The sequence below is a fragment of the Nesoenas mayeri genome (assembly GCF_963082525.1).
Source record: "Nesoenas mayeri genome assembly, chromosome: 2".
Taxonomy (NCBI): domain Eukaryota; kingdom Metazoa; phylum Chordata; class Aves; order Columbiformes; family Columbidae; genus Nesoenas; species Nesoenas mayeri.
In genome coordinates, this window is record NC_137543.1 from 134,370,757 (window position 1) to 134,659,114 (window position 288,358).

At 36.9% G+C, this 288,358-nt stretch overlaps 1 long non-coding RNA gene across 1 annotated transcript; it reads right to left on the bottom strand.

Moving 5' to 3' along the window:
• Positions 1-78,813: 78,813 nt before the first annotated feature.
• LOC308037653 lies at positions 78,814-223,222 on the bottom strand. The gene is made up of 3 exons (XR_013921845.1): positions 223,135-223,222; positions 79,676-79,768; positions 78,814-78,934 (listed from the first exon to the last, which is right to left on the bottom strand). It is a non-coding gene; the product is annotated as an uncharacterized lncRNA (long non-coding RNA).
• Between the last annotated feature and the right edge of the window lie 65,136 nt (positions 223,223-288,358).

Here is a 288,358-nt window from a genome sequence, read left to right on the forward strand (position 1 = left end):
CACTGTTTCTACCAAATTTCAACAAACAAGGAAATAGAATACAAGAAGCTAGGAAGTCATGCGCTATTAAGAAAATTAAATAGTTCTTTCAGAAATGCTGATTTTTTTTTCAGATAGCATGTGCTGTGGGTTTAATTTATTCTTAGTTATACTGTTAAATTGACTGAAAATGTAACATTATACCTAATAACCCTATTGTAAATGCAAAACACATCCTTAACTGGGGACTCACAAGTGATGCTTCCATAATGTAAGACAGACATAGCCAACAGAATTAATGTATATTTCAAGTTTTCATAAAATTTCTAAATGAGTGCAAATTAAGAATCACTAAAATATGATTCTGATAAACAACAATGTAATCTTTTTCACGGTTTCACAGATCATACCTTATGCTAAATATAGTTCCTCTGCATAACCTTGACCACATGCTTTCAAGTTTAATACAGTCAGTTTTCCCCACTCAATGACTATTCTGAATCTGGTAGTCCAGCTTCACAAATCAGTGATCTTCATCATGTAACCATGGCACATAGATACTACAGCTAGTATGATGTAAATTTTTACCTCTAGTCTGTCTATATATTACTTACAGAAGAGCCGTACATCATATGTGCAAATTAATCTATGGGAGATAAAATCATTCCCTCAGTTCACTCACTTTACCATATGGAAATAAAGATCTTCATTACTGAAAGCTTCCTAGACCTAGGGCTTACAGAGCATTGCCATATGATATATGTTTCTTCATGCATTGTTTAGCTGTTTTGGACTCATTTTTAGCAAAGTTTAATGACATCATCATCATCGTAGTATTTATATATCAATACAGATTTCAAAAGTCTTGGAAATAATTGCTGTAATTAGTGAAAAGTATTTTGCAACATTTTATCTCTTTTTTTATTGTTTCCACATTACAACAGCGCACCAAATCCATATCCACATTCTGTAGCTAAAGCTACTTGGTGTTTGTCCAGGTCTGTGGTGGAGGTGGTTTGGTCCTCTTCCCCAACTGGCTGCTAAAACCTGCCCCTTGTGAGCTCCACTCCTCACAACACACTCATTCCCCACAGCCACTGTGCCATTCCTGAGAGTTGCTGTGCCAATGCCCAGATCTGCACATATCTTCTTCTCTTCCTTTACCCACCTGGACCCAGGCATCAGCACCCTGGCCCCCTCCCTCGCTCAACCAGCAGAAGTCATCAGTGTTTATTTGGCAGAGCAAGGCTTGGCGAGCTCTGTGGCTCTGGAGCCACAGTGCAGGGCTGGGGGCTGGTGTTATCCGGCTGTGAAATTCCACTGGAACCAAAGGGATTTCTTCTGCTGAGTGGAACACATGGAGAAGGACTGTCAGGATCAGGATCTTATGTGCTACGCATGAGTGGAGGAAGGAAAATGGAAATATTTTCAAAGAGCCTGTTTGCTTTGTAATATAAAACCGTATCATGAAAGCACATTCACATTGTTGTAATTTTCTAATGTTTTATACTTTAGCCTTATTTTTCATAGCAGTTTCTCTGATTTATCCATTTCAAGTTTTTATGTTATTCCTCTTTTTTGTTGTTGTTGTTGTTGCCTGTTTATTATTGGCATATATTTTTAGTATTTTCCCTTTGGATTATTTTTTTTAAAATTGACAAGATTTCATCTCTGTTTGTTAAAGAGAACCAGCTGTTTTCTTCAAAGATAATTTTCTGAAGCTGTTGTGTGCCATAATTACACAGCAATTACACAGCAATATCCATAAAAGCAGATGAGGATTCTATGTGTCCTTCTGACTCATTAGAAGTTGCAAAAATGATGGATGCAGTCTTTGCTAACTTGACTATTGCCCTCTGTTGGCAAACCGAAGTCCTGTCATATCAAGAAAGAACTAAAGCAAGGAATAAGAGAAAACATTTAAAAGCAGATTAATTTCAGTTTTGGTAATGGGAACAGTGAAATAGTATTGAAGTTGGAATGTATTTCCTAGGTGCATTTTATGGAGAACACTTTGAGTGCTTTAGTTAATGTTTGCAATAAATCAACATTATAGGCTTTTTGCATTCCATTTTCTGATAGATTCTTTCTTTTTCATATAGTCAAATTACTTGAGCAATTACAGTCTTTTGAGTTTAGTCTCACATTCATGTAATTTCCTTATAAAAACCTTCAAACAATTTCTTGTTTTTAAAGATATGATCAGAGTGTATTCAGTTCTGTTTTGTTCAGTTGTTCTGATGTGAATTAGTTGAAACAAGTCAAAATATGCTCATTGGCTTTGGAATACCTTAGATCTTCATGTACTAACTGTGGAGATTAATAAAATCAGAGAGTTTCTTTCTTTGTTCAGAGAGCTTCTTTCTTCACTAAGACCAAAGCAGGCCAAACCCAATTCCTTCTGAATCAACACACCAAAAAGAATCTATTACATAAGCAGTTCTCAAATATTTGAGATGACAGAAGAGAATAATTTGGACGGTGAGAGGGGTGAGGTCTGAGCTGTGGAGGGTGGAGGGGGATTTTTTTGTTAAATATTGTCTCAGATGAGCTGCTTAGTTTTGATGGTTCATTTTCTGGTTAGAGTTTAGTTGTTGACTTCTAAATATCCTGCATGATGAGCCTGAGCCAAAGTTGAGAGGGAGTGAGGCTACTTGCCCTGACTTTCAATGGGCTCTTGTTCACTCCTGTCAGAGCAGCCACTGAACTCATAACCTGATATGCAAATTGATTATGAATGGGACAGAACTTCAGAAAACAAATTAGTTTCGTTAAGACCCTGCAAAGCTTAATGTGAGTTGTAAGTCAGGAGAGACCTATCAGCACACAAGTTTCTCCTGCATTCTTTCAGTTTAACCAGAGCTGGATCCTGATATGGTTTCAAAACATTTACTTGGACATGGGCAATAGGGAGTATTCTGGTTTTGTAACCACCTGGTCAACCAAAGCATACAAAGCAATTATTAGTCCTCTAGTGACTTTCAGCAAACAGACCATGTTTAAACAACAAAGTTACACAAATCTAAGTTTAGAGAGTCTATTCTGGAAAATATGGCACTGGAAAATTAGCATGTGTTTTATTTTCAGTTGTATTTCTAGCTGTCATAGCATCTGCAATGTATCTCTCAGCTTGCAGAATTTTTAGATGCTCAGAATTAAAAGTGTTTACTTTAACTCCAGGCAAAAGGACCAGGCTAACACAAGCACAGGAATAATTTTTCTAATGCTCACATTTTTTCAGTATTGATAGCTAAGGCAATTTGAGTGAAGCTTCATAGCTCAGTTACTTCTTGTTTATCACCACAACAATGCCCTAAAATTATTTTATTTTATCTCTTCCTGCTCTTTTCAGTAACAATGCATTAATAGTTCCATGAATTTTTGTTGTGAAATCAGACACCAAGACACTGTGAACATAATAAGAAACCTGCATCAGGAAAAATGGAAATGTGAAAAGACATCGTATTTGTAAAATGAAGAACCGGTTGCATTTGTCCACTGCAAATGCACTGTCAATTTTCTTCTTCTGTGTGGGGCAGTAGTTCTTTCAATATATAAGACGATTGCATAATTGCAGGACTTTCTGCTTTTCTTCCATCTAGTGATTGCTGACTGAACTGTGTTGATTACCTTTCAGTACAAGGCTTGACAATAGTTCTGCAATCATTCTGCACAGCTCATACTAAACAGTATTTTTCTTTGTTATGAGAAACACCTGATCAATTGTGTTGCTGGAGTCACAGCTTTTAATCTGTGGTCTGGTAGAAGACATCACTTTTGATGACAAGTGCAAATTTTCCACAGTTCCTCTGCTCCTACAATAAATTGCCATTCAATATTTGGAGAGTATTCTTATTAACTTAATTATTTACAGCAATAAAATAAAAAAACCACTCCTGTTTTGTTAATTAAAAAATATATTTAACAGTTCTATCAAATCTCTAGTAGTGAAACAGTAAGAGTCACTTTTATGCACAAGTTCTAATATTTTTGCTACTATATGTACTTAAAACATCAGTCAATAGGAAATTACAATTCAGCTACCAAAGTGAGAATTTATTTTGAAATATTTTTAAAAGCAGAAAGTACAAGCACAGAACACATACAATCATCTTTGTGCATATGTAACTAAGAAAAAATATGCAGCAGTTAAGGCTCATACTTTTCACTTTTCTCCACTTTCACAGAATCTCTACTTTGTTTCTTTTGATGCATACAATTCTGATGGTGAAGTTGTGACTGTGTGAACTGCACAAAATTAAAGCACGACTATTACCTCTCTGGATTCATTAAAACGGAGACATGAAAAGAGGTAGACCCTAAGTTCCATTTAATCATCAATCTTTAAAAAGACTATGATATAATTAAATTCAGTCATTTAAAAAAAATCTGAACTGTATTTACTGGTTTCTAAATTTCCTAAATGCTCATTTTATTTATATTGTCAAATCAAAGGTTGCATAACTCTCATTGAAAGAAATACAAGAAAAGGAGACTGAGAGATATAAACTCTGGTTATTGCATGCAGGAACTGCAAAGGCCTTTGCTGCAGAGATATGAGGAAACACTGTCCTGCTATAAATATAATAGCTATCAGGGAGTGAAAATTCAGACTCACTGCCATGGTACGTGATGTTTTAGCTTTTTTTTCCCCCTCAGTGTTTGTACCGAAATTAATGTATAAGCAATACAATGTTTCTACAAAGAACTCTTATATAAAATGCATACTGCCATTTAAATATTAGAAACTAATTTTGGAAAAACTGTTTCTGTTCTCCTGGACCTAAAATCCTCAGTGGAAATAGTTTAAATATGAAAGTGGTAAAATGAAGCTGCCAGATTCTTAGCCAGCGTATGTCACTGTAAGTCAACTGACTTGGAAAAAGTAAATGTCAGTTTTCACCAGATGAAAATGTGGTGAAGATCTTCCCAGATCATTATACATCAAAAATGTCATTTATATCTACAGACTAGCTGATTATAGATGAAAAAATAAAGATGTCTTTTAACTCCTTTTAGAAGATTGCTTTAGTAGGACTAGCAATGACACATCCAGATGTACAACAATCTGGATGTCATTCAGCAGTTCAAGCTATTCTCTTTTAAATACTTTACTTTTCCCTTTGAAAGTGTATAATTCATACCAAATCTTTTATTAATCTTTACCATCAGATTTTTTTCAGTTTATTTTTAAACTCTCTGTTGCACTGATGTTATGTATTCAATGATGCTACATGTATGTACAGTACATTGCTCACAAACACTATTAGTTTCATTATTTCTGATTTGGGATTAAGATTTGTCTTTCAGATTCACAGTTTGTGTCAACTGCAATCATTTTCTGCCTGCCTTTACACATAAGATCAATGCTCTTAGAGTTCAGGTTTCTGAAAATGTCATGCTGAAGTTGATGGTATTTCTGGTATTTTATTGCCTTCTGACATATCAGTACACTTAAGTACAATTTTTTCTCCAGTGCCTGAGGCTGAGTTGACTCAAGCGATCCTTCAGTTGCATTTTGTCATCTGTGTGTTGACCATGACCTTCATGGTTTATTTATGATTAGGAGGTTATGTCTTTCCTTACTCTAGCCACGGTATTTTAGCATAGTTCTTTATAAAATTTCTTAGTTCTGCAAATACCTTGCAAATCTTCAGGCTCCCTCTCTGTAGTATTCTGCAATTTGAACAAAAAAAAAAAAAAAAAAAAAAAAAAAAGAAAGGAAGAAAGGAAGCTGGACTGAACAGGGAGAATGATAGAATTGTTCTGGTTGGAAAAGACTTTCAAGATAATTGAGTCCAACTGTTAACCAACAGAAACGTTTCTAGATATATTTTCAATGTAAGCTTAGATTGTCACTCATATGGTCTGTTGTGCCGCAGAACCAGATAAATAATGAATGATCTTTGCCATGTCTGGATCATATCACTGTACTCTTGAGTTCTCAGATGATGTCTTACTGTGCGGTCTTTAATGACCTGGTAAGGAATCTGTTTGATTATGTATTGTCTGCCTGGGAGTGAATGTGTTTGATAGACACTGAAAAGTATTAAGCATGAAGAGTTTATGGCAGGATGAGACCTTTATGAGCTTTGAATTTCAACAGCTGATAAAATATGAACTAGATGTCATTAGTGTTTCAGACTATGTATAGTATTAATTGCATTTTGAGTTTCATCTGGGATTTTTGCTACTGCTTAAACTTATAGTATAAATTGAGGAATGATACTTCCTTGAGCAAAAACCCTCAATGAAATTAATGACATGATTCATGTCAGTAAAGATAATAAGATGAGCTTACTTTCTACCTTATTAGTCAGAACAGTATTGTTCTATCAACATCAGTCAACATCAGAGAAAAAGGATATTAGTCCTGCATCAATAAAACTTGGGCAGATCTTCCAGCTGAAAGTTACTTCCTTGCACAAGTAAATAATTACGAGTAGCTTCTCACACTTGCATTTTCACAGGTGTGGTTTAAGAAGAATATGTAAAAAAAAAAAAAAAAAATCTATGTTGCTGTCCTAGAAACACAGATTTCCTTCCAGATAGTGTTTGTAAAACTGGTGGATCATATATTTTTAAAAGTCACTTCAAAATTGTTTCCCTTAGGGGCGTTCAGCAAACACTAGTGCTAGGATCTTCATCAAGGCATTTTTCCCATGAAGGTACAGTTGTCACAATATCCTTTATGGCACGCTTCTTATATATGCTCTGGATTTCCTTCAGCAATTTCAAAAGCAAACTAGCCTTCTAGGTAGACTAAATGAGGCGATCATACCACTGCTATGTTTTATTCTGTGGATTGCTTCCAAGCTCAGTGCAATGACAGCTAAATCTTGCATCTCTATGCATAAAGCATTTTGTGATAATACATCCTCTGTAGCATTCCTAGAAGTATAAATGCTCACAGACTTAAACACTTTGCTGAAGACCTTACCACGCATTTTGGTATTATGCTAGATCCAGTCCAACTGGAAATAATTTAAAACCAACATTTTTAAGTAGGTTTCGGTAGAGAAGGCAAGAGTACACACTGAGGCCCTGGTATGGCAGTCTACACTCACTTATCAAAGCACATAAACCCAAGATTTTACTTTTGGTAAATACTAAATGAGATTTAAGAACTTGTTTGAAGAAAAATAAAGGCATGGTTGCATTTTTTAATTGGGCCCAGGGAAACAAACAATGCAAATGTGCAAATAGAAATGCTACGTAGAAGAAACACACCATCGCCTCCATCACCAACTTTGGAAAGGCTATTTGTATTCTTTTCTTGTTGTAAAATTGTGTTCTCTTCCTCCTTTGCCTTCCTCTACACCAGGGGTGTCAAACTCATTTTCACGGGGGACCACATCAGCCTCGTGGTTGCCTGCAAAGGGCCAAATGTAATTTTTAGGACTGTAGAAGTAGTTACAGTCCTAAACTTATATTTGGCCCTTTGAAGGCAACCACAAAGCTGATGTGGCTCCCCATGAAAATGAGTCTGACACTCCTGCTTGACATTAAGCAGTGAACAGAAAGATCACTGCCAATCCTGTTAAAATACTTGTGTGGGAGTGAATATGTTATTCTGAGCATGAAGGCCACACCTCTTTTTGGAGAAGCAGCTTCCACACAATATAGATGCACTTACAAAGAGTCCCAGACATAGATGTTTACCCCAGATCATAGGTTTTACATTTCATCTGAATAAACTCATCACTGCTCAAGTGTCTGAAATTAATATTAGGAAAGATCTGCTTATCTGTATGTTGGATGTGATTAGTAATGCTGACTTCATCTCTTCTACCATACACTCTGAAGATGTAAAAAATCTCCAAAACCAACACACTGAAAATGCAGAATCAGTTGATCCAGAAATACTTATCACACACAAATGGAAATGACAGAAGTCCAGTACTGAGTGTCATTGTCCAGAGTACAAAATCACAGCTAATTTGTAAAGCTGTTAACACACATAACATTTACTCTCCTATTTAAAATCTGAAGTATTCAAAAGGTTTCAGGGGAAAACAAGTCAATAATTCTTGATGATTCATTAGTTTGAGAGGTGTACATGATCTTGTTAAGACAATTAAGGCTTTGGTCACAAATCCTTCGGTTCTCTCAGTTTGCCAGAAATCACAGCCTTGGCTCATTTTATACTTAAGACTGAAGTGCTTTGAATAAGAGGGAAGATAGGTTAAGCAATTATTCTATGATATTTGCATTGAATTGATCCTGCAGTTTCAAAACAGAGATCAGTGCCCAAATGCTGTATTATGATATAACATAGCCACAGCAAGTGCCATTCATTCTGTGCAGAAAGCAAACAGAAGGCTTCTGTATTAATATCTTGAAAATTTGATAGGACAGAATGTCAAATAATTTTTGTGCAGGTTCCTCAGGGAAGAGCCTTATATGTACAGATGCTTTGATATGTTATCCATCTAAATAGTACCCTTTGATAGAAGGGAAAGTGCTATGTACAGAGGGTGCAACTTCCTTTATAAGCCCCCTCTGAATCAACTGTTGAAATATGTCTTGCAGTCATTAGACTTTCCCTATGAAAGTGTTCTGTATTTTAGCTTCTTTACAGCCTCTGCTCTTCATCAGGTGTATGAAAACCTCCTAACAGACACTTAACTACTCAGTATAGACGCCACAACCATCGTGGGCAGTTCTTTAAAATTGTCTCAAAGTCCAACAGCTGCCAAAAAGAAAAGCCAGCAATAAAATGCTGAGCATCATCAAGAACATAATTGAGAATCAACAGTAAACATACTGTCACAATGTAACTGCAAGCAGTACTGGTCTCTATCTGCAGGACATGGAGATAGACAAAGTATAGAGAAAAAGAAACAAAATTATTAAGGGCATTGTGCAGCTATCCTCACAGAGAGACAGCCTAACTGGCTAGAACCAAGGTTACCTGCTGAAACTTGTGGCAGCTTAGATAAAAATGAGAAAGTACTTCTTCATACAAAAGGCAATGATTGTGTAACTTGGTGTCAAAGACAGAGCTGGAAAAAATAACACATTCAAGAAGATATTAAACAAACTAATGGACAATTGGGTTCAAAAGCAGAAACTAAGAGGAACAGGTATTGTCCCTCATTCGTTGATGTGAACATTAGGGGACCATACCACAGTTAGTGACCAGGCTTGTAGGTTTCTTCTACTGCCAATGTTGAACAGTGAGCAAAATGGATTTATGGATCAGTTCTGGTCAAAGAACATGTTTCTTTGAGTTGCTTTAGAGATAAAACAGGGCACATGTTACTGCCATGAAGAGTCCCCTTAATTATGGAAAAGTTTTATGTAAAGTTTTATATAAATATTTGTGCTTCCTGTTTAAAAAAAATATATATATATTAGCATCAGGAAGTTCAGTAAAGATGAAATTACGCCGTGTGTAAGCAGACTTTAAAGATGCTTTGGGTAATTTTCTACCATTAAATGAAATGAATAACGAATAATGAAATATATGTAAAAATATATTACAAAAATTTTAATGTCTCTTCTTTTTGACTATTATTTTCCACTTTTTCATCCTTCATGTTTGAAATATATTAAAAAGTTATTGACAATCTATAACATTTTACAGAAGCACTGTGAAATATTTCAGGAAGTTTATCTGAAATTCATAATTGAAAATTTGTGCTGTAGAAGCCTGCTTCCAAAGGTTATATTCAGAGTACTAAAAAAAACCAGAACAGTCTTATCTAGTCAAGATAATCTGAATGTTTAAAGTTAATTTAAAATGTGTTTAAACAATCCACATTTTTGCTATTCATAGAAAATGCTTGGCTAAGCCCAAATAATAATATTCAGAAGACAGACATGGTTCAAAACCAGTAAACATTGCCATCATGTCTCCTTATTTGTCATCAATTATGAAACTAGTTCTAAAGTCCTTGTGTTAAAAGAGCTTTAAATAGAGGAAACTGACACTGTCCAAAATATTTGTCATTAAAGTTAGGAGCTAAAAATTTTAATTCACAACTAAAAATATTCCACACAAGATGGGGTCTTTACTACTTTAAGAAGTATATTATCTAAAACTTGCAATACTATTCAGCCCCAACATTTTAAAACAATAAGATATGGTAAGCCCCTTGTCGGAAAAAGGTGGGATACTGCAAAATTTAAAACAAAAAAATGTAAGAAAAAACCATGTCCCTACTTCTCTGTAATGTCACTGTGAATCTATCTTGGTTTGTGCGCACTTAATTTTTTCTGCAGGATGAGACAATCCTTTGATACCCCTAAATAACCCTAGCTAGTGAGTCAAGCTAGAACCCTGACACAGAAATGTCCACATTAAGAGGCCTGACTTAGTAGTCAGTCTAATGTTTAATATGTTAGCATCTCATGAGATGTCACAGTGATTGGCAATAGATTCAGACTAACTGCATGGCTAGTAATAGAGAAATTCTATCAAGTTTAGATACGTTTTAGAGAACCTAGGTAATTGAAAACTAAATCTCACAGAGACTGGCACACAAAGAATTTTAATCACAGCACTAGTCAAGTTGTATATTGTCTTTGTTATTCACGTGATCAAGTTTTCTTCTAAACACACATCTTGCAGAAATGGCTTTATGGACAGCAGCTAAGGTATGCCAAACTGATGAGCAACTGTGAAATGTGCCTGCAACTGAAAGTATTAGTCTTCATATTTGACGATACTTTTGGGTTTATCTTTTCCTGTACTGCAAAAGGATGAAATCAAGACACGTGCAGAAAGGCTGAGGTTCCAGCTCTGTCACCCTGTCACTCCCTCAGCAAGAGAAGATCACTGAGCAGTAACCTACTCAGAATTAAGACCCCCTCAGTCTCCTCCTAGAGATCTGCATGACAGAGTTTTCACTAGTTCTGGTACTTGGGCCACCTTGAGACTTTCAAAGATTACATGAAACAGAACCAACAGAGAAAAGGTTTTCCTTTTCATAAACATAATAAAACTCTTGAACAGGTGCAACTGAAAAAGTCTCACTCAGAATAGCAATCAGTTATCATACTTTGCTTCAAGAATCACAAACACGGGTTCAGAAGTTCATTTAACTTGGTCAGTGCAAGCCCTTGTGGTATTTATATACAAGTTGTTCTCACTGGCTACTAATTAATCTGGGTCAGAAAGACAAAAATGTCTAACATCAGCCAAGTTTCACAGAATCACCATTTTTTTAAATCTAAAAAAAAATATATCATCTAACTTTTAAAACCAGCTCTAAACATACTGCTGTAAGAAGGGATAAAAAAATTGCAATGAGCAGCTATCTGGTATCTCTTAAAGCAAGAATGGAGTTATTCAGCAAAATCAGGAAAAAGTGTAATGTCAGGAGAAATAATACATCAAGGTAAGCAGGTAACAAACGCACACAAAAGGCTTTTGAAAAGTTACTTTTAATATAGGGCTTTTGTGTGCACTTTAGAGGAAACAATGCCACTTGTTAAAATGTACTCCTTGAGTTAGTCATACCTTAGAAGTTAATAGAGAATTAATCATTTGTACACCAGGGGAGAGTGGTTTGATCAATACTGAAAGTATAATCTTCACTGAGGCAACACATCTAATAAGTACATCTTGAATAAAATTCCTACATGCACTGACTCATTTTTCTTAAAACATAAAACCAATAAGCATTAGAATCCGTTCAGAGTGAGGGTGATCTCAGCAACACTTCTGACTGGTCTAACCAAAGTGTACCCATCTATACATCCACAGATATGCAATAAGCACATCTAATACATTATTAACACAGAGTAAAGATAATAATGGATCAAGAATTAATCTTTCATGAGCAATATGAAGGTCTGGTGTTGTGCCTAATAGGAAAAAAAATAAAAGTCACAACTCAAAACCCACATATATCTAAATTAACAAAGAAAGTTGGAGATTTCCTTCTCAAGCAAGTAACTAGGAAAAACATTATACTATTTGAATCTGTTTTACTACGAAAGTACATACAGTAAATAGTACTGAATACCTGTGATTTTTACAGAATTAAATTAATTGAAGAAGTGTAAGAAGGGAGTTATTAGATCTAAAATTAGATCTAGGTCCAAAGATCATTTTTGATTTATTCTCCCACTTGTCTTTTTTCTTTCATTTTTTAATTGATGGAAAGGGCCTTAAGTTGAAGTAGAAGACTGGCAATATAAGCTGTGCTTTATTTAGTATATCCAAATGCACTTTACGTATAGGTAAGTTTTTCCCGAATTACCTATCCAATAGTCAGAAAAGTTACTCCATTGATCTAGTTACCCTGGGACCTACAACTTGCTCTAATAAACTGTATCACCCTCTGATGTACCTTCTGTATTCTGTAATAAGCAGAGAAAAAGAAAGAAATGTAAATGTTTAAAATTACTGTTACAAGAGTGCCCCAAAAATCAATTTAGGCAGGTGACAGGCTCCAAACAGAATTTATTCTAACAGAACTGTTTAGCAGAGAATAAACTGGAAATGGGGTTTATCCAAAATTATTCAGAACTCCAACAACATTATAAAACACAGGTTTGGTTACTGGTTAGGAGTTCAGTTACTACACAGCCGATTCAGACTCAAAACCTTAGAATGATGATTCAGAATGGACATCTTCCCACTCATAAAAACTGAGGGCTCTCAAGGGTGACCAGAAGATATAGTCACTTACCAAAAAGGCAAGTTGTCTCAATCCTTGAGGAAATCTCAAGGCTTCCTAGACCTAAGGAAGAGAGTCTTTCAACTACAATCCTACCATTCTGATGAAAACCAGCTCAATAAGGATCTCCATAGGGCTCCATATATATCATAAATAGAATGTGAGCTGTGGTCATTTATGGTAATGGTCTAGAAACTTCTTTTAACTGAGGTGTTTCATTGGTCAAGAGGCCTGTCTGTTGACCAAGGGGAGAGTGCATGGCCATAATGGTATTGGTCCAGCAGTTTCTGGTGCTTTCATGGGGGAGCAGGCACACCTGCCACAGTTACTTAGAGGTTTACAAATCAGAAAGACAATAAAACTGCAAGACGTTTAAGTAACTCCCCTACTTTCATGCCTTTTGAATCTATTTCATTGAATACAGATTGCTTTGGTGGGGCCGATTAATTTAGTATAGGCAGGTGACTTGCTCTATATTTTTTCATGGAATAAATAGAGGAACAGAGATAACTGAGAAGAAACAATGAAGTCAGTTTGGAAGTTCAGAGCTGATATAATTCTGCCTGCCTCATCAAGACTGAAACACTCTATGCTGCTGCAACAGAATCATAGAATGATAGAATGTCCTGAGTTGGAAGGGACCCACAAGGATCATTGTGTCCAACTCCTGTCTCTGCATATGACGACCCCACTGTTCACACCATGTGTCTGAGGGCATTGTCCAGTCTCTTCTTGAACACTGTCAGGTTTGAAGCTGTGACACCTCCCTGGGGAGCCTGTTCCAGTGCTCCACCACCCTCTGGGTGAAGAACCATTTACCAATGTCCAACTTAAACCTCCTCTGGCACATGTTCCTGCCATTCCCTCGGCTTCTGTCATTGCTCACCAGAGAGAAGAGATCAGTACTTAATGTTTCTCCATTTCACAGGAATCACTGGGTTTCTATTTGGTTTCACATTCCAGTGGTGCAACGTAGAAATTCTGCTGTATGCACATATCATTAAAAATACATTTATCACTACTTCCAGTGTCTTTTTGATCTCTTGCAGTTCTATTCCATAACATTCCAATGTAAACTCACCATTTCTGCCAGACCTCTAGCATACTGATTACCAGTCAACTATTTCCAGAAACTTACCAAGAAATTCTGCTCTAGCTTTCTATACAACTTCATCTCTCCACTCATCCCTGTATTTATTTTGTCCTTGACACAAATGGTATATTTCTGAAAACATACAACAACATATGTGAAGACAGTAGTGCAAAGACAGGGAAGCAATAATTTGAAAATAATACAGACACAAAATGGACATGAGATTTGCTCATGCCTTGAAAAGTTTAAGAAAAAAGCACAGAAAGCAGTCTTGGAGACTGAAATGAAGGTCTTTGATCCATCACTGGGAATAATTACTTCGGGACAACTGTGTGGCTCTTACCCTGTGTGTTCACACCTTTCATTGTGCAAGGACAGGCAAACTGCTTATTTAATAGTGAAACATCAGAGATTGCAGCCTGTGTGTTATATAAAACAATGAAATTGTGGATTTAACTGAATGAGCTGAATTGTTAATTAAGGTGATCTGTCTTATATTAACAGCCAAGATAAGACAGGACAATCTGAAGGTAGGGTATGGTAAACAATCACAAGAAGGAAACACTGTGGCTATCTGAAAAGGAAAGCTATTTGCAGTCGTGAAACAGTGCCTACAGGTAGTGGAGACAAAGTCTTTGCTCTCGAACACAGACAGCTCAGATTTGCAATGAAAAATGAAAGTAAGGATGTTTGGAGTGAGTGAGGAAAAGTCTATTGCTGAGGTTTAGTGAAGATATCGTTTCGGCAGAGCATAATGAATGAAAACAGATTTGAAGGTCCCAGTTTATCATTCCAGTGAAACATATGCATCAGAACCAAATTACTTCAGCGTCTTAGTATATTTTATTGAACTTTTCCTTACATAATATTCTTATAATCTCTATGGTAGCCCTGTTAGGGAAATGGGTAAGCAGAGATTTTAAAAAGAAATTCATAGTATTTCTGAAAAAAAAAAATAAATATGAGGACTACTGCGAGAATTTAACACCATTCCTTGAGTGGGTTTTTTTTATTTGTTCCCATGACACAAATGTCACTATGCCATTTGTGCTTCACTTCTTCAAGCACTTATATTCATTATTTAAATGTTTATATTTATCACCATATGCTAGTTCTTAAATGTTCAATTGTCCCAAACAAGATTCCATAATGCACTCTTTTGAAGGGCTGTGGCTGGGTTGCACAGGTGAGAGATGCCCAGCCAGCAAGTCAAGTCAGCTGCAGCTCATGAGCAATTCAGATGAGTTTTAGTCCCGTGGCTCTATTGCAGAACAGACAGGGAGGTTGTGGTGCAGTAGCAGATGCCTGCTAAATTGAATCAGCCAGGAGGAGAGCACTTCCACTGACTCTTTCAGGTACACAAGCCTGGAAAGAACAAAGCTTTCTACAAGGAAGAAGAGCATGACCTGCCATGACTAGGGTAGGATTGTTTTATTTGCAATGACATCAGGAGGCATATGTCTGTACTGCAGAGATGGGTAAGGGGGCACTGGGATGCTTCAAGTGTGACAAGTTACAGAAGTCTCCATAAGCTACAGGATGCAAATGCATGGCACAATGCTGAGATATGATTGTACATTACATGGCATTATTTGTGGATGTCTGGAGAAAGCTACAGTTTCATATGGTCTCAAAATCTTGAATGAAGCTAGATGAATAGAACCACGTTAAACTATTATGTAATTAAAAATACAAAATTAAATGGATGGAAACAAACAACAGTGGTCAAAATTATTTTGTTTTTAAATATTTAAGTTGCAGCTAGTAACAAAGAGAAAAAACTAAATTTCAGAAAATTATCATCTTGGCAGTCCCCCATCTAATAGTGTTTTCAAACCCACAATCAGCTTCACTATCTTGTGCTGTGAAGAGCTTGGCTTGCCAAGTTGAGGTTAATAAGTATAGTAAGTGATGCAATGCCCTTACTGCTCCTGTTTTCTCAGCAAACAGATGATAAATAGTAATTATCATTAGCTGATAACTCTGAGTGTGTCTCTTTTTAGATCCTGTATCTTCCATAAACTGATTTTCTTCTTACAATAGAATTTTCAATAAATCGGTCTGTTAATGTAACGTGGAACATTGTGTTGCTATTGCAATATCTTAGCTTGCAACCAACTTTCCTGTTTTTTTCCTATTTTAGGTGAAGACTGAGTCATGTAAGCAGTATCATATTTATGCTTAATAATTAGCTATATTCACAGGGGCTTAACCAGTGTTGGAAGACAAAAGAAACTTAAAATTCAAAATCACTTTTTAGAAAAGAAATTCCTATGTCTTCTGAAAATAGGATCTGAAGTAATTTGTGAATTGTCATACAACGAAGGGAAAAATAATAATTAAAAAAAGAGCCTTAAGTCATTGTTTCAATGTTTACTCTGAGCCATTCTTTCCCACACTCATGGCAAAAATAATTTTAATGTAAATGCAGTCAGGTACAACTTTGCATTTAAAAATAGAAAATTATGATGTCTGAAGCTCGACTTTCATTTTGGCCTTGTCAAAGGCAAATGTCACTCATAAGTTGGAAGACTGCAGCAGGAGGAGAGGATGAAGAATTTTGATAACTGCCAAAAGCATCTGCACTGTAGGAGAGCTCGGGGTCCTGACACCAATTGTACGCTGTACATTTAAATGTCAACAGTTTTGAGAATACTCACACCATGTTTCTCTCTGCTCCTTGAAGAATGAACTAAATATCCTCTACTACTTGGAATTATAAGAGTGTTGAAAAATGCATTCATTTACACACCAAAAACATTCTTTTTCTTTCTTTTTTCATCCACAAGTTCAAAACCTTTTCTTTCTTTCAACTACATTTTAAAAACCTTTGAAGCTTGGCAATGAGTTCGATGCACTTATGGAAAATACTAAAATGTTAAATCTGTTGTTTCAAAAAGGGCTATTTCTGTGGCAATTAGAGTTTCTTTAAGTGCAAGTCCCAAACTTGTGGAAAATGAGTCAAAATTATTCAATGGCAGAAACTGGTTGGGACCTCACTCAATGCCAACATCATAACCTTCTTAATTTATTTCAAACACTATGTCTAATAAGACATCTGAAGACATCCATTTGAAACTTACTCTCCTAATTTTGCAAAATCTATATGCCTGAATACATAGAAGATATGCACTAAACCTGATTAAAAGCCCATTCCAAAAACGTATGTTTGCACCATCACAATATTTGGGTGGAATCACTTGCCTGAATTAAAACAAAGAAAACATACCCTAGCCCCTCTCTCCCCTCCCCACCATCCCATCCCAGATCTCCATGTAGTAACTAACTAGCATTTAGTCTCAGTTTAGAATTTGGTCTGGTAGATATCCCCTGAACATACCCAAAAAGTCCAGCTCCACCCAACACAGAAGAGTTACTTAGAATACTCTCCAGCTGTAGACGTTGAAGTAATACATCCTTATTTGCTCAGAGAGATTTAACCCTGAATGTCCTAACTATCCCACTGTCTGATGGCCTAGATGCCAGCTTGCTCACCTTGTAAGTGGACATCTACAAAGGAGTTCACCACATTTCCTCCTAAAGCTGTGCTAGTGTGAAGAATCAAGAGAAAAATGGTGATCCATGACACTGATTTATAGGGAAAGCATAATATTTATGACTTTTGTTCAATGGTAGGATAACGTGAAATACAGAATTACAACTTTGAGAATAGATCCAATGCTGCTGCTTTAAGTCAAATTCCCTGACTACTGGGTTATATAATGACATACATTTAGTTCATTCCTCTCTCCTAGCACATCATTGATTGTCTTCTGCAGAGAACATAATTGAGCAGGTGATCTAATTGCTAGGACTTTCTATAAAAAGAGAATTGCACCACTAAGCTATGAGTGTTTGATTGTACTTTAAAACAAAGATATGAGCCTTACTTAATTTTCAAGAGCAAAGCACAGATAGCCACTTTCAAGAGAAGGTTTCTGAGACTCCTAGTCCTCTGACCACTGAAAAAAGGCAAATTTGCCATGCAACACTGTCACCAGCAATTCCATGTAATCTAACTTGATTAAAGGATGGGCCATGTTTTGGCATGCTGGTTAATCTTAATCCCCTCCACCCCCAAAAAAGTTGTATAGGGCTGTTGACTGCAAATTCCTCATCCTTAAGGCCAGGTGCCTGTAAATTTGGCATTGGAGTACATGGTGCAACTTACCTCATTCACACAGTAGAGCAACATGGCATTAACAGATGCTTAGTAGTATCCAGCTATAAACTGACACAATTAGATGCATAATACTTCTGAGAAGGTTTCAGTGGCTCACCTTAGTTAAATTCACGGATCTTTGATCATCTGTATCTAGACTTACAAGTGATGCTTTCCAGAACAGTGTAAATCCTGTGACTAAGAAGCAGGAAATTCTGTCTTTGTCCATTATTACGGCATTATTTTACAGTATGAAATCAGAGCCTGACTTTATTAGATTCTGTCCTTTGCCTCCCAGCCCTCCTTCAGAGTGGGAGTGAGAGAGAGCAAGACAGTAATTAAAACCCCCTAGAAATCAGAAGCATAATATTTCCCTCAGATAGCTTTATGAATTTAGAATTTACTAAGCAGAAAAAATACAGCTTGAAATACAGCCAACATTTATAATCTTAACTCATGCTCAAACTTAATTTTGCTTAAAGATTCTAAATGCAGGTGTTTGTGTTTTTTTCCCCTCTCCTTTTTAAGAACTTTTCTGCTGTGTGCTTGTTGCATCAGACCAACTTTACTGAGCTACTGAGTTCCATTACACACACACATGTACAGTATCACCTCATAAAACACTTCCAAGCTTCATCATCCAAGTAAAGATATGACAAGGCTGTTTATCAGTAGGTAATAAGACAGATAATTTAACTGTACAAGCTCTAATTGGTCTAATTCACTAACTGACCTCTCACCACTTGATTCACTAGTACAATTGAGCTCTGATAAAGCCTTTAATTGTAAATTGCACACAGCTGTGAGCTGCTTCTCACGCTGGCACAAAAACACTATCATCGACTGTTTCATCTCTGCGACCTGCTAATTTGGAGCATATGTAACTGTTTTTAATGCTGAAGGCTTGACATACCACAAACAGCAGATGTTGCAGCTGCCCCTGAGACGCTTTATTTAATTCAATTACGTCTTTTGGAGATATGTAAAAAAGCTAGGCAAGATGAGAGAGGGCAGGAGAATGTTAAAAATTGAGCCCCTGGTTGAGGCCCAGGTGGCTCGATAGGCAAATGATTGGGTGAATGTCTAAATGATCTTTTTAATTGAGTAGACTGACGGCTAATCAGGGTCATGAAGTGTTATCACACTGATGAGCTGAGTGGAGCCCTGGGCTGCTCTGCAATTAATGCTGCTTTTGTGAAGGGAGAAAAAAGGAAGATAATGTATACCATCTGGCAATTGTTTATGATAAAAGCAGCAGTTTGCTACAAATTCAAGTTAAATGCTATTCATAACATTATTTCTTCTGCTGCTCTGGAGGGCAAGGACATAGAGCCCAGGCCTTTGTCTGGCTTTCTCATTCTCTTTCAACAAGCAAAACATTCATTTGCTTCCACGTGTGTTGTTATTAATTATTCGCCTGCTTGCTAATGTATGGCTCAAATGATGCTCTCTTTGAAATGCCATGAACAAGTCCAGCAATCTACAATTTGGATGCTTCATGCCAAAGCATCCGATGAGGGAAAAGCAAAGCTAGAGTCTCAACTTGTAGCTAAAAGACAGAGAAAACAAGTCATTTTTTTGGTGATAGTAGTTCCATGTCTTCTTGCATTCTCTCCTGCCATTTCATAACCTTTATTATTCTTTGGCAGATGCAGTTGAATTTTCAGAAAAGAGCATGTTTTTGAGAAGGAGTGGGGAAAACTGAAGGTTGCAAACACTTTACGCAGAGTTTTCTCTTGGGATAAGAAGGCTGGATTTTATGAAAGAGAAAACTAATCAGTCAGTAAGCCAAGGATATTCTTGGGACTTGACTCTCCAGCAAGGTATAGAGTAGATAAACACTAAAGACAGCACTGAACTAAAAATTAGCCTTCCTGTAAGTAGAATACTATTCTGCTATTAGGTAGAAAAACATGTCTTTGTGTTCTTTATGTTTTAAATCAGTTTGGGGCCAGAAATCATACTGCTGGGGGCTGCCTAAAAAGGACACCCAGCAGTCAAGTTAGGGAAAATTTACCCAACATATAGTGCTACTTGTTACAAGTACCCACAGACAAGAACTCAAAGGCTTGGCTTGGAGAATTTAGATTTTAAGAGCTTATTTAATGCTTACAGATAAGTTCTGAAAATCTAGTGATTCAGATTCTCTGTTTTATCTAACAGAGATATAAACCAATAATTCTTTAAAAACAGCAGTCAGTTCAAAGTCAATCAAAATTAGCAAATATTCTCTTTGCTTTTGAAGTTAAAGGACTAGAAACAATCTCTGGCCCTATGAGAAAAAATGGAAATAACTGGACCTTCTAAAGCAGAGGTGTCAAACGCATTTTCACCAGGGCCCACATCAGCCTCGCAGTTGCCTTCAAAGGACTGAATGTAATTTTAGGACTGCGTAAATGTAACAACTCCTTGGTCTACAGTTCCTTTAATTCTTGGTGGAGTTAGCAGTACATATTGTGTATTCGTACTTTTATTGTGGTTTATGCCTTTTTATCTTGGGGTTGGGTTTAAGCATTTCTGCAACAAATGTCTTCAAAGGAAGATGTTGCACTGTACTCTAATGAAAGTATCAGCCTCAAGCTTAGATCTTAAGACTTTTTTTTAAGTTTAGGTTCTGTGGGGCACAGATGAATACACCACTTCTTGGCTGTTGTCATTTTGTTGTTATTTTCTGTCCATAGTAACACCTATGTAGTGCAGATGTAGTATCAATAACTTTTACAGACACCGTGTGTTTACATCAACATATAGAATGAAAGAATATGGTGCTTTAAGGATTTCACTCTGCAGTTCTCATGCTGAAACTATGCTTTCAATTAAAATTCTAGCTATGGTTAACAGACTTAAATTATAAATACATGCTGTAGACTCCTTAGCAATTTCCCACCTTCTCCCTACTCTACCAGATACTGTGATGTTCAGGTGTGGCCAGGAAAGTGGTTTCTCATCTAAAGGAAATTTGACAATATTTTAAAAGTTTTCTTGCAGAACATCAACAACAGTAAAGAAAGGAAGAGAGAGAGAAAAAAAGAAAGAAAGAATGGAAGAAGGAAAGAAGGAAAGAGAAAGAGAGAAAGAAGGAAAGAGAGAAAAAAGAGAGAAAGAAGAAAGAGAGAGAATGAAAGAAAGAAGGAAAGAGAGAGAATGAAAGAAGGAAAGAGAGAAAGAAGGAAAGAGAGAAAGAAAGAGAGAAAGAATGAAAGAGAGGGAAAGAGAGAAAGAAGGAAAGAGAGGGAAAGAAAGAAGGAAAGAAGGAAGGAAAGAAAGAAGGAAAGAGACGGAGGGAAAGAGAGAAAGAAAGGCAGGCAGGCAGGAAGGCATGAAGTAGGAAAAGAAAATCAAAGCAGTAAGGCACAATTCCACAGGAGGATTTTTTCTACATCACTGAAGAGATCCTCAGCTCTAGCTGACCTGACTGGCATGGTGCACCGTACAGCAACACTACCCCAAACTAGTGTAGGCAGTGCTTGTACACCAGCATGCTGCAGTCCACAGCACATGTGGGTCCAGCAGCAGGCTGGCACAACCACGCTGTCCCCAGATTTTGATTAGTCCATGCTGTGTGGTAGGGTGGCAGTGCCATGCCCCACTCTGCATGTAGTCATATAGTCAGGGCCTCACTGCATCACCCTTTGAACTCTGAACTACTAGTACAAGTTGAAATGTTTCTTCAATACTTAGTGAAATAAAGGCACATGAAATGTTGACCTGTCTCCCGACTCAGTTTGTGGGTTTATATGTCTTAAATGAGCCAGCTGATTAGTGGGTTGGTTTCTCCCTGATCAGAAACCCTTGTCTTATTAAAACAGATACATGCCATCTTGGGAAAAAAAAAAAAAAAAATCACTTTCAACAAGCCAGTGTATTCTGAAAAAAACATTCTTGAGAAAATTCTGAACTGTGTCTCTTCAACAACAGCTGTTCACAAGGCTACTACATTACCATTGTAGTAGTAGACAAAATAGCTTTTTTGTACTGGACAACTGAAGTAGAATATTGCCCTACTTTATTTTTCAATAGTGGCAGAAACACAAAATACTAGGAAAAAAAATGCTGTGATAATAATGTGTTGTGAGTTGTGTTGGGAAGTCCCTGCTGAGGGTGTTTTGACAGTACAAGTAGTTATCAGATATTGTAGCAGGCAGCTACTCTTGTTAAGACTATGGAGTCAGAGAGAAACATTCCTACTAACACCATGGTTTAGAAGATGGCTCAAAGACAGTCTTTGCAGCACTTTGAAATCATTGTATTAAGCTCAGAATTATGGATGAATGCTGCTTTATTTTAGTTTAATAAAGGTATCACACTCTTTCACTCAGACTAGTATTAGACACAATAAAAAAGAAATATTCTTTCCCAGATTTAATATGCTATTTGAGTTCTCTTCTGTAATCACAGTTTCCTATTCCCTTTCAGATTTTTCAGATACAGACTAATGTAAAACCTTCACACATAAAAAAGAGTTTGTGGTAACACTTCTACTTATTTCTGGAAGAGTTCAGGAATCCTATATTTCATATACATATAATGGCACAAAATATTATTTCTACTGTTTTAATATTGTTATGTTGTGACAGAAATGTTTTCAGGATGACCAGAACTGTATGAATAACTGAATTTTCATATTGATGACCAGACCTAAAAACAATGTCATTTTTAATGAACCAGGTAATTTGTTTCCATTCAAACAAAGAAAAAGAGGTAGAATGACTCTGTATTGACATTCTGAGAAGTTCCCTAGAAGTGTAAACACAAATTCCAGGTCCTGCATCTAGGAATGTTTGAATACTTTATAGAACTATTTCAGTAAAGAGATTAAGAGCAAGCTATCTTGAAATATTATCTTCCAAACATTTGGTTTAGGGTTCCGTTTGTGTCTAAATAAAGAGAAGTATTATTATTTATCAGCTCAGGTGAATGGTAAGTATTTTAACTATTAGACTAAAAATGTTTACATTAAAAAAATAAAATCTTCTTTTCACTTAACTTCCTATTACTAGGTCTTAATGTATGACATTGTTATCTTAAATGTGAGCCTAATATGTTGTTTTGCCATATAGACTGCAAGTATGTCCGTTGGAGAGGAATGCAAAAATCTCATCTAGGCAATTAAATCACTATATATTTTATCAGTAAATGTAGGGATACAGATTTACAGGATTTTAGGATTTAATTGAAAAAGCATTAGCCATTCAAGTAGCTCTTAATGTTGTTTCTTTGAAGGCAAGTATCTAAAATATTTATAAAAATCACAGCTCTGCACAACGACTTAGACTCTTTGAAGGAAAAAAAGATTTGAAAAGTAATGCTACTTTGCCCTCCATTCAAAATTCAGTATAGAATCCATTCTGCTTCATCCATAGGCTTCCCATGTGATCCTTGGGTGGTAATACAAATAAATAGCAAAACAGACTAAGGCTTCTATTTGGTAAGGGTTTTGATGTTTCCATTAATAGGTTCTGACATGCTTTGCATATGGCATTGGGAGAGAGTAGGATATCGTTTACAACCTGAAGAACTGTCCTGTGGGTTCATCAAATGCACTCTTGTGGCCCAAGGGCAGGTGAGAAAGCAATCCTCTGAGAAAGACCCCTCCTCTTTCCGCTTCAGTGTTTCCAACAGCCACACATGATTTCCAAAGTAGTGGGGTAGCCAGTACTCCAATCCTAAGACTTCCAACACCTTTGGCTATAGGTAGTGCCAAAGCACCATATCAACAAACCAATTCAGCATCATGATGTTCTTACATGAGGGACTGAATTCCAGAGGCACAGTGAAATCCTGCTAAATAAGGTATCTTCCCTAGATAAAAACAGAGGTAGGGAAACGTAAGGTAGACTTACAGAGCCTACCACTCTGAACATAATAAAGAAGACTTAAGATTTTTGCCATGTTTTCTTTTAAATTTACTTAGAAATTTGGACATCCAAAGTGAACAGTAATGGTAAATGGTGAGAAAATATTTATCCATACTGTTTTTAAGCATCTAACTTAGTTTGTGTGAATAATTTCCTGGAAATGCCTGTGTCCTTTTGTTTAGTGTAGACACCTAACTTTAGCCTACTCTTGGTTTCTAACTAGGATATTATTCAGAACAATTACATTAGATTACATGAATATGCCCCATGGGGTCAAAATCCAAAAGGTAACTTTGAAAAACCTTGGTTGTTAAGTTTATGTATTCAGTGGATGAATTTAAATTGGTGGGAAAAGGCCAATTATGTTTTGCAACACAGTGTACAAATATAAAATAATTCCATGAATAAAAATATCCAAATGTAAATACAGATTGATATAACTCAGAACATCCTAATCACTCTTGGAAACATGAGTCTCATACGGTACATATAAACTGTGTCATCATGACAAAAAGCATCCCTGGATCTCAGAGTTTTCTACTGAGTTTGTTTAAGTTTCTGCTAAAATAAAAAGGAACTATTTTCAAAGGCACAACAGATAGTTAGATGTCTAACTCTGAGGAAAGTCAACACCTGGAATGGTATATTATATTAAAATCTTGGGAAGATTTCCAAAGCCTCTAAAAAGAGATAGGTTTTGTAACCTATGTAAGACAATTTAAGATTGTTCTTCTGCCTAAAAGGCTATACCTGACTTCCCACTACCTGATGACCATATATTTTATTGCATCTTCATTGTGCTGGAACTAGGCAAAACACAAAGTTTTTTGTGGGACTATGTTTCAGTTTGTCTGAGGCACAGAAAGGCAGGAAGGTGTGGAGGAAGTCAGGAGTGCTATGACCTTAAGTTACTTTTAGAGTTGAAAAAGCGAAGCAGAATTTCCTGTATCTCTTGGCCCTACTCAGGTCTTCAGAGGGGCTGTTAAGCATATGTTAGATATACTAATTAGATACTGAGCATATGTAGTATCTTTTAGATATACTTGAAGCTTTCTAGCTATTTCAAAACAATGTGGATACAGCTGTGTAAATACTTCGAATTTAATCCTTAGAAATCAAGGTTCTCAACACAGAGGTATGCCATCTAAAAAGCTGCTAGGTGCCTACTGAAAAATTCCAAGCTGCTCCTGTGTCTATCTTCAATTTTCACGTACACTGAAAGTTTCTCCAAAGTACCTATTTACATTTTTGTGTATCATACTTTTTTAAACTGACCTTTATAATATTTTGAAAAAAATCCCCACAATTGTTAAAAAATTTCCTTTTGATTTTTACCCTATTCTGCAAGACATGATAATATTCAGATTATCATTACCTTACAAGATGCTCTTTTCTCATAATGCAAATGGAGAGGGAATATTTCTCCTCACTATTTTCAAAACAAGCATATTAATTTTAAGTTCAAACGGACCTAAATTTTAGTTTCCTTCCATATTATTTTTAAAGGGTTTCATTTGTTTGTTTCTTTGGGGTTTTTTTTTTGAGGAAAAAAACCCAAAGAAGCGTCAAAACATCATGTTTTGTTTAACCTCAAGCAACATTTTTGTTCCCTCTCACTTTTCATTCAGAACTGCAAGCTGACCAGATCAAAAGAATTATCTGTTTTCCCACACTTCTAAGGTCATTTGCATAGAATACAGTACTTCAAGCTGTTTACAATAAGTGACAGTTCAGTTCTAAAAAGCAACTAAATTTTATGGAGTTATCTTAATAAAATAAAGGGTTACAAGTCTTCTTTCCCTGAAGAAAGTGTGTGCATTTGAAGTGACTGCTGTTTTAGCACCTCTGTTCTGCCTGCTTTTAAATCCAAAATTCCCTTTCATATACCTTGAATGAATCTCAGATACACGTTACTTTCTTATAATTTACCAGACAGTTTGGTAAATTTTTATTAATGCAGACTAGGAATAAAATTTTAATGTACTAAAGCATTACAGTGTATAAATAGAGTGTATATGCTGCTAACAAGATTGCAAAGTAGCTCCTATAGGCAACTTTCTTTTTAAGACAAAAGTGAGAAGTAAACAACACAGGGCTAGATTCTCATTTATCCTAGCATACAAGACCTCCAGCAATGTTCTTTCTCTTTCCAGGTGGGTTGATGTTGGATTACAGCAAAAGCAAGCAGCATCAGCTCATGTTTAGACAGTCTCATGCTCTTTGGCAAAGGGCAACAAAGATGATGGAGTGGAGCATCTCCCTTATGAGGAAGGGCTGAGGGAGCTGGGTCTCTTTAGCTTGGAGAAGAGGAGACTGAGGGGTGACCTTATTAATGTTTACAAATATATAAAGGGTGAGTGTCACAAGGATGGAGCCAGGGTCTTCTTGGTGACAACCAGTGGTAGGACAAGGGGTAATGGGTTCAAACTGGAACACAAGAGGTTCCACTTAAATTTGAGAAGAAAGTTCTTCTCAGTGAGGGTAACAGAGCACTGGAACAGGCTGCCCAGGGGTTTGTGGAGTCTCCTACTCTGGAGACATTCCTGTGTAACCTCATCTAGGTGTTCCAGCTCCGGTGGTGTGATTGGACTAGGTGATGATCTGATGTTGCTTCTAATCCCTAACATTCTGTGACTCTGTGGTTCTGCGAATACAATAAGGGCCTCTGGAGAGGCAGTTTTCATTAGTCACTTTCAAAAGAGACCACTGGTAGAGATGACACAAGATGAGGTCCTGCAGGTCCACTGTACATGCACTTGATATTTGCAGGGGCAATGAGCCCAAAGCCTACTCTTGTTCTGCAGTTTATCTTGGCTGGAAGAAACCAGGAAATACCCACATTCACATATGGATTTGTTTCTAGACCAGAGAAGTTTAACCAGCTTTTCAAAAAATACTTTGAAGGAAAACAAGCGAACTTATAATGATAAACAATTTATGTGAGCCTCTTTGTATAGTTATTCTTCTCAGTTCCATGGAGGGTTAAAGACAAAGGGCTTGGACAGTCTGCATCTTGCCATGGTCTGCCACCCTGCAAAAGGTCCCAGAGGGAGCACAGCTCTGCACCTGGCCTTCACCACCCATGAAGAGGCCAGGGGCTGGGCTGTCCGCCCTCCCCTAGCCTTAGTCATCCTGCAGCCAAGGGATGCAGGGTTTGAGACGGTGAGAGAGAGCTCATGTTAATGAGCCCTTCCCATCATGCGGATCTTTATGCCTAATTTATCAGGCACTTTAGAGAGCGATCAACTCATCAACAGCCACACAGTGAATTTTTTAGCTCAAGGCTGGCTTATGCTCTCTTGTCTGTGCAAAACTGTGGTTAAAGAGACTGAGTGGATGAAGGATACGTTAATAAATAAAATGTCAGCAAGACCTTCTCTCACTGGCCTACTGACTGCTGGACTCTTTTTTCAATACTGAAGTTAACAAAGAGAAAAATAAACAACAAAACAACAAAAAAGGAAATTTGAAATAATTCCATGTCCCAATAAGCATTCTCTAGAAAAATCTCCTGATGTGTATATTTCAATGCATTTAAGGCACTGAGAGGTTTCGTGAACCCTTACTTAATTTAATGAAAAGCTTTGAGCACACAACCATTGTGATTGCATATGCACATGTCCATTCTCTCCTCTCTATCCTATTCCTCTTGCTACCCAGTAACTACTGTTTTGCTGTCTGCTGTGCTCTGAATCTCTGTGATTCTTTAGAAAGAGACTGTCAACATCAACAACAGGCTGAAGGTGCTGTCAAATGCACAGATATACATAACAAATTTTCCCTGGGTTCTCACTTACTGGCTTTAGATCTAACATATCACTATTGTCCTTGTATTGAGTCTTCACATGAAGTTTGGAGGTTTCAACATTTAATTTGGTGATTTACTCTCAAGTTTAGCAAACTTTAGTTACCATTCATTAGAAAAAAAAGACATTAAGGCACAAACAAGCAATCTATATTGTCAGTCTGTATTAGGAAACTAATCTAGTTGGAAATAAAAACAATGTATGCTTAGAAACAGAAATAAAATTTGTCCTAGTTGTGTGTCCTGTGGAGCTTTCAATGACTTTTTGAAGTACAGTAAGAAACAATGGACTTAGACTTGGCTTTTGCAGTTCAGTAAAATGCTTATCAAAAAAGAGAACCCAACTAGATAAAATCTTATAAAATAATATCTCTGTCCTGCAAAAAAGGAAACAAAAAACCCCAAACCATCACAAGGCAATTTCAGCGTTACCTGTATGAATTGCATTAAGTCCTTGATTCTCAAGTTTTTCTTGAAGTGTTCATATTCCTTAGTAGACTAATATATCCTTTGTTGCAGTTGTGGTTTTCAAGTTCAGCATAGACGCAACTCTTTTGAGGAGGAACTTGAGGATGCATGCATCTCTCGGGGTGGAGATCCACTGCTGGTATTCATACTTTGTTTAGCACTGATGGACAAGGGAAGGCTTGAGATCACAGGTAACTCCAAGCTTGCTGCCCTTCCTCTTCTTCTTAATACAAAAGGGTATTGGAGACTATGTGGAAGTGCTTATCCTCAGAGGGACAGAAGAGCTTTTAACCGATCTGGCCTGTTTGGATATATAAGGTAGTGACATATAAACATATATATATATATGCGCAATTTACGACTTCCTATGTGAAAATATTTTAGTACCCTTCTGACGCTGTAATAATTTCAAGAGCTTTTAGTTTGCTAAAGCAACCAAAGACCAGCCTGACAGAGAATCAGGTCCCACTGATGAAGTCATCGTCTGACTTGGGTTTCTGAAGACAGATGACACAATCAGAGATTCTCTCTGCCCTCCCAGAACTTCCACTCAGGTGATTTTGGGGTCTGGGTACCCAAACTGAAGAGCATTTTTTTCCCCTTGTTGACCAGTGCCAGCTTTTCCACTGTATCTGTAATTTGTTGTGGAGGCATGAGCATTTAATTGGTACCTTTGCTGAAAGTTTCACTGAAGTCAAAACAACAAGAACCTCTGGTCAATTCCAGATGTTTGAAGTAAAAAACAAACAAAAACCCATGACCATAGTCCTTTGAAAACTGAAGAGTCATAGTCCAGTTTTCATTTTGAAAGGGTTTGGATTTGAGGCCCTAAAAGTCCAAGTATTTTTCAAAGTGTTTAAGCAAGATTAAATAATTAGTTTCTGTAAGATTTTAATTGGGACTTTATTGTCCAGCATGACCTAGTAGATACTGATCTATATGAGTGTTGTTTGTTGGCTTTGTTTCACTGAAAAGTTTACATTATTCTGTGTTGTCTGAGGTTTAAAAACCTTGATCACATTTATAACTGCAGGAATCTTCAGTAAGGCATTTCTGAAGAAGGTAGGTATAAGATACAAGGATACAGGGGCCTAAAAGAAAATCTGTTCGTAGTTTTATGTCTCACAGGTCTCTCTCAATATATTCTTTAAAACTTGAAATAACTTTATATAATTTTGCCCATAGAAGATACAAGCAGAAGCACAACTGTTTGTAAAAGTTGAAGAAAAGCATTTAAGTGTACTTGGCATCATTTCTGTTCTTTACAAATCTGTTACATGAAAAAAATCACAGCTGCAGGGAGCTAAGCTATTGTACTTGAACTGGAAGGTCTGACCCAGATATGGACTGTACCCATTATGTAGAGATCATCAACTGACAAACATTTGAAAGTGTTCAGACTACCAACAAGAATAATATAACGAAAAATCCATTGGCACAAAAATATATCATAAAACACCTGAGGTCTAACAAAGAAGCTAGTGCTGGTTCATTGTGAACAGTTAGTTTCAAGAGTCTTGCAGTTTTACTTGGTTTTGTAACATGCTTAGTGTAACTCAAAAAAGCACCTGGCTCTCAGATAAATGCTTCTTTTAGAGAAAATCTAGGAAGTTATGCAATGATTCTGGGTATGTGATCTGGGAATTTGGAGTACCCTCAACATTCCTTGAAGTTTGAGGGAAGGAAACAGGGGTTCTTTATTTTTTTGAGTTGTAAATGATGAAGGTTGAGCGGGTTTTCAGACAATGGCAGCTGTGGTTGCTACAGACGAGCTATCAGAAATATAACAGCAGTGGTGCAAATGCAAAGCAGATCTGCAGGAGAGTTAGGCTGAGTGTCAGGGGGAATTTGGAGATGTGGACTAAGGAAGAAGGACCAACATTTTCCTCAAACAGATTTGGGAAATAAGGCTCAATCTACAAGTTAAATTACTTCATAGGTTTTACATGTGTAAACCAGAGACTCACATGGTTAACAGAATACACATGCTCTGACCCCCCATGCCAATTTAAACCAGGTGAAGATCTGCCTCATACATGAACCTATTGTTAATGCAACATGTCTTGTTCCTACTTTGAACTTCTTTGTGTGACAATCCGTCAGGGTCATACTAAAATGAAAACATTGCTCTTCATTTCCTTCAATCCAAGGTGGAGCTATAAGAGTCTTTCCATTGATTTCAGTAGGATTTTGTCCAACATTTTCCAAAACACTCCAAGTGTAAAACAAATTAAGTTACAAAATGCCTCCTTTTGGTGATATTAGCACCATTAAAAAAATAATAGAAGAAAATGAAATTTCTGGAAAAAGTATCTCCTTTGATTTTTCCCCTGTGTAACTTCCTTGGCTGTGTGCTTAAGCTGAACAAGAGCTCTAGCTCTCTGTGTGAGCATGATATCAGGCACCACAAATGCTCAGCTTAGAACTGTCAAGCCACACATAAAATATTGATACCTCACATTGGCAGGGTTAATACAGTGTTATTTTAATTGCAAACACACTGTGGGTGATTAGTCAAACTTGGTGCGTCTTGAATTCTAAGATAAAGATGCCTTCTGGCTGGACCTCCTATGCAATTAGCACTATGACCCTCATGTTCTCTTCTCTGTTATTAATATGATTGGTCTAATATAAGTATTAGATATCATTCATTAACCTGTTGTGAACCGTCTTAGAAACCATCTTTGAATAATAGACTACGTTCCTTTTTCTAAATCCATTTACTAGCAGGGAGAGTGAAAAGGATGAAGACAAGCTTTCTCCATTAGACTGACTAGTATAGTGTTAAGCAATACATAGTGTATGAAATTATGAAAGAACAAATTAAATAACAGGGCATATCTGGCTCATTAGTAATGGATGACCAGGTGCTCATTATGTTGAATTTCCACCCTGTTCATAAGATGAATGCACATGCCAGAACAGAAATATGCTAACTGACCCTGCCTGAAAATAAACTAATGCACATCTGGAAGTCCACTGGTTTGCCAATTCACTACTGTTTTCTTTCTTTCTCTCTTTCTCTTTCTTTCTCTTTCTCTCTCTTTTTTTGTTCTTTCGCTCTCTTTCTCTCTCTTTCTTTCTCCCTTTCTCTCTCTCTTTCCCTCTTTCTTTCATTTTTTTTTCTCTCTTTATCTCTCTTTTTCTCTTTCTTTCTATTTCTCTTTTTCTATCTTTTCTTTTAAACCAAGAAGTTTGAATTTGGATATTTTACTTGTCATTAAAAGTGCATTCGCCTACATACTAGCTATTAAAAAATCACAGACTATTATTAGCATTAGGTGAAGGAAAAAAAAAACCACGTATTTTGGAAGGGAAGTGCACTCTTCTGTGAGGCCAGATCTTCAGCTGGTAAGAATCAAATACTCCACTGCCTTGAATGGAGTTATGTTGTTTACATCAGCTGAGGAAAACATGCAGTAAAAGAACATTATCCAAAATAAGCGAGACAGGATTGTTAACAGTAACTGGTCATAGTTTTGCTGACTTTCCTTGTTCAATATTTTTCCTTAATAACACTCTGAATTGTTGTTATGTTCCTATGTGAAAGCTTGATCGTTTCACATTGTTTACCCACCTCATGTATGTGGACCTGTCAGAGTTCCTGGTTTCCAGTGTGTGGGGCACCTGTTCTCCAGTCTGACGACAAGGACACATGTGGCAGGATGATTGTCTAAAAATGGTGTTGAGATTCACCTTATGTGGTGGCCAAGGTGAGCTCCATCACAGAGGAAGGGCTGTGGATTTAAACCACTGACAAAGGGAGAGAGAGTGTAGGGTGGTGTTTCATGACCTCTGCACCTCATTAGTAAGCACACACTCCTGATTTTGTGAAATTCCACATGGTCCCTCCTACCTCATGGGTGAGGGGTCAGCTGTGCTCTGTGTGCCGGTGTGACTACTAATGGGGCATGGGTGCTGGGTGCTGCCCTGAGAATTTGTGAGGTGAAGGCATGACAGTGAGAGAAGCATCATCTCCAACAGGTCCAACTTACATTGGCTGAGACTTACCAGGTCACTGTATAGAAAAATAGTCTTCCTGCAAAGGAGAAATCAGTGTCCATGTCTAATAACATATTTGTTCAAAGTGGGACTCCAAGTGTGAGCACAGATTTGAATTCTTTATGTTTTTACAGAGGATGAACTCAGTGAATATGTATTTGTTCTAGATAGTTCTGTTGAAGAGGAAGCACAAGGAGGCAGAAGATTTGCTGATCCTTCTCTCTGATATCCAGAATGCTATTGCATTAAGGCATCATATTTTAAACCATGCTTCCTAATTACTTGAATAAGAGCAGCTCAGAGTGATTGCCTTTAACATTGATCAAGAAATGCTCATAAAAGAACTGTACACTGTGTCATCATCAAATGTGTATTGTGTTTTCAATGGAGATTTCCAGAGTCTCTGAGAAAGACAGTCATACCTATTGCTTAAATTAAACGTTGAATTGTATGACTTCTGCAGAGGTCAGCTACTAATAACTTAATTCTTAATTATCTGCTAACAACCTGGAGATCAGTTCAATTGTTAGGAATTCTAGCAATAAGAAAATTACCACTGTGTTGAATTATTAAAGGTTTCTATCAAAGAATGAGTTTAAGTTGCTTTGGTCTTGTGCAAAAATTCCTCTGATCTTTGGCAATCATAATTTATTTACAGCTTCCATACGTTCTCCCTCTTTCACAAAGAAACAGGGTTTCTTAAGTATGGCCAGGAGGCACTGGATTTTCCTATGTAGAACTGTCTCTCAGTTAGGAAGGCGGAGAGGAACTGCTGGCTTGAAGGTTGAGCAGCCAGCTTTTCTGTGTGAAAGGCAGGTTATCTAAACATTTTCTTCCCCTGAGAGAGATATTCATAATATTTATTCTAAAATACAAATATTAGGGCTCTTTGCTCCATGTGAATTATCCTTAGGTATAGTAAATACAGTTCAGGTTAAAATAAAATCAGGGCTTAGCAACAGCTAATGTTTACGTTTATAAAAACTACACGTAGAGATTATTGCAGGAAAATGTTCCAGAATTTATCAAAAAGTTCCCGTTTTAGCTGGATAAAGAATGTTTTAACAGTTGGACTTGAACCCACATTGGCTGTAACTGTGTATTGTGGCTTCCATAGAGTATCTCTGTTTAATGTGGACACCTTCCGAAAAGTTGGGATTGGTTCATTTTGCAGAAGGCAGATTAATAACAAATGTCCTGGTTTATAAATGACACAGGACAGGATTTTTTAAAAATTATTATTATTTTTTTTTTTTTTTAAATTCAGCTTCTCTCAGCTGGCATTTGACAATACTTTTGAACTGAAGAGAGATATGATCACCCATTTATCAGTGTTACTTGTCTGTGTCAGACATATAATTACTTGAAGCATTTGGTCAGCTATAGTGAAAATGGAACAGAGAAGCAAAGAAGAACTGATTTTGTATATCATTTCAGATTGTACTTAAAATTGCAACACAATTTTAAATGATGTGTGACACTACAAACTAAGGTATACAGAAGTATAAGACTAATTTCTTGGTTTTGAAAATAATTGACACTATGTTGTTGCTTTAAACTGATGTCCTTCTGTTGAAGTTCACAACAGATATGCACAAAGGCCTGATTTTCTTTAGAAACAGGATATAGTAAATGCTCCAAGCAAAATGTTTGCCGATTTTTCACACAACAGTTCTCAGTTTTTATTTAAAACTGCTTATACACAAGCAAAAAAATGAATATGATCTTTAGCTGATATGCCTTCCAGTCTCTAGAGATCAAACCAGCTGGGAACAGACAAGAGATCTTCAAATTTTGCTTACTAGTTTTTTAAGGTCTACTGAAGATGCACTCAGATTCTTAGCAGGGTTTGATGGTTCCAGCAGCATGAAAGGGAGACGCATTAGGAGGCTCACCAGCTACTTACTTAGTGCATGCCATTATAAAACCAGAGTTATATAAAATGGCACTAGACTCTTCCTCAGGCCTTTTGCTAAAATGCTTGTTTTCAGTCATATTGAGGGGAGAGAGAAGTTGTCTTCTCTCTATGGCACATTTTCCCACACAGTTGCAAAGTCTAATTATACGGGAGGGTTGATCTTAATTACAACTTCTACTGCCATGGCTATGCCCATGGTCTGCTTATTTCTGCTCCATAGCATTCCTTGCAAACAGATATAAAATATAAACACATTCAGTTGCGCGCTCTCTCTCGAGCAATTTTACCTATGATAAGTTAGCCCCAAAAGGGTTCATCTGGTTCTAGGAGCAAAAGTCCAGTTTTCTGAATTTTTGTTCATTGGATCAACAAATCCTGGCACAGACACATAGGAAAGGCACATCATTAGCAGGCAAAAGGCTGATAACCTGCTGATAACTCCACACACCCGTGTAGCATGTGTCTCTATAACCTACCCTCACAGTGAAGTTCTTTCCAAATGCTCAGTGCTAACCCAGTGTTATCCAAGCTGAAATAGCAGCAATTAAATTTCCATTGCAAAGAAAGTATGAACAAAGCTGAACACTCTTGTAAAAAAAAAAATAAAATACACCGTTCAGATGGGGAAAGCAGCTCTGAATAGCTGACAACTCTGTCAAATCAACATCATTTCTCATCAGACCACTTCAAGGTGCTTCTCTTTGCAGTAACATAATGCATTTCAATTTCTGTCACTAGCAGTTTTCCATGCTTAGAAAAATAATGCTACATGATTATTTTCTATCTCTAAAGACAGTGATTTCCCTCTCTAACGTTCTGTACTAAAAACTAGTAAAATTAAACATATATAATAATAAAATTAAAACAAAGTGCTAAACAGAAAGTAAACAGCAAGGGTGTGGGAAGATTGCATCTAAAAACATCCTTTTGAAGTTAGAGATATTGGAAAGTTAGGATTGAAAACAGAAGGTTAGAATGGAAGCACTTTTGAAATGTAATCTGTAATGATAATTGCACTGTCCTACAGTACTCAATTACAAACCCACTTCTTATATGATTCCATACCCTTAAAGCTGCATTACATATTCAAATCCTCTTGTTCATGTATGCAAGAGGTTAAAAAGTGTTTGGTTTGGTTTTGGTGTTTTGGTTTGGTTTGGTTTGGTTTGGTTTTGTGTTGTTGTTGTTGTTGTTTTTTAATCCCTACAGGAGAATGACCTTCATGAAGGCAGCTCCCTCAGACACGGAAAGGAAATAGGAATACCTCTATCTCTTTATTAAAATATGCAGATAAGTTCAGGTTTTTTCCCTCTATTCTCAAGAAATAAACTTTTTAATATATGCTGTTATAGGATTACATACAAGGAAATATATTTTATTTTACAATATGTAAATAAGCTGCATTTATCAAAAGCAACTCTGTTCATTTTTTCTTTCATTTGGGAAAATGGGAACATATACTTTATAGCTAACTGTGCAATATTATTGTATCTAATATGATTTCAGCTGAGGGAAACCAATGAATACAAGTTTGGGGGCAAGTTTTTGAAAAACAGCTCCCCTCATTTTTAGTATAAGGTTTTGTTTATAATCAAGGAAACTACTCTGGTTAACTGAATGAAATAAAATCTCCTTTGTCATTTCAAATAGGATAACCCTGCTTGCAGTTTTAATCCAAACTGCGCAGAAATTTGAGGTGTTTGATCAGAGTTCACATATATGATGAAATATTAGATGTCTGGAAAACAATCCAACACACACACAAAAGAAATAACTGGCATCAAAAGCATGGGAACAGTAATCATGATGTGATCCTCCACTCACACAAACATATTTTAAAGCCGTTAACAGTTTCTCCGAGATCACCTATGCAGTCAATCTGCTGTGGGACACTTTATACTCAGGCTTGGTGGGTTTAAATGGATGGTCATTTCTATCCAAAAATAAAAATTGTTATATTTTCTGAAACTCAGAGATAATGTTTTTCATGGTATACATGTATGTACCAGTATTTGACTATAATGTAGCAGATTTTTATTGGTATACCAAAGAGAGATCATATGGAGTTATTAAATTATCCGTATTAGCAAAGGAACTGGCGTGCAGATTAGGGTGAAGAAATACATTTAGGCTTAAATCCCAGTTTTCATGTGAGCCAGGCAGCTTCATTTCTGCCAATTTGAGAAAAAATAGTCCAAAACTGGTCCCTAATATGTGCTTAAATTTGACCTCAACTATAATAAATTTGTACCAGCCTAAGAGGGGGAAGTTAGGACCAGAGCCATGCTTTTTTTAACTTTATCTTTGAGATCAAAATCTTTGTATCATGATACATGTGCCATCACCATATTACTAAATAAAGGTTAACCCATGTTGCTGAACTACAGGTTAGTTACCAAAAACAGTCATGCACTCTTCAACTTTTTCTGTGAAGTGTGGGAACTGAGGGTGGCATCATCCATGTTCTCTAAACTAGCACAAGTAGAATACAGTCAGCATTAAAGTCTTACCTCTTACAAAAATTAGTAATCAAATTTTTCCATTTTTTGACGAATGGATCGACGACACAGCAAGTAGGAAGAATTTGTCATATGCAAGACCGAGTTCTGGAAGCTCACCACACTCCAAGAAGTTCTGGAAGTTCACCACCCTCCAATTTTTCCCCAGATGCCTTTTCTCCAGTGAACTTTGTACTCTTCTGTTGACAAGTGCACAGGTGTTTGACACCATCAAACGGAACCTCAGTAGTCAAGAGCTACCTACATGAAACATTCTCAGTACTGCTTACGAGTGCCAAATGACTTCTGCATTGAGAAGACCCACTGATGTCAGAATTCATCACAGACCCATTACAGGAATGGATATTTTCAAAGTCTGCTGCTTCTGGTCATACAAACTTTTCCAACTATTATAATTTCTGTGGAAAAGTTTTATTTATGCTTTAAACTAAATGAACAGAAAGTCAAAAAAACCAGTCTATGACAGTCTTTGTAAAATTAATAAGAAATACAGGGAACCAAATAAAAATTATAAAAACAACCTAAGCAAAAGAATCATAAATTTAATCCAGGCTTTTGATCATTCTTCAGCCATTGCACTTGGGACTGGGCTTTACAAACACACCTCCGGTAGTTACACTGCAAGGCAATATAACATTACATTTATGATGACAAAGTAAATTATTCAATAAAGAAATTCAGATTTCACTAAGGTCTTTTTTCCTCTTAAATTTATGCAGCAGTGTATATTTGCGCATTGCTATTTATCTGTCTAGTGATCCTTTTTAGTATATGTGTGCCTCCTAATGAGTCAATAGCCAAAATCACACTAGTACGATGGTATATCTTCCCTTCTACTTTCTCTCAGTTGATTTAACCTTCTTTTCTTTCTTTCTGTATCATCTACTTGATGATTCTTTTCCTCAACTCTCTTTCTAAATAAATTCAGTTGTACATGTCTCTTGCCCCCTTATTCTTAATTGCAGTTACTTTCTAGGGAACAGTAAAGGATTGATCAGAAATAAACTTTTTCTTCCATTTTGAAAACAGTCATAAGTATGATGGTTTGAACTTCCTATACTGATAGGCTTTGTAGAATAATTGCTCTCGGCATTTTTCTACTGAAATATCTGAAAATTTAACAGTCCAACTGGAAGCCAGAAAGTGAAGATCACGGTGCCCAGATCAGCAGAATGGGTTATCTGAACAATCTGGAAAGCGTCTTCTAGCCAGTGACAGTGGACCATTAGCTATTTCCTCTTTCATACCAATCTGAACGTGCAGCAGCAACGTTGAATCCAAGTAGGTGCTTAGGGTATAAGTCAACATGCTAACTAAAAGGAGGTTTGTTTTTTTTTTTCTTTTAAATAATCGAAATGTGTCAGTCTTTCCAAGCATACCCCATTTTATCTTTTCTGAGAACAGCTTCAAACACTGTCTTAATCCAGATGTTAATTTTGGGCAGATACTGAACCATTTAGTGACAGGCAATTGCACCAGATGAAAACTGGGATTTTCAGGGGACACTAGGATGGACTGCCATATGGAAGCTGCAGCCTCCTAAAGTTACCGTGAGAGAACTCACCATGACAATTTAAAAATCGACTCAAGCTTTATGGTGTTCCAGACACGAGTGAGCATGTAAAAAGAATGAGTTCATCCTCAAATCCTTGTTTTCGGGGAGTGACTGGACTAATTTATTTAGCATCTGCTCTTCAAATATACCTTCATATTCTTGAAGAAGCACAAAGATACCCCATACTGAAATCATCCACATACACCGTATGCAGACCTGTAAGTCCTTAAAAATGGAGAAGGATCACTCTAAAACTAGTGGCCTGTATCTTTTATGGCAAGGTTTAAAACAGTAATACAAAGATCTGTAAATTTGATTTTTAAAAAATCAATAATTTATTTTATGATTTTATTTCAGAGGAAAAAAAAAATTCTCTTACCTATGCCTAAATCCCAAGGTGCTGGTCATTTTTTTAAATTTATGTCCCAGGAAGAAAGGAGGGATAAAATCTGTGGTTTTTACCTTTTTTTCATTAGTAAATGGAGATACCTAAAACAAAAATGTATATTAAATCTCTTTTCATCTGAAACTTCTTTGTTACAATATAGCATAAATTTTATTTAGAAATAAGAGAATCACAAATCTCATTTCTTGTGATTTAGCTCTCACAGAAGTTCAACTTTTTTCCCAGTTTCTGCATTCAGTAAAGAGACATTACATTGTAGGAGACAATCTTAAAGGTCTTCTGGGTTCAGAACTGGCTTATTTCTAATGAAGTCTTGTAGCACAAGTTAATAAACCTTTTTTTTTTCAGCTCTTACAGCTTCAGGAAGCATACAGGTATATTCTTATTGAGATAGGTGATGACTAAAAAATTCTAGTTCTAGATTTCTTGATTCTGTAAATAAGCTGAAGTGAATGTTATTTTAAAATGACATCTTATTTTTCAATGGAGTTGTCTTTGGAGACAGAACGGTAGTAATCCAGGTTGACACTCATCCTCCAAAAGAGGAGTTAGCTGAAGTAATCACTACAAAATAAATGTTATTTCTTTTACTATGACTGACATACAGAATTATAACTTGCCCTTATTTTCTGCATAGGACATGGAAGACTGTTTTGTGTTTTTGAGTGTCAAAGGATATATGGAATCTATGTATTCATTTTATTTATTTTTTTTTTTTTCTGAAACACCTCTTGCTTCTCAAGATCAGATGATCCTTTTCCGATTTTAAGATCTTAAGGAAATATTCAGAACAAAGTAGCTCCCTTCAGTTCCTTGCTTCTCTTTTTCCACTTCAATATTTAAAAAAAAAAAAAAAAAGAAATCAAAACACAGTCATGCTGTTACTGTTTATTAAGTAATTCCTTAGCCTGAAAAAAGGTAAGAAATCCACTAGTTTAAAATATTCAGAGGCTCTGCATATACTTCCGTGTTATCTTGTTCTCTGTCCCCTATACACTTCTGGAATAGAAGAAGAAAGGGGAAGAGGTGCTAGTGCAGCCAGTTTCTGTTCTGTCCCTGTTCCATGCTGCTGGGGAAAAGATCAAATTGGATTGTCAGAAGATATGAGTTTAGATACTCCTCCTGCAGCATCTGTGTGTTTGCTTGAAAGAGTGTGCTGGACATGGCTTGCTGTAATTTTCACCTTGAGTCCCACAAAATTTCTTTCTGGCTAAGGACTGTGTGAGAAACACTGGCGATCATGTTAGTGTTTTATGAGACAGCAAGCATGTCCCAATGCTTCTGCAAGACCATGTCTGTTTTGTTGCAGACTGTGAAACTAAGTCATGTTTTGTAAGAACTTATTTTTAATAAGGATGTAAGGATTATTTTTTCCCTTAAACTAAGCAATGAAACAAAGAGCAAACTAGAGAAAAAAACAAACAAAAACCACAAAAAAAAACCCCAAACCCAACCAACCAACCAAATCAAAAACCAAAAAACAAACAAAAATCCCCACCAACAAACACCACATTCCAGTTCAATCAGATGTTTCCAGAATGGACGTCTCAATGAGTACCCTACACTAGCCTCCATTATCCTAATCCAAATAGGGTGAGATGAAAAATCACAGAGGGGCAGAGACCCTCATGGGATACGGAGGTACAAAATTTTGTCCGCATGGTATTCCATAACATCATTCAGGCATTCCACCCAGGAGAAATGCTTTTGGAACCCTGCCCAAATAGAAGCTCACTTACTACAAAAAGGAAATAAATGCAGATGTTCGTTTTTAAAGTTAGTATCATTTGTTTTCCCTGGCACTGAAATTAAAGGCACATTTGAAGCAAACATAAAGGCTACTTTTGTTAGAGATATGTGACCTGTACGCTTGAAATTTAACTTTAGAGTGTTAACTGCCCCTTGAGGAAAGTGCTGTCAGTATCAGAGATAGTATTAGAATCTATTAAAAAGTAGAAATCTTAGTACTTTAGGGACATATAAAGCATTTAAATATCTGATTGGGTAACTGGAATCTTATCATTGATTTTATATTTGAAAGTGAACTTTAATTGCTTCAGTTTTATATAAGCAGCCACAAATTCAAAAACTCCCATTTTTGAATCAAGGCAAACCTAAGGTTTTCTGAAGTTTAAATCACAAAATCAAATAAACCAGACATCCTGGAAAAACTGGGAGTTGGTATCAGCAGATTCTGACTCCTGGTGTTTCCCTGTCTTCGAATTCTGACTTGGATCCCAAGCTTTCCTACTCAAGTTACACATCCAAAGCACTGGAAAAAGAAGTCTACATGTTACACCTGTCTCAGGGAAAGTTTTTAATTTTACATAGTTGAAACAAACAAACAAACAAACAAATCCACCATACTCTGAAACAACTACTTATTTTCACATGTAAACTTCTCAGATATTCAATATCCTCTCAAAACTACAATTTCTTGAAAGTACGCAGACACTGACATTTTTAGACAATGTGAAGAAACAGGCCCTGAAGGTAGTAGTGTTCTAATCATTGCATCACAACACATCATCAAGTACAGCTAAAACTTTTACCTTTGATCCAACTTCAGGTTTTGTCATACTCAGAAACTCTGAGTTATCCTATCCTTCAGGTGGCTGCATTCAGCCTTTGCTCCAAAATGAAAATACGCCCTGCTTTGGGAATTTTCCCTTGTATTTTTTTCAGTCATCAGAATCACACACAGAATCACAGAATCACAGAATCACAGAATGTCAGGGATTGGAAGGGACCTCGAATGATCATCTAGCCCAATCGCCCTGCTGGAGCAGGAACACCTGGATGAGTTTACACAGGAAGGCAAATGCACTTAATATTTTTTGTTTTCTTTGTTTGAGATAAACATGCTACACACATGGAAAGATGTAATTAACATAGGTGAAAGGAGAATAAACCTAAGATTTATGTCATTCACCTGCAGTAGAAGACCCTGAAAAACTCATCTTCTTTGAAATATGAATTTATTTCTACAAAACAAATAAAAGAAAATTATTCTAGATGGTCCAGACATGCAGTGTTTAAGGGCATTTTGGCCATGTGACAAAAGCAGAGATTTCTGAGATTTGACATCAGCTGCCAAACTACTGCATAGTTGTGACATAGGTTTTTATTCTTCTCCCACTATTCATTAAAAATGTTATCTTGGCACTGAACAGCCTTCTCCAAATCACTTAGTGCTACTACTACATTCAATTAAAAGTTTTGATTTTGACAAATAATTAGTAGTTTCACCAGAAGTGTCCCAGTCAGATTAAATTCTGAGTTAATGTTGATAGGTTGGCACAGTCTGAAATGTTTAAACTGCCTAGCTTAGTATAAACAGTTTGCTATGTGTATTTTCAAGCATGTGTCAAAAGCAATGGCAGTTATTTGAATACATTATCAGAATCCAGAGTGGATAAATTATTGTAAGTTGTTCTAGCAAGTAGTACATACTGAAAAGGCAGTACTGCTACTAGGCTTTAAAAAAATTGACCATCCTTTAGAAATTCCAAGCATAATATATAAATGATGAAATTTAAACTTTTGGTTGAAGGGATGATGCCAAAACAATCTTCCAAGCCAAAAATCAAAGAAGGTGACATGGCATTCATGTCTCCCCAGTCAGTTTTCGAGGGTGACTAATAAGTGTATTAGAAACCAACTGGAACCATTAGAAGACCCAACGAGCTGAGTAGCTCAGGCAGAAGACTTTGTAAGAAAGTCCGTTGCTTATTGATTCTTAGTTATGTATTAATAAATTGTCTAACAAAAGATTTCATTCCATCTACCATATTCTTCTAAATTATAAACAAGTCAAAGGGTTTGCAGCCCAAGAAATACATCTTTAGTTCTGAAAATTCCCTTGTTTTCATTTTTATTTTGTATGAATTTACATCCTCAAATGCATTTTTGGTTTGAAAGGAAAAGTCTGTTGCTTTGCAATGTTAGGTGGTGAAAATAGGGAAAAAAACAAATGAGAAAGTGTAGGGTGATGGGAGATATTATATTTATTTATTTTGCAGTTCTGAGTGTGAGTGCTTAGTTCAGTGTTGCTACTTCTACAACTCTGAAAGAGGAAAAATAATTTTAAATAATGCATATGCCACTAAACTAGTCATAGGTGCTTTAGGATCACTTTCTTGATACTTATTGTTCTAGCTTTAGTTATATTGTGATGAGATCTCACAAGCACCTCGATAGTATAAGCTTTGGGTATGTGCTACTGAGTAATTGCCCACAATAAAGAGATAAGGCATAAGCCCACCGAATTACTCTCCATGTGAATTCTTCATACAGCTTATCCAAAAGGCTTCCTCATTTACATGTCCCCTACTCTGTGGGAAGCAGATACCTGACGCAGTTTATGGTTTTTAAACTTTTTCTTATGACGTTACTGATAACTTAGACACTGCTTATCGATTGGCAGCATTGCTTGTGTTGTAGAGTGTAATTTCTTCCCTGCTAGATCCTGGGAAACTTCCATTTACCTCAGCAGAGCAGTACAGAACATTCAGGCAGCTACATGGCACCTGGCAGAGCTCAGCTAGCAGGTCCAGAGGAAAATCACTAGTTGGAGGCATATTCCCTTAACTACCAATATGTAGCAAGAGACCAGCATTTCAAACATATGTTCATGACATAATTTGCTTTAGGTAGGTAAAAAGACAAATATATTTTAGGTATGTAGTTTACTCAGAGAGGACTATTCATTTACAGTAATTAGCTTTGCTAATAAGATTTTAATCATTTAATTTTTTAATACAAATGTTTGGCGAATAGATATGAAAGGTATTTATTTTATGTTCAGTTGGCTTTCTTTCCTAGGATTAGTATAACATGACAGATGGCTGATGTCATCTTTACTTGGAAGAACTCAGCTGGCAATAATAGCATGGTACATTTCTGGGGATTTGCGGTACTGTATGTCATGAAGCGGTTTTCAACCAAAAAGAGTCCAAAAGGGAATTCCCAGAAGTAAATATCTGCCTATGATATCCTACTGTGTCTTGTTGATGCATCACAAACAGAAGGAAGCATAGAGTCTTTATAAAACTCCATAAATATTTACAATATTGTTGAAAATACATTGGAAATGTTACAGATTGCAAATGGTATGGGCCCCCTTGGCACTGTATCATTAATTTTACTGTTAAGCGAGAATAACAAAAACTGGTGCTTTATATATATCAAAATCTGTTATGTATGTATTTGAAGTTCAGTGATTTTTGTCACATTTGATGTTTGTGTGTAATAGAGTGAAAGCATTAATATTATTAGAATGTAGATACCCCGGTTGATTGTTTTTCATTTTACTAATGATTGCTGTGATGAGTAGACTAATGTCAGGGTCGGAGGGTTAAAGTTAATGATAGTTTTTCAGTGCACCATTGATTAACGGTGGAAACTGTAGCAAGAGATTTTCAGATTCCTCCCATATAAAAAGTGTGAAGGTAAAAATGGACTGATGCCAACTTAAACACTTTTACTTGACTGCCTACCAAAAGTTTTCTAAGCCTTCTGTCAGAATTACAGCTGGGTCTGAAAAAAACTGTGAGAAACTATATAAAAATACACAAATTGTGTCAGATGCTTGTAATGATATAAATTAAATCTTGCTTTATAAATCCACATTTTCTCAATCTGCACTAGACTAAACTGTCATAGATTTCATATTCCTCCATTTAAATGCATGTTGAAGAGTAGCTTTTTCTATACACAGAATAAAAGGACAGATTATAGTACAATATGTGTTTTAACATTAGAAAAATTATTCCTACAATAGTTGATTTTATAATTATAGTTTAAATATGTCAACTCTAGTTGATATTTGTCCCCTTTTAAGCCAAGAAGAGGTCTTATTAACTGGATTCCAAAGACAGAGGGCATTAATTAACATCTATAATGATCTAATTCTTCTTTAAAAAAAAGAGATAAGAATAAGAAAGCAGACAAATACCCATAACAAACTGAATAAATATTTTTTACAATTATTTGCTACTTTAATGCTTGCTCCTACTGTCTGTCACAATGAGAAGGAAAAACGAGGCTGGGAGATATTGAAAAGATGCATCTTAAAAACCAAAAAGACCAACCCTTCCAACTCCTTCTCCCGCCCCCTCCAAAAAAACAACCCTAACCTCCCTAACCTTACTTTCAAAAGTGTCATCATGTCAAACAAATTATATGCTATTTTAAAATTTCTACTAAGAGCTTTTCAAAACATGTGGAATTTTTCAGCAAAGAATATCATATAGCGGGTAGAGTATGAGAGAATTTAATGACTTAAATGTCTTTGTCTGTCATATTAACCTATCATTATATATCTAAGAAATGGACAAATAAAAATATGACTATGGCATTTATATGAATATTTTTATTCCTATTCCGGTATTTATTAGGAAAGAAAATTAAATGGCTGCATGTACCATGGTTAAGAGAAGGTAAATCTTGATCCATCACCTGAACACTATCACCAATGAATGATAATTGCCCCATGATACCTATTAATACCAACATAGACTTTGCGTATTATTTGAACAAATTTGAAAGAGGCTGGCCTTAAATGGACAGCAAAATCTGTCATGTTCTTCTGTAGTTACGTTTATGGTGCACAGAAGAGACCATCATACCCTGCACCATGGAAAATAGTAGGCTGGTAGGATTTTAAATGTTTTTCCTTTGTGGTACAGTGTATTTCTTTCCTAAGTATGATTAAATAATCATAAGAACTCATCTAAGGGCTAATCTGCGTTATTTCCCAGATTTTCACCTTGGGGACATATTGTCCCTTGTCACTGAAACCTCAGGGACAGAAGGGTACGCCACAGGGTGGCACAGCAGGAAGCTGAGATACTGATGAAACAGTGTTCAGTTAATGAAGGCATGGCCCATGGCCTCTGCTGGTATGCCATATGTTTGAAGAAATGCTAATGACTACAATTCAAATACCTTTTTCATCTTAACTATATGTAAATGTGTTTATAAATGCTCTCTTATAAATATACTATCACATTTTTAAAAGCTAAGTGCTAATGTTGCTTTCAACATCTATAATACACAATAATTAAAACTTTAGCAATTCTGGTTAATTATACCTTATGGGAAACTGTACAGTAATTTATAGAAATTAAGCAGAAAAACAAAGATCAACAGAAATAAAGCAGCAGTGGAAGAACTGAATAATAAATCATTTAGATCATTAATTTACAAAACCAAAATCATCGTGAAAAGACAACTTAGGGCCCAATTCTCAAACAGCTGAGCTCTACAAAGGGAGGATCAGTTAAAAAACTCAAGGCATTCCATTAAAAAACTCTTCCTGCAAGTTAAGCTAATTGTGACTTTTTTGAACTGTCAGATCATTTAACAAAATACAAACAACAGAACTACAGATTTAAGAGCAAAAATTGCAGAGATTCTAATTCAGCAGTGGCTCTTTTCTCTTTGCTTTACCTTTGTGAAAACCCTATAACACTGCAGGTGATCATTAGCCACAAATGGCATTTTGCAGTGAATCATCTCCTCCACAAGTGGCCAAAACAACATCTCCATTGCAATAGCAGAAGTGCTATTCAGGAAGAGCAGTTGGTGATCAGGTTAGACTACATGGGACACTACTATTTTTGCTGCAAGACAGGGCACCCTGTTGCAGTCAGAACTGTTCCAAAAAAACTCTCTCAAGGTCTAGGTTAAATTGTGGTGGGACTGCTCATCTGAGAATCTACTACTTATTTTTTTTTTTCTTAACAGAACTTACAGACCTGACTCACTCATGTAATTTCTGCCTAGCATCCACTACAGAATTTAAATAAACTTAAAAGGAAGAATGCCCAGCTGTTTTAAAACCTCTGAGAAAGTCTGCTTACATAGCATCTCACACAGGCACTCATGAAACTTAACCACCAGATAACTCAATTTTCTAACCAAAAATCCAGTTCAAGCAACAAGAAAACTAAACTATGAACTGTAACAGCTATCTGAGGGATCGTTAGGACACTCTGTGTACTAAGGTAGAATGTCTGTATCAAGCTGATTTTAGTTATTGCTTTTTATTCTCTTGCACTTGAAAGAAGTTTACTTGTCCAGTTTTAGCCAGAACTGTCCTACACAAGTGCTATACCCCAGTGGAAGACTTTTTCTTCTTCTCTCTCACTGAAAAGGGGAAAAAATTGGACCTTAAGGAATGAAAAGGAGAACTGAAAAGCTATGCTATTTTGTGACTATCTTACCTATAAATTAGGCAAATACTTGAAAAAATAATTTCTGAATAACCATATTTTGTGGAGCACTCCATGGGAACCCAGATCAGGCTTGCATGTGTCTGGTTTATATAGTGAATCATTGGAACCTATTTTAGGGTCAAATCACTGAATGCCTGAATTTCTATTAAACAGAATTTGAAAGCATGCTGCACAGAGGAAGATACCTCGAAGGTAAAAAAAAAAGAAAAAGAAAAAGAAAAAAAAAGAAAATCACAATATCTCAATATCTTGGTGGAAGGTTCTTGGGTTCTTTAGGCTGAGTAAACAACCTCTTTATCAACTATGCCATCTCTCCAAGGTGAATTTATCTTCACCTGCCTCAGCCAAAGGCAGATTTTTGCCCTATGTGCCCTCTTCAGCCAGGCAACACTGTCAGTCAGAGTCAAGAATTTGGCCTCACATATTTGACACATAGGATCTGAATGTCTCATATTTTAAGCATTAACACTGACTGGTCTGTTGAGATGTCATTCTCTTCTGGAAGTCTAGTGAGGCATGGGCCTTTTGTTGGCCTTTCATACAGAAGAAAATTTCACACTCTGGCTGTAATTATTTTTTATTGACAAAAATGTAAAATATGGAGGACAGGGTAATGGACTAGAGAGCACGTCCTTCAGCTTAGCAAGTCAGCTCCTGCTCGGAGAGTAGAGAATTATTTTGGTACTTAGCACTTGCTTACTGACCTTTGAGAAGAATATGACTTCCATTACCACAGTCAACAAATGTCAGCTCTCTAAAAAGAAAAAGGCTTTCCTTTATTCCTCTTTTATGTACAAGGACATAAGGCAGAAGATGCAAATGTTTACATTTCTAAAAAAGCAGAGGTAGCCAACCCATTGATTTTGACAAGAATCAGAAAACTTTAGGTGGCTGACACTCAAGTTTAGACCCAGTAGATATTTAAACACTAAAAATGGGATTTATGTAGAGTTTACCTGCTTCAGTGTAAAACTATTAAGCTGGAAGCTTCCATTCAGTCCTGAAGAGCATCAAGGTATTCTGTCTCCCCCTATATTACTGCTGGTGGCATATTTACTTACTTAAATTAAAAGTTCCTAAGTGCTGTGAGGAAAGATTTAATAAGTCTAATAAGTGCTAGCTGGTTCAATCTTATTCAGATTAAGGGTAAAGAGAAAAGGGGTTTTTTGTAACATAACCTGATAAATATGTAATTTTAGTAGAATACAGGAATGTGTTTTATTTCACGTTCTGAGGTGTCTGACTTCCCTGTATCCTGAGGAAGGAGCTTGGCAGCTTAACCAGAGATTCTGCCACCAGGAGGCATATTTGGCTTCACACCATACTAGATGTCACCAGTGGGTGAAAAGGCAAAACAGTGGCCCCAATCCTCAGTCCTCTGCTTCTCAAGATATTTCAAAAACCTGCTTTATTGTTATTTGTAGAGAGGGTGAAACTTTGAAAAGCTGTATTCCTTTGGAAAAAGCAACAACAGAATGATCCTTGGAATGCCAGTAGGATCCTGGATATTAATAAGCAACTTGCTTCTGTCTGCTTGTTTCGAAAAAGTAGACCATTCACTGGAGTATTGTTTATTACTCTCTCTCTCTCTAGGTAAGAAATTGATTATATGTCATTTCTGCCTTCATCACTCAGAAGTGATGCCTTCAGGTATTCTTCCATGGTATATCGTGAGCTTTCAGTGCTCTTTGGACCTGTGTACATGCCTGCATTTTCCATCACTAACATCCTTCAGAAACATAATCAAGCCTTCTTCCTTTCAGGGGATGATGGCTAATAAAGCTAATGTTTGAAGACCAGCTTAGATAGGCAATATGACCACTGAAAAAAATAACTGGATAAAAATCCATTGGTGGGAGCTTGTCAATTTGATAAATATAGTTAAGGCATGTGTAGACTTACATCTTTGTACAATCAGTGCAGCTAGACCAACCGTTCGTGTTTCAGAAAAAAATATTAAGAGAATGATTAAATCTGGAATTTCTTAGAAAATGTTGGCCTTTCAAAAAAAAAAAAGACTAAATAGAATAAAAATAAAATCTGAAGTTTCTTACAAAACACTGTTTTTGGGGAAAAATCATTTAAAAGTCAATAGAAATAACATGGAAATGTTTCAAAAATGCTTCAGTTCTTGGGTATGAGTTATATCAAAGTTACCACTGAATCTGAAAACAACAAAATTATTCTTAAAGAAACAGCAATATTATACTTCAATAAATGCAGAGAATGTTGTAAGTCTATTGAAACGCTTTGTTTTAAATTAGAAAACACTTTTCAAGCAAATTTAATCAAAATTTATACTTACCTGTAAAAGTTCAATTTTATCAAAATGCTGTTTCCTGTCAGCTGCAACTATAACTTGTATTTAGAAGCTTGCAAAACATTTTAATTTGGAGGTTATTATACAGACACATCCAGAGCTAGAATAGTATGTTGTGAACACTGAAGGCTTAGAATAACCTTTTCAAAGCAGGATCAAAAGCTTTAAGATGTTGCATATGGATATGTCTGAGAAATTATTTCATGAAATGAAAAACACTTGGAAAATATTTGGAAAACCTTGTTTTTCCTAAATCTATACACTGAACTGAAGTCCACTTGCTAAGGAAAAATACCATATCATATCCTTCTGATTATTCAGTTATGATGTATTTTGTCTGTTTACTCACACAAAGCATATGAGACGTGAACTCTGGGGCAGAGGTGAGCAGACTTCAGTAAGGGAGGATGGTGTGTACTGAACACCCTTTATTTACACCAGAAGAGCTGCCAAAAGATGAAAGAACATAAAATTAGAAGATAGCTAGCAAAGGCAATCCTGATAACAAGGAATATATAAATAAATAAGGACTTCTTGATTTTTTTTTTTCATTTTTTATTTTTAATGTAGAAGACACTTTAGATATTTTTTAAAAGAATTTCCTGCCACCATTCCTCGGAGTTGTAGAATACTCAGTACCTATCATTGCTAAGCCATAATTCATTTCAGTAGAGGTATCCAGAAAGCTAATTATCTCCTGAGAACTTGCTATAATTTTAAGGTTATGCACAAGATGTTAACTAATCACACAGCTCCCAGATATTTGTAACAAGCAGTGTGACTCTGAGGTTGCATTTAAATGAGAGACAGGCATGACTACTGATGTGTTGTTTGATAGTGCTGCACAGCAAGCAAAATGCTATGTTACACAGTGCCAAATTCACAATACTTCATCGTTTATGCTTCAGAGATAACAGAAAGCATAAAACACTTAATCAGTGTTCAGTGTTCCACAGGCTATATTAAATAATAATAATAATAAGTACTTCAGGAAAAAATAGACTACAAAATTAATTACAAATTGCAAATATGATGCAAATGAATGCAAACAAGAAAAACAAAATATGTATTTTTCTACCAAACTTGGACCTAAATTGGAAAACCCAGGCTTATTGGGAAATGAGAGCTCACAGGTCAGGCCTTACATTATCTGTAGTGGCTCAAAACTATAACAATTTGAGGATGTACAAATATGAAATGTAAAACTCAAGTCCATAAGTTGTTTACATGGTTTCTGTTGGTAAACACACTCAGAACATATTCTCAATTTAGAATTGTTAATTTATAAATAAGTATTAAAATCAAAACATCTGTGGACAATTTATCGGACTTTCCACCTATTTTCAGAAATGAATGCACAAAGAAAATATGGCTTATTGAATTTGAAAACAATAATGTTGACTTATTTGAAAATGACCAATAACACTACTGACTGTACCCTCCTTGTGAAGACAAGTAAAGACAACCAGCTAGTCATTTTACAAAAAAAATCCTCACTTTCAAAACTTGTAATTTAATGTGATCACTCAGTCAGTAGACAAAAGTTAATATACATATTTTCTAATGTATAGATAAAATATCTACCTATATAAAAGCAACAAAAAAAAAAAAAAAGAAAAATAATTAGAAAATAGTAGTATACCATTCCTGCAAGAGTTAACATTCATCTCTTGTCATTTATAATTTGAACAAAATTATGATAGGTAAGTATGATAGATAACTGTTACCTCTAAGCTTCTGACACGTGAATTATTTAATTAATTGTTCCCATTTTATGCTTCAACACTAAGCATACTTCAGCAGGTCCATACATATTTCAATAGGTGCATCTTTTAAATTTAGGGCTATGCCATCACCAGACTAAATTAGAGACTAGATAATTAATATTTAACTTCTGTTAAAGCATCTTGACACTTGTAGGCTTAACCACAACCCTTCATTTAAGACAGCCACATGAAAAATCTATTTGTAAACTTCCACTTCATTTTAAAGCAAGTGAAACACCAATATAGGGCAAATAAATTGCAAAAAAATCAAAGAAACTAGGATTTTAGCAACCCAGAGAAAGCTTATATCCATGTATGTTGCAGAATTTATTCCCTTTTGATCAGAGTCTTGAGGGAAAAAAGAGGGAATGTCAGATGAACTAGAAGAAAATCTACAGAGATTTATTTTCTGGGTATATCTAACAACTGCTATGGATTTCCAGTTTAAGCTCAGTGGAAAATAAAATGGCACAGGAAGCTGTGGTATTTGCCATAGAAATTGAATTTTGCCTTGAAGCAGGAAGCAACTGCTACTGAGAAATGTAGAAATAATTTACCATAAGAGGGAAATGCATGAAGAAAACAGATTCTAGTCTGGTTCATGATATCACTGAGCTATTAAAAAAAAAGTCAGGAAAATAAATGGGCAAAAATGGAAGCTATCAGAGATAAATGCTGACGCTATGGGGAAAAACCATTAGAAGATCACTTTGTTAATTAGAAGGCCAGAGTGGAGGGTCTCAGGTGTTCAATGAAACTTACCTTCCAGCTCAGAGGAAGTCTGCTTTAAAGCAGAGAAAAGAGTCGCAGTCCTGAAGGATAAAAAAAGGCTGTTTACACTCAAAGATAAAACTATAGATCAGAAATGCTGAAGAGTCTAAAAAGTCTGGGATCAAAAGAAATATCTCATAATTAGCTATTCCTATTTAGAGATCATGCCTACTTAACCCAGATTTATAATCTGTTTTTGAAAAGTGAACTGGGGAAGCTCAGATAGCCAAAATACAAAAGACAAACAGATCAGCAGCCTGTATTTCATTGTGACCAAGAACTGTATCCTATCCCAAGAAAAGAACTTTAACTTCCAGTGTCTTAGGCAAAAAAAAATCCACAGAAATAAAGTCTTATTCAATGGAAATATTTTTGCCAGCTCTAGTACTCAGTTTGAAAAAGTCATTTTGAGGAATAATTAACTTTAAACCCGCCTCTCCCCAAAACAGAGATTTTCAGTATGTTATTTAAAGTCCACAGGCCAAATTGTCTATCAATTAACTCTGACTTCAGAGAATCAGCAAAAACGCAGCTGCAAAGAGTAGAACTTTGCTATAATGAAAATTTCTTTCCAACTCTGTAGTTTTCAAAGAGCCTAGCTTTTTAAAGTTCCATTTTTGATAAAATATAACAATGAACTCTACTTTTCTACTTCCAACCAGTCTACACTACTTTAGTGCTTAAATACTTGCTAAAACTCACTCATGTTGTTGAGATTTAAACATGGTTAAACAATTTCATGACTAATGGCCTATATATACACACCAGATTTTTCTGTGTTTTTTTAGTTGTGATGACTTCATAATCCATTTTCAAGCTTTTGCACATGAGGAACCATTAAGTTCAAGAAAAAAGAAACAGCACTACTTACTTGAAATTTCCCTTTCTGAGTAACCCCGTAATTTTTGCATCCATACAACTTTGCCCTGATTTTTTTTTAGAAATTTAATCCAGGTCACCACATCATGTCAGAGCCTTCCTGTATCACACATAATTTGCCTGAAAAATGTTGGGTTCTGATGTCTTCAGTGTTGGATTTTTACTTTTGTTTGTGCATTCCTTTTGATAATTTAATCTCAGTTCTCTGTATATATATAAAAATAACAGCTGATGCATATATAAACTTGAATGCCATACTAAAATGAGTATAGAAGATGGAGTAAGACAGATTTAAAATGCATGTACAAGACATGAGATTGGAAAGCTTCAATGGGACGGTTCAGTATGTAAAGGAAGCTCAGAATTTTGGATAGTTGCCTGAATTTTATTCTGATAACATTTGAATCTCATTTTCAGATAGAACTCAAGCTCAGTAAGACCCCTAATGATGTTATCATTTTTTAATTCCCTCAAAAAGTTTGGAGCTGAGACAAAATTAAACTGTGGGTAGCAGTTCGAGTGTGTAATTTTCATTTTGGATGTCTACAGTAATTTAATTAAATGATCATACTTGTGGTAACTTCTCTCTCAGAGGCTTAGCTGAAATCTTACAGAGTGAAGTTCATGTCCATTAAGAAACTTCCTTAACATAGCATCAGGAGAGAAAGCCTAAAATGGCAAACAACCAGAACAACTGATTGACAAAAAGGTATCCACATTTGTTAGACTGCTGAAAAGTGTGGTAGGAACTGATAGGGAACACCAAGAAAAACGTATGGAATGGTTGAGTGACATTCCACATTTGGGTGGCCAAAGAGCAAAGCTGTAAGAAAAACAAAGTGATTGCCTGGAGTGCAAAGATCCTGTCAACATGAAAACAAGTCAAACAAACAATTTTACTCTTCTAATTCATATTGAAGACTGTGTCACCGTGATGTAACTGAACTCTTTAAAATCAAATCAATCAATCTCTGTAGCACTTTGTAGAAGAGCAAGAAGCAGAAAATAGAAACTTGACAGACCAGTCTACCTTTGCCCTGATGTTAACTTGTCAACATTTATAACACCAGAAGGGTAAATGAGACAATATATAAATTATTCTTAAAAGTAGTGACAGCTGCTGTCCTTTTTATCTCAATACATGTAAAACTCATGGGCTTGTTTTCCGTATTATTACTATCGTTATTTTTAAAAAGTCCCCCTAACATCATCTTCACAAAGTAGATAAACACTGCTGTAAATCCAAAAGAGAAACAACTAATGATATGAAGTGAATAAAAGGTTTACAGTTTGGTGTGTAGTATAGGTAAAGGGGTCATTTTCTGAGCCTCAGAAAAACATTATGAATTAGATTATTATGTCTTTAGTGGTGAAAAGAGCTAAAGCAATAGAAGGAGAGAGCGTCTAGGCTTGTTAAAGAGTGATATCACTTGGAAGCAGGACCAGCATTTTACAATGTCTAAAACATTTTTTGAAGAGGCTGGTAAGAAGTGTGAAAAGAGGCAAATTTGGAAGGATAATTAGAGAGGATCAAGATGAAATGCTAGCTGTCAAACTGCAGAAAGTATTTTAAACTAGCATTAGCAGATGCTTCAAATATTACTCAGAACAGACAAAAGGAAAATGTGTGTGTGTGTGAGAGAGAACCATAAACCACGAGACTAAGAAAAGGATTCAGTGATAGGGTATATAAAACACACTTCTTATTGATATGGTTCTTTTACTTCTTTCATTGCAGACATCAGAAATGAAAGCTGTATGTGTGGTCTGAAGGTAAAAGGTTAGGTAATTATCCAAACATACACGATTTGCTTGTCTAGAAAATACACTGAGTGTCTCATCTAGGATTTTTTCAGCGGGTTCTTCAGCACAAGGACAATGCATTTCCTTAGAGGTGGTTAGTTTCTTACTGACTGTTTCAACCTCTACTCCCTGCACCTTCCAATTAAATCCCAGGCTGTGCCAAGAAAATGGAGGTAAAATAAAACAGCAGTCCTTCAGTAGCCAGAAATAATATTTTCCTTTATCTACACACAGTGAATGGGGAAAAGTAAATGATAAATGCTCTTGCTCCCACTTCTGTGTCGTATTGTTCTCATAGTGTGGGACAAACAGGGTAATGTGACCTGTTGCGTAGAAGGAATGGGGCAAACCAGGTGTATCTGAAGCTGTACACAGCAGGTAGCTTTGCTCACTGGAACTGCTGATAATTCAGTCTTCCACTCCAGCTCTCCATTGTGTGTAATATGTAATGTTGTTGTCTTCTTCATTCTTTCAGAGGTAAGAGGTTATCTGAAAGTATATTTGGGGGCAATTAACAAATAAGAACATCAGCATTCCAAGTGGCTACAAGATTCTGCAGAGTAATGATAGAAAACTCCTTTATTACTTACTTTCAAACAATAAAAAAAATAATCTGGTAATAAGTATTTACCAGAATAAAAAAGAAAACACATGCAAATTCTTGGTATAGGATTAAACAAGTGAAAAGATGCAAACATGCATAATTCTTTTTTCAGGTCGGAACACTTATTTATGATGTCTGCTATAATTAAGACTGTGAAAACTTAAAGATCTTTTATACACTTTACACATTTTCAGCTAATCAGAACTGGTTTTTTAGTGGCTCTTTTATGTGAACGCTGAATAGCAGACTCTTCTTGTAGCTTTTTTCCTACAGCAACTACTGAAGTCTTCATTTACACTGCACAAATTATCCTTAGCAGCAGGTAGGAAGCAATCAGCAAGGTGTAGCTGGCAATAGGTCTATTTTCTTTACAAGATGGAGAGGTCCAGGGGACATGACATTTGTCCAACATAGTCAGAGAAGACTCTATTAGGAAAATCGACTCCAGAGAATTGTAGTCTTGCTGAAGAGACACTGAAAGAGGGAAAGTGGGAAAGAGTGGTTATCTTTGTTTGTTCGTTTGTTTTTGGTTTTGGTTTTGGGGGTGTGTTTAGTCTTCTTTTTCCCTTTCTTTTTCTTTTTTTCTTTTCCTTTTTCTTTTTCTTTTTTTTTTCCTTTTTCTTTTTCTTTTTCTTTCTCTTTCTCTTTTTCTTCTTCTCCTTCTTCTTTTTCTTATTAGTGTAATGAAAAGACACACGTAAGAAATAATTTAAATCCTTTAAAACCTTTCAATACCATAAAATGCATATAAATCTACTCTTGAGTACTCTGAGTATTTTAGAATATGCCTCTGTGAAACAATTTCACAGTGACTCGTTAGTGAAACTATCAGTAACAAACTTGAAGGATAAAAGCATGAGGATTTGGGGGATAAAACGGAATCAGAACTAGTGGAATTATGTCACACTGGGCACATTTTTCAAGAAATAGTAGAACAAAACAGGGGCAGAAAGGAAACAAGCAAATTCATAACTATCTAACTTTGGATATCAAATTGAGATACACAAATTCAGAAGCCAAAGGTCCCAGTGTCGTCTTCCTTGATGGCGATTTCAGTCCCCGAAATTTCTTAATTGTCTTTTGAATGTGACTATCTCTCCTTTTGAAGTACAATGGCAGGAATTTTCCCCTTTATATCATATTATTTCTTGTTTCAGTTTTCCTTTGAGTAATCACTCTGGTGCCTCCCTTCAGTAAAGCTTTAAAGCTTTTTACAGAATATTTTACAAGGGTTTTTTTTTTTTCTAGAACTGCAAATACAAAGAACTCCTTTAAGCAAATGAGTGCCCAGCAGGCTGTATTTTGTTTCCTTTTTAAATAATATATTTGTTTGCTACTGGCCTTAGAACCGAACTTCCTACTTTACCATGAAGGAGGAATAAAAGTATCTTGTTAAGTTTCAAAGTAATAACTCCTTATTCCATTCTTAGTCAAGCAAAATTCCTAATATAGTAAACATTGTAAACTCAGACTTGAATATAGGCTATGGTCTCTAGCTAAAGGTATTAAACAGAGACTTAGTGAGAAATTCCTATATATCTATATCTTAAATGTAATATTCTTTAGAGCATTAATATTTACATATATTTACCTGAATAAAATCCATAGAATATAGGTGAATAGATGCCTTTTTCAGAGGTGGGCAAATGAAACATCAGATTACTTGCTCAACAAGTCTGTAGCCCAGCAGGTATTGAACCCTTCTCTTCTGAGTCCTAGGTTAGCCTAGGTTATACCTTTAACTGAAACTGAAAACCTTATCAAGAGGACTCTGTCAGGCTTCTCAAGGAGATTGTCTCATGTGGCCTTTCTGTGGGCTATGGAATCCACGGTCCTTCCCAGGTACCTGATGGTTAACACAGACATATGAAGCAAATTAACACTGAGTGGACAAGCTAAATTGTAGCTAAAGCGTTTTTCTAAGCATCTTTTCTTAAAATGTAAAGCCTAGAATATGTAATGGTTATATCTCAGACAATGGCATAAAATATTAACATCACTTCAGAAAAACTCAAATGTAGTACTTCTCCCAGTAGAAATCATAGTATGGCTACATGTTCGATAGAGTAAGAGACATGGAGAAGAGCTGAAAAGCCAGGATGAGGGAAGGAGGGAAGGAAAAAAAATAGAATAATAGAACTGGCACCACGTTTATCTTAATGGAAAATCTCCAATGTGTGGTGACTACCCTGAATTGTTGACTTGGTCCTGAAATGCTGGTGCACTTCTCATTTTAGAAAAAGAGTATTATCAGACCAATCTTTTTTGTGTTTGCTATTAGACAACATGCTTTGCAGAGGGCACTTGATTACCCTTTCAATCTCTCAAATGCCATCTAATGTCGACTAAATGTTGCAGAAATTCATTCTGTACAATATTGGACAGTTAAAACTGTAAAATATGAAACAGGCCTCAAACACACTTTCTCAATGTGAATTCTGAACACCAAAGAGAAGTCAAGTTCTAGTTTCACATCTTTTAATTGATCCCTTTGTCCATATATTTTCCTTTAATTATGCTTTATCACAATCTTACTGCCTAAGGCTTCACATGGTTTTCTTAGGAGCAAGCAGGTATCCCTCCCCCTACTTTACAAAGAAGCTCAAACAAGAATGTTGCATAATTATTATCCCTTCATCCTCAGTCTGCTTTTATCTCCAGACTACACTAACTCTTTACGGCTGTATGGAGATACTTCAGCAGTATGAGATTATTGCAGGATAAAGCTTCTTCCATAGCTATACTCCAAAAGATTCTTTCACATTTTTGCATGAACACAGTTGGTATTTCACAGGCTAAATTTATCAACTCTAGAGATCCCAGTCAAAAGCCTTGAAAATAAAGAAATTAAACACAATTATTTTGAAATTAAATGGGTTTTTAAAATTGCTGCAACCATAGATAAAGATTATGTGTAGGGAACTTTAGCAGCTTCATTCACTGAAGAGTATTCACTCTGTTCAAGAATCTCGAGCCCAACCGCAAATGCTCTTTAATATAGGGTATGCGTTTTTTTTTTCTGTGCTCTCTTTGTCTCATGAAACAAGGAAAAATAGTAAGAAAAAGAGAACAAGTCAAAAATGTTTTTGGGCTGAACGCTGAACTGTCCAGTTAATTATTTTCTCGTAGCACTGTAGTAATGTAATTCTCTGTAATGAACAAATGGCAGAAAACATAACTACAGCTACACCTGCTAACCTTAATTTCTGTTTAATTCCCAGGAGAAAAGGATTTTATTCTGCACTCCATGTCAACAGACTCAGGTTAAAAGCTTCTTTATATTCTTGAGTAGGTGCATCAAATTTAGCTCTTTGCTTTCATATTTGTTGTGATGTACATCTCTGCTGCACTACAATATACCCTTTGTTGTGCCAGTTTAAATATCATCCATACATGAAAGGCAGTATTTTCTGAAAGCAAGTAGTGTTGGAATAAAATGAAAGCAGTAAATAAATCCACCCAGCTCCTCTCCAGCTTTCTAAAACTTTCTCAAGTTCTAGGATGGGAAAGAAATGCAATTAAACAATTCACTAAGTACTTTATTTGCCACCTGCCATTCATTGAATACCTGCTGATAAAAGTGAGGTTTTTTACTTGCAGATTTGTCCTGATAGACTGGAATTATAAAAGTTCGTGAGTGCTCCAGGAACCACATGAGGATAAATATAGATTCAATCAAATCAAATCAAATTTGGCAATAAAGAGGTAAAAAGTGAATTACTTTCAGCTTGTCCCAAGGATATTTTTATTTAGAAGAACCAAGATAGCTTATGAAGGCAATTTTGTCAAAAATGTAGAAAACCTTGTACTGATCAATTCTTCTGTTACTTTGTTTACTGTACAAATTAGAAGCTATTACAATTCTCAAAGTTATTTTATCCAAAACCTCTCATACATTCAGAGATGTTTATGGAATGTTATCTTCATTGAATCTTTTAACTGTCACCTTTAAGGCTATTTATTAAGAAAGTGGTTTACATACTTGTGATGTAAATGTGTGTGACATTCCTATCCTTACATGAACATACTCACTGGCCAATTTCAGTGAATATGACAGAGAAGCAGAGATCTCAGGAGAGATGCAGGTGTGTCTACACTGTTGTTTTATGTTAGATCATCCCTGCACTTCTGAAGCAAATGTCCCAGACGTTCCTCTTTACCTTGCTGTGAGTTGCATAATGGATTTGGGTCCTTCTGAACAAAAGTGACTCAGAGATGGAGATCCAGGAGAGCGCATGTGGTAACCGTTGTCCCAACATCCCACTCCATTATTTGTAGTGTAGTCATCATATTCTCAAGACAAGTCCTTTGCCATACGTATTTATTCTTGCTGAGTTGCATTAATAGTGAAAGTTACTACCTTTGTGAAATGGAAAGAGAACCTTGTACTGCACAGCACTGAAAATTCTAAAATGCAAATCCCTCACTAGACATCAAAAAAGAGAGTGAAGAGGGGGAAAAAAAAATATTTTCCACTACTACTATTGCTTAGGGATTTCCTTGTGAAGAATTAGTGGTACAATAGTAGGGTGATATGTATGTGGAAACCTAAGCTACATGGGAATGCAAGATTTGAACACTGATTTCAATTGTAATTGCTAGTACAAGCAACTAATAATTACCTTAAAATCTTTTTTATATTTAAATGTATCTTTTTCGTTCTTGCCATTTGCCTCACAATGTAACTTTAGAGAAAAATTGTACATCTTAACAATGTATTTTTGCTTTAATGAGAGAGCTTTTAGAACTAATTCTCACACTGCTTACTGAAATTCACCTCATCCTGCTGGTTAAAGATGTTGGAAGATCTGTTATGTGCAGCATATCTATATGTCATAAATTCACATGAGTGGAGAGGGTAAAACAGAATGCTCTGCAAATGCTGAAGTATGTGTACACTTGACAGTGACTATTCATCTGACCTTCTATGTTAGATCATGGAATTGGTTCTAATTTAGAAGTCAAATACATAATGTAAGTTACTTTGAGAGCTTAATATAATTAGAGCCTCAAAGCTTAGTTATACAAAGACAAGGCAATTCAACTGCAGTAGTCAATTTTCATTGCTATTAGAACTGTCTTCTTGCAGATTTGTGAGAGAAGAGCTAAAAATACAGACATTATCTATACCAGTTATGATGCCTGAAACAGAAGACTTCTGTGTACACACAGAGAAGCATAGGAACTATTCTTGGTATACACAGAACTCCATTTCCTTTTGAGGATATTGAACAGGCTTATGTGTAGACAGACATACTGATGTGGATTTTATTTTTAAGTTCACTTGAATACTTTCAAATTCTAAGAACTCCAAGACCTGAGGCCAAAAATAGTGGCAGCAGGTACTTGGCACCATTGACAAACAGCGATAATTTGAAAAAAGTCAGAATTAACTAAGCAAAGCTTAGAAACTTATTTATTTTATGCTAGTATTCTTATGAACCAATTCAACTCCATTTATAATGTCAGTATTTACAATGCAAATAAAAGTAGAGCTTTATACTATAACATTGGGCAGTGTTTCATTTTACTAAATCAGGGAGATGCAAAATTTTCATTTCAGCAACACATTCCTAGTAAAAACAAGGCCATTATAAAGTCATTCCTTCAACACCCTGATGGCAGGCAAATCTAAAATAACCCTGTAAGGACTTTAACTAGCATGTAGTAAAGATATAGTTAGATAGAGTTAAAATGCAGTAATTTCAAGTGGAACTGAAAAATAGTAATTGCTCTAGTTAAATACTTCAGGTCCATGATTGACTCAGTTTCTATATCCTCTATACTGACTGCTAAATAAAAACTGAGCTAGACACAGAATTATTGTTAACCCACTAGTAAGATGTTAATTGCTTTTAAATAGACCACACCAAGGATATCAATGCAAAAAGAAATGCAAAATAAATATTTTAATGCTACAAGTTTCTTTTAAACTTTAAAAAAACCCAAAAACCAACACCCTATGTAAAAAGTTGGTTGTTTTTTTTTTTCCTCTAATGAAATGAGCTCTTTACATATAAATTATATTGTAATAACAGAGGTCCCTGGTGGAAAAGAGTTCCTTCTCCTGCTGGCAAAAATTAAAATAATCACAGATGGCTAATGATCAAAAATACTGACAGACAGCTCTGAAGTACAAGGCATAGATAGTATTCTCAGAGCTACAATTTATTTATACTCAGAACTGGCTTTAGGCACCCACAAATTCTGTGTTCATGATGTCCTGATATAAAAGAGATCTTTCAGCCACCACTGCAGTTTCTGTTGCCAGGGTTTTTCCTTAAGACTAAATGGATCTCCATAATAATTTCACCAATGTACTTGTGTTTCATTGTACCACTTATTTGAAACTATATACAACTAGCTGAATTTACTTAAAAATTTGACTCAATTACTCTTATTTGCACTATGCTTAAAATGTATATTTTGAGTTCTTAGAAATACTGTATGACGCTTCTGAGTTAATATACTGCTGAAGTCAGTCAGTGCAAAGAAAGGGTCCTGAAACGCATTCGTTTCTTGTATTCGAATGATGGTATACACAGAGTTGTTTCTTTGATAGTGTTCAGACAGCTGTGAGGATTTTGGCCTTGTTCCCACTTACGTTGGTTGAAAGGTTGAGTTTATTCAGTTAGAATGTAGATGAGCTTACAGGTAGTTGTGTTTTTCCTCAAATATTTCTTATTTGTCATCTTGTGACTCCCTTGAAAAATATGCTAAACATTTTGTACAGCAGGAATCTAGCTCCAGTTTCAAAGCACTGGCTGTTTTGTAGGCTTGTGATAATTAGGACTTTTCAAAATGCATCCAACTTGCAGCATCAAATGTTTTCTAAGAGAATGTCTGCCTTTTTGAAGTGTAATTTCTAGCTCCTGTAATGCAGATGAAAAGCTGGAGAGGTATTCTGGATCCATTCAAAAGGATTGGTGATAGGAGTTTCATATACCTCCAAAATATTACCATGGGATATTAGCAACGTTTCTTATGAAAAATTGTATGAGAGGAGATATGTAGTAATGTTTCTATTCTATAATACTTCATCCATTTAACTTTCAGGGCAAAGTTGCTTTGAACTTCATTATTGATGTTTTGAAAATCAGCAACCAGAAAACATAAAAAAGAGGGAGAGAAAGAGATGCTACCTAAGGCTACAGAAAATTACACATCTCAGTGGACACCAGAGAATCCAGAAGGAAGAAACCTTCACATTCCAAAACTGCAAGAAAACCTACAGTCAGAATTTGCACTTGCTTAGACTCTGCAGTTCATATCCACAAGCACCACAAACCAGGCTTCATTAATCACAGAGCTCTCAGAAATACTTGCTTAATAAACCTTCCGATTTTAAACTAAGCATGTGTTTTGGACACCAGCTAATGATTTTTGTGCTGACAGCAGTAGCCTTGCTGATATGATGCGTAGCCTCAGATCATAATATTGCTTCACATTCTTTTCATTCAAACATCTGACTGGACCTCTGCTATATGAGCTGGAAGTTCTGGGTATAAGGAGCATCATTTATCAACGCAGCTGCCGTTATGCCAGGACAATGTAAATTTTACAATGGCAGGCATGGAGTTTGAGTAATAATTAATGTAGGAACTTTTCCCCATGAAGACAGTATTACTGTAGATATATTGAGATTCATCTTAAACAGGAACAATTTCAGGAAATAAGTTATATTATTTCATCCAAACACAAGAGCAATTTATAAATAACAGACAGTCTGTGACTTACGAGCATTCCAGCAATCACAAAGTTTTCCTCTGCTAGCTAGCCTGATAATGACTTCTTAGGGCAAATGCTGGTATACTATTTTATATTATACAATACAGAAGTCAGTCATCAAAAATTAAAAAAAGAGAAAAATAATTGTTTTTTGATGAAAAGGGTGTTAGGAGCTACAGGGGCTTTACAAAACAGTGCTCTTAAAGAGCATACATTCGTTCTACCCCTTTTGAAATTCAGTTACAGCTAAGTGAACTATCACAAGTAAACTATTTCACTGAACTGAACAACAATAAACCAAAATGAGTAGAAGTACTAAAAGCATGCCTGAGGCAACAGAAACTTTGGTGTTAATTTCCATTTCTTTCAAGTGTGTTTGATGAATGATGTGACAAAAGAATCCTAATTAAAGTCGAAATCCTGAATACTAAATAAATTAGAAGTGCCACTACATTCATCTTCTACAATGATAATACTGTCACTTCTGCTCCTTCTCTGTGCCCCTTGCTTACATCTGTGGCAGTAACTCAGGAAAGGGCACCACCAGCATAGGTTGGGGAATGGATACTGTTCCCCCAAACAGAGAGATAATAGAACAGACTGGTTTGTTTCTTTCCACTGCCTTCAATTTACACAAAGAAAGGCTATCAGGAGGATCCAAAGTATTTCTAGATATCTATTTTTCCTCTCAAATGACTTAAAACTACAACATTGTACCCTCTGGTCTTTGGTAGCATCAGACCAATTGCTGTGTTTATGGTCATTATTTTTAATTTCTTTTATTACTGGAGAATCATTAAGTACCATGTATAGTTGGGGTAATATATAATCTTAATGGGCTGAAAAGCAACAACAAAGGGACAAAATTCTATGGCTTGTGTCACACAAGCCAGGCAAGACAATCATAAATGATATAAATCTATGAATCTTTCAAGTAACTGCCCTATTCAATAAGCAGACTGGAACATGAATTATGATTTCTGAGAGACATCCTTTCCTTGCTCACTTTTTGTTCCAGGGAGTGACTCCTAAAGTCTTTAGAAGAAGGTTATATACCAACTGTGTCCAAGCAGTAGGCTTGTGTTTTTCCATTCTCCTTCCACTACTTACAGAAACAGGTCTGGCAGAGGAGGAGGCCCTTCTATTCCCACCACAATTACACTCAAAATCTGCCAATGCAAACAAAAGTGATGCATCAGTGTCTCCAAGTCCCATTAGTACTGTCTAAGGCCTGTGACAATAGAAGTCCTAAAAACAGGCTGTAGTCAATCAAGAACTCAAAGGAAGCCAAGTCGTCCAATGTCCCAACTTTGTCAGTGACTAATATGGCTTCCTGTCAGAAAAAAGTGTAAAAACATGACAAGTATGTAATGGTACTTCTCCAAATTATTCTCCCAGACTGTAAAAATTTATAGGAAGTTCTGATTTAAAGTTCATGCCCTTATATTTATGATGTATTGCAAATACACAAAACACATGACTTTTCTGACAGAGCAGAACACTTCAATCCTACAACAGCATAAGACACACAAGACAGAATGTCTTCTTTAAATTTCTCACAGTGATACCATGCCTCTTGGCTCTTTTTAAGTGTAGTTTCTTTCTGTTTTCTAAATAACAAAAAAACCAGAACCTCTCTCTCCCACATCCTCTTCATTTGAGGTTGTAAACAAGTTTTCAGATTTGTCCTATGAAATTATTCTTCTTTTTTTCTTCTTTTTTTTTTTTTTCCCCCCCAGAGGAAATGAAAGACAGAATTACCTTAATGAAAAATATAGATTGCTTGCTTATATCTGTCTGATATATTTTAAGACATGATTTTACTCATAATCTAGCTAGTGAAATTGTAATGGGCTACAGTTTTTAAAGTACTGCAAGTAAAAATGCAGCTTGTGTATACCTGGTATATAATTTCCAGAATTCTTGTCAGCATGTGAATTTTGTAGCCCTAATTTTCTCCTATGAATTTTTGATTGATATTTTAGAAAGGATATTTCTTAATCCTAACTGTAATAATGATCATTTCAGTGATCACAGTGGGTTGTCAGGCTAATTATTTTATATATAGGTAGGTATATATAGTTTTAATAAATTGCCCAGGTAGGAAAGACATGCTGAGACACATATTGTGTCATATCATTTATTGAAATGCCTATCTAACACATGCAAAATTGAATATTTGTGGCACCACCTCTTGAATTTTAATTTTGCATTCAGCTAGTAACAGTGAGGTATTTTATTTCTATTTCACTCAGAAAACAGGGATTTTTCACCCCATCTTTAAAAATGCAAAAGAAGAGAACTAATTATCTTACTACTTCTCTCTCACAAAAACACCCTGTGATTCAGACATGCAACCTGCATTTTCCTGTATGCTTCAAAAATTCTTACAGTTTGTCAGTCAAGTATCAGGCTTCCATTTTTTTCCTGTTTTTTGAATGACTTCATATTTATGTCTTGCAGACCTGGTTGTGAAAGGTGACAAGCAAGAGAAATGAGAGAAAGGCTAAGGAAAAAAACATAGTGACAAAGGATAAGGCTGAGGTACTTAATGCCTCTTTTACTGAGGGAGCTGTCAGAGGTGCTCACCAAAATACTTTACATCATTTATTAGCAGTCCTGGCTAACTGGGGAGGTACCAGTTGACTGGAGGTTAGCAAATGTGATGCTCATCTACAAGAAAGGTTAGGAAAAGGCAATCACAGTCTGACATAAGTGCTGGGGAAAGTTATGGAGCAGATAATCTTGAGTGCCATCACGTGGCATGTACAGGACAAACAGGTGATCAGGCCCCAGAAGCATAGGTTTATGAAAGGCAGGTCCTGCTTGACTAACCTGATCTCCTTCTATGACAAGGTGACCCTCTTAGTGGATGAGGGAAAAGCTCTGGATGTTGTTTACCTGGACTTCTGTAAAGCTTTTGATATTGATCCATACAGCATTCTCCTGGAGAAACTGGCTGCTCATGGCTTGGAGAGGTGTAGTCTTAACAGGGTAATAAACTGGCTGGATGGCCAGGCCCAAAGAGTTGTGGTGAATGGAGTCAAATCCAGCTGGTGGCCAGCCATGAGTTGTGTTCTCCAGGAATCAGTATTGCGGCCAATTCTGTTTATCAATGATCTGGACGAGGGGCTTGAGTGCACCCTTAGTAAGTTTGCAGATGACACCAAGTTGGTTGGGAGTGTTGATCTGCTGGACGGTAGGAAGGCTCTACAGAGGGATCTGGATGAGGTTCAACAAGGCCAAGTGCTGAGTCCTGAACTTGGATCACAACAACCCCAGGCACCGCTACAGGCTTGGGGAAGAGTGGCTGGAAAGCTGCTTGGCAGAAGAGAACCTGGGTGTGTTGATTGACAGCAGGCTGAACATGAGCCAGCAGTGTGCCCAGGTGGCCAAAAAGGCCAACAGCATCCTGGCTTGTATCAGGAATAGTGTGACCAATAGGAGTAGGGAAGCGATTCTGCCCCTGTACTCAATGCTAGAGAGGACGCACCTGAAATACTATGTTCAGTTTTGGGCCACTTGCTACAGGAAAGACATTGAGGTGCTGGAGCGTGTCCAAGGAATGCAATGAAGCTGGTGAAGGGTATAGAGAACAAGTCTTATGAGGGAACTGGGGCTGTTTAACCTGGAGAAAAGGAGGCTGAGGGGAGACCTTATCACTGTATACAACTACCTGAAAGGAGCTTGTAGTGAGGTGGGTGTTGGTCTCTTCTTCCAAGAAAGAAGCAACAGGACAAGAAGAAATGGCTTCAAGTTGCACCAGGGGAGGTTTAGATTGGATATTAGAAAAAATTTCTTCAACCATTGTAATAGGCTGCCCAGGAAAGTGGTTGAGTCAACATCCCTGCAGGTATTTAAAATACATGTAGATGTGGTGCATAGGGACATGATTTAGTGGTGGATTTGACAGTGCTAGGTTTATGATGGGACTGGATGATCCTAAAGGTCTTTTCTAACCTAAGCAATTCTGTGATTCTACATTTGAGAAGTCAGCAATTCAGGTACATGCTTTGTAACAAAAAGGTGAACAAAATCATAGAAGCAAGAAGACTTCTCAAAACAAATGCAAGAGAGGAAGTTGGAGATTTAACTTACCTTTTTTCGTGTTGTGTTGCATGGTAAATGACACAGTTTAATGAAGCCACTGAAAGCTTTTCTCTCTTAGGCCTAGACTAGACTGCCTTTGGTCTTCACCATCACTCCCAGCTTCGTTATTGCTGACCTTAATCCTTTCTGCCACTGTTTGCTGTGATCCCTGGGGGTTAAGTGCCCAAAGGTTATCGACTTACATACATGTACATGAGTTGTCATCCCTGGATTCTTAATAATTGATTGTCAAAGCACCTTTGCATAATTCACTTTGCTTTTTTTTTGGCAGAACAAGTGCCCTTTCCCAGCTCAATGTTCAGCAACTCTTCTTTGGAGTCTGCAAGTGTCAACCAGCGTGATAAGGCGTAAAAATACAAGCTTGTCAGTAATGACCCAGTTGGTAGCACTCAGGATCCTTGGCTAAAATGTCAGAGAAAGCTTTTCCAAGTTCTTGTGCTGTTTTGTTTTTTTTTGTTGTTGTTTTTTGGTGAAAAATACAGCATGAAGTACTGTCATTAGGCAAAATCTAGATTTAACTGTAAATTTCAAAGGAAATTATCCTATTTGAGAGCTAGAGAAGAAAAAAGTATTCCAGTCAGTGTTTTCAAAATTGCAAATGAGCTGAAATTAATTCTGTAACTACTCCTGTGCCAAATAAATAGACTTTAAATAATTATATCTCTGATTTGAGATTCATGTACCCTATAAACATCTATAGGGCTTTTAAAAACTTTTGTTAATTTTGAAGTTTTGGAAGTGTTTTTCCAAGTACTAATTGTTTTTTGTTTTGTTTTTGTTTGTTTATTTTTGTTTGTTTGTTTTTTAGTTTATAAACTTCCCTGTCTTCAGTGGTTTTCCTGGAAAATACTTGACTTGAGCTACTGAATTAATGTTTAGATGTTTAGATCACTGCCGATAAAGACCAGATTACATAAAACTGGTGGTCTTCCATGTTGATTAGTTTAGAAAGCAAGCCTAAATGAGCATCATCATTTGTTAAATTTGTTGCATGCACCAGAAAGGTAATAATAGGTTGCTTAAGACAGACTTTTTTTCAAGTGGCTTAGTCTCAGAGACATAAAGGAGCATCTTTTTGTTACCAGGCAATGTTTTCTGGAGCTATAGTGTGCTATAGTCACCATAAGATAATTCTGTAATGTACTAGACAGAATAAAGTATTCCTATTGTGTAATGTTTTCCTATCCCTCTAAAGGCTTATAACATCTTTTATCACAACAAGGGGAAATCTGGGTCTTTTATCAACTAGTTCAACAAAGCAATGCATTTAAATAATGTGTCTGGAACTCCAGTCTATGGAGATAATCAGTATCGTATTAACCTTAATCATAACAACACATTATCACTGTTTGGTTTCAGGTTGACTAATTTGCAGAACAATGGGGAAGAGCACACTCAGCACATAAGACTGTTCCCAGTTCTTCACACTGAATAAATACAGTGACCCTCACTTGAAATGTCAGAGACTTAAGAAAAAGCTCTATCATATGATGAAGGAAGAGAGTCAGGGAAAAGGGGATCATGTAATCAGAGAGTTACTTAAAAAGTAAACACTTGTTAAACCTCTGCACAAAGTGAGACCATCATCAAACAGATACCTAGAGCAGAGAATAAAGGTCAGTTACCTTTTATCATGTTTCTGTAGCTTCAGTTAAACTAACAAGCAGCAGCATGTGCTTAAGGTCATAGTTAAACAATTTTGCCTTGATAAATGAGCTGTGTATTCAGTGCTTCCCCTTCAAGAGCGTGGCCATGTTGGAACTCTGATCTACAAGAAAAAGACAGACATCAGAAAAGGAAGCAACTTACCTAGGGACAGAAATCAGTGATTGCAGATGATGGAAAGAAATAATAATCAGCCAAATAATATAATAATAATAAGTCAAAACAACCAAAATGCAGTGCATAAACCTCAAAAATAAAATAGTTTAATTTTGGGGAGTGAATGTGCAGAATCTAATTTTTCTCCAGATTTGTCAAAATCACAAAATTGCTTTGTCTTGAATTATTTCAACATTAAATGTACATTTCCTCATAGTTGCACACATCTCATGAAAATTCTAGTTCTTGATCCTGATGAACTTACTATTTCATATGAATGCCACATATGAACCTACTACTCAGGAATAAATACAACCGTAAGCTTTATGAGAGATTTAGGTGGCACAGATTTCATCCTGAAAGAAATGATAAATAAAATGTACCTTCTAAGAAAATGTACCATACTATATAACAGTTTCATTTAATTCATTCAAAAAAAGGAAATTTCAGAGGAATTAAAATAATTAATTCGATAGATAACATAGTGCTGTAATATTTTCAGTGGGAAAAACAAAATAGGAGAAAAACTGCAGTATAATCCAAATAAAATTCCAACAGAATTCAATATTTTTTAAGTTCTGTATTATGAAAATGAACTTCCTAAAACCAATGACAAAATCAAATTGCTGTCCCTGTTCTGATATTACAAGAAATGAAAATATTATAGAAAGTATTTCACCAAGAATTTACTTGGCATGGAGCATAATGATTTTGCAGTGGAAGTTTTAAAGGAGGAAAAAGTAAAATATAAGGAGAGAGGTAAGGATACAGTAAAACTAGGAATAGTAACTGAGACTGATGAAGCAGGTAAAATCTGAGGATTCTGGATAACTAACTGTAAAGTTAAAATGAAGCCCCAGCCAATTATTCTTGACCAAAACAGCAAGGTTTGGGAGAGAAAGAGAATCACTTCAGTGAGAGCTCATTATTTCAATGATACAGATTCATGATTCTGTAAATGAAATTATTGCCATTTTATCTCATAAATGATGCAGTTAATAAGGGCTCTATAAAACAAAACTTCCACACACCTTCCTGCTAGCATCAAAGTTCTGTGCTTGAGAAAGTAACTGTGTTTTTTTCCTGCATGTCATTGCCCTATCAGTCCCAGACCACAATTGTGGTTCACACGCTAGGATTGAGACAGAAATATCTCATATGTACTATACATGAAAAGGCAATGATGTTACAACAAATTTTAGCTTATCTCTGATGAATAATTTTTACAGATTCAGAGCTCTGGAAGAAAATCTGTTTACATTCACCACAGAATCATAGAATAACAGATTAGAAGGGGGACTTCAACCTTTCTTCACAAAAGCACGGTCTAGACAAGATGGCCCAGCAGCCTGTCCAGCTGAATCTTAGAAGTGTCCAATGTTGGGGAATCCACCACTTCCTTGGGGAGATTATTCCAATGGCTGATTGATCTTATTGTGAAAAATTTTCCTCTTGTGTCCAATTGGGATCTACCCAGGAGTAACTTGTACCCATTACCCTTTGTCTTTCCCATGTGACTCCTTGTAAAAAGGGAGTATCCATCTTCTTTGTAGCCACCCTTTAAATACTGGAACATGATGATGAGGTCACCCCTGAGCCTTTTTTTTCTCAAGGCTGAACAAGCCAAGCTCTCTCAGCCTTTCCTCAGCTTCCCACTCCATTGATCATCTTCATGGCCTTCCTCTGGACCCTCTCCAGCCTGTCCACATTTTTTTTTTTTTATAGCAGGGATCAAACCTGAACACAGTATTCCAGATGCAGCCTGACAAGCACTGAGTAGAGTGGGATAACGACTTCCTTGTCTCTGCTGGTGATGCCCTTGCTAATGCAGCCCAACATCCTGTTGATTGCCTTTGCTACAGCAGAACATTGTCCACTCACATTGAACGTGTTGACCATCAGGACCCCCAGGTCCCTTTTCACAGAGCTGCTTCCCCCGCTGGGTTGAACCCAGCCTGTGTTGCACTCTTGGATTATGTCTTTCCAGGTGCAATACCTTACACTTGTCCTTGTTGATCTTCATAAGGTTCTTGCTAGCCCACTTTTCCAGACTATCCAGGTCTTCCTGTAATGTGGCTCTCCCTTCCAAATTGTCCACTTCCCCACTCAATTTGGTGTCATCAAAAAACTTCATCAGGGTACACCTGATCCCATCATCCAGATCATTTATGATGATATTTGACAGAGTTGGGCCCAATATCAATCTCTGGGGGACCCCAGTCACAAGAGGTTACCAGTTTGAAAAGGAGCCATTTACCACCACTTTCTGAGTGCGTCCTGACAGCCAGTTTCCCAACCATCGCAGAGACCACTTGTCTAGACCGTTGCACATCAGTTTCTCTAGGAGGGGGCTGTGGGAAACCATATTTAAAGTCTTCGAGAAATCCAGGTAGACAATGTTGACCACTCACCCCTCATCAACTGAACAGCTTACTTTGTTGTAGAAGGTAATCAGGTTTGTCAAGCATGATTTACCCCTGCCGAATCCATGCTGTCTTTTCCCAATCAAGTGTTTCATTTGACTTGTGGTGGCCCCCAGGAAGATTTGTTCCATAACTTTCCCAGGGACTAAAGTAAGACTGATGGGCCTATAAATTTCTGGATCCTCCTTTAAGCCCTTCTTGTACATGAGGTCACATTACCCTTCTTCCAGCTTTTTATGTCTTTTTATCTTCAAAATGTTTAGTGATACTGCTTATAAATAAGTGCAGATTCACATTGTCTAAAACTGTATCTTCTTTTTACAGCAGTGATGAAATTTGCAACTCATTTTATAAGGCTGTATAACATGAAATTTTCTGAAAAAAAGCATGCTGTGAGAGGATTCCACTGTTAATGTACATGTGTTGGTCTGATCTGAAATAACACAGAAAATGTAGCTGATTATGCATTAGTTTAGGCAAATATTTCCCATAAACTTAAAGGACTATTTGAGACTATCTAAATGGCAAGCAGTAAGTATAAAAGTGGAATTAGCTTTCTGGGTGTTAGTTGGTCTCTATCAGTGACTAACTATGAAAACAAAAGCTGACCTCATATCTTATCCTCTTGCCTAACTCTTAGTCCTTTACCATGAATTTTGCTTATGTGGCTTAAGAATATTGGTTCTTGAAAAAATTGCAATGTCTTCACTTAATAAAGAAATTATGTTTTTATTCAGTGTTTATGTTGATATCTTAAGCATCATGCACGCTGCTATGCAGTGACAAGACCAAATGCACTTTGGCTTTGTTTCAAAATAAAAATTAGAAGGTGTTGATTTTATTATCACTCTGGCAATATATTTGAAAGCATGTTAATGAGTATTAATGTCATATGGTTAGCCAAAAAAATTCCTAAGGTCAGAATGATATTTTATCTGCTTTAAAACATTAGTGATAAGTAGCTGAATATGTATTTTTATAAGTATTTTATATCTTGTTAGCCAAAGCTACCTACAGTGCATACAGACCTTATGCTATATTTTTATAAAATAGTAAAGCTGATGATGAAAGTAACTGAATTTTAATGGAATTTATCAAGAGTACCCAGACAAAACCAGAAGCAATTATATTATTAAGCTGAAGAATTTTCCATTTGTCAAAAATGAACATTCTTGAGCTTTTGTTTGGATTATTTTAAGAAATCCCAACCAGTCTGAACAATTAATTACATGGAAATCACTATGAAACTTTTTATGTTTCTTTAACAGAATGTTTTACATTTTTTTCCAAACAACTTTTTCAATCCCATAAGAGACTGAATTCATCAAAGAATTAGATGAGAAATGGAAGCTTCTGTTTCAGAAAACAGAATGGTAGCTAGACAATAGGAAACAGATGCCAATTATTTGCCAGTGTCTGTGGTAAAACAAAACATTTTATGACATTTACTTTGCCTTAGAAAAGCTGTCATTAATGTTAGAGAAGTACCAGTCAACAGATTCTGAAAGGAGACTCTATATGTTCTAGGACTGCGAATAAATTCTTACACTTTTTTAAAGATGTCAAGATCAAAAAATATATAGTATTTCATGTAGAGTAGCAACAAAGTTAGCTATATTAGCACAATCTAGAATAATACTGTCTTACACTGTAAAACCAGAATTACTTGGTAAATTAAGTGAAAACAGAATTTATATTGCCTGGACTTAGCAGCCACAAAATAGGATTTCTTTTGTCACACATTGAACAGGAAAGAATTGAAGCTGTGCAAGAGAAAATAAAACCAGTCTTTTCTCACTATATTAGCCACCTTTATTTGTGTTGAATACATACTTGTAAGGTGGGCTAGTCTTCAGCATGTGCCATCCAAGGAATACAGGAGCTGTTGCCACTTTACTTACCTTTAACAGACCGACTGAACACAATATTTATTAAGTCAGGCCAGCAGCAAATAATTCTCTTAAGCTAGGCCAACAGTCAAAACTTTTAGTTTGTTAAAATTTTTGTCTAGCAAACACTAAAAGCAGGTGGTTACACTGACAAAACATAACTTACTGTTTGTGATACACCTTATTACATCAGCATGAACAGTACAGAGAAGATGCTTTCTGCAGATGGAAACTGCAATGGTATTAGGAAACTATGCCTGTATCATTCTGACAGCCAGACCTTTCTAGCACTGACTAGGTCTTAGATTAAGGGCAGAGAATGTCCACCCGAGGGAGGGCAGTGGAAGATAGTGTAGTTGAATGGTTACTTTTTGCACAGGGCTATGAATACTACATGCAAATGCATTAGAATTAATGAAAAAAATCTATATTTGTTTACATCTATTTTTTAAAATAATTACAGCTCATATTACTGTAATTTAATAATGGGAACATCTGCTACCTGTGGCAAAACTGTAATACCTTGTGTGCTCTCTTAATTGAAGATCTCATTGTAATAGTGCAATCAGTGGAGGTTCAGGCATCGTTCAGTGATGGGCAAGCAGTTACGTGTGACCTATCAATCACTGCACTTCACATCAATCCTCTTGGGTCAGACTTATAATAGAGGTATCTGTAGAGGCCTTTCTGACCACATTGTCTGTGTTTTCAGTTCAACTTGTAGTTTTGGAGTCTTTTGTTACAGTGGGCCTACCACCAATCTGTCAGTGACCACCACTTACATATGTGCAGCTTCCATTCATTTTCCTCTTTCCACTCTTCCCTCTAAAATACTAACGACTTCAAAGAATTATGACATCCCAAGTATACCATACCTCAAGCACCTCTCCAATAAAGTACCTGATGATAAGAATAAATCACTAAGTCTCACTCAAAAAACTATTAGCACAAAAGTCTGGTGCTCACATTAACAGTTATTTTTTTGGTGGTTGCGTTTCAGAGACCTCAAGTAGAGATAAGTGCCTGTGAGACTTAAGCATGTTTTTTTCTGGGCCAGTATACATTATGAAATGAGTCGTGACGCAGTGACAAAGCAGCTCCAGGATAACATCATTACAGCACAGTGCCTAAACTCTGTTAGTCACTGTTTCACAGGGTTGAATTTTTATGCGGTTTTAATTCACTATTTCTTTTTACATGGTGACTGAAATCTGAAAAATATACTTTCTTGAGCTTTTTCCTCTCTGAACTTACTTGCTCTCCCATGAAAATAATAATCTTCATAGCCATTTTCACTAGCATTTTCTGGAAAGATAAAATGTAAACTCAATAAAATTGGCGGTTTTGGAAAAAAAAAAAAATCACCTAACCGTGTTAAGCATGTTGAGCTATGACTTTACTAAGAAAATAACTTTTTATGAAAAAAAAAAAGAGCTGCTTTTCTACTAGACAAGAATTCAGATTATAAAGAATCACTCTTCAATTAGTACATTTCTTATAGACTAGGCAAGACTACGCTCATCCTCCCTGGATGATGATGAGCTAGCATATTGAGGAAGAGGGGCTGAGGGGTAGAGGAAGACTTAATGATGTCATGGGGAATGTACTGAACTTCTGTGGCCAAACAGTACGCTTTTTACTCCTGTGAATAGTTCCACTTATTTCAGGTGAATAGTCCTGCAGGATTAAGCCACTGATGATTAAGAAATGTTTGAAAACATGGCTAAAGCCCCAGTCTTATTTGAAGTCTCAAAGACAGGGTAGTTTCTATCTAACCTAATAGATCAGAACCTCGACTTGCTCATTAGCTGAGAACCTCTGCCCTCCTTATTAGGCCCAATTCTCTCAGATGAACTGTCAGATGGAAACTGCTGCAACTGTACACAGGACAAATTCCATGTCATTAATGGAATAGGTGTTTAATGATTTTGGATGCATCAAGTTTACCCAGCTTCTTAAAAGGTTACTTCTCAAATATAATAGTGGCTGTGACAACAAGGATCATTTGCAGAAAAGGCTGGCACTTCCCAGGCCATCAAACCATCAGCTTTATGTGCTCACATGGTGAATGTATTCAGGGAGTTTGTATTGGTTTCTTAAGACAATGTTGTTATTACTAATACTGATGAGCCAGTAATTCAGCCTTCATTGAGATCAGTAGGAACTCTAAGTAAGACCCACAACGAAATTAGAGTTTGGACCATTAACTATAATATGCAGCTTTCACACAAGAAAGGTTAACGTTTGCTTTAGAAGTTTTATTTCAAGTAAAAACTTACAAGACAAGAATGTTTTAAACCACAGATATCTACAAGTATTTTTTTTTTTTTCTCTAAAAATACAAACAGATGCAAAATCACAGTGATAACCCTGTATTTCACTCAGGTCACACAAGCTATAGCTGACACTGGACTTTAGCAGATTTTGTTACCTGATTTTATCCTAGCTTATTTTCTACAGCAGAATAAGAGCTGAAGAGTTTAGCAGAATGGAGTCTGTCAAGTTATGTGACACCATCCTATAAAGCAATGGGAAGGGGCAAGAACTGTTCCTGTATTGGGATAGTAGACAATTATTTTGAAAAACCATTGCATGAAAATGTAGATAAAAAGAATAAGAGATTTTCCAAGAAAAAATAGGCCAACTGTATTTTAAACACTAAACCTCACTCAAAAAGAAGAGTTCTCATGTTTCTGTTACAGTTACTAATCTCAGATTTAATTCAGGCTTTTGTGTTAGTGTGAAGGATCTTTGCTGTCAACAGGAAGCTGGAGCCATATAAAGAAGCCCAGCAAATTTAGCCCAAAAGGACAAGTTTCCTTCTCTAATGGAGACTTTGTTCTCTATTATTTTATTATGTTCTGATAGACCAGAAGACTGCTATTCAATGAGACCTGTACAGGCTAGAGAGCTGGGCAGAGAGGAACCTAATGAAGTTGAGCAAAGGCAAGTATAGGGTCCTGCACCTGGGGAGGAATAACCCTATGCATCAGTACAGATTGGGGGTTGACCTGTTGGAAAGTAGCCCTGCAGAGAAGGATTGGGAGTCCTTGTAGACAATAAATGAACCATGAGCCAACAATGTGCCCTTGTGGCCAAGAAGGCCAGTTTTATCCTGAGGTCCATTAAGAGTGTGCTTAGCAGGCCAAGGGAGTTTATCCTCCTCCTCTGCTCTGATGATTCCATATCTGGAGTACTCTGTCCAGTTCTGGGTTCCCTGGTTCAAGAAAGACAAGGAACTATTGGTGACAGTCTAGCGGAGGGCTACAAAGATGATTAGGGGACAGGAACATCTTTCTTAGAGAGAATGGCTGGGAGAGATGGGTCTGTTTAGCCTGGAGAAGAGAAGGCTGAAAGGGGATCTTATCAATTCTTACAAATATTGTAAGGGTAGGTGTCAAGAGGATGGGGCCAGACTCTTTTAAGTAGTGCCTAGTGACAGGATAAGGGGCAACAGGCACAAATGGAAATGCAGGAAGTTCATCTGAATACAAAGAGAAACTTCTCTGAGTGTGACAGAACACTGGAACAGGCTGTCCAGGGAGATTGTGGAATCTGCTTTATAGATATTCAAAACCTAGCTGGACACAATCCTGTGCAACCTGCTATTGGTGAACCTGCTTCATCAGGGGTGTTGGACTAGATGATCTCCAGAGGTCCCTTCCAACCCCAATTATTGTGTGATTCTGTGAAATTAGAGTTCATCCAGGAGAACATCAAATAAGTGCTCTACCTGCAAGGAAAATTATGCTAGCAAATGAAGAAACAATCTTTTTGACAGGAAACCATCCAGGTACAGATGTAAGTTTTGAAGGCAGCTACTTCAGGTTGGATACCAGTGAAGTGCAACACACACCCATCTCTCAGCTGCTTCATGCAAACCCTTGCTGCTTGACTCAAGCTGCTGATGACGTTTTAGCGACGCCACTTTGGTCTCAGGTGATTGAGGTGTTCAAGCTATCTTCAGATCTGCCAGATTGGACATGGTTAGACAAGACAAGTATCTCAGCCACTACAGCTAGAGTTGTGCTATTCACCTGCCAGCAACTCACCATTTGGGCCAAGAGAACATCTTACTGGAATTCTAATAGGACTCCACAGAGGCTAAGTGACATTTTAGGCGGTATAGGCATTTTGCTACTTCTCTGCAATAATATGCAACATAATATCTAACAGGAGAGAACACTGAAATGGTACTTTTAAGTTCCTTAAGTTCCTACCTTTAAGTTCCTTAAATCTGTATCCCTGAACCAAGTCAGGTGACAGAGTGGGTGGGAATCTTGTGTGTTTGGTGGTAGATATATTTTCATGCATCAAGTTATATTGATGACATCTCTTCCTAGATCCCACAATGAAAGAATTTTGATACTAAGCCAGCCATTACTTTTGCCTATAATGTATCTGTTAGTTTAACAAACTCAGCATGAGTACATGGCTCCATCACATAGGACTGGGCAGTTTGCTTTCTGAGAAACACTCACAGAAAAATATTTTGTTCCTTTTCTCCTTTCAAAAATGTTTAGTCTGATTATTTGATCTCTGTCTTTGATTTTCTAGTGGAGTATCTGTATAAAGAACTCTTCTGGACACTTGGAGTTTGTAGGTGAAATAGCTGATGTTGGACAGTATGCCATATCAACATCCTTTTACTTTGAGCTTTCCAATATTGCAAGTAATGAAGAAATGGAAAATATCTGAATAAACTCACTAGGAATCAGCATCATGAGTGGTTTAAGACGTTCTGCCACCCACAGGCAGTTCTCCATAGCTGCCAGCTCTTGCCGCAACACCAGTTCATCAAGAATGGGGATCTCTCCCGCCAAAAGAAAGGCATCTGCAGAAGATCTTGCCCTTGAAAAGGGTGCTTTCCTTGGCTGGCCTAGCCTGAGTTTGGCAAGTTCTAGGCACATTGAGACACTTCTCTTTGGGAGAGAGCACCTCAGCTGAGCTGACAACAAAGTAGGAGCTGGCAATCCCTTTGTGTGTGTGTGTGTATATGTGTGTTTTGTTGTTGTTGTTTCTGCTGTTTTGTTTTGTCTCCTCAAAGGTAATACACTGCCTCAAAGAAGATTCCACCAAGTTTTGAATGCAGATACTTGTCTTTTTGCAAAGCCTAGGCTCTTGTCCCCTGGTATTTTGAACTCACTGATAGCAGAATTTGCTTCTTCATTCCCAAATTGAGAGTTTACCTCTACTAAAGGCAGAGGTTTCCAATCCTCCTGAGTCTACCCCTAAGTCAGCACTGAAACACCGGGCAGATAATCAACTTCTGTTCTTAGTGGGAGCAGAGATCTTTCCTGCTTATTATAAAAGCAGTATTCTGCTGATCAGCACCAACTTGCTTCCTCATAGAGGGCTGCTTTGAAACTGTGCTCTTCGACATTACTTTTAGTTTTTTTCCCTGTTTATAAACAAACAGGATACAGGTTTCTTGTGCTGATACTAACTACCTTCATGCGGAAAAGAATCCGACTCACAGCCACGTTCTTATGAATATGGAAAAAATATACTTTTGTTGAGTGTAGATGGTCAGCTCATGTTGTCTCTTTTTACCATGACTATTACCATCTTCCATCCAAAGAAGAATATTCTTGGCCAATTTTTCATTGTATTAATCTCACTGAAATCTACCTTTGGGGAATCTAGGATTCTCTTGTTTCCTTCCCTTTTTTTTTTTTTTTTTTTTTTAATCTCTGAAATAAACAAGACTTTCATAAAATTAGAGAAAGGAAAAGGTTTATCTTTTGTATTTACCTTTCTAAATAAATTTTCCTCCCTCCCTTTTTAAGCAAGAAAAGACATTACTTCCAGGATGAATTTGCCCTAAAGTGTACTTTGCCAGGCCAAATATAAGCAATTCTAATCATAGCCCAAAACTGCCTCTTCAGTCCCCATCTTGTAAACTAGAGTAGAAGGGTAACACAGACTCACACAGAATCACAGAATCAACTGGGTTGGAAAAGACCTCAGAGATCATTGAGTCCAACCCTTGGTCCAACTCTAGTTCATTTACTAGATCATGGCACTAAGTGCCATGTCCAATCTCAGTTTAAAAACCTCCAGGGACCTCATACTTTGTTAATAGTTCTGTCTCTCTGATTGAAATACACAACCTTTTACAGAACACCTCTTGATGAGAGGTCAGCAGCACCACTCTGGCATCTTTCATAAGCAATAAGTTGCCTGCGAGGGAGGAGAAAAAGAAAGCCTCAGTTGATAGGAATCACTAAGACCAATGCCATCTGTAACTCTCCCAGTGTGGCCATTTGTGTTTACTGGTCTGAGGAGTTGTGCAACTGGTGCTCCCTCATCCCTTCCAGTATGGCACTGAAAAGAGGTTTACAGCACTCATAGTAAGAAACAAGTTGAGAGATCACTTTTGGCATATCCCCTCTTTGCCAGTGTTTTATTTATAGTTTTCTTCTATGCCACTATTTTATTTATGGTATTAAATATATAAAGATATTATAGTACAGCAAAAAAGCTATTATAGAAAAACAGAAGCTGTTTTGTCCAAGAGCTGTGCTTATGAACAAGGCCACCTGGTTTAACATCCACTGATATTCAATGATATACAGAACTGAGATATTTTCCTTCTTTTTTTATTAAATCAGATATTTCATCTGTGCCGTGCTGGTGCATAAAATACAGAACATTTCTTTCTAAGGAACTGAAATGACTCAGATCTTATCTTTTAGGAGAGAACAGTGTTCTGAGTTTTGTTTTGAAATCAGTCCCTTGAATATCTTCGCTGCCTGGAAGTACATTAGTATTAAACAGAGTTTATCCCACAAGTTATTATGTAGCCACTGTAAATAATATATAAATACTTCACCTGTATCTTAGCTTAGCACTTCTTTTAGTACTGAACTCATTTTATTAACATTTTTTTTTATTGGAATTGTTAGTAAATCAATCCCTTACCTTCTCCTTAAGGCAGTCAGCTCCTCCTGGTGGCTCCTTGCAACCTGCAGCCAAACAGCCTCCTGGATTTTCTGCGTTTGTCCTTGGACTTTGCTGAGCAGAGCAATGAAGGTAGAGCTGTAAATTACTTTTCCTTCTTAAAATATAGAAAAGAATGGGGAAATCTTTTGCCATTCAAAGTTATTGATGAAAAAAATAAACTGAAACAAATGTTTGCATTATTCCTTGCATTAAAGCTTCTTGTTCTTTTCACACCCTGAATCTTATGAGTCATACAAATGGGAGCTGTAAGAGTCTATATTGCGCGATTACTCATGTTCCTGCCTCTGCTACACCAACACTTTTTGAAGTGTATTGTAAAGCTGTGCAATAAAGCCCAAACTATTCTACAGACTGAAGGCTGAAAGCCTGAAAAAATATTTGTAGCAATATCTTTTCTTTTTAGATCTTGCCTTCCCGTAATCTTAGCAACGTTACTCACCAAGTAGTTACCCATGTGTTCGCATGCTTCTCAGAGCAGGTCTCTGTCACTCAGCCAGAAACACATTTCTGACAATCTGCCTAGTTTTCCTTCCTCAGTTTTACCGCTGAACTGGCTGTCTCTGCCCTGACGCTTCACCTGTTGAAACTGCCCAGTTAAACTTCTGAGCAGCACCCAACAGTGCCGGTACAGTCGTCACATGCCCTTTCTTACTTCTGAACATCATCAAAAACAACAGAAAAAAGCAGAGTCTCTCCCTCTCCCTTCATGTCTTCATAACAGACTCGGGGAATGCCCAAATAAAAAGACAGCTGTTGAACTGCGAATTGTCAGTGTATTAGAAGAACAGCTCTCACAGTGATACCTATATATTGAATTTATTATATACGACCACATGCAAAACTTAGTTATCCCTTGATACATAAATCTTCTTTCAGGAAAAAAAAAAAACTAAAAACCATTTGGAGGAAAGAACAGAAGAAGTTCCAATAAAATCCACTGGTAACAAGCTATCAGCTGCATGGCAGGATGTTATACACCCAATTTTCAGTAAAGGGAACAAGATCTGCTGCTATTGCTGCATACCAGCACCAGTTTTCAGATTTTAGGTCTCTGTATTATGTTATCAGTTATGATATTATCATATATCAGTTAACCACTGAAGCTGTGCTTTTGGTGTCCATCTAAAAGTACCAGCAAAAGTCCCAATTTTCAGAAGCAGGTATTTAATGCTTTGTGAGAAATAAGGCATCATGCCTCATGCCAGGCACCTACAGAGAGAGCCAACCCAAATCAATCGCTAGGATCTTAGCAGGAGGTTAAGAACCCACGCACAGCACAGCACAGCAAGCAGACAAGACAAGCTTCATTTCTGATATAAATACACAATGCACTGAAGAAAGCCTACAGGCATCAAGTCTTTTAGGATCAGTGTAATTAGCTTACTCAACTATTTTGGTGTTGAAAATGAAGCCTTGTGTGCCAAAGCACATAAGTAACAATTAGCAAATAAATTTCTGTCTCTAGCCACTGGGAGGGAGAAAATTGTGGGTACTATCTTTAATATCAATAAAATAACACAGTAAATGCTTTTAGAGTTTTTGAAATCCCTACTTATGATTTTGAGGAAAAATGAGGGGTTATCTTGTGGCCTGAGGCAAGTTGCTATAGTTCTTCAATTCACATGGATTTATACTGTTCTCTGCAACAAGCCATGCAAATATGGTTCAGGTTTTATTGTCACACAAATTTCCAAGATCGAGATTTTAATTCGTGCTGTACATATGAAAGTCATCTGACCAATAAATCTTTTTGTAGTTGACTGTTGAAGATGGCTTCAAGCCAATGCCGAAGAACGTTCACCTTAAAGTAACCCCTTTTTATTTCTGTAACAGCTTACTTTCAATTGAAAAATTATTATTAGTTATTATACTTGTGCCTTAATCTAAACTGAGATCAGGAACTTACTACATTAGGTGTTACCCACAAAAACACTACGAACGGTCATTGAAAAAATTAGTTTGTGACTCATATAGGCAAGACGGATTCAAATGAAATACATTCCATTTCCTAGTGGGCAGTGATGTTCAGGCAACTTAAGTTGAATGAAAATCTTTATTATTTTCTTTAATAAATATTTTCCATCTATTAAAGATTATTAATTATATTTCTAGAGTTGCTTGAAATGGGACAACTTGCATTATTCAGTGTTTTAAGATTATAAAATTTGTAATAAGATTATTCAGTGTTTTAAAAGATACACCCCACATTTGAATGAAAATCCGAAATTTTGTAGTTTTCCACAAAATTCACAACCTCCATGAATTTTGACTCAGGAATATCAGATCAAGTCTTTCACTAGCATCATTAAAGAAAAATAATTTAACAAGCAGAGCTACTTTTTAAGAAAATACAGAACGTATTAAAAACATGCACATGCATACTTCCACAAGCTGTATGTGCAGACTATTAACTTGTTAAGCTAGTGAAAATTATTTTTAATTCCACTATAGGCTCTGAAGGCAGCTTTTGACCCCATAGTGCCTGGATAGTATAGCTGTTCTTTAGTGGCAAAAAAAAGAGTAGACCAAACTAAGCAAAGTCAATTCTGTAGCTGTCAGGAAAGCCTATAATATATTCTGCTCAGTCTTGCAGTCATGAAAATTTCTAAAATAGCAGAACTGCAACTGACTCAGAATCCCATCTAAAGCTCCCTGAATTCAATAGAAATTCTTTCGGTCAGTCTAATGGGCTTTGGGTCATGGCCTCATGCATTAAATTAATTTATATAGAAAAAAATCTATTTCCTTTTACTTTCAATTAATCAGAGGACTGAGTGTGACCTATTGGTGGAGTGGTAAATAATACAGAGAACAGGTCAGTTGGACAGAGCGACTTGGATCATTTGTAGAGGTCGGTTCAGATCCAAACATGGGTTTTAATGCAGCCAAATGCAAGGTCTTCTATCTAGAAACAGGGAATCTTTGTAAGATAAGGAAAGCCATTGTTCAGAGCAATGATTCTGTCTCCAAATTGATAATAAATGGCTATAATGTTAGAGGACCGGCTGAACCTGATTTCCTTCAGTGAGCTAACGTGATCCTTAATTGATTTCCAAGCAAGGGAACATATGATAAAAGCAGTAAGGCAGCATTAATGGCACCATTAATGTAATACTGTGTCCAGAATTAATATCCATAATTCTGAAAGGATATCAAGGAATTGGAAGTGATTCTAGAAAGATGCAATGATGCAGTCTTCAAAATATGCCTCATTGTGAGAGATAGAAAAAACACAGCCTATTTGGTTGATCTGTCAAAAAAACTGGAGATAATTCACAGATTGTTTACACGGAAAAAATATTTCTGATAGTAAGTAGAATTTTAATCTGGCAGAAAAAGGTATGACAAGATCCAAAGTTAATCTAAACAAAATTTGACTAGAAGCAAAGGGAGTATTTGAAGCAGTGAGGAGAACTAACTTTTGGGACAAAAGGGATATTACAGTTAGCCAATATTGTATCATTTATGTAAGACCTTTACCTCAAAAGAATTGGAGTGTGTTAAAGAAATTAATGGATGACATTTTTTGACTTCTAGTATGTAGGAGGTTGAACCTGGATATAAGAGGCTATAATGTCTTTTCTTTTAAAAATCTATGACATTGCAACATGAGAAAGACGGATAAATGATAGTTATTTGCTGAACCACGTACGGCGTCTTTTCCAGGTTGAATCTGGTAGACAGCCCATCTGCCTGAGACCATAGTAATGACAATGTTATTAGATAAATGGTTTGCAGTCCACTATGGATGACACAATCCCTTATGCATGGAGCTTTGTACATTCTGTATCACTAATGAATATCAGATTTTATTCTCCAGTTGCAGATGCACCTTGAGTCTCTCCAGTCTTGGCAGCCAGGTAGTGAGACACAGATAGACATGCAGGAGATGCAGAAGACCGAACAAGTTCAAGCATCTTTGTGAAGAAGTTTTCTCTGCTTTAGTAGAAATCTAAAGGTTTATATCATGTGGACAAGAACCACAGAATTAGTGGTCCATTTAGGCACCAAATAGATTAGGATCCCAGTAGGAGTTTAGGACTAGGGGACTTCGCGGGGTCCTGGGATAGCAACCAACACAGTACAGAAACAGGCCCACCAAAGAGGACCAATGGATAGGTCTCCACCAGCTTCAACCAACTGTGAACCAAAGAATCCCAATAAATCCTGGCCCAACCACTTGGTGCAGTGAGCACTGTCGCACTGTTTCCTGTCCAGCTGGTAGTATGTGAGCTCATTCCCCACTACAAGACTCACCACAGTGCAGTGACTGTTGTGGGGACATGACACTAATAGCCTGGAATTTTTGCTGTTGGGGTGATGGAAGAAGACCAGTAGCATTTTCGTACACCTGATGCACAGCCACATTCCTGCCAAAGTGTACAGACCAATAACCTCAACAGGGGAAGAGCGACTTCAAGTCCAATTGCCACTATGACTGCTGGTTGTGCATTTATTTCCCCTGGTAGAGATATGAGGCCCAAGCAGGAATTAAGAGAGTCATGGTTACTCCCACCATAGTTAGACATTTCTGTTCTACATTACCAATCCTTCTCATAGTAATCATGATGAATCAGACAGTGATGAGCAAGTGAAAAGCTAAAACCACTAAACGCATGAGAAAATCTAAAGGGCACTTAATAAAACTCTTTGATTGGCTATTTCAACTTTTAATACAATCTATCATAATTAATTTTGATGATCTTAAGCTAAATTAAAAGCAACAGGTAGCACTGCATGGAAAGAAAATTATAAGGGTACCTTAATGGACCCACCGAACGTAGTGCCCTGTAGGTAACCATAACTTAATTTAAAAGCACACTTGATATGCAGCAATACACCCAAGTAAAATGGCAGGTGATCCTCAAAACAGGATAAGAAGTAGCTGTTGTATCCATCCTCAGCCACAGTAAATCTGTGTGAACGCGGTGCTTTTCATTAAGCAATCAATAATATATTTTATTAGTTCCAGAACACTGCATACAACCCACTAGAAGCAATCTCACTCCACAGTTTTGAGTGTGAATACCACAATTAAACCAAGAAAAAATAAATTAGTTTTTCTGAAATCTGGAGGTTTTCGAGTTCTAAAAGTCCAATTACAAATTAGCAAGCTGTGAATAATCAGATTTAAAAAAACCCACAGTTTGAAAGCTGCATGAGCTTTACTTGTAAAATCTGTAAAGATTTATGAAGTTAAATAGTAATTGGTGGCAAATGAGAACAATGATGATCGTCAAAGGAATAATCATTTTTCACTTCTAGTTTTGGAAATAATACCTGGCCTTTTGGGAGCACCACAATCTTTCTGCAACACAGATGTTTGAAATATACACAAACAATGAGATAGCTTTGTGCGCTTCCAGGCTACTAAGAAATATATCTGTTTTTCTGAAAACATCCCATCTCCCAGACATCTTCCAGTACAGTGGTGGACTAGATTTCCAAATGTGTCCATTCACCTGCTCCCATTAAGAGGGGAAGATACTTGCTGTTATAAAAGTTTGGAAATCTGGTTTACTTCATTACAGCACTAGGCTGGAGATAACCATGTCTTGAAACTCATCCAGATCTAGATGCTGAGGACTTTTGAAATTCTTCCTGGCTTCAAATCAGCATACTAATATCAACTAGTGTGTATATGTTTCATATGGATATGATGCAGCTCTTCATCATGTTTGTAATTCAGTCTTGGCATGGTAAATCTCAAGTTCTAAGAAGGAGATAATTTTGCCTATCGGTCTCCTTTTAGCATATGAGAATGTAAAATCAAACATAGTGAAATTTTCATTCAGTTACAAACTCTCACTGCAGTGAATGACCCTTTAAAATTGTTAGGAAGCTGGGCCACTCAGAATATGAGAGGCACATTTCAATCTGGTTGCATCGGAAGTGCTCAAGAGTAAGAGTGAATGGTGAGGAATGTATTTTCAGGCTTACAGAACACATCTATTCTCAGGGACTGGCTGAAAGGATGAGAAAATCAATCCTATAAAGTGGAAACATAAAAATAAGAAAAAAAACAGTGTCCCAAGGACTTCACAGTCTATTCATTAAATCCCCTATGCTGTTCAAGTAGAACCTTATGTAAAAATTGACTATGAGGTGATTATTTAGAGTCTTAAGGACTAATTTCAGGACTAAATGACTGTAGATTTACACCTGTAAAGACAAATAAAACCTCCTGTATGAAGCCACCACAAGCAAAAGAAAGGGTGGCTCAACAGCTGGGACATTCGGCAAAGACTTAAAAGAATTCAGTCTGTATTTTAATTCAGCCATAAACTTTCAACAAATTACTTAAGGCACAGAATCTTCTGGTTAATAATAAAATACAGCTAAACTTTCTTCTCTCACACAGCAAGAGGATCTCATCCAAACTGTTTACTGGGAAAAATCCTTGGTCCAAACTGTCTTCCAAACGATGTTTGACAATTGTCTGGGAAAGTATAATACGACCCATAATATGTCAAAGGGCACATTAATGAAAGTTAAACTTTCTGGGCAGTTGGATGTCATTGCCTAAGACTGTATCTCATTTCTATTTAATATATTACTGTAGTTAAATCCATGTGAATGTGTGAAAAATAAAGAAAAGAGCACTGTCATGTAATACTGTAGTACTATGGGCCAGAAAGATCTGTGAAAACAATCAAACCTTTCTGTAAAATAATGAAAATAATCAATGATATAGTCATGCACCCATGAAGTACAAGACTGTTAAACTTCTCTAAGATTCTGCTCTTCCAATCACAAACTCTGCCTTAAAGTCATGGGACAAAGTTATATGAAATTGTCAATATAGATGGGCAGATGTGAACCTGATATCAATACATATGCGTTGTACACCAAAGCACAAAAGTGCACAATTATGTCTCACATAGCCATTCCCAAACACATACAATTTCAGACTCGATCAGCTAACCCCATCATAAGCTTGTCTTCAAACTATGGTCCATTTCAAGAATCACAGAGCAAATTCCATTCACTAGAACTAGGAGGAAGAAAACCTCTTCAGAAAAGGCCCAAAGATTTTTTTAAATAGAAATTTAGGCCCAGCTTCTTGAATGTGGTTCTTCTGTCTGGATTTTTCACAGAAATAGAAAGGCAGCAAACAGTCCTCCATGACTTAAGTGATATTTAATATTTCTGGGGGAAAAAAAAAAAAGGAGAAGAAAAAAAAATTAAAAAGGTCGTTTGATTTAGAGACTTAGCTGATACAATTCCACTGAGAGTTATGAAGGTTTACACTGGTATAGTGTTTAGGTAAATTGTCATACCTCTAATCCATAAAGTGGTATCGGGAGAGAACAAAGATATGGCTGTTTAAACGTTACTGGTTTTGCCAGTAGTTTTCTTACCAAACTTCACTGATGTTGTAGACAATCAATGCAGTGCAAATTATCCTCTATTTCAAAGATACCAGCTTTAAAATGAAGTTCATTTTCTTGCATAAATAGGATACAACATAAACAAAGCTTCTTAGACAACTCAATATCGAGACTGAAAAATACTTTCAGTCTGTGCTAGTTAGCATAAAACAACACTATGTTTCCCTGAATGGCTATACTAAACATTTAACAAAAAAAAAAGTCTACATTTAGAAGCCGTAATTTGACTGGTTTCAGTTGCAAAGCCTTCTGATTACTACTATTAAAAAACTTACCATGATTCATGCCCATTTCTGAAGAAAAAAGCTGGCTGGAAACAAAAAATCTACAACAATAAGTCGTACATTTTTCATTAAATTATGTTTTTCCTATGAATATGGAGCATTTTAAAAGCTTTTTAAATAGAAATTATTTTTAATTTCAATTTTATTCCCACTGTGCAGGCTACCATTTTTAGTCAACCAGCAAAATGGAGAGAAAAAAATGGGAAAATAAAATCAGGGTTAAAATATGAAGAAAAAGTCAGGAAATTAATGGATCTTTATTAAATAAATGTTTTTTTAGGGCTACTTTTCAATAAGAGGAGAATTTTAAATGAATGGTGCTAGAATTGTGATGAATAGCCCGATGAAACTAATGAATGTGATAAAGTCATTATGTAATTTTTCTTAGAGCTCACTTTCTTACTTTTTTAAAGAAAATAAATTAAAACAAACAAACGAATAACTAAAACCCTGCAGGCCCTCAACAAAACAAAAAAGCAACACTATAAAGAAATTAATATCTTCTCCAGTACAGCACGGTAATTTCTAGTGACACCCTGTTGCTACCCAGCCATAGCTTTAGGATCACAGAACTGCTGAGGCTGTTGAAAGAGGGACATCTCCTATGAAATCTCCTGCTCAAAGCAGGCTCACCTGGGCTCAGAAAAGGTTGCTTGGGGTCCAAGTAGGTCTTGAAAACCTCCAAGAATGGAGGCTATGACTGACACTGCAAGATCTTTCTAAGGCAGAGAGGATACTCTAGTGTGAGAAATCAGTTTCTTCATTCCAAATACAGACGCACACACATTATATAAGCACCATGCCTTGGTTTGTTGGTCCGTCATGGACACTTTCAGCTCTTGGAACATCTTAACTTCCTTGGTGCATTTCGTCTAGATGGTGGTACTACAAGAACAAGTTTTGCTGCCAAAGGTAAGAAGACATCACCTCCAGATGTCAAGCATTACTGACTCATTATTCAAGGATGGCATCTTACATAGGAGAGAAAATGTAAACAAATCTGGAACACATGCAGCTTTGGGCTGGGAGAGTCTCATGTCTAATACTTGAGTACAATAGAACCTAGACACGAGTTTGGCAAGGAATCATCTCAGTCTCACGGCTTACACAGTACAATTACCTGTCTGAAGCTCATAAATGACATGATCTCCATTGACATTTTCAAATAAGTTTTAGTGTGTACAACAGCCTATTTTAAAGTATGTTATTTAAGAGCTGGTTTGTTCTCCGTGGAACTTTCAGCTGGACAGTGTCGTAATTTTCAAGTTTTGGCTAGTTCATTTTACAACCATAAATGGAGATATGGAGAAGTGTAATGAATTATACTCAGTAGTTTTATGGCAGCAGTACACTTAATCAGTCTTCTCATATTGTTATATATCTTGGGATTATGTGTATATATGTGCTTTTTTATGTATGTATATATATATACACACACACATACATATGTAATGTTTACCCCACTTCGTCATCTGCTTAAGAAAAGATTGATGATGAGAAGAACTATAGGTGTAATTTCTCAGGTAGTTAACATGGGTATTCATATTAAATTTAATTTACTTATTGCCAAATCAGCACCCTTTATTAAAACAGCAAAGTTATGTTAAGAGAACAAAGTATGGATTGTATTCCCTGGCAATGTGAAGAGTTCAGGAAATGAAAATTTCTTCAATCATATATAACATAAAGAGTATTGTTAGTGCAGAAGCCTTGTATCAACTTCAGTGACTCATTTACTGATTATTCTTTCATTGTTTTAATGCCATTATGAATTAGAGCTCTGCAGTTTAAATAGCATCAAATACATGGAATAGAACCCCTGTGCCTCAGTTAACCTTAAACAAGTTTCTAAAAGCAAGAAAAACAGATTTAATGGATGCAATGTCATTACACTGTGGAGGGGTTGCTCTTAGATGGAGACTTTTTACTGAACCAGCCAGGAATTTAAGGGCTAACTCGAGAGTTGTGAATGGGACCTGCTGTGAGAGAGAAGCAACTCCACAATAACAAGGCCCCAACGTGGTGTAAATCAACAGACCTATCAGAAGTGAGACTTCAGCGCATGGACAGCTCATGAACATAGATGATATCCAATTAGCGAATCCATGCTTGGAGCGTGGACGCATGATCAGTGAATAGTTGCATATATAAGGAGGCTTGTTTCTGTAATAAATGGCTCTAGTGTGATTCACATTGAATCGGAGTGCAGAGTCCTTTATTCACTCCAACATTACACCATATTATACATGCCAGAAGGAAAGAAAATAATATAGTAGAATAGCAGGGCAACATAAGAAAGACATTTTCTATTTAAAGCTTCAGAAAAATGAACCAAACCTGTGAGGAAGAGGCTGAAATGCATGTATTAGTGCATCCTAAAACATTAAGATACTTAAGGTTTTCCATCCTTTATAGCTTTCAGTATTAAAAATTTGATGCTGTTCCAACAATACCTGGAAAAAGTACTTTAACTGTTTCTGCAACCTGATACTGTATCCACTGATTCACAATGAAGTTTTTATTTGCTTCATTACATTGTTCTGCTCTCCTTTCTAACTGGCTTCAGTGGAAATAGTCCTTCAGTTGCAACAAATATTTGCACTCTTGTTTGCAATATTAGCAGTCGCTTCCTACCCTTTTGGAAATTACTTTGACCCTAACTTCAACTCAAACCATAAATAAAGGAATGATTATGTGATACTGTGATATGGACTCTAAACAAGTTCTATGAATCCGGCAGGAGACTTCCATTGATTTCATTGGAAGTTTACTAAATGATGCTGGAGGTGCATGGTCATTTGATTGGACACTTTTTAATGAAGTGATTACTTTCTTCTTTTCTCACTAAAGCAAACAGATTGAAAATCGTTATATGTCAGAGTCCTGTATATGGCATCTGGGACTTGTTCTTTGGTAGAGATGTCTATGTGTTATGATGTTTTAATTTATTTACCTTCTTTATGCAAATCAGAGAGACTGATAAAGAGCTCTGAAGAGATAGATAATCAAGCCTGACAGCTAAAAAGTCCTGTCAGCATTTAAGCAGAGCACCCAGGAAAAGGCTAGCTGCCTTTTGAGAACAGCAGCAGAAACTTTGAAGACTAAGGAAAGAGTTCTGAAATCCCTGCTAATGCCACTGAGAATAGTGCTTTTGTTTTGCCAGATAAGTCTACCTTAGCTTTCACTGTCATTTCCATTATCGAATGATCTCCATTCTGAAAAAGGATAACTAGCTATTGATTCAAATGTCAGCAGCTTAAATGCTATTAGCCAGGGGCATCATCAAAAGGGAAGGCCACTGCATCAACAATATTGTACACTCCTGCTCTGCAGGACCACATCTCCTATTCTGTGTAGGCAGGCTTATGGCTCAGCATAACTGTGCATCTCATAATCATTCATATATTTATCCTCACAAAACCTCTGCAGTTCTTGCCCTTATTTTAGAAGCAGGTAATGCATGTCTAGGCTGCAGTACAGGCTAGGCTACAGGATACAGGCTGCAGTAGAGCATAGGTTTGCCCAAGCTAGCTTTTTCTACTGCTTTGGTACCATTAGCTGCAGTGTGGCCGCAGCAGTACGGAAGATGGTGCAAGGCAATATGCCCTTAGGAGAAGGAAGGACATGAGATGCTTCAAGTGCTTGAATTAACTCCTGTTGCCTGACAAAATCACAGTGGAACTGAACCAAAGCCTCCAAGTGAATTGATTGGGCAGTTCTTTCATGCTGTAGTTATCTTAAGATGTCCACATAGAGTTTGTTATGGGTTATTTCTTTCCATCCCAGTAACAGCTAATAGTGCAAAGCCTGTACACAAAAGTAGGTACTGACAAAGCAGTGAGAACATAGACAGACTCCTCTCTAAAGAGTTAACTGTGTAATATTACAAAGCAACACACACGTAATAAATGACTATGACAAAGTGTAGTAATAAACATCTTTTATGCACATGGTTCTGGGAGCTCCCAATAACTAGCCCTCATTTTTTGTCCTCCAGGAGATTACTAAATCTCTAAATATCAAACTGAATTCCTTAGACATCCACACATCTGATTGGGAGCCTGAGATGTGTGCAAGCCTCCTGTTTCACCTCTAATTCAAAAGATCACTTCCAGGAAGCTCTGAAGGGGAAACAGTGAGGCACTTATTTCCTTTTTCCTCTTTGAACCACCTCCTATGGATTGCACCAGTTAAAGAGAAAATCTAGACCTAATATCCTGCAAAGAAAAAAATGTATTTAACTTCACTAAAAATACTGATCTACACTTTCTTGCAGAGCTTGTCTCTATCAGAAGGAGATAATAAAAACTAGCAGATTTATGTCTTATAAAATTGAAGTGTTTCTATCAGAACCAAATGATTATTCTTTCCATATAGCAATCAGAAGGGTTAAAAGTAAAAATGTTTCTTCATTTTTTGCCATGCAGTCCATCTCCTGAATAAGGACTTCTTTTGAGCTGCTTAGCACAAAAGTGCATCTGGAAAATGTCAGCTAATGTATTTCAAAGTTATTATGTGAAAATAAAACCCCCGAACATATTTTTTTATGAAACCTTCCAAGAAAATTCACTTCCGAGACCTGGCATGAGAATGAGCAGGAGACATTATTCAGCTCCAAATAATTTTATGAAAAAGGTTTAAATGTTTGGAAAATATGTTGGAACTGTAATTTCCCCCTTAACCAATAGCCGCAGTGATGGATTACATGACTGATAGAGTGAATCTATGTGTATACACACGTACACACATCATTTCATTTGTTTACCTTTGGATCAAAAATAGAATGTTACAACATTTGTTTTATCATTTTCGATCCCCCTGAGGCATTGTGACATTTGGTACATTTATTTTTCCTGTTAAGAGATGATTCTTTAATTCTTTGAAGCAGGTGGAGGAAATATTTAGCAGAATGTTTACACTGTGACAACTATACATCAGGGAGGGAAAGGAGGAGTGTGTTTGAATGTGCACAGAAAGCCAGAAGTTGATTGCATTTCTTTCTTCTGCACAGCCCAACGTACAAGCTAGACAGAATCTCTGTCCTTGGTGGAGGTAAAAACAAATATATAGATTTCAAAGGTGCCATAGGCCTCTTCCCATTAACTTTGGTTCAGCACCTAAGTCAGGTGTGAGCACTTAGAAATACTGGAAGCCTTCTTACTGTCCAGCTTTGAACACCAAGCTTGACATTCTTTCTCACAGACAACGGAATAAATTCCTCCAAAATTCCTTTCTGATGATTAAAAGTAAAAGCTTTTCCTCCTTTACTCCTTAGTACTTTATGTCAGGTAACTTAAAACAAAGGTCCCTATACATCCAGAAAATAGCTACATAAATGTAGAGTTTAAATTCTTGGAATAACGTCTATGCTCTTCTTTGCACATATTTTACCACTCACAGTATGTGGAACACACTGACACATCCAGGTGACCTCTTAAGCTCTAGTGTTCTCCCTTGAAACTGGAGAAAAATGAAGAAGCTGAACTAAAACTCAGTTGTGCCTGACAGGCAGACCATGCTAGCTTAAGTTCAGAAAGGAAAACCTGGGAAAATCAACTTTTGTTCTGTTAGTGAGGTTGTTAAAAGGATGTGGTAGAATACTGCAACTCACAGGTCTTGGTCATACAACTACAGCTGAAACCAGACCTATTCTCTTTTATTGTTCTATAATGAAAGTTTATGACTGTTATTTCTGTCTTTTAGCAGATGGGACCTCTGTGTAACTTCATACCTTAAACTCCTCAGGGATATATCAGGATGTCAGTGGGAAGAAACTTATAACCTTCTTGCTTCTCCCAGGCAGCCCTCATCTATTGACTGTTTTCAGCAAACCCCAGTTTCTTGGGGAAATTCCAAATTTAAACCCACCTGTTGCAGGACAAAGCTCTAAATGCCATATCAGGAGTTTTCCTGAATTGTTCCACTTCACAGGCCAGGGAAAGGAGCACAGCTTTCCTAATGCTCAGATGGGTATCCTGTCCAGTGGACACTAAAAATATACCTTTTTCTCTGAGGTCAATTAATATTTACATATTGATAAGGGAACTTCCACACCTCTCATATGATGTTTAAAATCAGGGCATGACACGCAGTGTATCTCCTTCTCTCAGAAGGACAGGAATATGGATGTTCAGCTTCTGGGAAATTATCTGAATCTCCCTGGACTGTTAGGTAAAAGGGCAACATTCTTTCCACCAGCAATACAGCATATCTGTAATTATGTTTTTCTCTTTGGATATCCTAATACAAATATCATGGTTAGCGCAACCTGAAATAATTTAGTTTCTGATTTGAATGAGGAAGAGCAGAGACACTTTTATTTGATCTGAACCAATTACGATTTTTTTGTTGGTTTGCTTAGACACAAAAATGGTTTGAATATTCAGCCAATTTGATATGTACACAGATTTGTTGCCTGAGTAATCACTACCAATGGGATCTTTAAGCAGCTATGTGGCTGGCAAGTACATGGTTAATTAGGTAACGCTGTTTTCAAAGCATACACATATACAATGAAGCCAAAACATATAGGGTAGGCACCCACAAAAAGACAGTGTATGTTATCCATATTGAATGACGGAATTTGCAGCTCTTCAAACTCTATTCAAAGTTTTGTTCTACTAATATTGCCAGGTGCATAATTTTTCCAATAGTGCTTTGCTCTTGTTGACCACTGAGATGATCGCAGCAGAAGTTACTGTTTAACAGAAGTAAAGCTGATGCAATCTAAGCCAGAATATTTTCCATCTTTCTAAATCAAAAGCATGTATATGAATAAGAACATCCTGTATTAATTACTGAGCCTGATCAATGATATGACACATTTTTTGTTATAAAGACTTCTGTGACAGAAATATTCTGACGATATAAAGGATACCATTATAACATCCAGAGAGCTACTGTGTCACCCCTATTTCAAAAAATAAGAGCAATAATTTTCAAGTTATCTAATTCTTAGCAGGGTCCACTAAAACCCAGGGATCTGCTCTGTTTAACAAAGTCTCTGTATTCTATCAGATATTGTAGCACTCCACTCAATAAGTTGATTAAAATGTTTCCCTTGAATTTTAACCTTTTCGCAGAAATCACACGGGAAAGGCAGTTTGATTCTGTGGAAGAAAACCATCTTATTTTTCCTGAGTTGACTCCTGTTTTATAGCTCACTGGCATTAACGAATTTTGCTCTCCATGCCATTGTATATTCCCCTTGCTACTGAAAGGATGAGAACTGGAAATTTGCTTCTTTCTGCTTTAGCTAAACATGTCTCTCTCCAGGAAAAAAAAAAAAAAAATAATTAAAAAAAAAATATATATATATAATTTATTTCCCCTCCTGAACTATTTTTGGGAAGCCTAACTTCTTTGACTATCTCTACCTACTTATTTTGTCACCATTCAAAATCTTTATTTAATGTGACTTCAAATTTTGATGTGCCTGCTCTCTTTTGAAATAGCGTTCAATGAAATGACACATTTAAGTCACAGTATTGTGGAGGCCATGATATAACAAGAAGAGCAAAAATCAGAAACCTGGACTCTGTCCTTAGCTTTGTCAATGATGATCTCTGTGATTTTGGACCTTTGCTTTGTTCTTCGGTTTTCCAGACAATTCTCACTTCTACCTACTTCGAAAATAAGCTGCACTGGGAAGGTACAGTCTTCTGTTGGATACAAGTGCACAGTGTTTAGCACAGTGGGGCTCTGATCTCATTTGGATCCTTTAGACAAGAGAGTACTACAAATAAATCATTAAATAATATTCTTATATGCAGTTAAGATTAAACCTAAAGTTACCTTATCGGAGTGTCAGACTTGTTCCTGTGATATTTGTCTGAAACTTTCTTCTTACAGTATAACAAATGTGCTTCAACTCCATTGGTCAGCTTCTTCCTCTAATGCAGACAGCCTAATGAATTTTTCTTAAGCCCCGTGCAGCTAGTTTCTTAGTATTAATTTCAACTTGAAGTTATTGTGCAAATTATATCCTAGCTGGAAATTGAACCACGTTGACCACTGAAAAAGAAAAGCCTAATATATGACCTGTATTAGTCAAATTTGCCCAGCCAGCAAAGTACAGTTGATTTTCGCTACTGTAATGAGATGGTTTGTTAGGCAAGTTCTCCCCCCAGTGGCTGCAAGTGTTCATGAGAGCAAGGATATGCTCCCCAGTATAATGTTACAGAAATGCTGGAGATGTAAATCCTGCCTATATAGCTCAGTCGACCGAAACCTAAAAACATTCTCTACATTTTCTGCTTTTTAGAATTATTTATCAACATGGGTCGGAAACTCTGGTTTTGAGGGGTTTTTTGTTCATCTGCTTTCAGCACAGAATTGCAAGTCAAGCATTGCATTTTCATTATGCTGTCAACATTTTAAAGTTTCCCTGAGTGATATGCAACAGGATTAAGAACTTGAGAAGAATTGCTTCATACTTACAAAATGTACAGACTCTTAATACAAATAACTTGTCACCTCTTAGGTACATGAATGTCTTTTCACCATAGCACACAAGGGTCACACACGATTAAGACTGTGTGACTTAGATACGACCAGATAAATTTGGGAAGTAGTTGTAGCTGGGAAGGTTGTTTTTCAGAGGAGATGCCTGACACACTGAAAGGCTGTGGTATTTTGCCTGATTTTTACCCACACCTTATCTTAAAAATAAAAATTGCTTTGGCTGAATTTCAGACAAGGCTAGGCAGCTTTCTAGATAATGAAGTTTCACAGCCATCCTGTCTCCTACAGTGGCAGAACCAGAAAAGCTTTGCTGCATTTTTTCTTTAAGCTAACATCAGCAGCAGTGGAACTTCTTTCTGTCTCTGTGGTTTTAATAGAAAACAACTATAAAAATAAAAAAGAGAAAAAAACCCCACACAGCAAAACAGCAACCACCAGTAGCATGAGTTCACATGTGTATGTAATATGAGTTTTACCATAGTTCATCCTTTTATTCTTATAGATCATTCACCCCTGCTTCTCCCAATTCATGCTTTCCCTCTCTCTCTCCAGATAATTTACATGTTTTAAATTTGGTCTTGCCTCTTTCTCTGGTTTTTGTGAATTATTTTCAATTGTTTTTATATATATGCAGAGAATATATTTTTGATGAATTTGAAAGTTACCGTATGTTTATATGCAAATCCTTGTTTATTGATGATATATAGTTGGGCCAATTAAAAATTTAAAAATCCATCTAGGTTTTTTCTTTTGATTTCTCTATTCAGATTTATAAAATACAGACCGAACAAATAAACAAAAAGACAGTACTTTGCACATTAGATGGCGCTCTACTGTTCTCTGGCAGGACTAGGGTTTTGTTTTGAAAACAAGTTTTAGCTTTTTCATTTGAAAAGGCACTTTATAGATATATATATCTCTATATACATATGTATACGTATAAAATATATATATAATGGTGTGAAATAAGTATCACAAAATAAAGGAGAGAAAATTGAAGTTTACAATTAGGTTTTTGTCCTGTGAGTTTAGTGAATAAGTACAATGAACTATAACCTAGAAGGAAATATTTAAATGCAATTTATTCTCAAAACATTGTTACTTTCCTTGCAAGCTTATCGTGCTTTACAAGGTGAATTTTCTAGGTAGTAAAAATATCTGCTTTTTCTGTTTTGTGCCACTGCTCAGCCAATCATGCAAATTAGCAAACATTCATAATACTGTAGCTCTTCTAAACTAAACCTAAAGCTGAATTTTCACTTTCTTTCCTGCTGTGTTTTCCCAAAGCTTGTTCTATTAAAAAATGTAGTTTGGGTACTCCTTCTGGTTATGATTAAAAGTGAAAATAAATAGCTTTTTTGTCAAATACTTGGGAAGCTTGAAATGGAAAGGTGATGACTAGAGAACAGCAGGATTTTCATAGAATCATAGAAAGGTTCGAAAAGACCCTGAATCTAACACTACTAAAGGATGGAATTTTTTTTATACGACACTGACAATTAATCTTTTCCACCTAAGTTCTCCTTTTCTGCATTCCACTCTCCCAAAACACATAAAATTCAATATTATTCTCTTTTCCTCACATTTTTGAATATCACTTTTTGATAAATACAGGAGTAGGGGAGAGGGAGTAATTTGGGGGTGGGAATGGGGAAATAATTAAATGTTTGGTTGTTTCTAAAAATTAAAATTTCAGGCAAAATTAAAATTTCAGACAAAAAACCAAAACCAAACAGCTAGCATTTAGTTTTGTGTGTAGAATTATACAGCTCTTCTGTTTGTTTGTTTGGATTATTTTAATGAGAGAAATAGTGACAGGAATTACAGAGAATCACAGAATGTTAGGGATTGGAAGGGACCTCAAAATCTTACAGTACAGATTTTAAATGCAAGAGAGAGTACAGTGAAAGAGAGAAATAGCCTTACTTCAAAGTCCTTTTTACTTTTCTACTAGAATCTAAATCATTATTAATTTCATGCAAGGAGTTTCAGGTCTCTCAGATACTCTGAAAAAATGTGCAGAAGACAAAACTGGAAGCCAAAATTTCATTTTATACAGATTACGGCCAGTCAAGCAGCAGGTTCACATTGACATTCCATGCAGACTGAACTTACTCTTTTGGGGAAGAACAAGCCCCGAGTTCCCTTCCTGATGGGGCCAACGAGTGTCACCCACCCTTCAGAGGATGAACGCACTCCCTGTGCAGGAAAGTGCATTGATTTTGCCAACTGTGGGTGAGCTTCACCACCCAGTGGCAGCACAGTGGAAGGTTTCAGGTTAGCGTTTGCAGTTAAATCTCAGGAAAAAAATTGTTATGGAGCACAAATGCTCTGACATAATACAATGATGGAATTAGGGCTATATAACTGCAGAGAGTCTGCACTTCAGTGCAAGTATTCCCTTCAAAAACATATCACCATTGCAGTAAAGCATAGCACATATACTGTCCACCCCTTCTGTCTTGGACAGATACTAAGAACTCATATTTATGCTGTGCAATGACTAAGCTACTTTACATTCAGATGTCTTTCCTAATTTATCTCCAGGTGACAAAGCACTCCCCCTGCCTGATACAAATAACTCCGACTGAGCCCTTCTTGTTTGTTTGTTTGTTTGTTTGTTCCCCTACTATACATCTGCTTTAGCACAAATAAATAAATGCCAGCCACATGGCCACCACTTGAGAATAAACTCTGAAAATTATACTACCTAGCTTCTTTAAATATAATAGCAGCGTGGGAGGCAAACTTTTTAATAATGAGAACTGTGATATCAGAATTCAGAAGATTTCATCATCAAATTTTTCTTGATGTTGTTTTGTCAAGTGACTCACAATGGCTTTGCTCCTGGTTTGCAGCAGAGCTTGGATTTAATGAAGTTTAGATGAAGTACTGGTCCTTCAAGGCTTCTGAATTCAACCCGATATGTGTTTCAATTTACCCATAAAGAAAAAAATAGGGTCAGAATAGCAAGCAATGCTTTGAAGTGGGCAACACTAGTAAAGGTACGGTATTTTTAAATCTAGTATTCCAAGACACAATCAAGTAATCATTGAGAAAATGCTCTAAGCCCTGTACAACACATTAATCAACTTAGAGTTGAATTTGGTGCACCACAACAATATTTAGGCTTATCACTAAGTCCAGTAGCATCTACCCAAAATGAACAGTTGCAAAACTCATCTATGTTCTTTGATTTACCCTGCAAAGTCTATTTAGTTGAGATACGGCTTCATGACCAGAAACAGGTTTGTATTTCTATTTGCCCTAATGCTTAAGAACTAAGAATTACTGCTCAGATTATCACTGATCAGGACAGAGTTAGATGGGCATGAAATTAACAAAGGTATCATAGTGTCACACTTATGATTCTAAATAAAGAAATCCAAAATGACTGTCTGAGGTTTTAGTTGTGTTCAAATACAAAGGATAAACTCCTACATTCAAATTTTTGTTTCTATACAGGAGAGAGCTCTCTCAGGTAAAAAGCTGACTTTCCCTAAGGAAAGGGTTTCTGTCCATCTCATAAATATATGCATTTCATGTTCTAATTTTGTTTTCCTGATTGGCAGTTGCTGCTTCCGTCTTCAAGGACTCTGAATAGTTGACCAATTGCCTCTCCAAATGGCTGGTGTTTTCTAGGTAGTTGACTCTGGGTAGCATGTACCACCAGAGGCACTTGCTATAGCATCTTCGTTACAGAAATGGGGCTTGTAGAGGTACAGAACTGCAGTTTCACAATTATTTCTCCTCTGCTTTTGCAATAGGGAAAAACAGAAACAATGACTTGACAGATGCCCTACCAGCTAGCCCATTACAATGCATCTTAATTAACAGGGGAGGAAAAGCACCTTGGAAGTGAGACGAACCACCACTCAATAATACTTTATTACCTATAATTTCAGACATACACCTTTGTATGAATGGATACACAGACTTATTTTTCCAGAGATTTTTCTACTAATATCTCTCACTTTATAATGACTATTAAAGAGAAGGTGTAGTCTTCATTCTCATGGTTACATGATATGCAGGGTTAGCTGAAAAGCCTCCAGCGAAAACCCCGAGAAAGAGAGAAGGATAACTATCCTGAAGAGAGAACATCAGATAAAACCTCTGCAATGAAAGTGGACATTTCAGGTCTTTTTCAGTCCCACTTTGTTTACTGACTGCACTTTTAAGAAGTTTTTGTGAGACATTTTAATACTTCCATGTTTGTATGCCTTTGACTAGTAATACTGATAACCTCCTGGTGTCAGTATGGCTCTACTGCAATTCAACTCCCCTTGCTAAGCCCTGACTAGAGATAAAACCTCCATGTTTGAACATGACAGCTAAATACACCGGTTAGAGACTGGGATTTCAGTATACTAGATGAGCTTCTTAGCAGGATTAAATAGGTTATTTCCTTACATGTAGATCCTTTGCAAAAATGTTTGTTCTACCTACACTATTTGTACTATTGCCATAGTTCTGCTTATGAAGGTGATACCTTGATAGCATCGTCTGTACAATACAGCCACTAGTAGGCATGCAATTAGTGTAGGAAAAATATGCTATTTGCCGCTGTATTTATTTCACTTAATGTGCAAGAACAGCAATAGCAGTAAACCAAACATTTGCACCCACCCTAAGCCAGCCACCAGTGCTCATCCACTTTCATCCCAGAGACAGTTAGTCAAAAGCAGTAGCAGCTGAATCAAGCTGTCCTGAGGTATGACTTTCACTTAAACAGCAGCAACATTCATCACATTAGGAGTTTCACTCATCAGTCACTTCCTAAACTCTGGTTATTTACACCCAAATGTCAATTCAGCAGCACAGAGCAGAGGACGGGAGAGCATAGCAGATTTTTTTATCTGTAGGAAACCTGATTTAACTATCCTCCAGCTTACCACCTGACCAGATTTCTACTTATCCTGCTAGCAAGGGAGTGTCCTCTCTTCTGTGGTTTATTTTTCCCCTCTCTCCTAGAAGTAAAATGATAGACAGAATTTATCCCTCATCCCCTTACAGCAAATTAGGAAGCAAATGAAACAGAACTGGGGAGGTGTTCTTGCACATTAATTGAAAGGTGTCACAGAGGCACCCCGTAGGTTAATTTAAGGGACAACAGGGTCCAAAACAACTTCTATTGAACCGGTCAGAAACAGGGTTTTAGCACTCCAAAGTGACTTAAATAAAGGTTCGGATATCAGTTGAGGAAAATTATTAAGGGGCAGCAACTAATACAACAGGCGGTCCACAGTGTGCATGCACGCGGCTTCACTCAAAACAATGCCAGAGCTGTCTGAGTCCTGGAGAAGTACACACTTGCCTAAACACGGTGCGGGATTATTTTAAAAGAGATACATGTATTCGTAGTGAGTACGGAAAGTGTACACTCGCGATTGTGCAAGGGTAAGTTTATAATACACTCGCAATCCCGCGAGGGTTAATTTACTTACACGTGCAAATGTGCACGGAATATTACACGTGCTTATGTGGAAGCACGGGAGGAAAATATACTCGCGATTGTGCGAGGGAATAATTTATACACGTGCTCGTACTGAGCACGGAAAGTTATGCGTGCAAATGTCCACGGAAAGTTACACATGCATACGTGCACGGAAGGAAAATACACTCGCGATTGTGCGAGGAAATTATTTATACACGTGCAAATGTGCACGGAAAGTATAAATATACTCGCAATCCTGCGAGAAGTTTTACTCACACCCGTGGCGGCGAGGCAAGCAGAGTCTCCATCCCGGGGAGGGGGGTCTCGGCGGCAGCATCTTGTTCGTGCTCCGAGAGACCCGCGAATGGGCGGAGTCTCGACGAGAGTCCCGTTTTTATACTGGCTGATCAGATCTGACTGTAGGCATTCTAGAAGCTTCTCTGCACCCCCACACTGGCTGTGGGTGCCCCTGAAGCCTCCAAACATCCCCCACACTGGCCACAGGCGCCCAGCGGCTCACTGGCGCCTCGGCACTCCCTTCTCCTAATGGCCCTGGCCAGGGTGCTCTGGGGCCAAACAAAAGAAGCTGGTAGCCTCAAGCAGCAGAGAGAGAGGGAGATGTGCCCACTCCTTCCATACTGAAGGAGGGAGGGGGAGAGAGGGGAGGTTTGCATTCTGCCACAAAAGGGGTGAGAGGGAAGATAGCTGTGTGAAAAAGGAGACAGCTATATGGGAAGTAGAAGGGGATACTGAATCCTGAACAGAAATTATTCTAGTAATTGAGGGAGAGAGAAAAGTTATTAGCCATTCTGCTTCTTGAAGCCCTGAACCCACTCTAAATCCAGAGCTCCCACTAGCTCTCACAGGCCTATGTTTTGTCTTGTCTTTTTCCTCAAAACTATCACAATATTAAATTTTATCAACAATACTGACATACATTAAATCAGTTCTGGGACAGCCAATTGGAATAGGAACATCTTGTACTTATTCTTCATTGGCATGAATTAATTTTGAGCTAAGAAATGTACTTACATGTGTCTTGTCTGAAATTCCATATAATAGATCAGGCTGTAAAGAACTTCAAGCCTCTTTTAAGATAGGAGTGGAGCAGACAAGGCTTAGGCAAACTTCTGTGGTAATGTGTCCATGACTTCTGGACTTTAACTTGTCCCTTTTCCACACACTGTAGCACTCCTCCATGAATGTGACAGCATAAGTGCTTTCTGAGATGTTTCTGTACTGTTCTCCATGAGGGAACAGTTTAAAATCCGTTCACCTAACTCTCAGAATTCGCTTACCAAAATCATGTAGAAATAAAGTCTAAGTCCATTGTTCCCAAACAGCAAGTCCCAGACTGATTTGTCTTGTTGCATGGGAGAAGTGTATAGGAGTGGGAAAAGTAAGCTGTCTTTTGGCTTTAAAAAAAATTTAGGACCACTTTAAATAAAACAACTGGATGTGTTTGCTCTCAGGAATACTGTGTACAAATAACTATTGCTCTAAACTACTGAGTTGTATCTCAAAGTTGTCAGCCATCATACAGTTGCTGTAGAATGATTTAATCTGGTTCCTAAGCATGTTATGGAGAACAAGTATGTTTTTGTTTGTTTGTGGTTTTTGTTTGTTTGTTTGTGGTTTTTGTTTGATTGGTTTTGTTTCAGTTCATTACCCAGAAAACAAATGTCATTTTTGGCATTTAACAAGCCAGCCAGGGACTTTTGTTGGCAAAAAAAACACATCATGGGGATCATTATATACTAAGCTTAACTTCCACTGCAGACTGCTGTTTCCAATAGATCAATTTTTCAAAGAAACTTGAGTAATTTTTAACAGTACCTTAGAAGATCGCAGAGTCTGGGATTATTTCATTGCTTTCCTTTGAAGTAAAACAACAGTAGATAATTCACTGCAGCATCAATATTGCCTCAGAAGCCACACAGAAATCTTGGACAAAGATGTAGATACTTCCAAGGGGAAGATCATGAAAATTTCATGGAGGTACAGTCACAATTGAGTGTGTTCATATGGATTTCAAAATAAGTCAGAGCTCTTTGCTTATCTCAACTAATCCTCCATGATTATATGAATTTTTCTTCCTACATAACTCATAGTTAATCTGCTGAGATTTCTGTCAACACTGGAGTCTGCTTAGGTTGATTTTACAGACAACATACCTTATATAGCAAAGTTCATGCTCAGCAGTGTAAGGAAACTGAATGAAAACACTGCATTGCTTATGCTTATGGTTAACTGACTAGTGGCTGGTCGGAGAGAAGTGATTTAGGGATTGAAACTGATAAAAGTGTAGGTAGGATCAGTGGGATAGACATAATTGAAGTGAGAAAGAATTTAGAGCTTCCTTGTATGGAAACTGGAATTACAGGAACTTAGCTCTTCTGAAATTCTTTATAATCAGAATTATACTTTGTCTCAAATTCGCTGCCTGCATTTGCTTGGAGTTCTGGAAACTCATGCATAATCCTAGGACTGCTTATTTAGTTTACCCTAAAGTGTCACATTATCATTTAAGATAAACATTGATTCAGATCTGCTGAAAGTGAAATTCACTTTTCATTTCCAACCGTAAAAAGCATGCAATCTAACAGCCTGTCTACCACTCTGCTGGAACCTCCAGATTTCTATAATTGTAGTTCATACTTATTTTTTAAATTAACAGTATAAGAAATCTGAACATCGCTGGTACAACCTCTATCTCCATCAGCCTCTAAATTCTTGTCAATGAAATTACAGAGATTTTCAGAGGTTCCTGCACAAGGAACCGGATTATTATTAGAGAGATGCTGCAACACAGTTCTGAAGCTTCAGCACTGATTATAATATTAGGACAAGTACTGGTATTGCATAAGTGAATATAGCACAGAAACGGATTTTCTTGTGAAGTCCATGGATCTTCCTTTAATTCCCATCTCTTTCACTAAGCAGAAGAATCACCTTTAGTATATTGTGCTGTCACCTCAAATTTTTTCACCCCAATCTTTCCATCTGTAAAAAATGTGCTTTATGATACCCTTTAAATTCATCAGTAGAAATACCTCTTAGTAGAAACAGTCTTTAGTACAGCCTCACTCCAATCATCACTTGCTCCTAGCTCTTAGAGAAGGCACTTGAGCCTACATGGGGTGCATTGAAAACCATTGAAGGTCAAAAGCTATAGAAGGTATTTGGGAACTGAATGTATTTCACCCACTTTAACATAATGATTCATGTTAACAAAAGGTTTCACTGTCCCTACTGGATCCTTGGCCCTGAAATCTGATCTACCTCAGGTGGCTGTGTGTTAGCCTGGATAGAATAAATGGGTCCAAATAATCCAGAGAGAAAATGCCTTTGTATTAATACCAAACAAAGCCTAAAAGCTCTGTCTACAGAGACCTTTTAAAAAGCAACATCACGTTAAGTACTTTTTTCCTTAATTTTTAAAATTTTTGTTAATCTTGACCTCAAGCTGTGTGGAGTTCTTTTAAGGAAGAAGTCCCATGTGAGACTTTAAACAGTTAATACTAACCTTTCTAGAGAGCTGGGGATTAACCAGCATGACTGTTGTAAAGTAATTTTATCTCCTTTGAGGAAAATATGACAAAAATTATGCTGAGTGGAAGAAGACTTAAAGATAAAGGTCCTCTTTTTGGTGTGGGTAGCCTGGTATAGCCTCTGGTGTGATCTCACTGCTAGAGGGCTAGCACAGCACAGCCGTGTTGCCTGAGTTAGCAAATCTGCACTAATGTTGAGGCTGCTTTGACTGTTGCTCTGCATCACTCTCAATCACAAAATGCTCTCTTGATTAGTTAACCTAGACTCTACCTAGGACAGGTAAAAAGAGGTAGACAACACACCCTACTCATTGAAAAAAAAAAAAAAAAGTGGAAGAACAAAGACAACATCATGTCAAGGATGTCATAGCTCTCACACATCAGCTGTTCTTCAAATCTTTTCTTCTTTGGCTACATGTGCTTGTCACCTGCTCCCTCATTCCAGCTTGGTGCTAGTCATCCTTAGCTGAGTGGGATAAGAGCCCACAGAGTTGTATGGTCCAAGAGACTGCACATTAATTCATTTCAGATGACAAATCAGGTCAGGATGGAAGAAGATAACTCAGAAGACAGAAAAATGAAGAAGTTTGTTCCGGTACTGCTTTAACTCTTATTTCCAGCACACTAATTTTGGTCTATCCAGTTCAAATTCTTTGCTCCCTTAATTGCTTGAAACATTCAGCCCAATGCATGGACTGTACTAATAGGCACTTTGAACAAGTTCTACATTTTTCTCTGCAACTTTTGCTGAGTTGCATAAACAACTTCACATAAAACAGGCTAAGTTGGACTTCTACTGCATTGGAAAATAGGAGCACAGACTCCAGCCACAAATATGAGGAGTCTCTGTGCTAACCCACAGATCTACCTGTCTTGCTTATATGTACACTTGGGTCTGATGGGATTCCCAACAACTTCAGATTTGAGATAACTTGAGAAGGTTCGAGGATGTCATTGTTCTCTAGATTATGTTTTAGAAAGCTCAGATATTTTCCTTTTCAAATATTGTTGCCCCTTTCACTTCTGAAATTATAATGCCTGTAATAATCTTTAAAAGGGGAATTTCCAGATTTCAAGAGATTTTTCAAAGTTGGGGGCTATGAAGATAATAGCTAAGTGCATTTTTATTCTTCCTATGATGTACATCGATTTTAGGCATCACGGCTGTAATGTAGCTGCAGGATAACTACAAGCTACAGTGAAAATATTGACTATCAAAATGTGAGCAGTAGCTCTTCCCTCTCCTGTACAGACAGGGTTGCTATAAATAAAATATATTTTGTCACTGCAGCATTTCTTTCAGTGTAAAGAAAGCTCACATGAAATTTTTACTGCAGCTTGGATAGTGTCAAAGCTCTGGCATAGTGTTCCAAATGAGTAATTTCATTATAATTAATCCACGAGGGATGTGCTTACTCCAGACGTGCTGGCCTTTTGATCTCAAAGAATGCAACACCATTGTACTATGGATGCCTCAAAGGCTGCAGTGCCTAAATAATACAGCCCTTATGTCTACTGCCTCTTTAAAATCTAAAGATTTGAAATGTCAGTATTCCAAAGTATTAGAATACATAAAAACAACCTATATAGCATCTAATAGTAAAATTAATTTTATAATTGTGTGCTAAAAATGCATACACATAGGAATATATGACCTGATTTAAGGTCATTATTGAAATCAAGATGTATTAGGTATTTTGCAAAAGTATGCACCTCCTTTTCACAATACCTAGATGAATGTCTTTATTTTAAGCAGCTGCACAGAAAACTGCAGTTACTGATTTGACACTAACATATTTATCCTCTTATAAATGTGGCTATTACATCCTTTAAAAATCTGGCCATAAAACTTATTACAGCAAATAGAATTATTGCTTCTAAGGCAGAGAGATCTGAAGTTCAAGATTTGTAGAAGGAAAAGTGTCTAGGCTGACTTAGCCGGTTTAAATTACTGAAATGTTTCAGAATTACAATGGGTTATAAAAAAATAAATCTTTATGGTCTTCTATGTTACTGTAGGGAGTTTTGTTCACATTTTCTCTTTTTGAAGAAGAGGTGAGGCAATCAAAATTAAAAGCCAATAATTAAGATAAAATTAAAGATATTAACTAGAGATGGTGCTTACAAGTCTCCTAGCCTTTAAGTTGTTTGAAAAATTGTGCAAAAGCTTGTGCAAAAGACATTGAATCTTCTGTGTTCTTTCGGGGTCACCTGGATTTATTTTTTAATTTATTTTATTCTGATGGTTGCTAGTGATAAATGGTGAAAGGAACACATTTTGCCTCCTGCACACAGTACAGGAGGTTAAACTCACTAATACACTAATAGTGATGCTTTCTGGTTTTGCTATATTAACATATTTCATCGTGCTTTTTTAGATAAGTAACTGGAGTAAACTGATACTACTTAAATAAACAACAATATGAGAAGGTAACAGTACTTTTAATTATAATAATAAAAAACCCAAAAACAACCAACCAACAAACAAGAACCCCACCTGTCTTTTATTCCTTTTACTGAGGGTCAGAAGTAACTACTGTCCAAACTTTGGATTCTTCGGAAAAAAATGAGTTTTTGGCCTCCACTTGGAGGAAAACACTAAAAATGTTTTATGTAACAAGGGCAAATCAACAGTGCCAAGAAGAGAATATTTGCCTCCCTCTTTAACGCCGAAACACTGAACAGCTTCTGAGAACTGTTGAGAGAAGTAACACTAATAGAATGCATTGGGCATCTTTCACAAGACAGGAGCTATTTTGCCTCCTTGAGCTGAGGCATGGATTGCTCTGTATGCTCTATGTGCCTTTTTTCCATATTGCCTGTATGTGAGTTCTTTTGACTGCTCTTACCCATTTTCTAGTTAAAGACATACATGACACCCAGCACAGAAAAATCAATTAAATGTGTGGTATTCCCTTTACCTCAGCTTTGGTACCTTGGTGCCATGGGTTTGACTTGCACCCCACCTCTACACAGATATCTTCCAAGGATACTCTCAGTAGTTTAAAATTCAATCCATCTTGAATTATTCATCCTTAGTGCATTGGTGACTACTATATAATTCACTGGTCTAGTCAAACAATATTCTGTCAGAGCAGGAGGGAAAGGAGGTCAGACTTGCATACAGCTCCCTGTGCTCAGGACTCTCGAGCACAGGGAGAGCACACACCTTCAGACAACAAGAACTGTTGTTTTCACTCAGGGAGTGGATTAAGTATTATCCACCTCCTTATCCCTCTTCTCCTGAAAGAAGATTTCTTGGTCTTCTACTGTCATCAAGAAAATGCAGCTATGCACAGTGTCCAAAAAGGGCCAGCATGGACCAAAAGGTATTGAACTGACAGCCTATTATGCCAAACTTCAGCAAGAATGGAACAGGTATATTGCTCGAGACAGAATATAGGCAGCAGCACTGCAAGTATATCCCTGATGACTTGTCCATTTGCACTACTCTAGTTTGCAGGAATCACCTCCAGGGTTCAAAGAATAGCTCAAATTCCCAGCACATTAATCCTCTGATGAAATTAGAGTAACCATTACAGTTCACTGTGTAATTATCTAATTAAGCAGGAGCCTTTAGAGAAAAAGGCCTTTTCAGTTAGCTCAAATACAGAAATCTAGTGAATACAAACACTATCTGCTATCCCAGTCTTTTTTCCTCAAATGAGAATACTATTGCAACAGATGTACAAGTCCTTCCAAAATGAGGTTTGTAGTAGAAATGTGAACATCATAACTTTACCTGCAGCTACAAAAACTCCAGTCTTAAAAAAATCAATACTTACACCTTCAAGATTCATTTATTATAAACGAATGACTTGAAATATTGCTTCTGATGTAAAATTCATCTTAAAGGGCTCAATCTTGCACAATGCACCAAAAAAACCCAAAAAATAATAGCAAAGATGTGGCTTGGGAGTGGAAAAGATCCAGGTTTCACTAATGAGGTCTGTTGTCTGGTTACCATTTTATTTGGGATAATGACAAGGCTCAAGCCTCAGCAAACAATTAAGCATCTTGTTAGAATAATACAACAATCCTTTCTTCACCTTGTTAAGACTATAGTAGACAGAGTATAGGTAACGTTATACTTGCCTGCATCCCTACCATGTTCTCTGTTCAAATCCATCCTACAAAATTTGTTGATTCTCTGGTTTAAGTCTTGAAACATCAAGACTCCTTAGTGGTTTGCCTCAAAAACAGCCATTGTTGACACTTGCCTCCCAGAGGAACAAAACTGCTATTTTGGCAGTGCCAACAGTGTTCACTGGCTTAGAAAACAGAAGGTGTTTTTAGGTCATGAGATCTGAGAAACAAGACATGGCCAAGCTTGTAACCTCAACATAAGCCTGAAGAACCCTGTATCCAGAGATACTGAGGTTAGCAATTTGCTGTTAGTAACAAGGCCCTTAATTTACATAATCTTCATTAACCATCACTTGTCCTCTGCTCTTTCTACCTCAGGTGTTGCTGAGCATCCTCTCCCTACTGCTCAGTCCTTCCACCCAGTTTTGCAAGGCATGTTGACCATCAGAAGACAGGATTGGACTTCAGACCTCTCATCTCTCCGTTGTCATGCCAATAGAGACTCTCAAGGCTTCCTTTCACTCCTAAGATGCTATCTACCCTGTCAATGGCCAACCTCTAATGTACAATTCCTGCTTCCCTCTTGCCTTCATTTTCAAAGTTGTTCTACAGAAATTGTGACAACAGGCTGATTTCTCCCACAAAAATTGTTGTCTTTGTTTGCCTTTATGCCATCAGCTAAATAACTTGACTGCTCCCACTTACGCTGATTATACAGTTTTAGTAGAAGATATTTTCTCTCACCTAACCTCTCTCCCAGAAATTGTATTTTTCTCTTTGCCACAAATCTCATAAACTTCAATCAAAAGAAATCGATTAAATTAATGTAAGCTTCCTTTGTCATTACTCTCTCCTTTTCCAAGAAAAGCATTTTTATTTATTATTTATCTTTTCTTCAAATTCACTATCTTCCCGATTTCCTTATGCTCATAGACTGGTTCTTAGTTTTCCCTCATACATCATTATCTTTGGGTGCTTCATTCTAATTCTAAGCAGAAATACAAAAATTACAAACCCTTTGGGCAGTGAAGGTTCACCTCCTGAGTTCTGTTATATTTTATCCATGTATTCAAAATCCCAAAGAATTCAACATCTCAAGTTATAACAGAAAATAGGGTGTATATTACATAGCCACCACCCACATACATGTATCTGCCGAGGACAGCATCTGATGTGAAAGTACATAAAGGAGTAAGAGGGTTGGATAAGGTGGGACATGTATTTCCATGAATTTCAAGGACCTGTTAAATTAAATGACAGTTTAATTTTACCCACACCTGTATGTGATTTACATCATCTAGAGACATATCTGTTCCTTATCAGCTAGAGAGGCCAACTTCTTCAGCTCAGCAATTTGATCACCTTGACCCTAATTTCCATTCTGTAATTCCATTATCAGAGAACAGATACTACAAAATCTTTAGATAAAATCTCTAGTTAATACAATGCCAAGTAATGTGAATGTATAGCTAACAGCACATGCAGAGAAATCATACTAATGCAACATAAAATAAAGTACCATTTGCCTAAATGCAACTCCTGACTTTTAGCTGGAAAATGAAACAGCAGAGTTGATCAAAGTCCAAAGTCTGTCCTTTTAAGCTGAGTGTATCATAATTTTAGAAACTGTGAGTGACACCTTTATGAGGTTTTAACTCTGTTGATTTCACCCACAAATTGACTAGTAAATCAAAGAAGATCAAGACTGATCCTCAAGCTGGTTAGTTCAATATTAATGTCATCAGCAGGAATGATTAATTAAGCAGAATCTCTTGACTTAACTGAACAGATCTATGAAAATTACTTCCACACCCTTTTCTGTTATCAAAGTTTATAACTTAAGACCAGAGGTGGAAAGTGGTCATAAAGTATATTTTGTGACAACGTATTGAATTTTAAAGGTAGTAAGTTAAGGACATACTGCCTTAGAATCATAAAACCATTTAGGCTGGAAGGCAGCGTCAAGATCATCAAGTCCAACCATAACCCAGTTTTAGTACCAAACCATGTCCCTAAGAACCTCATCTATACATCTCTTAAACACCTTCAGGGATGGTGACTCAATCACTGTTCCAATGTTTCACAACTCTTTCAGTGAATAAATTTTTCCTAATATCCAATCTGAATCTTCTCTGGTGCAACTTGAGGCCATTTCTTCTTGTCTAATCACTTGTTACTTGGGAGAAAAGACCAAAAATGGGACATAGTGTGGCGTGATAACAGAAAACTTTGGTTCCTTACAGCATTTTTTGGCAATGAATTGTTTTCACGTCAGTATTTGACCATATATCTAACATGAATGGGAAAGCAGTAGATATGCCCGCTATTATATAGCATATATCTGCAAGAAATACATCAAATACTTTTATCAGAGAGCAGTAATTGAGGAAGAGCAATACTTAAACTCACTTACTTGCAGGAAGGTGTTGCAAGACCCTCTAGTGGAATCTGTATCCTCCAAGTCCCAGTTCTGCGTTTTCTCTATATGTTGTCTTAACTATGTTTTCTGCTCCTGAAGGTATCTTTTGGCATTAAAAAGGTAGTGGTTTTGAAGCAGCATTAGCAGCATGTCCTGGGCTAACCAATAGAAGTCAGAAGGAAGGTCTGGAGAAAAATGAAACAACACTGCTTTACTGAAAAACATAGCTACATAATACTAAAATATTTCATTAATTTATTCAGGTTTCATCAGACATTTCACATTAAAAATTACATTTTCCAAACTAAACCAGACTAGTTTGACATTTTCAAGACATTTCAAGTTTTTTATAATTATGCTATTTTATAGATGAACTATCTAGTTTTTTAATAAATGTAATGAAAGAAATGTCAAATTACTTTTAATTTCAGGTGACAAAACACTGAAAACTCTTTGATATGGCTTATATACATATTAAGGTGCACAACTCTGTTTAGATTCCTGAGGAATATTTCTTACCATCACAACATATTTCCAATCTGTAAAAGACATATTTTTAACTTTTTAACTAAACTTCTCTTCATTTTTCCTACCGCAATTCCACTTATTCATGTTTTCTCTAACATGTTTCACTCCCCACTCAAGGTACTTACAGTACCAGTATCCTCTAGTACTATAAAAGCATTGACTTGGCATTTGTTCAGCTAAATGAACAGCTTCCTTCAATGAAAATCTTCTGTGTCAGTCGTGACATGGAAGCTACTTGGATCCAAATAATGGTATCATATTGCCCCAGAGGACTGACACCACAAATTTTTACACAGCATATATCTTAAAGGCAGAAAGAAAGGGACATATCATCTTAATTGAAGAAAAGTGATGTTTAAACTTATTTGCATTAAGTAGTTGCAGTGCACCAGAAGCTGAACCTGTATCCTCCAAGTCTCAATTCAGTGAATTTTCTATATATTACTTTAATTTTACTTTCTCTTCATGAAAGCATCTTTTGCCATTAAAAACCTGCAATGAATTAAATCCTCTGTGTCATATAAAATACATATTACCCTTTCTTTGGATTAAAAAAAAAACCCACAACCTTTAAGAATGTTTGCAAATACTGGAGATTGATCTTATCTTTATTTAATTAAACTCCCATTAACTACATTAGACACTTTTTCTGCAAAACTGGAGCCTGAACTATTATATCATAGAAGAGGATTTCACACAAGCTTTGGGCTCAGTTCAGGTTTGTGATTCTTTCTGTGTTTCAAAAAAATATGACAGGTTGAAATACTCAATTTTTTACCACCACCATTTAATTTCTGGTGGTATTTTGGCATGGCATTTAAACACTTGTCTCCTGGAACAACTGAGGTCAAGTTCTTAGATACCTTTTACCTGAAGCTTACCGCTATGCAGAGATGGACACTGACAGAGTAACATTCAAAGGTCCACTCAAATAAGAAGCAAAGTTTGTGGTGGAATAAAATATATGCTCCAGCAGGGGGATTGGACTAGATGATCTTTCGAGGTCCCTTCCAATCCCTAACATTCTGTGATTCTGCGTGATTCTGTGATAGTTGTTCATTCAATCAAATGTCAAAAATGCCCCAATTATAACTCTGGATTTGGCTCTATTATTTACATTGCTGTAACTATAGAGTGAAGCAGAAGTTCAGGAGCACAGCAATTCCCAAAATTATTTCTCTAATTCCCTACTCTAAAGTCACCTGCCTGATTGCTGATCATCAAATATCTTACTATATGTGAAGAAAGCAGCACAATGGAAGAGTACAGGAACATTTCACCATGAAAATGCAAATATTAGGTGTCTTACACTGTAGAATAAGCTTTACCTTATGGTCCACTTTGCTACTAGAGGTAGACTTTACCTTCTACCTGGTGTGAAATTCAGACATACACATTTACTGAAAGTGTCCATAGCAACTACTAGTCTCGTGGCATCGGAATTTCTCTACCATCTGACACATAGTAGTAGAGTGTTTAGTCAGTCCAGGAGTTTGGAAAACTGTGTAGCTTGAGAAATTATTAAAATAGTATATTGATATGAAATTGCTTTTGACTAGTAATGTTACACACCACCAGTGAATTGCTTAACTTTTCAATAAATGTAGTAAATTAATTAAGGAATAATGATTGGAGGGATAGAACACCTCTCTTATGAGGAAAGGCTGAGACAGTTGGGGTTGTTCAGCTTGGAGAAGAGAAGGGTCCAGGGAGAAGGCTGCAGCCTTTCACTATTTAAAAGGGGCCTATAAGAAAGATAGGGCCAAACTTTTTATTATAGTAGGGCCTGTTGTGATAGGACAAGGAGTAATGGTTTTAAACTGGATAGATAGATAGACAGATCGACTTAGACTAGATATAAGGAAGAATTTTTTTACAGTGAGAGTACTGAGACACTGGCCCAGGTTGCCCAGAGAGGTGGTAGATGCACCATCCCTGGAAATATTCAAGGCCAGGACAGGGTTCTGAGCAACGTGATCTAGTTGAAGATGTCCCTGCTCATTGCAAAGGGTTTGGACTAGGTGACCTTTGAAGGTCCCTTCCAGCCCAAACTATTCTATTATTCTATGATTCTATGAATATACTTAGTGACTATATAATTTTGGTTAATATGTCAATTAAGACTATCTTCTATGCATTTAGACTTTCTGTATATGTGTAGATAGGTAGATACACATCAATTTTACTTAAATTAATTTTGATTCAGACTGAGTTAGTCTTTATTCCAAAGAGGCAATATGGAAAATGAAGGAAGTTTAATATCTAACTACATTCCCAGTTTTGTGAAGTTTTAGAGACCTCAAAGTTTTTGCTTAAATCTTCTGACAGAAATTCTTGTGTGCCCGACAGAAACTTCCTTGACATACTGTCTATGTTTAAGTTTATTTTGACTGATCTGAAAAGCCTTTTCACCCATTATATCTTCAAAAGAAGGCATAAACAATATGCATTTCTTTGGTAGTGTAGGGTTCATGGTGGCTATAGAAATGAGATGAGGTTCCTTTCCCAAGGACAAAAACAGCACAAAAACTCAGTCAACATTAGGGGCTCTTAACCAGTTTTCTCACAGATACAGGGAGGAATGAAGACTTGATAAAGTGCTGATGTGCTGCTCAACGTTGCATGCTAAGGCAATGACTGCATGCCAATAACAATATATATTGTTTAAGAGTTGGAACTTGTCAAAAATAACACTTAAGTAATTGATTAGAAGAATTTAAGAACAAAAAAAAAGTGTGTATGTACATCATATATAAAAATTATAAAAATACTAATTGTATATAGACTATATGAATATACTTGTTTGACAAAATATACTAAGTAGCACATAAGAAGTATTTGTAAAACAACAAATGTTACAAATAGATTATAAGAAGCATCAAAGATTTCCATGTTGAAGAACTGTTGAATTCTTATTCTAGACACTGAATTTTTACTGTATCTTGTCATTTAGATAGAAAATGTATATCTCTTCAGTCTTTTAAGATGCATTTTATCCTATCCCTGGCAAAGTCACAAATCCTATGAAAATTTTGCTGAACATGTATTTCTCCTGTACCTTGAAAAAATAAAGAAAATATTACTATCTCATAACATAGATGATAAAACTAAATCTTTAAAAACCACATCTTTAAAGAATATGAATGACCCTATGTTCATTTAACTTACTTTTTTTTGCTTTTAGAGAGTGTTCCCGTTGTAATGGAAAAATGTGAAGTTATACAAACAAAATTTCATCTAGCATGTGTTAAGATTTCTTAAGTTAAATTTAGCAATAAAGATACAATATTACCTAGTTCTTCCACAACATTAATTGTTTGATGAGAAGAGAATACTAAAAATACACAACTGCACTCATTTTTCCTCACCTTATTTATGAAAATGTACATTAAAATAATGGATGATTACCTGAAAGGATGTTGTAGGAAGGTAGGTGTCAGTCTCTTTTTCCAAGAAACAAGTGATAGGGTGAAAGGAAATGTCCTCAAGTTGCACCAGGGGAGATTTAGATTGGATATTAGGAAAAATTTCTTCATGGAAAGGGTTGTCAGGCATTGGAACAGGCTGTCAAGGGAAGTGGTTGAGTCACCATCCCTGGAGGTGTTTAAAAGATGTGTAGATGTGGTGCTTAGAGACATGGTTTAGTAGTGGACTTGACAGTGTTTGGTTAACTGTTGGACTCAATGATCTTAAGGGTCTTTTCCAACCTAGGAAACCATCTTCAATGATTCTGTGATAATTCCGTGTTGGACTTTATATTAGTGAGTTTAAGATAATGAGATATTTTGATAAAAGAGAGATCACAAGCAATGAGTCATTGCACAGTTTAGGGAATTTGGGAATGTTCATGGCATTATGGAGAAAAAGTGAACTGATGGTTACTAATTAAAAGCTTGATGAAATAAATACATGTGTGAACAATCGTAGATTCTTTTTTTTCAGTTTGGTCAGATTTACTAACAATGAAGAAAAAAAAACATATTCTCAAATAATGTCTACTATATTTTCATTATTAAGCCTGTATATTTGTACCTCCTTTCAGTAGGAGATACGTGACTCTGTTTGCAGTACAAGCACGACTACTTCGTTGGGTTAACTGCACAATACCAGGCAATACCACTGTATCAATATGTGATGGAGGTCAGATTACCCTAAAATGCAGGCAACTGGCTCTCCTATTGCAAGCCGTCCTGTCTCTGCTGATGCTGAATTCTTGTATTTCAGCAAAATGTACACATCCATCTCATTTCTGACTCACACTTTGCAATACAAAAACCGAATACTGAAAAAATCAATACCAGTCTGTTAGAGGCTGAACCTAAAATTGCTTTACTTAGGAACTGTCACAGAAAAAAAGTTCATCTTCTTGGGCAAAGGCTAGCCGCTGAAAAACATCACATGCGCAATATTCTTCCTTTCATTTAAACACTGTAGGTACTTTATGGGACATCTTTTAATTCTGAAAATGTGCGCAATTCATTCAAATCCATATTTGTTTTCAGTCAATAGAAAAAAAATACAACAATTTGCTGCAGTAATACTTTGCTGATCTTAGAAACATCCACAAGCAATGAATCTAGTTTCAGCTGCCCAAATACACTGTTTTACCACGAAAAAATAGAAGTCTTAGAACATCTAATGTTAACTATGAAAAATTCAGGTGAGAAAAACCTGTGGGCAGACCTAATCTATTTGTTTCTCAGTGGTCTCTGCTCCCAAGAAGTAGATTAAGGACAGAAGAATATCTCAGTAGGTTGTGCAGGAGATTTCATCATTCTTTTAAAGTAGGCAAAATGCATAATGCAAGGCTAGGAAATTATAAATGCATACATTTGTGCAGCAGATATTGTGTAAAACATGTAACTTACACATATACCTTCCCCCATGTTTATTAGTGCGCACTGATTCTTATCATAGAAGCAATGAAGAAAATATCAACATAATTATTTGGATTGCTGTTCCTGAGATCGAGAATTATGACAGAGTTGAAAATCATTCCACTGATTAGTAGAGATAACACAAACAGGTAGAATATCAAAGATGCATCTCTGAATACTGAATGCCAAGAGAGAGATGTGAACTTTAAGATATCACAAGGTTAATAGAAAAGGCAGGTCATTACAGAGTATGGTTGAGAATACAATCCTAATTCACTTGGTTTGTAATTATTGATGAGGGATCTTACCTTTTGTAACTTGCTATGAGAATGGTCTAATGTTCATGTTTACCAGTAATCTTTTGATGGATTTTATAGGGACAGATTTTCATGCTCACTGAAAGTAAAATAGTTTTCATAGGCATTTTATGCCAAATGATACTACTTTTTTCCTATTTTTTGAATGTGATGATGGATCAAGGTAACTGCAGTTGCAAGCCCCTTCCCATAAGCACCAGTAGCAGTTTAAAAAGTTATCCTGGCATTCAGATTGCCCACCTATCTTCAGAGGAGTTTGGCTTTGTGTTCATGCAGCCGTATAGGAGTCTATTTTTTGAGAATGAGAAAATGTGCCATAAGCCATGTGAAAAAAATGTATGCTTGGTTTGTGCCCACATTTATATATATATATTCATGTAAATAAGTCTGACTGAAGTCTAGTAATTATAATATCGTAACTACTTCAGAGACTCTTGTGACCATGAATAGAAACTTGGATTTTGGTGAAGTTTTAGATGGAGTCATCCTTTCTTCCCTTGCTTAAGCATAATTTCTATCTGAGGTAATCAGAGTAGAGTATTTTTAATAGAAACAGGAGATATTCATTATAACATTTTTCTTTCACAATACTACTTACGTGTAGTAACTGCTTACATGTGAGTACACAAGCAAATGTTAAATAGGCATAAATTAATGAGTAAAGAGTCAGAAATTTATCTTTCAGGTTTTATTTATAGACTAAAGTTAGTCGGTCAAAAGTATATTTAGTCAGCTAAAAAAAATCTGTTGTTCCCCAGTAAAATTAAAACAACCATGAATGTTTCTCTTCCTGAATCCTTCCTAAGATCTCTGGCTATTACACTGCAAAATGCTCATTGCTGTGACATCACTGTGACAATTATTATGTTCTTCCAGTAGGAAATCATCAGCCAAGTATTTTCAAACCCCATTAAAACTATGCAGTATGTATTTTGCAACACAACAGAGCTACATATGATTAAACTTCCATGAGGAAATCACAAGGCATATCAGTCAAGAGATATCATGGATCTGAGAGGTCATTACAGGTTTGCAGTGAATTACAGCTCAGGCTTGTAAATTGGAGAGGGTGATCTGTCACCCCACCCATGTTGCTCACAACAGCAGTGCTGTCAAAGGGCAAAAGACAGAGAATACTGAGCAGAGAAATGATCCTGAGGTGGAGGGATTTCTCTTTTTAGTATAAGGAGTGAAATAATCAGGCTCTTAAACCTACATATATTTTCTCAATAAGCAGTTAGGAATATGATAACATAGGTCAATGAAATCATGCCTCAGGCTGACTGTAACATAGAGAAGAGAATGGCTGGAAGACAGGAGAGTTACAATCAGGGTCATGCATTAATCTTTAAAAGTATATAGTATTTGCACCAAAACATTTTAAGTAAATTTCTTCTCCCTCTTCACTTTCACTCTGCTACAACCATCACATTTGTCTTCCTATTTTTATCAGTTCATCAGCGTGCATATCACATTTACCACAAGCACTGCTGTAAATTGTTATATTTATTATGATGCTTTAAATTAAATGCTTTCACCTCCACATGGTGCTAAGCAAAGCTTCATGATCAAGAACTAGTAATTAAGACAAACAAAGAGAACACATTGATAATACAGCTTTTCTGAGTTGCCCTAGAAAGACACGTATGTGCAACATCCCAATTTAACTTTGAAGTTAAGTGATCAGCTAGCTTTGAGGGTAATCCATAGAAGTTCATGTTGGCAGAGTCCCTTGGGGGGCAGTCCTGAAGGACAAAAGAGTCCAGGAAGGCTGGTCTCTCTTCAAGAAGGTAATCTTAGAGGCGCAGGAGCAGGCTGTTCCTGTGTGCTGGAAGGAGAGCCGGTGGGGAAGCAGGCCAGCCTGGCTGAATAGAGAGCTGTGGCTGGAATTTAGGAATAAAAAGAGAATTTATAACCTTTGGAAGGAGGGGCAGGCTACTCAAGAGAAATACAAAAATGCCACGAAGTTAAGTAGGGAGAAAAAAATTAGAAGGGTCAAATCCTAGCTAGAGCTGGCCCAGCTACTGCTGTAAACGGCAGGGCTAAGAAGAATCTTCTTCTCCTAATGGAAGTGGGGGGAAACATAGTGACAGAAGCTGAGAGAAAGGCTTTGCCTCAGTCTTTAATAGTCAGATCAGTTGTGCTTCAAGTACTCAGCCCCCTGAGCCAGAATAGAGAGATAGGGCACAGAATGAAGCCCAAATAATCCAAGGGGAAATGGTTAGTGACCTGCTCCACCACTTAGACACCCACAAGTCTATGGGGCCAGATAGGATACATCCAAGGGTGCTGAGGAAGCTGGTGGAGGTGATCACTGAGGCACTCTCCACTATCTACCAGAAATCTTGGCTAACTGGGGAGATCCCAGTTGACTGGAAGTTGACAAATGTGACACCTATCTGCAAGAAGGGCCAGAAGGAAGATCCGGGGAACTACAGACCTGTCAGTCTGACCTCGGTGCCAGGGAAGGTCATGGAGCAGGTCATCCTGAGTGATATCACACAGCACATACAATAAAAACAAGTGATCAGGCCCAGTCAACATGGGTTTATGCTTGACCAATCTGATCTTCTAGGACAAGTTGACCCACTTAGCAGATGAGGGAAAGGCTGTGAATGTGGTGTACTTAGACTTCAGTAAAGCCTTTAACACCATATCCCACAGCATTCTCCTGGAGAAGCTGACTGCTCATGGCCTGGATGGGTGTACTCTTCAATGGATAAAGAACTGGCTGGAGGGCCAGGCCCAAAGAATTGTGGTGAACGGAGCCAAAACCAGTTGGCGGCTGGTCATGAGTGGTGTTCCCTAGTGCTCAGTATTGGGGGCCAGTTCTGTTTAATCTCTTTATCAATGATCTCGATGAGGGGATGGAGTGCTCCCTCACTAAGTATACAGATGACACCAAATTGGGTGGGAGTGTCGATCTGCTGGAGGGTAGGATGGCCATACTGAGGGATCTAGACCAGCTGGATCGTTGGGCTGAGGCCAGTTGTATGAGGTTTAACAAGGTCAAGTACTGGGTCCTGTATTTGGGTCACAACAACCCCAGGTGGCGTTACAGGCTCGGGGAAGAGTGGCTGGAAAGCTACTTAGCAGAGAGGGATCTGGGGGTATTGACTGACAGACAGCTGAGTATGAGCCAGCAGTGTGCGCAGGTGGCCAACAATGCCAACAGCATCCTGGCTTGTATCAGGAATAGTGTGGCCAGCAGGACTAGAGAAGTAATTGTGCCACTGTACTCAGCACTGGTGAGGCTGTACCTTGAATACTGTGTTCAGTATTGGGCCCCTCATCGTAAGAAGGACTTTGAGGTACCATAGAGAGTGCAGAGGAGGGTGATGAAGCTGGTGAGGGGCCTGGAGCACAAGTCTGATGAGGAGCGGCTTCAGGGAGCTGGGTCTGTTTAGCCTTGAGAAAAGGAGGCTGAGGGGAGACGTTATTGCTGTCTACAGCTACTTGAAAGGAGGTTTTAGCATGGAGGGTGTTGGTCTCTTCTCCCAAGTACTAAGTGATAGGACATGGGGAAATGGCCTCAAGTTGCACTAGGGGAGGTTTAGATTGGATATTAGGAAAAAATCCTTCATGGAAAGGGTTGTCAGGCATTGGAACAGGCTGCCCAGGGAAGTGGTTGAGTCACCATCCCTGAAAGTGTTTAAAAAATGTTTAGATGAGGTTCTTAGTGACATGATTTAGTGATACAGTTAGGTTAGCTTATGGCTGGACTTGATGATACTGAGGGTCTCTTCCAACCAAAATGATTCTGTGATTCTAAGCAAAAAGAATATTCTCAGTGAGATATTAATATAAATACCTAAAATCAGCTGAATCAACAGATGAGGGATGATTAATTTCATTCTCTATTAGATTATTTCTAGAAGACTGTCCTGAAAGGCCATAAATTAACTCCTCCACAGTTTTCATTCGTTACACAGTTCCAGAGGATTGTAAAAAGATAAAGGCTTTTGTTACATTATATATGACTTATAAAGGAGAAAAAATACATCCTGAGATGCAGAGGCTTATAGACTGCATAGATAGTGTCGTGACTATGTTGTTTTCTGGATGTAAAAAGTAATACTGTCAATTAAAAAAAAAAAAAAAAAAAGTGACCAAATCTATTGCTCTTCCAGTTTATTCCTTTCCCAGCTGAAATAATTCTTAAGAGCACTGCACAACACATGAAGAAAAAGTCTTAGTGAAAATAAGACAACACAAAGAAAATCAAAACAAATCCTGACCAAGGCAAACAAGCAAAACACCGTTCTTCCCAGCTTTTACTGGCTTTTGGTATGACTAACTTTATATGAAATACATGACGGTGTTTAGGAATTTGTAAATACATGTATAATCTTCTTGGCAGAAAGAAGAATTCTACAGCCACTTAGGAAGCTGAATATGCTCATCAACCCCACTGAAAAGAAATTAAGTTTTGCTGATGTAGAGTTACTGTTCAACACTACTCCACACATTCACTTGGAACAAAGCAGGGAGAGCAGCAATATCACGCAGCTAAGATGTCCTTTTAGGAAGGATCATGATTTTAGATCTGCTTTAACTTATTGTGAAAGCACATGCTTAAGCCATAGAAAAACATCTTGTAGTCTAAGGCAGCCTTCTGTAGTCCTACAAATTACAAATAAGGCATTTCTGCAGCTGCTGGAAATTGGTGATGCTGCATTAAAATCAGGCAATTTTTTTTTTTTTTTTTGGTGCCTTTTTAGCAGGCTGTCTCGAAGTATTTTAGGAATCAAACCTGTAAATGTCTCTTAATCTAAAATAAACAGCACACAGCATGACAGAAATGACATTTTGTGAGGCTCCAGGAGGGAGTAAAGTAGCACTGGCACACAGTTCCTTCTTATTCTCTAAATGTCATTACACTGTTTGATATAGTAACAGAAATCACTTAGCCAGTTGGACAGCACAGCAGGTCACTCTAGAAGTGATTTTAAACAATTTTAGAAAAAAATGTTTCACACATGCTAATACAAAATAAAAAAATAAGGCAAAACAGTCACAAATGGTTCCTAATAGTTTACTTACTCAGCACTTCGTTTGCCAAGATTATTGTATATGTACAAAACAAACTTGATTGCATGCTTCAATAGTCTTGTGCAACCACACGAACCCATTACATATTCATTTTGTTGCTCATCATTTTTTGTCCACGTGCTGTACAGAATCCAAACAGTTGAAATCATATCGTGTCCACACTTGATGCAAAGTATATGAAGATTATGCTGAAGTTACTACCTCTTACCTGATTTAGAGCAGAACAAAACGATTTCAAAGTGTACTAAACATTTAGTGCTGTCATCTTCTGTGAAATTTAAGACTTCTGTTCAATCCTTTGTCAAATAAGACAGAAGTACAAGAGTATCTATGAATGCACATATAGATCAACTAGTCAATACCATTAAGATACAGATAGATTGTATCAATCTCTTTAGCTGTGCAAACAATCATAATCAATAAATGTCAGATAGCAAACCAAAACAAAACAGTTTCCACCATTAACATTCGATAGATAAGTTAAGAAAAAACAGACAACCAATAAACACAAACAACAACAACAAAACATTAACAAAAGCATAGGATGGTGTGGCTGTTCCCATTTGTACACTTTGCTCTTAAAGCTTGTCATTTTTTAGTTACTAAGTGGTATAAAGAAAAAGAAGACAATGTAGCAGACCATTTTCAGTAAGTTTTAGAGGAAGAAGAGAAGGATAGAGCGTCAACTGACAAATAACAAAAATAGATATTCCACTCCCTCTTGTCTGAACAAAATGCAGGATGGTAGATTTACCAGCCTTCTGTTGTTTTCTGCTAGCTTTTGTTTTAGATTATAAAATCAAAGGACTTTTCCTTCTTTCATGGGAGAAATGCTCCAAAACATTTGCAAAAGAATGACCTTGACATCCTATTTAATCATTTCCAATAGCACACTTCATGCCATCTACGACAATATTGCTTAAGATGTCAGCTGTAACTGAGTGTCTCCTACTTCCCTGTTCATTTTTTGCTCTGTTCTAGCATTCATTTAAAGCTTGCACTGGGAGCATGAATGTTTTTGGGATGCCATTTATTACTAAATGTATTAAGTTATATTTTGGAGACCAAACCCTGATTTGCCTTTATCTGCTACCACAGTTATGTTACATGAACACTGTCATCTGGTATCTAATCAATGATATTGACACTTTTAATCTTTGTTATGGAAAAACAAAAAAAAAAAAAACAAAAACAAAACCTGAAAAACATTTGGCATTCTTTTTGTTCTTTAAAGTTCATTAAAGTTCACTGCTCACTGAAGCTACTACAGCTGAGAAAATTATAAAGCAATATCAGAAAGCTATGATTTCCTGAAATACTCATCATCCAATAAGAGGAATATATGTGTGAAATATTAGCAAACTAACCCAAAGTTTTCATGTACACATCATTAATTTCATCCTATAGTTGGGTACGTGCAACTAGAAAGGGCATTCAGTTTGGGTCTAAAAATTACAAAGCTGGCAGCTACCACAGGGGCATACATGGTCAAAAGGATGGTAATGATTCCATAAGCAAATGTATGCTTTTCTCCAGCTTTGCTGTCCTGGGCATTCCCTCTCTGCCTTCTTTCTCCTCCTATCTTCTCTGCTAGCATCAGCATATTTAAATGTTTTATTTACATCTTCTGTGCATCTCATCACAATAAAGGAGAAAACACAATAGCTGCAAGTAAGTTATTTCCAGAATGAGGATCTGTACAGACATACTGGGACTGTCCTGCACTTAATTTCCTGTTTTACTAGCAAAGCACACACTACAGTGGTAGTTTCATCATACTGTTGTTGGCACTAGAATTGGTATCTCTATGATACCTCTAGATTAAGTGGCATTGTGTGAGTTCTTAGACGTTAGTAAGAATCCGCTTCTTGCTGCTTAATATATGATGAGGCAAGATTATGGTTTATTAAAACCACTAACTGTTTGCAGTGGGCTGTAACACTAAGATATCATAAAGGTATTATAAATGAGAAAAGGGGAAAAAAAGTGAATAACACCCCCTTTTTCAAAAAAAAAAAAAAGTTAGGAAAAGTCACACTGGTAAAATATCGATAGTGACATGACAATAAAAAATTTTTGCACACTTTACACATTTTAAATTATAGTTCTCTGCTTTCAGCATTTCACCTTAGTATTGTAGCATCTACCTTTGAAGCAATGTTTTTAGGAACTATAGTTTCAAAGCATTTAGGATCTTCAGATATTTTTAATCAGTCCATATAAGTACCTCTATTGCATTCTGAATTAATAAACTCTTTGGAACATTTGCAGTAATATAAATCTCTAATGTCTCATTTAATTGTGTAACTGATCCATATCTTTATTTTATAATTTAATAAAACCATATTGTCTAGTGAAACATTTTAACATAAAAGTGGGCTCAAAATCGATCCAGAATAGATTGCAGACAGCTACAAGGATATTGTGAGTTTTGAAATATGTGCAATGACAGCTGGCAGCACAGAGCTATCTATAAGCCTTAGATAGTTTTTATTAAACTGTTGAATTTTATTATCCAGAACCATGCATGACTCAAAGTTTTCTATTTCTTAGCCTGAAGCTAAAACCAAGATCTTACTCAAAAAGAGGTCTCTGTTTAGGTATATTTATCAATCTACATGGCTATTGTCCTTCTAAAAAGCAATTATTGAGGAGTTTAGTGGTCTACCTACAAAGTTTTTTTCTTCTTTGCCACTTTTACTATTGGGATATGATGTTGTTGTAGCATGAGAATAGCTGTGCTCTTCCAAACTCCTAGCTTTATTTAGCAGCAGTTAGTAGTACAAGGCCATGGCACCTAATAATAACTTGTAAAACCCATAAGAAGTTTGACTGTGGTAATTATAACTTCCATGTCTTTTATGTCTTTGGCCTGTTGTTACTAAAACAATAGTTTTACAAACTCAAACTCTTAGTAACATAAACTTTTCCCCTCTTCTTCAGTCAGATTTTTTATGCATTTGCTTTTTTCTAATTATGCTGATTTTTTTGTTGGTTTGATTTTGTTTTTTGTTCAGTTTTGTTTTGTTTTGTTTTTTCTTACCTGATCACTACAGGACAAGGATGTCCCCAGAAAAATCTTTCATTTACATGACTTCAGACAACTCACTTTCTATGTCAAGGATGGCATTTTACAACGCTACTAATTATATATCATCTTAAAGGTAACTTTTAAAAGTAACAACTGCTGAAATACTTTCAGCTCTGCTAATTTTACTGCAGAGAAATCACTGTCTTCTACCTGCTATTAAGAATTGTCACCTGGGAAACAGACTAACAATGCTATTGTAAGTCTTTGTACTGTGTAACTAATACAGCATAAAAGAGACTTCTCTTATATTTTTTTAATAATAATAAAAGCTCAGATAAAACATAGCAAGCATCAGGAACACAGATCATTTTCTGTATGCTGTGTGACAATTACATTACAACTTTTCTTTAACAAATGAAAGATTTCAGAGAGTTCAGAAAGTCTTTTCCATGACATCACTTGTTTTACAGGATTTCAATTTCCCTTACCATGCATGGCATTTGACAATGGTGGCATATGGAGGAAATAAAGGGAAATACTAGAACCCCTAGTTGTATACATCCATTGAAAAATTTGTCTTGCTGGGAAGAGTTACATATCTATCAACTGCTCAGGCAAAACCAAAATTGTCATGTCTTCTGCTTTTTATAATCTCTTTCCCCATCCTTCTTTCTCCCCCAATCACATTGTACTCATTTCCCATGGATGCATTGACCAGAGCAATCTTCCTTACAAGCACTGTACACAGAACCTGCCAGAAATCCTTGGCATTACTGTCCTTGACATAATGAAAACAGAGTGCTAAATTGTTTGGCTGTAATACCGTCGATCTCCTAAACAACAGTTATTGTTTTCATAACAAGGGGAACTATGAAATCTCCTTTGTAACACCAGAAAACTGCTATAAATGTTTTCTATTACGCTATGAGATGGAGAAGAGTATATGACCTAAAATTGTGCTATTTGCTTCCTGCACTCAGTTTTCACTCCTGCTAATCCTGCTCCAATTTATATGTGATAAAATAAGGACTGGAAAAAATTTTCAATGTGCAGAGTTATAAATGGAGATTTAAACAAAGATGACAAAGAATGTGAAAACAAAATTTGGTCAGGTCACCATTATGGAGATGGACTCAGTGTTAAACAAATGTTCATAAATGTATAAAATCACTAGCAATACATGCCTACACACATTGTTACTCATGAATTCTCAGTAATGTAACCATTTGCTAAATGATCCAGTTTGCACCAGAGATGATATCACAAGTGAAAGCCATGAAGTCATTCATCAAGATTTAAGAGTAAGAAGGAATATTTAACAGAGCGAATTCACTTTCTGATTGTCATGGTATGACAGCATCTGATGTGGATATTGTTAGAAAGAGAGTACAGATTGATACTCTGATGAGAAGTTGATAGCAAGAAGTTTACCATGTCTTTGAAAAACAATTAGATGACTAAGACTGATGTGGTGGTACCACACTCTAACTGCTGCCTCAACAGAAGACCCACTCAATTCAGATGGTCAGTGTTGGCTCATGTCTTCATTTCAGACCTTTAGATTTTCTTTTCAGTGCCCTGGAAAACCAGAGGTATGAAATTTGCATTGCATAAACAGAATACAGAATGTTCGAAAACTCATCTTCAGTTGAACTTCTACAATGCCAACGACCACAGTGATTATATGAGTGTAAAGCTCTGGTACAGGCACATTTTTATGTGGGTTAAATCTCATAATTAGAAGTGCAACTATCTGAAATTCACCAAAGGATGCAAATCTTCAGATGAAAAGTGAACCCCCAAAGAGGAACATTTCATAAAAAAACCTGTACTAATTTATGATAACTTCTATTTGAATTAAATTGAAGCATTTAGTAGACTTGCTTTACAGTGTCATAATTTTCTCTTGCTGCTAGGTCAATATGAATCTAGCTAGACACTAATAGCTGGATTCTATTCTTTTATCACCACAAATAATAAGATATTTCTTTTACTGTACTTCATCAGTTGCTGAGATGAAAATGATGTTCATTTAGCTTAGAGAAAATAATTGCCTTTAAGAACTGCAAGTCAACTAGAATATTGTAGACATGTCTTCATACTGCTCACTCCCTTTCATTTGGAAGTAATCATTTTATAATCTGGTACAGTTTTGGCCTCAAGTCCAAAATTAATTGCATTTTATGTCATCTTTTGGAAACAGACCTGTGGAAGTAATGTTCAAAAATGCTAAATGTCCTGGGTTTAGGCTGCCAAAGATGAGTCTCTACTGAAGTCATAATTGCCAAAGGGACCATTTTTGACCAAACACTTAACAGCAAAAATGTGTTATAGCATTTTAATTATTAGAACTCTAAACAAAGGTTCATTCCAACTCCATTAACCTCAGCTTGAAGCGGAATAATCCACAGACTTCATCAGGAAAGGAAGCCAAAGAACATAGTTGGGTTCATTCATTCTATGGATCTTGAAAGAACTCTATATTATGTACTAAATGAACACTATTTTGTTGATTTGCCTCTTACTTAAGACAAATGCCCTTTTCATTTTGGCTTGAATCCTCTGCTAGGTATCTTTACTAACTGAATGTGAGACTGTTCTGCTTGCCTTCTTTATTCATATATACATCCACTTATATACAAAAATTTGATAGAAATATGCATTTATTTTTTTTTTTCTGATTGATCTCAGCATATGAATAGCATATGGAACTTCACCTAAGCGCTTTTATTTAGTAAATTAGCAAAACATCATTGTAAATTTGAGAAACTTTTTTTAAGAACTGAAATTTAATGAAACTCAGGAAAATAACTGGCAAATCACATTAGTAATTCAATTAATTATGTTCATAAGTACAGAGATATTCTAAATGTCATCAGTTCTACACAGAACAAAGAAAGTTAAATAAAGGTGTACCTGCATCAGGCTAATGCAGCAAGTCAGTACGTACCTCAAGTTAAATAATCAGTGTTGAATATAGCTTAATTATTACCTTAACACTATTATGAAAGCTATATTTTCCCATTCTAGTATTTACAAACTTATATTGTAGTATTTTAGAAGACATTTCAGTATCTGATTTTTAAATACATTAGTCATACAGAAACGCTAGTGTTGTCTCCAAATGGGTTTCAGTTTCCTTATACAACATATGCTATGCTATCAATGGGTGTAAAAATCAAAACAAAAGAAAACAAGATGAAATCATAGGCATATGTTAAAATAACATGGAGATAATTATTTTGTTCATAAATAAAATCTTAAGAAATCCTGACTTTAAGAAGCTGAAAGTGCTCTATGAACCTTCTAGAAGGTTTTCATGTACAAACTAGCTAGAGCTCACAATATAAATGCAAGGATTGCTTCATGTTTATTTAAGTACTAATATTTCTTTTTTGTTTTCTTCTGTCTGCCCACTGCTCATTTTGAATTGAATGCTAACTACTACTTTTTGCTTTTTAAACCATTTTTGATCTATGAAAATTTACAGCTGAAAATAATTACTCGAGTTTATCAACAAAATGGAACTATTGAAATGGAATACAGCAGGCGGTATGCCTCACAGAAAAGATGACACAAAAGGAGCTCCTTTGAGTACTGCTTTAGCAAAGAGCTCAGATACACATTTTATCTTAATTCCGTTCTCAACTCCCACTAACTTCAAGGAGATGAATACGCACTTGACTGCTTTGCTGCACAATGACAGGATTAGTCAAGTGCCTGAAACAAAACATGTGTTTATGGGCCATACAAAATACAAGTTCTAGTGTACCTGAGTATGTCAGACTGTAAATTATGGGAGTTCAGAGGCAACTCAGTGAGCTGTGCAGCTGGTGACAAGGCAGAAAATGGTAACTTGTTCAAGTGTTGCAATGTAAATTATTCCAACTCATGAATCCAAGCAATTAAAAAACCTGCATGCTTCTTTGCTTAGGCTGAAATTCCCTAGGTAGCTGCAACTGTTTCTACACGTGCTGCACAAACTGCCAATATCAGAACAGGTTGATAGTGATCTTCTGTTAAGCCTTATTGAATCCAGGAGCTAGGGAATACAGTGCTGAAGTTTCCCGGAAGTCTCAACCAGAAGTCCTCCAAAGGATTCCAATCATCCTTAACACAATTTCAAGTGGTTTCTCTCTGCTAAAAAGCTGTTTTCAGTGATGTAAAAAGTTCTCTTTAAAGGAACTAGTGTCTAATCCTGGAATAAGAGATGCTGCGCTGTGAATTGATGCAGCCTTTCGGATCTCCTGAGGATGAGACTTTGGCATCTGATGAGAGAGGTTTGGCTGTGCCAGGGCAGGAACACCCGAGTACACATATAAACAAACCCATAGATGCCTGGAAGTATGTACAGCAGCTCGGGAGCTGTGGCAGCCTGCAAGAGTTTTCAGAATGCTTCTTTTGAAGACAGGTGGAATTACAAGAATAAATAGTGTTACTTGAATTCCCTACATGAAAATGTGAGTAGTAGCATTTCCTTTCACAGATACTAGAAGATTGTGCTCTAATACTTTGCAAAAAAATGATTGCTGTTGATTCCCATTCTCATCAAGTGAGTTTTGCAGCATTATAATAAAAATTAGGAAAAAAGTAGGTCATTGATACTAAAATCCACTTGGAAAGTCATATCTTTATTATTTCCTGATGCTTAGAATAGTGAGATAGGTAAAAGGAAGTTGGATTTCACTCCAGTATCCAGGAATGTATTCAGACAGGCAAAATACAACTTGTGAGCAGTTACACTGTCTTGCACACCTGAGCAGCCGAAAAAGTTCTGTCTTAGTAAATGATTCAACATTTAACTTCCACCATATTGTTTAGTAGAAGTTTTCTGTGTTTTAAGAACTAGAGACATGAAGAAAAATACTACCTAACTAAAATTGCATATAAACCCTAAGCAAGTTAAGTTTATAAATGAACAATCAAGAGGAGAACAATAACTGTATTTGTCATAACTTTCAAACAAAGTTTGCATGTTCACATTACTGTGAATCTATATATTTGCTTCCTTCTTACTACATCTAAGAATCCATCCTCCAAAATGTCACTGCTGCCACACTGCCACATATTCATTTATGATATGGCTTACAAAACTTTAAGGCATATTAAAGTGTAACTATATAGCCACATGTACTTCTTTGAAACTTACCCACATGACCAAGGAAAACATGTGATTTCTTTCTGAGTTTTATCCTATGCAGAGAATTGAATTAGGCAGATACACTCTTTCTAAGACTCAGATCCATTTTTAAATTGACGGCCTATTAATAAATGGATATAAGGCAAGCTGGTAAAGCATAATCAAAATATTTTAAAGGTTTCTTTAAGGAAAAGTTACAATCTCCCATACACTCTATTTCCAGAAGCAGTGAATGCCCTACAATAAGAGTTATGGTGAGAACATGTAACTGCTTAATCCCAGAAATAGCTACCAAGCTATCTTTCTCATTTATAATGGCCTTTTTAAATCTTTCATGCAATTCATCTTCCCAACTCATTGTGTTCTTACAGTTTTTACTCACTAGTCATAATTATGTTACTACAGGGAAACAGTGAGTTTTCAAATTAAATGCATGCACAGAATGAAAGCATCACCCACACCAATTATTCTACTAGAGTTTAGAAATCTTGACAAGTCTAATAAATCTTAATTGCTTCTTGTTCTTGGTCACTCATGGATAGCTCCTATAATCTACTCAGTCTGCTGGTTACCATGCTCATGATACCCCACTTTCCATGCCCTAGGTCCCTAGTTTGCAAAGTGGTTTTTGTATTTTGACACAGATTCACAAAGGAACTTTGGATCTGTGGTTAAGTGCACATATGTTTTTGTTTTGTTTTGTTTTATCCTAGAAGCACAACATCAACCATATATTTTAGCTGATGCCCTGAATAACCTGCAGTACAAAGCACCTCAGAACAAGGTGCAAACCAGTCATCCTGCTGCAGGAGTCAGCAGTGAGCACTTGCAGATGGTCTGCCACCTTTCTGGCTGAAAGAATGCCTAAGTCCTCTATGCAGTTACCCTGGCACACCCACTCATTCTGGTGGGGAGTGATCAAGGGAAAGCAGGAGATCCTACATTATGTCAAGTAAATAAATGAACCCGTGGATTTGCAGGTAGGTTTCCATAAGTTCTTATTACAAAAAATACGATCATAACCCTGTTTGTGCATACTACTGTTGGTACACTAGAAATATACTACCAAATCATGCCTTCCCTCCTTCTCCTAGCAAAATAGATGGAAAAACATCTCATCTATGAACTCCACAATTGTTGAGGTCAAGGGTTTCCTTAGTCTTCCAATTTCCTAGGCAAGTGCCAGGATCATTACATCTGTATATTGGAAGTAGCTAATGCACATTGTGATTAGAACGGTATTCTCTCTGCTTGTGCAAGCAGTCACCTAGCACTGAAATCTGCAGTTGTTCCTGATTTCTAAGACTGCAGTGTTACAACACTGAAAGCTGTGATAACTCTGGGATACCTAGACGGTCATAAAAGAATCTGCTGGCAAAAAAGGACAACTTTAGTTCTATCACAAAACAGAAACTTACATCTCTCCTGCCTATCCTAAGAACTAGAGGTATGGAAATCTGTACAGTGCAAGGAATGGTGGGGGGAAAACTGTGCCAACTGGAATATTTACCCTATTTCAACTGGTGTTTTCTGGGTTTCCAATGGAGTCGTAAGGCCTTAATAGTTTCTAGAAATGTCCACACATTATTTTATTTTTGCTAGATAATTAGAAACAGTTGCTTACTTACTAAATATTTTTATTTAGACTTCAGTGTAATCTTGAGCCAAATGCATCATTGGTATAATTCCACTGACTTCATCTAACTATGCCAAGTGTGAAGCTGTTATTTTGTAATTGTTTTCTGACAAGACTTTTAGAAGACTCAACTATGAAGCAATATTTATAGTGATTGCTGCAAGTGCAGGTTCAAAATTATGGTATTGTGTTAAAAGCTAGAGACCTCTGACTAATCAGATCTCTTTGTTACAAACATAATCATTTGAGTCTGACTCACTTTGCTCTATTTAAAGACTAACTGAAGACCTCCAAGGGTTCACTTCAATAAGTTGGTATCACACTTTTCATTAAAGAAACAGAGAATTGATATTACACTTTGCTTGCAATTGATAGTGCTAGAAAAGCACTTTGTTGGGTGTTAAGAGTTTTCTGTAATTTCACAACTCAAATCCAGATTTTTGTTACTATAAAAATGTATCTTTGTATTATTTTACTGCCTCTGTGTTTCTTCACAGATATATAGAAGAGCCAGCCATCATCCCTCTCCTGATTGTTATAAAGGGTGAAGTACAAATAATGAAAAATCTTAAAAGCTCCTAGATGTTGCTGGTGACCAATTTGTTAAGCTTAAACCACAGTAAAAAGAATGAAAGAAATATTAACAGGTCAGGCTAACCAAACAATGAAAAACCATCAGGAAATGCACTTAGCTCACCTGTTTCCTTGGTCAGTCATCTCTATTAATCAAAATATTAAAAATAGAACAAAAGCAGATTGTTAAATACAGCCTCTTGAGATCGCCCTCCTTTAAATCAGAACCCTAAGGTCTGGACATTCATCCTTGTCTTTGATCCAGAGCAGAAAATAGTCTGTTTTCTAAAGAGCAATCAACGGTGTATAAGGCTTTGCCTTTCAAGCCTCCAGCCAATGTCGGTGAACCAATCTTATTAGATTTGATCTATTAGTGAGATGTCTGCTGTGGAATAAGTCAACCATATACGGTTATACTTAGAATAGCATCACTTTTCTCTAATGCAAAAGACAAGGAAAATGGAAGAAGTGGTAAAAAAATTAAGAACAAGCAACTGGTGCAAGAAAGTACTGTCTTTAGTAATCCGGTGTAAAGGCACAAATAACATGGCAGTTATCTCCTGAATTTGAAAAGCTATGTAGCAGAAATGGTTCAGGAAAAGGTTTTTATATAATTGTGTATTCAGTGACAGTTGGTGAGGCTAAGAAACTGTATTTTATTTACCTTCAAAAATGCTGCTATCTGCTCCCAGGTTGTGAAGAGCTAGAAATCATCCCAGTTTTGCAAAGACAGAGTAAAAATTTAATAATAAAATCTTCTTATACTATGAAACCTAGCAACAGTGTGGAGTTTTACTGCTTCAAACTGTGCTACTTATCAATACTAACAGGATAATTGAACTGCATTTTAAGAAATACGTAGTGCTTGAAATCTACATCTCAGACTATTTGCATTTGAGACATACATTCATAGATTAAAATTTGAAATAGATAATTCTTTCCAAAAAAAAAAAATACCTAGTGACACAAAGATACTGTATTCTGCTACAAAGCAGCTTTAAGAACACTTAAGGAAATATTTAGCAAGACTTGCAAATAATACCAAAAAAAAGTCTGTGGAGAGAATTACCCCTCCTCATATAACTCACCCTGAAAGTTTGGAATCCACTCTGCCACTTCTAAAGGCTTGCAGTTCAGCTGCTGCTGTAGACTCACACTAAGTCCTGAATTAGTCGCTGGAATTACCCATTACATGAAGGTATGGAGAAGCCATTTTAGCCTTTGAAATAAGAAGCATGTGCTTGCCTTGCCTAGTAGTATAAATCAGACGTTTTTGGTCTAAACAGAAATTGAAGTGGTGAATTGTAACTATTACACATAAAGAAATTAGCAATACAGAAGGCTAGTAGTGTTGTATCCAAACTGCCACAGCAACATCAGGTTAAGACCTGGCAGTCAAATGATCAAAAATGGGCTCACAACAAAATCAAACACAGTAAATCATTAGCAAAGGAATAGCTAACAAAACAAAACATTGTGCCACAGTAGAAAATGTGTGATATAAGAGTACCTTGGAAAATGCAGGTCTGATCTCCATCTCAAAAAGATTCACAAAAGGCAACGAGCCTTATAAAAAGTATGAAACGGCATGAGTATGAGAACTAACCAAGCATATTAGATCTCTTCCCCTTGGAAAACAAACAAAGAAAACCCCACTACCTTTTTGTCTAACTCCTCCTATGTTTATCCCTAGAAATCACTTTTTGACCACTAGCTGTGATTGACACTGAACTCCTTGGATCTTTGTGTGTGTGTGTGTGTGTGTGTGTGTGTATGTGCTTTGCTCATTCTTACAGTGCAGCTGACATAACTCCATGTTCTGCTCCTCCTGTCTCTTCAGACACCCACTCTGCTACTCAAGCATGCTCTGCAGCTTGCAATAACTCCTTTGCTGAGGCATCTGCAGTCTAAGTTAGGAAGTTTAAAGACAGGTCTTGCAGCACAGTGGATTCACATAACAGAAGTGAATAGACAGAGTGGAAGTGATTAGTTTTTAGTGCTGAAAATTCTAGCTTAGTTTGAAATATAAGCATATTTGAGAATAGTTTTCCTGATCGAGGTATGACCTCACGAGTGTTCTGGCACGGGGCAAGCCAGATGATCCACTGAAGCACTGCTGATGGTTTCTACACTCAGCGGTTTCTGAGACTGAGGTCTTTGCTGCAATGCTTTTTAGTAGTGGACCCTTTCTGATATCCTGAAAGCAAACCAGAAACCAGCAATTGTGGCCTGTCCAGGAGTCATAAATATGTGAAAATTGTCCAGCTAGATATAATTCCCTCACCACATTTTTCTGATCTTCCCAGTATTGCCAAGTGGCACCAATCCCTAGTGCCATCTATTGGGAGTTAAGGGTACTCAAAGCCACAGCATTCTCAAAAGGTGTTTAGAATTCATCCTGTGCAAAAGCTAAATCAAATACCAAAAAATTAATCTTCTCTTATTAGACCTTGGAGAATTGTCTGTGCAATAAAGCAAAGACTACAAAACAGGCTGAGCTGTAACAGCAAAATTCCCCAAAATATTTTCCTGCTGCCTGCCCCCCCATCACACAGACTATAACCATTTCAGAAAAGCTGTAAAAAGTATTTAATTGCTTGGGTGGGATTTGTGTTCTAAATGTAGAATTAAAAATCTCTGTTTCACTGGTTAGACACTCAAAAAGCACTTTGAAATTGCGAACACTCAATGTCTTTCAGCATAACAGAAGCTTTAAAGGTACAGTAGTCATTTTAACACTATCTCAAATATCCTTCTCTTATTCCAGAGGGCAACAGTGGAAGGAGAGAGCATTTGTTTTTTTCATTAGGGAATCACACAGCTGTGACAGTTGGAGTGACATGAAGGCCATCAGTGCTTCTCAGCCGTGTGATTGCAGACACCCTGAGGAGCATTTACCTACTTTCCAGCTGCTTGTTCTTTTTTTACAGAAGAAGAAAAAGGGACCATTCTATCATTAGTTCCCATTATGCTTTATAACTGAATGAGCCAAATTGCACATTTGGTGATTCTACAGAAAGAGAGTAATGAGGTCAAGGAAATCAGCAGGAAAGGTACAACAATATCAAAATGTGGCACCAACCTTCAGGCTACTCGCCGATTATCTAGGGCCTGATTCTGACAATGCTGAGTTCAGTAGCTCTTTCTTCTGGGTAGTCAAACATTCACAGCTGGGGTCTCCTTGTTCAAAGTCATTAAGGATCAAGCTACTACTGTCAGAAAATGTCCTGAATCAGAAGGCCACTAATCTCCACATTTCAAAGGATATGGACTTCTCTATGGAAGAAAATAAGATTTTTGAAGTAGGTTCTCTCCTCTGTATCTCAGTTAGGACCAAGCTCATGGCTGTAGGAAGGGACCTCCACAGATTTAAAGATGATAAAGTGATAGAGATGGTCTACATTAGTTTGAAAGAGGTTTCTCTGTAGAGGTTTTGCAAAGAAACACACACATGGAGTGCAGGAAACATGAAAAAGGCAGGCATTTGTGTACTTGCACTGCATGAGTGCTGACTGTACAATTTCTAGTATTTACCAGCCATCATTATAAACTAACACATGACATGAGGGCAACTGGGTGAGGGGCAAGCTGCTCTGTGACTCTGAGGCAGCAAGCCCTCCTGCCTCAAATCTCACACACAGATTATGGGTTAAAGCACAGAATCCTAACTCCTATTTCCCATGGCCCCAAGAGCAAATCAGTCCCTGGAACTTTCTTTTTTTCTGTCATTGCACATACCATCCCCAGGTGGTCAGACTGGTGGGTGGCTGTACTCCAGAGAGTGAGGGAGAAGTTGCAATGCAACACTGGTGCTATGGTACAGTTCATCTGGTAGGACGTAGTTCCTTGGTGGAGCCTGGCACTTTGACCTCTCCCCCCTGTGTGTTATACTTAACTTCAGTCACACACTCTAATACGCTATTGCCTTAGGCAGACACTTCAAAGGTTTGCAAATATCGTTAGAAACATTCTCCTCCAGAGACTATTCCATAGCACTCCCAATGCAACTTGACATGCTGCAGAGAGCAGCCATGAACATTAGATAGTTCATGCACACTCACAGGGAAGTGATACTGCAGGACTAGTAAAAATGTTTTTTTAAACACTTAATTTAATGCAGCATTTAAGCTTCTCTGAATACATGACCATCAGAGGGTGACATAACCACAAACACAGACTGGTAGAACATAAACTTTCTCTGTAAATTATCTAAGGGGCAGAATGCAGCCCAGAGTCACAACAAACAATCACATGGTGTCTCCCTGCACATGGCCGGATGGTTCCTTCACTGAAATTTTCACCTTTATATATGTATCTGTAACAGTTTATTTTGAATTAGGGGGCTGAAAATTACTGATCTAAAATTTAGATATTAAAGGTGGTTGAGGTATTTTGCAGTCTCACAGGACAATCACACAACTGCAAAAAGCTTATGTGGGTTTTTTTTTTGGTTTGTTTCATTCTTTCTCAGACAACTTGGTGCATAATTAACAATGAAAATAACAGGAATTCTATATTTCAGTGATCCCTTTGATTAGTTAAAAGCCCTAAAACTGTTTATAGATAAAGATCCTAAAATGTATTTTAGCATAAATTGTGAACACATTGCTATATTTGTGAAAATGTGAAAAGGAGTTGTTTTTTTTCTCTATATATTTATTAAGCTTCTTTTCTTCTTCTTTTAATTAAAGATCCAATAATTAATTCTTTGTTCCCATTATATGCCAGTGACCTGCATGTGTGGTGTGTTGATTCATCATTACACTTGTTAGAATAATTAATCACCTGTGAAAGTAAAACTAACTTAAAATACATTTCAAGGAAAAAAAAGTTCCTAATGTGAAAAGATTCCTTCAGGGATCAGAAGTTCTGATCATACATATAAAGCAAGTTGCAGAGAGTGAAGCCACATAAAACTATGTCTTTATCATATTACGGGGGTTTTTTTAATGGCTGATATGCTGTTAGAGGAGATGGACAGTCTTCAAAGCTTCTGATAATGGAGAAGAATCATTAACCATTCTGCTTGCAATTACATTTTTTAAAATTTTCTAATAAAATCTACAATGGACTATACTTGTGTCTGGAAAATGTATTAGGCTGATATCAAAGTAATCTCTGCAAGTATTAATGTTAAAAAACACAGGTATTTATGAATATCAAGAACTTATTTTTCACTCTGCTTCTATATGTGCAGAAGAGTAGAAAATCAATACAAAATTTCAGTTAGTTTCTAATCCCTCTAATAGTTAAATAACAGTGTTGTCCCAGCTCTCTGATGCCCTGTTCACAAGTGCACAATGTACTTCTGTTACAAAAGATGATAGATCTGGTAGCTCATTTGCATTTGACAAGTATTTCCCAAGGGACAAAGCTCCTGGCAGAGACAGAGAAGTCAAAATTTGGTACTTCAAATGACAAAGTAGTAGCAGTAGTAAAAGAAACACAATTATATGAAATTATCAGTTGCAAGTATCATGGATGTAAGTAAGATGGAAATCTAATGAAGAAAATGTCAAAGTCAGTGATGAGGAATAGACTTAAGTCATTTTGACTTAACAGCAAAGTTTTACATGTGAGGGTCATAAGGCTTATTGCCCTCATTCTGACATGAACATGGAGCTCCATCAGCCTATGTCTCCATTCCTCCAATAAGCTCACACATGTAAATTCCTGGCATAGAAAGCCTTAATAAGTCACTGTCACTCTGCAGTGTCATCTACTTATGTAGAGATCATTGCAGAAGAAGGACCTGTATGCTTACTGCCCCCACACCCTGTTTGGTAGAATGTATTGTTGACAACATATGTTCCTTCCCTGGCTGAAAAGGTAAGACTCTAAACAAGATAATGTTATGCAGAGACCTTAATATTACCTGAGTACCCGATTTTCTGTGCCAGCTGCAGCTTCAGGATTTTGGAGCTTCATCAACACTGCTCATCAGAAATCAGACAGGAAAAATTGAGGATTTTGTCTTCCTGTGAACCAGAGTCTGTCAAGTAAAAGAGATGATATGGAGCATACCTAATTTTTGAGGAGCTCACACTCACATAAATCTTTCTATCATGGTTTTCATCAGCAACAAACGCCACACAAAGTATTCCTAGAATATAAAAAGAGAGACTGCTTCAAAAGATAAATAGGAATTCTGCAGATAAGAAATCTAGATTATGATCTCCATCAAATAATATGCTTGAGCATAGCATTCGCAAGATAGCTTGAGTGAATACTTTTTCACAAGATGCACTTACTAATGATTTTGTTTATTAAAATAAAATAAGATGTTTTGAAGAAAGTTCATATTTATAAAATACATCAGGAATTTCAAACATAATACATACTCTAATATCCATTTGGTAGTTGTTATTTTTAAATCACATTTCCCAGTTTTAAGGTTCACATTATCTCCAATGTGTCTAAACTCCAAAACAGCTGAATAACCTAGAGCCCAATCCTGAAGCTGATATTTTGGGCAGACTGATTTACACAGATGAAATTCCATTAAGTTTTCCTATGGATGTAACTGTAGAACTTTCCATAGTTTCATCATGGCCCAGCTTTGAGAATGTGTTTGGACCAAAGTGTTTCCCCTAGCCCAGATTTTTTCTTTGAATCTGTGGTCAGCTGCAAAATATTCTAAAACCAGTATAGCATTATTAATTTCCTGATGTTAACAAGTGCTGTATACACACAAAAAACATTTGTGAAGGCCACAATGGACAATATAATGAGAAGATCCTGATATAGTACAAATTGGAGCCACTAAATCCACAGCTAGAGAAGTGTCATGCTCATTAGTCTGGTACATAAGCTACTAAGCCTTAATTCCCTTCCCAAATAAGACAGGTTATATTGGGTGTCTTTAAGATTGCTGCCCAACATCTGTTTTCAGGAATAGTAAAGGCATATCAATCCTGTATCTATTTCTTTCCACGGTGCAGATATACATGCGAAGTAGCACTCACTATTTAGTGCCAGAACTTTAGAAGGTGACAATCAAGAGGGCACAATACATCAGCTACAACCTGAGCTCTCTGTCTGCACAGAAATGTTGTACAAGTAGAGTATCCACAACTGATATACATCCCAGAGAACACCAGTCTCTATGTTATTCCCATGCCTTCCTTCTTAGACGGTCAAAATTGGTCATATGTCCCTTTACTGGGAAAAATGTAGTAGTTTTAGTGTTTTCACTTTAAACGTAGATCTACAGCCATGGCCAAGCAATACCTGAGTTAGTGCTATAGAGGAAGTTCAAGGTCAGTCAGCATAAAAACCCGTGTTGTAAGTTTGCAGATGGTCCTTACAGACCGGATCTCAGGCATGTTATCTGGGAAATGCAGGGGAGCCTACACAGCCCCTCATGCCATTGTCTTAAATAAGCATGCCAGTCAGCAGAGCTCCATTTGCCAGCTCTAATGCCTTGTGTTTCTCAGATATTTGGTCAAATTCTCTCCTGCTGTAACTGTGAGGAATTTTCAGAGGCTTCAAGAAAAACCTGTGCTTACTTTGCAAAGCTATAAATTTGATGCCTGGAGAAGCAGTCACGAAAACTAACATCAGGCCTTCCTCCTCCTCCCAAGGCTCCCCTGTTGACAGCGGAAAGAGAGAGACTTCAACAGAGGACAGTTTAAATCTATGCTCAACAGCTCATTAAAGAAATCTTTTTCTCTCCATAGACTATAAAGGGAAAATAGTAATTTTAACTTGCTGCATCCAAAGTTACCTTAATGCAAATGTCACCACTGTTATAACATTACCCAAAATACAGTGGTTTTATAAAGCCAATATAGCTTGAAAATAATCACAAAGTACCTGCATAAAAGGCTAGTCAAATGCTAGCTTGTGTGAAGTATCTAAAAAACTCTAGTAGTGCACACTTCAGCCTCTTATAAATATCACTACTGTCATGCTTAATAGGAAATATGTAGTACACAGAAATGAGGATGAGCTCTTTTAATGCTTGAACACTGTGTGTGTATCAGGAAGGATCTTTATTAAGTCTTGATTAAAATTAGTAAATTAAAAATATGTACCAATTTGCTAATGAAAATTGCATCTCTTGTAACTAGCTTTACCAGCTCTTCTTAAAAACAGCAACAATGGTAAATAATATAGAAATACTACTGTATTGAATTCTATTAAATTGTAAGCCTACTCTTGGAATATTAGGTTTAAATGTATGGAAGAGGGTTGGAGCACAAATCCAAGAAACAGAAAACAAAATTCATTACTTTAAGCCATGAAAGAATGTTGATAAAAGGTGAATAAAGCAGTCAATTCTAATCTGTTCTATGACTATTATGTCTATATCTGTGCAGTTCTATGGCAATGAAGTTCCTGAATTATTATAAAGTTGTTGTATTCTGCAGTCTAGAAATATCAGTGAGTATTGAACAATGTCTGGATGACTTTTTAAATGTACAGATATTAAAAAATAGAGATGTTTAAAAGGGAAAACCATTTTACATCATAAATCTCAAAAAAACACAGGTATTAAGAAATTCTGTTTAGATTTTTTTTAATGAAAATTTGATAAAAGCCAATAATTTTTGGCTTGTTTGACTTTCCTCATTTTCCCTTTCTCCTCATAACTTTTTAAGCTGAAACGAAATAATACAAAATATGTTTCTAAGTTTCTGTTTAAAAGAAAACAAAAAAAAACAAAACAAACCCAACAAAAAACAAACAAACAAACAAACAAACAAATGAAAAAACACCATTTTTTTAAAATGAAAGAACATGGACATTTCCAACAGCTTCTGGTCATTTTGCTCTTGCTATTGGTTCTTCTCAGTTAAAATTAGGTGGCATCTAAAAGGAACAAATGAAGAAAACTCAACTATGAACTCCCAGGTTTAAATCCAATATTTTTTATGCTAATATGTATTTAACCACTATCAATTAAACCAGATTCTGATCTCTTGTTTTCAGTCAGCTTTTAAAAATAAGCTTATAAAAGTTCCATACCTAGACTCTATACTGACTCAAAACTGTTTGTACTTTCTACATTCTCTATTCCACTGCTAGTGTAAACCTGTACTAGTACAGGATATTGAGCCCATAGCAATACCTCCTGAGAAGTAATACATGAAAATGAAGAGTGGACTTCATAAGGATTAATTTTTTCTTTTTATGTCTGCTAATAGCACTTCTGGCCTTCTTTCAGATGGAATGCATTCTTTGATGGTGCACAGGAATCAAATACGACAAAAAGCAAGTCCTAGGAGAATAGCTGACTTTGGAGGAAGATGTCCATCACACTAAACACATACATGATGAGTTCCATGTGAACTCGCACTCAATGCCACACTAGCTTTGTCTTTTCGATACAGCGTAGTGGCAGTAGAAGAGAAAATAAGCAGAGGATTTTCTCTATGGTAATGTAATAACAGAAGGAAGTACAGGTTCTACACATTCTTCTATAGTATCTTGCATTTGTTTATGGTAAGAAAAAATGAAAATATGTTCAGTGCAAAGTTTTAATCCAAGCTATTAGATTTTTGCCTCCAGGTTCTGTGATAGCCAAGTGGAAAAGTCTTAAGAGAGGGGCAGAGAATAGGAAGCATTCACCAGAAGTCAGTGTATTATAATCTGTTATCCCGGTATAGGTCAAGACAAAACAGATCAACATTCAGAAGGGAACATGGAACAAGTTTAAACAAAGCAGCAGCAGGATATTACCTCTCAAGATCTCTTCTGGTTTGAACAAAGCAGGATGAAGCGAGTTGAAAAATGTTAGTCAGAAATGCCAATAAAACCATGACTGCCAAAACAGTAAAATGTTCCTTTTCCTGTAAGAATTCTTTGAATTTTTGCACCTTTTGAAGAGTAGGCTAGTCTAAATCTGAAAAACAGAGCCAATTCATTGCTGTCAGAACAGTAAGTTAATGTAATTGTATAGTAAAGCAACAAATAGCAATAAAGATAATAATACTAAAATTACATGTAAAGAAGAGCATGAAATTATTTTAAAAGAGGGTTGGTTGGTTGTTTTATTTTAAAGAGAGCACTGTTGGGATCCATTACTAGTAGTACTACAGTAGGTTTTTTTCAATGGGCAAACATTAAATCTGAAGTACAACGAGTGAATGGTAAAAGATGATGTCTTGAAAATTTAACTGTCATGTTTTTTCTTTCACTAAAAAGTCTTGAATGTTTGATCTAATTCTTCTGATGACTCTTTATACATCTCCCATATTTTAGTAGCTGTCCGAAGTCCCAACAACCTGTCTTGAACTGTTTGTGTCCATGCCTAAGCGTCATTGACAGGCATTTGATATATGATTGTGCAGAAGGATTTAGCTAGGGCCAACTGCAGTCTGCACAGAAGATTTTTGGACACACCAGTTATCTACAAACACTTCCAATGCCTTTGTCAAAGTCTGTTTAATTATCACTGTAGCTCCCATGGTTTGCCAGCATTGTGTGTTCAGGGATTAACCACAAAAGGACTTTGTTTCATTCTTTCCTAATAGCACTAGACAGTGGGATTAAAAAAACAAACAAACACACGAAAAAAAAAAACAAAACACAAACAAAACAAAACAAAAAACCAAAAAAAAAACCAAAAAACAAAAAAAAAACAAAACAGAAGGAACTTGGGCAAAAGCAACCTTGTTCCCTTTGTCTACGTGTCTGCTTTCAGGATCTCTGTGTCCCTGGAGTTGACAGGCGGCACATGTTGGCATGGGGGACACTTGCTTTTGCAGATTTGGTCTGTATGCACAGAACAATATGTTTTCTCTTTTTGACTCCAATTCTGGCACAACCTAGACCTTCCTCCATCATTACTTTGAATTTTGACATAAGAGAGCTCTCAGGTGCCCACTCCATAGGAACCCATAGGCCTCACTAAGCAGTGACCTGGAGGGTCACTGAAGTTTTATACATTCTAGGAGAAAAAAGGGGGTTGATGGTGTTCAGCTGTTGAATAAATCTGCCCCCTTGTTGTCAACACAGGAGGCAAGCCATATGGCATCAAACCTCATCTGTGTAATTCCTAGCAAACCCTAAAACCCTTATTTGGGTCAATACAAAATATTCCTCATGAATGCTTTGACCAAATCATCGAACTAGAACAGATGTTTGCAAACTTACACATTTTCACAGTGTTTAGTTCTCTTATAATCTCTGCACTCTTAATCTAACATGGTGATTTTGAAAATACTAGAAAATTTAACCTGTCCTCTTGCACCAACGAAGCTGGGTACTTATTTCAATATGAGTCAGGTCTTTTTTTCTTTCCCAACATTAGGTCTCACAATGCTGGATCTTAGGCCCAAGGCTTTAAAACAGAAGCAAAGAATGCAGGGAGAATCAAACTGTCATTCTGTCTTGTGCTTAAACAGCAGTTGTATTGTTAAACATGAGGCAAGCAAACAGTAAGTCCACGCTGACATACTGCTCAGTCCCAGTGAGACAATCCTACAAGATTCCTCTATGGTTCACAAGTGCTCTGTCCTATCTGGCATTCTGGCTCTGATGGGGCAACCAAGTGAATGAAAATTCGTAGAAAAAGGATTTTGCTCCTGAAGACAATGTGGCATGATATGTGGGCATGGGGGTCAGACTATGTCTTTGTAGTAGTATCTTGAAGGATATATGTTGGCAATCAAAGTTGATCCAAATTGGTGTGCTCCAGAGTGCCATTTCACCTAGATTGCCTATTGTTAATGGTATGCCCTGGGATCTCTAAGACTTGGACAGCTCTGGCATCTCTCTCGCACTGTACCAATCAAGTCACTCTTATAATGCCCCAAGAGTGACCCAAAGATAAGACACAATTGAAAATTTCAGAACTTTACCTATGGACTTTCAGAGTGTTACACTTGCAGAGGTGTAAATGCAACCACTGGGACACAAATGACTGTTTATGAACCTTATTGCTTCCTTCTTGTTTCTGTAGAATATTACAACATATTCTATACTTCATTTTCAGCATACATGACAGACAGGATTCTCAGTGCCTTCTTACTGGTACTTCACAGGATCCAATTTTCAGACAGTACATGCAAAGATATTATAATACTTCAGCAGATGGACACGACAATCAGTACTAAAGTTTTCTTTGGGAAGGAAAATAGAACAATGAAGGACAGATTATTCGAAGTGCCGAGTGAATCTAAGGTATTCTCTACACTCAAGGGTGCCAAGACACTCTTCAGAGTTAAATGTCTGTCAGGAAAGTGCCTTTCAAAGCAAAACTAATGAAACCTCCTAGAAGATCTCAGGCATTTTTGAAAGAGTATGTGTTGGAAAGAAACACAGAATCATTATGCAGTGCCTGTCACTGCCATCAAGAGAAACAACTGACAACGTTTTTTTTTCTGCATACACCAGACTGACCACATGTCCAGGTACACCACTCCAAACTCAGTAAGATTAAGTTACTCTCTCAAAGCTTTAAAACAACACAGTGGAATTCCCAATAAAAATGTTGAAAAGGTACATTAGTATGAGAGGTCTGAAACTACTGTCATGAATAGCTTGAGAAAGAAGACTACTTGAGTTCTTTGTTTTCTGCAGTTAAACAACATATGTTTTCTTAGCCACCTAGCGAAGTGCAACTATAAATATTACTACTAGGAAAATCTGCTTTGGTCAAATCCATTAAGCTTAAATACATATCCCTAGGGGGTTATTGGTTGTCTCTTAGCCTTTCTTTCAAAGCTCATCATTAAATTTGTTGCCTGGGAAATCTATCCCACTTAACATGTTGGCCTGATTCAGGCTTTTGAGCACCCTATAGTCATTCAATTAGAACTAGTTAACATAAATGGGCTTTTAAAGAAAAAGAATCGTATAAGATTATGTGGTCCAAATTGTAATCCTATTACTTAAGTTTCCTCATAGGAAAGATTTATTCTCACAGTCTTAGCAAAACTCTACTGATAAAACACTTTATTTGGAAAAAAGACATAAAAATAAATTGCTTTGCTGGCCCACCTAGGATTAAAGCCTGAGGAATCAATATTCCTGTGTTTTATGTGCATTGTAGTCTGATAGCCATTTTTCTTTTATGCTACTGAACTGCAGTTTGAAAGCTTTTTGTACTATTAACGCTGAGAAACAGGCCTTTGACTTCTGATACTGCCCTAGGAACCTAATTTCATCCAGATTTAATATATTGATTTACAAGGCAACATAACATAGAGTGTCCTATTAAAGGAAAATGAATGTAATAAAATTTGTCAATAATTCTGCCAAGACCACCATATAAAGAGAAAATCACTTTTAGGAAGTGTGTCTCAAATAGAATTTTATAATCACTTCCATCTTGAACCTGAACAGGACAGACGAGCTCATTCAGTTCCTGTTTGGATGGCTTTGAAGCAGTTTGTGTTGTCCATCACAACTACCTGGGACCAATGACTCGGTTTCAATTAAAATTAATTTTAAGTGAATGAATACATCTCAGCGTGTTTTCACACTGTCCCGGTCATTTCTTCATCCATAAACCTCCAATATACTCTATTCAGACTCCTAACCTTCTTTCCTGAACAGGTGTGCATCCAAGAACATCTTGCCAACAGTCCAAAAGGCCACTGAGTTCAATAACTGTATGGATACAAAAACTGTACAAGATTCAGAAAAGTGCACTGTGCTGACTGGGCCTAAAAAAAGCAGGAGAAGAAGGGTGAAAAAGAATCGAAGTGATGAAGAATTTTTAGCTACCCTGTTAATACTCATTAGACACCCACCTTTACTGCTGATCATCTTAGATGTACAAGAAGCTTCTAACCCACAGGAAAGACATACTATTTAAAGAACACAATGCCTTCATCAAAAAATGATTTCATTTCTTTATTCAATAAGAAAATGCTTATAAATCACACAACATGGTCTCCATTAGCCAGCAAGGCTAATTCTCAGATGAGAAAGAGTTGGGTACTTTTCTAGTCTAGAGTTTTAAAATAGAAGATTATTCCTGCGTGCAATACAAAGAGCACACATAATAAATAAAAGAGTAACAACCTTTCAAAATGATACATTTCTACTTCAGAAAAATAACAACACTGCAATGCTAACCTCAGGTTCTGTTTATCCAAAAACTATGAAAAGCACCACTGTATGGAGATTACAAAGCAACAGCTCAAGGCTTTATTATAGAATTTTTGAATCATTTCTATTGGAAGGGACCCTCAAGATCATCAAGTCCAACCAGAACCTGACTCTGGCTAGTGCCTAATGTCCCTAAGAACCTCATCTAAATGCCTTTTAAACACCTCCAGGGATGGTGACTCAACCACTTCCCTGGGCACCTTATTCCACTGCTTTACAACCATCTTGCTGAAGAATTTTTTCATAATTTTTTCCTGGCACAACTTGATGCCATTTCCTATTGTCCTATCAATTACTAGTTGGGAGAAGAGACTGACAGCTTCTATGCTACAACCTCCTTTCTGGTAGTCGTAGACAGTGATAAGGTCTCCCCTCAGCCTCCTTTTCTCAAGGCTAAACAGCCTCAGTTCCCTCGAATGCTCATCATAAGACTTGTTCTCCAGGCCACTCAACAGCTTCATTGCCCTTCTCTACGCTCTCTCTAGTACCTCAATGTCTTTCCTGTACTGAGGGGCCCAAAACTGAGCACAGTTTTCAAGGTGGTGAGTACAGTGGTTCAATCACTTCTCCAGTCCTAGTGAACACACTATTCCTGATACAAGCCAGGATCCTGTTGGCCTTGTTGGCCACCTGGGCACACTGCTGGCTCATACTCAGCTGTCTGTCAGTCAACACCCCCAGATCCCTCTCTGCCAAGTAGCTTTCCAGCCACTCTTCCCCAAGCCTGTAACGCCGCCTGGGGTTGTTATGACCTAAGTGTGGGACCCGGCACTTGGCCTTGTTAAACCTCATACAACTGGCCTCAGGCCAATGATCCAGCTGGTCCAAATTCCTCTGTATGGCCATCCTACCCTCCAGCAGATCGACACTCCCACCCACTTCGGTGTCATCTGCATACTTACTGAGGGAGCACTCAATCCCCTCATCCAGATAATTGATAAATAGATTAAACAGAATTGCCCTTAATACTGAGCCCTGGGGAACACCACTTGTGACCAGCTGCCAAATGGATTTGGCTCTGTTCACCACAATGCTTTGGCCCCAGCCATCCAGCCAGCTCTTTATCCATTGAAGAGTACACCCATCCAGGCCATGAGCAGTCAGCTTCTCCAGGAGAATGCTGTGGGATATGGTGTTAAAGGCTTTACTGAAGTCTAAGTACACCACATTCACAGCCTTTCCATCATCTACTAAGTGGGTAAGCTTTTCATAGAAGAAGATCAGGTTGGTCAAGCAGGACCTGCCTTTCAAAAACCTATGCTGACTGGGCCTGATCGCTTGATTGTCTTGTATGTGCTGTGTGATGGCACTCAGGATGATCTGCTCCTTGACTTTACTATGACTCCTACATGGATTTTGTCTGAACTTGTTTCCACTGACACAGTAAGCCTTGTAAGACATTTTGAGGTTTGCTAGAGAGGCTTTTCTTCTTCCTACTGCACACTTCACTGGAGACCATTGCAAGATCAGCCTCCTCCACTCCTTATTTAATTAATTATTTGCCTGGATTTTACTCATCTGAAGCAGCATAGGGGTAAATTGTAAACAATCTAAACCTTATGAACTGTAAGACCTATGTTGTAACTTGTGTAGCAGACAAACCAGATCCACCCCAGTCCATTGAAAAATTACACCTAGCATTGTTTCTTTCACTTCTTTCTCTCAAGTTCACTGCTGCTGTTGATTTTATTGTTTTAAAAGAACTTTAGGCACTACTTCAATCAATACAAAGGAGAATTCATAGTAGAACAAGAAATACAAAATTTTAAAGGCTGATTGACAGTTCCAGATTCAATCTCCAAATGATGAGAACTCATGCCAATTTTAACCAGTTACATTTTTGCATATCTTAATTTTCTAAAATGCATAAGCAACTAAAAATGAAGGTTCACAATAATGAAGTAAGTAATACTACCATTCAAAATTTTAATTAATTCTTAAATTTTCCCATAAAAAGTAGGTGAGTAGAAATGTTACATTTAATTGATTTTCCATCTTTCTAACATAATATGCTTCTGTAATTCTTAGTTACATAAAAGTAGTTTTGATTGTTAAGCTTCAGTAAAACTGTGTAGCTTCATAGTAAGTCAGCAATTATACTTGTAGATAGCACTTGGATGGAGTAAATGGACATTGTGGAAAGCTTTGAATTACCTAAATATGCAAAAGAGTTTAGTAAAAGTAGAGTATCCTAAACTGCTGAGTCCACCAAGCTGACAAGTATACCTCAGTAGACACCAAAGGAAGAATGCTATGGTTTTGAACTTAAATGTAGAACGATCACAGAATTATCTGCATCTGTAATTCAACTCCCAGGCTGTTTTCAGATTCGTAGAAGATTGTGTCCCTTAACAGAAAACAGAGTAACTTCATATATACTACTTCTTTATACTCCTAATAATTTATTTAACTGCTAGCTTTTTACCATCTATTGCATAAATAAAATGCTATACTGGCAAATATCTTGCCTGCCAAATTACTGAACACATGCCAGCATGTTGCTGAAATTTTCTTTGAAGAATATGTATTATCTTCAAAAGATCCCCAGAAAATACAAAAAATACTAAAGATCAGACTATTTTGTTAGTATGTGTAAAGAGCAAAGAAATATAATCTATAAATCTAGCCGATAATTTTGTAATTGGTTTTGCTTAATACATCTTACATCCTTTACGGGATAACCACAGTGTCCTAGGTTAAATTATACAATGGTATTTGACTGCAGCACTATGGGGGATTGCTGTTTTCTTGTTTTTATAAATCATTGTATTTTAATACAATTGAAAACTTCTTAGGCCATCAGTACACACAAAATCTTCTGTGACAAATATACAGTGAAAGAACCATCGCTTTACACTTGACTTCTGCCTAATATAAAAGCTTTGGTATTATCATTGGATTAGTGCTGGATTAGTTTTCCAATTCTTCTTCTACTCTGTAGGAATTCAAGTAGCCTAGGTACCAAATAGGTACCACATATTCTTAATAAATTAAAATGAGGCCTTATATCTTCGTCAGTCTTCTGTAACAGTACTGCCTATGTTTAATTACTTCTGTATTTGACATTTACTTGTTAAAATGTCACGGTGCACTCTTCGCAGTTAAGAGTCTTTGGCCCAGTCTCACTTTAAAAGGTCAGCGTTTAATCTATCAGTCCAAGACACCATAGTTGTAACTGTGGGACTTACGGTCTCTCTGCTGGATTAGCCTAAGTAGAAGCAGTCTCTGGCAGGATGGTGTGGACGCAGAGTCTGAGGAGAAACCCACTGGGAGAGAAATTAGATCTTGCAAAGAAACACTGAAGCAACCTACTTAAAGGAAGCATTAGACATTTTGTCCTTTTCATTGGGCATTTTGTAGTGCTTATGTGGACCAGTGCAGTGTTGTGCAGAGACACCAAACTGCTTCAAAAATAGGCAATGCAGCCAGTGCATCACTCCACCTAGACCAACATGACACCCAAAGAAAGGGTTACCTTGCACATTTTTTCATGGCATGTTGTAGTGCCATGATCTTACCAGCTGAGCAGATATGGCATCATATCCATAGTTAAAATACCAGGCTTTATCTACACATATCATCATGCTTTCACTAGAGAAGACAACTGATCTCTCATAATATGTCTATGACACTACATAAGATGAAAAGCCAGGGGGGTAACCTGGATCATCAGGCCCCCCTCAAGGTTAAGAGCTCTGTTAGTAGCGTGCTTTCCTGCCTTGCGCACTGGCCTGTCTCAACAAGCTTTCCTCTGGACAATGCCCAGGCACAGCTGCAATTGCATTTACTAAAGATAGTGGCCAGTAGTCAGTATAGAAAAGACCAGGTTTGGGCTTTTTTCTCTCTGTATAATCCTCCAGCAGTATTCCAGTAGGATTTAGTACCTTAAACACCCCCATAAGCCTGCATGCCACATCTCCTGACACACAGCGCATATTCTGAGTTTCACACAGTCCTCACATTATTTCATGATATTGACACTTTAAAATTACTCCCTCCACCCAAATGCAGACACAATTATAATTTTGTCCTGGGCATCTGAGACCCAGAAAACAGGGTCAAAGGCTATGTATATCAGGGAACAATGTCTGGCTCTGTTCTCTTAGAAGTACAGAAACAGCGACAGATGTCAGTATTCAGTAATTATTTGCACTTTTATCAGATATCATTTATGAGTACAACACGTGTAGGTCAGCAAGACCATGTTTTCTGTGTATGTGCACTTGGGAGGTCCGTCATGAGTTTAGAAAAAGGAATTTACTAAGTGACTTTTGAAACAATTTTAAGAATGATTGAAAAAATTTTTACCACTATTTAAAGAATAGGCCTCCACCTTGTCTCTGATATTTGCTGGCATAAATATAATACCAATATCAAAGAAAGAAAATTATCTCTAAATATTTTTGAAACCATTTTGTCATGAAGCACAATTTAGAGAGCAAGATATTCAGGAATGTCTTTGCTTTGATGGGGTAGTACTAATGTAGGACTATGTAGAGCTGTATGCTCTTTCTCCTAAAGAATTTGAAACAGTTCAGCAAACTTTAGCTTCAGAATAGGGCTGAAGAAAACAGGGTAAATCTGAAAAAGGGTGCTTATATCAGTAAGTATCCCAGAACTCAACCGTATGACAACATATCAGTTTCAGTCAACAGCATGACAGCAGTGACAGCATGTCTTGACACCCTCCCTGTAAAGCTGTAGCCAGCTATAATGAAAATGCCTGATATCAGGTACCATTATTTAGAGGATTATAGCTCATCACCACTGCTACTACACAAAAATCTATGATGGTATGATACTTGACACTAATTCTGATAGCTTGCTATAACTGGTTTTAACTATAAAAGGCAAATAATGAGCGAATGAGGGCACCAGCTGTGTATGCAAGCTGACAGAGCATCCCTTTTTTCATGAGAGTGTTTTGGAAATCCTACCGGTTTTCACAGGAGTGCTTATGTCACTTTTGTCAAGGAGAAATTCCAGGGTAAAGCCAGAGAACAAGTGAGACCATGACCCTAAAATATCAGTTTAATTGCCAGATTACTGACAGAGATGACAAATTTTTCTGTTAAGTACTGTCAGGAGACATTTCCTCCAGCAGGTCAAGTCCTAGCAACTGAAATATATAGTCTCTTATCTCTGACTTTTCCTGTCAAAGAAATCTAAGGCAAAGCACAACACGGACCAAGAATACCTGAAAGCTCAAACACATTTGTAGAGTGGAAGCACTATCAGCCATGTACCCATCATTTTCAGAGCCCAGGGCTGAGCTTGTCACTCTCAGAAGGCCTCACTCAAGACCTTTGGCCTTTTGCTGACACTCAGGCCATGAGTTCACAAAGCTCAGTGGTGACATACCGTAGACTTACACTAATTTTACTTGGAGTTCAGCATGTCTGGAAGACAGACATTTGAAGCATTGCAGCCCTGAGAATTTGGATAACATTATGGTACAATAATGTTTTGAGAAAAAAAATCACTAAATAATCTTTTTGGTGACATGCAATATTTTGAAATTGCCATTTTCTCAGTACAAATATCCTAAACACTACACTACAAACAAAGAATATGTCTTACGTGATGTTCATTGGATCTGTACCTTCCAAAAGCAGCGATAAAAGAAGGAATGGTTGGATTCTCAGGTAAAATTAATACGCTGTCTGAGGCATTTGAATTACATAACATAGCTTTTCTAAGAGGAAAAGAACAGAAAATAAAACCAACTTATATTGTTACTGTTATTGATATGCAATTTAATGTTTTTAAAGAAACTAATACAATTATAATTTTCTAGTCTCAATCAGATATGTTCTGTATCAAGCCAGTAACATGCAATTTGTTTGACATATACTTGAAAGACATTCAAATGATTGAATGCATAAATAACTAAAAATATGCCATCTATCTTCCATCATAATTGTTTACAGACTCAACTAAACCACTTACAAGTTTCAAAGTATTTTGCAGTCAATATCACACACTATAAAATTTCTGAGAGCCTAAACCAAAACCAAAATGAAAACAGTCCATTCAGAGAAACAGACTGTCAAATTTGAGCATACCACATAAAAAAATTAATTTTCATAACCTAATACCAAATTTTCCATAAATTTGACACACTTCTTAACTATAAAATAAACCAACTGCCACTATTTGTCTGTTTATTTTTATATTAGAAATTTAGAGCCAAAGCAAGCTTTGAATGGTTCTCTACTTGACAAAAATATAGCCTATTAATATGTAGTGATATTACCTGACTCTATCACAGGGATATCTGAACAATCCATTTCATCAGCCAAAGTGACCTTGCCAGCAGCTTGTCTATAGAGACAGGCGGTAGCTACTCACTCTCAAGGCCTGCCTCTCCCTTCCACATTTTGTGGCTGGAAGCATTTTGGACATAATAAACACTACTCTCTCTCTCTCTCTCGAAGTTTGATATTAATAAGGTTATATTAAAAACGCTCTGCTACTTTTACACAGCTCATGTTTTTTAATGACCTACCCAGCATTCAGTCAATGAGTAACATTGGGATCTCTCAAAGCACTATTCTGGAGGCTGATCAGAGTGAAGTGCACACCTAGCCCATACATTCTAATATATAACTTATTGAATCACACTACCTGGAGTAGTGAGATGTGCTTGTAGCCACATTAACTTTATCACAAGATGAGCTACAGCACTACGACAAGAGGGTTATCAGAAGCAACTTGGTTTGGTTTGACCTGTCATAAGATCACTTCATAGGAAACTAAAGAACCCACAGAGTTTTCAGCACACTTCCAGACAATTCAGCTGTTTGTGGTCACAGTGATGTATCCTTTTGTCTGAGACAATGCCTTCTAGGCATTCCCCTTGCTTACTCTTTGGTATGCTTTCATCTTCACTTTGGTATGTTTTCGTATGCCTTTATAAGAGACCCAAGCCTTGAAGGGGCATGAATCTTATAATATTTCTAAAATTAAAATGGAAAATGTTTTGCAATTACTTTAATTAATTTTGTCTGAGATCTAACAGAATGATATGCAAAACACATTTTAGACTTAAAGCTGACCAACCTTGGAAGACCTTGGGAAGGGAGTGCAGGACTCTCTGATAATTCACTTCCACAAGCCTCGTGAAGATATAGACAGTATCAATCCAGACAGTCAGAACTAACAATGGAAAAGGCAGAAATAGCATCACATCTTTTGATTTACAAGCAAAGCACAATTGAAAATTTACCATCATTAAATAAAAAGAAAGTTTACTGGCAATCAGTTATTGTGTTCTTACTCTGACAGACTGTGTGAATATGAACCTATCTACAATGAAGGAAACAACTTTTCATCCTTCTTAACTAGGAGTAATGCTGCTATACAGTGTCTAAGACTGTTGTAGATTGACAGTACACAATTAACCCTAAGAAAGCTGCAGAGCAGATAGTAACCACTCTTGCTTTTCCAATCTTCTTTTCTCACTCATGTTTCTTTTTCCTCAGCAACTTGAATACTAAAGAAGGAATAATTCTGTACCTGTTCCATTGCTACCCTCTGTGTTAAAGCTATCAGTATAGAATCCACTGTAACTTCCTATAGCAAATCCACTTAAGTAATTCAGTTACTTCATGCAGCATTTTCCTCTGCTGTTTTTAAAAACATTACAACCATAAACCAGGAAAAGAGTAGCAGCTTTCCCCCAGGTAATACTTGCATAACATTGCTGAAATCTAACCTTGGAAAAAATGACAAGACTAACATTTGTCAAGCAGAATCTAGATCTGTACTGATAAATTGAACATGACCAGGACATGTGCTCAAGATGCCGAAAGGTCATTGCTGATACTACCAAATTTTTGGAACAGCCTTTGGCATGCTTATGATTCACAAGTACACTTTTCCAAACAATTCTCAGATGGCATTTCTCAGGTAATGTTTCCAAAAAGCAGCAGACATAAAGCCAAGACATTTTGGCATACTTCTTTGGCATAGTCCCTGGGTATTATGCCACCAAGGTCACACCTGCACACTCTCATGCCAGCTCCCCAGCAATGCAGAAGGCATGGTATCATAATATTAAAAAATGTCACATTTCTGAGATCTCTCATTTTTCAGGGTGACCTCATTCAGACAGTGAGGACCAAGGTATCTCACTCAAGAAAGAGATATGTTTACTATCACCTAAAATGAGTTGGGGAAGATAAGAGAAGGATCTGACTCTGACTGAATCATCTCCACTGCCTTTGCTGAGCTTGCTGTTGGAGACTGCCACACAGCCACTACCATATATAGGGGTAAATTTAAAAGTTAAAGCTATCTTACACAAAGCACAAGACTGACAAAGTAATTAGTTCAGCATAATTGGAGCCAGTTTCCACCACAGCTCTCACACTCCACAATCCCTGGCAGAAGGACAATCTCACAACTTTACTAGTGTAGCTGTGGGCTGTACCATACCGTCTGCATTCTGCAACAGAGTGTGTACCCTGGCTTGTTCAGTTTAAAAGTACAGTTACAATTAAATGGGCCAAACACCTTTCCTTCCTCTGTGGAAGGATACCTAAGAAAAAACGAAAGATTAGCATTTTAAGATGAGTTGTCTCTCAACTCATATGATCCCCGAAGAGATGGAGTGGTATAGAAAGAACAATGGACATCAGACACCATCCCAGTACACACAACTGACTGAATCAGGGCAATCCTTTTAGTGCATTAGTCTTTTTAGTCCCTTTTAGAGCATTCAGTATGTTAAACATGTGAGCAAAATTACAATTCTGCACCCTTTGGAGTAGAGAATTCTCCCAATTTGAAGGAGAACATGGTCACAGCCCTCTGATACACTTCATAGAAAGACAGAAAAGAAAAAAAAAAAAAAAAGCAAGAGGAATAGTATAAGTACTTTAAGTGAAGTACAGAAGAAAGCAGCCATGATACTGCAGGTGTCAAGGAAGAATTGAGTGGAACAGAGTCACAGTGGAATGGAGCTGGTGGCAGCCCCTTGGGGGCGGCCTCCTTATATCCATAATGCATGGTTACATGTAGGGGTCTGAACCACCCCATAAACGAGTACAGGGAACAATTTTACAAAATGCAATACACAGATAGAAAGAACCTAGCTAAATAAAAACATGTTTTCTTTCTTTTCCATTCTAGTTCCATATCTCATCTTGGCCTCACTTTTGATCATTCTTTCACCATATTTTGTCTGCAGTGATGAATATCAGTGAAGTAATCCAGTTTTCTTGCAATCACATTTCCAAGTGGATCTCAGAGGGGGTCAAATTCTTTTAATCAGATGTGTTGTTGAGTGCAACAGCCGTCTTTATTTGTGTTATACCACAGAGCAGATGGCCTTTTACCAAGTTACCCCATATATATTTGACAAATCATGAAGACATTCCTCACATGCCATGAAAAGTAAGGACTCAGAATATCAAATGCAACTTTGCATATTATTTTTCACAAAGAAAGCATTTACCCTGCACTTTTTATAGGTTGTCATCTGTTTTCTATAATGAGAAATTTATGCTGCTACCCAGAACATTTGTGTTTTAATCTAGGACAAAAATTGTTACTGGAATGCGATCTTACCAGTAGTGTTATTTATACAGTGGTCTGTACTCTTCCAGGGCAAAAGATAGATAACAAACCAATAAGAAGTAGCAGCCTAGAAAAACAGCAATCAATAGAAAATTATCTATGGCCTTACAGAGAATAAAGACGGAAAAGAAGGCAAATTAAGTGATAATTTATACATATGAAATATAAACTCCACTGAGATAGCAAAAGTATGACATTTCTGAAATCAGATCTAATGCTTCCAAGCATATCAAAAGTTTCTCCTTATATAAAAATAATATAGTTCTATCACTGTCTGCAGAAGAACATAGTCTAGCTATTTCCAGTAACATAAATCATGCTACCAAAAACAAATATTGAATGAGATATGAAAATCTGGCTATGGTTCTTGGCTTGCATGGAAGATGAATGGCAGCATATTTGGCTGTGATTTCTACACAGTATGCTAGATTTTAGGCTATAATATTGTTATGCACTGCCTAGAACAGGTTCAGAATTGATTTGAGGAGGAAAGAATTGTACAGATGTGCAACAGCTTGACATCAAACGACAACATATGGCACCCTACTGTAATGATCTTTATAATTGTTCTGCTACTGGCCTTCACTTCCTGAACTGAGTTTCACAGGAGCAACAAGGGCACATTATTGGGGAACAAATTGTTCATTCAAATAGAAAACTTAAGTTGGAGGCCAACCAAAGAGGTTTATGAAATCTTCTTGGATTCACTGATTGCTAACTAAACAGTTTCTAAATTAATCTTTCCAAACTGTTTGCACTGAAATGTGTTTCAACTTACTTTTATAGAAACTTTCAGTAAATCATCAAAACTACAATGAGCTGAAAGAAAAACTTATTTTCCAGTCTAAGTGAAAAAAAAAAAATGTTTTCTAGACCTATTTTCTACAGTTAGTTTCTTTCTTAGACATTATCTTCATGATTGCAATTGCACCCTGCAATGCCCATCTCTCTCTACTGACTAAATGAAAACTTCAGATATTTTTACCTCTGAAATTAATTTCTCTCTCTCTCTGAGTTACAAACACAGATAAATTACAAAAAAAAAAAAATGATACAAACACACTACTGAATGTAAGTGAATAGTTTTTTCTTGATATCCAAATGATTAGAGAAGTTTTGGTCTTTTTCTACTCAAGGGTCCAAGAAAAATTTTCAGTATAGCTCTAGGCCCCTGTGTAGCAAAAGTAAACCTACTGGCAATAGGCTATTCCTTAGTAAACTTTTACAGACCTCTTGTCTGAAGGTATCTACAGACCACAGAAAGCTATTGCAATAAAACAAAAGAAAATATCATATAATAACAGTTTCACAATTAAATACACAATCCAATTTTAAAAGCACAGTTTGGAATGTGATATGGTATTGCAGTACAATAGAAATAATCTTTCAAAATCTGATTACACTGTGAATTTGTTCCTGTATGTGCATAAGAGACAATTCAAAAACTGAACTGTGGAGTCGATGTGCTACTAAAAATAAATAGTATGTCAGAATGTAAGTTTACTCAGTAGTATTTGAAATACACACACGGGACTACAGAACACTGGACAGGTTCAATAAACCAAGCATAAAAACTTCTACTGATTGAATGGTACTGCATCAAATCCACAATCTCACATAACATGTAAGTGAAAATAAATGAAAAAGAAGAAACAGTGAAGAGAAAATCCTTCAAGTGACATTTAAATAGCGTCCCGTTTGCAATAAATACAGAGAGAGATTCTGATAGTCCCACAGACACTAAATGGGATCTATAGAGCTCCCAAGTGACTCTTAGGCATTACCGTGTTAGTGTGAGCGAACAGCAAAACCTCATTCTCTGGACTCAGAAGGAAGGCAAGAAGATTTTTTGAGAACACAGTAATATAAATAACACCAGCATGTCCAGCTGTATCTACTCATTTCCCAAAACATGCTTTCAAAGCAGCAGATTTCTGTATGACTTGATAAAGTCTGATAAAATCTGAGCTTGTTACAAGTGACCAGAGAATGCTGTGAAGAAACCAACAGTGACTGCTGCTCAGAAGCCTCGTGTTATGTCAAAGAACAGTAGAAAATCCCATGAAAAATAGCTCACTATCAATCTTTCCCCTCATTGCACTGTAATATACCTTGGATCCTCCGCAGATTCTAAATTCTTTTGTCAGACAAGGAAAATAGAGGCCTGCAGTTAAGTAACATGAATTCTCTTCCTCCTTGCCTATTATAAATATCACTGGTTCAGTTTTTTCTGGACGAGATTATCTAACATTTAACAAATACCAAAACCTATAATAAATATACAGCATATATTTTTTACATACTATACATATTAAATATCATAATTTTCAACATTTAAACATCTCATAGCAGAAATAATGGTGTATTTAGTCTGACCTGGACCTCAACACCATGAGTCCATGGATGAGTTCAGAGCACAAGTGTTTTTTCTGTCAGATGTCAGCTCCATGCATATAACTATATTAACATGTCGCTGAGCATAAACTAACATATACTGCATTTATATCAGGCTGTGTTAGCTCAGGAGCAGCTGCATGGTAGCACTGCCTGCAGATCAAAGCTTGACTTTGTCCAGCCCCATTTCAAGTCCAGGTAAAGGAAAACAAGACTGTTCACACTGGTCCATGTGCACATCTTCTCTGGGTCTTACGGCAGGATATATTATATTTTAATAGCTAAAAAAATAATTTATTTCCAATAGCTGGCTTTTCTCATATTTGTAAAATGTCAGTCAAAATGAACAATCCTGGTAGTGTTTTTATATTAACCTCTCCAAGGAAATTATATTTTTAATAGTTTTTGTGTCTATATTTTTCTCTTGAAACACTACTAGTTTTAATTAATAATAATGAAAAGGGAAAAGGATATGAACCTTGCCTGAAGGAGAAAGCAATTTAAAGTTAATAGCCTTTTAAAAATTATTGGTGATTTTCCTACAAGACCCAGAGGAAATATATTCCAATAATGTTTGTGGTTGAGATATTTGTGTTGGGGTTTTTATGTCAACATACTGTTTATATTTCTTCAGAGTACCAAATAATTTATAGCTTGTATATCTCTATGTTTGTATGTGCACATGAGCTGTGATTTTATGTATGTAATTTTGTACATATGTGTGTGTAGTCAACTTTCTTACAGCTTTACAAAACCATAGTAAATTTTCTTACAGTTACAATTTTTCAGCCACAAATGTAACTCACAGATGAGACAATCACAAACAAGCAATGGTTACTGAGGGCTACCTTCCTCAAATATAATTAAAATTACTGATGACTTACTAATTTCACACATCTCCATACAGTAAGTGCCAGCTCTGCTCTGTATCCTCACTGGTGTGGCTGCTTGTTTATGTTGATATTGTGGATTATGGTCTCTCTTTGAAGCTTTATAGGGAATAAAGGGCACTTAGTTGAGAGAGAACATATCATGGTATATGATGTGCACATTTCCTCAAAATTAGGAGTTATCTTGTCTTCAGGCCATCTTATAAACTGATGCTGTCCATAAAAAGAATTTGAACAAATCATAGCAACACCCATAAAAAGAAATAAGTCTTTAAGAATGCTCAAGCACTTCAAAAAACAACAAACAGTAGGATTAAGGTCAACTGAAACTTTCTCCTCAGTGGCTGGATATGATGTGAGAAATGTCAGGTGAAAGGTACTTTGCACCAGACCACAGCAACCAGAAATACTGTTTCAGTGGACAAGCTTGCTCAGTTCCACCTACATTGTGACTGTATATGCTTTTTATTTATTTATTTATTTTTTAACATATGTACTGCATGTAGAGTCTGAAGGCTGAATGCAGACTTCAGCTTCAGAGGACAGAATATGTCTGCAAATCAATCTTTATTGACCATACTTGATTTTTCAGGACAGCCAAAAGTGAACCTCCTGAGCCTGCAATTCTTGAGTAAAATATCAAATCCTTACCTGAAAATATGGATATTCCCTAGCTTCTCAGTGAAACTTTGTGTTTTTTCTTATTTTTAATAGGGAAAAACAAATGGTGGGCAGCTGACCCCTCACTGCTTTGTACTGCAACAACCCCTCTGACTTGCTTCTCCTGTACCAACAAATACGGATATCATTGCAACACTTTTGCCAGTCATTTGACCTGTCTTGGAAGAAAAAACTGAACAGTTCAGATGCATCTGGCTCAGGAGTCATTGGTTGGACTGTTGGACTCTCTCCATTTGACTGTGAGGATGACTTGTGTTCTGCTGGGAAACTTGCAAGAAAAAGATTATTTGGGGATCAAATTGTGAAGTTCTCATTTTACTAAAGCACACAGAAAGCAAACTTGTGGATTCTTTCTGTTACCTATAGTGCTGAATTTTGTATTCTAAGAGTATAAACCTAAAATAATAAAGAAAAAAATTATCTCCTGAAATGCATTAATACAAAGTGACTGTAATTCAAATAATTTCAAACACATTCTAGATCTCCAAAGGAAATTCACAGAATCACAGAATGTCAGGGATTGGAAGGGACCTTGAAAGATCATCTAGTCCAATTCCCCCACTGGAGCAGGAACACTTAGATAAGGCTACACAGGAATGTGTCCAGGTGGGTTTTGAATGTCTGCAGAGAAGGAGACTCCACAGCCTCCTTGGGCAGCCTGTTCCAGTGTCTGTCACCCTCACTGTGAAGAAGTTTCTTCTCATATTTAAGTGGAACATTCTGTGTTCCAGTTTGTACCCATTGCCCCTCAGGTAGGATAAACAGATGCTTATTCTCAAGCATGATATGGATACCTAAGTCAAGATAGTCTGCCTAGACAGACATATAATCTTGAAGCACTTAGTTACAACATCCAATGTGAGTCTGTTTTACAGTGTTGTTGATTTGTACAAGCTTTAAAAACACTTCAGAGAACAATCAGGTCCTTTTTCTGCCTTTCAAGCCTTTGTATCTCTTCTTATAGTCTTTCCACAGTGCATCAACAGTCATTCTCCTTATTATTTTCCTTCTTTTAAAGAATTTGTAATCTTTATGAAAGGCACAAATCCCTCATGTTTTTACACTTCTTTTATCATTATGATAGCAGAAGAGCCATTCCTTCTTCAAATCTTAAGTCAATAAATAATGAACAGAACCCAGACCACAGCCTAAGACTAGGAAATTTAGTGACTTTATCCCTCCAGGAAATGAATCAGCATTATTTGTTAGCTAAATCTCTACAATGTTCCTGCAGTACCTCAAATAAAAAAAAACAAAGGCAGCAGGGAACCTTTATTGATGTACATATGTGTATATCCATATTCACACATAAAAATACACAAGGAAAAGTAAAGGGCTTTACTTTTAATATCTCAGAGCATTGATTATTCTAGCATGCTGAATAATTTGAGTGAATCCACTCGAGGATTTGGAGGAAGGTGAGATATTAATATCTTATATAGTTCAGGTCTAACACTGATTAAGTAGGACAACTCATTTCTCTCCCACATAAATTCCCCCCTGCAGCTGAAAATTACCAAGTCTCTGTTGTTGCCTCACACATTGTAGACAAGGCCAGCCATTAAAGGGACATTGACACTTTATATACTTAATCCTCTGGCAATCGGAGTGTGAAATTTCTTAACTTAGTGATTTCCAACAGAAGAAATCAACTGAGCTGTAAATCTTGAGGGTTTCTGGTAATCATTGCCCTTGAAAGAATTCTCATTATGCAACATAAGACAAAGATGTCAGAAGCTTCTAATAAATTCATACTCTGGCTATAAACCTAAGCATACAACCATAGGTCAGCTTTTTCCTATTCACTGATGATAGATCTAGAATAAAGTTAGAAGAGATACTGAGAAGCAGCAGAGATGCTACCATAATATAGTAACCTGGGTACTGCAGATATTTTTAATTTAAAGTATGCTTTTTAAAAGCAACTTCAGTAAGTTGATGTCAGAAACAACGTCAAAGTGGAGACAAATGTGCAGAAGGGATGGAAAACATTACAGAACTGATGAAGTTCTGTGTTTAGAATAAATCACAATTTTTTGCCCAACCTCCTTTTTGAAATTCATCAAAGTGAAGAGTTTTTCACTAGATATTCATTGTGAACCGAATTTGAAACTGATATACACAGTTGAGCCAATGGCCAAACATCTTGGTGGGCAAGGTAACTGAATAAGAGGGTGCTGAGATTTTGCCTTTTCTGGATAGGTAACACTTCTAGATCTTGTAACACTCCTTTTCTTGTGCAGAGGCAAAACCAACCCAAAATCTGGGAGAATCATTGTAATTGGAAAGGTACTTTTCAGATTGCAACCAGTGCAAAGCAAGAGTTTTGTATCATCAACTTTGCTACACATTTAAAATGTGGGGGAGGAAAAAGTGTGTCAGAGTTAAGTTTCAACTGAATAATGAGTTAAAATGTGAGGACTTCTTTTTCCATCTTTGCTACATCTGAGACTGTCAGTCTCTGAGACTGCCAGAAGTGGAAATGCAAGAAAGAGTGTAAGAACAGTGTAAACATTTTGCAATACTTCTCCAAAATTTGAAGCTCAGTCTTCTGAAACCGCATGCAGATTCCTCATACGTAGTAACTCTCCATGGATTTATTTCCTTTTCTTAACACGACCCAAGACCCCTTTGAACCTGTATAACTACCACAAAACCAAATTATGTGAATAATCAGGTTCTTGGATAAACACATAATCTAAACTGACTACAAATATGCTGTAATAGACTTAACGGTATATTTGTTAATCAAACCAGCCTAAATGGATATGTTATCAGTGGCTGTGAAACCTGAGCATATAACATGATATTAGTACATGCTGCCATTAAACAATGGAAACTGTATGTAGTCTTTGTGAAAAACTTGTTCCACAGATATGTGTAAAAGCCTAATATAATGTACCCTGCAGAACATTCAGTAAGAGACTGACAGAGATAAGGGCCCAGTTGCATCCTTGTGTAAATGAGATAATGGGGGTCTTCAGCACAAAGCGGGAGGAAAACCAGCTCAAGCCGTTGGAGCCTTGGCCAAACCCAGCGTGCTAGGCCAAAGATAAGAAGTGCATGACAAGATAGACTGCCGCCTTCATCCAAAAGACCCCCGCCCTTGACCACCCGGAGACACTGCGCAGGTGCAACAGGAAAGAGCCAAAGTTGACGACTATAGATATAATTCCTTGGAACTCATTTTAATAAAAACAGCCTTTTTGAGCAAAAACTTATGAATATGTATAGGCGTTCCTGGAATAACCATGAATATGTAATCCTTTACCACATTTAACCAAGCTTGCTGCTACTGGAAAGGTGTGCCGCGGTGGAGCGGAGACTCCCCGGCCACCCAGCGCTGTTTTGCCTGCTTGCCGCTTGCTGCAATAAATTCTAAGCAATTTATTCTGACAAGTGTGTGCTATTTATCGTGATTGTCTATAACAGTGCCATATGCTAACTCTGGAAAATATCATCTAATTTCTAAAAATCTGATATTTCGTTTCTCCATATCTCTGTAGGTCTTAAAGTGTGTTCTGAGGTTAAATTAATTTGTGTTTCTTAATAATTTGGTTTCTGAAAATGGAAGGTGCTGTAAAAGCAAAGACTTTCTTCCTAATTGGTTGAAGATAAGGAAAAGAATGCCACAAATTTGCCTCTACATTTTAAATTGGGAAATAAGCTTCTTAAAAAATTGGGATAATATGAAATAGCATTTATTTAATAGCACAGTAAAACACATGAAGACTCGAATATATCCTATAAGCCAGTATATAGGACACCTTTCTTTCTAATTTGCCCATCAGGAAATTTAAAGATTGAAAACCAAGTCCCCACCTTTTCATACTGATATTTGAGTAACTTGTCTTGTTTGTGATACACAGCAGCATGGAAAGCCATTTGAGAGATCTCATCTTTCAGACTCATTTGCTATGATCTGCTATGACTCATTTGTTTTCAGTTAGTCATTTCTATCTGTCATTGTAGAGTGCTAAAATATGTTTGTATTTAAAAAAAAAAAAAAGCTTTATAAATTTATGGCTATTACAAATTTTATAAAAACTGCACTTCAATGAAACTTCATGCAACAGATGATACTTAAGCACCTACTACATTTCAGTCCTTTCCATCTTTTTACTGACTCAGTAGATAACTCACACTCTAATGTACAGGACTGGGATGCACGTAATTGTTTTTTAGTAAGCAGCCTAAGAAATTTTCATTAGTGTGCACACAAATTATGCATTAGCTAATGATAAAGATAGAAAACTTATATTAAATCTAGACAAGTGATAAGATAAATCCTATTGTTTTACAGCTATAATTCAAAGGCTTAATATTGTACTATCGTAAGCTGAAGGCATTTTTGGTGCATAATTCATAACAGAGATAAGTTGCATAAATTTATGTGCTCAATGATGTAAAAAGCTAGATATTTCTCCAAAGATTTTGAAACATTTTGGTCTATAACTTTCTGCTTCTCTTATTTTTAAATATTTAATAGGCTAACTGAATTTTAAAATCAGTCTAAAAAGCGAAAATCAATTTCTCTTTGAAGTTTATCCTCCACGTTCCCCGCACTGATAGAAATACAAGAATCACAACAGATTTTTAATGAAATTTTTGTAAGTTTTTATGGCTCAGACCTTAGACATAATATTTTTGATAGGCATGAGAGGAGAAGGAGCTGGAGAACATAAGTCTTAAAATTAAAAAAGAAAACAAAAATGGAAAAGGGTTCTAAAAAGCACATGTACACACATAGTAACCTCACAGTGAAAATAGTGTGGGTTTGTGTATTTTTAGGTTTTGACACATTACAAATTACAATCAAAACAAAAAAAAAGCAAACAGTTCAATTCATGTTACAAGCTAATAATTACTTCAGATAATTTTAAGCCATGAAGGACATTGCCCATATATTCAAGTTCTTTTTTATGGTAAGGTTATTGTAAAGACATGTGAATGAGTACATTTCAAAAACCTGTTTTCTCTCACAGAATTTAAGGCTTTCAACATGATGAATTTATGAAAGAACTACATGAAACTACATGAAAACAAGGATTAGTACCCTAAGATGTGGATATTATTATCATTAATGCAATCTTTTATTAAGGGTACCTAATGACTGGTATAGATTTCTTTCATCATGCAGGAGAGCCAGATTTTATTCTGATCTCATGTTCTCTTGCTAAAATCAACCTGAACATGTAAGGTCATAAACAACGGAAGCGTTTGGCTTAATTTCAAGTGCATGGCTAATTCCACTAAATGAAAAGGCTCAGTTCAGCCTGCTATTATGAATGCACTGTGGTATCATGACAAACTGATAAAGGCATGAGCAAAAAGTGCATATATCCAAAGCCACTGTTTTATACAGGCCTATGAGAGACTGATTACTATAATGGAAGCTGCAGAATCACAGCATCCTAGAAGTCATTCAAATATCATCTGCCAAGAGCTGTGTAAGAGTAGAGTATATGCAGAAGACTGATTTTCATTTTCCTGAATGAGTCCAGGGCAAAGGTTCTTTCACAATATTTTCACCCTCTGACTGTGTCCTTGAATAAGGTGTTAAGTCTCAGTAGAGAAGACTTGTTCAATCAGAAAGTCTTGAGGTATGTTAACTTCACACAATCAGATTGAAATAATGCTTTGCAAAGAACATACAGAAGATGTTGCCATGGGTTTATGTTTGTCCATAGAACCAATGTATTAATACTCTGTGGTAACCACATGATGTAGGACAGGTAATAAAATCAGACACCATCTCTGTCTGGAATACAAAATAGCATTTTACTGTTAACACAAAAGGAAGTTTTCAAGTTCTTCTGTGCTCCCTCAGAAACAAAACAGAAAACATTTATTTCCACATGTATTAAATATCCAACCTCTCAAACTCTTTCAGATGCCTTTTACTCTTAATGCTCCATAAATAAGGCCTAGAGAGAGAATGGAGAATGGTATTTTACTCTGTACTACAGTACAGGAAGTGGTAGTGTGAGAAAAAATTTAATACTGCAGTTTGTTTTCTTTTATACAAGCTATATAACACTTATTTCCAAGTTAATTATCTAAATTCAAGCTCAAGTATCTTTTAGAAAACACCAAATGAGACAAATGACTAAGTTCAAGTGCTTTTTGTTTTTTTTGCATTCAGATTTTTTTTCTCACATATACCTCCTGTTTCTCCTTGTTGGTACAGTGATGGACAAAAAGGGAAAGATTCTCACACCTAATCCTCTTGAGAATGACAGTATTTGTGGATAAAGCGATTTTAACTAACCAGCTTTGCGAATTTGATTCTTGGAAATGCCAGCATTAAGTACAGAGATTTTAGACTTGTCCACAGACTTTAGCAATGTGTTGGCCACTTCTTTTAGTTTATCAGGTAAGGAACTGAGAAGGAATAAGACTATCTTGGAAATCTTTTGGTCCTGCCTTTGACCAAAGTTATAAGAACTGACATTCCTAGGATTCTATCTTCCTCTCATATTTTGTTGAACTCTGTGTTTAAACTAAAATTTATTATTGTACTGGCAGTCCCTCAGAACACATCACACAGTGAAGGTTCTGACTTGACTTTTCAGAGTTAAAAGCAATCTAAAGCGAGGGCTGGGAAGAGTCGCAGCATAGTCCAACCATGTATTTCTTCACATACCTTGTATTCTCATGGGGCCATTGAACCATGTTTTGTGATACTGGGCTGTGGTAAAACCAACCAACCAACCAACCAACCAACCAACCAACCAACCAACCAACCAACCAACCAAAGAAACAAACCCAAGGATCTGTTTCTAACTTGTTAGGAGACTTGCTTGCATGCTCCCAGTGTCATAAACTTCAGAAGTTTGTTATTCTATCTTCTTCTAGTTCATGCTTCCCTGGATGCCAGATCTTGATGGTGCAAAGTAAACTACATCTCTTTCACCTAAAATAGTTTTCATTGATATCTATTTATTAGTCAGTCTGTGGGAATTTTGTTTGCTCAGTTGGTTTTGGTGTTCTGTTTTGTTTTTCCTTTAATCCTCACGACAGCATCTGGCCCCAGCAGTTTTATTTGCTTCATGAAACAGTGGGTGGTGATTGGAAGACAGCACATTTACTGTACAGTAAGGAAACATAAAATCACATCTAGTAAATGTGATTTAAGATATTGCCCCAGAAACCTAAGGAGATTAGAACTTGAAGAGATGGGAAAAAAATACTGTTTATGTTAGGCAAAGGCTAGGTGATGGAAATGTTACAGCTTGTGGTTGGTAACATGAGAAATCCCTGGCATATTCACAAATTCTTCCAAGGCTTGTTAGAAACAATTGCTCTGCAGGTATATTTTTTGCAGTCTTAACTTCTCAAAATGCAGTCTGTCTTTCCAAGGGTATTCTAAAAACATTGTAGTTGTTGACCTTACAAAGTGGAGGGGAGAAGAAAATATGGAGACACAGAGGTCTAATAATGATGAAAATTGTTTTCTGCACCATGAGCATTTGGTGTCACATCCACTTAGGCTCATGACATTTTTTTTTCCCCAACAGTCTAATGCACAGATGAAAATGCAAATGATTTTTCAGCAGGTACTTGTAAGTCCCATCACTTGACTATGCTGTCACTTTGAAGAATGAGAAAAGAGCAAAGAAATTTTCAGCGCTTTTTTTTTTTTAATATAGATGTCAATGTATGATTACAGAAGAAAAATAGAAGAATAATCTTCGGCAAGGGGTTTGCATAAGTACATGAAAATATGCTTATCTGACCCTTATCTAAATCTACAAAGAAATGTGGAACCTGATGGAAATCAGGCAAAGTCAGACAGTTCAGGAGATTCTGGAACTAGAACTATCTGCTACTTACTAAGAGTGAGAACAAGTAATATAATTTATGAATTAAATTATTATTGGATGCATATCACTGCAAGATACTTCTTTCAAAAGGAGCTAGAAAAGCTAGGAGGCTAATTCCGATCTTTCAAATACAGGTAGGTTTCTCAGGTCCCTTTGTGGCATTCATTTTCACTGGATATATAGATTAATTCAAAAATTATATAAAAGCAGCAAATTATTAAATAAATGTTTCCATGCTGAAGTAGGCAAATCTGAGACTGCTGAATTTTCCTGTCAGAATGCAAGAAAATCCTGGTCTCGAGTAAATTATTAAATTAATTTAAGATGAAGAAATTCAAGTTTCTTTTTCCACACTGCTTGATTCAGACTGGGAGTTCAATACTACCTCCCAACATCTAACCCATTTTCTTTTTCCCATTGTTTCTGTGCTGTTCTCAGGAAAATATTTCTCTGGATTTGACCAGAAATTGTATTTTTAACATAAGACAACTTTTTTTGGCAATTGCTGAAGCCAGTATATTTACATGAAAATTCAAGTTACAAAATGGAACAATTTTTGGCAAAAATACTCACAATGCAATGTGATGGGCATAGGACCAGATGCAAAGAACAAAACAAGTCTGCTGTTTCACAGAAGTTACTAGTTCCTTCCTTGTTCTCTTCTCTCTGTAGCACAGCACTTCTGCCATCTGCTCTAATCATTAGTGCAAAGACAGCACCAACACATTCAATCCCTGTGTTCTCTCTAACCTTTTGAAATAAGCTGCAATCACCTATAAAATGTGAAAATGTGAATAGTTCTCACTCTGTCTTCCCTTACAGGCATCTGGTTAGAGCATTGAACAGGACACGATTTAGGCATTATCAGTGTACTTCTCCCTCTCTGACATCAGATTCCCCACCCTGTGCCTGGTAGCTAAGGCTGATTGCAGCATTCACAGTATCCTCCTCCTATTCCAGCTGGTTCCCCTTGCCTCCACTTCCCCCTCTACTTCTGCATCTATCCGCATCTATGACTGGCAGGTCTATGACACCACATTGTACCATCAGGTTTCTCCTACCTTTTCCTTGTGCCAAGTAGACAGGAACCTGCCTGCTTTTGCATGCTTTAACAAATCTTTTTATTCTGTCTGGCTTTTGTACAACATGATTTCCCTCCACCTTATTCTTCAGTGTATTTATCTTATCTGATATTTTTGAATCACAGGAGTGACTGAACTTCATGAGAGGCACATACGATTGATGTCTGGCCAACTCCTAACTACTCATACTCTTAAATACTATAATTTTATACAATAATACAAATTATCTCAGTGATTCTTGAGAGTTCTGAATTGGTTGAACATATCAAGTGTTGACACCACCAAAGCTAAAAAGATCTTTGGAATTTCTGCTAAGTTTTGCAGTGCTACATACTCTGAATATATAGAAAAGCCAGACAGCATGTTTGAACTCAGACTGGTGATAAGGAGATGTTATACAATTAACATTGTACAGATAGGTCTGTGAATGTGTTTGCCATAAAAGCTTTGACATTCACAAACAATCTAAGGAGAGTTATTTACTTCACAGAGACTCCTACAGAAGAACAGCATTTTTTTCCTTCTGCTTTACTTTGCAGAATAAAACCACATTGCAATGGCAAAGGTAGTAAGGTACACAGAGCAAAAGAAACAGAATTTTTCAGACCCTTCCTCGTAAGAAAGTATGGAATTTCTCCAAGGACCTCACTCTAAGCCAACCTGAGAAGAAAAGCTAACACATCTTGTGTAAAATATAATTTTACTCTACTTTACTATACTACTCTTGAGCTAAACAACTAATATGATTCCAAAGTGCTAATCACTAAAAAGAATCAATCTGTTCATTATTGAAAGATTAAAGTGGAGATTATTAATGTTTTTTAGGATAGTTGGTACTACTTTGGAATTTGTTTCCTGTAGCAAATCTATCGGAGTGTGAAGATGAATTTGATTCTGTTTTTAAGATATATGTGCTACAATTGTCATCCGGGTATCATAACAATAATAATAAGATATACCTGCTACAATTGTCATCCAGGTATTATAATAATATTACAGTATTATAACATACTTCTATCTCAGATCTTTCAGCTTTTAATTATTAAGAGTCCTTTGAAATTTACCAGCAAATTCTTCTTAGCTTCTTGCTAATTCTTTATTTCTTCATTTATTCTCCTTCCTTATCTCATTCTTCAAACACACACACACACACGCTTTCAGGAGTTAGCCCATCTCATCTATTCTAGCAACGTGGTCCTGAAACTCCACTGGTTTCCATTTTGACTGTCAGTGGTGACAGTTTCAACTGCCTACTTGTTTGTTTCCTCCAGAATTATCTCTAGTCTTGCCTGCAAAATCCACAAACAAATACACCCTCACACAATTCATATCTATGAAGCCTCAAACTCCTTTAGAACTATCCTTTCTTAGGTTGTTAGAAAAAAATTTTAGATGTCAGAAAACTTAACTGTTTGATAGTGACTAGACATCAAAGAACTTAGATTGTTGCCTTGAATGTTAATATAAGCACTCTGTATGCGATGTGGTGCTGAAACTTCAGATTCTGCAACAGATACTGCCTTATGCCGTATGATATCATACCTGTTATTCAGCATACCTGAAGCATTTGTTGCAAAATAGAGCTGTCATTACATTTTATACCTACAGCTCTGTGTTTCATTGGTTTTCTTTATTGTTTATGAAAATAAGATCAGCATGACAAAATTGATAATCCACCTAATTTCCTCACTTTTTTTGCCAAGATTACAAGTGAGATTTTAAAAACCGTAAATAAAAAATTAAGCTGTGCAGGAAATCAGAGAATTTCAGATATTGTAAGAATTGAAGGCATATTGTGATATAAAGATTAATGGCAGCATCACAAGAACTCTATTTCTTTTTCTGTATGCTGTTCAAATCCTTGTGTTCTCCTGGAGCCTCATATGATAACTCTCAATGAGAATCCAACAGCACTAGTATAATAAGGATACTATTCAGAGATCTGGCCCCATCTGTTTTTGGATATAAAATACATTACACAAATTCAGGAGATGTAAAAGTGATATATTCTTGTTTGAATTCCCCTTTGGATATCTTCAATCTTACAGCACTTTTATCTTTTAAGGTACATTTTTTACATGATAACATGATTTGACTTTCCAAGCACATATTCTGGGAAAAACTCAGGAAACTCTATGCTACACTACCTACAGTAACACATTAAAGATTTGTTAGGAAATGATAAAATTCTGTGCAGTGTGGTCAACAGTAAACAAAAACTTAAAGACAGAGAAGTAGATTATTTTGCTTACAACAAACTGTTCTCATTTTGCAAAGACGACTGTTATAGAAAATACCGGTGTAAAAGTTCTTGTGTTCTTTGGTGTCTCTTTCAGAAAAATATGCAATTTGTAGAAATTAAATCAGTTAAGATGCTAGATGTTTTTCTAGCCTCAGCAGTTTCTCACCAGCTCAACAGTCTGCATCCTACCTGGAGCTAAGCCATGATATTTCAAAGACATAGGAATTGCTGCAATAGTTATTCAGTGCATTATTCATTAGGGCACTCCTGAGTATTATGTAAACTGAGATGAAATTCCCTGTCTGAGGTAACAGCAAATTCCTTGCTGTTTTCAGAAAGTCAAATATTTCTGAGGTACAACTTGTGCTTATATTAGAAGGAGACAAAGTGATGTAGATTTCTCCTGAGCTGAGTCATCACTCATAAATTCTCTTCCCTCTGGTTATACCCAAAGTGGGCTTATATTTTGATAAGATTTAGTTTGTTTTTATGTTGTGATGCCAGATGCCAGATTCAGTCTGGAAACTGTATGGAGTAAAATGTGTTTGGATTTCTGTTTCTCTGAATGTTTAACATTTACCTGGTCAAAGTTTTGTCCAGGTATAATTTGGGGACTTGGACCATCTGGCGGAGATTTCCACATATCTTCATAGCTACAAAAGAGGCACCAGATGTTTAGAAATTCTTTACGTTTGGCTAGTAAGAATACAAAAATCAACTTCAAAACTCATGAACTTAGCTCCACAATAGACACTTTAAAGAAAAGCAGCTAACTTTGCAATGGTGAACAGTATGCTACTTCAGTATACTACCCAGAGGAAGGGGAAAAAAAGTTCCCCTTATAGGGTGTTAAGTGTAACAAACAAAACCATCCAAAAAAAAAAAAAAAAAAAAAAAAGAGAGAGAGAGAGACAGCCTCCTTAAATGAATAGTAGTTTTGAGGCGACAGGGATTAGTGGATTTTGGCTACCCTTGCCAAATTCCAGGACAAAAGTCTCCCTAGTAAACTGCTACTCACAAAGTAACAGCCATTCACTCAGCCTGAAGAGCAGAGAGGACAGTCTACAGATGAATGTGTTCTGGGCACATTGAATTTACTGAGAAATCCACAGTAGCTCCAGCCTTCCCTGGATGCTACCACTGACTCACTGCTCAGCAGATCACCATGAGCTATTATAGTTCTCCAGAGACCACAGGCAAATTGCTAAGATTCACCTTGGCAAAATCAAAATTCCCAGTCATTTAAAGGAGGTATGCACTTTAGATATACCCGCTATCAAGAGATACATTCCTCAGAGAGATGTTCTCTAGATAGGATTATGGCTTCCCTAGAAGCGGATTACAAAATTCTTAAATTTTACCTCATCTACAAAATGTGTATAATACTGCTCATTCACTAGATCTTTTCAGAGAACATCTACCCTCTTGAACATATGGTCTCAATGGTATACTGAAGGGCAAGCAAAACTAGGCAGAGTTTAAATACTCATGATTCAGGCAAAATACAGTTTAGCTAGACCTCATTGCCAAGACTGGATACATTTTACCTATTTCTTCATTTAACATACTGTACTATAAATAACATTATAGTAGGAAGGGAAATAATTTGTCTACAACAGTAATTTAGTGTTCTAGACTCTTCCCAAGAAGCAAAGAAATCCATGTGAATCTCTCAGGATCATAAGCATAACATTGTAATCATGAGTCAGATACAGATAGACAGATCATGCTGCTCAGATAACCTTGGATACTTGTTCTCTGAATTATGGCTTGAACATTACTGAAACATATTAGTTGGCAGTGTGCTTAACTTTAGTTCATTTATTCTCTTCATTTCATTGCATTATGCTTCCACAGATACTCAAATAAGTTATTTACATGAAAGTAACAAATTTGAGAGTTCAAGGTGACCAACAAGTAGTCTTTGAAATATATGTGAATCTTACATATGGAAACATAATTTCCAGGATGCATTTATGCCACATAAGCAACAGTATTAGGTGTTAATTAGATTTGGTTGAGAAGTCCCAATACAAGGAATAGAACAGAAGTACGTCAGCCAGGCCTGCTGAGACAAACCTTGGGGGACACCCTCAGAAGCTGCTGTACACACTGCCCATCTGTGTTGAATCTGGGGTGTCCTAACAACATCCTAATGACATTGTCCCTGAGTAGCCATTGTCATCACTTCCTTGTACGCTATTAGCAGAGCTGCTGTTTCCCAAAACATGCAATGTATCTTTTCTGAGACTGCCTTTTGTAAAATGTCAACATGTGGCCCTCAAAGTAAGAAAAGCTGGCTTCATCTGAATGACTGAAAATATAAAGGGCCCTGCTTAAAATGATACTAGATTTTATACTTAGAAAACTCTTAAGGAATTGTACAAAACACACATACCCATGCCCCTGCTACCACTACTACCACAATTATTATTATTTCAGTGATTTCCCCAGAATCAACTATGATAAAGCTACAACAGAAGAAACAAAATAAGCTGTATAAGTAGTCATAGGCTGTATTTTTTCTGCCATCTTTGACTATTACTATAACACTGAAGAAAACCAGTTCCTGATCCCTACAAGAAGCATTACAGCCTTGCCACATCCACATTGCAAAAGTCTTTCCCAGAATATGGTAGCAACTTCCAAACTGATTATGGAAAATCATGACTGGCATGTCCTTTCCCTCAGAACTGGATGCTGCTTGGGAGAGCAGCAGTAGCCGCAGACAAAAACCACACACTAGGGATCCTGTTTCCCATTGGATCACAGGAAAAACACGATAGAGTGCTCAAGTCCATTAAGCAAGTACTTTGTTCATTTTAGCAGCAGATGCAGCCTTTAAATGCTAAATTAGGTGCTGTAATGTTTAACATTAATTACCTAGTCTGTGTACCTTTTTAGGTAGTTAAAGGAGATCAAATCAATTATTTAATATTTACTGTTTCTCCCTAAATCTATAAATATGGAAAGAAGTTAAACATTAGGGTATTTTATGATGAAAGGAATGGATTTTCAGAAAAGCTTATGAAGAAGAATAAAACTGAATCTTCCTAAAGCAAACAGCTTTCATTTGGATGAAAATACCAGTCTTGATTAATATTAATATAAAATTAAATAAGGATAAGTAACAATAAGCTTTTTCATCAATAGAACTAAACTGCCTTTCAAAGGAGATGGGGGATCGCTGCCTGTCCTACTGAGTGATGTCAGTCGGCTTTTCTTAACTCACCCAGTAGGCCACTGTAGAAGCCAAGAAGAGAGTTCAGCTCTCCGTAGGTAATGCCACCTTGGTTTTGTGTTAGGAAATTACAACTTTCTTGCAACCCCAACCACAATAAATTTTCCCCAAGAATGATTAAATTTTAACCACATTTCTAGGAGGACTTAAAGCAGGTATATGTACAAAACTAGCTTCAGCCTAATCTGAACATATTTTTAAAAAGAACTTAAAAAAAAAAATTTAAGAATTATAAACTAGCTCAAGTAAACTACTCAGGAAGCAATTATTACTTTTAATATTTAATCGTAAAGCTTTTAGAATTTTTTTTTAATGTATTTAATGAAAATTCTTTTAATCAAGTCAGGCTGCCAAGAAGACAGGTTATGTCACAAGAAGTAATTTTCTTCCATAAAACACTTCCCAATCTGGTGTGGATTTGCCTGTCTGTAGATGTTAACAATAGGAAATGTCAACTTAAACATATTTTTCTGCCTGAAATCTGGCAGAAGCCAGAATGTGCTTAAAAAAAATGAAAGCCCTGAAAAGAAAGTAATGTTAATTTTAAATTTCCAAACCCAACTTATTTTCATTGAGGATCTGCACATGCAGTATACATAAATGCACTGACTGATGTTGAGAGGTACCAAAAAAGGGCCTCATCATATATGACTTCTAAAAATGAAAACTTTTTCATAAAAATAATTCAAGTCTTCTCCAGCTGAGGTCATGCTGCAGTACTAACAATCCACATAGTGAGTGGACTGGTTTCTGATCTCTCCAGCTTTACTGTGACAAGGCATAATCTCTAGAATGTATTGCAGGTATGGAAAAGCAATCTGTTCCCTCCAAACCATATGAAAGCCATTTAGAAGCAGACAGAAGATAGTTCCATATGACACAGAGATCATTTGTACCAGGTAGAAAATTTGCTTACATCACCATAGTATCCCAGACACATTTACACAACCTTAGTAAAGTTGCCTAAAACAGGGTCTGCAATAGGGCATGGATCTACCTGTTCTCCAATACTTCTATGTTGCCTTTATTAGGATTTGAATTTATGTGCATTTTAAATGATTGGCAGGTATGATGCTAGTCATGCAAGTGAAGCACATCAACCACCACAGACTGAAGCTCAATTTAGATACAAAACCATAAAGTTCCTGTCGCCACCCCGGACACTACAGTTCCTCAGAACATCATCACAATGAAGGATATTTGAACTAGGACTTACTCTACTAATCACAGGCCCTATGATATTCAAGGGAATGTCTATGGCACTATATAGTTTGCTTCTGTTCTGAGCTTTCAAAAATACTTGCCCAAGTCTTATCTGATCAACACCTCTTCTTTTAAGAGCTACACTGACAGGTAACTTTTCCCTTGCAGATGATTTGGTAATTTAATTAGCTTATGAAGGTCTGAGTTCCAGGCCTCTACAATATTACTTCATCTGATTACTAAAGTTAGGCCTTTGTCCTTTCAAATAATAATTTTTTAATAAAAAGGAACAAGGTTGGCAAAATATTTTCCATTTTTAATATTCACTGTACTCATGGCTTAGCTTTCACATATTTTTGTTTGGTTTTGTTATGTTCATAATTTCTTGCTTACCAACATGAGCTTAAAACTTTCTACAAAATCAGAGAGGGAAAATAAAAAATCCATAAAGAAAAAATAATTTCTATCTTACTAATCCCAGCTAAAAATATTCAGTTTTTCAGCTGAATTTTTTTTTTTTTATATTGATCCAGATTTTCAGGCTGAAATAATCAACTTGCTTTCAATAATAAATTTTACAATCATGAACTTTTGTTTGCATTTAGACAAAAAAATGTCCAGGTTTTTCCACAGGTCAGAAATTTCATTTTCCAGCCATTTTCCCCATAGATGAATTTAAGCTACCTTTTAAAGCCATTAAAACTTTAGTTGATTTGTTAAGGAAGATGAAAGGGTATGCTTGCCTACAACTTTGACAGGAGAAACCACTTTGCTTATTTAAATCCCTGTTCTTACTAATGGGGTTTAGTAAGGGTCGGCCTGGACATGAGCACTCCCCCCATTCAGAAGTGAATGGACTTAGAAAGAAGCTATATGTAAACTTCAGTTCCTTTTATTCGATTGGTGAAACATACATCATTAAGTCTTTTTAATATTTCCTGAGTACTTTTAAAACTGAAAACATCTGAGTGAGGGAAGTGCCAGTGGGCAGGGGCACAACTCCTGCAAGTGGTTGAAATGATAAGGCGGTTTGCAAACCTTAAGATTCAAAGTAAACCAAGTATTCTAAGGAGGGTAAAGAACCAAAAATCTTCCCAAGCAGCTCCTACAATTTGTAAAACACGGTCTTCTTTAAATCCAACTTGGCTCACAATCACATACATTTGACTGTTCAGTCAACTTCATCAAGGAATGCTAATTTGAAGACACTGGATGCTATTGTCCAGGCCTGAAAGACATCCACAGAGACAGCTCAGGAAACATAGCTAGGATACTAATGTAAAGAGGAACATTCCAGGCATTTAAAAAATAAATAAATAAATAAGAAGTAATAAAACATCCCTTGAAAGACAACACAAGGGTATCAGATTTAGTGAACAACTGTACCAGTCAGACAACAATTCCAGGAAAGCATGGCTTAAACTGTATTTCCTATTATGCAAACACAGGTGCAATTATAAATACACAGTACTTTTCCTCGTAGTGATTAAAACATTTGTTTTTCTATCACAAAGCCAAATCAAGTAAATGGATCCATTTTTAATGCAGTACATCAGTACAACTTTACAGTGCAGATAAACTTGCAGTTTCCTTTTAAGATCACAGATTTCACATATCAAAGATGCAAATTTCACCATGATCTGTCAAAAGTAGTTTGAGCCACAAGTGTTGAGAGAATTTTTTTTTCACAGCTTTTAATAGTAGTGTTGTCCTACGTACACAGCTGGCTTAATAATGGACTATACTTGTGTATAATTATCCCATCATTGATTTTTTTTTTCCCAGCAACCTAAATTCTCTCCCTCAAACGAACTTCTAATTCTGCTTGAAATAGAAAAAAGCAATATGAATTATTTTCCAGATGGAATATGAGGATATTTTTATGGACTGGGGCTGAAAGAACTTCAAAATGTCTCAACATATGCTTATAGGAGAAATGCTCTTACCCTCTGAGAATATTGAACAGGGGCTTGAGAAAAAGGGGAACTTATGTCCAGAAAGAAAAACTCATGCAATTTTTCAGTTGCCTTGTTCTTCTCTGCAAGATAACTCAAGGCAATTTACTATTGGATAAAAATCCAAGACAATTTACTATTGAAGAAGACAAATGCATTTAGTTCTGAATCAGAAAGTTACCACAAAGCAGATGTACAACTAGTTTCTGCAGTAGCTTCTCTACTAACTTGTTTGGTGTTCAGCTGTTTATCCAGCCTATAGGTTACACAGGTAAGAAGAAAACCTCATGGATTTTTCTGGCCTTTGAGTTGTCAGTAGTTGATTATCCATGTTATTACTTTCATTTGAAGTATTCAGACTTGCTATTTTCGTGCTCAGCTTAATGGTCTCTATGACTCCTATTCTGAGGTTCTCACAATGTGCTACTGGCAGGACACCTAACTTCAGACACTGAGGCCTCTGTTAAGCATTTGCATTTGGCAGATGGAGGCTGACTTTTCTGAGTCCCTAGGCACACGTTTGCGAAATCTACTTAACAGCAGTTGTATTGACCTTTACAAGTATAAGGCTGCCATGGTATGACCCCAGTATGTTCATTTCCATATTCCTATATTATTATTGAGCTACATATCTACTGATCTACCTGTGGTATTGGTTAGAAATTGATTTGAGAGATGGTCCAGGGAAAAGCTAAGCAGCAACATGATTACTTTTTACTTCTCTATATACCTATCCTGCTACTGATTATTAACAAAACTCTATTTGTGGTAGCCCTAATTATGCTCATCTGTTTATCAGCCTTTGGCAAACTTCACAGACCTGACATAAACAACGGGAAAAGAAGGATATGGAAGTCATTACCAAGCATTAATGCACTGGTGAACTTGTAGCACATACACTTAAAATCAATATTATGCAATTATTTAAAAACTTTCTTGCTTTTCTCTTCTTAGTTACAGCATTTTCACATGGATGTGGTATCAAGTCTTCTGACAGTAAATTAATAAAGGTACTTGATGGCTCATTTTTTAAAATGTCATTAAGCAGATTTTTTTCACAAAATAATCTAGAAAACACAAATCCAAAATACTCTACAAAATACAATCTCAACCATCTTTTTACACAAGGCGATCTCAGTTCTTGCCTAAGGCCAGTGATATACCACAGACTAGCCCATTACACAGAAGTGAATAAACAGAAAGTAGGCTTGCTTGATTTGCATTTCATTCATGGAATGTTCATCTGTTAGAACTTCTAGAAAATCCTCCCTTACCCCCCTTTAGCCCCTTACCTAGCTGTGAATTGTTAAGGGTAAATAGAGCAAAAATTACTGTTTGGAAGCATAAGCAGGTGGCTTTGCATCAGACAGGTATTTTTAGGCTATAGTGAGGGTTAAGGTACTAAGGACTATGCTTATTGCTAAATCCTCAAGTGTCCACAAGCTTATGATGAGCGATGTTATCAAATGTCTTTTTGCAAATATTCTGATCAAGTTCTATTAAAATACGTTTAGAATCAAAATTATACTTCAGCATGGCAGGACCCAAAAAGCTACTTATACTCCTGGATCATGTGAACCATGAAAGCCAATGTCAGTATCATCTTTGTCAGTGGACAGTATGACTAACTGTGCCCTCAGGCATTTTAGCGCCAGAGTTAAGGGATGCCATCAGAGGGACCTTGACAGGCTTGAGAGGTGGGCCCATGCAAGGCTCATGAAGTTCAACAAGACCAAGTGCAAGGTCCTGTTCATGGCTTGGGTCAAGCCAAAGCACAGATACAGGCTGGACAGAGGATGGATTGAGAATAGCTCTGAGGAGAAGGACTTGGGGCTTTTGGTTGATGAAAAGGTCAACATGACCTTGCAGCCCAGAAAGCAAACGGTGTCATGGGATGCATCAAAAGAAGCATGGCCAGCAGGTTGAGGGAGGTGATTCTCCACCTCAGCTGTCGTGAGACCCCACCTGGAGTACTGCATTCAGCTCTGAGGCCCACAACATAAGAGGGACATGGGCTTATTAGAGTGGGCCCAGAGGAGGCCATGAAGATGACCAAAAAGAGGGCTGGAGCACCTCTCCTATGAAGACAGACAGAGAGAGTTGGGGTTTATCAGCCTGGAGAGGAGAAGGCTCCAGGGACACCTTATAGTAGTCTTCCAGTACCTAAAAGGGGCACACGAGAAAGCTGGAGAGAGACTTGTTACAAAGGTGTGTGGTGATATGACAAGGGATAATAGCTTTAAACTGAAAGAGCGTAGATTTAGATTAGATATAAGGAAGAAATTCTTCACTATGAGAGTGGTAAAGCACTGAAACAGGCTGCCCAGAGAAGCTGTGGATGCCCCATCCCTGTAAGTGTTCAAGGCCAGGTTGTATCAGGCTTCGAGCAACCTGGTCTAGTAGAAGGTGTCCCTGCCCCGGCACAGGGGTTGGAACTAGATGGTCTTTAAGGTCCTTTCCAACCCAAACCATTCTATGATTATATGATTCAGCAAATATCTCTTGTATCTAAGTGATACATTATACATTTGTGTCCCAGAATTTATCCTAGTCTATGCTGATCAGCAGCAAGAAAATAAACCAGATTTCACTTGTTCATAATCAGTCCCATGTCTACATTTTAGAACATTATTATAAAGAAAACATTGGCACATCCATCTGTGATTACATTTTAGATAAGCTTCACAGAAGGTAAGTGTTCACAAATAACTTACAGATATGTCTGAGAAGACATCTTATTGGAAATGGCAGAGGGGTGGGGTTTTTTTGGTTGGTTTGTTGATTTTTAACTGTAAAAAGGACAACTTTTGAACATGACAAAATACCTCATTCCTGTAAGCTCCAGATGGTTTGTTTTAGCAAGAGGTGAGGAGACAGGGGGCAGGGATATTCAGATCAGGCATGACAATTAATTTCTTTTAATTGAAATAATCACACTAATTTATTAGTTCATGCTAGTGTAATTCCATTGACATCACTGCAGTTATTCTCAAATAGCAAGTTGTCAGTCAGGTTAAAATACTCCAAGCTCTCCCATATATGGAGGAGTCGCTTGTTGGGTTATACTGGAAAACTGAACAGCCCCAGTAATACAAATACTACAGAAATAATGGGAAAGTCTGTTACGGCACATCCACGTGTGGTCATTCACTAGTGCTTTTTAGTTTGGACTTATTATCTAGGTGAGATAACGGCTCCTCTCAAAGTCATATGAATGTCTTTTTTGCCTTTTCCTCTGTACTCTCTGTCTGAGGTGGTCTTCTTAGCTCAGGTGCAGCCCCAAACTTCTGGGCCCAGTTTCCCATATCCAAAGGAATATATACTCCTCACATCTAGAGTATTAAAAGGTAATGTAGTGATAACTACAGAATACAGATAAGTCCATGGTAAATCCAAACAACCTTAATGTGAAGTGACACATGGGTGTCCTCACACTCTCCACAGCATTTCTAACCCTGGTAGCACAGTTCAGAAACGCTCCAGCTGCTAAATTAGACCTAATGGGACTCACTATGCTTCAGCTTTGTGCAGTGCAATATGACACAAGCTGATTTTGGATTCCCTGGTCTTGGAAACTATATAGCCACTTCTATGAAGGACTGTGCCTAAACTAATAAGTCTACCTAAACTTAAGCTCTCTCTACCTGGAGCCAGCTTGGGTTTTTCTACACTTATAAACAATCTATACCTCATTTAGGCAGCCTATGGATTACGAAGATTATATATTACATACTGTCATATATTATACAAGACTACCTAAGCACTAAAAGAATTAGCACTGTGTGAGATTTTATATACTCTAGGAGATTTTACTCAAATATCATTTTACCAGAATGAGACTCTAGTGGATGACAAATCCAGTTCTGTCATAGTCTTACAACAGAAAAATTGCAGAACTGAGTAAAACAGATTACATTTAGCTGGGGTTTTTTTGAGGTGGCATAGAATTCCTTTACTTGATGATTCACAATATTCTGCATAGAAATCCTTTGTTTTGTCTCTGTCTCTCTTTGGGGTACAGTCTCTCACAATGTGTATGCAAAAACTACTATCTTGAAAGATGTTTATACTGCACAGAGGACCCCTTCCCTTTGCTCATATATGTTAGTACACTCAGACACAAAGATTTGAAGGACTGAAAGGAAAAGAAAGATTATTAATTCATTGTAGATTTTCCACGTTGTTCCCTTCAGTAGAGTTTCTAATACCAAGAGGTAAATGTTTCATTTAAATGGTTCCTGATTTCAAGTCATCAGTTAGATATACTGTCACAACTCCACCTGAGTACTTGAGAAGTGCAAACATGTTTTCCTCTGATTTTAGGTCATTTGCTTGTTTTCCAACTTTACCTTATGCTGAAAGTCAGGTTTCAGAATTTATACCAAACAGAAATGGACGTTATCCCTGTTTTCTGTGACCCACCTTTTCAACATGAAAACAAATATCAGACAGATATTTCAGACTCTTTTTTTCCTCTGCAAGAGATCATGTGCCTCACCTGGCTGAATCAATGACCCTTTGTGGTATATGATTGTGACTTACTTTCTTGGGGAATGAGGATATGAAAAAGCATTTTTAAAAAGAGCTGAGGTTAAGATCTTTTTATTCAAGTAAATATTGAACACATTCTTAAGAATAGCCCTTCAGATCTGGAATGAGTTCAAGGACAGTTACTTAACAACCTGAAGAACAAAAAACTCGAAGTTTTGTTTTGTAAGAAAAATGTCAAGGGGCAGACTGTACCTTGATCTTATGACAGCAAATACTTTGGATTTTTTGGTTTTAGGGTGTTTTGATGGAGGGAGAAATCTAGGCAGTAAAGAAGAATAGTTAGCAGAAGTTAAAACCAGAAGTTATATCAGATACTAAGATGCTCTTATTTGGTTGTGTTTCTATAAATCAGTAATCAAAGAAAAGCCCAAACCAAATTTCTTGTTCAGGGCAACAATGAGACAAAGCAACACCAAATTCCCACTGAGATTCATAGACAACACTTCTATTGAGTGCAGGTGGAGTTTTGTGACAAAACTCCCTTGGTCTTTGCTTTCAGACCAGTGCAACTGTGGATCTAAGTTTCACTACTGCCTGAAAGAAGTGGACAACCTGTTGAATACTGGGTACATCACTGGACTCAGATTCCAGCTCTGCAGTCCAACTCTGTCTTTATGACAAATGAAGTAAACCAAATATACAAACACAGCAGTGTACAAATGCATGTTCCCTCTCAGAAACAAATATATTTCCACAGAAACAATTTTTTGCATGTTTTGCATCTCTCCATTCTCAAATTCCTCATATGTATCTTTTATAACCTATTTTTTTTTTAGCCTTCCTTTGCACCAAAGAGTACCCAGTTACCTCTGTAGCAAGTATACACAATCAAGACCTGACAGCACTGAACTGTAGTATCTTAATGATATCTGTCGAATACAATGGCAATTACCAGTACAATTCAGCATACAAATCCCACGACATCTCACCCAGTATGTATGTCTAAAAGCATCCTTCTTTTGACCAATGAATTTGGATAGTTAGCACTAAGATCACTCATACTGTATATGGAAGAATTTTGTTTAAGCCACAGCAAAAATGAAATTCCTGAAGCAAAAAATACAGTCAAGCTCTCTCTTTAGTCACTACATTAACTAGTCAGCTCTAGTTCATGCTGTTCCTTCACTGATTATCAAACAGAGAGGAAGGACTGAGAGAGCTCAAGTCAGATTACAAAGCTTGAGTCTTCATCATGTTTCAAAACAGTACACAAGTGCTTTCCAAGCTGCTGAGAGAAACAGGTATAACCTTCCTCAGCCTTCTCTCTTTGGCCTTCTCCCTCACTAGGCTGTGAACCTGAGTGCCTCACTCAGAGGATAGGAGTTCTGCAAAGTAACAAGGCTCCTTTAACTTAGGTGTAGCTAGAATGAATACTTTAGTCCTTTTGAAAAACCTTCCTCTGGCAGAAGAAGAGGCTGCCCTGTGTCCATGGTCATTAGGCTCTGCTCTACTAGACTGAGATAAGAGGCACTCAAACCAAGTGACTGTACCATTACCTGGGATGGCCTCAAAAGAATGAGTAGCTGCTGCTTCACATGTGCTTTTTCTAGAAGAAGCAAAGTACATCTCTAAGGTGACGCTTCTAAGAATAATGTGGCAGCAACAGGAGCATCAGTGTGAGAGATCCTGCGAGCAGAAAAGGCCTCTTCAGTAATGGTGTCAAAACCAGGTACATTTATTTGCAGTTAGTTTGATTCAAAGACGTAGCATAGAAAAAGCACTGTTCTGTGTTTTTATATGAACTTTAAATGACACCGTGATTCATCAGAACTGTTTTAAATTGAAGACAGGAAAGCTGGCAGACAAACACACACAAATTTTATCAAGTGAGTTGTAATATAAAGCAAGTGAGAAATTCTCTAGCTCATTGTTACTCACAGAGCCTAAAGAAGATCAGCTCTAGTCACATCAGGTCTTAAACCAAATATTTCCCTTACAGTTAATTTCCTCAAATCCACACCAGAGCATAGAATAAGGAATATATATCACAACAAGATTTCACTACTGCTTTTGCATGAGGCCTGGTGTCCTTGGAGTGTTTTACTGTAGAAATGTATGTCTGTAGACAGTGGATGAATTCAATAAAACCAGCTGCCATTTATTCTCTTATTATTTGTTAATACACTTTAAAACATTCATCTGGTCCTACTGGTCTTGGACTTTTGCCAAAATAATTTCCAAAGCCCTACAAACATACAAGCACACTCACACATTCTTAGTCTCTTAACTGGATGAGCCAGTGCTCTATTAAATTAACAGTAGCTTTTCCATTCATTTCAGCTGACTTCAAATCAGATCACACAGAATGCAACTAATCCACTCCATGTGGACATCTCTTAAAAGGTCAGAGCACAGCAAGAGACAAGATGCACTAAGCAGGAAAAAAAAATTAAAAAGAAAAAAAAAAAAGCTATTAAAGTGAAAATTGGGAGAAAACCTAAAAACCATAATAGCACAATCCATTGTTAAATGGCAATTGCATAGGCCTGAAGAACATTGTTTGGAATCATATAAATTAATTTAAACCATCTGGAATACTCATCGATGAAGCAAAACCACTTACCTTCTCATGACATTACACCTTACTTGAACATACCATTAATTGTTCCTTTGCTAAATAGGTTAGATCACACTATATTTTTGTCCATTCAGAAGGGCTGGATCCCCAGCTGGGCTAATTACTACACTGATACAGATGTCAACAGAGTTCGATGAGCTGAGAATCTGACCTATCAACTTTTTCCAACAGAAGTTGAGGCAGAATGACAGGAGCTGCTTCTTTTTGCAAAATTCAGCAACACAAGGTTTTAAAAGCATGTGTTTTCTGAAAGAGCGGTATACTGTCTCCCTATTCAGACAGATTAGATTATATAAAATTCTAGCATAACTACTACCACTTTTGTTTTTAAACTGACAAAATCCAAACAAAAGGTGAAAGCTTGCTTAGGTAAAACACTAATTACTTCCATATGGCTCTGAGATACAATGAGCACACTTTATGCACGGAACAGCATTTACCGCAGGAATAATAAAAGTTGAAATCATATTTATTATATAATTCTGTTCTATTAATTACAACATATATTATATACAAATTATATAAACCACAAAGGCAAATTTTATTAACTGGAATTATATTTGAAATATCAGTCACTTACATATTAATAAATGTGGTTAATCAAGAAAACAAAAAACCTTTTTTCTCGTCTGTATTTAAGAAAGTAGCTTTATTTACATGACCACAAGTTATTTCAGGGGTCTGCCTCATTTATTGTATGGGTTAACTTTGTTTAGCTGGGCAGCTATCCAATATTTTGTTTACAATTAGTTTTGAAAGCTTGGTTTAATTTAAACATTGTTATGAAGTCAGATCTACTCATTTCAGTGAGGACTTTTCTGTTGCTATACTGTGATTACTTCACACAAGTAAAGGGATACTATACTCGTAATACTCATAATAACAAAGGCAACAACAACAACTATTCTTAGCAGCAAAACTACCAGTATTTAGGATAATTCAGGAATCCCACTCCTTTGTATCTGTAGCCTCATTTTTCAGAGACGACAACATATTTTGAGAAGTGTATTACTAAAATTCTGTGAAACTAAACAAACTGGAACACATATCCCTGCTTCAAAGCAAAGTAGCATAATTTCTCAACTAATCAGCTCTTTAGAAAAAAAATGGCCAAAAGTCTGTTAGCAAATCAAAGTTAATGAACCATCTATTTTTTTTTTCTGAAAGAGAAAAGCAGCAAAGCACATTTTAAACATGAAGTCTGTCTATGTTTAATTAAATAAAAGAGTTTCTTACAGTAGAAATGGCAAAAATGTTTTAAATGTGGGAACTACACTGCTTTAAATATAGGAATCTCTGCTATTTATAATGGTGGAAAATATTGAGGTATTCTTTGGATTAAGCATTAGAGCAATTTAGAGTGCATTCATGATAATCCACTGAGAAAGTCTGTGTTTCCCACTGGCATGAGAAATAAATGCAGACCACAATCTTTTACTTGAGGAACAAAGCATCAGTTTGTATTGTATCTGGGTTAAAAGTACCCCTGGAAATGCCTATAGTCACATGAAACAAGTCAGCTGAAAAAAACTGTAGTAGGCTTTATAAACTGTTCTTTTTTTTCTATCCATAGGAATGTGAAGTAAAACTTTTGAAGTAGAAAGAAACATTACCGCATAATTTACAATGCTATAAGAAAATGTAAAGAAAGGATTGAGAGACCCTAGTCCTTTGTTGGAATAAACGTTTATTGAATTTTTTGTCAGAATACTGTAGTAAGCATTGTATTTCATCCAGCTGTTTCTCCTATCAATTAATGTATTAATGCTGACATTTTTACTATTCCTTTTCAAAGCTGAGCCAGGTTCACCTCCATTCTTTCGTGCACTCACAGTTATAACTGCTCTCTTGAAAAAAAAAATAAAAATTAAAAAGTAACTTCATTTTTTTTTTAATACTACTTTCCAGTCATAAAAAAGGTAAAGCAGATGAGATGAATAAGGAAGAACAAAAAAAGTAAATGGGTTTGGTACCTTCTCCTTTGAAAACACAGCATTTGAGCCAGGATCCTAATCTGACACTAAAATAATCAAGGATGTAAAAAATTCCCCAAGGATTTCCCCACTAACCCAATTTAGACTTAAAATCTGCATGTTTTGTAACAAACAGTATTCATGTCAAAACTCTCATTTTTTTAGATCCCAACCCAAGCTTCTTTTTTTTGCTTGTTTGTTTTTAAAGAAGGAATCAAACTTTTCTGCTCCAGTACTTCTGCAAACTTTCAGTGCAGAAAGGACTTTAGATATTCCGTGTTTTTCTAATGAAATGAAAATATTACAGCATTTCAGACTTTGCGATATTATTTTTGACAAATTATAGTACTGTTTTTCACATAATTTTGGTGTGATCTCGTCATTTCTACAGAAGTCCTTGTTAACATTGCAAATATGAGGCACTGTACAAGTCCTCTGCATACTCTTTCATTTTAGTAAGACTTGTTTATTTTATAGTGTCATATCACCAGAAGTTTAGGGAAACCATTCACATGTAAAATACAAATGGTCTTCATTAGGTAGACTCTCGCTAAGCGAAGTAATTCATTTGAAAGATATTTTTTGCTTTGATCTTTTATAACAAAGACAGTTAATTGATGGTAGCTCTTCAGAAACTCACACACTACAGTCATGCTGTGCTGAATTTCAAGCATCTCACCTATCATTTGAGAGAAATTACAGGGAGCACTGCCTCTAACCTGCACTATAAATTGTATCAATTTCATGTGTGCAGGAATGGTGAAATTCAGAAAAATGAACTTCTGGAGGAAGTTAATTCAAACACAACCAAAAGGGTTTGTCTTGTCTGCAGGCTTCATAGCTTTAACAGTCTAATGGCCTTCTGGAAATTTCTATTTAAATAAACAATATTATCTAGGTAGATATTGATTGACCACTGCAGGACAGCTAGCTAACCAGATAGCTCAGGACGCGACCTTCTCCTATGGAACAGCATAACAATACAATTATTCACTAAACTGCTTTATCTATATGGAATAACAAAGGACTAAGGCAGAATTATTTGATTCAGACTATACACTCATTCTTTTAGAGGCTCTCAAACCATTTTAAGTTGCTTTAACACACAGCAAGCATGTGTATCAGAATCTAGTCAGAGAGAGCCCAACTCCTTCAAATTCCTTCGGTTAATAACCCATGACTATAACATGCATCCAATATGCAGAACTGACAGACTTCATGCAGCAGGGTACAGCAAAGGAAAATGTTATGGTTGAATCCCAAGAAACTGAGAAGCAGTGGCTGGCTGCTATTTATGACTTTTGGCTTTGCAACAAAGAATATTACTTCTTGGAGTATATTGAGATAAATAATACCATTTTCAGATTCTAGAACATGACAATGCAAGATTTGCGAGAAACATAGCAAAATGTCCAAAAAAAAAGAAAGAAAAAGAGAAACAGAAGGTGGTTTTGGAAGTCACTGAAAAGAACATCAGCTGCAGTGTGTGCCCACAGTGTACGTGTTGGACAGCTGCTGGTAGTGTGAAGTAGATGAAGTACTATGTAGATCAGCAGTGTATCTAGAAGCAAGTTTGATCTTCGGAGTGAAAAGGGTAGATGTCGCGTGAGACCAGAATATGTTTACAACTGTTTATCACCACAGAAAAGTACCTCTAGGAATCAGGCTCTCTATACTCCTCTTCTATATTCAGAAATTGCTTCTAATGATATAAATTCACACGATGACTGATTTCACGCAAATATGCTCTGAAGTTCAATGCTTGGGCATCAGCATATTTGGAAATATATATGTAAAAGTGTTCATGTGGATAAAGGGATGATTAAGGAGAGACAGATGGTATATATATAAACAAAAACCTTCATACTTGTACCCCGCTCATACATATTTTTAATTCTTCCTACAGAAATTCAGTTTATAGGGATTTACAGGGATTCTGAATAAGATCTTATGTATGCTAAAATGATAATTCACCCAGAACCTTAGTTTGCTAGTACCCTAGTCTCATTGAAGCCTACCTTTTAAAACACTTTCTACAGAACTGATAAATAAAAAGCCTTAACATATTTCTAGCTGTTATATGTTGCTGTCTCCTAGTGTGCTAGATAACAGTGATTGCTACCGAGCAGGATTTTGAAGCACTTTATTTGACTTTGTGATTCACTTTTTAATGTAAACAGGTACTTAAACTTACTGCCTAATGAAAGAGAACCAAGGAAAATCCTCCTTACAAAGCTGTTCTGAAAGGGATTTTTTTTTTTTTTTTTGGGAGGGGGGTGGTGGGGGAGGTGGGCAGGGAAAGGGGTGAACTCAGACCATATTTGTGTGAGGATTCTTCTTCACTCTTTTTTCTTTTTATGGGTGTTTAAATAAAACAAATGAAACAGCTATTTATCCTAGGAGCTCCTTGTTTCAAATGAACCAGTCTCATTTTCTGAAAATGGAATAGTTTTGTTTTCTCTCACTTATGTTCGTATGACACAGTACAGCTGCAAAGCTAGTTTAAGGAATTTCATCCTACACCCATGAGTGCCTGGTTTAGTCATAATTTCTGCACTGTCATTAGGAGGTAAGTTTAGATTATCTCCAGCAATGAGCACAAGTAGTTTTCTTTCACCTGCAAAAAATCATTTTATGCATATATTTGTCCACACAGAGAGAAAAAAGAAATCTTATAGTGACAGTATCGATGTGAATGGGAGTTAGTTGAATAAATACCTAGTTAGCTGAATAAATACCTTTGGGATGCCTTGGACCAAGTGGCCAAATAGTGCGAAGTTTGATACCAAAAAGAGAGCAACAAAGGCAGGGTAATGAGAAGATGTTTGCTTAGGATCATGTCAAAAATTCAAGGACTAGTTATTAGTTAAAACACGACATTGCTGTTTCTTGACAGACTATAAGGAGTGTGCAGAACTGGTTTTACTCCTGTTGCTTTGTGCTGCATTCACCTTTTAACAAGGGTGCATTGACTACTTAGCAAATTCAGAGTGAAAGAAGAGGACAGGATCCTGTGCCAAGTCATAAGAGAACAGGGAAGGAGAGGCTGCGAGAGATGATTTCTCATTTTTTCTGTTTCAGGAGGGGTTTATATGGTGTGAACATCCGATACCCTAAATCACACTCAGTGTATCACAACAATGGTCTGCCTCAGATTTCAATTATCCCACCTTGAATTTTACAATAAATTTCATGAACTTCCATTTATAACAGAAGGTGAAGATATTTAAAACGGTTTAAATTGTCTTGACAAACCAAGAGTTGGTGAATGTGTGCAACAATAAAAACCACTGTCAAATACAAAATATTTTCCAAAATATACCTTCAGAAAAACAGTATAAAGGCATCTATTTGACCCATGGTTTCCTAATAAAATCTTGAGTCATTCTATCCACCCTACCTTGTCTTTCTCCAATGACCTGAATCTTTATAGATATAAATGTTTCTACATATCTCATGGATAAAAAGATCTACTTACAAAATTCAGATGTATCTTCATTACACTGCACAAGAATTGGCTATTTAAAATTACTGGATGAAATAATATACAGTGGAGGTGAATAGACATTTTGTAGTGTTTGTTAATCAAGTTTTTTTGTGTGGTTTTTTTTTTTTTGTTTTGTTTTGTTTTGGTTTTTTTTATTCTAATTTTGCCTGATTGTGCAAGGGAAACTCTCTTAATGCACGAATGCATTTCACCAAGGAAGTTAGATCATGAAGATATACAAAGGGAGGAAGAAAGTTTTTCTTTACCATTCACCCCACAGATGCAAAAGAAATGTAGTACAGGTCATATTTTTGCTTGCAAAGGACAAACTTGTTAAATTAGCACATGTAAAAACACAGGATGTATCTACTTTCCCCACAAAATTATTTTCAGGTGGTAGGTTTCCCTGTGCTAAGAAAAAAAACATAACCAATAGGAGTTTTTTGCTAACTGTGACATCAATGTTTAGAAGTTCATATTAACTTCTGGTTTATTCTTTCAATATCAAAGTTTTGCTTTTGCCATCTAGACACAAACCTTTATGATTTACTGATCCTTATGGGTTCCTTCCAGCTTGAGATATTCTATGATTCTGATTGATAAAACAAATAAAACTGTAAGGTATATCATCAAGACTTGCACATGTGACCTTTGAAACTTAAAAGGAAATGCTAGGCCATACTGACAGGAAAACCGGAATCAAAAATCAAATACAACCTCAATGTACAGTGCCTGGAGATGAAAAGGCAGAGTAGTTCAGGAAACTGCAGCAAGTAGAATGTAAATAGAAAGGAAATCCAGGGTAATGCAGCATGAAGAGAGTGTCAAATATGATATAAAATATGGAGAAATGTAGGAAGCAGTAAACAGAGAATACTAAAATGTAAACTGTGGAGGAAGAAAATTAAAAAAAGAGCTATTCTCTTTTGCTGGAGAAGAAAATGGTAGAATGGTCATTCTTTAGAATCTAGGGGATAAAAGTTATGTAGTTTCATGAAATGAATAGAATTTTTCTGTATAGTCTAGATGGAAATTTAAATCTGACACAATTGTACTCAAATCTGAGACATGAAAGAAAGAGGCTGGCAGGCAGAAAAAAACAGACAAATCAGGTTCAGAAAAAGGTGTGATCTGTTATTTCTGCATTTCCCTTTTGTAAGCTGGGGCAGCTTTGGAGGATTTTCATAGCTGTTGCTTCCGAAGGAGGGAAATGGCCAACTGCAAAGTTTGTGTTTTCTTTGGAACACATTTAATCAGCTCACCACACACTTAAATGTTTAAAAACTAAGTGCAGAAGAGATAAAAATCATAACATTCACATTGCACAAGCTAAAGAAACAAGGACCATAAGCAACTGGGTGAGGTGATTATAGAATGAATCAGGTAGCTGAATCAGATAGAGCTTTCCAGTCGCACGAAGCAACGGTCGAATGCATTATAAGGAGTTCTGATTCAGCTTTGTTTATGCTGAGATCTAAATGCAAGCCTCAGATCTTCCAGAGAGCCTTTCTCAGACTTACAAATAGGAGATCAGAAAGACTAAAACATACCCTAACTCCAAATTCCAACCATAGTCCAAAGGAAAGGTTGCCAAGAGATCACTATGTGGAATGATATTCATCTTAGATAGCTTTAGAGGTTTAAAAATCAGCCATCTAATCTAAACCACAGTAATATAGACAAGAGAGACTGGCAATATCTAATGTACATAAGTGGATGCACCACCCTTCTGTGTCCCAACCCTTTAAGAGGAAAAGGTCGTTATCCGTATTATCACACCATCTGTGCTGTTTCCACAGAAAGCATACCCAAGTGAGGGGGACAAACCCGAGGCAACATGTTCTGACAAGATCACCTATTTAAACACTTCAGAGCAAAATCAGTCTCTGGTCAGACACTGCTACAATTGACTCCAAATGCCAATTTAGACCATCTTTAGATGGACAGCTCTCTGCAGTTTTCTCCAACACAGAGGAAGTCTATGTGACTAACTTTGATCAAGTTTGTAACATCTAGGTATACAAAATTTGATAGATTTTATGTAGTTTTATTAGCGGACTGTCAGGAGCATCTTAAATTAGTATTAGTGGTGTAGTTAGGTGTAGATGTCTATACTGCATGGATGGGCAACACCTCCCAAAAAATCTATGGAGAGAAATAAATTCCTTATGAATTTGAATCTATCAGAAGTGATACCCCACCTCTTTCTAAACTTTACATACAGTACCATGCAAGTACATGACACAAAGATTCTGTTACAATATTACAAGACAAGACAAGCTATATTCTTGACATGGGCAATGCCAGTTGTTTACCAGTGTGTCTAGTTTTACAGACTTACGTAATGGAGACGGAGTTTATGCCATCCTCCTTCGCAAAAGATGGTGCCTCCATAAATAATAGATTATTGTATACTGACACTTTCTGATACAAAGAAAGAGAGACATTGAAAAATAAAAAATGGACTTGTAGTTTAGACTAATACTACTTAGAAATGAAGAATAACATAAACAATCTGTCTTTGGAAAAATATGAGTGCTTTGCTTTTAGTAGTCTTTTGCAATTGGTGACATTTTCTTCACCAAGACACTATTACTATGTGGAATTCTTTATTTAATTATTTACTACAACATTAACAACGGTTAATGCAAGGTGGCACAAATAATCAGTTGTATTCTATGCTGAATAGCTCTGTTAAGGACTACTCAAAACTGATCTTTATGGATTCTCTTGACTATGTGGGTGATCCACTATTTAAAAATTCAAGAATTCTGGAAGAAATGGCTGATAATATTTTGCGTTTTCTTTCTTACAACCACCCAAAGCATAACAAAGCACAACCATGATGTTTTTTGAAGTGCTAGAGAACAGCTAGGCTGCAGTACTCTGTTTTACACAGAAGCTAAAAGAACATAAAATGTTCAGTTTTCTCAGTAAAATATCTCTTCTGGTCTACCTCAGTTTACAAGTAAAAAGATGCAAATATTTAAGAGATGGAAAATCTTCAAAGGGTTGGAAATCTTTAAAGGAAATGTAACTTAATACAAAAAACACATTGTTATCATATTCTCTGTATCATTTTCTTAGGCATATTTACAAAACAGATATTAAAGAATATTTGAACATCTTCAAGGAAATGGGAAAATACAAACCTAACACTCTACCACATACCTAGTTTCTGCTAACACAGAGATCAAAAAGAACAGAGTCAGAAACAGAACTGTATTTTATGTAAGTCTTCTCATCGCAATGTTCAACTTTGTGTGGCAACAGTAATGGCTGTTGTATTGGTTTTTTATTTGCTTTAAGCCATTACTAACAATTTGTCTGCAAAATAAAGGCGTTGGAATAACTATTGTGGAATGCTAAAGGAACTTCCAGTGCTGGGTTTCAACTGATTTTGGTAGACTCAGATTGGTTGTTGATGTACAAGTAAATATATCAGTGCATACCTGCTACTGCTAAATGGATTTGTTCCTAGTCTACCAATAACTGTTAAGAGAGAGGGAAAAAAAAAAAAAAAAAAAGAAAAGAAATTATTTCAATATATTAAATTGTCACTAAATATGGTCACGTCAAAGCTTCTTTAGGAATGTAGTGGATCTGCCAAATACACTTGAAGAGTCAAGAATCTTAATCTTATTTCAAAGACCAGTACTGCAAAGAACTCCATCATCAATCCAAGCACTCCTTGTTTGTCTGAATGTATGTTTATGAAACCGGTTTTGGTGTCAGGAAATATAGGAGTGCATTACACAGCAATGATTTAAGGTACTAATCTGTGATCTATGGAGTTGTATGATGCAGCACCAAAGACATCAAAATGAATGAGGAAGGTAAACAGCCTTATCGCCCAAAGATCCAAGGTGCAGTTGAATTAGTCACCCGGTGGGACTGTCTCTGTAAAAAAGAAAGCAAGCAGCACGTCTTCTGGCAAAATATTTGAACTCATTTCCCACTCTGCCAACCCTTCTTTCTCCACATCCTCTCTTAACTTAGCCTATTCAGGAAGGAATGTCTTCTAAAGTGAATTCAAATCTTGTTCTCCATCATGAGTTAAAAGAAATAATGTCATCACAATTTTAATGTGTGGTACACATTCTTAGAGAGGCCAAATTTTCTTGGAGATCTAAAGCTCTATGCATTGCAAGTATATAAAAATTCAGTATCTTTCTTATCTTTCCCTCTAAAATACAAAAAATCTCTATAGCCACACTGTGTAATATGACTAGTATTTTGAAGTTGGATCCTATGCTAAAGCAGTGATGGTGGTTTGGACTATTATAATTATAATATTTGGGCAACACGGGAAACTTTTACTTTCATTTCACTGGCTCACATTAATACCATAGAAGTATTGGAATCAATCTCAGTGAGAAAAAAGGAAAAAAAAAAAGAGCTGCAGGATAGTTTTTTAATTTTTATTTTCTCTGGCTCTGGGGTTTTGTGTTTTTACTCTGGTTGTGCTTATTATAAAATAGCTGATTATTCCTCTTTGGTTCTTATATTGGTGATGAAACTTCCCCATCAAAAGCCATCTTCTACTATGATTTATAAACATATTTATGAATTTTAACCTCACAAATGACTGTCATACAGAAAAAAAAAAAAGTAACAATTATCAAAATTTGTAGGCAGGTATGTACTGTTAAAAAAAAAAAAAAAAAAAAAATTATTATTATTCCACTCAAACACCAGTAGTTTGTTGCTGTCACTTTGCAAGACTCACAACAGTTTATCTGTACTGCCTTTAGCAACTGTGCTCATGCTCAAGTCTAAGTTTGCAAAGACAGTTGCATCCATATTGCCTGGGGAGACACAACCTGAAAGGAGTTATCACTCCTGCCTTCACCCCTGCCCTCCTTTCTATGACTGTGGTTTCTTGCTAGGAATGCCAATACACTTCAGACTACATCCACCGCATATGAAAAATTAAGAATAAAGTCACGATGCAGTATGACTGTATAGATGTTGCTGAAGACAATCCCATACCTCAAATGTGTCTGAAGAAAAGCTATAGTGTTATCAGAATGTAATTGCAATGCATAGTTATTTACTATTTTACTGCACCACTCTCTGTATTTTGGAGGCATATTTGGTGCATCCTCTCAGAGATACAAAAATACATGGCTCCCAAACATGTCATTGTTAGATGAATACAACATTCTGAACATTGGCATGCTGAGCTGGATACTTTGTTCTCTGTCTTTAGGGTATGACTGCTGAATAAATACAGGCATTTCAGTTGCAGCTGCTTCCCTTTTCTAATCTCTTTTGCTAAGATTAAATGCTCTTCAACAAAGCATTCCTGCCCCTATTGGATTAAAAAGTAATGTATCCACTTTGTTTGCTTTCTTGTCAAAGCTTTGAGGTCCAGAGTTCATAACTGGACAGTACCATGAGGATTTCTACGATACAAACTATCTTTCATTTCCTTGGGCAGCTTGGAAGGAGAAAGAATGGATGGATATAATGGATGCTAACGAACAAGTTGCAAAGTTTTTTTACATCAGTTGTATAGAACGGAACCATACAATTGCTTAAATTAAATGCTTAAAATTGTCAATACTGTAGCTGGCATTCAGCTAACCTAAGTCAATGTAGATTAACTGAAGTCAGTGTTCATGTTTGATTTTCACTGTTTGAAGCCCTGTTTCAAATTGCAATGGTGAGGGGTAGTTATATCTTTAAGAGGATAAGTGATATATTACAAAAATGGCTCAGGTAGCTGCACCTTCTGTGTCTCCAGCAGATCATTTGACATACTAGTAGGAAGAGCTTTAGGCCAATTCCATCATGGTAATTTATTTTATCAAAGTCTTGAGTCAGTATGTGCAAACAGTAATTAAGTTAGATCTATTGCCCAAGAATAATAATTTAAAAAAAAATGAGATAAACATAAAGAGGAATTTCTTAAGCATAATAAATAAATAGGGAATACACTGGCACAGTGAATTAACCATCTTTGTAACGCTTCCAAGTTATTGTTAGGAGTCTCAAGCAAGAACTGCAGCCCCTAGTTGATCCAGCAGAAAATCAGCAGCTGTTGCTCAGCAGAGCCCAAGGACTCGTCTCATAGTCATGTCGGAGTGTTCCGACTGTTTTAGTCCAGTAACTCAGACTTCAGTGGCCTTTGAATTCCACCTGTTCAGCAATTCATCCTTTGTGAATTTGTTCTACTTGCTAAGAATGTTCATCCATAAAGCTTTTGAGAAGGGATCAATACAGATTGGGAGCTCTAGATCTTGAGCATAATTTTGCATTTAAGTTGTGCCATTGCACATGATGCATTTTTCAACCTTACTGAAATAGGTTGGGTTTTTTTTTTGCTGCTGGTACACCCTGGATCAAAATTCAACTAATAAATTTTCTTAGAAGTCCAAAAGTACAAAGTCAGTTTATACAAACTAAAGATCTGGTGGGTAGCACTTTGGGATCCACGCAAAAAAATGTGGAGGAAGAGAATTCTAGGCTTTCTTGCACATTATTGCTACTGCATGAACTCTTATTTGCAGTTTAGGCTTGTCCTGTTATTTTCAAGCAGGAACTTATAATGGACATTTTCTTTTCAGAAAATAACTATCATTACCAGAATCAAATGTTGCTAAACACAGGTGTTTTGGTATCCTATCCTTTGAGAATGCTGGTAGCTTAGAAGATCAGAACGTGGATTTATGTTGTACTAGGTTATATTACAGTGCAGAATAAGATGAAGTGCACACTTACAAACAGCCTCATGATGACAAAATCTGGCATCCACATACAAGTGCAAAGGCTTTCCACTACAATAAAAAGTCTGAACTCATGGAGTCTAATAGCTAAATGACATATTAGGATAGTACTTGAACTTCTGTCAACTTCAGAAGCTTAAAGTTTTTTAACAGATTCCTCTTCCATAGCACCAACACTCGGATTCCATATAACACAGTTCTTCCTAATTGTATTAGTTTAATGAGATCAGTAATAAGATTTGGTATAACTGATAGCAGAGGTACATCATATTTGATCAGAAAGAATATTTAATAGAGAACCTGACAGAGGGCAACAGAAATTACCTTTAGTTCTTAAATATAACGAAAATAAAACAAAAGACTGATAAAATCTCAAAAGTTAAATAGAGTGAACAATACTGCAAACATTATCTGATTAGATGAGAAACAGGTATGAGAATGCAAATTACTTCAGGACTAGATTTAATAAAACGCAAAATATATTTTGTTGCACCAATAAAATGAAAGGAGGCAAGGAGGGGAAGAAAGATCACAACCCCTCTTTCTGTTCAATTAATGAATTTTGTCAGCAGCTTCTTACAGTGGAAATCAGGAAAAAAGAAAAATATTTTTAAAAATATTTCTCACTGTCAGTCCATTTTTCTCCATGTTTGTACTCTCATTAGGTAGACCTAATAGTTAACCTTCAGAAGCTGCTGTGAGCTTTTTACATGCTAAGCAAGAGAGACAAATTGTGAAATCTCTCTTTGATCTTACTGCCAGGAGTTCAGAATCTTTCCATTGAGCAAAATGTATGTATGGAGAGAAAAAAAAACAGCCATTATTTCCAAGTGATTACTCTAAGCAGAAGTACTGTGACTATCTTGGCAAGTCACATTACAAAGTACGGCTGGGAAGTAAGCAATGGGGAGAACCTCCTGAACACAGACCCAAAGAAAATACTTCCAGGTGTTTTTTGGTGTGTGTTTTTTTGGTTGGTTGGTTAGGTTTTTTGGTTTCGTTTTGTTTTTTACAAACTAGAAGGACTTTGCACTTGCCCATATACATAAACCACCAAAATATTTGTTCTAGAAAAGTTCGGCTGCTTTTCAGGAAGAATGTGGCTGGGATAGAGTTAATTTTCTTCCCAGTATCTAGAATGTGGCTATGTTTTGGATTTGTGCTGGACACAGTATTGACAACACAGGGACATTTTAGTTACTGCTGAGCAGTGCTTACACAGGGTCAAGGCCTTTCTGCTCCTCACAGCATCACAGCAGTGAGGAGGCTAGGGGTGCCCAAAAGCTGGGAGGGGACACAGCTGGGACAGATTAATTAAACTGCACAAAGGGATATTCTGACATCATGCGATGTTATGCTTAGTATATATTTTGATGGAAGAAGAAGCAGCACGTTCCAGGTTATGGTGTTTGTCTTCCCAAGTAACTGATATGCGTGATTGAGTCCTGCTGTCTTGGACATGGCTGAACACCCACCTGCTGATAGGAAGAAGTGAATGAATTCCCTGTTTTGCTTTGCTTGAGTGTCTGGTTTTATCTCAACCCATGTGTTTTCTCACTTTCATCCTTCCAATTCTGTCTCATATCCCATTGGGGTAGGAGTGAGCAAGCAGCTGCGTGAACCATGACAGATATGGAGAATTTGTATTTTTCTCTAAATAGGTACTAATTAGTCTGCTTTCAGAAGACAGCACTGATTTTCTTTTCCTCCTTTTCTCTTACATACTTTACAACTCTACAAAGAAAATGCTTCTGCAAAAAAAAAAAAAAAAAAAAGGAGAAATAGAAGGCATGATGGGTGGAGAAAGAAACATATATTTGCCACAGACAATGCACATCTAGCAGACATACTTCACCTAATATATGTTTTGAAACATATTTCACAAAGATTTCTAGCAATCTTTGAATAATGAAAGAATAGTGCAATTAGAAGTACTTGAAGTCTCCAGTAACCTGTCTCAGGCTAACTGGAACTTCATGTTTTTCAGCTTGGTAAGTCAACACAAAGTATAATATACATCTGGTCTATTGTTTAGCAATACATTCAAGAATAAGACTACATTTCAAATTGTCTATTGCCAAAATTCTGGCAGTAAACTGCAGAGAGAAATCCACTTTTCCTCCTCTTTACAGAAATCAGCCTTCTGGCTACTGCTGAAACAGCTCTGACTTCGTTGACTCATCCCTGGGCAGGTAGAAATCTTACCATTTCTGAAGTAATGTTTTGCTTTCTGAAACAGAGCATAAGTATGTAAAATCTCTGAATTATTTTGCCAAAAATATATTGTCAGATATTCTATACAGTTTCTATACACCACTCTCCTAAGCACTATTTTGTCCCTGTGTTTCAGAAAGTTAATATAGTATTTCTGCCAAATGCAAACCTTGTATTTTTTATTAACCTAAGGGGAAGTTCCTTCCCTTGGTTACAATTATGAGTGGGGTCTGTATATTCAGAAACCTGCTCCCTAAATTTCTCTTTCTCAGGCTAGAAGTATGATACAGTACATTCTTCATTTAACTGCTTGGGAACAGAAATATCCACCTTTAATTAAAAAAAAAAAATAGTTGTAATAAACCAAAGAGCAAATCTACCTTTTCTCTCCCCTCATACTCCATTAAAACAAGTCCTTATAAAATGTTCTTTATTGTTATATTTTCTTTTCTCACCTCAAAGAAATGCAAGTATAGTATTTCACTTAAAATGACAATCAACTGGCCTAAATTCACCTGTCCAGACTGTATGTATGAAGGGCAAACCAGGCTCTGAGCCTCTCTTTATACCTAATAATAAGTAAAGTATTTTCTTTGGGGTTTACACAAGTATCTCTAGCTCCCTAGATGAGCCCGTATAGAATCCCAGAACTTCCCTTTGCCTAAATATAATACAGTAAATTAATCCAACTGTGAAAGCTCTTCCATGCAAAACTCAGATACAATTTAGATCACTTCTCACACTGGCTTGTTTACCAGCTTTCCCTTAAGGCTGCTTTAATTATAAGTTTCTCCTTGTTTCTTTGAAGCACTTAATTTCCTCTCTCAGGTGTCTACATAGACTGACTTAGAGTACATAATGCAATTGCTATGGTTTCTGACCTATCTGAGCACTTACTCAGAGCAGACTGCATAGATTTGTAAGAACAGAGTCTCATGACAAGGATCTTAACAACCCACCAGCAGAAATTGTCTCAGTATTTGCCCTCACTTCCATTACTGTAATAGACAAAACCAGGAAAATTACACAGGATACATTCTAGGGAAGGGTATTCTAGTTTACTGTTTCAGGCCTCTCAAAAATGTTTGGGCCATGGTGACACCATGCCTTGTTCCTTCCTCTAGGCCTGCCTTTTGTTTTTCTACAGCCTTCTTACCTACTTCAAACTTTAGGAAGCATACTAAATAAAATATACTTTCAGATCAACAGGAGTATCACATAATGCAAAGAGTTCCTGCTCAGTTTATATAAGAACATGTCCTGATATTATTCAGCTTGCTAATAGGAAGTATGCTGTAAAATCACCACAAAGCAACCTTCATTGCCAGCCCCATCTTATATTTTTAACTCTGGATCTTATCAGATCTTCATATCAATGTTTATGCAGCTTTTCTGGAGATCAACATGAGCAGGTGAATATTTGCCCCAGGAACAATAAGGAAGATTTGACAAATGAAAAGCCAGCCAAGCTAAAAAGCGAAAAACATTATATTATTTTTAAGATCAGTTTGACAATGTGTTTTGTTTGTTTTGAGTAGTCATGTCTTTTTAATTCCCTTCAATTAGTAATTGCAGAAAATTCAATTTGAACTTTTAAAAAATCATATTACAAAGTAATTTATCACTGATTATTTCCACTTATGCCTTTCAGATGTGCAATTATGCAAATCCATCAAACACAGTTCTAATCATATTTACTTGGTTGAAATCAATGTTAGAAGAATGAGTTTATGTATTGGCATCTGCTGTTCTTTTTATAATTTGTATTTTTAAAATAAAATGTACATAAGGTAACTTGTACAACAGTTTCCCTCTTCCTGATTTAAAGTAGTTGGAATTTCAATTTTTTTTTTTCCTCATTGTTTAGTAAGGATGTAAATGACAGACTGAAAATGAGCTAGGGATCAAGAATACAGATTAAGATATTTGCCAATACTGAACACATTTCCAAAACATATGATTTCCACAATAAGTTTTCTACTTTAAAGTTTCCTTCTCAGTTTTAAAGGGAAAAAAATAAGTTCTTCTTTTAAAGACTGTCACCCTTTTCACAATCTTGTGATGTGTTCTTGTCTAGAGATACCTAACTTTGTCTCCAACTTCTGATTTGGGTAACAAAGTGAAAATTAGATCAAATAAGATGAAGTTCAGCATTGCTGCTGTTGACGCATACTTTGTGAATCCATTCTTTCACCATTTTCACCTAAGATATTTCTTTTAGTTATTCTCAGTGTTTTCATTACAACATTTCATTTTTACATGTGTGACATATATAGTGTTTAGAGTTTCTTGGATAAGGAAACACTGAAATTTTGTGGTGTTTTTTTTTTATCTTATGAAACAAAATTCTTAAGCTATGAAACATTTCAGAAAATGGTATTTTAGTTTTTTGGAACTTTGGAACTTACTCTGATATTAAACTTAAGTGAAGAAATATCTGCCATTCCCCATGTTTCTCTGGAAACAACAAAAGCAAAGCACTGCACGGACATTCAAAGACTTAAATCCCATGTTAGAATATACTGACATCAGCGATGTTCAGAATGGTTCAAAGCCAGCTACTAATCTTGTCACATCTCTACAGTATGAGTCATAGAAATACTAAAAGACTCAGTAGGTGATTGCTGAATTATTAGTAGAAGTAAACACACTGATACTAGTGTGTACATACTGCCTTGGAAAGTACCAAGATAATATCTATGCCATAAAGAGTACACAATCTAAACCAAGGAGAAAATATAATGAGAAATGCATACAATCTTTGAACAGCACATTTGCAAATAAATGAATTGAAAATAAGAGAAATTCCATTTAAACATGTTGTGCTCTTTTTATGTTAGCTGCTCTAAATTGACACATCTTGCCACATTGCAGTAAGAGATAAATTTGTGAAGATATTAATACCAACAAATTCTACATAGGTGTTTATTTCTGCTTGTAGAACACATTTGAGAACTGTGAGAAAAGGAGTCTGAGCTAGATCTGTTTTTCTCTGGAGGCCATAAATTTCATGTTTTGCTGTAAATAGTTAAAAAAATCAAGTTTCCTTAAAAACATGGGTCTGACAGTTACCTATCCTCTTGCCTTTGCATTTTAATCCATGCCACTAAATACATTTTTGATTTTTTTTTAATAAAGAAAACTTGCACACGTAATAATAACTTTGGATATTCCTTACTGGTTTTGTACTTTCTGTAAGTGCTCTAACCCAGTAATTATTGAATTGATAATGGTAACCGGTAGTACCTTCAGTGTGACATCTGGTGAATCAATCGCTATTACCATAATGCTAAAGTACAACTCCGTTCAAGGATTTTGTGGTCATTGCACAAAGTAAATAATGTTTATTGTTGAAAAACTACCAATCTCAAGCCAAGCATGCTATGTTATCACATGTTTCATTATAACTTTTGTTATTAGACCACTCTCAGCATGCTCATCTGCTCACTGGTTTTCTGAGGGAGGAAATAGGGGAATCTCATCACTCTGCCAAAATGAACCTTAGAGATAGTCATTATAACTAAGTCCATAATGAAAGACTGCACTGTGCCACCCCTAATTCAAGCAGTTCCTTAAATTCCACTGCACTCAGTTTTTAGTCTGGATATTGAACTAGGTAGTTTTCTCTCTCACTGACAGGTGAACTCTTTGAACATCAGTCCAACACTTACTAATCTGTAAAAATCTATGAGTTCGTTCTCTGTTAAATGCATAGCAGAGGCCTTGCAGGCTGATTTTTCTAAACAATAGCTAATGCTATAGAAACGGTGACTACCTGTTTCTGCTGGATTCTGCCTATATAAAAGGAAATTAGGAGGTTCACTAAGGACAACTGTTGAAGTTAAATGGCAATGGGACCTCCAGTGTCTGAGGGGTTAGTATCACATTTTATTTTGCACCTATCAAGATCACATTTCCTATAATGTTTATATATATATATTTGCTGGGTGAAACCCAGTGTCCTCTCTTACAGGCAGGGAAAATACAGCAGAAGGAACTAAGCATACAAAGAGCAAATGGTGGAACCACATCAAGAATGAAGATTGCCTTTGACATCAGCTCCATGGTTTCCAAGCAAGATTCCCCCACATTACTGAACTTTAACCATTCTGAGGAATTTTTTCACATTTAGTCAGATATGTGCAATATAGACCTTTACATGTCAGCTCATGACCCTGAAATTCCTCTATAATCAACTGAGAAAAAACTAACAGGAGAACAGGTAATGTAGTGAGATAATGGGCTTCTACATTCAGTTTGACAACTAAATTCAGCCTCTTGAGCCTGAAAATCAGAACTGCTATTCATAGAGGTGCTCACCAGAATGGAGTGAGATTCAATCTCTTTCTTTTTGACTGATTAGTTTTGTCCTATGGAAACAATCTTCACCATATGGACAGACAAAAAAAAAAAAAATAACAGCAGAGATCACCTTTGCTCAATTTTTTCAACCTACAGAGGCATTCATATTTGATTGACATCCCTGAAGCAGTTCTTATCTTCTTCAGAATAGTCTGTTCCTTACTTCTCTTATTCACTTATTCTTATAATTTCATATTAGTCCAGTATAGCAGATACTTTCACTGAAAATGCTGAGAAATATAGATGATTACTTGTCTGGCCTGGAATTTGGAAAGAAACTCAATTTTAAAACAAAATCAATTTAAATGTTGCTAGATCTGGCACTGTTGAAAGAAGAACTGCTGAAGCTCTCCATTTACTCCACCAAGAATTTTCAAAATAATATATATTAATGTACTTTTAGCAGGTCCTCAATGCAGGTTTGATTTGGTTTTCCTAGAAGCAATTTTTGTTTAAATTCCAAATATGCAGGTCTGTTTGAAGAATTCTTAGGTTGACTTAATCATGGCAAATCAACATACACGGGGACTAAAAGGAGAAGCCAACAGCCTATTCAGAGAAGTAACCACTTGGTAGTGTAAAGGTGGGTAAAAATAAACTTTTAATACTTCGAAAGGGAATTTTAGACCCAGAAGGCCTGATCCTGATGTTTAGCCGACGTAACCTATTACATTCAGCACAATAGTTGAGAGAGGAGCAAAAAATGAAAAAGCTGGTTTGAAAGCTGTCTTTATATGCTCCTGGTGCATCCACAAGCCTACCCTGACCCTTCTTTGAATTAAAGCAGTTGCCAGAGAAGTTGCTCAAGCAAGAATTTCAGCTGCAATGGGCTAAGATTGTGTATGAGCCAACAGCTTCCTCCATGGAGAACGAGTACTATTACTATTGCCACAAAGTTTGAACTAGCAGAGTCAGCAGCACCCACTGGGACTGTCTGCCATGGTGGAGTTCTTGGCATCCAGCTGTCAGAAGAGAAGGATAAGTATAACTACGAGAGTGGAAGGAGACACTTAACCATAACAGCCACTTGTAAAAACCACCATATGCAGAACACCCAATCAAGGAGCAGGCCTCAGGAAATGTAGTGAGAAATATAAGGGAATGGGCCTGGCTTTTTGAGCTTTTATTTGGGACTTCTTTTTATGATGACATAAAAGGATTAGTCCGCCTTTCCTAACAACAAGGGAACCTCAAGTCTCTATTTTATCCTATGTTTCAGTCTCTTCATGCAGCTACCTTTGATGATGCTGATCATTGATCTCACAGCAGTTTGGACATTTTTGCACAACAGACAGCAAAGTGTCAATAACTAAAAGTGGCAGGATTCTAAATGATCTGGTTTTGGTTTGCACTTTTTTTTTCCTGGAAAAACTACAAATCCTATTAAAATAATTTGGCTGGCCTTCACTCTCTCTACTTATCTGACTGGCTAGTGAGTGACTTTGTGGTATCTGTGAAATACCTGTTTTCCAGACTGTGCTAATAACACCAATTAACGCAGTAGTAAATATAAATATTTCTACCATGCAAGTAATCATTGCAAGGCAACCTCACACTTTGTTGACCAGAGTGAATAATGACTGTCAATGCATGGTGCAAGTTTCCACTCACCAGCACTGAAAAATAGAATAGGAGGAATGTATTTTTAACCATTTTTTGAGCAAGAACAGCTACATTCTTAATGGGAAAAAACATCCTAAAACTGTATTTGTCAGAATATGAAAATATGTGTGAGAAATAATATTCATTATCTTCTGTTTAGCATCTTCTTCACAGCAGGGAACTGCATAATAAGAGCAAGCTAAGGAGAGATCAATATTTGCTTCTGTGGATGTTCTGTATGCATATGGATGGGTCCTGATTGATTGATTTGTTGGCAACTTAACATACAAACAATTTAAACTGAAAAGAAAAAAAAGGCCCAGATGCAGGCTGAAGTCCATATGAAAGAAGGGGACTAACACCAAATCAAGAAAGAAGTCCCTCACAGCTCCTCTGACCTTGTTTTATTAAAGTTTTGTGTGCATGGACAAGGGCCATGGAAAGAGAATGGCTTCCCTGAAGTCGACCCACTGAGTTAAAACATTAATAATTAAATGAAAATATGTCAGTCACTGCAGAGTATAAGAGGAACTATTTGGCTGAAATAATACCAGAGTGCCTTTTGTTCTTCTGACATTTACAAAGTAAACAGCTATATTCTTATTTATTTATGCTTATATGAGTGTTGCAGAGCTAATTATACAAGTTTCCATACAGCAGTATTGGGAAAATGCAAGTGCATGCAGTAGCAGCAAGTCAATCCAGCACCTGACACTTTCAGAATATAGTCCTTTTTTTTTTTCCCATACACTGTACTACATACCTATATGCTTCTTAGCCATAAATAATTATCTTGGTAAATGTTAAACAGAGACCCTAGACCTGAAAGAAGCACGAGGGGACCTGAAGCATTCACGAAGGCACAGATGAATTTAGCTTGAAAATGGTATGAGACACAACTAGACTGTGCATAGACTCAGCTCAGTGCCATTCTCCATGTGAAAAGCTGGCTACCTGCTCATAGTGGACAATCTCTTGATGCATATTTTCTCTCTAGTCAGTGATGTGCATCTCTTATCTGCAACACAGGTCTCTGCTGTCTATCCTGACTCTGTCTAACACACAGGAAACCTTTTAAGATCAATGAAGGGTTGTAGAAGGGGTGGAGAATGAGCAACAAAGATAATCAGGGTAAAAGTCAAGCTCAAGGAAGGTGAATTTGCCCTGTGCTACTGGGTAGAAGATTTCATTTCAAGCTGCATACAACTCACTAAAAGCCAAAGACAGGTCCAGGGGTTTATTTATTGTCATTACTTTTTAAAGGAACACTGAACTAATCGTATTTAAAGACAGATAATGCAAGCTCTCTACACTGTCCAGAAAAGAGCAGCAACTATTGTCATTCAGCACAGACAGAGTCACTGTACGGATGCACTGAGGTGTAAAAATTGCAAATGGAGTGAGAGTCTCAAGCCTAATGTGTAGCTGTGCACTTAATCTCAAGTGCTCTTGACAAAAAAGAATCAAGACACAGCACTTATGCTTAACACCAGAGTACTTGCTCATCTTTTCTCTCCTGATGGTGGTGAAGCAGCAAAACCAAGCTGGCTATAATGCAAAATGCTTTCATCCATGCAAGTTTACATCCCTCTCTCCCTTCCTTATGAGTTTTCATTTGTGGGCTCTGTAGGATCAAGTATACTTTCCCAATATATGACAGAAATGTCAGAGAAACTAAGCCCCTTGTAAGGGTTCACCTCTTATCATTGCACCTATTCTAATATTTCACACAGACCTCCCTCCTCCCTTGCTTGTAACTACTATAAAACACAGCAAACTGAAGGACCACAATATTGGACCATCAGGTGGAAACACCACCATAACACAGAATAGAAAGTTTGCTTTAAAGAATGTATATGTTAATACAATTCACTTTGCCTCAAAGCTTTGTAGTTAGATAATAGCTTTTCTTGATCTAAGTTAGTACATTCCAGTGAAACATTCCAGTCTACACCTCATCCTCTGCATCTCATTGCTCTAATCAAAATGTTAACATAAATGACCCATTCATCATTCTCTCACTAATTACCTCCTTGGCTGATGTATACCTACAAGAGTTTATGAAGGATACAAGGGGCTGTATCTCCCATAGGTGTGAACTTCCCATCCTGCATAGAGGGTGTGGAGTCATTAGTCTTAATGACTCAGTCAAGTCACCTGAGGTTACATCTGGTCATGACTGCTAGGCAGTCCTTCGAAGGTGAATTCCCAACTCGGCAATGCAATTTATTTACATATAGATGATGAAAAATCAGCTCAAAAAGTTAATACAAAACAGTATATCATATAACCAGATATAGCTGTCTGCCACAAATAAAAAAACCTTAAGAAAAATCAGTGAAATATGTTTTAAACAGAAATTATACAAAAAGTCCAGGACCCAACCACTTAAACTAAAGTCAGTTCTCATTAATACCAAGACTTATACTCTGTTTTGAGAGCCAGTCAGTAAAGTTTGAGGGGATTGCAAAAATTTGTTCTGGTCTCAAAATTAAGGCCCAGGTTTAGAAACCTAGAGATCTGGGTTCCCTCTGTCTGGCCTTAGACAATCATGCTGGGAGGTTTACACAGTGACTACATTACAACTGCCTTTGCAGTTTAGTGGGCATAATTTAGTGGCTTCAGTTTTCCATGCATTTTACAGAACTCTTTGGAAGGCCAAGTCAACTCCTCTGACTGGGATGCTGAGTGTAAAAGGTATCAAGTACTTCTGCACATCACCTCACTTTATCAATGCTTCAGTTTCATTACTGAGGAAACTAGGGTATTTTCCTCTCACACAGGAACAGAAAGAAATTGAAATAACTGATACACAGAAAACATTATCCTGGGTACTGCTAATTAAAACCAGATTTCTTAACCTATAGAGAAGGACTAACTAAGAATATAAGAACATTGCTCTCTTCGTCTTTAAACATGAACAGCTTTGCATCCTCCATCATGGGACAAGCAAGGGACAAACACAGTCTTTATTTACCACTCTATGGCACCATCAGCCACTTCTCCCAAGCTCTGTCCCCAGTAATGACCAGGTTTTCATACAGTTTCCACCTAGATGAAGATTAGGTTTTCATAGAATAGCCCAGATTAGAAAAAACCTCAGAAGATATCTGGTCCAGACTTTCATGGGAGAGGGAGACTAGGTGAAAACATCTAGCCTTCTGTCTGATCGTATCTTAAAAACCTCCAGAGATGGGACTCTACTACATCCCTGGGGAGGTTGTTGCAGTGAATGATTGTTCTTACTGTGAAAAATTTATTTCTTATGTCAAGACGAAATCTCTCCCAGTGCAGTTTGTACTCATTTCCCCTTGTCTTCTCCATGTGGCTTTTTTTTTTTTTTTTTTAAAGCAGTCTGTCCCTTCTAACACCTATGGTGGCATCTAAGACCATACACTTTAAGGCTCTGAAAAGTCAGATTTTTTTGTTGGTGCTTGGATGAAACCTGAACTTTGAACAAAAAGTGTCCCCAAATCTCCCCCAAGCAGCAGCAGCTCAAACCGTTAAAATCCACATGCCATTAATGACAAAATACCTAAAGGAAGAGAAAATCCACCAAAGCCATGTAAAATTTTCAACTTAAAGCACTAACTTCTTTTACACTAGTTTCACACCTAAAACGTAATTTCTTTCCAAAGTATCAACCAGTTCTTTAGAAGTTTAGTGGACAAAGCACATAAATTTTTTTACCCTCTTTGCCAACCTTCCCCTCTAAATACATAACCAGGTCTAAAGGATGATGAACTAGGTGATGGAATGAAGCATAATGTGACATCTTACTGAAAGACAGGAGGGCAAACATAAGTATTTCAACCTTTGGTCTAGTTCTTGATAGATTAATAAGCTTCATTACATGGAACAGTCTTCATGTTACTTTAAATATCCTGTACACATCCCATAATGTTTTTGTGTAAAATCATGCCCTGCATATATAGAAATGAATTGTATCACATTACAGCTGGCTATGCATTCTTCCATGAGCACATGATGTTTCAAACTGCAAAATTCATTTTTCTTTTCCTTTTAATTTGTCACCTCACCCCTGGAAGGAATGTTTCCTGGAGCTTATTCCATTGCATGTCTGACAATATCAAGTCTGTCTTTAATATATTAGTATAAAAATTGACGATAAATTATTACATTTACATGAGGTCACTGAACAAGTACAGGAGAGAGAAAGCCTAAAGGACTTATTGTATGTTCTGCTACAAGCCTGTCATACACTTCCTGATGAGAACAGAGGTGCACAAAATACGCAGTTAAGGGGGAAATAACTTAGGTTTTTGTGTTCAGATATTTTTCAGATAATCTCATTAATATTTGGGTAAATAAACTTGATATGAATATGTCCTCTTTGTTATCTCCCTTCTCACAATACAGTAACATACTGCACAATGTTAGCCTCTCTTTGTCCTACTATAAGTTATCAACTTTCAGATGAGGTCTGGATTAATTTTATCTCTGAGACATTCTGTTCCTTAATGCTGAATTACTACATTCCAATCAATGTACACATTCACAACATGTTAATGCAATAAAACATTAAAAGTGGACAGTGCAAACACAGTATAATGCTTTATGTCATATACGTACATTAAAAAAAAAAAAAAAGAGGAAAAATAAGAAAATACTTGTAAAACCAATATAAAGCAGAAAGGCTGAGTATCCTTTTCAGAGCTAAAACACAATTCAGGATACTAAGGGAGAATCTGTAAATATTCAACATTGCTACAAGCAACAGAATACAGCTCTTTGCAGCATCATGTATTATATCCAATGTGTTCCTATTTGTTGCCTAAAGTATGCTACACATCATTGAAACTTAATATAAGGGGACATGAAATTCTCTCTTGAACAGGAGTAAGCCATCAACCCAATCTTAGCCTAACCAAGCATTTCTTGCACTGCTGTAGCACTTGACAGTTCTCACTTTCATTTTTTTCTGGAAGCTTTCCAAACCATAGACAAATTCAGACTCCGAAATAAAGAGGTTAAAATATTAGATAACTAAAGATAAAATTAAATAAACATTGCAAATGGAAGTATGAGCAATGAGAAGGTAAAAAACCCCAAAACATTTGGGTTCATAGACTAATGAGGTATTCAATTCATAGTTCTGAATAGGAACAATTTTACTTTTATTTTTCTACCTTCTAAAAAGAATAACAGAGGGCTGTGGTAGCTTTAATCCCAGTTTCATTTTATACAGTGCCATGGAAGACCAAAAGGGACAGCAAATGGGAATACGGCAGCCAGACAGAATTTAGCACTTGTTGTGACAAATCACCCAACCAGACCGATGCTCAGTCTGCCTCAGACGCTGTTCTGTATCAGATATATAAAAAGAAAGTCCAAAAAAAGACATCTGTGAAATAAAAGGCCTGTAAGAAAACATAATTTGCTTTGAAACTCTGACTATCTTAATATATATTGCAGGACTGTCACTCATTGTTCTTATTGGAGTACATTTGAAATTACCCAGTAGTACTTGGGAAAAATCAACTTGTGAACCTAATTGTGCTATTTTAAATTTCACATTCTACCAGTAGCTGAAAAGCTTTTAAACATACAATATTGTTCCCATCTTTCATGCAAAACCCTGCTGCACCTTTGACTACAAGGGAAAAGTACAAACAAGGAAAGTTATTTCTACTTAAGACCAATTGAAGATAAATTGTTGCAGTAAACCAGCTCCTCATAGTCAGCTCTCGCTCTTCAGCCTTTATGTTGTTGTAACATGTAATATTTGCTATATTTACATGAAAGGTTGGACTACATAATACACCATATTAAAAAAACAACAAACCACATAATAATACAAGTGCATTACTATAAAGCCCAGCAACATGGATGTGCACAGGGACAACATACACTATAGATTGAGAGTCTATATGAATATATTTTTTCTTAATGTTGAACATGGATGAAATCATCCCATGACAGTATGCACCTGAAAATTGTTCTCACCTGCTACAGAAGAGACAGGGGAAGGACTTTCAGTGCAGGCAAGCCCAGCTCGATCCAGACCCACAATCCCCCACAGTTCATGACCTATCTTCCACAGTGCTGCACAGCACTGAATTAATACCTATATTGGGGTTTTTTTTAGCAAATAAGTAGTCTGAATAAAATCAAATAACTTTTGCTCAGAAGGGACTCCTCTCAATTTTCCTTTCACAGCTGAATTTTCTGTTAGCTTCAAGGAAGACAAAAGGACTGAACACACTTGACCTAATCTTTTTAAAGGGCTCATTTGTATTCTTCAATTTCTTCCCTGGTGATTGATGCTGTATCATATCCTAGCAAAGAGGAGTTTCCCATGTAAACTCAGAAAAAACTTTTCCAGAAAGTGTATTTAAACACTTGTTTCTAACAAGAAAGGTTTAGTCAAGTAACACTCTGTATTTCACTTTTAAGTTCATATATCTTATGCCTCTCCTGAGGTTTTTAAGCAATACATGTCAAAAACTAAATCTGAAAGTCCAGAGAAACCAGGTAGACAAAGCCATCTACAACCTTGCATAAAAAGTCAAATATTCCTCAAGAATGAATCATGAAGATAATTATTTAAATTATCATTTTTTTTCCTCTTCAAATATGGACCTCCTTTTCCTCTCAAGTAAACTTTTCTTATGATTCATCAAGTGTTATATCACTTCATGATTGTTTTTAACAATCTGATCCCCCTTTGCTACTATTTTAATCAAGAATCACACATAATCCTAAACACTCAAGAGTGATTTTAGAAATGAAATTTCAGCAGAGCCACTGAAATAAGAGTTCTGACAGATCTCAGATGCAGACAGATCTTCCTGATGCAGACAGACCTCAGATCTGAAATGTTACACACAATTACTCCAGAGACCTTGACTCTGAATCTCCAAATAACTCCTGGTATTATGCAAGCTCTTGTCTTCCCCCTGACAACTTTCAAGACTTGATTTCAAGGTAATACAAAATTCATCCTTCGATAGAACTGGAGAAAATGAAACCCATAACTTAACATGGAAAAAAACCCAACAACATCCATTCATACAAATTAAGCGGTAGAATGAAAATAGGAGGAAAAAAAATACTAAGAATGCCTCCCTGTGCAGGCTATCTGAAGGTTTCCAGACTATTTTTATACAATTCATTGTTTGGGACCTCTCTGTTCAGGATAAAACCTCTCTCTTCCTGATAGTGGAGCATAGAGAGACCAGTTTTAGGAATCAGGTTTGTATTGTGATTCCACTGTATAACTGCTATATCATGTTTATGTTGTGATTTCAGCATATTGCTGCATCACTTTTCTAAATCAAAATCCCACATAACATCGAATGTCTTCAAATAACTAAATCTTGGTAAGACCTCCTGCTTTCTCAGGCATGTTGAAGAGACCAGAGACTATGGGTCAGGATAGGCAGCCACAAAGTGTCCTCGGTGCTACAGGGCTGACAAGCTCTGAACTCCTTCTCAGGGCTTGCCTCCTCCTGCCTCTGTGTGCAGTGCCCATGTAAATGGTGGTGTGGAGCCTATAGAACCAAACAACATGTGCAGATGGACCCACCGGTATCCCCTATTGGCATGTGTTCTCACTCCCACTGTACACAGGCAAGAGGGCTTTCACTATGCAACACCAGCAATCACTAATGCTGGTCTGAGCCACAGCATGAAATATCAGTGTCCAACACAAGCTCTCCTTGGGTCAGAGGAAGTGGGCACAGGCAAGGTACACATGAATATAGGGGGTGACCACAGCCATTGTAAAGAAAGCTGAACTGAGCCCAACACAAAGAGCACCACAAGTTGTCTTTTGTTTCAGAAAAATGATACTACCTGGTTAGGTAAATGGCCTTTGTGCTAAAATTTAAGTTTATTGTGTAAAAATGTGATCATTCTACTTTACTCAAAAGAATTTTGAGAATAGTCACCACGTCTATTCTGTATTTTACAAGCACTCCTAAGGCTAAGCTCTAGATCAAATATACAGCCCCTGTATAGCTGGGGTACGTTTAGGTACCAGCTTGGTTGAGCCAGCAGTGTGCATAGAAGAAAAGCTCTCAGATGCATAGTGCACTTCAGAGTGTCACAAGTAAATTTATCCAGTGTAAATGTATCCTTTGTCTTGCCTAGCTGTTTCAAGTTATCTTGTCTGACCTTCAGCAATTAGGGGGACCCTTGTCAGGTGACAAACTCATTGACATCAGACGTATCAGACAGTCCTGTATTCCCTCCTAAGAAGGGCTCAACATTGCCTGTCCCATGTTTTCATGGTATTTGTAGGTATCTGAAATTCATACTGACTTAATGTCTTCCATACAATCTCAGCACATGAGCTTGGGGTGCATTTTAAAATTCTGGCTACTCTTGGGATTAGCTGTCTGAGAGCCAGGCTTGTAGACTTCCTTTTTTATGTAAAGAACTTTATGAACCATGAACAAAAGGGGCCTCTTCTCAATAGCTATGCATCTTTTAATATGAAATTATGTTCACAATCACGCACAAGTTTCTTTTGTATTTCTTTTATTCAGAGGTCTAGGTTGCACTAAGTACTGTAACTTGAGTGGTCTCTTGCACATTGGTTACTATTTATCCTTTAGTAAAGTGCCATGTGATTAATTCAACAGCTTGACTCCAATTCCCTGACATAAAACATGGATAAGTCCCTTGAGTATCTTTTGCATATAGACATCACTGGTGATACTTTGAAGTCTGGCCTTACATATCCAATGGGTACACAAAGATAACATTCAGGATTCTAAACTTAATGGATTATGATGGATATTAAATGACTTACTTTTGGTTATAAAATGCTTTCTGACTTGCATAACAATTTTGCATAAGTTTCCACAGCACAGAAAAGCACATGAAAAGCAGCAGAGGCAAGAAGAGACCACTGGTCTCTGTTCAGTAAAGCATGAACTCTGAGTGTTTTATATGCATAAAGTACTGCCATAGTCCTAAAGAAAAGACGAAAGATAGATAGAGAAGTTAAAAATGGTATGACTGCAGCATCATTTTCCATGGCACCAGAAACTATATTCATTAGGAAAGGTTATAATTTTGTTTATCAAGCTGGATATTCATAGCTTGAAGTACTTAAATAAGATAAATACTTTTTACTGTTTACCCTCCCCAAAGAACAGTCCTTGTCCCAGATCATCATACATGAAGCCAAAAGAATGGTTTTTCAGATGCCTTAGTATCTTCTGATTTCCTTATTAAGAATTAAAAAAACAAAAAAAAAAACCAAAAAAAAACCAAACACAAAACAAAACCAAACCCGAAAAACAACAACAAAATCCCAATAGATTACTGGAATATTCCATTATAGATTAGGATAGTGCGTGAGGATGCATGCAAACACACACACATTACCATTGATTCAATCTGCTTTAACGTTTCTCATAGGACACCAATAATGACAGGCTTATATACTCTGTAGAGATGATTTTATTCTATGATCATCACATTTCTGCATGGGCATGGCTATTTTGCTTAAATACCGACCTACTACTTCTTGGTTGTCTGGATTAATTCTGACCAGATGGCTTCAGGGAAAGATAATTTGCATATGTTACAAATTACAGCTGTGTCAGTTTCTAATTTTTAAGTTGCTTTATATTTATATTTTATGTTTATATTTCCTTAATGAAAAGCATGAAATAAGCATGGCATTATTATGCTTCAGATTGAAATCTCAAATAAAACCATTATTTGCACATCTGCAAAATATTGTATCTCCTGATTTTTTGCTTCCCATACACAATTATCACCAGCAAGACGCCACAAATCCTGTTTGATTATTGAATTGGATTTAGGTAAACCTTCCAGACTACAGGACAGCTGGTATATGCATTTCGTCTGAACACCTGTCATGGGCAAAATAGTCTTAACTTGAGGCTTTTTTACTTAATTCATTGCCAGTTAACACCAGCTTCTGATTACGGATTCAGGTACTGGGGAAAAAAAAAAAAAAAAAGAGAACATAAACAATAAAACAGAAACTTGAACACCTTTCCTCCCTCTTCTCCATGCTCAATTAAGCCCAATATCTATACTTCCCTCTTCCTTGTTTGAACTTGTTTTCACTGCAGGTTACCATCAGTCCACCCCCTACCTTTGGGGACGCAATGGGCAGCACAGGAGAAGGTTGTGCTTAACAGTTTCTCCCTGCTGCTCCTCCGTGCTCCTTGCCAGGTTTCCTATCCCCCACTGTGGATCTCCCATGGACTGCAGTCCCTCACCTGGTGTGCACTGCCCATGGGCCACAGTCCCTCAGGAGTGTCCTGTCCCAGCATGGGTCACCCATGGCCATAGTCTCTTGGGATTGTCCCCATCCTGCTCTGTGTCCTCCAAGTGTTCTCCTGCCAGGTGTGTTCAATACAGCAAGGCTTTTTTACTTAATTCATTGCCAGTTAACACCAGCTTCTGATTACAGATTTAGGTACTGGGGAAAAAAAAAAAAAAAAAAAAAAAAAAAAGAAAAAAGAGAACATAAACAATAAAACAGAAACTTGAGGTAGAATTCACTAGACTTGCAACACATGTGCAAGCCACTGCTGCATCATCAATGCCAGGGTTCTGACCCTAGTTTCACCATACAGGAATAACTGATCTGCGTGCATATGCCTCAGTACCTGGTGAACACTAAAGTAAAAGTGTCTATCTAGGTAATTCCGGAGCTATGAGTCCTAATTGAGTCAACAAGTATGTGCAACTATCCTCGTTTATATCTTTCTATCAAATGATTCATTAAATGGGGGTGTGCTGAAGCTGCAGAAGCAAGCAGAGATACCTACTGCTCTCTTTCCATCTGCAGAACCTCAACAGCTTCCATCGGTCCCCTGGGGACTGTGGTGCTGTAAAGGGGCTGCTCTTCACAGTGACAAGCACTCTGCATTTCCATCTGAACTAAAGCAGCCTGAGGGAGAAAATGATCAAAACTTACTCAATCTAATTGAGCCTGGAAAAACAGCTTGAATATTGATTTGTGGCCCCTTGACCTTTTTGAAATGACATAATTGGCCCTCAGGAAGAAAAAGTTGCACACTGCTGACATAAATAAAGATATTAATTAGGTCCTGACAGAAAACGTTCAATCTTCTCCTAGTTCTACAAATTAATTTCATGGCAAAGAGTATACAGCACAATCTCAGAGTTATTAAGATAATTTATAAAATGTATTTTGGATTGAGACAAGTTAAAATTTAAAAAAATAATAAATTGTGACCTGGGTTCAAGTCTGCACATCTGGAATCTTTCTGATAGCCTTACTAAAATTTTAAAAACATTCTTAAAAGGCAATTCTAGATATGTTATATACATTGAGGTAAAGTTACATTTTTGATATTACTCAATATTATTTACTATTAACAACAAACTAACAAAGGGTATGTCTGATTTTTTACGGTCTTATTGATGTCTGCACTATACTAGATGATGCTCAAACTTCATATGATAATGGTTAGATTAATTTGTTCCATAACAACAAAAGTACAATAGATAACCTTCCTTACAAAAAAGAAGGTTCTGATCTATTATTTATATATTATTTGATAACTTCTAATCAAGTGTCAGTAGATTTACTGACTTCAGAACCAGTTTGCAGTGACACCACTGTGTTACCTCTCCCTAGCAGACAGAACCATGAATGATACACTAAACAAATTACTGTGAATATTGTACAGAACATACTGCAACCTCAAAAGTATACAGTTTACAAGTGATTTGAGACCTTTGGCTTCATGAGCTTTGATAGGTGCAGTGTAGAAGCAGAATGGACCAGGGAGTCTGGGTCTGTCAGGCAGCTCTCATCCTGGGGCTTGGCTGCAGGGCAGGGTCAGCTCAGATCTGGCACAGAGGAGGTGCCCATCTCACTGTGACCCTGGGGAGAGGCTCCTGGGTGCGTGGCAGGGAGGCCACTGCCAGACCTGGTTCCCACCTTATGGGAGTTGCTCTCAGCTGGGGCCCCACCAGGACCCTGGCTTGGCCACCACCTTGCAGCTGGGCCTGGGTGTGCTGTGGGCCCTGTACCCTGGTTCTCCTTATCAGGCCTCCAGGATGTTGTCCCAGCCCAGCCTCAGCCCTTTCCCATCCCCAGGGAGATGCCAGGTGGTTGAGGCAGGGACTGCCCTCAGGGATGTGCCCTGGCTGCAAGGTCCTGCCCCGCCACCCCAGGGGCCCCCATGGCCCCTGGTCCACAGCAAGTCACTGATTCTCACTACATCCCAAAACTGAGTCCCTGGAAAGCTTTGCTTGAGCTAGTATCTCTTTCCTCCTTCTCCTCCCCTCCTGCCTCACTCAGGTTACACTTCCTAATCTTGCACTGTCTACCTAGGCTTGTACATATATATGGCCAGGTAGTTACCCATGTCAACCTTATTTACTTCAAAACTGCTTAGTTGCCATAATTCTTACAAACAGTTTGTAAATACAAAGATACACTGAATTAAATTATGGGACAATCTGATATCTAACTGACCATCTGCATGAAATTAAACAAAAGGTGAAGTTACAGACTTGCAGAGGTAGAACTCCATGGGCTGATCATAAAGGAAGTTCCACAAGGAAGAAGGACAATAGTGATATATGTTCCATACCAGGTATCAGCTGGCTGACAGCAGTGGAATATTTGAACCACAGAGAGAATAACTGGAAAGCTGTATGCATTAAATTATGATTAAACTCTTTGCCCTTTTCTCCATTGGTTGGATATATTCACCCCACACATAAATCATTTGCAGCCAAGCATAGTTTGAAAACTTCAGGGGAAGCCTTGGGACAATTGAGCCTTTGGTGTGGAATGACAGGTCTATTTTCTGGTTTTCTTAGTTTGCAATTCAAAGAAAAAATAACGTTTGCAATTTGTAACAGCTGTTGCTTCTGCTGTGGTTGCACTCTAAGTTGACATCATCTACCATCATCACTATTCAAAATGATATATCTGTGTCCAGGTACAGCCCAGGATACAGAACTTCTTCTAGAAAACAAAAGCCATTCTAAGTTTATTACGTCCTTATATTGATCTCTTATAATCACGTTCCCTCATATGACTGTACCACTGCACATCCATTCAAGTTTTAAAATCTCATTGAATTAAAATATAAGCCATAAATTTGCTGTGTAACAAGATTTCTTCAGAGACTCTGCTTTAAATCAGTAGTTCTTGAATACATCAAATGATTGTAACATCATATTTTCTTTTCCTCATTCAGTCATTGAGATATGAGTCTGAGAAAAGAAAGTATCGTAAAGACTTATTTACTTTAAGCTTTGCCACATCTTAAGAACAATATCCGATCCTCCACATAAACCATCTTGCTACAGATATAACAGAAATAGCTTTATTCATTTGGAAAAATTTCTCACTATACCTTACAGCAGTCGTTCACACAAATAACATAAGAGCTGCAGTACATATGTCTTCAGTAGAGAACCATTTAGAAATAGATTTGGATCTCAGAACCCAGACAAGAACAGTTAAGAATTAATCACCTGAAGAACCAATCAGAATTTATAGGTGGCAGGAATAGATGCTCACAAAGGCAGCACCGAGTTGTTGGCCTATTGGCTACAGTAGTGCCATAAATTATTAAGGAAATTTGCCCTGAGGAGGTAAAAAAGGCATCTGAAATGAGTATTAAAGCTTAGAGGACTGACAATGATTGTCCTCAGTAGCACAGCTTTTACATGTCTGTGGAGTGGGTGGATACTACTAAGTCTTTCCAAGATAACAGTTCTGAAAATATATTTACAGTTCAGGGTACAAGCAGCAATAATTTAAGTCCTAGAAAAATCAGCCTTGATGTGGTAAGGTCTTTTTTAATAAGCAAACATTTAACTATTAATTGTACCGATCACTCAAGGTATTTTGCTGGTTACAAAATTAAAACAATTGCTAAGTAAAGATTCCAGGCCCTATATTTTTCTTAAGGAAAAAAAATAGTCCAAAACATTACTACAGAGTTTATTTATTATATTAGGTTCAAGACACATTTCCACTTTCTTTTTGCATCTCTAGATGTTGCTACTATAATGCATATAGTGACTCAGCTGTGTCTCAGTGAAACCCTTAAGCCTTGTCCTCCTAAAGCTGTCTGACCTTGCTCATGGCAAACCACTGTACTGTCACCAAACAGCTAAACAAGCCTTTGAAGTTTTCTGAAACTGTTTCTTATGATAATAGCTCCCGAGATTACACTCACTTGATAGGTAAGTTCATTAGACCTCTCAATCAGCTGCCAGACAGAGAAATCTAAGTAAGCCCCACCTGAGGGGATACAAATACCAGTATAGCCAGTGTCAATGCAGTGTAGCAAGCCATCTGGTTGCTGACAGGCTTACAGACTTCTGTATTTCCCCTGGGACATAACATATTCAGCTGCCCTCAGATCTATGGCAATGTACAAATCCTACCCACTTCTACTGGAAAAATAAAGTCATGAAGACTTCTAGTCATTATTTCAGATATGTTCAGAGGTTAAATAGACTTTGGCCTAAACTCTATCTTAGATATATCTCCACCTCAGTAAGAACTGTACACTCATTTTTAAGAGCAGAAATGGGTTTATTTACATAAAGCTTGGAAAAAGACTTATTATTGAACACATTTTACTGCAACTGTATAGTGCTAAGAGATGGCTAATTGTTATAAAAATTATTTATAAATAGTCAGAAATACAGCTTCTAATATGTTACTGATTTACCAGGAACTACATACAGGTAGACCATAATATTGGGAAGAGGCTACTTAGAATCACCTGGAAGGTGACTCATCTCAGATTCAGAGCAGGATGGGAGCAGGTAGCAAAGTCATGGCCTTGCTGACCTGCTACAAACAGGGAAATGCTACATGCAGGCAAATGAATGAAGGGAACAGCTCTGCTCCATTTCCAAAATAGAGGGTGCAGGCTCAAACAGAGCAATGTCAGAAAGTAATCAGGGTCTGGATAATCTCAGCAGCCGAAACCATGTGAAGGAATTTGGAGCTGGAAGTAGCTGCACACAGAATCAAAAGAGCTTTAGTATCTGCTATTACTGTACATTCAGTAGTGAGGGGTTGGGGCGGAATTCACTGCAATTTATTATTAGATGGAAAATAAACTTGAAGAATCACTGGGATCTATTCAATGCAAAGTACAATCCAAGATATTTGGGGATATTCATACCATAAGAATTTTTCAAAACATTTCTTCTTTCCTAGTTACTAGGACTAATATTAGCTGCATATGAATATCAAATGTAATTCCATTTCCAGTATTTTTATTCTTAAAAAGGGTATCTCAAATTCAATCTCTCCTATAAATTCTTCTATGAAAAGCAGTTGTTTCAAATGCCAACATACTAACCTACATCTCTACTGGGAAGGATAAGTAATGGAAGTACAAGCAGAGGAGAGAATTTATAACCTCCAACTATAGATTAGATTTTCCCTGTTCATTCTTTCATTTCATGCCATTCATCTCAATATCTCTCTTCATTTTAATTAGCCCTCTGTATCCTCTCTATAAGTATTTTTAAAAAATTAAAATAAAAGTGCTGAGAATTGCATTTGGCTATTCAAATTCAGACAGAGTTTAAAAGCTCAATAAATTGATTAACAACAACAACAACAAAATCCTGGTCAAGAAACCTACCAAAACACACATCTGTAAAACAAACCCCCAATTTTATATATATATATATATATATAAAATTATTATTATTATTATTATTATTATCCTATATGTTGCAGTATTTTTGAGGAAGAGTCAGTCCATTACAGATCCATGAATTTGAGAGGCACTAAAAATGCTTGATTTGGACTTCTTTTCAGTAAATCTTTGGCTTTCACATCATTGCCTTACATCTGCAATTTCCAAATCATTATTCTATTGCCAAGCTATTGTACACATTTCAGGATGCCAGCCAAATTCTAATAATGGCATCATTAAGAGAGAGCTATTGCAATGGTAAGAGCTGTATTACTTTGCTCATTTTGCCAATCGGTGATGTCAGTAATATCCTGTTCTTTAGGAACCCTAATTAAATTCTTTCATTGAAATAATCAACATTTGTGTTTCTAACCACTTTGCAGCTACAGTAATTCTTTGTATGCCAGCTGTGAGAATTTCCTATCCTACCCTCTCACATCAATAAACTGAAGGGAAAAAGTTCATTTCACACTTATATAATGTATTCATGGTTGAAGTAGGTAACAGACATATCTTGCTTGTAATACTAAAACCTAAGCCACAAACTAAGACAGCCTGGAATAGACTCAAGTCAAATAAATAGTTTACCAAATAGAGTCCTAACAAGGCGTCTTCAGAAACCACTGTCCTTTAATTACTATATCAAAGAGCTAATCCACTCATTGATGCAGGAAGAATATAATCAGTCTTCGTTTGGATCTAAATCAACCAAAACTAACAAATGGTATCCTTTAATTATATCAAAGGTCATTTGCAGAAGGTTTGTATGTGAGTAGGACTCTGGTTCATGAATTCTAAAATATGAAACTAACCATAAATATGCCAGCAAGAGAGATTAAAAACAAAGACGCAGACTACCTGCAAGACAACCTTCAGAGGAATGTTCTGTTATGTGCTTTTGACCTTCTTACTGCCAATGTCCCACTGCATAATGAACCTAGAACCAATAATTATTTCTTCCATAATGCAGAGCCTGATTTCTGAGCTTTAGGCAGAATTTACTGTCAAGAAAAGCCATTAGCGCACAGTAAAAATCCAGAGAAATGTTTTAAGTAGAAAGCAAGCTACCAAAAACTACCATGTAGGAAAAGTGAAACACAGGAATATGAGCACCCTTATTTGGCTGGGATTCACAGTTTAGAATTATTTTCTGAAATAAAAGGGTCTGTTCAAAAGCTCCCGTTAAAGAAAGGCTCATGCTTTTGTATGTACATAGCATTTCTGTGGGAGGTAGTAGCTAGAACCTTCCTCCTTGAAAGCCCCGTGTCTTTCTTTGGAAGACTGAAAGGTTAGAAACCCATCTCTTCCCAAGAGGGTAAATGAAGATACCTTGCATCACAGCCACTGAAGCTTTGATACTGTGAAGAAAAGAATGCAGGATTCTACATGCAGAAAAAGCCTAGAATTGTACAAAATTTTAAGTTGTAAAAGACCTCTGAAGGTAGTCTAGTGCAACCTCCTATTCAAAGTAAACTGATCTAACTTCACAGTCACTCAGGGCTTTGTCCAGACAAGTTTTGAAAATATGCAAGGCTGGAGATTTCACAGCCTGTTATACTGCTTGGTCATCCACAGTGATATACTTTTGTTTCTTTAAGACCAGTTTTGTACTGTTGTTTCTTGTCCTTTTATCGTGCACCTCTGAAAAGGGTCTAGCTTTAACTTGTCTATAACTCTCCTGTAGGTACTGAAAAAGTGCAATTAGATCTTCCCTTTACCAGGCTAAACAAATGCTTTTCCTTCAGTTTATCTTCAGCACTTGTGCCTCACTATCAACCACTGAGATACACCATTCGAAATTTCTTGGAATGGATTTGATCACTGTGCCTGTTGATCTAGCCAGTTCTGCAGCCACCTAATACTTTACCAATCCAGTCCATATCTCTCATCTTGACTAAGAGAGTACCACAGGAAACTATGACAAAAGTCTTGCTAAAGTCAAGTTAAATTATAACAATGACATTCTTGATATCCACTGAGCTAGTCATTTGATTATAGAAGGAAATTAAGCCGGTCAGGCACAATCTGCATTTGATAAACTTCTGCTAAGTGTTCCTCCTTCTTGTCCTTCCCTCACCATGGAAAAGATGTCTGGAAGGATTTTTTCCTTGGTAAGGAAGTGATGCTGACTAGGCTGCAGATCTTCATATCACCCTTCTTACATTTTAGATGGGCAGAACACTTCCCTTCCTCAGTCAATGGGGACCTTTCACAATTGTCACAAACATTCAAAGACAATAGGAAGTGAGGCCTTGCAGTGTTGGCTAGTTCTCTCAGCCCACCTGCAGGCACCTTACCTGGTCTCAGACCTCCATGTCTCCAGATTACGTAAGGAGTCCCTCATTTGTTTCTCCATTACCATACGCAGCACTCCTCTTCCTCAAACAGCAGACCTTGTCACTAAAGACTGAATCAAAGAAGGTGCTGAGTACCTCAGTTTTTTCCACACTTTTCAAAATAAAGTTTTCAGCCTGATAACACAGCCCAGAATTACATTTTATTCAGTCTTACTGTTGCTGCAAATGTACCTGTAGAAGCCTTTCTTGATAGCAACTCCAGCTAAGCTTTGTCCTCCTAGTGACATACCAGCATGCCTCTGTGATGCTTCTGTGTCTCCCCTATATTCAGTTCTGACTTTTACTCTACTATAAAGGATCATGACTCCACAGCTTGTTTGTTAGGGTACTTAATAATATGGAAAAGTTCTACATTTTGGACTCTGTTCCAGAAATCAATTCTGCAATTTAATATCGGTAAACTAATAGCACTTCTTAACTGAATTCACCAGTCTAGCTCAATTTTGTCATCCCTCTCCAGCCCATGGGGCTGGATTTCTGTTCTGTGCTGTTGTATTTCTGCTGTGAAGCAGTAAAGGTCACCATCTTAGCCAACATACTCATGAGTAAGGTGCTCCTGAAACATGGGAGATCCAGCCATGAACCTCTTCAGGACAGTGAGAGACTTGGGTGCATGTTTATATTCAGAACAGGTGAACTTTGCTGACCTCCCACTCAGGGTACAAAAGGACTTATTTTTATTTAATTATAATTCAGAAAGAAATAGTTGATGCTCTTCCTAAGGAGAATGATGCAGCTTGCTGCTATGTAGGCTCTGAGGATATTATATGAATTGAGTGTCTCAGATGTCTCAGGTGGTAGAACACATACTCTGTGGACTTCAGGAGGGTATAATAGAAAAGAATTCAAGAAATATTTCACTACGTGAAGAGACAAATTATATCCTAGAGACATTATACAAACTGGATCAGGAAGATTTATGATACAAGATAGTCATGGTCTGAGCCAAATGTGATCTCCAGGTTTTAGGCCTAAGTGACAGATGGCTGATATTGTCCACAGTAACTAGAAAAGGGAGGAGCAGACTTTGGAGTGCTGATGAGCTTTCTCTAAGCTGATGTCTGGACATTCACAAATTGCTGACGCAAATATATGTCAGGATTTTCCACTGAACAGGAGACACATGAGCTCAAAGAGAGAAAATGTACTTCCAGGTGTGCACAGTGCTGAAAGACGCCAACCTTACTAAACATCGTTTGTTGTAAATCCATAGTACTTTGTCTCCCTGTACACATCAGTCTGTTCACCCTCTGCTCAGAACTGCAGGTGTAGGGGAACTACGTCCATAGGTGTGTGACCATGAAGAGGAGTTTTTGTCGGGCAAGGGGATTCTGTGCCCCTTGGTGAGTGCAGGAGCGTTTTTTCAGTGCTTCTAGCATGAACATGAGTGAAGGACTACAGAGATGGAACCAACTGAGCATTAGAAAGGTCAAAGTTTCCCCCAAATTCATTTCTTGCCTGAAAGGCTTAATAATACTACCACATTTTCAAGTGGAGTCAGGAGGTTTTTTTGAAAACAGCAGGAGGAAAGATTCAAACAGCATTTTCTGTGACTGGCACAGATAAAATAACTAATTCATGAAAAATATAAAGTGACAGAAGAGCCAGATGTACAGTCTCATTAGAACCAACAAGAAGAAAAGAACTGAAATTTTGGCTAACAGAACTCACCAAAGATTAATTTGGAACCCTACCAGCCCCAGTTACTATTACAGAAAGATAAGACTTCTACTCTCTTAATTAAGAAGCAGGAATAGAGATGGCATTCATATTTGAAAAGCAATCTAGAAAAAGTCAACAGTGATGTAAAAATAGTCTCTCTATAGTCAAGATACGCAGTTTACCTAATATTCAGAGTTATCAGCATCAATTTTTATCTCTGCATACATCAAGCAGAAACACTGTTTTAGTGTGAGAAGGAAGGGGAGCAGAGAGTAAAAAATTTGGTGCTAAATCAAAGTTAGCTCTCTATTACTTTCAGTAGTGGTCTGAGAATAAAAGTAAATACCAATAAAATATTCACTAGATGTTATCAAACCAGAAGGCAAGAGGCTATCAAATCATCAAATATTATTTAGTTCAAGTGCAAAGTCCCTATCAATAGAAAGCTAGTTAATTAGCACTAGGCACAGACATTTCTTTGGATCACATTCAAACTAGGGGTGAAAAAAACATTGTTCAAATTGAGCAAGTCAGCTGTGAAGGCCTGGAAAGGCTGTTTTACCAGCAGTAGGAATTTGTTCTTCTTAATGGATTTTTTTCCCATTAAATTAATAATTTCACTGCATAATTGACCAATAGAAAGCCTGAAGAATAGTCACATATTTTGCCAATTACTGTAGTAGAAAACAGAGATCAGATGTTACTGTCTTCCTTTCTATTGCATTGTGTCTACATATGTCCTATTATTTGTCTCTGCCTGACTGCTGAATCTATGCATCCTTTCAACTTGCACAGCTTTCAACATTGCTATTAAAAACTTAAAGAGATATAAAGTGAAAACTGCATTTGTTTTTAACTGTGCACAAGAAAAGTCAGATCTCCTTAACATGTTTAGAAACCACATGGGAAAGAACTGTATTTTTTATTGCGTTATCAGATTGTTTTGCTTTATCTGGTATTCCCTGCCATGATTGCAGAGTCTCCATCTGTCAACAGAGACAGTGAAATTTGGCAATGACTTGATAATGTCTCTCACAGTGCAAGTGTTGTTGGTGTTCTATGTCACAGAGACGTAGTAATAATAACAGCTATTGTTTCTCAGGGCAACAAAATAATTTTTTAGATTTGGTCACTGCTTGTCATGCATTATACAAGCTGTATGAACAGTTTAGTTGAATTTCATTTAACTAAAGTGGCTGATTTGAAAAAAAATGTATTGCTTCCTGTATATTTGCTTTAACCAAATAAAAACATAAGGCATTTACAAAAAGCAACTAAGAATTATTTGTGAACTTCTAGAGACCAAATCTTTCTGGATTCATTCCAATAGTGTAATATTTGGGGAATACAGTTGCTGATTGGTTCCTGGCCAGAAAGCCAAAGCTGGACTCTTGCTCTTTCTCTAATGCCTATAGATAGGCTTTCCAGTTGACATAAAATAGAAGAGTTGTGTACAGTCCTTACATTCAGCATGGGGCTACTTAAAAAATGTCAAAAATTAGAATAATAAAAAAAGCATAATCAATATTGTAGAATTTTATACTATGTCCAAGTGGCTAGAAAATTCAACCTAAAAAATGAGACTTGCACAAATTTCCATCTCACTTTGAAGAGCCTGAGCCTATGTTTCCTGTTTAGAAACGTCTCTTAACCATCAGTTCATACATTATTTTGGATGTACAGGGGAAGTGGTAATGCACAGTTCAGCCCATGAGTAGTCAAAATTTTGCCATGGATACACATCATAAAGAATAAGATTATTTATCAGTTAGAAAGTATTTTAGGAGGTGTTATTGGAGAATGTTGTATTTGTAATTGGAGCTGTCTGTGTTGGATTCAGTGATAACATGATAAACTGATGTGCCAAACTAGAAATCTTGGAATCATATTGTTGGCATGCAGAACAAGCAATATAAATTTAAAATTTGCTTTCTACATTTTGGAGGAACTAAAATGTGCTATTCTGTGGGATCCACTAGCAAAAAAAAGCTCACGAAGCAAACAAAAAAATTTGCATATTTGTGGAAAGGCTGTGTAGCAGTCAACTGCTGTTAGTGGTTCTAAATCCTGCAGATTGCATGCTTTGGAGTAGGCTAGAAAAAAGAAATGTGAAGAAAGCTTCAGCAATTTCTTTAAATTTAAGCTAGCTTGGAAAAGGAAAATGAAAAACCAGAAAAAAAATCAGAAAGAGAATTCCATATCAGGAACTCTTTTTATCCTGGTTATTCCCTATTACCTGGGAGATGATCTGTGTATAAATGTTTGACTAAAAGACAGTTTAGTCAAAAAGCCTCAAAGAAAATCTTAATGCCTGTAGGTCATGTTTTCATGAGCTGATAGTGAAATTTCTACAAATTTTGCTTGGAGCCGCCGAGTTCAACACATTAGCTCTCTGTGACAGATTGCATGGTGATACATACTACATCTGAAGTTAAAGGTTTTCTCTCTAGTCAAACCTGCTCTAGTTTAATTAGAGGTGTGATTTCAAATCCACAAGACAAGAGATGTGATAAATTTGCCTTCCATAATTCAATTCACACTTCATAGACATTTTTAAAGTAATTTTCATCTCAGGTTAAGTCAACACATGCCAAGATTGCACTGAGTGCAATCTCATGGATGGACTATTTCAACTCCTGTTTAACCAATATAAAACTACACTGATAAAACTTCAGTGTGCTACACACTAACAGGGCTGGTAGCTGTATCAAAAAAGGTCATATGTGGCTCTTAGATGGGAAATCTGTACATCTAAAAAGAAGGCTATGGAAAAGGTAACATTAAAAAAAGAGAACAGCATTACCCAAATAATATAACAAATGTTTCCAGCTTGTACCATCTGTATCTTATTTTTGCAATCCCTTGAACATGCTTTCACTGTTCTATTTTTTATTCCACAGGCTGTATCAAGTATTAAACAGTTTAATCCACCTACTCTTTGGTATTGCACAGTTTTCACAGCTGAGATGCATAATTAGACTTTAATTCGTAGTTTCTAATTAGTAGCAGAAGCAGCATCTAAGTAACAAGCTCTAGTACAGAACTACCAGATTTAAAGAGGCAAGAGGTATAATAATTTAAATTACTCCTACATATTGGTGGATCCTAAAATTGTAACCACTTAGGAAGAAATATATGAACATATTGTAGGCATGCCACCAAAAAAGCCATATAATTATAATACAACTGAAGTTTTTAAAAATTCTTGGTAAAAAATCCAGACTTGGAGATAACTTCAAAAATCTGCAGTACTACAAACAGAGATAACAAGCATAATCTCTTCAAATATGTTACTCTATCTTATAAAATATAGAGCAGATGCAGAATGAGTCATGGGATGAGAGAAGAAATTATTAGAAGATATATTGAGGGTTCTTAATATTAACTAAATGGAAGATCTTTTGAGACATTACAAGTGTGTGCAAACTGTCAGTGTAAGAATTTATTAAAATACCCACACCAGAGGATCATGGAGTCCTGGATCTGGCCTGAGATCAGCACCCAAATAAACTTGTTCTAATCTTCAGTTTCTGGAGATGGATCAAATCCTGGTTTACAAAGCTTTTTATTAATTGTAATATCTTTTTGTTGGTATTACTTATTACAGTAGTCTTGTTCATTTCCTCCTTGAACTTTACTATATCCATCAATTCAAGGAGGACTCACCTAGGTGGGAGGATGTAGACAGTTGGAATTTGATGCACCACAGGCACTAAATTCCTAAGTGTCACCTCATTTCAGTCTGTGTTAGCAATGTAGAAAGTGTTCTCTGGATTCAAATATGTTTTTTCTTCATTCAGGTAATAGTCTTAAATTTACTCTTTCCTATCTTTGCTGCTTTAGAAGTAGCTCTTATTTACAGAGCCCAAATTAAAGCAAATAATCTTTGTACCACAACAAATGGGATACAAATCCCTTCCCATTGTCCTCTGCATTACTGTACAGTACCTACAGCACAGTCACAACCCATACAAGTTAGCACTACACTAGCTGGCTCAGACATCAGCAACAGCATTACTGTAGCACACTTGGCAGCCAGCGCTCAGCTCCAGGCAGCTGTGACTTATTCTTACCAGTACCTAATATAACTAGGTCAAAGTAGTCTGGGTTTGCCTACAGTAAGTTTGAAATAATTCTTTTCAGTAAGTTTGAAATAGATGCACTACTGTCTATTGAGGTAAAGCAACAGCAACTATCAGTTCCCCCTTCAGAGCTGAATGCAACTGCCTGAGCAGCACCATTTTCAGGTAGAAATCTCAGCTGATTAATCTCCATCTTAAATTAACTATATCTGGATTCTGTTAAAAGTGACTCGGTTATAATCACTGAAGTTTTTCATCCTTCACCTACTTTCATGCATTTGACACGAAAAGATGTTCATGCTTCTTACAGTCAAGATGATTTCTGAAATATTTGCAAACAGAAAGATTGGTCCATTTGCCCCCAGAGGATGTCATGGTCATCAGAGGAGGAAGCACATCACATGGATGTCACTGTGCTCTCATGCACAGTTTACTGTCTGAATGCAGTCAGAAGGCTGGTATCAGTCTGTGCTGCACTGAGAAGCACTTGGAAAAACAGGTTTCCCCACCATTGTAATCCCATTTTGGGCACGTATTTTAGCTTGATTTACTCTTACTGGTGCCAGTACAGACATTTTGGATTCAAGAGTGAGGGAAGATAATATGCTATCAAAAAAAGAGTAGTGTCCTGGCCAGAGTAGTGTAGCTGAAAGAAAAATAACAATAGGATGCAGAGTGATCAGGGGTGGGCTATGCTAAGGATGAGCTTCAACTGTAGGCTTTTCAAGAACTGTTACTCGGCAACTGAATTATTAAGAACTCTGCCCAGAATAATGACCCAATTTCTTATAATATCATTATATGAATGTTCAGCTCTCCCTTTGCTGTCTCAGGCAAGATGCAACAAAAAGAGAAATAAATAAGAGATGGCGTAACCAGGTAACCATGTAATACAGTATTGCCATTGCTAGTGACAGATCATAAGCTTTATACAGAATTACGAGGCCTCAGTACTGGGGCTTGTCAGGTTTACTCTGGCTGAACTTTTCTTGACCTTCCTCCAGCTTTGTTTTACTTAGTTTAGCTGTGACAGCAATTTCTCTTATTGACCATATGTCTATGGCTAATTTATTTTAAGTTTGTTTACCTTTGTATAGTGCAACTTTATATACTTTTATATAGAAAGCAGTATTTAAAAGATGTATAGATGTGCTTAGGGACATGGTTTAGTGGTGGAGTTGGCAGTGCTAAGTTAATGGTTGGACTTGATGATCTTTAAGGTCTCTTGCAGCCTAAATGATTCTACAATTCTAAGCAGTTATTCTATGCAGAATAAGGTAGTTATGACTCGAACATGATGATGCGGTGCATCAAAAGACAGGTCTGGTACGACAGCAGAGCCCTTGAGCAGTGAAGATGGGATGCAGTGAAGAGGGCCACAAGCATGGGATGCTGAGGAAGGGGCACAGGCTGGCATTGCAGACTCCCTGGCTGTAACTCACTCATGGTCAGTTGAAGAAATGCAGACATGGAGCAGGACAGAACTGGTTTTAGCAGGTAACAAAGTATCTAACATAACACCCCACCAGTACCACCAGCATGAAACTGGTAAGCTCAGCACCCAGAGAAGCAATGGAGACATGAGCCTCGAATCAGTAAAGGGGTAGGAACTAGGAAATGTGTGCATAACAATTTTAATTCCTTCCTTCGTTCCTTCTGAACTAGAACTTCTTGAACTAGACTGCTACATATTCAATTATAGTAACAATGAGTTCTCGACTTTATGTATAGGGGATATTTCTTTGTTGCCTATAAACAAGATTTTCAGTGTAACAACAAGCAGAAATGAAGAACACTTCCGTATGTGCTGAGAATGAAAAAAGCCACCTCTTTGGAAGAGGAGTACTCTGTATTTTCTGTCACTAGTTGCATATACACAGATAAGCCGAGATGGCTAATTTAATTGCAAACACAGATTATATGAATACTAAGAACTATGATGAGCTATGATAGCAGCACATGAAATGTAGTGTGATACAGGCAGAGCTACATCAGAAACTTCTGTTTACATTTTGATTGAACACAACACAGAAGGATTCAGTGATATCAAAGCATATTACGTTTAAGTCTGCTCACCAACTTAATTATGTATTGCACATAACTAACCGCTAATATTCATTGCCTTTATAGACTTCAGAAGACAATTGCTTAACAGTATTCAGAGACAGTATTGGATGTTAATTTAAAGCAATGAGTACATCTCAGGGAGGATAAAATGGACTGAAAACAAAGAGACTGTACTTTCTGCCAAATATTGGATTCTCATCTGAGACAAAATGCCATAAAGCTGCTGACTTCCATCATTATATGATCTGTTACAGACATAATGACTCACATGCTGCAGGGCACATCACAATCTCTAGTGGCAGTTAATGAGAATCCCTGTCTGATAATATTACTCTACTATTGCCTGTTTACTTGCCTTTTCCTCACTGGCAACTATTCAAGACACTGTTCTAGACTATAGACACAGCTCGTCTGATTCAGTATAGCAATGACTAGAAGTCCAAATAATATCCTCAAGAGCTAGAAAAATCCCTGTTTTCTATTAAGACCATTGTTGATCAGGGACACACAATGCAAATGTTCCCACGCTACAAAAGCTCCATCACAGAAGAGCAGTCATTCCTCTTCTCAGCTTTGAGTTACCACATAACATATTGTCTTTCTCCTAAGCACATAACAACTAACAGAAAAATACATTTAAAGAAGGTGATGGGCAGAGCCAAATTTATTAAAATCTTTATGTGAGGTACAGATAATAGAGCCTTACATAATTTTTATGTAAATGTTTGATGAAGGTAGAATTATTTATTAAAAAAAATAACTCCTTAATGCAATTATTACTACGTAATTACCTAGATATCCTGAATTGTTTTGGGGTTCATTCAAATTGTGTATGTGAACAAGAAGAAGAGGAGCAATACAGAAGCACCAGACCTTCTGACACTAGCTAGAAGGATCAGAGAACATGTAAGCAAGGCATAGCTGACAGAAATAAGATTTTCAAGTCAGAGACACTGAGCAAAATTATTCATATCCTGTAATTAAAACATATGTTCTATACATTAAAAAGTGATGAAAAATAATGTACAATATCTTGTTTTAGTTATATAACTGTGTTGTCTGGTAGAATGTTAGATATTGAGCTAGCAGAAGGTGCCATCTAACACAGGGAAACAAGAATTTATTTTTCCTAACATTTTTCTGAGGCAAATATGCCTCAGTTTTCAGCAGTCAGCTACCTGTTTTTTCCTCCCATGGTGTTTCAATATCAAGAATTTGGATCCAGATATAGTCCAATGTTATTTCTGAAAAAAAAAAAAAAAAAAAAAGGGGGGGGGGTGTTGGAATAGGCATGTCAAGTTTCTGAAGCTGGATTTCACAGTACTGAGAAACATGAAGCATACTTCCACTGATTGCTACTTGATTTCATAACGAGAATGATTAAAAGACCACACAGAACCTTTTCCTGGCACTCAGAAAACCATGGCAGTTTGTCGTAATCCTCTTTCAGTTATTGGTGAGCATTTTTGCATTTGAGTTGCTGGTGCCTCTTTGCTGACAATCAAGCAACTCTAAAGCAAAGCTTTCTGTAATTTCTTGGTCTGATTTCATCACAGCTCAAAGGCAGGCACTTAAGCAAGCACTTGGGAACCTAACATTCTATTTGTGTACTCAGGAGAGCAGCTCAGGAAATCTTCCCTAACTCATTTAGACACTCAAGACACCTTAGGAACCTAAGGTTTCAAGCTATTACAGTGCATCAATAAGAGAAAATAATGGTCTTTCAACAGGATAAGAGTAAGCTTGTTTGCCTGCAATTTTGCAGGATTCTAGCTTCAGCCTCAATGCTTGGTCAAGCACTTTGGCAGCAAGGTGAGAATGGCATTTCCAAGCATTCTCCTGCAGCTCATGTCGGTCCTCTCTCAGCCACCACAGCTGCTTCCTCTGCTGCCTCCCTGCATTTTCCACTGCTCACTCAGATCTATTTATAACAGAGCAAGGGATATAATTTGTATCCAGTATTAGGATAAGCCTGTTTTGGCCCCAAATAACATTAATAATCCAAAAATCCTGAGTTTAAACCGTCATCTTCTGTTTGTTCGCAACCTGAAATTTACACAGGAGTATTGAAATTCATCCCCATCTGTTTGCACAATTGGCAACAAAGTCGATTAAGGCTCTCCATGTAGAAAAGAAGGCAGAATCTGCTGCTCAGCTCTCCAAGCCTCATTTGTAAAAATCTGCCTTCCCTCCACAAGGAGCAATTTGAGTAAGTGGTTTCTCTGTAGGCAGTCTTCAATGGCCTTGTCAGGAAGCAGAAAGCAAAACAAACAAACGAAATAAACAATACAACGAGAAATAACAGCTAGTAAAAACGGAAATGCAGCAATCTAATCCTATTATATTTTCTATTTTTATACACTGGGGACCGAATCCAGAAGTGATACAATTCAGTTAAAACTGAATTTGGTCCTAATTCTTGTTGTCAAAATCTCTCTCAGTGAATCAGAGAGGCAACTGAAAAACAAAAACAAAAGCTACCTTGCTGAACATCTGTCTACCAGTAATAGAAAGGGTGAACTTGCTATTTTTATTGTAGGAAGCTCTTCTACATGCAACATTCTAAAACATTGTTTTAAAACCCTTATCTCTGCACATACATATATAGATTAATACGTATGTTCGTGTATACATGTGTATATACACACATGTAGATATTACAATGCATTTCTTTCAAAAGCCAGACATTGAATAACAGGAGTAATAACATGGTAATTTCTTCCTACAGGAAGAACAAGTATGAGACTCTCTCATCTAGAAATCTATCTATATAAAAGTATCACACTTACTTTACTTATTTAACAATGATTTCCCATAGTATGATAACGTTTTCAGACAGTATCAGTATTGGTAATCTTTCCAGTTGTCAAAATTTGTGAGACCTTACTACCTGTCTAATGGCTTTTGACATAGAACAGGCTTTATGTCAGCAGAATATAGCTTGCTCTTAATGAAGCTAGTTCTTCAATAGGGAGGCAAAATCCAAGCCTAGGTTTCTCATACTTTGGTGAGGTTTTTTTTGGTGAAGTGGGTTTGTTTTGGTGTGGTGGGTTTTTTTGGTTTGTGTTTTGTGGGGTTTTTTTTGTTTGGTTTTCTGTTTGTTTTGTGGTTTTTTTGGTTGGTTGGTTTGGTGTTTTTGTTTTGTTTGGTTTGGGTTTTTTTTAATTATTCCTTGGTAACCAGTTTTAAGTCTTATTGAATTAATAGTGAATTCTCATGCTAAACTGACTCAGGAAGGGAAGCATTATTTTAAAATACTTCCAACAATTTTCATTTCTCTGACTGACTGTTGTATGGATGTTCTTTTACTCTGTCATACAATTTAGGAAAAGAGATATTGATCACTACTAGGTCAATGCGACAGGCAGAAAGATCTTACACTTTAGCACCCTTTTCTAATCTCAGACTACAAATTGCCCACACAGTTGACTATTGAATAGCCTGCATTCATTCAACAACTGTTAATTGCTTTTCTAAGTATCTTTTGAAGTATCCAGTCCTAATAATTTCACTAGATTCTCGCTAGTTAAACCACAATCAATTTCACTTTAAAATTAAACTAAGATGGGGGGAAAAGATGAAGATGGATCAAATTACTCTCCTAGAACTTTTCTTTCTCTTTTGTTTAAAATTTCAGCCAGTAGAGAAGCCTGAGTCCAAAGGTTTCTAATTATAGTTTTATTGAACTCAAGGAACTAAAGTTATCACTTGTTTCCTCTCATGAACATGAAGACTTAATTGACTTTGTCTCAAATTCGTAATTTGATGTAGGATTCTCCTGTTAGCTTCATTTTGGTCTTTCCATACCTGGGTGCTTCTCATAAACTTTTTGCATGTATAGTTAGTAATGAGGAACACTTAGATCTGAAGGGTAAAAGGTATATATTGGCCATTAAGACAAATTTTTCAGACAACTGTAATATCATATATATCTATATTCAAGCTTCTACATAAAACTGGCTTAAATTTTCATACTATTTAACATCCATGACTCCTATGTACCTTAGAAAGATTGTCAGAAAAATCATGATACTTTTATTGAGACACCATATCTCAGTGGATTTATTCAAGGCTCCTACACAACAAAGATGTCGGATTTGTTACACTTTAGCCACCAAACACTAAAACAACACTACAGTTGTTAGAGACTGTTTTAGTAATTAAAGGACTCTGGTAACAGCAGATCAAAGAAAACTATAGCTGTAATCCCTCCTGCAGAACAACACCTACAGGCCAGGTGCAACAGAGACCACCTCAGTCTCTAACCCTCTGTTAGAGTTACCCAAAATTGGGTCACAGAACACAAGAGTTACCTGTGCCTACTCATGTTTCCTTTTTTCACCTGTGTCTTTTTAAACAATAGCTTTTCTGAATGCTTAAAATAGGTTATTTTCCCAAATTCAGCTTGGCTTACCTTTGTTTTGTTCAATAAATACTAATTACATTTCCAAAGAAAAAAAAGCTTAGGAGAGAAAGTCATACTGTACCCTACAGGCCTCCTATATATAGAGATAGTAGATCTACCTCTTTTGTATCAGTCCCATTACAGCCAGAAAACCATTGCACACCAGCACCTGGTGAAAATCTTTCAGGGCCATTGCAGTCTGCAGGCTGTCTCACAGAATTTCAACCATGGTCTTTCATAAAACAGGTTTGTTTGTTTTCCTTTATAAGGGAAAATATGCTAAACTAAATAATACAGAACTTCCTATATCTACTTGAAATGTTACTGCTAAAAGGTAGAAATTATTGGTTAGTTATTAGTAGCAAAGTCCACTCCCTCTACAAAAAGATATACCATAGCTATACGAACACTCACTAAAAATATTCTGGATTCTTCATCATTTGAATTACGTAAACCAAGGTACTCTCTCAGCTGGAAAACAAAACCCTTCCTTTGCAGTCCAGTTTATGAACTTAAAAGAAGGTCCTTCTGAGTTCATAACCCCATTAAGAAACCTGCAACTGCAAAACACTTCACCACCACACCCCAATCCCCCCAAGTATCACTGCTACCTTTCTTTCATTAATTTTTGGATAAAAGCCAAATTATGTGGGTTTTTTTAAGGAGCTGTCAAACTCAAAGGCTTATCAACATTTACATAAAATTATTTCCCATTTAAATTGGGAAAACTGGAAACACTTTGTGACAGATATAAGCAAACATTATTTTTCAGTTTTTTGTTGGTTGCTTGGTTTGTTTTGGTTTCCCCTGTTAGTTCACTAGTAAATATCAATGACTTTCTTTTTAATCTTACACAGTTCCAACTTCCTGATAAGAGCTAATGAAAACAGGAACCGTTATCTTTTCACCTTCTATTTGTTACTGTTAATAATAATACCTCATTCTTACATATAAAAGAGCTGATCAGAATGTACATTGAAATAACACTTATTCCATTAAAATAATACATGTATAAAATCAGAACTTTCAAAACACATCATTTAAATTTTCTTCAAATCACTAGGACTTTGACTGTTGTTATTTTTGTAAATAGGGTAGAATTTCACAGTCATTTTCCACTTGCTTTCAATCCAAACACCGCTTATTAATACGTGGGAATGTTAAACCTTTTAACAAATTTGCACACTTTCATGATATTACACAGGTACACCCACTGTTACGAACTTTTATAGCCATCCAGTCTGTAAAAGTATGTATTTTGTCAAAAAAATAGATTCTTAATAAACCTGCTTAAACATTTCAGAAATTCCAAGGTAGAGAATATAGAGTGACCAGCTTGTAAGGATTTTGTCTTGATTCTGTAGAAGCAGCCTGCTGTTTTAATGAATGCCCACTACATGGCTGTAGATATTGATTTCAACAGGGGCTACTTGTCTCCCAGACTGACATTTAATATTTGTTAAGGGGATTTGGCTTCCAAGTGACTTCAACAAAAGCATTACATTAGGACTACAGCCAAACTTGTTTGGATCAGAAACTCTCATTGAAAATACCTTTAAATCAGCACTGTGAAAAACCAAAAGCAAGGCAAAGTTTTTATTTTGGCAAAATTAGAATGGATGGCAGTAGATTTCAGAAGAGTGAGAAAGCCTCAACATTCAATTCCTGTAATTTTCTACACTGCACACAATATATGAGGCCTGTCAGTGTAGCTGCATAAACTTAGGTTATTCAGACTGGGGATGAGAGCTGCCTGGTCGTGTAAGCAGCTCTTCCCCTGAGCTACTTTGAGTTTTCATCTTTGAAAGGCTCTGTTGCTAGTTTGCTTTGAATTAAAATTGGGTGGGTTTTTTTTTAGTTAAGGTATCTAATATTATTTTAAAGTCTCGTAGGAGTATACTATCATGTAAAGGTCTAGGCAGATCCACTTGAAATCTAGAGTCACCTTGGGCGTCTGGTCAGAATAAGGTTAAGTAACTCTCCACCTACCTCACCGTCTCCCCGCCCCGCCCCACTCCCCCTAGTTGACTTAATACTTGCTATTATCTATGTTTCCCAAGAACTTCCTAAATATAAGCTTGATGACTAATTTACAACTGATGGTTCAAACTAAGAGACAGGAAGCTTAGGAATAAATTCTTGCCATTCTGAGACTAAGGCCCTGCAAGTATTCAAGCCAGGGTCTTAAAAACAGAACATTCAAGCTTCATTGCCTGCATTTCTAGTAAATCTATATGAGTATCAACATCAGATCTATTTTTTTCCTGAAGCTGGCTTATTCATTGCTGTGCACTTTGCAAAACTCCTATTTGGTTTATGTTCATGCTAACGCAAGGCTAGTAGCATTTTGGCTGACTTTGTACTGGCATGAATGATGACTAAATAGCAAGCAGTGAGAAATCATCTCAATAGACAGGTTTCCTAGGAAACTGAAATTATCTGAGCTTTTCCAGTATCAAATTTAAAATAAAATATTAAAAAAGAGAAAAAGTAAATGGTTGTATGACTTTCTCCTTCTTTTATTCCTATGATGGTTCTAACGTGTTCTCTTATGAGAATTCTCTCATCATTGAAGTCCTTGCCAGAAGTCTGAATGAATGTCCTCTGAACATTAGTATGTATTGTAATAATTTCCTGCAGTTCTGCTTCAGGTTAACAGGCAACTGGGAAAGGAAATTATGTCTTTTATACATAACAAAAATATTTGTTTTCTATCAAACTCTAAGAGGTGAACTTCTGGGACTTTTGTCATAAAATATTGTCAGAAAGTCTGGGTTTTGCTTAGAACAAATAAAACTTATATGTAAAAGCCTAGAGGAATACTGCAGGTGAAAGGGTAAATTCCATTTCTAGAACATACTGTTTCTGATTTTAACTTCATTTCAGTAACAAAAATTGAAGAAGTTCTTAATGAGCATGACATAAATATATTTTACAAACTTAGAGCAGTAAATTGGAGGTAAATGTTTTCTAAACTAACATACCACAAAATACTATGTCCTAAATTGGATTGAACTGATGAAGGCCATGATACCTTTTAGTATAACTCCACTGAAATAAACACAGAGAGTAGTAGGGTTTTTGTTTTATTGTTCCATGTATTTTAGGACCAGAAAGCATTGCTACAACTCCCATTTCTGAGTTCTTACCTTAGACAAGCACATAGAGCCTCAGTGCAACATCGAGTTCAGGTTGAAGTTGGTTATATTCTTTAGACAAACACCCAGCCTTGATCGAAAGTGTGCAATAATAGAAAATACACCCTACCATCCTAACAATTTCTTACCTAACTTTTTAAAAATATGAGCCCTTTTCTGTATTTCTATAAAGCAGATCTTGTTGCGTGGTGGCATTTGTTTATCGATAGGTGAAAATATCAAGAATTATCTTCCAGAAACTTGATCCTGTGATAACTCTCCTCAAGTCATCATTTAAAGATGTCTTGGAAGAAATTAGTAATATTCATTTTCCTATGTCTCTCAGGACAAGTGTGGCTCATCAGGTAATGACCCTGGACCATTCTTACTTCAAGAACACCTCTGTTTTGGAGGGAGAGGTGTTCCCACACAGGAATGTAAGACAGAACTGATCATATTTGATATATGAGTCCAGACTCCTGGGCAAGGACTAGTTCAGAGTTATGTTTTCCTGGTAAAAATAACCCAGGTGGTATGATCTATTATTCACTGTGCTGTGAAGTGATCACAAATGTGACACAGTTAACTAATCTTCAAGTGCCCTCTTTGGCTTTTTCTCCCTTCCTTCAGGTTCTTTTTGTTCTTGTATGTAATAAAGATTTATTTTATTTTTTTTTTTTTTACAACAGATAAGGAAAAAATATATTTTTTCCTTCATACATCATGAGTAGGACATAAGCAGAAAAAGCCAGATCATTTCTCAGGCACTTTAGCAGATCATGAAACAGCAAATAAAATGTTTATCTGAATTCTAACAATTGAAACAAACAAACAAACAAATCTATATTTTTTATTGAATCTAAAGTATCTATCATTGTAAAGATTGCCTGAGTTTTACTGAATGTTCCCGATTTTTGTTTGTTTGTTTGTTTTAAAATACAATTGCAAAGAAAGTTAAACAGTATCTATCTAACAAATCTGCACAACCTACAAAGGACAAAGAAACTTACTGTGAGAATGGATGACCACAGGAGCAGCACTTGGGTATTTACCAGAAATAGTGTTCAATGTTACTTGAACACATTTTTCACAAACTACTTTTCTGCTCAAATACACTGCTCTTATAAGGTTTCCTCTGTGCACTTCTTCCTAGCACTGGGATTTTAGTCCAAAACCTATTAAATCCAGCGATAGTCTATATATTCATTTCAATGAGTCCCAGATCAGACCTTATGTAAGCAGAAAGTTAAGAAAAAGGCTTCTGAATTTCTTGTAATACTTGCATTATAAAAGCATTTCGCTCTGTAGTACAAAGACACCCCAAAGAGCCAGATATGATTTACAGTTTCTAATAACTTGCTCTAGGAAAGCTCTACATCTGATTTTTTGTATTTGTGTAATCATCTCCTGAGAGCAGTTCCCAACATGAGCAGCACTCTCCTATTTTCATAACACTTCAGAAATGTGCTGGGCTCTTGCTCCTTCCACCTCTGTGTCCTCAAGGCACTGGTCGGCTCAAATTGTACTACTGAGAGTGAATCTGGCCCTAAGCACTATGTTAACAATATATTATTTAAGATCCACATGTTATAACTCAAGCATGGTGAGTCTCTATCCTACAATCACACTATGCCCCTAGGCTTGCAGTTAAGCACTTTGCCATCTCAAGCACTCCTTCCATTAGCTATAGCGCTTGGGGTCCTTTTTTTTTTTTCCTCTCTATTTTCTGATGGTATGTGGCTTTGTTTGGTTTTGGGTTTTGGGGGTTTTTTGTTACTATTTTTTTCTCTTCAGCTTCTGGCATCCTTGAGCTATGGAAAGATACAGATGTGTTTATCTGTAGTAAGGCTTCTGCTTTCAATGAATAGCTTGCAGTATAGAAAAAATAAGAGGGTCACAAAGTGCTCCATTAGTGAAGCTTTCTTCAGTCATCTGTCATGCGGATGTAATATTTCCAGTGTCTCTTTTTAAGTTTTTCCTCAGAGCTCATGCACTTTGAAAACTGTTGTAACTTTCTCTTATACTTGATGTTGCTTGGTTAGGAAGCTGGAATCCATAAGGAATGCACACCAACATAAACAATGGTTTTCTTTCACATTCCCAATATTTTTTACTAGAGGCTCTCAGCATGTTTTGCAAACATTAAATTACTCATTCTGTCAGGTACACAGACATTATGATCTAAATTACATAGCTGAGGAAACAGAGGTTCACCAAATATCAAGTCCTAGCATTTCCAGAGGCTGGGTACCCACTGGTCCAAATAAATTGGAATTACAAGCATTCAGAACCTGCAAATACCTTCCCACAAGGTTACCCATAAAAAGCACTGCAGATCTGGAAACAACCCAAGAGTCTCAATTCCCAGACTCTACACTCATAAAATCATTGCCTTTCCCACAATTAAAATAAAATTAAATAGATGGAGACAAACAGCATGAACAGAATCAGACATCTTCAGCTACTGAACATGGCCAGATCAATTCTTGTTAACAGGTGTTTTAACATGGACTAGTTAATGCTTATTATCATAGACTGTAATGTTTTTTCTATTACTGAGAAGAAGCATCAAGAGGCTGACATGATTCAAGAAAGAAGACAATATTTTTCTAACCTCTATGACAATATTCTATGTTGGTGGCAAAATACCCTGTTTGAAGTTCTGCATCTAACAATTTTTCAGGACAGGTGGATGTCAAGGACAGTCCTTCATTTTTAAGGCTAGACAATTCTACTTTGGTCTTAGATTCTTAATTGCTTTATGAAGCAGGTAAAAGAGCAAAAATCATCCCTCGCTGCCCAAGCATTTAGATGTGAGCTGCATTAGCCTCTTCTGTGCTGCATTTCTTTGAGAGGCTGAACAGAATATGAGAAATGACTGTGGTTTCCATTTGATTCACATCTGATCGGGGGTTCCAGTTGTTGAATAAAAATTCCATTCCCTTTTCATTTTGCAGCAATACACCAGGAAAGAAAATATCCATCACAGAAATAGTGGGATATGTAATTTCTGCAAAACCTTGTTCTACTCCCTGCCACTATGCTAGAGATGTAAAAAGACAGTAAACATGATTTGAATATAGAAGCTGATATGATTATAGGGATGTATGTTTGAAATCTGAAGCCTTTATACTACGTAAGGTTTCATAACACACACAGTTTAAATACATTTTCCCACTTTCGTTGTGTTTCTACCATAATCATGTAAAATTGTCTCCTTAGTTGGAGTTTTTATTAGGCACTCTTTTCCTTCTCTGCTACTCCTTGTATCCCAGCATGGTTTAAAACATTTGTCATAAATTAAGAACATTGTAAACAGTTTCTGCAGTACTTTTTTTCCCCTCAGCAGGAAGGTATGTCATTTTATAACGGGATGAACTGTAGTAAACTCTCTCACCTTGTGTGTGTGGGGGAAGTGAAAGAAGGAATGTGAGGGCTGTGCAGAAATGAAAGCTTTTATTAAAAGCCAAATACTGTTCTTCCATTAATTTCTCCAACCTGATATTTGTAACTAAATGAAGGTAGAATGTGGTTGTTATATCTCTTCATGTGTGAATTTAAATGAATTCTTGTGCCATGAAGAACATTATTTTTTTTATTATGATTTAAAGCCCAGAAATCCCTTGAGCTGTTTATTCTGTTCTCTATGTTATAAATTCTTCAGACTAGATAGCATGACATCTGTGTCTTGCACAGCACTGAGCACACGATCAGTTTTAAACAAATAATAAATAACAATGTGCTAAATATTATGCACAGTAAAACACTACTTTCCTGTCTTTAAAGTGTGCTTAGCAAAATTTCCAAAGTTCAGAGGTTCTGTCTGAATAAATATGTGGAGTCAAAACAAAATTCCAGAGACTTACTTTTAAGCAAGTCGATCTCCCCAGAACATTTAAAACCCAATTGTGAAGTCCAGAGTTCAGGACTCAGTAGCTGAACGTATGTGATTTATTTCCAACTTTTCAGTGCCTCAATTCAGCCAGTTACAAAGAGTATACTGGAGCTGATGTCAGTATTACAAGAACATTTTCTGTCATATTTTTAACATAAAAAAGTGTTGAATCTGAGTAATACATATTTTGTTGTTAATTGCTTCTATTGAGAGAGTCTATGGACAGAAAATTGAAAACTGAAAAAAAGAAAAAAATCCACACACAAACACCAACAACGAGACTTCGCTTTTTTTTCCTTTGTCTGTGGTTCAGAGACAGTATCTGGAGTTGGTCTCTGGAAACTAAACATATAAATGCAACTAGAAAAATTGGGAAAAAAAAGACTGTCTGCATGTGCCTGACCCCCTTTTTCCAAGTCTTGTGCATGTAGGTGTACTGAATACGTGATTCTTAACATGTATTATAGTTCCACACTTTTTTTTTCTCTGGTTATGAAGCTGTTTTGAAAGTTCCCAAACATCTGCTGTTATGTCAACAAAGAGATAACATTGACATTAGTATGAAAGAACCAATATTTCCTGCTGAACTCCACCAAAATTCAAGTATAATTCTCAACTTTAAATCCAGATTTTTTTTCAGAAACTTTTAAACCACTGTTATCACAACTATCTCATACTCCTTTTCTAAGTCGACAAAGGCTCACTTGCCATGTCCTCTAGGCACTGGAAAACCTTCTCCTTTTTATAATTAACCATCTTATGGCTGACATAATGTTGTTTCATTAAATTCCCTGCTCCCCTCTGACAGCCACTTAGCCTATAACCAAGCATTCCTCTTGATATCTCCACTGAAACACTCTCATCATGTCCATCTTTATTATATTCTAAAGGGATTCCAACCTAACACATACACCTTCAAAAAATATTCTAAACTCTACATTGTCTGCCAGTGACAAACAGATTTTTAGAATCTCATTTGTTGAAAAGCATTAGTAGAAAAGATACTTTTCCCCTATGAATTAATTGTTATTCTTAATCTTACTTGGATTATTGTATTGATAAAAAAATATGAAATACATTTTTCCTCTGCTGATTCTGTCTGTTGTCCATGTGGAGTATTCTCGATAAGATACTATTTTTAATTTTAGAAATATAGCAACAAAACACAGTTAAGTTGACATATATCTTAATGAAAAACTACAGACAGAAAAGGAGTCATAGAAAACAATTAGAGGTTGTTACTGCCCTAATTAATTGGCTGAATAATTTTAAATAGGTAGCATGAACTGTAACTAAAATTGCAAAATGGCATTTTACTTACAAATGAGTTCAAACAACTGCACAATAACTAAACACTGTTCAGAATTAATTTTTATGGGATTTGGATAGCTAATTTACTAATGCTTCTTTGAAAATCCAAGCCTGAGCTACACTAATTTATATTTGAACAAGTGAAAGGAATGTGTATGCTGGTGCAAAGGTTAATTATGATATGATTCTACATCCCAGATAAATGCTATTTGTTCTGGACTGTATTAGATAGTTACTAGGAATATATGACACCTAGATTTTCTCCTGCATTGGGGATCAAAACAATACCAAACTATGGCTCTGAGCATGTACTCAGCCACCAGGATTCCTTTCCACAAGACTCTCTTTCACCTTCAAGGTTTTACCTCAAGTTATAACCCCTGCAAACACTTTAAAGAATATGCTTGGGTAACTCTTTTCAGTTTCTTTTAAAAATAAGTAATTTCTATTTTACTTTGTTCTTAGAGTAATACATTTTTCTTGAATACATACCCCTGCCATTCATGTCATCATTTCACAATTTTCCACAACTCCAACAGCACTTCTGCTAAACTCTTCTACATTGAAATCCTGTCATTTCACCCAGAGGAAGCTTCACCTTAACAAAACAAAGCTGATATCTTTGGAACATATGCAAATCTTTAAAAACACATGGAAAGCAATTACCTTAAATACCACTTGTTTCTGGATACTTCAGTCACAGCATTGTATAACTCCCAATAAAACACCTGAGTAGCAAATGCCATTTACAAGACTGAAATCACCAATGAACCCAAGAGAGACAAAAGACTGCCAAGCCAATGTTTAATCATTATAAAAAAAATAAAATCTAAGTTTCCCCTTCAGGGACCCACGACAAGAGAGCAGGGGTAATATAACCAACTGATAACTTCTTGCTGGTGTCACACATATGATGAGCACTTCCTATGTTTCTCCTTAGCTCCAAACAGTACACAGAAAAAAGCAGAAGGTTCTTGAGATGGCAGAGGTTGCCTACCAGAGGCACAGTTGACTCAAGCTGTTTCAGGATCACAAGACAATTCTGGCAGCTGCAGTCGGAAAACCTCTCAACCAAAATCATGTAATCAGTTGAGAAAGACACCCTCAGGAATTCTTAAGGCAATCAGGCTGGATATTCCAATAGCTTTGTGAGTACAGAACATGAGAAAAGTTATATAAAAACACAGTCTACCTCCTTGTTGACTCATTAGTGTGTTAAATTATGTCAGGCATGGACAAGTTGTTCATAAATCTGTGGGATATTGGTGCAAGGAGTGGGGGGTACAGTGAGGAGAGAGAAAAGTTATACCTGTTCCAAGAGAAAGGACAAAGAAAAAAGCAAGCAGCTGCAAATGTCTGAGGCTAGATTGTTGTTTTAAGTTGTTTTGCATGCATAGTTCCTCCCTAAATTAGGTGAAATGAACCAGAATGAGCAGTGAAAATCACAGCTTCTTCACATGTTCGCTGGCTGCTGACAGCTGCTGAGACCCCTGACTTTCCTTGTGAAGTACCTCTGGTGACAACAGGCAGGACAGACTGGGAGGACTGCAACCTGCACAAAGGAAAAAGCTCTTTCCTCTTTTTTCTCCCTTGCATAGCTGTGCAGAACCGAAAGGCAAAAAACAGCACTTAAATAAATGATTTTATTATGCAGGATACAAGAAGAGGAAAGGGCTGAGTAAACACATGCAAAGAATAAAATTCCAAAGCTTGGTGTCATTAAGAGGCCCAGACTCCCCACCTCATGTGTCTGTATATCGTTTCCTTTTTCTACAGAGGCTGAAGTCAGTACCATGACAGTCAATATAGGAAACTGGAACAGTTGCATTACTGGGCAATTGTTAGCAGCACCAGAGCTTTGTCACGGGGGCAGTGGACTTCATGGAAGAAAGCTTCCAGCACTTTTGAATGAGTGCCAGTTGGCTAACACTGAAACATCAGGGTCATAGAGTTCTGATTTGATTTTTTTTTTTTTTTTTTTAATAGGAACTGTATTTACGTGCAAAAAGAAGGAAGGTTTTGAGAGTGCAGGATAAAGGTGTGTTTATTTTGTGCTTGATTTCTACCGTACAAAGGACTTTGTGTTACTTGTGTAGTTATACAATAGTCTGGAAGGTAATAGAAAACTCCTGAATAGAAGGAAAGAGAATGGCATTGGAACAGGAAGACAATCAACGATTCAAGTGAAATACAAAGGAAGCACTGTGAAGGCCTGGTCCGTAACCTTGACAAAGTTTTACATCATCTATATTTGATTCAACTTAATGATTTATCTGTCCTCTGAAATTAAGTGGTTTCAGTAATGTTACTTTGAAAAAGGAAATGTATAAGAAAGAGGGAAGGGGGGCTTCCAAACTCAGTGGTAAGATATGCCTTTTCTTTTGTCTTTCATTGAAATTAATACATAATGTGAAGTCTATAAAGATATTGAATGTGTCTCTGGGTTTCCCATTTTGAAGAGAGAAATATGATCACAAAAGACTGGTCCCTTTAACCTGTTAAACCTGATTCGAAACCATCTAGATATTAGGACAAAATTTCCCTTTCAAAATTGCAGGTGACCAACTTAACCTCAATCCCACAGAATGCTTTGGCTGCATCTAATAAAGTTTTTTCATATATGTACAGTGCACTAATGATAGAGGCAGCTTTATACTTTGGCATCACTCCCTTTGTACATGCATTGATTAAAACCACAGCTAGTAAGCCAGAAGAGAGGAAGGTGAGCTCTGTGATGGAAAACAAACAAAAAAAAGTTTGTTAGAAGTCTCTTTTGGTTTTTGTTTTTTTTTCTACACAGAGATTGCTACAGTTCTTGCTTTTGCACTTTCTAAAATACTTTATTATCTTCTAAATATTCATTTACCGGACTCTGAACATTAATGATTAAAAAAACAAATCCAAAACAAACAAACAAAAAAAGCCAAACCAAAGCAAACAAACAAAAAACCATGTCAGTACTTTCTTTTCCCTTGAGTTTCTAGAGACAGTGTGACAGTTGCTGCAGGGTGCCCAGCAGACAGTAGGTCGGCATCATATGTGCAGGGGATTTATGATATACACCCTGATGAAGTCTGACCTTATTTCTACTAGACTTGAGGTTTTCTGAATAAGAATCTGGCAGTCAGTTTGGCAGTGAACAGGAGATAGAAACGTTGGTTCTTGGCCAAAATCAACTTCCAGATCAATTAAACAAACTGTGTAACACAGCCTGGGGATTTTGTTCAATCTATTTTAAATACAAACACCTACAGAGTTCCTCTCAGAGCTAGGAATTCAAAAGCGACTGGCCAACTCTAGTTAAAGAGATGAGACAGAAGCCCTGCTTTCTTGGTTCAACCTGAGCAATTGCTCACTAACGCTGCAAACAGGACTCTCATCACACTGCCTATTACATCACTTCTGACCCTTATTCTTTGCTGCTCTGCTCTGGCACATTTTCCAGAATGAGCAGAAACATTTATCTCATAGCTCTTTCAGATTTAAAGCCGTTGCAGGACCAATAAGGAGATCAGCTCTTCTATTTGTCCTCTTCATGGAAAAGTACTGTTTTCTTTGACTTATGCCTATGGGTGACTGTGAGTTTTGCTTTGTACTTCAGTGAATATCTAGCCTGAATCTGCCTTGTCTGCTGAGTACTTCAAGCTTAAAGTAAACTTCTTCTGAAATTCTTCTGTTTTTCCACTATCAAGAGATAACGAAATGCAGATGCTAGCATGTTCCTACCTGGAAACACTGTAGTACTGCAATACAAGTAAATAACATGCCATGTTTTTCACTGCAAATCTTGTGAAGAAAGGAAGAACAGGAAGATAGATACCTATGGCTTGCTATCTCAAAGACATCTTTTATGTGATGGAACAGTGGAATCTCTGGAGCCTGTAAAAAATGTCTCTTGACACATCTAAATTTTCTCCATAGAAACCATGGCACAGAACAACCAATTGTGGATGATCCAAGCCTTGTTCCACCATAAAGCTGATCCACAGCCAGACTCAGGAGTTACTGTCTTGGAATATCTAGCTGTACAATCCTTCCTCATCAAGAAAAATCCAGTGATGGCATCTCTACTGAATCTAGTACCACATGCTCTTTGAAGGAAGAATAATTTTAGAAAAAGACTACCTGAAACCGATACAATTTCATCCATATTAAATAACACATTAATATAACTTCTTGCAAAAATCCTTATGATTTGCATCACTTGTGGAAATGCATAGACACAACCACTATGTTTTATTTCTTACTGTAGATGGGTTTAATATAGTCTATAGTGCAAAAAGCAATGGCTATAGTTATTACAAAATGCAGTCCCTTCCCTGAAGTGTTGTTTATAGATAAGAAGCTACAAACTCATTTTTGCATTTAGACTAGAGTGAAATAATGATTCTTAAAAATTTGTAGTAGCGCAGTTGTTTCTTAGGTTTCATTCCAAGAGTCTGGGACATACCCACTGATGCACACAGCCGTCATGGCTGAAGACATTACTGTACCCACTGCTCTCTATCTCGCTGCTTGAGACTGCTAAAGGCAAAATTTCTGTCCAGAGCTCAGCCTCTCTGTTTCAGAGTTTCCACACAAATTGACCTTTGCAGGTAGTTTGAGCTCATGTGTGAACTGCAGCAGCTGCAGCGACCTGAGCGTGATCCTGCTGCTGTTGCTCAAGGGTGTAACATGAGCAGATGTGCAAGGAAATCAGCAGAGACAGTAGCTGAAAGCTTTGCAGCAGCGTGAAGGATGAAGTACAGGAACCTCTGTAAAGAGATCTGAGACAGAAAATAGGAACTCTGAGAAGGGGGGAAGTTCTGCAAAAGGCAGAACTCCACACAGAACTAAACCTCACAAGGAACAAATTTTTATAGAATGAAACAAATGTGGCTACTAGCTTTTGTTTATGTAAAGCACCGCAGATGTGCGGTATTTCTGGCTAGCCAGCAAACACTTTCTTAAGTAAGAACTATGCTAAAGGAAAGCCCTTTGACAAATGGACTGTTAAAAATGCAAAATACCAGTCCTGCAAAGGCAAAAAATGAGTTTTCATTTTTTTTATTATTGTTATTGATCAAATGATGGAGTCAGCTTGATTGTTCATATGCTCCTGGAGTAGTTTAGTCTGGAAAAAACCTCTGCAGGAGACTCACACTCAGAGCCAAATTTAAAGTTAGATCCAACCTGCAAAGTAGACCAAGTTGCTCAGCTATTATCAATAGCTAACTAATCTGAAAAGAAAATTTAAAACCAGCTGTTTCCTAAAGGGCAGCTTTCTCATCCTTGAAATACAAATAATAAGTATTCGCTGTGCATCTCATTTTATTTCACAGTGGAATTAAGCCACCAGGCTTTATATGCCTGGTAATAATATAGGTTTGACCTTACAAAAGGAGAGTCCTGTAAGAACTAGGTTGGGAGAACAATGTGCACACTCATCCTAACTTTAAAGCATAATGAATACAAGACATCTTACTTTAAGGTAAATTGCAGCATGCAGGTCTGCCTGGGATAGACCTCAGCAAGTGTCTCTCACAGCACAGCTAAAGCACCTCATCATGGGATGACTCACTGGCAAACTGAAGTAAAAACATTTAACATCATTAACATTTAATTAAAGGTCTTAAATTAAAAAAAAAAAAAAGTTATAGAAAATGTTTAAAATAAAAAAAATATAGAAATTATAAATAAGTACATAAATAAGTAGATAAATAAATAAGACGCAAACCCAAACACACACAGTCCTGTACCACACAGAGAAACAAGAGACCTGCCTCAACAACTTTGCTTAAGCATCTTAGGCTGCATCTGAACTCCTTTCTCTGAGATCACTGTGCAAACAGAAACTCATCCTGTGTAGTTTATGCTCTCAGTTACTAGATCAAAAAGTCAACAGAAAAAGCCCTGTTATCTTAATCTTATGTTTGACTCTAGTCTTCATTGAGAATTCAACTGGAGTCCTTAGGAAAAAATACTATTTAATGTTATGCAGACCACAGGCACACCTGTCCAAGCCTGGGGACTAGTGGAGAAAAACAAAACTTGAGAGATCACTGCTTCTATGGCTGACTGATGGGAAACAAAATAGCATACAGTGAGATATTTACAGCTTCAGTGTATCAAAGCAGGTTTAGCACTCTTTGTGAGATCTTCTTTTTAAACCAATGTTTCCATCTCAAAAATAAAAACTCTTATTTTTTATTAGGCCAGTGTTTGAAAAAACAATATTTCAAATTAAAAAAAAAAAAAAAAGCATTTAAAAGCATAACTGTGTAAGAAAATTTGTATAGCTGGATTAAACACTTTTTCTTTATTTCTTGCCAGTCTGAATTATTTAGCAACAATCTCTATTTTTTCTAATCTCTCTGTCTCTCTGAGAGCTGTTGATAATGGGCAATATTTCTGGTTCTCGAGCTGCAATTAAAAGTGTTATTCTTCCCAAAAGAAAGGGAAACATCTGTGTTTGTATCATGTTATGTTAACCACCTAGTAGCTGGATCACGGCACTAGAAACAGCCCAGCAGCTCTAACGTACTTAAGAGAATTAGTGCCCATAGAGCATAAAATACTGACAAGACCTGGGTACATAGCCATACCTGGCTGTTTTGAAAAATACTGAGTTTTTAGCAGTGATTCTCCTGGTATCAATATATGTATAGTATGTTATGATAAATCAGATATACAAGAAGATCTGAGAAATTGCATACACCTAAATTATATTGCAGGGATTGAAACCATAATATCAAAACTTCAGTCTTTTATTTTAGTTTGCTCCCACAGGACTATTTAACTCCTTGCTCCAATAAGTCTTAGGTTTCTGGACAGATGAGCTCTGAAAAATCTCCCTGGGAAGATTTAAGGAGTGCTCTGTTATCCCTTTACTACATCCCACCCCTCTGAAGAAAACACTGCCTGGCTGTGGAAATAAGGTGGTTAATCCATGGTACGTGTTACATCCTTCAAGGAGAGCAGTAACACCCAGTACAAGACAGAGAACAGCTTAAATGACAGCAGCTCTTTTCTTCACTGCACAGGGCTTGGGAGCTGGAGGCTTATGAAGACCACACCTACTCCAGCCAAGACAACCTGGCAGATTATCTTAGAAAGTGTATGTTTTGGTAGTCGTGAATGAGTCTAGTTTGATGGTTCCTAAGGCAAAGTATGAGCATTGGTGGTTGTCCGGATGCTTTGATGCTTTTTCATATGCTAGTAAGGGCCACTAGGCCCTTGAAAAGTAGCTTGATATTTAAACTCCCTATTTTGTGCTTTCTTATATTTGGTTTCCTCTAAGTGTGACCTTAACTGTGATTTTTAACTTTTTTTTCAGTATTATTTTAATAATTTTCATCTATGAATTACCATTGACTCATCTCAGTTTTGATGGAATTCTTGGAAAGTTATTTCTGAAAGAACATACACATTTTAACGACCTTAAATGAAACTCTTTCAGAATAATACATGGAAGCTTGCTGTCACAGTCCACTGAGCCAATTTAAATAACAAAATGTTTGGGGATTTTTCTTTAGTTATTTGTTGACAGATTTCTGGAAATCCCTTACAAAAGACCAGCAGAATGACATCTGTAACGTAGTTTTGTATTTAAATAGCTTCCAGGTTAAATTAAAAAAATCCTTCTGCCTGCCTGCTGAAAGCACACTCAGAAGAGAAATCTCCACCCTGTAGCCACAAAGCTGCCTTCTCCACAGTCCTTGTCCTAAAAGCAGTTTATTCCTTCCTGAGAAAGCAGCTACCATGCACACAGTCCTGCCTCTCCTGCGGCAAGGTTTACATCCACAGTGGAAATAGATGTAAATGGCTCTATCAGATGCACAGCTGGAGAGATCTTGCCTGCTGTGTGCATGCTGGAAAGCATGGGGGAGTCCAGGCTGAATGTATAGCTATATAACACCAGAAAATATGCGCTATCTCAGAGTAGTGACTTCATATGAAACTAAACCTCTGCTTTTGATAAGCATCAGGGAACAAATAGTTTCTTTACCTGTGAAGAAGGGAAGGCATTACAAGACAATACCTTTAAGACTTTTTTAAACTTTCTTTTTCACTCTCATTAATGAACAGATTGAACCAAAACACCACAATTCTGTTTCCTATGTCTTCCTCTACTCAATAAGTTAAAAAACAAAATCCAACCAAAACATTTTATAGGTCTGCCAACTACAGAAAACTGTATATTTATTTGTGCATTGGGAATTTTACACACTATGACAACACAGAATTGTGCAGGGGCTGGTAGGAAATCACAGCAATATTTCTAAAACATGTATTGAGATACCATTAAAAAGGGGTACAGGGCATGCTTTCACTTAGATGCTAAACAGCAATTAGGCCCAAAATTATTTCTGCTGCTAGTAATTTCGCTAATTATTTTTACATTCAAGCACTCACTGATTTTGTTCCATTACACAAAAAAAATAATCAGTATCATGTAGGCTTGAATAACAGTATGCAATATATGTTGTTCTTTTCCTAGGACAGCTAACATCCATTTATTAAGATAGGTCAAGCTCAGGCATACCCATTTACTCTTGCTTTGGAATGTGCCAGGGGGTCAGGTAGTGCACAAAGGAAAGTAGTGTGTGGGTGTGATTTAAATTTTGTAAACCTGGTGCACTCATCTGTCTGCATTGTTCTCATGTTTTACATGCTTGCCATGCACACTGCACCAACACCCAGCAGCCCCAGACACACACCAGGAGTAAGTGCTGTCCACGCACAAACCAACCATTGCCCCTTGTTTCAAAGACTAAGTCCACAACTTGTCTTCTAGGTAAAAATTTTCCAATTGTGACATTCCCAAATGTGGAAATGTTACAGTGCTGCGATTACAAATCCATTACACAAACTGCCTGACCAAGAATACTGCTCTCTTGGGCTTTATCAAGGTATACAAACAAAGCCTAGACACTCTAAAGTAACTTTCTTTCCATAGCTAGAAGGCATTGCTGGCCAAACTCAAGGCCAGATGACACCACATGATCCAAAAGCTCTGAGCCATATGAACAATTGCTTGCTAACATTCAAATTCACTCTTCTAGCCTTTTGGATCTGTGTTATTCCGTTGGGTCTGTGCCGACATGGATATCATTTAAGATCAGATAATGTAGTTATGACAAGCGGGGCTCTTCAGTCCAGCACAGTAACTGAACATTTGACATAATTTCTGAACACTTAAAAACAAAGAAGAAAAGGAAGACAAAGGAGGTGAGGGCAAGGCTGAACTCACTGGGTATTCTTGGAGATAAAGGGATAGCAGAAAGGGTTGTCAACACTTAAAGATATGTGCAAAAATATCTGAGGTTTGTTCTGCAGATCTGCATTTTGACTACATTTTTTTAAAAGAAGCACTATTATACTTGCCAGGTACAAAATCTCCATTTTTCTCCAAAGTCAAACTCATCTGCTGCCCGACTTTACACTGTCCAGCTGCCTGACAGCACAGGTCTTCCAGTCTTCTATGTTCCTTTGAAACAGAGCTTCTCTTTCCCTGATCAAATAGGAACTATGGATCTAGACTTTTTTTTTTTTTTCCCAGAAGATTTGTTCGTAGTATTGACATTAATAATATCTATTTTATAAATGTCATTCTGACTCTTCACTAAAAACTCTCAATAACTAAATAAATGTTAGAAGGATAAACTATCTATTGATTGGAGCATCTATATATGGATACATCTCAGATAATTCAAATACTTCATCTATTTAAAAGGCAGAAATTAATAATCAGAAATAATGCAGCAAGTGTAATGGAAAGTACTGAAAACTTAATTAATCAGTAATAAGGATGAGATTTCCAGTATGGGATCCCAGTCCATGAAATACCTGTTTTTCTTAGCACACTTATCAGCCCTTAGGGAAATACATAAACTCCCTGGATTCTCCAAAGCATAAGCAGATGGGTGAAATAATAGTGAAGCACTTTGACATAGCTCAAATCTCTCTATTTATGATTCAAAATGGAAGACAGACGGCATTTTTCATGTCAGTGAAGATTTAGCTAGGATTTTCTTTGGGTCTGTGGTTACTTTCTGATATTTTTCTCTGAGCAATTCTGTCATTCTTCACTCAGGACATGAATATCATGTACATTCCTATACTGTATATAAACTACAGAACCCATGCCCAAAGATGGCATATTTTTCCACTGAAGCTGCAGAACATCTTCTAAAGGCTTTCTGGTAAATTGAAAATTTGACCAGTTTAAGACGAGTGCTAGTTTCCTGTGAAAGGGCATGGATTTCTTACAAAATCTGGCAGAATACCCATAAAGTCCTCTTTACAACCTGGTCTTTCTGAACTTTAACGTAATAGAAACAAAATAAATACACAGAATATCAGATTTAGAAGTCTCTTGGTGAGTGTATCAAGATAATGTATATCTCCAGTTATTTATGAATACATGGTTGCACAAGCTCTACAGAGTATCATAATCAAATGCAGAGTTGACAAACATTTCAAATTAATAAACGCCAGCAGATTTATTGTTCGCCAGTGTTTAATTAAAAACTGTATTATTGTTGCATTAATTGCTGTGAACTTTTTATAGTAAGCTATTCAGAGCTGATTGGGAACATGTGGTAGAGATACATGGCAATAATATACATTGATTATTCTCCTAGATCTCTTCAAGTCTCATGTTTTTTATATTGATGCCTCAACAAAGGCTACTTTAAGAAAAATATTAACTATCAGCACAAGTATTATTTACTGTACTAGATTCAGGGAAAAGAGAACCATAGAGAACTTGTGGGTCTAAGAATATTTTTCAGAATACAGAACCATCAAGTGAGATGATAACTACTAATTAAATATAATGGAACACACACTGTAATTTTAATATTTACTTAAAATTGAAGTACTAGGAAAGCAATTCAGGGAAAAAAAAAAAAAAGTTTTTCATCATTACTCAAATAGTTCCAACCTCAGATTTGTCAGCAATAGGAATTTTTCATACACTTCCAACAAGTTAAGCACAACTTATTATCCTAATAAACATATCAGTTTAAAATTACTTAGGGGAAGCCTTGCAAACATTTGTGAATATAAAATTAAATAAGCCTTAAACTCCTTTTTTGAAAAAAGCAAGCAAAAATCCACAATGGCCCAAAGCACAGGCAGACTGAGCAGGTGTTTAAATTGTGTGCACAATACATGGGCTAATGGTCCTGCATGTGCTTGAGGAAAAACGTGGGAATTGTGGTAAGAGTAGCTTTGACACCCAGGGGAGGCTGATGGTCTGAGCAGTGAGGAAAGTAGAAGTGGGCTGGGTGAGAATGGTGAGAAAAATGGGCTTATACTCTTCCTGACGTATTCAGTAAAATATGAGATTGTTCATCTTTTGCAAGCTCAGAGGAACTACATAAAAGAAATACTTGCCATTATGATTATTGATTTATCCTCATAACCAATGCAGAAGCCATAAATAAGGTCATCTGGTTTAACAAAAAGTTCTGAGACTAGACTGAAGCTTAGTTACAAGCAAGACTGGTTCCCTGTGGCTTTGCAGCTCACAGATGGCTGATTTAGCTAATGAAGAAAGAAGCAAGCATCAGTTAAGCTTTTCTTGTGACTGAGGTATAGGATTTATCTATTCTTCCAAGAGACATGCTTTTCTAAAACTTTGAAGGACCTAAATTACATTGAAGGCCTCAACCACCTCTTTGACACCAGCTGAAATCAGCAACACTCAGAACTGACTTCAGCACACCCACACATAGTATGAATTTTTAACACATCTTTCTTTGACCTTGGTAAGGCTTGAGATTTTCTGGCTGCAGAAAATCACTCAAAAATATGTTAGCTAAGGTGAAAATTTGAAAGAGGATTTTAAAAGAACTGTTCTTTTTATGATTTCTCACAATTTTGAGAGTCCAATTTTTGGCACATTAGCAATGAACAGTATTGCAGTCATGTCACTCTCTTCCGTCTGTCCTTCCTTTTCTGTCCCATCCTACCATCTTTGATTTTCTTCCCTCTGCAGCATATCTAATTCACACTCAAGAATACTCATATGTTTCTGCTAAATTAGTGTTAGAGGTATTACTGCTCAAGTTACTGGTTGCTGAAATCTGGCAAACATTACAGAGGGACAGACAAGCCTTTTATCTGAGTGAATATCATAGCTCTTATATGCTTTTGCACACCAGAGAAAATATTTCTTCAAGCATTGTTATGTTTCTCATTCTCTTTCCCTCATCTCCCTTCTCTGGACAGGCCCCCATGTGCTGCGTTCTATTCACTGCCTCCTAAAAACTCAACTTTTAGCTATTCAAGATGGCATCTAACACTTGAGAAAGTCAAGGTAACTGGCATGTATAACCTGTGCCTATTACATTAAGGATGAATATGCCACCTGTCTCTGCCTGCCATCTGATTATTGTATCCAGCTCTGGTCTTTTTATCTTCAGACTGGAAAGCATTTCAGGTGGGTACTTTATTTTATTCTCTATACCTGTACAGTGTTTATTTCAGTAGGACAAAGTCTGTGAATGAGTTTTTTAGTGCTACCACAATATAAAATTATAATAATAGTTCCTTGTATTTTCAGATCTTGTCTACACTCAACACAGGCAAGTAGCAATCAGCCTCAGTGTATTGACCAGAAGTAATTATTTCCTCCCTTGAACTGTATATAATCATTGGCTGTAGAACATGTGTGATGTCCAAGCATTCACTTAATTTCTTTCTTACTTTGTAGCTCACTGTGGCAGCAGATGGCTTTGGTACAGTTATTAACTATAAAGTAATATGCTAAATATGTAAGACTTGTCATCTTTGTCATCTGAGCAATTCTGCAGCCATACAAGTAGTCCAAAATATTAACAAGCACACAGGCAATGGGCAGCTAATTTAGGAAACACCCAGGCTTTCTCAAACTGCAGAGAATCATGTAGCATCCACTTTTTGACCTAGAAGGAATGTTCCCTCAGCCAGCAGACTCCAAACTATACCACATATTCCAGCAGCAGCTGCCATTGCGAGGCTCTCACAGGCAAAATGCCTCCAAATCTCTTCCTACTAGTTTGGCCGTGTCCCTGCATGTTTCTGCATCTGCCAGAGAGCTCAGCGCCACAGCCCTGATTAGCATGGGTCAAAAAATCCCCAAGTCTTTTTTTTCTTTTTCATACTCATTTTTGATCTTCAGTGACTGAAAAATTTAAAAGAAAAAATATCTTTTTTCAAAAAGAAACATTAAAACTTGAGTTACTGGTGAATTTCTGCATTTTTCTATAAAATAACCTGGAAAGACAACCAAATAAATTATTTGCAAGGACGTATGATCAACATAGATCAGGAATTACCTACACTTTAGCCAAGACTGAACCTGAATTTTGAGAGTAGGAAAGGTTGCTAGATTTAAGGAGTATAATGGAAGGAAAATATACATTAGAAATTAAACACAAGCTGGTTAAACTACCCACCCTCTACAAAGAACTTTACTGAGCATAAATATATTCCCACTGAAGTCGTTGAATGTATAAAGCCACTAATTTCTGAATTCAAAAAGATTCTGTGGAAAAAACAAAACAAAAACTTCAGCTTATCTGTTTCCACCGACCCCCCGAAAACCAAACAAATGAACAAACAAAACACTAAAATGGATTACCTAAATTGCCAGATCTAGAAATTTAGGGACTTAATAAGTGGTGGACAGTTTGAGATCCATCATGGGAGAAGAGTAACCTCATATCGAATCTAAGAGAGATATAGGCTGAGTCAGATGAAATTGTCTTATAGAAGCCATAGGAAGTTAGACTTAAGAGTCTGGTTTAACTGGAAGAGTTATCAGATTTTTTTAAGTAGCATACTCTGTATTGTAATCTGCTTTTATCTAAAATATTTAAATCCACATAAATAATGACTTAGTCTACAAATTCCACTCAGTCATGAAGTACCAGTTACTTCATGTCTAGAGACAAAATCAGTCTTGTTGGGCACAGTTTTCATTTGCCATGATATCAATGGCTGGTGCACAGTCTGATATATTCCTGATCTCAGGCAATTTCATGTCAGGAGAAATGTGTTGATTAGAGGCTTCAAAGACAAAGCACTACAAACACATCAGTAAGAGTGTGTAACAGTCACTGATGCATGGTTCCTGGGCAAAAACCCAATGAATATGGTATTGGCCAATAATGTCTTTATGCCTTGCCTCTTTATTCTCTCTATGAGGGCTGGGGAAATCTGCAGTCCTTATACAGAAAAACACAGAAATTTCTCAAGGCAAGAGCACAGTGATTACTGGTCTCTCTGACAGCAGCAGTACAGTGAGTGCAAACTAAAACTCTTCCCCTGTACTAGCCAGTGGGAGAGAAAATTTCCATCTTGTCATTTTACCTATTTCATGGTGTTGCTTGTTCCTCCTATGTCCTGGACAATTAACACCTCATATGAATAAGCAAGATAAAGGCAGCAAGGAACAAATTTTAAAAGAAGCCTCCAAACAACCTTCATACTTTTGTACTTAATTGTGGCCATCATGAACATTGCTTTAAAACATATTTTCCAAAGCAGTCTGCAATTAATAATCAATATGCTTATAAATTCATGGCTTTCAATATTCAGGATCCACTTTTTTGAGATGTGTAAGTGACATTGTGACTTTAGATATAAGTGACCTAAGATCAGCAGGGAGACATCTAAGGATAGATATCACTTTTCACAAGGGCAGCCTGGAAATGGGACATCAGGTTTCTGCTCCCTGCCCATACCATTCTGCAGCACCAGTCACCATGATCAGTTACCTGAATTGTGTGTAGAGAGCAGTCTTTAACTATTTGTTATGAAGTCTTGGATACTATCACATCAGCATTTGCTAGGGTGCCCTAATAAACAGATCTGTAACCTTACCCCCCAGAATCACCTAGTGGCTTCAACTAGGACTAGAGACAAAACCTATATAACAGAAAGCACACTCTACAAGAGCTAAGTTTATTTCGGAGCTAAATAGAGGGTTTTGGTAAGTGCAAATGACAACTTAATGCCTGACAAAACCTGTATCCATTCCATGACAGCCTCCTTGAATGACACATTCAAAGAAGGCTGCTTCATAAACATGCTGATATGTTCCCTCCTCTAAACATATATAGATCTAGGGACTTACAAGTGCACACATATGCATGTAATGACAAAATACTCTGTTTTCAGGTCTTATGCAAAGAGACATTAAGAACAGTATTGCAGTGTATCCTTTAGGACAAGAATACCTGAACTCACAGGTACTTCTGATCAGCATAAGGAATCACATTCTACATTCTATCTTCTATAACAATGATTTAAGTAGCAGAACATCAATCCAGTAAAAAAGAAAATGAGCCAAGAGATAGCAGAGAAAATTACTTCGTATATGAGAACAAACAAGAATATCTAGAAATCCCTCTGAGCAATTTTACACTTGTGACAGCATAAAGCAAGAATCACAAACCTGGTTTATATTCAGAGGATTGAAATCTAAGTTGCAGACCATCCTTCATGGAAACATTTCTGCACTGGTTACTTCTGGGTTGTCTAGGGTAGCAAACAGCAAGATTTTCCTACACTGTTGAGTTAATAAATTTAGTAAGTAAACTGCACTAGCAGTGCAGGTGCTATTTATTAAGCTGGAAGCTTTGGCCAATACAGATAGACATAGCTGAAGTTTCTTTAAACGCACAGGTCCTCAAAGCACTCACTGTGCAGGGAGGATTCAGCTCTACACAGGCACAACAGCTTCCCATGTCTTTTCACAAAGGCCAAATAGAACTGCAGGTAGCATAGCTTTGATGCAGAGCCTGTTCTACACCAACAGCTCATTATTCACATTGTATTGTCCCACACTTGTACCACGAGGCAAAATAAGACAATTTAAATGGGAAATCAGGCAACTACTCTGCACTCAGAACCTATTAATCCGATGTAAAGACTCGAAACACTGCTATAATATTAAAATTGCCACTATAACCCCCTGCACTGGTAAGGGTAAGAAGTTTATAGGTATTCTGCTTTTTCTGTAAGGCAAATACTAGAACAAGTTATATTGTTTGTATATTTAGATCCTAGGCATGTGCTCCTTTTTTTGTGCTTTAGCTTTAGGAACCAACTAGCAGCTGCAGCAGCCTTTAGTAAAAAGTTTGCTGAATTCCAGTCATGCTTTTTTCACAGCTGTGCTTCCGAGTCCCGGGTTGCTCACACAAGCAGTTGGGCTTTATTCCCACTGCGGCAGATGACAGCCCTTTCAAGGTAAAGCTCTCACTGCTGAGACACAGCTTTTCTCTTTGGACCAGTTTCCTATCTGGTGGCTGTGAGAGTGTATGAAAGACAAAGCAAGAGAAAATCAGCAGAACAATACAGACTTTATTTTGCTCCCTTTTAGGTCATTAGGAAATGGTGTAATTGCCTCAACAGGAGCATAGTTGATGCCATAATAAAACAATGGATTTTATACATTTAACAGTGCAATTTCCTCACAGAATGGATCCATTACCAGCTCAGGGACACTTATTTATGCTGTTTATAATAGTGCATAGAATTAATGAGAAACAATAGTCCTAACATTGCATTCACTACTTAAATTACTGAAAGTCTAAGCATAATGCATGCACAGCATCCTTATATCCTGTGACATACTGGAAACTGTGTGTAGATGTTTAAAGGGACTGTTGAGTTTGCCATTTCCCCTACCCAAAGAATTTAATTGCACTCAAGTTGAATAAATTGTTTTGTATCCATAATTAAATTCTTTCATTAAAGACATATTGAAATTAAGTCAGTCTATTACGCAAAGGCTATAAAATGATCCATATGGAGCAACTTTGACATTATTTCTAACTGTGGTTACAACTCCTTAAATTAAAATAACAATACTGCACCTTCTGATGGTAAGAAAATTCAAGTATCTGTGCAGGGTACAAGAGCATCCTGCTGAACCCCCAGAGAAATGTTACCACAGGAGGAAAATCCTCCAGCAGTAAAACAATCCCATGTCCACAGCTTTGAGAGGGAGAAATGGTTGGTTGTTTTTTCAGAAACTATTAAAAGTCCTGAGCTTATTACTATTAATTAACAAGAAATACAAATGTTGAATTGGGACCAATATTTGGTATGTACTACATTCAAAAAATGCTGATGAAAACCATCCTGAAGTATCTAATGATGCTTAAAGTACTTAAGAATGGTTTATTTCTTTCTTTATTGAACTGTATGTTTTGGTCCCCATGCATAGTTGTGCCTATTAAAAATTTATACGTGGCTTTGATTTGCAAATACAGTCATTACCCTGTAGTCATCAAAAAACAGAATCCTAAATATGCTAGCAATGTGAAAAATGAGGTGTTGATAGAAGTAGTGAATGCTTATTTCTCTAGAAGAGCATGCCGATCTTCCCTGCAAACATGGCTTGAAATGTCCTAAGAAAATAACCTAGACTACTTAAAGTTAAGAGCTTCTTCAACTCCAGAGAACCTTCTTTTTATGGGTAGGGCTTGTATTGGTTGTTTTGACCATTTTGATCTTTTAAAAATGAATTTATTTGGATAGAAAATGTAACTGTTATGAAATTATTAGATTTCAAAATGCCTAAAGATTAAGTTCTCCTCAAAAAAAAAAAAAAACCTTTTCAAAGATAATTAGTAAAAAGCAGACTAATTTCCCAGAAAAATGTTGAAACCAAAACCATAGTGAAAGACAGATTTTTTCAACAGTCAAATATCTTTGCACCAATCCCTACAGACAACTCTTCAGCTTGCACATGTTGATGCAGCTCCCAAGCCCACGGAACCGCAGCTGGGGATCTGGCAACCTTCTACTGCAGCTCTGAAAAATGGATGTCAAGAAAAATGATTGTCAGTCTCTCCCTGTTGAACTTCAGCCAGACAGTCCATCCACAATTAATACTTTTCAAAGCTTGAAGGGAAGGGAGAATCCAGTAGTGGGAAAGGAAAACCCAAAGAGAGACACAAAACTTCACCTCCTGGAGAGGAGAGGTCTTAAAGTAAAGGGACAGTAGAAGAAAAAAACAAACAAACATATTGAGAAATACTTCTCCCACATGAGGTAAAACTCTGCAAGCATATAACACAGTCCTCATTTACTGTATTAGAGCTGTTTACTTTATGATTAAATGCAAGACATCAACCCAAGCTTTGCAAAGACTTTCTGGTTTAACAGGCTTTGACTGAGCAGTACAGCTTTTCAAGTGCTCTTCAACACCTCTGTCTAATCTCCTTTTGAATGGATCCAAACAAATCCCAAGTGCTCTTCCAGCACCCCAGCCTGCAGAGCAGTTCAAGGCCGGGTGAGTGATGCCCTGGCTCAGAGGACACAGGCACGGCCAACCGCTCACCCTCCCGCTCCAACCCAACCCATGCTGAGCTGTGCCAGGGAACTCAACCAGCACTTCTGGGAAAATGCATTTGAGTATTAACCATTTCAGCAGTAACCAGTTCCCCAGTCTAGTTCATTACAGTGCCACAGAAACTGCTGTACTGGCATAAGGAAGCAGGAGAAAATAAGCAACCAGGAAAAGGAAAGAGCAGAACCATCTTTTTTAGCAGCAGTCCCAGCTTAAGCTCACAGGGATATTATAAAAGGAGTCAGTTCTTCCCCATTCTCTGTTTTCAAAAATAATAAGGTCAGTCCTCAGACATTCTCTCACAGGCCTGAGCAAATCAAGGAAGACTGCTAGGTGTGATGCGCCTTTAATTGATTTTCTTGCCCAGAAGCCTCCTGCCACTACTACCAATGCTATCCCTAGAACAGCCCAGGCTCCAGGAAGATTTGCTTGTGTTTTAAACGCATGATGGTTAACAGACTACATGACATGCTGGTCTAAAATCATTAAGTAAAAGTCTTTGTATTTGCTACAATAGTTCTAGACTATAATTTAACTACAAATTACCTTATTTGTATGACTATCTTATTTAAACTGTGGCATGATGCAGCAGACACTTCTCAGCTAAACAGTACCACTAAATTCTACTTGAATCCCTTCCCCAAAACCCCTGCTTATTTTCCAGACATGTAAAGGACAGATGAAAGAAGGAAGGACAGCTGATTTTTATGTCTAATGTATATCTGAATTTTGCTAGTCATTTGTTCCCACAGAATTTTAGTAGATTTACAAGATTAAATATATATTAGTTGGGTATGCACACGTTTATGCAGACAGGCTATGGACTCTTAGGCTTCTGATTTAACATGAGTTAGGAATTTACTTCAAGCCTACAAATTGCACTTCTCAACAGTGTTCTTTAGTTTCCTCAGAACACCTCTAGAATAACTTTGATCATTGCCAAGTTGTGCCACTAAGTTAACCTTTCCTTTTTGCTCCACCAATGAAAACACAGGCTCATTCAACCACAACAAACAGTGTTATCAAGGTGTACACCTGTGTAAACATAATTCAGCCCTTCATGCTCCTATGCCAAGATTTTTCTGTTGTAATAAATTTTGTTTTGTAGGATACTCTACAGTCAGATGTAAAATGTATGGCAGCACAAGCTGGGTCTGGGGATTGACCACCAGTATGATAGACTCAATTTCTTCTAGTGAATTGAAAGGAAACAATAGTACATAATTGACATTTAAGAAGAATGCTAATACTCGAATTCTATATTATGTGTGTGCCTTTATAAATCTAGATTTCACAACATGATTAAAGACAACATAAAATATGAGGGAGTACAGCTTATTATGCAAGCACATTTTGTCTGTACTTGAACTAAATGGCAGCCTTTGATTCTGGTTAATGACAAATCACTTTTAACCAAGAACAAAGAATTCTAAGCGTAATTACCACTTGGACACTGGTGATTTTTTTCAGTAGTTCCTGTCAAAGAACAAAAAATAAATAAAAGGAGCAGCTACAGCCTTTTGCAAAGTGGTTATGTACTTACTGTTTGTTCACATATTTAAAAGTCATCTCAGGTACTGCAGGTAAATGTCTTTTTTCTGATTCCCACCAAATAAGAAACAAGTTTTCATAAAATTTATTTGTGAAGCAGCAGATTTAATCAGTGCTGAATGTTCAGCTGTTCCTCACAAACCAATGAAACCTAACAAATCAAGGTTTTTACTGACATGAAAACTTTATTTTTTCAGGATTATTTCCTCTTGTAGAATTTATAATTTGGGGATGGGTGATCTAAAATAAAGTACCAGACTTGGATGATGTGGGAGAAGTTGACTTTCTACTAGACTTCTATTTGATAATTGAAGAGTGACAAGAATGAATATCAAGGTGACTCTAAATTTCCCGACTTAACTTCACAATGCTCCACAAGGCATTGTGAAGTTATGTTAAGTAACCATATATTTTCTTAACTGCTAAAAATAATTACTGTTAACTGCTAACAGGCTGCAGCTAAAACAATAGCAAAATTACCTCACATGGTAGACTGTAGTGGAACTGGTTGGGATTATTTTCTTCACTGCAGCCTGCACAGTGCCGTGTTTTAGATTTGTAACCAAAGCAGTGTTGACAAGACAGCAACATTTTAGCTGTGGCTGAATGGTTCTTGCGCAGTGTCAGGACCTTCTTTGTTTTTCCACTTTGCCCCTCATCAAGTAGGCTGGGGATGGGCAACAGGTTGGGATACAGGTAGCCAGAGCGGCTGATCGCAACTGAATGAAGGGATACTATGTAATGTATAATGTCATTCTCAGCAATAAAACTGGGGGGAGTGGAGTTTTTCCAAAGTTCGGGAACTGGTTGGGCATCACTCAGCTGGTAGGAGGTGGTCATTGCCTTTGAATCACTTGGTGTTTTCCTTTTTCCTTCACTTATTAAATTGCTTTTATCTTGACCTATGAGCTTTTCTTGCTTTTACTTTTCTGATTCTCTCTCCTGTCCCGCTGCAGAGTAGGGACTTAATTGACAGTCAAGGTCAACCCACCACATCTACTCAGCAACTACAAATATACAGAGTACAAAGGACCTAGGATAAAATATTTAATATGACCAACCAGGGGACATGTAATCTTTAGATACTGGCCAGTAGAAGGTTCCAAGTTAACATCAGTAATACAGCAGGAAAGATGCTTTTCAACTTTCTTCTACAGAAGAAAAAACATGAACCTTCAATCAAGCTAGTCTCATTGTCTTGAAGAATTACTGTAACTGAGGGTATTTTGAAGTGTTTCCAAACATGTACACTGAATTGTGAGAGAGAAAAATTAATACATAGTGTCTGATAGAATAAATATTGCACAACATATGAAGATGACTACAGAAGTCTAGGAAGATGTCTGAATCATTTATAAACTTTTTGTCATACAGTCGTACTAAGATGCTATACAAAGCACTTTTATTACATCAATCTGCAATATCTTCTCTCTATGCCAGACAGCCCATCATGCAGATTTTTCTCTGCCTTGTGAACCTTTGAAGCTTGACTGTTGAGTGAAGTAAATCCAAGCTTCTTTTTTTCCCCCATTTTCCAATGCCAAAATACATTTATGTCAGAAAACTACAAAAGACTTCTGATTTTATTCTGCTCAATCTACTACTTTCGTTTTATAGTCTTTCTTATGACTGATTTATAGCAGAAAAACAGAGGAAGTTCTAATACAGTATGCTAAAACAAATATCCCAAAAAAAACCCAGAATTCCTTCCATGGAATACTTCAAAGAAGCAACATCACTCCTAACTTGTGGAGAATATTAAGTTTTTAGAAGATTGGCATGCCATCTTCCATGAATACATCTGAGCAAATTATTTTAAGCACACTAATTCCTCTCAACAGTGTCAGCAGCACCATTGGAGAAATGGAAAAAGAGAGCTACTGAATCAAAGGATTGTATTCCTCTTGCCTAACACTCATTGTATAAAAGCTTGACATCTAGTCTACACTATGTACCTCATCTCCCTGTTTTGTCAGTGACAGACAATATAATTTTCTGGAGGTGATTTCAATGTACCTGTTTAAGATCACTGTAAAACAAAGCTTAACACCCTCTTTCCAATACTAAAGAAGGCTACTCCCCACCGACCAGAGAAGAATCTTAGGTATAGCTGTCTAAAAATTGTATATGTTTTGGGGAGTTTTCCTTTGTTTAGCATGAATCATACCCAAAATCCACTAAGCTCTTGGGGTCCATGCATGTCCCTGAATTGATCTTCCCAATTGTTTGCCAAAACATTCACTTTACAGCAAAATTAAATCCTGTATTCACAACACCCAGGTATATTTTAGCCAGCAGGATGCTCAGCAAGTCGATGCATTAGGTTCTCCTGGTGTAGAGCTCTGAGCCCAAAAGGTGCTCTTCAGCTGAGCAGATTCCAGTACTCATTCCAGCACCATCATCATATTCCCTCATCTTTTTTAAGAAAAAGGAGCTTGCAGTTGCTGTAGGTAATTTCAGGAGCCATCCCATTTCCTGACACTTACCAAGCTCTCGAGCAGCTTTTACCCATTCTTTCTTAACTACTGAGTTCCTGCTGCACCCTCAGACCACCTGTTCCCATGGACCAGTAACAGTGGTAGCAAAAAGACACTGATGTTTGATTAAAGTACTGGGAATTGTCCCAGTGAGCATCATAAAATCATTCTTCAATGAGCATCATAAAAAAAAAACATCCAAGAGAAAAATTTCAACATACATTTCCTGGCTTCCTCATTGCTAAGAGCTCTCAGTGTCCATGTCAAAATCCCCTGCCAATCCTAAAGTACCTTGCATTTATATTCTCACCTGCCTCTGCCTCTCTGTCTAAAATAGTGGATTTTCTTTCTTTGTCTCCTACTCTACAAGTAAAAATCTTCTTTGTGGACAGTGTTAACTGATCTTGATGAGCAAGTCAGCACTTCGTAGGGATGAATCTGTTAAAATATTTCAAATATATCCTTCCATCTTCTATATTTGAAAGGAAAAATAAATAGAAATGGGAATACTGGCTTGTTTCAATAAAACATTGCAAATGACAAACACATAAATTATTTGTTCACAACAAAGACTAGCATAGGTCAATGTACAATGGTCGTCATAAATATTAATCCATGGAGACTGGATTGGATAGGACTGAAAAGGAAAAAAATAAAAAACCACAGGAAAATAGGTAGCTACAAAACAGTGAAATTCAACAAAAGTCTGGCTGAGGAACAAGATTTGGAATCACATGCTTACAAGGGACTCACTCTCGAATCATACATATATATCCCTTTCTCATTATTTTTTTCTTTCTCCCACAGAATCAGTCACAGCACTTCCACTTCCCAAGTCTGTTTTCAGGCACGCAGACTTCCTTGGATACTATTGTAGGGCTCCAGTTTTGTTTCCAAAAACACAGGATCTCTGACTTCTACCTCTGCTTGCCCTCCGATTCTATGTAAAAGGCCTGTCAGTTTGAAAGCATTTTCAGCTGCAGGTTACAGAAAAGTAGGGCAATGTTTTCTAATGAGATGCCAGAATTAGCAGAAGGCTCTTCTGTATGCAAAAGACACAGCATGAGCTGAGCTACTTTCAGAAGTCTGCCCCTCTTTCAGCTTTGCAGCATTGCATGTGATGTCTGTTCCACTCTGGGAAGCCTCTGTGCTGCCATGTGCAAGCTGACATTGTAGTAGAGGGTTCATTCAAGATTCCAGGTAATCATTCATATGTGCTGGTCACCACTTCACCTGAACATTCACTCAGACTCCTCCCAATCCTGTAGAATAAAGTAACCTCAGAATTTAATTCTTGCACCAGCCCAACTTGTCACTGGCGTCCCACCAGAAGCAGGGAATGGAGGTTTCTGGGCCAGTCCTACTGAGACACCCCAAAAACTGCTTGAGGTTTAAAGGACCAATACAGGCACTCAAAAGCATAAACATATCATCGCAGAAGTTCACCACCCAAACCTTCCTGTCCCATAGAAGCACATGGCGAAAGGCTTGGCTCCCCAGCCCTGCCCATCCATCACAACAGCTCATTCCATACAGTTGAGTCAGTAAGCCAGAAAATTCAGGTGTATTAACCTTCAGAACAATACAGATCATCTGTTCCCAAGAGAGAGCTCAAAAAACTATGTTCAAAATGTTGGTTTAGTTCTGGGATGTGGCCAGCTTCTGCAATACTTAGTTGCCTGAAGTCTGGTTGAGTTTTAAGTAAATGGTAAACAACTGTATTTTTTTTTCTCTTTAACTATCCTCCCATTCAATTAGTTGAGATTGTTAACAGTTTTAAAACTCTCCAATCTGACTGTGTGCTTTTTATAAAAAGCTTGATTAAGTCCATCATCAAGTCTTCAAGAGTAAGTGGAGGTGGACTGGAGATGGGATGGCAGCTATAGATTCATAGAAATCAACAGGTATTAGAAACATCTATCCCATTCTTAGCATTACAGATGTTGTGCATAGGTGTTTCTTCTGTCCGTTACTTTCCATAAAAAATGCATTTCACAATGACTTCAATTTCACATTAAACATTCTAATCCAGGAGGAGAATCTAGGTGCCTGAAGGCAAGAGAGAAAGTAAGACACAGGCACGACTGTCAAAACTTGCAGAGTCCTGCTAATACGCAGGGAAAATGCAGCTGTCTCTTTCTCAGTGACAAAGTTATGGTTAGTCTAAAACTGCCCCAGGCAATAAATTTGCTGCACACTGCACCACTATCTGCTAGAAAGTCTGGCTTGAGTTAAGAGGATGAAAATAAATCGGTTTTGCAAGCTTGATATATCAAAATATTTCCTTTTCAAAACCTACAGCTTAATGGTGCAGCTTGGAAACAATGCAGCACCAAGTTCTAGATTAAAAAACGACTGATTATATTACAAACACAGCCTGACAAAAACATTGATCGTAACTAGGGTGACTTGGGAGTTTCTAATGTTCCACTTCGCAGAAAATGTTCCATGTTTGCACAAAATGTTTCACAGTAACCTCTAGTTTTAACATGGCTTTGATTTTCAAACTACAGTAGTCATCCAAAGAGATTTCTAAATTAATCCATTTAAAGACAGAGAAGTACATGTGCAGGTGTCATGGCAACCCCACCAAGGCAGTGCAAATACTAGCATTGCTTTTACTGAAGTGTTTCACTTTCCTTCAGGTCAATGAAATGTCTACTAAATGCTTTTTACTTCATCAAACTAAATATAGATAAATGCAACTCTCATCAACAGTGTATGGCACAAAGCCTTTCCAGCAGTTTCTTTTGGATCCTTTCGTAGATCTGCAAAGAAACAGTTTGCTGCCTGACTAAAATGACATGAATTCAGGCTTAAAACAAATAAAATCATAAAAAAAGCCAACACCACCACCAAACACATACCACACAAACAAACAATAAACCTCAACATCCAGCCAGCAGTTCAGTTCATAGTTATAAATTATGATCATGCCTATGTATACTGGGTCCGTTGTCATGTGTAAACCACAGCACAGGTAGTCTTCATCAACGAGCATTCACCTGTTCTTCTGATGAATGTCCAAAATCTGTATAAGTTTGAAAGTCTTGCGTGACACCAGTCACCCACAGCTTCACTCAGAGCACTGAGTGACCATGTAACACATTGTGGCTGGTGGCCCCTTCCACATGCTCAAGGTGCAAATATATGCACACCACAGCACTTTTCTCAGAATTGATTTATTATTTACTTCATATTCAAAGGCATATTTTTAGAGAAAGATAATGTGCCTATGTTTGACAGATCAAGTTTAGTAACACGACATAAATCAGCAGTGCAGATGAGGAAAGCTCCATCATAGAGCTCACAGATTTTTGTAGTCTCCAAAATTTCACCCTTCCTTCAGATTTAGATAGTCTTTAAAAAGCACCTGCTTATCAGCACACAGTCTGCAGCACACTGTAAGGGCTCTGATACAGCACAATGAAGATAATTTCGTTATACGAACTATTCATTATGAATTCACAGCACCAGATAAAAACTGCAGGGACAATTTGTAAATGAGATGCTTACTAAATGTGTTGGTTTTTTTTTTTTTTACTTTTTTTTTTAGTCTTCCCTGAAGACTTACTACAGCTAAATACATCTCTGTTACTTATTTCTGAGAGATAAAAAGGTGAGCAGAAAAATCCTTCTTTCTACTTAGCAGAGTGGTTCTCATATGCATATACCATACTTCCTCCATCTAAGGAACATCTTGTCGACATGGACACAGGTATAATAGTTAATTTGGACAACATTCAATTGTGTAGCCCAGAAAGGGGAATGGCTTTCCATATTGTGGAAGAATTCAAACATTGGCTCAAACCTACAAAAAATATTATTATCTTGCTTGCTTTTCATTTGCCAGCACTTAATAACTTTATATTTATATTTGCACAAAATATTTCACAATAAATATTTTAATGCTGTGCAAAGCTAGGCACATTCCTGCTGCCTTATTTTTGGACATTTTTTTGTATTTCATGGGCAAACATCAATGCAACACTTTTTGCAGAGCTGTTAATACTAGCACTCATCTCATCTGCAACTTCGAAGGTTCTCTACTACAATCTGTGCTCACTGTTATGCAAAGTTAAAATATGGTGTTTCTAGGGTCCAATACTTTAACAGAAGCACACACATACATATGTTAGTACCCAGCCATACCAGTATGTCTATACATGTGTGTTCTCATACAAAGAAGAACAAAGCAATCAATCAAGAAGTTTGAGAATTGTACTCAAAGCAAAAACAAAAGGTTAGCTCATTAAAATTATTGCTTGTTCACTTAGTTGTATCTTTCTATAAATAGACCACATACCCCAAAATGTAAGTTCAAGAGAAAAAAAAAAAAATGCTGCCAGTTACTTCAAAGGATTTTTTTTTCTCTATGACTCAGATTGTTCCAAATCACTAAACTAAAGTTAATGCACAAAACCCACAACAAAGTTTTACCATTTAATTTTGCATACAGCATTTTTCTCTGCCTGTGTCAGGATAGTAATAAAAATGTTGCCTTTTTATTTCTGCATCTTTTTCCCATGTGAGAATAAGATTCTGCATCAGCAGAATGAGTAAGGGCTGAATAATATTATCCAAAATCCAGATGCCATATGAATAGAAACAAAATAGTCATTACTGAAATATCCCAGCATTTAGCTATTTATAGGCCCTATTCAGACATCACCACTAGTAAAACACCACATGGTACAGCACTGTTTTTGAATAGCCTTTCAGAGCATTTGAGAGACCTATTTTACAAGCCTGGACCAGCATCCAGAGAAGAGTCATGTACGTAAGAATAGACACAAAATTAGACACACACATATGCTTGAAGGAATAAAGGACGTTTCATCACTTTCAAAATACAAGTGTTGATATTTTTTCCTGTAATGCTGACATTCACTCCGAGAGCCCTTCTTGTAGAAGATCTGCTGCCCTCAGAGAGGCGCGATTGTTGAAACATGTGCTACTTCATTTAAGAGACCACTTGAAGAGAAAGAGAACTGCTTATCCCCAGCTGGCATAACCAACTCATGTTTTCCTGGCAGTAAAACTCCAAGATAAAATTCATCAAGAAGTACCACTTTCCCTTTTGACCCAATGAATTAATCTTTTCAGTGTGGTCCTACCTGCAGGGCAAACTGATATAATAGTGTCTTTGCAAATAAGTGGATGTGCTCAGAAAAGAACACAAGAAATCCTGTTTCTACAGGCAAGGGAACAATCAGACAACAGAGGCTTATGACCAGTGATCTCCAAAGGCTTCTTTAGGTTGTTCTTTGTCCCAAACCTTTCTCTCTCTTTGCTTTTTTCAAGGTGGGAGGAAAGACAGGCTCCCAGGCAGGCACAGCCCAGCGTAGTATCACCCCCTGGAAGTACCTCTGCCTGCATAGCCAGAGCAGCCTGCGCCAGATTGTACCATCACTCCTCCTTTGTTCCCTGTCTCTCATACCACTCTTTTTTACCTTTTTCCTCCTGATGCATGCACAAACTTGCCTACAGAAGCTAATAGCCAGGGGCCACCATCCAAAACATAATTCGGGCTCTGAAATAAACTCACACCTGTACTCCAGCTTCAGAGCTGCTCTTCATGTTCTCTTTGCTTCCCAGGTAGTGAGCCATGCTGCCAATTGGGTGATGCAGAGGTCTCCTGTTCTGACATGTCCATGGGCAGGAGAGGCCAAGGGGCAGAGAGACTGCAAAGATCTTCTTTCTGATAGAATGAGAGAGATTGTTTCCTACCATTTGACCTGGAAGGCATAATGTTTCCCCAAAAGTGGGGAAGAAATCAGTGAGATGGCAATTTTAGCCATAGGCACAGAGCTGTGGTGGCATGTTATAACAAGGTAATGGGGCAATGTGAATGATGCCTTCATCCACCAGGCAGCATGGCCCCCTGCCAGACTTAAAGGTGCTGTGACTCATAAACAGACTAGGCTCCTGGGAAAGCAGTATTTGATCCAAAGGTTCTTTCTACCTGGATTTTTACATGCAAAAGAAATTGTGACTTTCCCTTGGCTGTCTTGTCACTTCTGTTGTCCACAATGAGACAGGTGCATAAACACCTGAAGGCATGAGCTGACCTAGCAGCAATAGTTGTAGCATCTCTGTTCAGAGATGAAATGAGGACAGAAAATAATCACCGGTGTTTGACTCTTCCCCATTTTTCTTCTTTTGGGACAAAGCTCCATATTGTATAAGCAGACTTATAAAAAAGGCAGACTGTACACAACAGCAGTGGTGACAATACTGCAATGAGGATGATACTGTACTCTACAACTACCTAGTTCATGAACCATAGAGGAAGAAGCTTATTAGGGTGCCGCTCCTTCATTCTCTTTCTCTGTCACTTGTTTGTACACACTGTACTTCCACTTTCACAATCCTCCAATAGCTGTTACATGGTGTCTTGTAACCCATGTACAAAAAAAAAATCAGTAAAAGTCAGGAGAGAGAAAAAAAAAAATCACTTTTTTTTGTTAATATCTTTTAAAAACACGTTTATGTAATATGTGGTCAGACCTAGACCAAACTTTAATATCCTTGGTTAATGCTGTCTGATCTATAATATACTCCATTGTACAGGATGTGAGGAGTTCACTATTTTCAGGACAGAATCACTGATGAGACATTATTCACCCAGTAATTTCTCTCACTCTTATTGGCCGAACTGCATCACAGCACTGTTTGTGTCCTTGAACTCAGTGTTCGATGTCTGAGATTTCAATTTCATTTCTACACCTCATACATATTGTTCACGTGATTTCTTTATGTTCCATTTAAATACTAGTCAATGTGGCTATCAACTATAGGTAAGATTTGATGTTTCAATATTGCATGGGTTTAGCCTATACATGACATCTAGAAAAATAGTACTAGCATCACTGTCAAAACAAAATCAAGATGTGCTATCTGCACAATTTTCCAGTCACTCTGCCCTCCTACAGATAAAAATTTCTAAATTGGAGACACTTCAGAGAGTTTAAAGGCCAAGTCTTTGTCCTTCCAGTCATTAGATGCGTTCCTGAAATAACTGTAAAATTAGTGGTTCTATAAAAAAAGCAAATGTTATTTTATGCTATTGTTTCCAAAGGAAATATGTAGCAATATTAATTAAACATTAATTGCAATACTTGGCTGTGAGGCTACTGAATCATAAACAAAAATGCAGATAATTAATGAGAATGTCTATATTTGCATATTTACTTCTCTCTCCAGTAGAAGTCATAAATGTTTAACTGTGTGTGAAACGGATGCACAAGTCAGCACACAAAGAGCATGGATTAAGGATACTAAATAAATTATGACACTTCACGTGTCAGTATAAGTAACCCATTTTATACTTCATATCTGTCCAGGCCACATCTGCACAGTCCCCTTACTGCTACTGTTACAGGGACAACCAGGGACTCCTGGGACTGAGGAACAAAGAGAATCCCAGTTTCTATTCCAAACAATTTTAACATTTTATAAGTGTACATTGAGACATCTTTGGTTTTGATTAACCTATAAAACATTTTGTCTCCTAGAGAAATATGCTTAAATGTCACAGAGGGGGAATATCATAATTATGAATATAGTCTTGTTGAAACAACTTGTCTTGCTTCTGGCAGCAAGTTCTTACAGTCTTTTCTTTCCTACTGTCAAAGTGTTTATAGTAAGGAGGAGATATAACTGTGCTTTGAAGCTAAACAAGGGGTTTTTTAACAAGACTAATTCTGATTGTAAAAATAAACAATAAGATGAAGGAATGACGATATCTAAGCATTCTTACTTCTTATCTTCCCTAAGATCTTCAAACACTTCAAGAAACTAGTAGACTCTGTTATATCTTAAAACATGCTTCATGAGGAAGGTTTCCAAGCAGCTTACTGGGACAGCTCATGAGTAGCTGAATATTTTAAATTCCTTAGCTCTTCCCCATACCAAATGCCAAATGTAATCATTTGGCCAGGTAAAACTGTTACAGTAGATATTAAATTTATAAATAAATAAATAAATAAACAAACAAACAACAACAACAAAAAAACACACACACAAAACCAAACAAGAACAAAATCTTGAGCCAAAACTTTGTTCTAAGATCCAGGTCTTTCTGCCTAATTACAATGGGCTGCATGTCCTCACCAAAGTGATAGGTTGCACTTCCCACACTTTGTGTAAAACACATTGCTCAGTGCTTTTAGCTCCTTCCAGGACCCTCACCTGGATTTCTAAGAACCCCATCTATGTTTTCATTCAAGATTGCAGTCAGAGGTTCTGCACTGCAAAGCCAAAAATGTGCAGCTTGATGACTACAAACCTTGTCATTTCCTCTTCTGCTCCTTCTTGACTGCCCTATGGACTTCCACATAACTATTTGCAGGCCTTGGTGCCATATGTCCTCTGCAAGAGAATGCTTCTAAATTCGAGAGAGCTTCATACATAGCTGTTTTTCTTACCAAATTTCTCCTGTCTGAAATGAGGAACTATACCTCCTGCCTCTGTCCTTGGGTCACACAACTCCAGCACCCACATGTCACACAGAGAAACCTTTGAGACAGTACTGTCCTGACTTACATGTCAGATATTCAAGGCACAAAGAATGGGGTTAACTGAAGATGTCTCATCTTAACTACTTTTCAGTAAATCTTTTCAGTGAAAAAGGTTTTTTTCAAAAACTATCTGATATCCACGGCATTTTATCTGAAGTGCTTTAAGGAACTTGAAGGTTTGTATTAAAATATTATGAAAACCAGACTGTGGCTGGGGGTTTCTACTTCAAAAATCATAAGGTCATCCCAATGTAACCCTTCAGACACATTAATAAACAAATATATAAATTATCTGGGAACAATACAGTAATACTTGTTACCATGAAAACTGGAAAGGTGTTTCATAGCTGCAAATAAATCAGTGAAGTTGTAGAGGTCTTATGTACCCTAAATGATATGTAAAATCTAGTTATTCAGATAACTGTGAAAATAGTATCTTGTTTCTGATAAGAGGATCTGGCTCTCTTTTATTTTTGTTTTCACTCCACAAAAGCCTTTATAAGAGCACAGATTTTCTTTAGTTAGTATTAAAAAGAAAAAAAAATATCTAAGAATTCCATGGCTATGAAAGCTGATTTCAAGAGCTGAGAGCTCTTTAAGCAGGAACTGATACTCAACAGAAAACACAGCTGCAAAGTTTTCATCTCACAGGAGTGTAGGCAGCAGCTGTGTTTAAACTCTCAGCCAGCAACTGCCCAGACAGGCAGCTCCAGCGCTTTGGGAACTGCATCAAAATCTTTGTGGTGAAAGCCTATCCTGAGCTGCCTTTCAGTTATCACCTCCCGCTACCCAAACTACATTTCAGTAATAACCACCCCAAAGGATTTGACCTGATCAGGGAAGAGTGGTTGAGCAAGGTCTCAATTGGCAAGTGCTGGCTGAGGGGTGGGCTTACAGCAGCCAGCTTGGGCAACCTCACAGTTTGCAGCCACTGGTGGGAAAAGCACTTCCCCCCCACTAATGTCTGCACAGTCTCTCTGCTTCCTTCACATCCATTCTATTATTTCTCAGATCCCTTTTGTGAATTAAATCAATTTGCTAACCTGTCAGGAAAGTACCACAGAAAAACAAACAAACAAACAAACAAGCAAGCAAAACAAATATTAAAAAAAAAACCTTGAGCTGTTGAGTTGAGTGGCTTCACAAAGAGCAAGTGCCAGAGCCACAAGGGAGCAGGGCACAGGAATCAACCTGCAGGAAAAGGCACAAGAAGAGGTGGAACAACACATCCCCTTCACAATAGAAATGCTACACTGGATTAGCTCTTTTGCTCCTGAAACAGCTACCTAAATCTAAGCCTAAACCTAATCCTAACAGATTTTTTCCCCTGCTCATGATTCACATTTAGTTGGTCAAGACAAACTTCTATTATATGCTGTTAGATAACTAAGTTTGGTAAATATGAGTTGGTTTTTTTTTTTTATGAGAGATCTGATTTAGCAGTTTCTAATTACTCAAAAAATTAATGGGCTTAAAGGGTTACATCCCTTTGCAAAACTTCAGTTGACTTCAGTTAAATCAGGATCAAAGTCTGGAAGTTTAGCATTCCACTGTAATTATTTAGTCTTAGATGCATGCCTACAAACATAGACGTACTGCCAGTATCTGATACAGAGAAATATCTTCATGCAAATAAAGTGCCGTCTTGATATACATAGCTAGCATGTTCTTATTTCTTTTGCTATTCTTGATTCAATCATTTTTCCTGGTGGGTTTGACCAAATGAAATCATAAAGACACTTGCACTAGAACAATTAACTTGGTTTTGCATGCAGCATAGCCACAGAATAATGAATTAGAACATCCTGATTTTGATAACAGGCTTATATATTCCTGAAAGGGAAAAACAAAATAAAACTTTCACTTATAGGTGCATTTATATTATCAGTAAATACAATACAGTCATGAAACATTTAAGAGCAATGAACTAGTACAGAAACGAAATGATAACACTGCAATACAACATTTACAAACAGTCAATAATTAGTAATGAGAAGTGCACAGAGCTCGCAAAACAGCTACCTTTCTTTTTTTTTCTTAGCTCACTGGAAGTCATAGTCACAAGACTGTTATAAAAATACTAGAAGAACCAGAGTTTTGATACACTCTGTAAAGCCAAGCAGACTACTGTTTTTCTTTTAGAAAAGCTTGATAAAATTTAGAGATTTTTAGCAACCTTTAACAATACTTTCCTTTTACACTGCCAGAATCACAGGTGTAAACCAAGTCATGTTGACAAGAACAGGAAAAAAAAGTCTGTATTTTAAAAAGCATGTCATTTTTATTTCTTTTTCCCTTTGGTTATCTCACTGAAGAGCACTGCCATGCCTACTGTCCAAGAGTACAATCTGTACTTGTTTCTTAGCTTTGTTAGTTTGAGCGGCTTTCACTAGGCACAATATTCATCAATGTTCCTGGGTTTAAATACTGGCAAACTAGAAAGATAGACTTCTGAAGTCCTAACCAGAAGGTTAAAGAAGAAAATAATATTTAATATTTCAGCTATCTCTCAAAAAGAATACATCAAATGAAATGAACAACACTTAACAGCCCATCAAAACTTCAGATAGGGTGGAACTCTGCAAACACTATTGCTCACAGACTGTTGGAATATGCTGAACAGAAACAATGTTGCCTTTAGAGCACCACAATTTTAGCTCATCATAGCTTTACCACAAGTTTTCCTGATTAACAAGGAAGTCCCCAAAATCCAACCTCATCATCTCTATCTATTTTCTCAGTGTTTAACAAAGGCATCCATAACACAGAACACATGAGAAGGTTGCAGAGCACTCTGGTCAGAGCCAAGGTTCAAGGTCTGACACCAGGGCTGAGCTGGCACGAAGGAGGTGCTGCTGAAAGTGCCAGTCTACTTCTCCCTCTCTGGTGGGATGTACCCTCCTGTCACTTCCCTTCCACTAAATTAAGGGACCCTGAATACGTAAAGGAAGATATTTAAGAAGAAAATTAACTGGGGGGGGGGGGGGGGGAACAAACAAACAAACACAAACAAAACAAACCCCTGCCTTCTCTTTGATTATGCAGTGAGCTGGCTCACTCTGAAGACAACAATTTGCAAAATCTGCAGATCCATGGAGAGTAGGTCACCTGTCACCTCAGCAGGCACTGACACCAAACTAAGCACTGGTGGGTCTTTTGCACCAGAATTGTCCAGAAACTGAAGGTCTGATTCACTGCCAGGCTGCTGCAGATTGTGCAGATGATTTCTCAGGAAGCCTTTGCACAAAAGGCAGCAACGTGGTCATAAATCCAGCCTTTACTAAGTGATATTATACACTGTTTAAGACACAGATCCCTCAGATACTCTCCATATACCTGGACCAAGCGTGCAAATAGATCAGCTGAACGCTCCTGAAACTATTCTTGACCGTTCTCTTGGAAACAACATTTCTGAGCTCACAGTACACTGATTAACCATACTAGTATAAAGGAAAGGCTAAATTATTCTGAGACTGTATTTAGTGTATTAAGATGTTCAGTGGTCATTAACTGAGAAGGTTATTTATTAGATTATTTATGAGTATGGTGGTAACTTAAAGGGATCAGCCATCCAAATAATGTATGTATGCTGTGTCCAGTGTTTATAAACACATACTAGAAAAAATGTCTAGCACAATAAACCAGTTGTGTCTTTTAATAGAATCCAAGCCATTAAGTCAGAAAAATGAAAAACCTATTTCCAGTTTTATTTTGAAGCTTCATGATTGACTAACCTTCAATAAGTGATTGTTGTCAGACTGCGATGATATACAATTCAGTACTGTGTTCTACGGAGTCCCAATTTTGTTTTATATTTCCTGGGTTTTTCCAGATTTAATATCACTATTTTCTGTCCTTACTTTTTGTTTTAAATAATAACCCAAATCAGGTAAGTCATGCTGGTTGTGTGTATACCCACTATAGGGGAAAAAAAAAAAAAAAAGTGACTAGAAAGAAGAATTTGTGGAAGCCTAGAAAGATCTCTCCTCTTCCTTACATTTACCAGAAAAGCACTTCTGGAATGGGAAAGGATGCTATTTTAGACTTGGCCAGTTCTGGATTCAGGAGAAGTGGATACTGGTTTAACACCAGGGCTGTTTTCCCTTCTTGAGCTCCTACGATGTTTGTGAAGTATGTATGAGTATGTTTAGGGCAAGCAGATCACACTTGCTGTAGTATGAAGTACTCCAGCAAATTATTGGCATAGTACTTAAAATGGATTATGATATATTTAGTTTATAGATCTAAACATTACATGCTTTCCTCACCATAGTAACATAAATGTCTATCAAAGGAAGTGAGGAGAAGGAGCTTAAATTCTTGTGCAGCAGAGACTAAGAAAAAGGAAGGAGAGGGAAAGTACTAATTTCACAAGCTTATGAACTTCAGATAGCAATTAACAACAACAACAAAAAATTATAATGTTTTGTCAATACACAGTCATAAACTTCTAGGAGCCTGTTATAGAAAGAGTGACTATTCAATAAAGAAAAATAAAATACCTCATTTTTCCCAACCTAAGTAGCTGAGTTATGGAACCCCATTCCATGGTATCCCAACAACAGTAGCTAAGGAAGGTTTCTTTCTCAAAATTTTACATTTCACAGAGAGCAATTTAGTTATTCTTCAAATGGAAGCAGGAAATAAACCAGAACTTCAGTATATCATGGCTATTTGGTGATGGGTAGCCGGCAGAATATCTGGTACTAGAACAGAAGGATTCTGTTCAGCAGAGTGAAGGTATAATAATGAACAATAGGTCCTTCACAGCTTTCAGAACAAAAGGATAGAGTTAGTGAACTTTCAGTGCAGTGATCAGCTAGTATAATTTATGTTCTGCTGACTTTCATTGACAGAATAAATTTACAGACAGTCAAGACTCAGGAAGGGGAATTTTGCAACCTAGACTCAAAGTTATCATTTACACTTCATTGTCAGTGACCAGGCTGGGGACCAAGCCAGAGCCCAGCACTTTGCCTATAGTGGCTCTGCCTGGTCACAAAACTGAGGTACAGGCAGCCTGCAGATCCACATACAGTGCCCTTGCTGTATGAAGGCAACACCAGGCAACACCTTCTGACCTCCCAACATGCAAGATGACAATGCTGTCAGGCAAGGCCAACACCATCTATCCTCCTTAGGAGGAGGACATACAGGATACATAGGCTGCTCAGGCTGCACAACTGTGTCCTGGTGTGCACCAGTGCTTCTCCTGAGCCTGTATGTGAGCACAGTCTTACAGAAATATCACAGGGATGCTAAGAGAGATCAGATGGTCAGTTCAACTGCAGACATCTCCTGTGTTGTCTTCTAAAATTTAGAGAACAAAGCCATGCAGAGTGACTTTAAACTTGCCTTTGAAACGCAGTAATGATCTAGCTGATTGCTTTCATTCAGTGTTATTAGTTTAAAATAAAAGTCAACTTATTCTTTCACATACTTCAGAACTTGAATAAGCAATTCCAGACTGGCTACATAAAATTAAAACCAACCAACCAAACAAACCCCATAAACTAACCTGAGAGAAGACACATCTACTAACTACTGAACTATTGCTTTAGAGAAATGTGGTGTAGCTGGTCATCTGTGTTTGGCACTAAGCTAGATCCACACTCTCAATGCAGAGCAGCATGACTCCATATGACCTAAGAGGGGATTAGAGTACCTCGCAGTATTGTATGCTGTTACTATAGGATGTACTATGAGAAGAATTGGATCATGACCACATTACACACCCATTCCCAATGATTCTTTGTTTATCTGCAGATTATCAGCAGTTACCATCTCAAATTATTTCCAAAATAGCTGTGGATCCTCATGGCCTTGGCTGTACAGTTCACATCTTCAGTATTTATTGTATTGGTAAGTAGCAGAGACAGGAGTAGCAAACTCAATATATCAGGTATTTCAGCTGTACAGATTCTAATCATTTCAGCATCTCTTCATTAACATTGTACGACTAAAAATACCTTGCAGAGACAGAGCTTTTCCTTTATGTAGTGTTATCCTCAATAAGCAAAAATCGTTGCGAGGTGCAAGATGCTAAGCACTCCTGAAAAACTATGCAATAATGCAATATGGTTCATTTTGCAAGATTTTGTGGTTGAAAGAGAAATAGGGGTAGGAAACAGCTTCAGAAGAAGATAAAAACTCAACAATCTATTCATTTTTACTAAATTTCCTGTGAATATTGTTAGAGTAATGAGGACAGATTTCATATTCTTAAGCACAAGTCCTTTGAAAACAGACCTACAAATACTTTTGTTTGTCTTTCCAATTTCACTGCATTGTAAGCAAATCCAAGCTTGAAAATATCAGGCATCAGGACAGCCTGTGTAGGTATTTAGACTGCTGCAGAACTGGTCTAATTAAAAATAAACAAACAAAAAATTGGACTAGATGATCTTTCGAGGTCCCTTCCAATCCCTAACATTCTGTGATTCTGGGAAAACAAATTCACCTCACAACAATGGTCCAGAATAGCACTTTTGTAAGTCAGAGGTTTAGATACTCTGCTCCACTCTCATCCTTACATACAAATGCAAAGATGTAAGACTTCTTAGACTTCCACAGATGGTGATTTTTCCTTTCTGAGGAAATATGTCTGTGGTGTGAAGTCTACCCCACTAATTCCATGGCCTTCATTCAGAAATTGAAAGAGGTTTTTGTGTGTGTGGTGGGGTTTTATTTTCTGTTTTGGTTTTGTTTGTTTGTGGGGTTTTTGTTTGCTTGTTTTTGTTATTGTTTTTGCAAGCTCATTACACAGGAGTATCTCTGCAGGAGTCTTGAGCTATTCCAGTTTCTGCTACAAGGAGCACACTTGTGGTTTGAGAACCTGAGCACTGTTTTGTGTCCTTCTCTTAGTCACAAAACTGGGACAAGGAGTTGAAACTGATGTACAGTGATTCCTGAGCAGCTGGTGCTCCTCCCTTGTACAAACCTGTCTCAATAGCTGATTACTATTTCTGTGGTGGTGGATACACTAGCAAATCAAGCTGTAAAACTCCTGCTTCAAGATTTTGTGTTATAGCTGTACATGCTACGCAGTCTCTGGAAAATAAAGCGAACACTGCTTGCATATCTATTCGACTTGCTAAATGCTGGAAGAAGCCTTTGTCTTTTGAAAATACACTTTAACTCAATTGTATACAAACTATATGCTGCATGTGTTCATATTCTGTTCATGTCAGGAAAAGTAAACCATAGAAATCCATATTGGGATGAAAACTCATTTCAGAATTGCCCTGTGTCTTTTAAACAAGACTGTGGTTTGTTTAAAGGATAATCACTTTCAGTGATTGAGTATAGTTTTCATAATAATAATTCAGAATACTACTCCTACCCAATATAAGCATTACTTGGAGAGACAAATTTCCAGAAATTAACTGTGATTGTTCTTCTGTGATAAATTACTTTTGACCTCAGATTTTTGAGGCCCTTTTTTTGCCATTCCACTCTACAGATGTTTTATCATTCTTATCTCTGAGCAAGGCTGGACTGTTTGGGGATTAAATTTGGTTTTCAAACAGTGCAAAATTTAACATTTAGGAAATCTTTATTCTTGTTCACCAAACCACTAAATCAACTCTATTTCTCAGTTTTACTGAGAACATCTGGCTTGAGAAACAAGTCCTAAATTTAGACTGCAAGTAGATTGCTTGAGAAATAATTAGGTATTGTTACATGGTTAAAAAAAAAAAAAAAATACAAGGCTGTCAAAGACTCAACCCACTCTTAGTATGGGTGTGGATAATTACATACTCATTTCAAAGTAACTGAGTTGGATCAGTCACTTCAATATACAGCATCCTGGAACAAAAGAGATCTGTTTCAAATAAGAATAACAAAAAATAAATTTTTTTTTTAAAAAAAAGCTGGCATTTTGGATAACTCTTCAGCCTTTAGAAGACTGGATTAAGTGGTTGACATATCTTTATCTCATAAGCTAAATTTCTGTTTCCCTTAATCTATATAAGAAGGCTCAGGTGAATATAGAGTTGTCATAGGCTTTCTTTAGGATTTCACAGGTTTACACATGCATGCATGCTCCGTATAACACTGCAAGGCTGAGCTCTCTGAGGCACGTATAAACTTATGTATACATAGCAGATTTGATGCAAAGTGGAAGCACAAATTTGTTAGAAGAATACAATAAAACCTACCTTTTCATATTTAGTGGTTGCATTTGGATTTCTGCCAGTCTGTAGACCTGTCATATATTTAGAAATTCCAGCCAATGTACAAAAGTCCTGACTCTGTTTGAGAAAAAAATCCCACTAGAGAATGAGCAGAGAGCAAGGATAACTATGGCATATAGGAATCCTTACATCAGCAGGAGTACGAACACATTTTTTCATAGAATAAAGATCTAAGGTTTGGTCTGGTTTAAAGAGTCAAAACTATTTGGTTTTGATGTTTAAAAATATTTATTTCCAGTACTGCTCATGGCATTGTATTCTACATATTGACTGTACGTTATGTGGAACAGCCTTAGCATCTAAAAGTAAATTCATAATGAGAATTAAATTAGCACATTTAGCAAATCTGCTACAAAATTTTGCCATTTTGGGGATAGTGTAGGTATAAGAAGATGGGATCATCTTCTAGAACAGTATAGTAAGCATAAAAGAAGAACAGGATTCCATTTATGCTGGGAGTAAAATAAAAAGCCCATCTAGAAAGACTTCTGTGAACACATCTACTAAGACAATCCTGAATTTCACAGGCTATCGAATCTGTGTTAGCATGAAACATGATAATATGAAAAACATGGATGTGAAATCAAAGAAAATTTTAGTACAAGGTAACAACAATGTGTCGAACATGACCATGTTTTGACAAAAAAGGCAGAATTTCTCTGTAATTCACAGTTTTCTTTTGAAATATACCCATCAAGTAGTGCTGAAAAATGCAAATGGTCTCATTCATAGTGAAATAAGTCCAGAAAATACAGTAAGAAACATATTACCTCCTGTGTAGATATCCTGCATTATTATTCATTTAAGCACCACCACATTCCCAGTCGCTGTAGTTACTGATATATGTTTCCTATACATTATCGGTATTAAAAACCAACTAGATTATTCACATCAAAACCACATTTCTGGCCCTATCACCCAAACTACTTAAGACACTCATTTCAGACTGGGACTATCAGATGGTGGGGAATAATGAGCCTTCCCAGGAAAGGAGTCACTCTAAATAGGTACAAAGAAATGCCACACAGAAAATTTCACCCACACAGTTACTGACAGGCAGGCATAGCCTCAGTCTGCTCCCATACAGCCCTAGACAAACACATGTGGAAGGGGGAATGACAAGAATTTAAATCTGTTATTTCCTGGTGCACAAATATTTAAAAAAAAAAAATGCAATTATTCAAGTAAAAGAAAAATAATTGGATCATAATAGTTATGAGAATGGGAGGAAAGGTAGAAAAATAAAATATTGTTGTGCAGAAATAACGAAGGTAACAATAGGAAACCTAATTTTTAACCAGGAACTGATTAGGGTTAAGCATAACATTTTTTATTGGATTATTTTCCAGCCTGGTTGATTCTTTGGTCCATTCACTTCACATGTTTATAAACAGTTGAACTGACACAACTTCAGGGATGCTATGCAGGTGGTAACATGTGGCTAGAGGTTATGGGTGGGGGGGACTCTCAGTGCCTGTGGGGTTTCCTTCAGAAAAGCTGTATCATTAAAATGATTGTACACATCTTTGCAAACTGCCTATTGCTCTTTTCCACAGCTCAGGAATGAGAATGGCATTTCATGGATTGAATGTCTTGCTGCCAGCCATATGGGGTGATCCCACTCTCTCCCCACCTCTGGTGGTGCAGCCCCCCTGCTTCCAGTAGCTCAGACGGGTTTAGCTCACTAACCTGGCCAAAGACTAAGTAGTAAGAAGAATTATAGATTTGTGTCAGATCAGCGCAGCTGGCATGTAATATCTCACCCTGAGAGTCTATTTCTGATACACTTGCAAAATCTGTTAGTTAGTGAAGGTATTATTCAAAAAAAGCAAAGGAGAAATGGGATTATCCACCCCAGCATTCCCACTTCCACTTAATCTCCAAGAGATTTATGTGGAATTACAGGTCCCTCACCTTGTACTATCAAATTTGATGACTGAGTTTCAAATGTGTGCAGTTTATGAAACAGGTTACAGCCAGGGAACAGGCTTTTCTTTACTCAGGGTTTTCACCCTTCATCATCCGTGCCCCTCCACCAGGTGCCAAAGGCATACTCTCCTCTCTGTCCACTGGGGAGGAGAGGAGCAGCTTGCTCCCAAACTGACCTCCTCAGATGAAGCCACCTTCATCTCCTCCTCATGCTAAAGGAATCTTGTGTTTCACTCATGACAGAAAAAAAAATATGGTGACAGCAGCCAAGAAAACTGTTCTGATGGGTTCACCAATTACCCAAAAAGAGATTAAAAGATTGAAAAGATTAAAAGTGAATGAGAAGGACATTTTTATCTGTTTCAAGCAGTTTAAATTAGATTAGCAATTCTGTAGGTGACATGCTGCATCAGCTTAGGCAGATGAGTCACGTACTTTACCCCTTAACAATGGGATCATGATGCTAAATTCACATTTGTACACAGTGCTGGGAGACCTCAGAGCAATCAAAGGGGTGCAAAGTGCAAGTATTTTAGTATGATTTACAAGCCATCAATGCAAAATGCTGGCAGGTGATTTCAAATGCCTCCAACTGTAAAGCCTCCATGGCAGCTGTCAAAAAGCATACAGAAAAAGCATGCAGCTAAATTTTCACAGCTGAGGTGAGGGCAAGTGCTGTCACTGAGAGAACATGGTGTGAGAACAAGAATGCTAATAAGCACACCAACCAGTAAAGACCAAATGCAGAAAGGAGATTTTTTTGCTTTTTCTTTTTTTCACCAAGTCTGTGATTTTGCCAATTTTAAAAACATTTTAAATAATGTGAAGAGATTTGGTGCTTTCAGAAAATCAGAAGTTTGAAGAGGAAGAAAAACATTTCATTTTCTTAAAGGACAAACATGCACAGAGGTGAAGGAAAGTCCTCTAACTTAATCTGGGGAGTTGCTCTGGAATGATCTCAGGAGAGCCTGAGGCCGTTCCATTTCAGTGAGCAGGCATGTTGGGTCTGATGTCTTACCTGTTTCTGAAGTGTTACCTGCCCTTGTGTAACCTCTAATTATAAGTTTCAGTGAGAGTATTTATAAACTGCCTTGCAACTGGTGCTGTTTTATGCATTGTAAGATTTTAAGTGGTTCAGAAGCTCTGATACACATGCCTTTTTCTTTTGTATGTATCAGCCTTTCGTCCTCAGCTTTCTCTTCACGGATGCTTTTACCTACCTTAAATCAAGCAGGACCAATCCTTAAGAAACTATTTCATCCTGTGGGGTACTACAACCAAGAGAAACACCATTTGGAAGATTCTGAGAAACTCTGCTCAGAGCAGAGTAAACCCAGAGTCCTCCTGCATGATGATAAGAGGAAGCAATCCACCTAAAAACCAGGCATGCAGTTCCTGACCATTTCCCTGGAAGCTGGATATTACTTTGCACATGTAGCTCCATTTCACTATGCAACATGGTCACCTAATTACTCAATAATGCAATGCAGGAGCACTATGATTTTACGCAAGAGTTCTGCAAGCTAGTTCAAAATGATGAAGGTTTGCTGGGCTTCTCCACCTGGCAGCCTCCCACTCAGCCTCTAGAAGCTTTGAAAATGAAGCAGCTCTGTGTTGAACTAGAACAAGCTAAACATCCAGTATTTTATTCATTACTCAAGTGAACAAAGTTATGGGTTTTACTCCAAAAAAAGCAAGTTTTCATCACCACAATGTCAAAGTAGTACGTTGTGATGCCTGCCATTGAATATAACATGTTCTTGAAATGTACAGAAAAATAATACAATGAAGTCAGAGTCTGCAAAACCCTGACTGCTAGCTCTTTGAGCTACTGAGACGGAAAGACTTTGTTGGGACAAAGGATGTTTCAAAACACCCTTTTGTAAATGCATATTCAAGTCTATTTTGAGGCTTCAAATAACACTTCTATTTGGCTTGACACTTATGTCTCACACATGTTCCTCAGACAGAGGACTGCCCAAATATACTTATTATTCCAATCATAAACAAATGTTTCTGCTTGGGAAACAATGGGTCTGACAATGGGAAACTTTGCGCACTCCCAGGTGTGTGTACCATACTCAAGAGTTCATACATGTTCATCTCTTTCTGTACTTTCCCTATTAATAGCATTCAAACAAAAGCTAACCACGACGCACCCTCTCCGCTAGAAGGTAACACCCCATGGGTGGTGACAGAATGATAGTAATTAAAAGGGTTTTGGTAATGTTTTGAAGGTCAGCCAAATCTGTATGTGTCCCTTCTAGTAACCCCAGTGAAAGCAAAACAAGTTCAAAGCATTCACTTCACTCTCCAAAAAAACAAATACTGCAGACTATTAACAGAGAATTACCATGAGACATTTAAATTCACAAATATTGTATACATATTTGTGTGTGTATTCACCTATATAGACATACACACACACACACACATATGCATACAGGCAAAACTGGTTCTTTTATACAACAAAAAGAAGGCTGAGACAAAATGTTTGTGACCAAAGAGAGCGGTTGGCAAACTCACAAAAGGGATAACAAGGAGCATTCATTTCCCCAGCCTCCTGTCCTGCGGGAACCGTGAAAGGCAAAGAATTAAACTAGAATGTTTGTTAAATTCAAAATAAAGGCATAAAGAAAAAAAAAAGGTGTTGACTACAGAAAAAAAAAAAATTAGTTGTAGGAAAAAAAAAAAAAGAAAAGATGCTTTGGACTCTTTGGACTGGAAAAGGGGAATAATGAGAAACAGAGAGAGTTCAATATCTAAGGGGAGGCGAAAACCAGAGTGGTTTCCAAACACTGCTCACTGCTTCCCATGCTAAGGTGCTAATCACTGATGTCAGTGTGTTAAGTACTCCATGGTTTTCAAATAGAGCACATAAGCAAAGCGCCTCTAGACTCAAATTGTGGCAAAGAATACATACCAAAAACATATCCTGATGATGCTTTCTGTACAACTGATGAAACAATGGGAATTCTCATTCATCTGCACAACAGAAAACCCAAAGAGACAAAACCAAACCAAACCAAACAAACAAAAAACCCCACCAAAACTCAAAACATGCTACACACACACACCAAAAAAAACAAAACACCACATATTTTAAAACTCTGTTTGCATCTAACCTTTCCATATGTTTTGTGTGAAAGGCAAAATAGCACAAAACAAAACCAAGCAGAAAGGCAATTTCATAGGAAAACCAGCAGCCCAGCAGTTAAGAGACATGTTCAGTTTGTGATAGATAATTTCAAATCCCCCATCTCCAGGACAGGTCCTAACATAACAGTGGGTTGTACTCTCATCTTTCAGCTAAGGGCTTTCCACACTTCTCCTTTTTCTACCCCAAATTCTAAACAATATTTTGTCACATTATGTCTCTTTCTATGAAATACTTGTCTTTGACCAAGTAACGTATGCTAAAACCAGCACAACTTTAACCAGAGAACTTCTAATGAGCTCTTTGTCTTATGATGAAATAACCACCATTAAAAAGATGATGGAGATGTTAAGATCTAATAGTCCAACTTTTATTAATTCTAGTTAATTACACATTTTCCCTTTGAAAATCTCACCTTTAGGGCAAACTGCTTTTAC